General features: G+C 36.9%; 5 protein-coding genes, 1 non-coding gene and 1 pseudogene across 18 annotated transcripts; 4 read left to right on the forward strand and 3 right to left on the reverse strand.

Annotated features, from left to right (window-relative positions):
- Nucleotides 1-1,999: 1,999 nt before the first annotated feature.
- INTS13 (integrator complex subunit 13) lies at nt 2,000-33,122 on the reverse strand. Of its 7 annotated transcripts, XM_074325899.2 has the most exons (18): nt 32,557-32,696; nt 32,015-32,057; nt 31,373-31,608; nt 29,206-29,280; nt 23,504-23,706; nt 23,030-23,110; nt 21,499-21,589; nt 19,543-19,671; nt 17,931-18,015; nt 14,447-14,536; nt 14,155-14,262; nt 11,667-11,845; nt 10,398-10,568; nt 9,989-10,143; nt 9,419-9,649; nt 7,769-7,908; nt 3,142-3,277; nt 2,130-2,367 (listed from the first exon to the last, which is right to left on the reverse strand). In XM_074325899.2, the coding sequence occupies exons 3-18, from the start codon at nt 31,595-31,597 to the stop codon at nt 2,328-2,330; spliced, it is 2,139 nt and encodes a 712-aa protein (XP_074182000.1). In that variant the 5' UTR covers nt 31,598-31,608; nt 32,015-32,057; nt 32,557-32,696; the 3' UTR covers nt 2,130-2,327. The 7 variants fall into 7 exon arrangements, with proteins under 7 accessions (XP_074182002.1, XP_074182000.1, XP_074182004.1 ...); XM_074325901.2 differs by lacking the exon at nt 32,015-32,057 and having other exon boundaries at nt 2,000-2,367; nt 14,155-14,244; nt 32,557-33,122; XM_074325903.2 differs by lacking the exons at nt 32,015-32,057; nt 32,557-32,696 and adding an exon at nt 32,780-33,114 and having other exon boundaries at nt 14,155-14,244.
- Nucleotides 33,123-33,248: 126 nt separating this feature from the next.
- Nucleotides 33,249-58,549, forward strand: FGFR1OP2 (FGFR1 oncogene partner 2). 3 transcript variants are annotated; one of them, XM_088798534.1, is made up of 7 exons: nt 33,249-33,381; nt 47,404-47,552; nt 48,382-48,499; nt 49,758-49,900; nt 52,399-52,512; nt 55,018-55,131; nt 56,575-56,910. In XM_088798534.1, the coding sequence occupies exons 2-7, from the start codon at nt 47,418-47,420 to the stop codon at nt 56,710-56,712; spliced, it is 762 nt and encodes a 253-aa protein (XP_088654660.1). In that variant the 5' UTR covers nt 33,249-33,381; nt 47,404-47,417; the 3' UTR covers nt 56,713-56,910. The 3 variants fall into 3 exon arrangements, with proteins under 3 accessions (XP_088654660.1, XP_088654661.1, XP_088654659.1); XM_088798533.1 differs by having other exon boundaries at nt 33,282-33,516; nt 56,575-58,549; XM_088798535.1 differs by lacking the exon at nt 52,399-52,512 and having other exon boundaries at nt 33,249-33,516; nt 56,575-58,549.
- A 4,755-nt stretch (nt 58,550-63,304) lies between these two features.
- TM7SF3 (transmembrane 7 superfamily member 3) lies at nt 63,305-92,472 on the reverse strand. Its single transcript, XM_019737508.3, has 12 exons — nt 92,039-92,472; nt 85,194-85,348; nt 82,485-82,638; nt 79,403-79,523; nt 78,471-78,642; nt 74,437-74,614; nt 71,305-71,391; nt 69,885-69,965; nt 69,076-69,228; nt 65,905-66,002; nt 65,157-65,319; nt 63,305-63,919 (listed from the first exon to the last, which is right to left on the reverse strand). The coding sequence occupies exons 1-12, from the start codon at nt 92,190-92,192 to the stop codon at nt 63,657-63,659; spliced, it is 1,779 nt and encodes a 592-aa protein (XP_019593067.3). The 5' UTR covers nt 92,193-92,472; the 3' UTR covers nt 63,305-63,656.
- TRNAT-AGU (transfer RNA threonine (anticodon AGU)) lies at nt 75,459-75,532 on the reverse strand. Its single transcript has one exon. It is a non-coding gene; the product is annotated as a tRNA-Thr (tRNA).
- Nucleotides 92,473-97,330: 4,858 nt separating the features above from the next.
- Nucleotides 97,331-102,841, forward strand: MED21 (mediator complex subunit 21). 2 transcript variants are annotated; one of them, XM_019737497.3, is made up of 4 exons: nt 97,331-97,448; nt 100,613-100,727; nt 101,269-101,369; nt 101,912-102,841. In XM_019737497.3, exons 1-4 carry the CDS (start codon nt 97,407-97,409, stop codon nt 102,086-102,088), a joined length of 435 nt encoding a protein of 144 aa, XP_019593056.1. In that variant the 5' UTR covers nt 97,331-97,406; the 3' UTR covers nt 102,089-102,841. The 2 variants fall into 2 exon arrangements, with proteins under 2 accessions (XP_019593056.1, XP_019593059.3); XM_019737500.3 differs by lacking the exon at nt 97,331-97,448 and adding an exon at nt 97,866-97,915.
- Nucleotides 102,842-134,298: 31,457 nt separating this feature from the next.
- LOC109449652 (small nuclear ribonucleoprotein F pseudogene) lies at nt 134,299-134,569 on the forward strand (annotated as a pseudogene).
- A 43,441-nt stretch (nt 134,570-178,010) lies between these two features.
- STK38L (serine/threonine kinase 38 like) lies at nt 178,011-252,194 on the forward strand. 4 transcript variants are annotated; one of them, XM_019737475.3, is made up of 16 exons: nt 178,014-178,169; nt 183,920-183,995; nt 210,758-210,816; nt 227,005-227,149; nt 230,796-230,847; nt 233,934-234,056; nt 234,308-234,391; nt 239,657-239,780; nt 241,539-241,693; nt 242,027-242,129; nt 242,309-242,370; nt 244,250-244,367; nt 244,797-244,920; nt 245,981-246,076; nt 248,108-248,199; nt 248,303-252,194. In XM_019737475.3, the coding sequence occupies exons 4-16, from the start codon at nt 227,016-227,018 to the stop codon at nt 248,428-248,430; spliced, it is 1,395 nt and encodes a 464-aa protein (XP_019593034.1). In that variant the 5' UTR covers nt 178,014-178,169; nt 183,920-183,995; nt 210,758-210,816; nt 227,005-227,015; the 3' UTR covers nt 248,431-252,194. The 4 variants fall into 4 exon arrangements, with proteins under 4 accessions (XP_019593014.1, XP_019593034.1, XP_019593004.1 ...); XM_019737445.3 differs by lacking the exon at nt 210,758-210,816; XM_019737455.3 differs by lacking the exons at nt 183,920-183,995; nt 210,758-210,816 and having other exon boundaries at nt 178,011-178,169.
- The last annotated feature ends 437 nt before the right edge of the window (nt 252,195-252,631 follow it).

The following is a 252,631-nucleotide window of genomic DNA, read 5'->3' on the forward strand; positions in this document are numbered from 1 at the left end:
TAATATATTGAAAGTGTATGAAAGTCTTCTCTCTAGGGTAACTTTGATTCCCACAATCATTAAGTCTAGACTTAAGCTTAGACTCCAGTATTGGATGGGTGATAAGAGTTTTTTTTATTTTTGTCTACTTCTCTTGACTAGTAAATCCTCAATATGGATGTTTTAAAAGAACCAACAACTACAAGTCATTTCTCTATTTCTGTCCTAAAATGGTCACTTCCACCAAAAGGCTGGAATATATATTTCAAGATAAGACCAAGCATTGCCTGCCCCTCTGCGGGAGTGCTGGGGACTGGGTTAGAGCAGTGAAAGAAGGCTTAAAAGACATCTAGTTAAACCGCTACAATGAGTCAGCAGGATAATCTTGACAACAAACAACATGAAATAATATAGGAAGCTAGTGGCACAGTAATTAAAAATGCAGCCATAGAAATATTCTCCCAGGAGGTAGAGCATAGTAACACAGTTCATAAGTAGTACCTAAAATGGAGACTGAAATATAGATAAGACTGTGTCAACAAGCAGTATGGCCTTAGCACATTGGGGAAAGGGAGAAACATAAATTGAAAGTAAAAAATGATCCCCGTGTTTGAAGATGGGTTGTGAAAGAAAGATTTTTGGATACAGAAAAAAACAACGGGTGTGCCCTTCTACTTGCTAGATGGATACAGTCCAATTCATGAACCGTCTAATAAGGCAAATTGGATCTCAAATAAATAAATACATACATACATATATACATACATACATATATACATACATACATAAATATAAACAAGAGACTCCAACAGGACACAAGTTGAAAAATAAGAATCAAGAATAAGACACAAAAAAGGTGAAGGGATTAAGAAGTACAAATTGCCAGTTATAAAAACAGTCACTGGGATATAAAATACAGCATAGGGAATATAGTCAGTAATACTGTAATAACTATAGATGGTGGTACTAGACTTAGCGGGGTGATCACTTTGTAAGTTCTATAAATGTCTAATCACTATATTATGTACCTGAAACTAATATAATATTGTATGTCAAGTATAACTGAAAAATAAGGAAAAAAAGAATAGGACACAAAAGATCAGAACCAGAACAGAAGCAAATACGATGCAATATTCCAGTACTGGGTTACAACTCATTAAATGTTGCAAGTCTAAGATGCTAACTAGGACTAGTCATGCTGACATATGCTTCGTGTGGGTGTACACCTCCACAGTGGTATGGAATACAAATGATTCTAGCTGAGGGGAGGGGACAAATGCGAGGGCTGAGAATGAGACAGGAATTTATAAAAGAGAGCAATGTAGATTTCCCTGGATTGACAAGGGAACCTGCTGAACCCATTTAAACATCAGTTGTTTTTTGTGTGTTTTTTTAAGAGAAAATAATGAATCTTTATATTTAAACAAAGAGGTTTTTCCTTCCTCTACTAAACACTCAAGGAAAAATGACAAGCCTAGAATAGCGTTCAACATTTAAATAACATGTTTCTTGCAACATGTTACAAGCTTCCAGATGAAGAAGCACAAGAAGACTCACCAAACATGTACCATACAACCATGACATTTCTGAGAGATGAGGAGACCAAGATTCTATTCAAGGATAGAAATAACCTAGTGTTTTCCTTTCTTGTAATTCTTTACATAATCTCCTTTATGCTTCTCTTTCAATATGAAAAGTCAATGGATGCTAAATTTTTAGCAGAAAACAAAATTTAACATTATCCAATACGGGTTAATATAAATTTACACCAACTATCTGAAAACTCTGCTTTAAAATTGGCAACAAATAAACAAAAATACTTAAAATAAAACACAAAATAAACAAAAACATAATTTTTTAAAAAGTAGTGTATATGCTGCAGATTAACGGGCAAGACTTGAAATTAAATATTGCAAATCTCACCTAAATTCTGATACATTTTGTTTAATTTCTAAAAGTTGTCAGTCATTAAATGAATATACATTAAATGAATATATTTTCCTAAAGGAATACTCCAATATTTTGCATTTCAGATATTTTAAGAGTTTTATTTAGCAAAGAGAAGCCTAAGAATTTTTTAAAATACATTTCCAGAGGGAAAACCCTTTACCATAAAATAAATTTGTGTGAGTTGGGAGAACAAATCTCAATTTTCTTTTTTTTTTTTTTTTGACATATGTGCCAATTTTACAATTAATACAAAAAAGATACAGTTAGTTGAAATATTTTAAAAATGTAAAAACCAGTCCAGGCAACATAACTATACAATCTTGCTGTAAAAGTTCTTATATCAAATTCCGCCCAAAATATTTATACAATATAGTAAATTAAGTTCCTCAAGTCACCATTCATTGCCGGCTAGCTTTTCCATTTTCTGTTGTCTCCATTCTGAAAAATAGGAGGGAAAAAAATGAGCTGGAGAAATAAAATATGCATTAACTATCCATATCTTTCTCCTTACCTTTCACATGAAATTAAATTATAACATATTCATAGAGCAAAAGAAAAGTCAGCACTTTAGAAAAGAGCTAAGGTTCGAGTTTCTCTGGGAAACAGTCTAACTTCCTCATTTTGCAGATGAGTGAAAACTGAGGCCCAGAGAGATCAAGCGACTTTCCCAAGGTTTCCTTTCAAAGACCACTTTTCTCATAATACCAGTCCAAGCAAAACTAAGGGAAAAAACTTCTGCCATTTAATGAAGGAGTTACTTCCTTTTTCCACTAAAGATATTTCTTTAGCAATGCATTTTCAAGAGGTCTTCTAAAAAAAGAGTTCAAAATAATGAGACCCAAGATTTATTCAATGAAAATCAATATTCCTAACACTGTATTACTTAATAGTAAATATTTTCCCCCCAATACTTTATGCAGATTCAGTGTCGTATACTAAGTTTTCTCTATGATTTTTCCCTCTATGATGTTTACTGAGCAATGAAAAAAATGCTCTAAGGAGTACAAACTTTCAGGATTACAATCAATATAATCATGTCTTTTACAAGTACAAAGAATCGAAGGTAATTTTTTTCTTTCTAGAGGTAACTTGTATCAATTCATCACATTAGTAATAAAAGCTGAACGCAACAAACAAGCAGTGCTGATTATTTTTTAACTTATTATAATAAGGCAATTAACGAAACTAACTTTTACAATAAATAATACAAACCCATTTTCCTCTTTAAGATGTTGATATAACTCAGCTCTGTTATTAACAGAGTTCAAACGTCCAGCAAACTCCTGATGTTTTCTGGAATTGGCAGTATTGAGTCTATTACTCCATAAGGATAATAAGGACACTGGCCCTGGTGTCATATTTGAAAGAAGAGAAAAAGACAGAATAATTCATTACTTCAAAATTCACAAATTTTAAAAAATATACTTTTAATTCTATAGTTTTATACAATTAAAGCAGTATCATCTTTCCCTTATTCAAAACTGTATGTGTTTAGGGATTCCCCAAGACCACCTATTAGTTCAGTGATTTGCTGGAAGGACACAAATAACTAAACACAAAGTTACTGTCACAGCTAAGAATCATTATAACAACAGAGTAAGGATACATAGCCAGATCAGTTAAAGCAAAGACTAGAATAATCTATTTTCAGGCTTTCCATGCTCTCTCCCTCCAGTGAGGGTTCACAAAGAGTGCCTGCTCCCTCCAGCAGCAAAACTGAAGCCATGTGTGTACAACATTTCTGCCCTGAAAGCCCAGTTGAGACTCAAAGTCCAGGGTTTCTATTGTCAGCTGGTCACATAGGCATTTTTTGCCAAACTACAACTACCAAAATTCCAGATTCCCAAAAAGAAAGCACGTGATTCAGTTCAGACCTAAAGCAAAATAACTTCATTATTTAGGGAACGTTTTAAAAGTCAATAAAAGTTCCCAGATGGCAGCCAAGTGCCAAACGTGCAAGTAGGCGCTTCTCATGTTAATAGACTCGGGCTTAGTATGTTTAATAGACTCGGGCTTGGTATGTTAAATCAAAGGCTTCGTATGAAAAGTAAAAAGGACTAGAGTAGTCAAAACAAGTTTGAAAAGTAGAAAAAAGAAGACTCACTACCTGATTTTAAGACTCTACTTGTGACGATCATGATAATACTGTACAGGCAAAAGGATAGACACACAGACTAACGGAACATAAAAGAAAACTCAGAAATAGGTTCCCACATATAAAATCAATTCATTTCTGATAAAGGTACAAGGGTAATTCAATGAAGAGAGGACAGTCTTTTCAACAAATACTACTGGAACAATTAGGATATTTGTGCAAAAATATGAACACTGATCCATACCTTGAAAGTTATTAAAAAACAAACAAACTCATAATTGACCATGGCCTAAATGTAAAATCTAAAATTAAAGAACTAAAAGAATACATAAAAACAAGTATTTGTGACTTCGGGTAATGAAAGGATTTCTTACATATAACACCAAAAGCATAATCATAAAGAAAAAAAGGATACATGGGACTTCGTCAAAATTACAAACTTGTGCCTGCCAAAGTCACTAGTAGGAGGAAGACAAGCCACAGACTGGGAGAAAATATTTGCAAATCATATATCCAACAAAGGATTCATATCTAGAATAAATTAAAAATTCTCAAAACTCAACAATTAAAAACCAAACAGCCCAATTTAAAAATGATCAAAATATTTGAGTGAACCCTTCATCAAAGAAGATATACAGATGGTAAAGAAGCAAATGAAAAGAGGCTCTCATCATTATTCATGAAAAAAATATAAACTAAAACCACAATGAACACAATGAAATACTACTACATACTAGTAGAAGAGGGGAAAAAAAAATTCCTGACAATAGCAAGTGCTGTTGAGGATGCAAAACAACCAGAACTCGCATTAATTGCTGGTGGAAATGCACAATGGTACAGCCATTTTGGAAAAATAAATTGGCAATTTCTAATAAAATTAGTCATGTGCAACTGATAAACATACAAAACAGATGAATCTCAAATGCATTATGCTTTGTGAAATAAGCCAACCTCAAAGGTAGTATACTTTATGATTTCATTTATATGACATTCTGAAAAAAGCACAATTATAGGAGACAACACGTGAATGGTTCTTAGGGGAAGTGTCAGATGATTACAAAGGGGTATACAAGAGAACTTTTGGGGTGATGGAACAGTTCTATACCTTGGTTGTGTTGGTGGTTGTTACACAACTGTATGCACTGTTTAAACCCATAGGACTGTATACCAAAAAGAGTTCATATTACCGCACATAAATTTTTTCAAAAATAAATTTAAAAATAAATGTCTTCTTTTTCATACTCTAAAACTAATATATACTTACTACATAACATTTAGAAAACAACAAAACATAAAGGAGAAAATAAAATCATCCATAATACCACTGCTCTAACAAGTACAAATAACTGCCAATGCCAAGCTATATCAATAAAATTACATTTTGGTTTTTTCGTTATTGCATCATACTAAGAGTTACATACATTTTTTCCAAATCTAGACTTTAAGTTTGGAATAACCCAACCTTACATACAGAGTATATGGCAGGCACAATATTCACTTTGGAGAATCCTAGGAGGTCATTTTCCAAAGCAGATGAAATTGAGGTGTGATAAAAGGCCCACGTATATTGCTGATCAGAAGAGACATATGACTTAGGTTATAAAATAGAATACAAGAAAACACAAGTTTCAAGTACCAGCCTTGAATAGAAAATTACAGGACAGATAGTGATTTGCACTCAAGTTGCTGCTCATATGGGCCACTTCATATAGTGTTTCCAGGGTGAAAGCCATCAGAACTCTATTTAAGTGATAAACTAAAGTATAAAAACTTAAAAAAAAAAAAAAAAAAAAAAAAAAAAAACATACAGAATGGAGATCACGGTATATACGGTTTTACTTCCTGATTTAAAAAAAAGAAACTTCAGGGCCGGCCCAGTGGCTCAGGTGGTTAGAGCTCTATGCCTCTAACTACGAAAGCTGCCGGTTAGATTCCCACATGCGCCAGTGGGCTCTCAACCACACGGTTGCCAGTTGGATCCCTCGAGTCCCGCAAGGGATGGTGGGCAGCGCCCCCTGCAACTAAGATTGAACACAGCACCTTGAGCTGAGCTACCGCTGAGCTCCCAGATGGCTCAGTTGGTTGGAGCGCATCCTCTCAACCACAAGGTAGCCGGTTCGACTCCCGCAAGAGATGGTGGGCTGCGCCCCCCACAACTAGCAACGGCAACTGGACCTGGAGCTGAGCTGTGCCCTCCACAGCTAAGATAGAAAGGACAACAACTTGACTTGGGAAAAAAAAAAAAAGTCCTGGAAGTACACACTGTTCCCCAATAAAGTCCTGTTCCCCTCCCCCAATAAAAAAAATCTTAAAAAAAAGAAACCACATGCATTCACTTACTCATTCTTTCATTCAACAAATAATAACTGAACTTCTGTTATGGGCCAGGGACTGGATTGGGTGGTAGTGATATAGCAATACATTTTTAAAAGCCCCTGCCTTTAAATGTTTCAAACTAGGAGTCGAGAATTATCAATAAGCAAGGTCAATGCAGTCCTCTAAGTGCCCTCACAGCAGTAATCCTGGGATGCAAGGGAAGCACAAAGAAACACCTGACTTAACTGTGAAAGGAGATCAGATAAGCCCTTCCTGAAAAGGACTTGCTTAAGCTGAAGTTAGAATGATATACATTAGCAAGAGGGAAGACTAGGCATTTGTGGCAATAATTATTCCTGGGCTATATAAACTCCACCCTATGGACTCACCATCATTTAGTCATTTTTTACTAATATGTGTTTTGGTTACTTGCAACTTTTTGCCACTATAAGTAATTTTTAGAGTTCTATCTTCCAAGCAAAGTTGAAGCACTGTTTAGATTAAACCTAAATTTCTCATCCTAATCAGTGGCATATGAGAAGTAGAAAGCATGTGAGAAGTAGAATAATTCATCAACACATACATATTCATTTTTCAGGCACCCTGGCAAATGTCTGAGAGGCAAATAGGACAAGATCACCCTTATCTCTGATTTCAAAGAAATCAGTGAACAGGAGAATATTAACATGTATCAAAATATATACGAGTATACTATAGCAGAAGTGCGTAAAAACCAAACAAGCCTACCTTCTACCTACGATGAGCTGCCAATAATCACAATCCGGCCAGCCCTGAGGTTTTAATTTATCAATAAATGGGTGATACTACATCTTTCTGTAATTTCAATAAGAGGTTAGGGAAAAAGCGTCTTCAATAACCTAGCACTTAGTATAATGTCAGAAACGTACACAGATTCAAGTTTACATAATGAAACTTGCTTAAAACACAGGCTTTATAGTACAAGTGCTTATTTTCCAAAGGCTTCATTAGTGAAGGTATGACACTACTTTTTATTTAATGCTGACAAATATATTTACTGCCTGTATTTCCCAAGGCTGTAAACAAAGAATCTCCTAAACATCAACAGGAACAGTTACCGTGTTTCCCCGAAAATAAGATCATGCTGGACCATCAGCTCTAATGCGTATTTTGGAGCAAAAATTAAATAAGACCTGGTATTATATTATATTATATCGTATTATATAAGACCAGGTCTTATTTTAATATTAAAATTAAAATTTTAATATTAATGATTAAAATTTTTGCTCCAAAAGACGCATTAGAGCTGATGGTCCTGCTAGGTCTTATTTTCGGGGAAACACAGTAGCAGTTCTTCCTGATATACACAACAATATTAAATGACACTGCACAACACAGAACTCAACTGAAAAATTTTTTACAAGCATAGTTACCACAGTTCTGCTTTACCTTTTGATTTTTCTACTGGAGGAGTTTCATCCATCTCAACAAGGGGCTTTTTGTTTGGGGGTTCTGGGGAATCAGGCGAATCTTTTATAATCTCAGCTTCAGCCAACTCTTCTTTTCCACGCTCTAAGATTCCTTTTAATCTTTTAGAGGGACAAATAATAAAATTGAAAGTTCAAATTTTTAGAAATCTAAATAGTCCAATAATTAACCAAGATATTACATGAGAGCCTTAGTAAGATAGCTGCTCTCACAAAGTAAACCTAGAAAATAATCAGAAGCTAAATCTCAATCTAAAATCAGGTAAGAGAACTTAATGAATTAAACACAAGTTTCCCCTTTTCCTTCATCATAATAATGTAATAATTCAGTAATGTAGTTAGCTGTAAAATATGAAAAAAAAATGGAGGAAAATTTAAGAAGCTAGAATTAGAAGGGTCAGAAATGTGATCTTTGGAAGAAACTTCACAATTTTAATTTTTAAAGATATGACCAAATTCTATTTCAAATTACAGAAAAGATTAAGAAATCTATCATTTGGTCCCTGGTTTATGTACTGTGGAACTGTATTTACATTCCACAAAATAGCGCCAAGTTAATTTTGAGTTTCATCAGAGACTAGAAAACCTTTCAAAATATACAGAAATATACTTGAATATCAGTGGATTAAATGAGAATGCTTTTTTCTTCCTCTTCTTTGAGCCAATTCTGTTTCAGAAGCTAAGTGGCCCTAAGGAAAAGTGAACTTCTAAGGTCAAAGAAAATAAAAAAGGTTCTACATTCTAATTTTTACATGAAATGATGATTTCTAGAATTAGCTTCAAAATATTCCTATGGGGGAGGTGGATGGTGGTGGTGATGAGGGGAGTGGATGTGGACATATATATGAAGTGAGATCTGCCACGAATTGATAATTGTTGAAAGTAGATAAAGGGTAACTTATTCTACTGTTGTATGTTTGAAATTTTCCTTAATAAGTTCTGATTTGTTTTTAAAAGACTTACTACATTGCCATTATAATATTTACTTGGTTCTTTGCCTTATTTCTAACAAGGACGTAGACGACAAAGCCAGCTAATGTGTTATGATATTTTTATTTATAGGCCTTTATTACTTTCTTGTTTTTTAAAATTTAACCTTGGTCTCATTATGTAAATCACAAACTAAGGAAAAAGATGTACTGTTGAGGAAGGTTTTCAGAATTAGGACTATGATCTTATCTGTGCCTATTTCTATAACATCTTCCACACTTTGCTATAATCACTGACTTACTTGTCTATCTCTACCAGAACACTGTTCTTCCAGGGCAGAAATCTTATGCCAAATGCCAGTATAATGATATTTACAGAACAAAAAAAGAAAACTATGACTTTGATGTTCATAACAGATAAGGAGCTAGTGATACCAAACATCACAAATTATAATTTTCAGAAGGTAATTAGGAAAAATAATTAAACACTACCTGTGCCCTCTAATTGTAAAGAAATCATACCTCTTTAAGATGTTTTAGATTTTAAGAATGATAAAATCTCAGTTATAAATGAAATAAACAAACATTAAATGAACTTCTATTAAATAAGGTTTGACTGTTCTATATGTAGAATATGGTATGCCAAAAGGTACCACGGTGCTGTATTAATATCAACAAGCCACCTCTCTGAATCTTGCCAAGACTTCTCCTGTTCATAATCTTTCACTGCTTTCTCTGACTTGTCCTCTTTGTCCTCCCTCTTTCTTCCTCGTTTCTTTCGTTCTTCTTCTTCCGGGGGTTTGCTCCTACAGGCCATCAGACATTCCAAGACTCTTTGATGCTTCTCCGAGTTATTGATATGGGCTCTGACAAGGGTTTCTAATTCATTCCACATGATACGGTATTGTTCATCTCTGAAGTAAAGATTTAAAATAACAATCTTAGAAACATCCTTTAAATAATATTAAAGTATCACTTGCTGCTACTGGTAAAGTAAAAGAAAATAATTAACAATGGACTTCTCTTCTTTTCCTAGATAGTCAATGCTGCAATTCTAAGCTCTAATGTATCCAATTCTGCTATTCTATAATCTGTATCATTTCATCTCAATCATATATATACATACATACGTACACACACACACACACACACACACACACACACACACACATATAAATTATATCATGAATAAGTTAACTTAAAAAACAGTATGTGTCACGTAAATGTGATAGACAAAGTAAGAAAAAAACTACCTTTTAGGGCCTTTTCCTCTTGTACCAACTGTGGAAATAGGTAGAGGATCATTTTTTCTCTCCATATCAACTAAGTTGTATATTGTTTTTTGACAGTTTAACACATCTTCCTCTGTCAAAGATTCTTTCACAATAACACTGGCTAATGGAACTACCTGTTAGATTTTTTTAAAAAAGAAAAAAAATATCTGTCTTGAAAAACAAATATCAAAGCAACTAGGCAGAACTTCAATTGATTTTAAACATTACCATGGTGAGACAATCTATTAATATAACCTTCACTTCAATTTTCTATTACTAATTCTTTAACTGTAGCAAACTAGCATATTTCATTCTTTGCTTGAGAAATGGTATCTGTAAAGAATATATAACTAATCTAGAAGAAAAGTTGAAACTATTTAACACTTACCGCTTGCATGTTAAAAATAGTGGTTTGTGAAATAATCATAGGCCAGTATCGGGTGTGTTTTTCTAACTGATCTTTTGCTCGTTCCAAAGGGATCTCAAGACTTCCATCGATTTTATATCTGGGGTCTAGAAAAGGAGTTAATCTGTTTTCCCTCATAAATTCACCAAAATCCTAATGATAACCAAATAAGATAAAATTAGAAACTATTTCTAATGTGTCATTATGGATTACATGTAACAGTCTGTTTCCCTGATGTCTTCTGTCCTGTGATATGCAACAAAGCATTTCTCTCACAGCCCATCTCCCCCACTAATTTTTTTCCTTCTTTTTGAACACGAAACCTATCAGCCTTTATTACAATGGAGATGAAAAAAGCCTCAAACATAAATATTTTCCACTTTTTAAAAGCCAAGGAACCCTTATTTTTCCTTCTCTTCTATAACTTAAGTCTTTTATATCATACACAGATAGAAAAATTAGTTAATCACATTAGAATACCAATCTGCTTACTAAAAAACTACCTTGATAACATCAAAATTTTAATAGTGGTTATCTTTGAATGATGGAATTATACGTAATTTATATAGTCTGTTTTTTAAGATATCCATACTCTAAATTTTCCACAATGAACACTTGTTAGTTTTCTCTTTATTAAAAAAGATGTAAAAATAATAAAGAAAAGCCTCATCAAAAACAATTATTTACAATATATAACACCTTGGTTTACAAAGTACACTCCTATATATCAATCACATTTAATTTTCACAACCACCTCAAAAAGTAGACACCATGAAATACCGAATATAAATGAGAGGGGGAGTGAAAAATTAAAATCAGAAAAATAGAATTACTATGAAAATAGACACAATTTCCTTGTATGCACCTTTAAATAACACAAAAATTTAGTGTTATTTCAAAATAGCAGCAATCCAAATATTGAAATGTTTTTGTTTGCCATTTAAATTACTAAAAATAAAGTTCCACCTAAAATATTAGTTCAAATCAATTTTCACTCTTTCCTAAAATTCCAGTATGTCAATAATATTCAGAGACTTCTAAGCATACAATGAATATATAAAGATGACTATGTACTGATAAATAGTTCTTTTGAGCAAGTATCGAAGGAAACTCATCTAATTAAAATAACAATAATCAACTGCTCCAAACCCCTTTTTGTCACAGTTCTTAGCATAATAGGCACTCAATAATAGCTACGTGCTGAATGATGACATTCTCAAAACATAAAATTTATAGATATTAGAGTCTTACTGTGATCCGGTAGTCTGTAACTCTTCCTCCACATCCTTCACTAATTGAAGGTGGATCTTCCAGGATGGATCGAGAACTGCTAAGGACATGTAAAAAAATCTCTCCTCCATGGCTACTAAGCATGTGACTGATGACTTTGGAACCTGACTTTCGTGGTTGTTCCAATAAAACAGAACGACCTGCCGAAAGTAATGAAACAAATGAGCTCTTATTTTTTTCCCCTAAGATTTATGTCCACAGTTTTCCTTTTATTTATTAATCCTCATATTTTAGCCAACATTGTTAACTGAGTACATCTACATTTCAGGTCCAAAAAGTCTGAACCCTAGCTTTAGCTTTCTCTTGGTGACTCAAGCTTACAGTTATAGAGATGGTTTTCCAAAATAAATATAGTGATCTCTAGTATAATGTTTGGTTATATTCTTCATTCAATTACAATTTCACATGAAATTTTTCTCCTGGATATCAAGAAGAAAAGTGAGACAACTGTTGGATAAACCTCAAGTTATTAAAGCTATACAACATTTGGGGGAGAAAGCAGTCTCAATTCATTTCCATACTTCATTATCAGCACTGTTACCAAAACTACTTTCTATTTCACATGATCGAATGTTATTTAACCTGGACTATACATAATCTGATAATCAAATTGAGCTTAACATAACAATGAAATTAACCTTATAATAAAGGGGACAACTAACTCATCGCATCAGTGGTTCAAAAACCTAGTTATAAGAATCACCAAAGAAGCTATTAGAATTTAGACTTAGTAAATGAAATACAATAATTTGGCTTTTAAAAAATTTTTTCTCACAGAAGGAAACCACAGATTTAAGGCCATATGTATAAGAATCATACAAAATAACACTGAAAATATGTTTATTTATGATAAAGGTATAGTGTTTAAGAAGATGTAAGTCCATATATACTTTGTAATTTAAAATTCAATAGGCCAAGATAAATGGCCTGTATTACACTATCTTTCAAAAAAATCAATGTAGTTCAGATTGTCTAACCAGTTATATATGTGTGTATTTTAGTCAATATTGCTATGTATTCAAGGATAAAAAACGTACTAACGCCTGAAGTATATCAAAATTAGAGGTAGTAAAATAATCCCTTTATAAATGCCCTTGTTAGTTTTCAGGAAGGCCTGTCTTCTGGGAGTGTTTTTGTTAATCTGTCTCTTGGAGCTAGATGTAGTCCAGTACTTAGTCACTGAAATGGTGGAAGTGGGAGAAGAGGAAGGGTGAAGGCAGGGTTCTTGGCTAGTATCTCCACATCTAGAAGACAGTTTTAGATTATAACCATAGGCCTATTATGTGCATTTTTGTAAAGTACCTGTGTTTATTGTGGATAAGGTTCATTATTTTGCAACATCTGAGCTTTTTAGATGTTCTGAGTTGGCTATGATAAAAAGGAGAGCTACTGAATTAACCAATTTGTAAGTATCTTTCTGTTACAATTGATAGAAAACAGGCATCTTAGACATGCAATTATTAAACCATCTCTGAGAAATGGACGTCAGGACTTGTTCTTTAGGTTGGCGGCAGAGGGGCAGAAGGAAGGATAGAGGGAAGGAAGTGTGTGGATGTGTTTGTATGTACATTGTGACGATAACCTCTGATGTGTATGAATCTCTTCCAGCTGTACTATAGGAATATACTACTGAGTATTTCAGTGGAAACTTGCCTCCTTGCTACTATTTTAGAAGTATAGATCATAATGAATTCTCCTGAAGCATTATGCTTTGTGTACTCTGTTGCTTTAGGGCTCATTTTTAATTGAACATTAAGGGAATGTAGTATTTTAATTGTAAATCTGCCAATATCTTTATCTAGAGGCCTGTTGCCATTTTTGTACTTTATGAAATTTCCTTCACCAATAAAGGCAGGATTACATTATTTTTTCCTTTCAAATTGAGTTAATGTAGTGTATTTTTGATTATCAAAATACTCATATAGCTTTGGGACTCTGAAATGGTAAACATGATGTGTGAAAAAGCTTGATACATAACTGTACAATCTTAATTATATAAAAATGGAAATTTAATTGTGTAGATACACACAGGGGACCAAGAAGGACACATCAAATTATAAACTGCTTATGATGTTGTTCTTTGCGTCTTGTTTTTCAGTTTCCTAGTATATGTACATGTTACCTTTTAAAAAATAAATGTTATTTTAAAAACCTAAAAAGAAAAAAAAAATCAATGTAGACTCTAATGGTCAAATTTTTAAATTAAAAACACTAAAAAATACATTAAATAAAACTTAGATAAGTCTGAAAGACATAAAGTCCTCTTATTTTTAAACATTAGTAAAACTATTAAAGGGTATTTACGATTATATGACTTTAAAACAGTTCTGGGAAATAAAACGGTTAAACTGTATTGAAGAAAATGGCTTTCCAGAATTCACATTTTCATTTTCACTAATGATTTCACTTGTAATAATCTCAGTCAAAACAATTAAATCATGTAAGTTACCATTTAGAAGAAAATTAGTTAGGCAGGAAGAAGGTCTACTATTTACATCTACGGGTGAAATTCGGTAAGCGCCAGTGCAATAGTGTAATTCTGAAATAGAAGAAAACACTGATTTGAAAGAATATAAAGGAATATTTCCACAATTAAAAGAGAAATTAAAAACATTTTTTGAGCCCCTAAAACAAAAACAAAAAGTGAAAAAGCAGCATATTAATGAACCCTATATAACATACAATACTTTAAGTACCTTTAATTTAATTATTTTCTTTTTCAATTATTTTTAAATACCTACCAATGTTATTCGTCCTTGGTGTGCACCACTTTAATGTTATTGTTTCTTTAAATGAGCCTTCTCTACTGCTGCCACCTAAGTGGGTATCACCTTGAAAAATAAGTCAGAGAAACAGCAACATTACTAAATAGACTATAAACTTCAAACTGTTTACCCAAGACGTGAAGGAGTTCAAATTTTATAAAAGAAAATACCGCTGAGAGAATATCTTTTTTATGAACTAGAAAAACACCAAGTAGAGTCTGGATATTAGCTTTGATTAAAATAAATATTTAAGTTTCCTCCAAATTTCTCATCAATTAATTTAATCACCTCAGTCACTACATTAAAAGTCAACAGCACCAGAGGGTAAGGGGGTGGGGGGTGGGAGAAGAGGGTAAGGGGGATCAAATATATGGTGATGGAAGGAGAACTGACTCTGGTTGGTGAACACACAATGGGATTTATAGATGATATAATACAGAATTGTACACCTGAAATCTATGTAATTTTACTAACAATTGTCACCCCAATAAATTAAAAAAATAAATTAAAGAAAAAAAAGTCAATAGCAAAATTTGTTTTAAATTTCAATAATCTACAACTGCTCCCCTCTGACACCACTAAAAAATAAAATAACATGGTTAAGTAATTTTAAAAAATTACAGATTTCTAAAATGCACAACTAATTATACTGAATCCTAATGAATTTATAAGAAGAAACAACAAATAAGTGATTAGGTTGGTGCAAAAGTAATTGTGGTTTTTGAAATTATTTTTAACCTTTTAAACCGCAATTACTTTTGCACCAACCTAATAGAAAGTAAATATATAAGCTATAACAGTGAGCATTTTTTGCCTTAATGCAGTCTAGAGTAAGCAGACGTTAATAAAATAATAATGAATAAATAAAAAACTATCAAGTTGACAAAGCTTTGAAGGAGACGTATATAGTGCTATGAGCATCTATACAAAGAGATTTTACCTATGCTGAGACATCGGACAAGGCATCTTTGAGAAGTGAAAACTAGTTTGAATTCTAAAGTTTGTTAAGTCGAAAATGCATTTAATACACCTAATATCATAGCTTAGGCTAGCAGACCTTAAACATGCAAAGAAGATAATATCCAAAAAACACTGGCAACACAGTACACTGTAGAGAATTGGTTGTTTATCCTTGTAATCGTGTACCTGACTGGGAACAGCAACTTGCTGCCACTGCCCAACATCATAAGAGACTATCATACTGCATTTCCACCCCGGGAAAAAAATCAAAATTCAAAATTCAAAGTACGGTTTCTACTGAATGCATATCACTTTCACCCCATCATAAAGTTGAAAAATCGTTACCTCAAACCACTGTCAGTTGGGGATTCTCTGTAGAAATCTGGAGCTTAGAGAGGATATCTGGGCTAAAGTATAAGCCTACTCATCAAAACCCAGCTCTAATGTCACCTACTCTGTAAAGCCTGCCTAACTCAGAGAGGCATAATCACATGCAATCCCGTGTCTTCCTACAGCACTCTGTTCCTACTGCTACCATAACATTTTGCACACGGTGTCTATGCATAATACAAAGAACTGTAAGTCAATCAATAACTATTTTAGAAAAATATGTTGTGTTGCAAAGAATATTTTTACCATTTTTCTAAGTTTTAAAAATAGAAATTGGTATTACCTCACAGGTTCTTTGAAATTTCCACATACTGTATTTTGAAAAACAAGCTCTTTACATTCCTTCGTTAAACATTACTATAACCATTTACCTTAATAGCTTTTCTCCTGTTAGAAATTCAGGTTATGTTCACTGCCACATTGCTTATACATGTAACAAATGTTGACTGGTTCATGGTATTAACTCAAAAGATGTATATAACATAATCAAAGACAACATTTAATTCTCTGATGGCATCAATTTACATAGAAAACATGCTAAAAAATGTAACAAAATGTCAAATCTTAAAGGTAATTTCACTGAATTTTAGGAATGGATGAAATATTACAGTTCATCTAATCCAGCATCTTTAATTTGCAAGTATATAAACTGACTTCTAGAAACACGTGGGACTTTAGCTAAAACTTACTTCTTAACTCCAGTCTTCTCCCCTATATCATGATGATACAGTTACAGAAATCACAGCTTAGACAAGAGACCTACTAATTGAAATACTTTCTAGAGGAAAAAATAATACTAAACTTCTTTTTTTTTCCTGTTTTTGAATTACTACTCTTTTATGCTTCACCAGGGGTATAATGAATCCCAGTATGAAGCAAAAACAAGGAATTCAAGAGAATGCAAAAGTATATGATAGATTTGAATCTGTTGTAGAAAGCATGTGGTTAGAAGTATTTTGAAATAATTTAGCCACATTTGATCTGGCTATAGTTTCTATAAATCTTGAATTACTGAATTTTTAACCAGAGACCAAGTACAACAGAGAACTTTTAAAGAATTAATTATGGCTGAATGTTAAGTTTTCTGATCCATGAACATGGGATGTCTTCCCATTTATTTACGTCTTCCTTAATTTCAGCACTGCACTGTAGTTTTCAGAGTACTGAGTTTTATACTCCTTTTGTTAATTTTTTTTCCTAAATATTTTTAATGCTATTCTAGATTGAATTGTTTCCCTAATTAAATTTTTGGTGTGCTCATTATTACTGTATAGAAACATGATTGATTTTTTTTATTAGTTTCAGGTGTACAAAACAATAGTTAGACATTTACCATTTATGTCCCTCAAACAGTGATAACCCCCCCCATCTACTACCCCTCTGACATCGCATACAGCCATTACATTTCCACTGTCTCTATTCCTAATGCTGTACTCCACTTCTTATAAATATATATATATAAAATTATAGTTGACATTCATTATTGTTCAGCTTCAGCTTCAGGTGTACAGTTCAGTGATCAGGCATCTACATCATCCCTGAGGTGGTCTCCCTAATGAGACAAATGTCCATCAGATACCCTACAAAATCTTTACCACATTAATGATTACGTTCCCCAAGTTGACTTTCATATCCCCAGGGCAATCTTGTGGTTACCGATTGTGCTTTCTAATCCCCTCACCTCCCCCCTATCTCCACCTCCCCACCACCCATCTAGCAACCCTCAGTTTTTCCTCTGTCTCTGAGACTGTAATAACACTGAATTTCAAAACAACTGGTTTTTATCCAACCAAGCTGTAAGGTTATTACTCTTCAGGTCAGCTCCTGTTCTTTTTCCTTCTCAAGCTGGTCTGCCTACAAGATAGAAACTATGATATACCTCTAATGGCTCTCTTTCTCAATATTGTTCCATTAGCTTAGTCTTTCCCAAAGTAAATTCTACAAAAAGAACACTAGTTCCACGGCCATTAATAGGTGACACTGTCGGATAAGTTTGGAAAGGAATGAACTAAAGTCAATCAGGTTTGTTTACTGAAGAACTTCTCAAAGCTGTTAGTATTCTTTCATGTTAGATCTTACAAATTAAGACTTTCCAATGTCTCTTACTTACCACTTTTCAGGAAATCTACATGTGCGTCTTTGTGATGAAGTAGCTCCACATCATAATTGGCAGATGTGTTAGCATGTTGCTCTTCCTTAAAGCAAAATTTAAAATAACTTGGTTTTGTTTTCAAAATAATGAAGTTATTTATTAACTAGTAATTTTGCTTTTTGCTTAAAATGAGATCAAATACACCCAATAAAAATTAGCTATAATAATGGTATAGTTTGCTCAATAATTCATCTATTTAAAGATGCAATAGTTTTCCACTGCAATATGAACTCTATTAAAAAACTACTGGGTATATATAATACAGTACTTAATGATTTTTCTTACATTATGTCAGAATTAACATAGATGATTAATCCAGAAATTTAAAAAATTTTTTTACTCTGAATGCATTGTCTTGCACTAATATACACAAATATCTGTATATAAATATAATGTAATTGAAATAGTTTATATAAATTGAAAGTGAAAAAGTTGTTTAAAGGAGGAAATAGCATCTTTAAATACCTACAATAAATTAGCAAACACCAATTATATAAAACAGCAAATACAGACTAATGAACAAGTTTAGTAACTTGTTTTCACTAAATAGTAAATAGGAACTTCAATATTATCTACTAACAAGAAAAAGAGATTAAAGAAAGAGTCCCACCAGGAGCACACAAATACAATCAAATTCTAAGAGCAAGGTATCTGTCACCCTCAGAGTACTTTTCTTATAACTCATGAAATTATATATATTACTTTACTTGTTAATTGCTTATGTATCCAAACCATTCTATTGGGAGAAGCTACAATCTCTGTTAAGGAGCCAGCCAATCATATGAGGAGGAAATTAATAATGAAAAGGTACTTCTCATGTAATTTACTGTTCTTCATATGGTGGCAAAACAACGAAACTGGGATTTATAAGAAAGTCTATTTGCGTTTAAATATAGTGGTTACTTTATTTGTAAACGTAATCAATAAAATTAAAATCAACTCCACTTGGTAAAAATTCATTTAAAGCTTACTATGGGCCAGGCATTGTTTTAGTCCTAGACTTAATGATAATGTGATGAAATGGAACAGGTGGCAATAGATTCCTAAGAAAACCCATTAGTAAAATCCTAAGACTCACATCCTTGGTTTTTCAGTTAGGGTAATAAACTTTTTTAAAACTATGAGTTATTTACCCCTAGTCGGACATTTAGTTTCAAACACCTTTATACTGGGTAGGCAAAAACAAAAATACAGAAAACAAAAGATCCACCAGAATACACAATGTAAGTAAAATCTAGTAACACAGGTGTCAGAAAAAGAATCACAGAAAAAGTAATCATTTAAGATAGAGATTCTATTTTGATGAAAATAACGAGAACATAATTAAAATTAAAAAAAAACAATATAGAGTGTTATTAGAAAGAAAAATACAGCATTTTGTTCTGTGATCCTTTCTTGTTGCTTTTCAGTATTTACTAACCTGGTCAAAGACACTGAACGTGGGCTAGCAAAACAGAAAATATGATATGGGGAGAAAAAGTTAAGGTTCAATTAAAATAAATAACACGTCAAACAAATATCTAAAAAGCAAAACAGAGCTTTCAAAATAGCAGGAAAAAGAACTGCCTACCTTCATTGGAATATTCGTAATAGTCGTTGAAGCCAAGTCAAAATGTTGCTGTACTAAAATATTTAGTTTGGTAGCAAGATGCCGTCCTGCACGAACACTATGGACTTCACTGGTTAAAACAGGGGACAACTACAAAAAAGTATGAAAAAAAACCCCACAAAACATTAATACACTATAACCAAGTGCTAAATATTTTACTTCAACCCATAAAAATTAAGTAGTTTTACTTTCTAGAATTTGGAAAAATAAAAAGGTCCACAAATTAACAATGATCATTATTTTAGCAATAAATGTTCATACATTCATTCATTCAACAGATAGGCATTAAGCAGAACTCACTACATTATATGCCAGAAACTGTGTGAGTGATTGGAGAATACAGCAGTAAACAGGCAAAGTCCCTGTTCCCTTGAAACTTAAAGAGTAAAAGTCTTTGTTTTAAATATGCATTTTAATTTATAATTTTAACTTATTTATGTGCAAAACGGATTTAAAGTGGCCTGTAGAAAAACTGTAGAAAAAATAACTCATTTTGTGGAGATGACATACCCCTAAAGATAAAATGTGGAAATCACCACAAACACTCATATTTTATCACCAATAAATGTGATAAGGCAGCCAAAAGATACTTATAACAAGAAAACACAAAATTTTACTATTCCAGGGCCGGCCGGGTGGCTCAGGCGGTTAGAGCTCCATGCTCCTAACTCCGAAGGCTACCGGTTCGATTCCCACATGGGCCAGTGGGCTCTTAACCACAAGGTTGCCAGTTCAAGTCCTCGAGTCCCGCAAGGGATGGTGGGCAGCGCCCCCTGCAACTAAAATTGAACACGGCACCTTGAGCTGAGCTGCCGCTGAGCTCCCGAATGGCTCAGTTGGTTGGAGCGCGTCCTCTCAACCACAAGGTTGCCGGTTCGACTCTCTCAAGGGATGGTGGGCTGCGTCCCCTGCAACTAGCAACGGCAACTGGACCTGGAGCTGAGCTGCGCCCTCCACAACTAAGACTGAAAGGACAACAACTTGAAGCTGAATGGCACCTTCCACTACTAAGATTGAAAGGACAACAACTTGACTTGGGAGGGGGGGGAATCCTGGAAGTACACACTGTTCCCCAATAAAGTCCTGTTCCCCTTCCGAAAAAGAAAAAAAAAAAATCTTACTAATTCCAGGGTAACAATATTTATTGTAAATAAATTTTTCAGTTGTCACAAAACCAACCTACTGCTACATTATCAAAAGAGGCAAAGTTAAATAAAAAATGGGCTTACACTGAAAACCACCTAAAAACACAACAATAAAGCTAATGATCTAAAAATACCACTTAACTATAAAACATTCATAGACTAAGGTAAAACTTCACATTTACATTAAATAAGGCTAAATGCAAAACCTGAACATACTATAATTACATAAATACATATATCTGTATTTCCAAACACTAACAAGGAATATTATGTGATGCAAATCCTTTTAACAACCAACAGAGTCATCTTTCCTTTAAAATTGTTCAAATTTATTTAAAAAATAAAACCAAGGTTGGAAATTGGTTTTTTCCCCCTCTAAATGGGTGAAGTTAATTTCACAGTTATTGGAGTGTATTTTTGTTAAAGAGTGTATTTCTTTTCTAATGAGGAAAAAAAGATTTTTATAGACTAAAAAGTCATTAAAGCAACTGAAATCCATTACAGTAATTGAAATTTTAGGAAAAATATAAACTGTGTATGGTTTTGCAGCACATTTAAGTAAATGTCAACAGGCAAGCAAAATAGAAAACACTTTAAATTCTACAATTCTAACATATAGAACCAACCTAAGTATTTTGCTCTACAGGTTGTTTTGAAAACTCTAAATATTTCCTTGACAGAAAATGTTGGCAATATCATCATTATAATGCTAACTCTTTCCAGCATTTATTATTAAAATAATGATCTTTTCTTTCATTACTTCTGTACTTACCTCTTTTTTAGGACGATCAGAAACAAGGCTGTCTTCACCAACTGGGTAGGTATGGATCAAGACCAGCTCACACTTCTGAATCTGCATGAGACTTAAAGAAAAACTTTTTACTTAGAATATAGAATACATACTACATAAAGAATCTAGGCAGGTAAACCATTGAAAGTTTTATAAAATGAAACACTGTATTTCTATACTCAGATACTATTGTTAACACAAAAGTTAAATACTTCGGAAAAACTGTTTAACTGTTGTACTTTTATGAACATTTAATGAACATATTAATTAAATTCATGCAAAAATAATTTTCTGTGTGTTTGAAGGGTAAAATAAAGGGAAAATTCTTATAATCAGATACAATTTTTATAATAAGTAACTGCCACAGCATAAATGAATATACTGTGTATTAGTTTCCCTTTTACTAATGTTTTTTAAGGACAAAATCAGACAGTACTGTTACCAAAAATTGGTTATTTCCAAGAATACTGGAATTGTAATGCTAAAAAGCTTCCCCCAACTTTTTATTTTGAAGTTGCCAAACCTATAGAAAAGTTGAAAAAAAAAATACTATTCAATGAATGTCCATATACCGTGTCGTGTTTCCCCGAAAATAAGACCTCGCTGGACCATCAATTTAATGCATCTTTTGGAGCAAAAATTAATATAAGACCAGGTATTCTATTCTATTCTATTCTATTCTATTCTATTCTATTCTATTTCTACCCAGTCTTATATTAAAATAAAACCCAGTCTTATATTATGTTACATTATATTATATTACATTATATTATATAAGACCCGGTCTTGTATTAAAATAAGACCGGGTCTTATATTAATTTTTGCTCCAAAAGATGCAATTAGAGCTGACGGTCTGGCTAGGTCTCATTTTCAAGGAAACACGGTAACCTTAACCCAGATTCACTAAGTGTTAGCTATACTTGTGTTCTCTCTATTTATCTAAATAGATATATACTCTTTTTTAACTAAGCCACTTGAGAGTAAGTTGCAGAGGAAATGATACTTTATTCATAAATACCTCAGCATGCTTCCCCTAGTGAGAATAATCCTACTCATTTACAATACCAGTAGTCTGCTTAAGAAAATTAATATCTCCATCTCAGACTCCACATTGCAACTGTCCCAAACACATCTAATATTTTCTCTTTTCAAAAAATGCATATAATGCAATTAGTTGTTATGTTTTGATTTGGTACATAATGAATAATGCCACCAACAATTTGATCATTTTACAAATTTGAAATAGAGTATGAAAGGAAGCCATCAAGACAAGTATGCAGTAGAAATTTACATATTATGTTATTCTTCTGATCACCTTTCCTATGAAACAAAGTAAAATTTTAAAGTGAAAGGGACAATGGGAAAAAGTTTCTGCTCCAGCATACATTCGTTGACTAACTTGTAGAACCAGTAGAGAATTCTACCAACCACTATTAAAATTATTGGAATAGTTATAATGAAATACATATGACTATAAAATGGAATATTTATTTAATTTATGGATTATACTCACTGATCTGAATTTGCAGCAAGCTTGTTATGCTCATGAATCGTTTCCTGGACACAGTCCTCAAGCATTCGCACATGACTATCACTAATGGCATAAAAAAGTTACAACAAACTTAAAGGAATAATAGTAAGAGAAAAATTAAACACACTATTCAGCTGTGTTTTATCTTGTTCTAGGCTTAAAATTACTTAAAATTACTTCAATAAGGATTGTCTTTAACATGCTCATTCACAGTACCAAACAACCAGCTGAAAAACTAAAGAGAAAAAAGTCAAATTAACCTACATGATGACAATCTAAACAGTTTTCACTGAGCTGAGTCTTTGTTTTAGAGTTGGATAAATACAGCTTCAGTATTAGCAAGGCCACTCGTGACATGCATAAATGCTAACATGCTGTCCCTGCTACTTTCAACAAAAGCTGCAACCGGACATGAAAATGTCCTGTGTGCAAGCATTACTGTGATGAACATCTCACCTTTTTGCATTAGTAATGCAGATTATTCGTCCTCTATTTCCAACACGTTCTGCATTCTCCATTAGTAGAGTACGGGCCTCATGTTGGTATTCTGTAATTTTACAGAGGGTTTCCACTGCTGCAACAAGACCATGTAGAATACTGCAGCATTCTGGATCTGCCCGGGGATTAGGAGGCCCTACAGCAGCTAATGCTGCCATTAGCTAAGTAAAAAGGAAAACAATTCTGTTGATAAGAGTATGTACAAGTGAGACACAGACACCACCATAAAAGAACACTATAAACCAATATAACTTATAAACATGGACACAAATATCCTCAACAAAATACTAGCAAACTGAATCCAGCAAAATATAAAAAAAATTATAAACCATGACCAAATGGGACTTATTCTATGAATGCAAAGTTAACGTAAAATTCAATTATCATAAATATCACATCACTAGAAAAAATTTTTAAAAATCACATGATCATCTGCAAAAAAAAAAAAAAAGAAAAAGCATTTGACAAAATCCAAGACCTTTTCATGATAAAAACACTCAACAAAATAGAAATAGAAGGAAACTTCCTCAAGCAGATAAAATGCACCTACAAAAAACCTACAGATAACATCATGTTTAATGGTGAAGACTGGATGTGATCCGTCTAAGATCAGAAACAGAAGGGTGTCCACTCTCATGGGTTCTATTCAACACTGTGTGGGAGGTTCTACAGAGAGCAATTTGGAAAGAAAAATAAAAGGAATCCAGATTGGGAAGGAAAAAGTAAAACTATCTTATGTTGTAGGTACATGATCTTGTATGCAGAAAATGCTAAGGACTCTACTAAAAACTGTTAGAAATAATAAACAAGTTCAGCAAGGTTGCAGGATAGATCAATATGCAAAGACAAATTATACTATTATATACTTGCAACAAACTCAAAAATGAAATTGAGAAAACAATTCCATTTATAATAGCACCAAAAATAAAATACGTAGCAATAAACTTAACAAAAGAAATGTATTCCTATACTCGGAGAACTACAAAACATTATTGAAAGAATTAAAGATCTAAACGAATAAAAAACATCCCACGTTCATGAAGAGGAAAACTCAGTATTGTTCAAATGTCAGTATTATGTCAGTATGACATAAAAATGTCAGTATAAATTACAGATTAAACAAAACCCTTGTCATAATCCCAGCAGACTTCTTTGTAGAAATTGACCAGCTAATTCTAAAATTCATATGGAATTGCAAGGAACTCAGAATAGCTAAAAAAAAATCTTGGAAAAGAATAAAGTAGGAAGATTTTGTTTTGTATATGCATAAATATAATCTGAAAAGATCCATAAAAAACTAACAGTGATGGGGATAAACAGTGATGTACTGGTAAACAAGCTCTCCAAAGGGAAAAAAAAAAGCCCTAACTTGTAGTGTTCACCAATATCTATGGTTAAATATCCCACCGTAGCCGATATCAAGCTTCACTGAAGGAAAACTTGTCAAGGTTTACTTTTTACTTACACACTTACACACACACACACACACACGTATGTATATGTATATATATGCACACATGTATGTATATATGTAAATTTTATTTTAAAATGACATAGGTATTACCTATTCATAAAAAGTAATCAAAAGAGAAAGAAAGAAAATACTGTGTATAAATGACTATATAAAGCCCCTGGTATATAGGAGAAGCTTAATTAAAAGTAGCTTTTTAGGGAAGGGGCATTGTGGTTCTGGGGAAAGTAGCAGAAAGAAAGATTAACTTTTGAAGTCAGAGATGAATTAAAATTCTGGCTCTGCCTCTTAATTCTTTGTGAATCTGGTCAATCTCTCCTAGCCCTTTTCCTAATCTGAAAGTGAAAACAGTAGTAAAACTTATCCCACATAATGTGATGCTTTCAAATGTTATTTAATTTAGCCAACAAAAGCAAAACCAAAACTCCCGAAGTCTGACAAATTTTTTCTTAATAAACTTTAAGACGTATAGGATAGAGTAAGGTGATATAAAAGAAAGAGCCATGGATCCAGTTATGTAAGTCAAACAACCTCTGGCCCATCAGCCGCAGTTCCTTCACCTGCAGAGTGAAAGAGCTAAAGCAAAAGACCAACAATCCTTCCAGCCCAACATTCTTCAATCCATCTACTTCACTTGTTACTCATGATTATTCACAAAAACCAGGTAAGAGTGTGACACAGATAACCAAATCTAAACATTAAATGTGATACCATAGACAAGATTAAGGTCAATTACTTTATAGCATCTGAAAACACCAGCGATTTGCTATATGGTTGCCTTCACAACTGGAGTTTCCCCTTCTGTCCCTAACTTAAAAGCAATGGGTGTGGTATGTGCATTCACCTTCAGAAAGCAGAGGGAAGTAGCAATTCTCTCATCATCAGTATCTACCAGTATCAAATGCATACCTTTTACCACACTACAGAGATAAAGTAAGGAAAATCTATACAAATTTGTACTTATATTTGTTTCTACACAACTAGAGAGGCTTCAAGCTTTTCACAATAGCTCTTGAAAGAAAAAAAGCAGAATACATGCCATTTCAAAAAGACAATACAGCAGGAATAGATGGAATCCTTAATATTATTTTTTCAAGTAATGAAAGGATAAAGAATGTTCTGTAGTGAAATAAATGCAAAGCCAAGGCAATAAAAGTCTACTCCTTGAGTGAGTTAACTCAAAAGAATGAAAGGTTAGATATATTTACATAGTATAACACTAATCATAACATTTTAAGACCAAACACTGTGACAAACACATTTTCTTTGAAAGTGTTCCATTTAAAATACATTTCAATGGGATTATTTCCATTGAAGTGCATCCATCAATAGAAAAATTTTAATATGAAAATAATTCAAACAATGTATTCAAATATTTCACTACTGTCTCTCATGTTCATGTCTCTCATGTTCATATTCATCAGTGAAGAACCTAGTAGACTAAAGTCTTCTACCCAACTAAATACTAGCAAAGAACATAATCTACGACAAACTCAATATCCTTAGATAAATAATGTTTAAAAAGCATAAACTTGATGGATTGAGCATGGGTTTATTTCTGCTCCCTCCAAAATCTGCACTAGAACGGTACTAAAGGAATTTAATTTTAAAAAGCATAAACCAAAGGGAAGAAACAAGACATACACCCACAAAGATGAAAAGAATGGAGAAGACAACCGCAAACAAGAAATGTCAACAAGAATATCAGAATGGATAGAGGAATGGTAATGGACTTTATACAACTAAGTGGAAATCTACGTGCTTACAGGAGGAAAAAAAAGACAAGATGATACGTCCTTCAAATTCCAGAAGTTCAGGAACTGGAGGCATCAAGTACCACACAAAGCACGGGTAAGGCAAGATATTTAAAACAATGAATGGCTTAAAGTCAGCATAAACAGCAAATTGACTCCCAGATCTTACTCACAGCCTACCTATGTAAGTGACTACCTTTCCCCGATCCCCCCAGATACAGAATCACATTCCTTGGAAGAATTGAACCAGAAAGGTACCAAGCAGGAATACCACAAGACACAGGAGGGTAGAAAGGTAAGATACTGGACCAGTGCTGCCCAATAGAACTTTCTGTGGTGATGGAAATGTTCTGTATCTGTGAAGTACAATACAGTAGTCACCATCTACAGGTGGCCTCAATTGACCAGTTGAAACATGGCTAATGCTACAGAGAAATTGAATTTTTTATTGTATTTAATTCTAATTAATTTAAATAGTAGCTATTTAATAGCTAATAGTAGCTATATATATGGCTAGTAGCTCCTATGTTGGACAGCACAGTACTAGACCAAAAACAGAAAGGCTGAGTGAAAGTCTGCCTACTAGACAGTAGAATACACCCTTCTCCCTGGCTCCCAGAAGGCGGACAACTAAGTTTATAGCACACAAGTAAAACAGGGGAAGATCTTCTCTGGAGACTTTGAACAGTCCCGGAGAGATGATCTGTTGATTCTGACATTTGGAGGGTCCCCCAGTGAAAACAATTAAACCACAGTGAAGCCCGGTTAGTAATACCTACTGCACAACACGCAGATCTTCTAATCTGCTGTTTAGTGACTTGCCTTTAAATAAGATTGCACAGTTACTTATCAGCAGGCATTTAACAAAAGCCTCAACATGAAAAGAACTCTGAGAACTAGAGAGATCAAAAAGAAAACTTCAAATACATTATTATTAATACTTTCAGATTAAAAAAAATAATACCCATAAAACATGAAAAGATATGACAAAAATGGACACAATTAAAGCATAAATAAAAGTTCTCAGAAATTAAAAATAATATTAAGTAAAAAGTTCCATATAAGGGTTAAAAGGAAACAGGTAAAAGGCTCAGAAAGTAGAACAATAAGAGGACCAATGACCAAAAAAATAAGAAATTTAATCCAGGAGGTCCAACATCCCACTGATAGGGATTCCCGAAAAACACAGAACACAGAGACAAGAATATTATCAAAGTAACAAGATAGGGAAATTTTCCCGAAGAATATAAAGCCTAGCACATAAATGACAAAAGAGTAACACCAAAGCACATCACTGAGAAATTTCAGAACGTAAGGGGGAAAGAAAAGATTCTAAAAGGTTTCAGAAAGAAATTATGGAGAAAAATGATACTGGACTTCTCAACAACACTAGAAGCTATAAAACCGTGAAGTAATGCCTCAGAATTTTTAGGAAAAAGTCATTTCCAACCTAACATTTCTATACCCCAAGTATCAACAAAGTGTAATGTAAGTTACAGAAATTCTGGAAGTTGTACTCCACCAAAACGAGAGATTACAGAAAGAAAAAGAGGGGGGAAAAAAAATGGGATCTGAAAAATAGGGAGAGGAGGAGGAGGACAGCAGTGCACCCAGCCTGGAAAGAAACCAATCGAAGTGGAGCAGAAAACTGTGCTCCAAGAACTTTTCCAAAGAAAAAAAATATAAAGAATAAAACTGCTAAATTTCTAATACATTTATCATTAAAAAAACTGAGAAGTTTTGTAGAGATGTGAGGAAAAGCATCAACAGATACACAAAAAACTAAGCAAATTAAGAAGAAATGATAAATTCCAGAAACAAAAAGTTGTATATGAAAGAACATAATACGTAAGTCAAAATCATTATGCTATACACCTTAACTGATACAGTGCTATACATCATTATATATACTGTATGCCAACTACATCTCAATGAAATCTTTAAAAAAGGAAAGGAAATAATCACATATATTACTTGCCTGAGCAGTCAATAACACTTTATATAGACAATATAAAGGAAAAATGGAATTTTGCATTAACCAAAAATTCTGATATAACAATATTGAGAAAATGAGAGAAGAGAAGGGGGCAGGCATAGTAGCATGGGTGAGAGGGAATATAAAAGGTAAATCCTCATTGACAATGACATTAAATTAAATAAATAAAATTTAAACTGATAACTCTATAAATGGCAGCAAAAAATGTTATTTAGAAATATGGAAGTAAATACTAGATGAGCTAGACTTGAAAGTTTGCTACTAGGAAGTGGGGAAAGACTAGAATAGATAGCTGTTTCCCTTTTAGTATTAGTTAGTGTTTTAAAACTACGTGCAAATACTATATTGATAAAAAAAAGTTTTTAATCATTTTTTTAAATAAAGTATTCCTGCATTCACATAATTTTCAGAAAGGCCACAGCTCAAAATCTAACCATACCTCCTGCAAATTTTGGTCTTCTTGAGTCCAAGAATTTAAAACATGTGCTCCAGAGTCACTCACAATGAAATTCACCTAATAGATTTCAAAGAAATAGTTAGTATTCAAGTCCAATTCCACTCGATCACATCATATTTAAAATATAAAGTTTGCTGTTAGTTAATAGTAAAAAGAATTAAAAACAAAATAAAATAATAGTCTCTAGCTCTGATTTGTTGATTGAGTCATTCATTCATTTTTAGGTAAGGAATGCCTAGTGCATGACAGGTGCTATTCTCAGCACTGGTGATATGGGAATATAGTGATGAATAAAACAGTTCTGTCACTCACAATGTGGGGAAAACCAGGGGTTTGGGGGATTTGGTAAGCTAGAAAGCAGTACAGAAAGAATACAAACAAACAAATAAATGAACAAAATCACTTCAGAGAGTGATAAATGCAAAGAAAAAGAAGTTGATTAGCTAGTTTAGGTTGGTTGGACAGAGAAGGGCTCTCTATAGAAATGGCAATTGAAGGGAATCCAAAATGACCAAAAGAAACCAGCCATGGAAAGAGCTGGGGGTAGAGAATTTCAGATATAGCGAACAGCTAATGCAAAGGCCTCTAAGGGGGTATCCTCAAAAGGGCGAAGGTCAGAGCAGGCAGAAGGGCAGGAGATAAGCTCAGAAAAGTAGGCAGTACCCATATCACATACAGCACTGAAAGCTAAAATAATGGATTTGGACTTTCTTCTATATTTTAAAGTAAAATGCGAAAAAAAAAAAAAATACTATCAAGTAAAATGATAGTGACCATGAGGATATACGTGTATTAGAAAGTATATCAACAGTGTATCAATAAGTATATCAACAATTCCCTTTTGGGAAAAGGGTGAGATCATTTCTTTCCCTTTTGGATCATTAGCCTACATGATCTAATCCATGATCTTTTTTCCTAATATCCATGAAATACTAGTTTTGCTTTCCCGGTAAGTCTGATAAGCAGCCTTCTCACTGAAGGCTTAACTGACAGAGACATATTTTACCAGCCACTTTACTTACATTATCTCATTGAAATCCTACAACTGTAGAAAGTAGGTGTTACGCTTACAAGGGAGGAAACTGAGACTTGGACAGATTAAGCAATACGATCAAGGTCACACTGCTAGTAGCTAGTAATGCCAGGATTTGAGCCAAAGTCTGTGCCCTAAATCATGACATTATCCTTCCTCTTGTATTTTTTTTTACCCTATATAATGCACAATTTGCAGAGGGACTAAAACTTTTTCTTTAATTTGGAATATATCTGAATGTATAATATTAGACTCTACGTTCAGCCTTACTATAATTGCCCTACCTGTGCCAGTCTAAGAATTGGCTAGGTCCCAGCCTAGGCTGCTCCAAAATCAGACAGAAAGCAAATCGTCCATCCATGGCTAACCAAATGACTTTGCCAAAATAAAACAGTTGAGATCCTGAAACCTGAAGATAATTTTTATACTTGAGAATTCCTATCAATATACAATTTCACTTCTCATTGATAAAAACAATTTCCGCTTAGCATGCTTAAGAGCATTTCTTCCTAACCTGGCCAAATTCTGTAGCGGTTTAGCACACATTCACTAAAACTATGTATAAGCAGCTAGCCTGCTTAGGTTCAAATTCTGGTTCTGCCGCTAACTAGCTATGTAACTTAGCTCAAGTTTCTTCTCTTTACCTCAGTTTCTGCGTCTCCAACATGGCAGTTAATAAAAAAGGCTGATATTCAGATGGTACGTCAAAGCACAGTCTGACAAATTGCTTACAGCCAACATTCCCTTCTGCTCAGGCTGGCAAATATTAATGGTCAGTATCTGTGCCATTCTGGTTATTATACACTTTAAATATCATCCCAGTAGTTATAGTAACTACCTCATAGGATTGTTGTGAGAACTGGAGGAGTTTATACACATGAAGCACTCTGGAATACGCCTGGCACACGTTAAGTGCTCCACAATTGTTAGCTTTATTATTGGTCACAATTAAATACACATAACATTTAATCCCAAAGGGGAGTTCTACGTATCGCATTTTTCAAGTAGCAAACAAACAGTTCTAAGTCAAAGCTACAGCAAATTCATATATAAAAAAATGTACTAAGCAGTTAAGTACATCCCAAAAAATCATGATTTTGCTTATACTTCACTCACCAGCTTTTTGAAAGGAAATATATCATACATTATTCTACAATATTCCATGGAAGATTCTACTGAGCACGTCCACAATGATTTAGATATGGGGGCCAAAGGGATGATTCCTTGGGTCCTATTCTTCACCAGCATATCAAACTCGACATGTTGTCTGCATGATTCTGCCATGTAAGGGCAGTGATCCACAACAAATACTGTTTTATGAGATTCAGAAAAAATCTTCATTTTGTTTTAACCTGTAAGGGATAAGGTATATTAGTCAAATGTCTTATACATAACACTTAATAACCTTAAATCATCTCTAATTAATGTCTTTTCTTCAAGATTTGGTAGGGAACATGAATAATCATTATCCAAAGAAATGTATCCAATAAAGGGCAAGATTTAATGAGGTCATAACCAGAAAGTAACTACCAATTCAAGGGATGAGCTACACCATATTAAGCTGTCACTCTATGAATCACAGGAAAAATTACAGTCCATACATACTTTTTTGCTTTTTGAATGAACTTGAAATAGAAGAAAATGTTTACAAATTGTACCTGATTCCCTTTCTTACATAATAAACGACAAATACTCTTCAAATACACTTTAACGATCCTTGCTAATTGACATCAATCACATATAAACCCCCAAACTAACCCAAGTCAGGAGTTTTGAGCTTCCCCCTCCAGTCTCAAGGCTTCTGAAAAAAGCAGCGGGTGGGAAAGACAGGAAAGAAGAGTGACAGCAAAAGGAAAAACCAAAACATAATAGATATCTCTGAACACAACCGCATTTCAGGTCTTCCCATAAAGGTAAGGGCCCCATATTCACAATCTCCCCCTTAGCTTTCGAAACGCCACAGTAATTCATCACGTAGAAGAGAAACTTAGTTGCTACCATCACATTGGTGGGGAGGAGAAACTTTTAAAACTTTTTCTTACAAAAACTCCCTTGCTTCGCTAATAAAATCTTATACTGAACAAACCACATTCAAAAAGCACATGGTAAGCAGGAAAAAAGGTGTTCATCAAAACGAACTGACTTTTTTACAATCCAGCTATTTCCTTCTGCTTTCAAATGCATTTCCCCTTCATGCAAAACTCTTCTTTGAGAAATCTAGACACACTCTGCTGAAGGGTGCGGGGTGGAAAGTATAAGGTGAGTGGATAAGGAAGACCTCAGGATTGAGGTTAGCTTACTTTCGTGCCTGGTCCTGCAGAGAAAACGAACAGAAGCTATGGACTACAGCCTCTCTGGCAAAGGCTGCTGGCTGGGTGGGGAGGGTCAGCGCACAGTCAGGAGTATCTTGTACCAAAGACAGGGGACTATGCTTTCCCCGCTCATCTCCTAGCACACCGGTTCTTCCCAAGCTTCCTAAAGGCAAGCGCGCGCGCGCGCGTGCGCGCGAACACAAACACTCACACACTGGGACTCGCGCGTGCGCACAGCACTCTTCGACGGCCCCGCCAAGCTGCCCTTCCCCCTCGGTGGGCCAGACGCCCAGCCCAGGTCGCTGAACAGGAAGAGGGCGGAGCCAAGGGGAAAAAAAAATGCTTCCGACCCTCAAGATTTTCTACCCGCTAATTTTCCCAGTCACCCATTGGGAATTTTGTTCCGGGCGACCTGAGAGCTTCCCCAACAGCGAAGTACCAACCACAGCACCGGCTAAACCAGCCACGGCCCCTTAAGCGTCAAGCCCTCCCACCCGGTCTCCCCTTCTCGGTCTCTTCACCCAGGCCGGTTTCCCTGGCAAAACTCGCGAGACTTTGTGAGAGGCCAAGCAAAAACCTGAGTTGATTAATGAGGAGGGACTTGGAATGGACCCGCCCCCACCTCTCGCGCAAGTCAGCGAGACGCCGCAAATAAATTTCTGGGCTCTGCCCTCCACGGTGACGCCAGGAAGGAAGTCTCGCGAGGTTGAGCTGTGGGAACGTTGGTCCGAGGGAGTCGTCGGAGGTGTTTTACCCCGGCTAGTGATGGGGCTGAGCCTTCGTGATCCCCCAGCCTTCCCCCGACTGCCTCCGGCGGGTTCCGCGTCTGTTCGCTGAAGAAACCTAACGGGAGAGAGGAGTCTCTTCTTTGGGTGCATAGGTCCCCGTTGGCAGAGGCTTTGAGTCCTAATCGCCACAGCTGACGGCTGCCGAGGGATTGAGACCAGAGTAAGTGGAATAAGTCCAGGGACGAGAAGAAGGCGTAGGGAGCCGGAAGCTTCCTTCCCTTGGGCCACTCTGGTGCTTTGCACCCCCTGAAGTACCTGCTGCCCGGCCCTAGTCGTTTCCCCGCGCCGGTTATCCGAGCGATATTTCCCCTCCCCGGCCTCAGCTCTGAGCTCGTCTTTCCGGAACTGAGGTGGGGAACGTTTAATGAAAAGCCTTGGCCCTAACCCTGTGGACAAACCTTCCGTATCTGGTTTTTTCTTGCCTAACCCACCTGGGAGCTCACCATTGAGGGGAGGGAAGAGGGACTCTTCGGTTTTCAATTTACCTCTTGGCAGCCTCTGTCATGGATAACTACTCCCTCTTTTGTTGAAACTGCCCTCCAAGAAATACTCCTCTTTTCCTGGTTTTCGTCCTGCCTTTCTTCTGTATCCAGTTTTTGATAATGGACCAGTGTCCATCCTGCTGTCCAAACTAGAAACCTTCGTCCTTGTTTTTGCATTTCCACTTGCACTGCACTGTGTTGGTCCTTCTTTCACCAGAATCGCTGCAGTTGCCCTCTCCTGAGTTTCCCCACCATCATCCTTCCCATACAGTTATCATTCTGAAATTCAAATCTGTTTATATCACGTCTTTCCCTAATTTTTTTCGATAACCATATTGCTGACCGAATTATTTCCTAATGGTTAAGCATTATCATTCAGGACCTTTCACTATCTATCCCAGACCATTTTACCTTTTTATTCTCATCTTGCTTCTCCAGATACTTTACTGTCCAACCAACACGACCAGGCTGTTTCCCCAAACATATTATGCACTTTCACAGCTCTGTGCCCTTGCACGTGCTGTACCATCTGTCTAGAATGCTTACTCTCCTTTTTAAATCTTTTTTTTAACACCTATAACAACCCAGTCCTTAGATCATTGTCACCCTGACTCCCCCAAGATGACATTGATAAAAATCACTGGGCTAACAAAGCACTTGAAACAGTTCTGGCCATTTATTAGGTTGTATTATTTGTTCATGTATCTGTCTCTTGTGCCAGTTTGAACATGAGTCTGACTTATTCATATTTGTAATAAAAGGTAGTCCAATGTTTGGCACATAGCAGGCGTTATTTACATATACATATGTGTCAATATTTATAATGTAATAATAGTTCAAAAGATTCACCATAGGAGTCGTTAGTTCCCTCAAAATCATAGAATTTTTAGAGCCAGAAGGAACCATATATATTAGTTGAATGACCACTGACCTGTGTTAAATACTAATAACCCTGTACCCCTCACACACAAGTAATTGTACTTTCAGTATTTGTTTATTGAGATTATGCATGATGGCAAAAGAAACCTATGTTTTTAAATGATTTTTGTATTTTATTATACTAGTACGTGTCTATATTTGAAAAACAGTGGCATGTATGTGTGAGAGAAATATTTTAGACTACAGACCATGCTTGGTGTATGTACATCCATGCAACTCTTCCAATGACTCCTTGGCTTATAGATTAGAAATAACTGGTTTAGATTAGGTTAGTTCTTTCTTGAATTGTCTGTTTGAACATATGTGTCTATGCTACTTATATTTAGCTACAATTCAAAGGTAACATGTAATTTTAAAAAATTCTCCTGTGTCCTTACTTTCAAATTCTGTTCTTTCCACTTTTAAAAATTAATCATAAAGCTTCAAACGTGTTCATTCCATCATGTTCAAGAACTGGAAATATTCTGTGCTTTCAAATACAGTGATATGTCTGTATAAGGTGCTTATTTCATATGTAATTTACATGCATTCTTTCTTGATCTCTTTCGATTATATGTTTATAAGAAAGCCATACTATGCCTTTTTATTTTTCTGTTTCTGTACATGTCTCTGTTAATGTTATCTGCTAATTAACATTAGACATATCTACCTGAACAACCCAATAAAAAATTTTAACTAGATTAACATTTGAAGACACTTACGTGGTATATCATTAGTCACACTATTTCTATAAGTCAAGCTATAGGATAGTGGATTGGTGAATAAAAGAAAAAGAAGAGTAACTTAAGTTTCTTCAAAATTTCCTTAACCAAAATCTAAAACTAAACAGCTGTCAGTTGCCGTCATGAGTGGGCGGTGGTTTCTCTTTTAGCAGCAGTGTAATGTTCTGAACCCTCTGCCAGGATTCTGACTGAATGTCTTTGGGTGGTAAAGTGGGCGAGTATGTAGCTAATGCAGGGGGAAAAAACCTACTTTAGAAAAATTTCACCTGTAATTTGGGACTACTTATAGAAGATAATGTAAGTGCACTGTGACTAGTTAAGATAAGCACTATAAAAATAGGCAATAAATTGAGAATACTTTTTTTTTTTTACTGGAGTGTATTTTTTAAAATTTAAAACTTGCTAGAGAGTTTGGAGAACAGTCTTTCTCCCACTCCACTTACTGGCTGAAAAGGGGGAAAGCACAATATTTTTCAAAAGAGGTGGTAAAATATAAAATATTGTAAACTTTTCTGTGGTTTCACATACAGGAAATGAACATGCAGATTCTTAGAAACTGTGTCATTGTTTTTCTGAAGTGCCAATAAAATTATACTTTGAATTACCTGATGTTTATAATTCATTTCTCTGAATAGCTATTTTAAATATAGTTTATTTTGATGGTAGTATTTCATTATGAAATCTAGAGAATGTTTTTATAAAGTGGATATTGTAATTTCAAAAAGCCTATCAGTACACATTCATTGGTGTTATAATTAACTATAATGCCTAATTAAAATGGATACTAGACTTTTATTAGTTATAAGGAAATATATTTGAAATTTTGTTATTTTTTTCATCTTTTCTTCATTTACACTCCCATTTATTTTCTATTGCTAGCTTGAAATGCAGTTTTTATAATATCTTGGAAGTCCCATTGGTGAAGTACGGTCAGGGAATTTGCTGTTTTTCCAGCCAGGATGACCAAGGTGCTTTTTACTCCTATATAGGTAAAAGCAAACAGGGCCCTGGGGATTCACCTTTGCTTCTGAGTAGAATACTAGACTGGGGATCAGAAATTCTATTCGTGGTACCAGCTTGGTTCTTTCCTTGCTGTATGGTGCTGTCATTCAGCTCCTTTCTTTTGGAATCCCTGAGTCTCTATTTCCTCATTGATACAATGGGAATAACGCTTGTCCTTTTGACCAAAAGATAAAATAAGTTTATAGTCCTCAGGTTCAGAAAGCTAACAACAGTTTGAATTAATTAAAATGATTACCTAGCAGTTTGATTTTACTCTAGATTGCTCTAGAGGTATATTTGGATTGAATACAGCAATTTTAAAGAAGAAAAAGATGGCTTGCCATATCAGTAAGACTTTATTTCACAGCTGTAACAGTTGAGGCAACATGGTATTGATACAGAGATTGATAGATAAATAGACTCAGAGATAGAATAGAGAGCTCAGAAATGTACCCGTAACATTTATTGAAGAAAACATAACAGCTGTGGCATTAATATTTAGTGGGAGTGTTCTAACCACAAACAAGAAACGATAATTATATGACATGATAGAGGCACTAATTAGCACTACATTGGTAATAATATTACAGTATATAAATGTATCAGGTCATGTTGTACACCTTAAACTTACATAATGTTATATGTCAAATATATTTCAATTTAAAAAAATTCAGTGGGGGAAGAATGTACTATCCAATAAATGAAACTGGGGCCCCCATAAGAAAAATAAAATATAGGTAGATGCCTTCCTTGTACATACATGCAAATATATACCAGGTGAATTAAAGACAAAGGCAAACCTTGAGTGACAAGGAGTGATATTTTTTTCAGTTTTAAAAGTAACATATAAAACAGTAATTTTTTGAATTACAGTTCTACTTATTTTAACATATATACAGGGTTATGTAACCACCACAGGGGATCGGATGCAGAACTATCCATCATCCCAGAATACTCTGTAGTGCCACCCAACCCCCCCACCCCCACATCCAGCCACTGGTCTCATCCATCACAATAGTTTCGTCCTTTGGGCAGCCCAGGTAAATGGAAACAGTATGTAACCCTTTGAGACTATCTTCTTTCACTCAGCATAATGCTGTTCAGAGTCATCTAAGTTGTTGCCTGTATCAGTACTTTGTTCTATATTATTGCTGAGTAGTATTCCATCCTATGGATTATATGTACTACAGGTTGTTTATCCATTCATTTCTCTACAGTAAATACCCAGAAGTGGTTTTGCTGAGTTATATGGTAGCTGTGTTGAACTTTGTGAGAAATTGCCAAACCATTTTCTAAAACAGCTGTATCGTTTTGCATTCTCACTAGCATTGTATGAGAGTTCCAGTTGTTCCATGGCAGTATATTTTAGCCATTTTAATAGGGTTGTAGTGAATCGCATCATGATTTCGGTTACACTTCTTTAATAGCTAATGATGGTGAATATATTTTCATATGCTTATTTGCCATCCATATATCTTTTTGGTCAAATGTTAAAGTCTTGTGTGTGTTTGAAAAATTGGATCATTTTCTTATTGTTAATTCTGAGAATTTTATATGTATTCTAGATAAAAAGTCCTTTGTCAGATATGTAATTTGTAAATATCTTTCTCCCAGTCTGTATGTTTTATGGCTGTCTTAACAGTGTCTTTCCCAGAGCACAAGTTTCTAATTTTGATGAAGTCTGGTTTATTAAAATTGTCTTTTATGAGTCAAGCTTTTGGTATCATGTCTAAAAACTCTTTGCCTAACCTCAGTTCACAAAGATTTTTCTGCTTTTCATTTTACATTTAGAGCTGTGATCCATTTTGAGTTAATTTTTGTGTAAAGTATAAGAATTATGTCAGGGTTAATATTTTGGCATATAGATGTAAAGTCTTCCAACACCATTTGTTGAAGAGACTATCTCCCTTGACTTCCCTTTGCACCTTTTTCAAAAATCAATTGGCCATGTTTCTGTGAGCTTATTTCTGAACTCCATTTTGTTCTGACTACCTCTGCCAATACCGTGCTATCTTTTTTTTTTTTTTTAATTTATTGGGGTGAGACTGTGCTACCTTGATTGCTGTAACTTTATAATAAGTCTTAAAATTTGGTAGTGTGATTACTCCAACTTTGTATTCAAAATTCTTTTGGCTATTCTAGTTTCTTTGCATTTCCATAGAAATTTTAGAATTAGCTTGTCGATTTCTACAAAAAAATCCTAATGTGATTGTGACTGAAAGTTAAGTTAAATTTGTAGATCAGTTGTGAAACTGACATACCTACTATGTTGAGTCTTCCAATCAGTGAACACGGTATGTCTCTCCATTTTTTAGGCTCTCTTTGGTTTCTTTCATCAGCATTTCGTAGTTATCAGTGTACATACCCTGCATGTGTTTTATTAGATTTATGCCTCAAATTTTCATTTTTTTGAACTATTGTAAATACATTTTTTTTTTTTTTTTGGTTTCCAATTCATTGCTAATATGTAGAAAAACTATTGATTTTTTTGTGTACTGATCTTGTATCCTGCCTGTGATATTGCTAAAGCCACATATTAGTCACAGGAGTTCTTTTTTTGGATTTTCTACATAAACAGCACGTTGCTGTGAATAGGAGTAGTGATTGGGACCATTTATGTTCCTGATTTTTAGAGAAAACCTTGTCTTTCACCATTAACTATCGTGTTTGTTATAATTTTTTGGACATGTCCTTTCACAATTTGAGGAAATCCCCTTCTGTTTCTAGTTTGCAGAGGATTTTTGTTATGAGAAGACGTTGTGTTTTTTCAAATGCGTCAATTGGTAATGATCAAATGGGTTTTGTTTTTGTTTTTTTTTATGGTTACTTACATTGATTATTGAAACACCCTTGAATTCTGTGATAAACCCTACTTGGTCATGGTATATTATTCTTTTTATATGTTGCTGAATTTGAGTTGCTAATATTCCCTTGAGGATTTTTGCATTTATGTTCATGAGGGATGTTGGTCTGTGGTTTCTCTCTTTGGAGTGTGTCTGGTTTTGGTAGCAGAGTAATGCTGGAATCTTTTTATTTGGAAGTATTTTCTATTTTCTCAAAGAGGTTGTGTAACATTGTTATTATTTCTTTATATGTTTGATAAAAGTTGCCATTGAAACCAAATTGAGACTTTTTGCATATTTTTAACTACAAATTCAATTTCTTTAATAGTTATAGGACTATTATAGGATAGGACTTTAATAGTTACAACTATAACTATAGGACTATTAATCATTATCTATTTACTCTTGTGTGACTTCATGTAGTTTGTGGGTTTGATTTCATCTAAGTTACCCAATTCAAGTGTATGAAATTTGTTATTGTATTCACTTAACACTTTTAATGAATTAGGAGTCTGCAGAGATATCTCTTCTTTCATTCCTGATATTGGTAATTTGTATCTTTTTTTTTTTTTAATGGATCATGTTTGCTGGAGATTTATCTACTTTATTTGCTTTTTCAAAGAACTAGCTTTTAGTTTGATTGGCTTTTCTCTGTTGCTGTCCTGTTTTCAGTTCATTGATTTCTGCTCTTATTTCCTCCTTTCTATTTACTTTGTTTATTTTGCTCTACTTTTCCTGATTTCTTAAGGTTGAGGCTTAGATAATTGATTTGAGATCGTTCTAATTTTCTAATAAGTTAATGCTATAAACTTCTCTCAAAGTACTGCTTTACATGTATGCCAAAGTTTTGATATCTTGTGTTTTTGTGTTTCCTTAGATCAAAATATTCTCTAATTTTCAAAAATACTTCTTTTTTGATTTGTGGATTATTTATAAATAATGTTTGGAGATTTTCCTGTCTCTTTTTTTATTTTAGTTTAATTCCATAATGGTCAATTCCATTTAGTTTAATTCCATTATGATTGCAGTTCTTTTAAATTCGTTAAGGTTTATTTTGTGACTCAGGATATGATCTATCCTAATGAATGTCCCACATGCACATAAAAATAATGTGTATTCTGCTGTTATTGATTGTAGCATGTTATAAATATCAATTCAGTCCACTTAGTTGATGGTGTTTATTCATTTCTTCTGTATTCCTACTGATTTTATGTGTACAAGTTTTATTATTTACTGAGAAAGAAGTGTTGACGTTTTCAGAAGTAAGTGTTGATATGTCTGTTTATCCTTTCAGTTCTTTCTGTTTTTGTTCCATGTTTTTAGAAACTCTCTCTTTAGGTACATATACATTTAGGATTCTACTGTCTTCTTAGTGAATTGGCCTGTTTATCATTATATAATGCCTGTCCCTGGCGATTTTCTTTTCTTTAAAGTCTACTTCATCTAAATATTCACATAGCAACTCCAGCTCTTTTTGGTAAAATCATATAATATCTTTATTGAGATATAATTCATTTATCATACACCTTTATTGAGCTGTAATTCACACACCATTTAAATGGGTAAATACCCATTTAAAGCTTACAGTTTGATGGGTTTTGCATATTCACAGAGTTATACAACCCATCACCACAATCAATTTTAGAATATTTTCATCACTCCAGAAAGAAATCCTGTGCCCATGAAGTGTCAATCCCTATTCCCCCTGTTCCCCACCAATATCCCCCTTTTTCCCTATGCTAGACAACCACTAATCTACTTTCTGTCTCTATGGATTTGCCTCTTCTGGCCAGCATATAAGTGGGATCATAAAATGTGTGGGGTTGTTTTGTGACTGGCTTCTTTCACTTAGCATAATTTTTTCAATTTTCTTCCATGTTGTAGCATGTACCAGTACATTACTCCCTTTTTTTTTGCAAAACATTTTTTTGCAAAAAACTTATATATATATTTATGTATATATACATATATATGTATATATATATATGTATTACTTTTTGGACATAACACATTTTATTTATTCATCAGTTGACAGATATTTGGGTTAGTTCTACCTTTTGGCAGTTTTTAATATTGCTATGAACATTCATGTACAGTTTTTGGCATGGACAGACACGTTTACGTTTTTGGTGTATACCTAGGAGTAGAATTGCTGGATCAGATATTTAACCATTGAGGAACTTGCAGACTGTTTTCCAAAGTGATTGCACATAAACTTTCCATCTAGCAGTTTATGAAAGTTCTAAATTCTTTGTATCCTAGCCAACACTTATTATTTTTTTTATTATAGCCATCCTACTAGCTGTGGGGTATCTCATGGTTTTGATTTGCATTTCCCTGATAGCTAATCATGTTGAGCATCTTTTCCTGTGCTTATTTGATTGGTGTTTATATAGCATATAATATCTTTTCCTCCTTTTGCTTTTAACCTACCTGTATCATTTTTGAAGTGAGTTTCGTATAGACAACATATAGTTGGATCCTGTTTTTTAAATTAATCCTGGTAATCTATCTTTTAATTAGTGTGTAGAATATTTATATTTAGTGTGATTATTAATATGTTTGTATTTAGGTCCACCATCTTATCGTTTGTTTTCTGTTTATTCCTTCAATGTTTTGTTCCTTTGTTTCCCTTTTTGCCTTTTCTTGGGTTATTGAACATTTTTAATTCATTTTAATTCATCTAGTGTGGTTTTGACTATTGCCTCTGTACAGTTTCTTTAGGTGTTTTCTAGTAATTACTATATATATATATATATATTATATATATAATATGTATATAATATATATAACTATTTTACAGTCTACTTAGAATTTACATTTTATCATTTTCAAATGAAATGTTGAAATTCTATCACTATATAGGCCCATTTACCCTCCCATCTTTATGTTATACTTATATTACATATTACATCTACATAAACTGAAAATTCCATCAGACAAAAGTTACAGTTCTTGTTTTCAAACAGCAGACATTTTAAAGCAAAGAGAATAGTTTATTGTATTTGCATAGCTATTTACAATTTCTTTTACTCTTTATTTCAAATCATCTAATTTTCCTTCTGATATCATTTTGCTTCTTCTCTGAAGAATTTCTTCTAGAACAGATCTACTAGAAATGAATTTTTTTCATCATCTGAGAATGATTCTTATGTCACCTTCATATATGAAGGATGTTTTTGCTGGATATAGAATTCTAGCTGACAGTTTTGTTCTTTCAGCACTTTAAGTGTTCCATTATCTAGTCTCCTTTCAAGATTTTTTTCTTTGTCTTTAGTTTTCAAAAATTTGATTATGATGTGTCTGAGCTTGGACCTTCTTGGATTTATCCTTTTTGGGGATTTGCTGATGACTTGGAATGATGAAAACAGGAAGATTACTGAGAAAGAGGCAAAGTGTTGTATAATTTAAATTCATAACTGTTCCAGTTAAGTATGTTTCCGTATTACTTAATTGATAAGGTAGAATGTCCTTGGTAGGAGACACAAACTATAATAGTATTTTAACCATTATGAATATTATGGCTTTTTACCCAGGGACTTTTTCAATCTATCCATAATACAAATACACTAGTATATTTAGGAATGTTACATATTCCTAAACAATAGCGAGATGTAGCCCTATAAAATCCACTGGAAGATGTTCAGAAAATCTTTTAGGAATGATTTTAGTCCTTGCTTCATCTTTATAATTTTTCCAGATTAATTTATTTATAAATAAGGCATGCACTGGGACACATCCTTTGATATCCAAAAAATTTTCCCATCAGTGTTTAATATTGTGGCCAGTTTTTTTCCATACTATATGAGATGATTCTTGGAGTTTCTTCTGTCAATTAGAGGTTTTACCTGGTGCTATTGGGTAACCATTCTGATAGTGGCACCTCTTATCTCATGGATTTTACAACTTGATCATCCTGTGTTTCTTTTTGGAATTTGTCAGGCCAGATTTTGTGTATCTATAGATGGTGGAATCTTTGAACTTCTCCATGGATTTGTTATGACTTTATTGTTGTTTTATATGAGGCCCTGGCATAAGGACTTTTAATCAAAGCCAATTGTTTATAAAGTATTTTCAAATAGTTACATGGAATCTATAGTATAATATACTAGTACAAGCTTTGAAGATGCTTTGACTGTTTTAATTGAGGCCTGTGATTGCTCTGAGGCAAGGAGGCTAAGCCTTAGCTATTGAATTAAGACATGAGATTTAATAGGCAGTGGGTCTTTGGTGCCATGTTGTCGAATTAATATCCCCAGAACACAGCATAGCCTTTTTATATTTCAAAAGGAAAGATTTATGATTATCTAGGAAGATTCCATTTAGATTCAGGACTCTGCTCCAATTAATAATCTGTGCCAGTGGATTATTTTGCCCAGAGAATTCTGGGAGAGTAGCCTTTTTTTCTTTTTCTGGCAACTTACAGAATTTTTATTAATACACAGTACTGGTATTCTCATGGCTAGATCACCTATCATCTGATCATCTGTAGGAGCTTTAGTGCATTTGATTTGGAAACAGATCCTATTAAATTTGTATATTTATGTTACAGAGCATAAAGAAGTATTCTGATAGTGGGTCCAATATCATTTACAGATTGAGAGCTGGTATTAGAGATTCCTAGTTCTTAAATTGTTCTGTTAAACCAAGATAAACCGTATCTCTCTCAAGTCTTTTACAGTTTTCTCTAGAATTCCAATTTTTTTAGTTTGCTTTTACCATCTGTTATTTTTACTTTGAGACAAATGTTTTATGTTTTTAAGTGTGTGTTTTTTTAATTTATTACACGTCAATTCGTCCCCCCGCCTTTTTTTTTTTCTTTACAGACAACTTTAAAATTTAGCTCTGAAAGATCTTGTGTTCTCTAATAGTGGAATTAATTGTAGACATAGTGACATCCATATAAATAAGAAAGCTCAGCTGTTGCATATAACCAAGAATACTGTTTGAATGTTTTCTGAAGTCTATTTTTTCATCTATATTTAGTTTACAGTTTTGAATCTTTGTTAAATATAACCTTAAATGAAAGCCTACTGAAACTGCCTGATATGTTGTATTTTCTTTTTTTTTTTTTTTTTTTTTTACTTTACACACTTGGATTATTTAAATATTCTCTTTTCTGGTTTGCGGCATTTTTCTGTATCTGAGAAGCTAATAATTAATTGAACTGGTTGGTACAGAGCTGTAGTACAGTGCAGTAGTATCTAACAAAGTCCTGTTTTCTATAGCAAATTTCTGTTTTTCTAAAATTGATGAAAATCCTTAATTGTAGCCATTAACTTGGATCCATACCAGAGTTTTAATTTAACTTCTATAGACCTGGCTCCTGGCCTAGTAATTCTACAGTGTGGCTTTTTTTTAATTTTTTTTTTTTTTTTTTGAGAGAACTCTGAAGGAAAGATGACTCATATAGAAGGGAAAGTAAAACTTAGTAGAATGAAAAACATTCAAGGATGGTAAGTTTCAGAAGGTTAACGTTTTTGAGAGACATTATTTTAAAATTAAAATTTTGGTTTGAGATCTCAGCATACCAATTGAAGAACCTAACTTGATTGTTTTGTGTTCGTCTCCTAATTTTTTTAGCTCTTCTTAAACATTATTTATTGATTTTAGCACATCAAAAGTTTTTCATAGAACAACTAATCTTAAAATTTATGTGGAAACACAAACGACCCCAAATAGGCAAAGAAATCTTGAGAAAGAACAAAGTGGAAGGTATCATGCTTCTTGATATCAAACTATACTACAAAGCTACAATAATCAAAACAGGATGGTACTAGCATAAAAGCAAGTATACAGAACAATGGAATAAAATAGAAAGCCCAGAAATAAATCCTCACTTATATGGTTAGTTAATCTACAACAAAGGAGGCAAGGATATATAATGGAGTAATGATGGTCTTTTTGGTGTTGGGAAAGCTGGACCACTTTCTTACACCATATACAAAAATAAACTGAAAGTGGATGAAAGACTTAAATGTAAGATCTGAAATCATAAAACTCCTAAAAGAAAACATAGGTGGTAAACTCTTTGATATCGCTCTTAGCAATATCTTTTTGGATATATCTCTTTGGGTAAGGGCAACAAAAGAAAAAATAAACAAATGGGACTACATCAAACCAAAAAGTTTTTGCACAGTGAAGGATACCATCAATAAAACAAGAAGACAACTTGTTGAATGGGAGAAGATATTCGCAAATGATACATCTGATAAGGGGTTAATATTCAAAATATATAAGGAACTCATACAACTTAACCAAAAAACAAACAATCCAATTAAAAAAAGGGCAGAGGACCTGAATAGATATTTCTCCAAAGAAAACATACAGATGGCCAACAGACATGTGAAAAGATGCTCAACATCACTAATCATCAGGGAAATGCAAATTCAAACCACGAGATATCACTTCACATTTGTCAGAATGGCTATCATCAATAAATCAATAAGTGCTGGCGAGGATGTCGAGAAAAGGGAACACAACCCTTGTTGGGATTGTAAATTGGTGCAGCCATGAAGGAAAACATAAGGAGTTTCCTCAAAAATTAAAAATATAGTGTCCATATTATTCCAGCAGTTCCATTTCTGGGTATTTATCCAAAGAAAACAAAAACACTAATTCAAAAAAATTATGCACCCATATGTTCATTGCATAATTGTGTGTGTGTGTGTGTGTGTGTAAATACACACACATATACACACTGTGGAATATTCAGCAGTAAAAATGAATGAAATCTTGCCATTTGCAATAACATGGATTACACCAAGAGGGTACGCTAAGTAAAATAAGTCAGACAGAGAAAGACAAATACTGTATGATTTTGCTTACATATGAAATCTAAAAAAAGAACAAAACAAACACCCATAGATGTAGAGAACAAGCTGATGGTTGCCAAAGGGGAGGGGATGGGGCATGGGAATATTAAAAAAAAGTTTCCCGGGGCCGGCCCGGTGGCTCAGGTGGTTAGATCTCCATGCTCCTAACTTCAAAGTCTGCCAGTTCGATTCCCACATGGGCCAGTGGGCTCTCAACCACAAGGTTGCCAGTTCGATTCCTCGAGCCCTGCAAGGGATGGTGGGCAGCGTCCCCTGCAACTAAAATTGGACACGGCACCTTGAGCTGAGCTGCCACTGAGCTCCCGGATGGCGCCGTTGGTTGGAGTGCGTCCTCTCAACCACAAGGTTGCTGGTTTGACTCCCGCAAGGGGTGGTGACCTGTACCCCCTGCAACTAGCAAAGACAACTGGACCTGGAGCTGAGCTGCTCCCTCCACAACTAAGACTGAAAGGACAACAACTTGAAGCTGAATAATACCCTCCACAACTAAGATTGAAAGGACAACAAATGACTTGGAAAAAAGGCCTGGAAGTACACACTGTTCCCCAATAAAGTCCTGTTCCCCTTCCCCAATAAAATCTTTTTTAAAAAAAATGGTTTTCCACAATGGCCAGCATTCAAAGTCAAAACTTTTTATTTTTCTTTAACCATTTACTAAGAAAAGTGCAAGAGTTAGAATTATAATGCAACTTCATATAAGAAGCAGAAGTTCCTCCAGAAGAGGGTTGATAATTTGACATAGCATGACATAGAGGCCACCTCGGCTAGTCAATAGTGTGTGTTTGTGAACTTTGCTCAAGTCACCTGACCAAGCAGAGGCTAAAGATCTTATAGTCAGAGACTGACAATCATTGACTATAGAATACAGACTAATAAATGTAAAAATAACAGAGTACCCTCATGACTAGCACAATTTCTATACAATATGAAATGTATTCATTTGATGTGTACTTTTTTCGCACTATAAATTCAGAGTATGTTAAATACATTGTAATACATCTGCAAATTGTTTATATGTGTTCTAAGTTTTTCGAACACTGTAAATTCACTTTCAAGCTTGTGGCATTTTCACAGAAGCAAAACAGGTGTTCTTAGGTGTTTTTTTCTTCCCAATGAACAATCCTATAACAAATGTAGTTTCAGAAGCATATCTGTTAGCATGAAACTAAAATAAGATGATATGCTGGCTTTGTTTTGAGTCTTGATTTTAATTTTAATTGTAGGTCTTGCTGTAGAAATGAGTTGCACAATTGAGAAGGCACTCGCTGATGCTAAAGCTCTTGTTGAAAGACTGAGAGATCATGATGATGCAGCAGAATCTCTGATTGAGCAAACCACAGCTCTCAACAAGCGAGTAGAAGCCATGAAGCAGGTTTGATTTTTTTTCTTTCTTGTTGATTCCATTTTTTTAAAAGCAGTCATTGACATGTATGTATTGATGAATCATAAAATTCTGCTTGATTAGTAGTTAGTTATTATTTTAATGTTCTCTAAAACTGAAAAGTACCTAAGTTGTGTATTTCAGTTTTACTTTAGATTAGAATTTTGTCATGTTCAGGTGATATATATGTGTGTGACATATACATATAGGTATACACTGGGAGTGCCAAAAAAATGGCTACAAGTGGACACTTCGGTCAACGTTGCTCAAGCAGTAGTTCGCCATAATCAGAAGTGTCTGGATGTTGATGGTAACCACTTTGAGCACCTCTTGTAATTATAGAAGTCAAATGTGACTTGTATTCATCTTTTGTTATTGGTATATATTGAGTATTACAATTTTGTTATTGGTATATATTGAGTATTACAATTCCTTTCTTAAAATATGTGTACATTTTTCTGGCGCCCTGGGTATATATTGTGAGGTGATTACCACAGTATGGTTAGTGAACACCTCCCTCACCTCACGTAGTTATCTTTTGCATTCGTGTGGTTAGAACATTTAAGATCTACTCTCTTAGAACCTTGCTAGTATATAGTACACTATTGTGAACTGTAGTCACAGTGCTGTACATTAGATCCCCAGAACTTATTTATCTTATTGGCTCATTTTATAATTGGGTTATTTTTCTTATTAATTGAGTTATTTTGTGAGAGTTCTTTATATATTCTGAACACTAAACCCTTATCGGATAGATGCCTCAGATAGGTATTTTCAAATATTTTCTTCCCACATGTTCTTTTTTTAATATTTTCAATAGTATCAGGAAGAAATTCAAGAACTTAATGAAGTTGCAAGACATCGGCCACGGTCCACATTAGTTATGGGAATCCAGCAAGAAAACAGACAGATCAGAGAATTGCAACAAGAGAACAAAGGCAAGATATATTATCACTACGTAGAGAAAATCAAAAGAGAACTTGAATCTGCAATTGTACCACCAACTTGGGAGCAATTAATATTTTCAAAAATGAGAAAACTAAATTTACTTTTTGACATTAGCTTCATTCCTAGTCCATATGTCTAAATCATATTTATTGCTCTGTATTCTGTCCTACATTTGAATGTCTGCCTTGCTTGGAATCATCTTAGATTCTCATCGTAAATATCCAGTTTGTGCCACTGTTGTTACCTATGAAATAACTCATTTTCATTCTCTGCAATCCCACTGCTTTAGTCCCCAGCTTAGTGTTCATAGTGTCTTGCCTGAACTGTCCTAATTGGTCTCCCTGATTCCATTCTCTTTTCCCCTTTTAACATCGGCATTACATTGATTTTTCAAAAATATATCTGATCATATATTATTTTGCCTAAGAACATTCATAGTACAGCAGGTCCTCAAATAACGTCATTTTTTCAATGTTGTTTCATTATAATGTTGATGATATGCCATTGGAACTTAACTCTTGTTTATGTCAATTAGCCTATGGTAAAATTGATTTCGTTATAGGTCATTTTGCTTAAAGTTGCAGAACCTATCAGTAATGTTAAGTGAGGATTTACTGTACACTTACGTCTTTATCCAATGGCCTTTAAAGTCAATCCAATCCTTCTTTTCTGTCGTCTTTTTCCCATACCTCTCTTCCCATGAAAACTCTGCTCTTGCCATCCTGAACTAGTTCCTGAACACACCATCTACTTACATGCCTCCCTGCTTAGAATGCCCTTTCCTTTATTTTTCAACTCAAGGAATGCAAGTTCATCTCAATGTATACCCTGTGAAGTTTTCACCAATTTCTCCCCACAGACTTCTCATGTATGTCTGAGTAGAGATCCATTCTGCACTTACCACATTATATTATAATTATTTATGTATTTGTTTTCTCCACTAGACTCTGAGCTCTATGGCCTTTTGGTATTCCTCAGATATAATGTCATCTGATACATCTGAATTGTTGTTCAGTGAATGTTTTGTTGAAATGATTCTCAAATACTGCGTTTAAAGTGGTCATTTAAAAAAACTAATAAAGGACTCTATTTGATATCCTTTATTTCTATATGGCTAGATTTCTATCCATCATGTTTTCTTTTTAAAATACCCTCTTTATAAGTTCTTTTTTAATAAATGTAATCTAGAAGAGAATCTTTTGTACATCTTTAATTCAAGTTTGGATTATATACTCTTATTCTTGATAGAATTACGTACATCCCTGGAAGAACATCAGTCTGCCTTGGAACTTATAATGAGCAAGTATCGCGAGCAAATGTTTAGATTGCTAATGGCTAGCAAAAAAGATGATCCGGGAATAATAATGAAATTAAAAGAGCAGCACTCCAAGGTAATCCATTCTATAAATATAATTTGAAATGGAAAAGAAGGACAATTGGTTAACTTGTGTTCAGATTTTTTTTTAATCAAAGGTATCTAACATGATATTGAATACTTCATCTTCTTGACATTTTCTGCTTTCCTTATCTTTTTCATTTCTTATTTTGTTTGATTTCTTCTTCTAACTCCCATTGTTCCTAGCAGCTTTAATATACTGGGGGTGCCAAAAAAATGTATACACATGACTTGTAGTCATCTTTTGTTATCAGTATATATTGACTATTACAATTTTAATACAGTTTTTTCTTTTCTTAAAACGTGTATACATTTTTTTGGTACCCTCTGTATGTTAGAAAATAAACTCCATTTGAGAAATAAAGGTAAGTCTATTCAATTCAAAGTTATTTTTATAAGGTTATGTGATTTTTAAGAAATATTTCTTCTAACAGATTCATGTTTTGGCATTTGTTGCAAAAACAAAAATTGAAATGCTGAAAACTTTTTTAAAAATCTGAAAGCAGCTAAAGGTAGATTTGTGTTTCTTAAAACTATTTTCAAAATGAGGCTAATTCATCCAGATTATAAATAATCCTGATTATAATGGGAGAACCATGGGTTCAGGGAGAAAAAAAGAACCAATATATTAAAAATTTGGCTCCTCTCCCCTTAAATCACATATCAGAAGCATCATTTTTAGAGACAGAACTGAACTGGTTTAGAAATTAGTGTTTTCCCTTCTATTCCTCTTCCGTGTTGTCATCCCTGTATCTGTTCCCTTTGTGTGTGTCCCAGTGTTTGCTAATGACTGCTGTGAAGACAAGTAGAATAATCCTTTACCATTCATCTTTTGTTTTAAATTGAATTTTAACTGCTGGTGTGAGACAAAAATGTTAAAATAGATTGTGATTACTAGGTATTGATTACTAGATAGTGATCTATATTGGATAATAGTGAGCTAACTATTATTAGTTATAACTAATATTGCTTAAGAAATATTTATTGATTTTAAGACATATTTTCATCTTTCTCAATCATTGAAACACATTTTAGATTCTTTAAAATATTTCTTCCATGTTGGTTCTTGTAGGTATTTTTAAATTAATTATTAATTCTATTAAGATTAAATACCTAATAAATAGATCTTTATGTGACAACTTCATATATTACGGTAGTAAAAGATACCTCTTGTGTCAAATAGTAAAATAATAAATTAATAAATAAGAGTTTAATGTTAACTAATTATGCTATTCATCTCCTAACCAAAAGGAAAACCTTGGCTATTTAAGTGGCAATCTTTTTAATATAAAATGTATCTATTATTAAATGAGATTATTATAAAAACATTTAAATTTAAATGTATAACTTTTTTCTTAAGGTACAAAATGAATTGACTTAAAATTATTGGTAAAAATAAATGTAATCTTGAAAAATTCCAGAAGTCTTTATGTTTAATAACCTAAGAAACAAATTTAAGATCTAAAGAGAAGAATACTCTGACAAAAGTGCTTAGAATAAGATACTGCAGCTTGTTAGTCCCATCCGGTAGTAGCTATGACAGAAGCAAATGTTTTCTAAAATGCATTAGATTTTACCATTCACCAGAGCTGTTTTATTAATTAGCAAAGTTAAGCATTTCTTAAGATAGCTGTAAACCATCTTTATTCATTATGTAAATTGAATTCATCATCGTAAGTGCTGATCCTTGCCCTCCATAAAATGACTATTCAGTTATTTGTTATTAATTCTAACTAATATGTATTAATGTTTGTGATTTTTATTTTTCCCAAAAAGGAGAGACTTTGACTCAATTAAACATTTATTAACACTTGCACTGATTTAGTTATTATTAATAATAAGATAAATGAATGAATACATTAGTTTACAGTATAATGGGAGATAACAAATACAAACATAACTATGTAATATAAGGTAGGATATGATGAATCCTAAAATAGAGATATGAATTATTACTGGAATACTAGAGGAAGTAAGATTAGAGGATAAAGAGAATCTGGGAAGATGTCAAGGAAAGGAAGAAATCCATCTAAATCCAGCCTTGAATTAATTATCGGGAGGTGGTGTCAACAAGCAGAAGTGGGTGAGCAGAGAAAGTTGTATGATAAAGGTGCAGAAATACAGGATTCTAAAACATGTTTAAGCACTCTGATATGCCTAAACACAAAAATAATTTTATAACACATTTAGGGGTAACAAACAGTTATACATAACAGCATTTTGGAGTAAGAGACCTTTTTGAGAGTCCAGAAATAGAGAATTTTGCTCTTTCCTGAAAGTTTTTGGGCACACTTGTAAACATCAAAACATTTGAGACGTACTCATTTTCATCCAAATACTCAGTTTTACATTATTTTTGAACAGATGCCTTTTTGGAAATCTTAAAAAAGCAAACATTTCAAACAGTTGGCTAACACGCATGAACTAACACTCATTCAGTTTTTAAATTACGGATAATATCCGTATTAACATTATAATGACTCTATACTACAGATTGACATGGTACATCGTAACAACTCCGAAGGATTCTTCCTTGATGCATCTCGACACATCCTTGAAGCACCTCAACATGGACTGGAGAGAAGGCACTTGGAAGCAAATCAGAATGTACACTAAATCAAACAGTCAACTTTTGGGGTGTGGGTGGAAGGGGGTGTCCATTTAAAAAGTTATTTTACATTGAATTTTCCTGCCAGATTAAATCAGCAAATAAATGAAATTACTTTTTGAAATGCTGTGCTTTTGATAGCCATGCAAAAATATTTAGTGTAGAAACTGTAAATGTCATTAATTCTCTGTGTATTGTATCACACACATCCTGTTGGATAGTGGTAGGCTTTAAAGGTTGTTCAGGCCAGCTTTTCATTTTGGTGCTCTTATTATCTGTTGCTGCAAAATTTTAGTAAGCTTTAAACAGTTACTCTCTTTCTGGACATCAAAGATGTTTTCTTGGCAATAATTTTAATCTTATTTCATAAAAGTTTTGTTCAATCAAACTATTAAAAGAACTATTTTAATTCAGATTTTTGATAGTTTGTAGTCCTTTAGTTTGAGTTTATAATAAAATTAAAATGCCTTTGTCCAGGTGTTATGATCAAGTATATTAGGACACTCTACTTTGTGTCTTAAATGTCTTTCTTTTTAAACTTGGGGCAGGTCTTTCTTGAGCAAAGTTGAAATAAACCTAAACAAATGTTACAAATGAAAGGCATTTTATTATAGTATAGTTCAAGGATTATGTTGCTGACACTTCTTGCCTTTAAGACCATTTTGAAAGCACAGGTCTTGGCCTAGTGTACCCAGTAAAAGATCTGATACTTCCCCAAAGATTTTATTGTAAAAAGTGAACCACCCATGAACTGGACCTATAAAAATACTGTTACATTTGAATAATTTTTTTTCTCATGATGATTTTATTAGAATAGACTCTGTCCTAAAAAAAAAAAAAAAAAAAAAAAAAAAAAAAAAAAAAATTAGTAGTATCTTAGTTTCTTCCATTTCAAAGGCAAAGAATTATTTGCTTTCTGTGTAGTCTTTTCACCTGGGTCAGTGCCATAGGATGCCAAATCATAAACTGAGAAAACTGTTGGAATTCAAAATTTTACTCATTACCCTTATTCAATTTGCTGTTGCACTTAACTGTACTTAACTTCCTTTTAAACATTATGCTTCCCTGACATTAGGAGGCATTTTAATAATTTTTTTAACTATTGCAGAATATGACAGATGTTTGTCTTGATATCACTCTTGCTACCATAATGTAATCCAATAGAACTTTCTAAAATGATAGAAATGTTTTTTATCTGTGCTATTCAATATGGAAGCTACCAGCCACATGTAGCTATTGAGTACTTGGAAGTGCCTCTAGTGCAACTGAGGAACTGAATTGTTAATGTTTTTAAATGTAGTTGATTTTAAATAATTTACATTTAAATAGCATTATATTGGGCAGTGTCAATTAATCCTTCATTCTGCCTTCTTCCTGAATATTAGCATTGTATAGGTTTCCCCATTAAAATAATATAAGGACCTGCATCTTTGTTGGATAAGAAGATATTAAATATGTGTTTTCTAAAGATATTTCTATTTGCCCTCCATCTTATTTCTTGCATAGTTTACTAATTTTGTAGGTTTTTTGGGGTCCTGTTCAAGTCCTTTTTACAAATAGAGAATATACAGCTATCTAAGGGAGTTTGGGGAGTTATTAACTTTATTTGGGGAGTTATTGACTTTTATATTTAATGTTTTGTCCTTAATATAATAAAATAACCCTCCATTGTCTGTGAACAATGGTCTGTAGAAGTTATTCATTTAAAAAATATTCTCAAGTTTCTGTTGATTTTAAACCTTGTGTGTGTCTCTTTCACTTGACTGTAAGCTCCTTGAAATCAGGGCACATGTCGTAACAGGATTCATATTCATATTCCCTAACAGTGTCTGGCCATTGTAGGTGTGCAAAAAAGAAAGAATGAGATTGGAAGAAATTTGTTATTTGTGTGCAAAAAAAAAAAGTATTTTATACTGAAATTATATTTGAACAGTTTGTGCAAAGAAGACCATTTAATATTTTAATACTTAAAAGCAGAACTGTTTATTTTACTCAATATTTATTATCTATTATGTACTGAACACAAATGGGCAAATATAAACAAGATAGTTTCTCCTCTCACCAGGGATTATAATCTAGAACAGGTTTTAAGACATGGGTAATACAGAAAAGATTTATAAATTTCTGGGGGAAAGAGATTGAATGTGTCAACAATTTTTATCTTTCCCATTACTTTGATCAATAGTATATGTACGTGCAAAAAAAGAAAATCTTGATTATTTGTGGTAAGAGGAACGTGAAATATGAGTGCTCTTGCTAGTGGGTTTAGTTACATCGTGCTGCTTATCCTTAATTTTTGTTCTAACCGAAATCTGATATCATTCGTGGTCATTCATAGTCAGTCTTGTAAATACCTGTTTGGTATATTACAGTCATGTTAAATGCAACATAAGACTATTACATTCATATTAAGTGGCAATGCAAATTTTATAAAAAGGAGAGGATCCAAAAATGAAAATAATAAAGTATTTCACTCATTTGCAACTCCCGTCTCTTTTTTTTAGGAACTGCAAGCTCACGTTGACCAGATAACTGAAATGGCAGCAGTAATGAGGAAAGCCATTGAAATTGATGAGCAACAGGGTTGCAAGGAACAGGAAAGAATATTTCAACTTGAAGTAAGTTTTAATTTGCAAATGTAGGTGAAAATTGCCCACGTAAAGATTTATGCCAGAAAATATATCCCATTTTGAAATATGTGTATATATGCTTTTCTGGGAACCTGGTAATGATCTTAATCTGGATACTGGATACTGGTTATATGTGTATATAATGGAAGACCATTTATGTACTAATGCAAGAGTCTAGGATCGGTAGTAACTTATACCAGTATTTGAGAAAATTTGATCCTGTGTTGCTTCTGTCATTAGGCGAAATACTTCTTCAGTTTAGCAATGTTTAAAATGTCTTCATTCTATTAGAGATCACAGTGATGCAGGGAAATTTTTTTAAATCCACAAATAATATTTTTTTGGGGCACTTGTATTTTTGTGAGGAATATAAAGGCTTTTGTCTCCTTTGTCCTTTATTTTGTGGTAGTGATAACACAAGTCATTGTTGAATAATCCACATCAGTAGAATAGACCTTTATACTTTAAAAGCTTCATTTTGAAATTGTGGTGGAGAAATTGGTTCTAGAGGGCCAAAAATGATTTCTGTCTCTAAACATACAGTGTTCTCTCATTCTTTAAAACAGGGATAAGCAAACTTTTTCAGTAAAGGGCCCGGCAGTAAATCTTTTAGGCTTTGCAAACCAGTCTCTGTTGCAACTACTCAACCCTGCCATTGTAATACAAAAGCAGTGTAATACAAAAATATACACACACAAAAAGATTGTGCTTACTTATGTTCCAGTAAAACTTAATTTCCAATAATGAGTCTCAAGCCAGGCTGCCTGTAGTTTGCTGACCCCTAGTTTATACCACTGAAACTTAGAAAGTAAGACCAAAGACAAAGTGGTAGAGAATAAATTATAAACATTTTTATAAAACATCTGCAAATTTCTTACAGTAACTAATCTAGTAAAAAAATTAAAAAGGCAAAGTTGTCTATGCTAAATTTGGTCACTTACTTTCCTTCTTGAAAAATGTTGCCATCTACTCAGCCAGCCCCGCTGCTCTCCAATTCCAGTGAGGGAAGCAAACCAGATGGCTTGTCCCGCTTTCCATGCTATCGTGGAAAGTAATAAAAGTACTAAAAGTATGAGGTCCTAGTCCCAGAGTATTATTCACAAACTTTGTAAGTTTATATAGACATAAACCTAGATGTTCTTTTCTTCATCTATACTGTGATTGTAAAATAAGGCAATTTCTGAGGTTCTGTCTACAATTACAGCTGCGTAAATGAGAAGGCTTTGCAGTGCTGGAAGACACTGTGCACGATTCTGACCTCTTTAAAAAAGTGTTTTCTGGATTCAGGTTGTCAACTTCAACTGCACACATCGTTTAGCACATTTCCGTCCATTACAGAACTTGCTTATTTGTCATGTTGGCTTTTCTTATGGTCGTACTCTTGTTGTTACCTTGGTGACCGCATCTTTATTTTTGTTTGCCTTCTTATAGCAAGAAAACAAAGGCTTGAGAGAGATCCTTCAAATAACTCGAGAATCGTTTTTGAACCTTAGAAAAGACGATGTGTCGGAGAGTACGTCTTTGTCAGCATTCGTGACCAATAGTGACCTGAGTCTGAGGAAGAGCTGAGGAGCTTCTTTACAAGGCTCTAAACAATGGCTGGGACTGACCTACTCAAGTGAATGAATTCACAGAAAAATCAATCTCAAGCTCCCCTTTCTTTTCTCTATGTACAGTGCACTGGCAATGATATTTTTAAGAAATAGCAACAATGCGGTTCATGGTGATAGACTTTATTTCCAAATACAATTGCAAAGTAGAAACTAAGCCTTTGTTAGTTGGTGAACAAACTGAAGATTTTCAGTGACTGCTGAACATATCAAGATCTTTCAGAAGTGCTGTTGGCTTTCTGGATGATACTTCGTTAAATATAAATACTCCCAATAAATGTTTGGGAATGCACAAAATTATCCCAATTTTAAATATAAATTTTGCCACAACGTGGTGCATGTAAGATCATCATACTAAATGTAATCCTCCCTGTTTGGTGTCAGAGTTAACATATAGCTTATGTACCTACCGTTGAGACGTCAGCTTTAATGATTGCCTCTCTAACTTCCATTAATTTAAATTTTTGTCAAAATTCAGTTTGAAAGGCTGTAGAAATGTTTTATATGCACCATAGACAAAAGAATTTAATTTTAGCTAATTTACCATAATTAATACTCAGCTAACAATTGTCTATAACTTGCTAAGTATATGAAATATCGTTTCAGGAATGAAAGAGAAGGAATACTACTTTCTAAGAAAGAACTTATAAAAGACATATTTAGTAGGTTAAACTACTCCTTTGAAAAAATAAGTTTTGATTCTAAATCAGTAATGAAGGTGAGATTTTTCTCTTCTCTGGTTGATCTTTAAGGATATTATATATTTCATTTAGCTAACAGAGTTGAACTGTTTGGTTATTTTAAAGTAAATTGGGAACTTCTCTGCCTCATAAAACCCCCTTTTTTTTAAAGTAATTACTTTTAACAGATACAGAAAAAGTAAATTAAAATTTTCCTGGATCTACTCTTAAGCACCATCTATCTGGTCCTTATAGCCTCTAAGATTGTTCTGCTAACCTTTCAGTCAAAAGGGGTAAAAATGTCTATGGAGTTAGAAGTATTTGTTTTATTTTTTTTTTTAATATATATCCAATATATATTAAAGCCACCAGAAATAGAAATGTGCTTTAACATCAATTGAAACCTAAATTTTCTTTTGTGATGATTATAGAACAAAAGGATAAGATTATCAGATACGATTAAATATACTAATTTATATTAAATACATATTAAAATTAGCACAATAGAAAATTTACTTTTGAGTATATAATTGAATATTTACGTGGCAATTTTTATGTATAATTTCGTATATTGGTAAAAGTCAAGACTACTTTTCAGAATTTTTCTATCTTAATTTTGGGGTAAGTGGGGTTAATGGGGCTGATTGAATAGAAAAGGGCTATTGACCCAAACATGAATTTTCTTTTTTTTTCTCATTCAGAGGCCTTAATAGTTTATAAATAGATGGCAGTTTTTATTTTTTGACTTTTCTATTGCTTTTGGGGAAAGTATCTCTTAATTTGATGGCACATTCATTCACATAGTTTTTATCCCAAGTTAGAATTGAAGAAAATAAGCTACACTGTTGAGATTAAGTCTGAGGCAGTGAACTGAGGCAGCTCTATTATAAAACATTACTTGGTAAATAACTATTTTCGTAAACAAATAAGGTGAGTTAATTTATTCTTAGTCTTCTTACTTGGATATAATTTTAAGATCTTGGGTTTATAGACATTTACTCTATTATATAGCAACAAGTTTTTCCATCCCATACTTTTTTTTTAAGCAGAACCTTAAATTTATGTCTGAAGGTATGTAGGAGCCTATTTTATCAATAAAGATGAGTAATAAAAATTGGTATGCTCCCAAGTTAATTTTAAAACAATGCTCACCTAATTTATACTTAAATTTATTTTTAGGGCTTTTTATCTCCTTACCACAAAACTAATACTTAGCAACAACTTCTATCTGTATTTTTTAAGAATTGGCCAGCAATTTATTGCTGATCCTGCAAACCTTTTTATCATGTGTAAACCCCCAAAAGGTGTATCCAGGTCCTAACCTGCTTTAGCTCTAAATATGACCATATTTGCAAGTTAGTCTTGCGGATTTAAGGATCTCTAGATAAGATCATCCTGGATTTAGAATGGACCCTAAATCCAATGACTGCCCTTGTAAGAGAGAAGGAGATTTGAAACCCAGAAGGAGACAGAAGGAGAAAGCCATATGAAAAAAAATGTGGAGAGTTAGGCAAGTCAGTGAACCCTAAGGATTGTGAGGTGCCACCAGAAGAGAGGAGAGAGAAGCATGGAATTAATTCTCCCTCCGGGCCTCCAGAATGGACTGACGCTGACTGATTTCAGACTTCTGGCCTTCTTGATTTTCAGAACTGTGAGAGAATAAATTTGTTAAGCTATCCAGCCTGTGATCACTGACAGCACTCTAATTTATCATCTATCCACTATTTTTTATCTTATATAGGGAATGCAATTCTAAAAAACTAATTATGTACAACCTCACAGATAAAATGTTTTCTGCTCAAATTGATATTCTTTAATATCAAGGTAACCTATGAAATTTTTATTTCTAAATTGCCCCAATGATGAATGGAATATCATAAATCCAGAACTTAATTTTTGGTGGCCACCATCTGTTTTGACTGCCATAAAATTTCTAATTGAAATTTGGAGGCACATTTTCTTTTTACCTCTGAGCTCCCAGATACAGGCATCCATGTTCTCCCCGATGTGCCCACCATGAACTCAGACAGGCCAGAGCATATCCAAGTTAGCGTGGGCAGTACAGAACCCATTAGCAGGAGCCTTGAACCTCATGAGACAGAATAAGCCTTTTAGCCCTTAAGGATTATAGTCAACAGTACTGTGTTATAAACTTCAAAGTTGCCAAGAGACTAGATTTTCTCACCACAAAAACAAAATAATTATATGACAGATATGATAGGGACATTAGCTAATGCTATTGTTATTGTAATATATGAATATATTAAATCAACACATGTGCACCTTAAATGTACACAATTGACTTACACAGTGTCAATTATATCTCAAAAAAAAAGAAAGTCCTATCTGCATTAGCTACTCAAAATGCCGAAAGCTGAGAATGGAATAACTGACTCCACCGGGGCACCAAAATGAAGGGTTGTGATGACTGGCTGGGCATACAAGTGAGATTCCACTGGGAGCTCTCCCTTTGAGAAGGGGAAGCCAGGCTTGTTTTGGCCTTCCCTCCTTTCCATGGAATGCACTTAGCCTCCTTGTGGTGTGGCTACTCCTACTCCTTTTCTGCTTCAGTGTCACTTCAAGGACTTCCTCCCCTGACATTCCAGACTCTACCCCCCACTCCATTATACATTTTCATTATATATTGTACCTCTTTTGTGTAACCGTTTTAGTATCTAGCTCATCACATTCTAAGCCCTGAAGAGGGACCATGCCTGTATTGTTTGCCATCTTTTCCTAGTGCCCAAAGCAATGCCTGACACTTAGGAACTCAACAAATATCTATTGAATGAGTGAAGATGAAATCCAAGTCAAAGACTACTATCACTGTTATTATTTTTTAAATTTTTGCCTCTTGTGTTGATGTAGCTTGATCCAGACCTGCCAACCTCCCCTAACTAAATGACTCTATTTTAGTCCATGGGTAAGCCCATGTTTCCATTTACTTGAACGCCTCTCTACCTCAATTTCATAGAGTGGTCCTTGCAAACAGCAGTCAAACTGCCCAGAGATCTTTCAGTCAACGATCATGGTAAAAGGATTTGTCAAGTGTATTAGTTTGACAGGGCTGCCATAACAAAAATACCAGACTCCATGCACGGCTTAAACAATGGAAATTTATTTTCTCAGTTCTGGAGGCTGAAAAGTCCAAGATCAAGGTTGGTTTTTCTCTGAGGCCTCTCTCTGCTTGCCCATGGCCCCCTTCTCATTGTTCTTAACGTGGATTTTCCCCTGGAGTCTCTGTATATTCTAATCTCTTTTTATAAAGACACTAGTCAGATTAGTTAGGGCCCATCCTAATGCCCTCATTTTAACTTAATTACCTCTTTAAAGCCCTCTCTCCAACAGTCACATTCTGAGGTTCTGGGGGGGGGGGGAGGGAGTAGGGTTTCAACATACCAATTTGGAGGGGGACACAATTCAGTCCACAACAAAAAAGAAAACAATGGGAAAGCTCTGGCGGAGCCCCAGTTCTCGGAAAGTTAGAGCCAAGAATTCTGGGGTTTTAATGAAGGTTAACAAGCATCAAATACATCAAGGAGTGAAATTTATACCAAAAAGTTCCATATGAATGCTGCTATGGAGATAAGTATGTATGGATATTGAAAATTTTTGAGTACCATGTACTTTTTGAAATGATTAAGAAATGGCCCATGACCTCAAAGAATTAACTTGGAAAAACACATTTTCACTAATAAAATTAGTAACTCCACCAAAGAAGAGATCGTGGCAATATTAACATTAGGAGCTTCCTACCAATTCACCAGAAGAAAATTGAAAATAATCAATGATTTACATTTTCATTATGATAAGAGTATAAAGCACATTTGGATAGGGAGTCAGCTATCCCAAATTTTGGATTGGCAATACTTTATAACTGACTTCATATCATTGACTCCTTGGTCAAGAATTTCCTCAGGTATGAAACAAAGGGGTCAGGTAACATGATCTCTCAAGTCCATTCCTGGTCCAATATTCTAGCAATTTCTTTGATAGAATTAGTTTTCTATCCCATCTTCTATACAACTCAACTAGTCTACACCACTGATTAGCTGCAGTGGTTTGGCGACCTGTAGCTAACTTGTAACAGATTATTAGTGCCAAAACATTTAAAAAACAGTATAACTAATTACCCATATTAATACTACTACTTTTCTTCAATTTTGACACACTTGAAGTGCTAATGACATCAACACAAATTAATCCAGTAAAGACATCAGTTTGCCTCAGATTTCCTTCGTTTCCTATTATTTCATTTATGCTTAAACTGATTTTTAAAAATAATTGTTTGTCCTGATTAAATAATTTTATTTTTGTGGTTATGAAACTCTCCTCTCGTGTCTTGTTGCTATGGTACAAATATAGCTGGTAAAGAATTTTATAATAATGAGACTTTTAGCATTTTTTTCAAAATAGGTATTTATTTAAAAAATTATACAAACTGGCTTTTTATTACTCACAAATTATCATAAAAATATTTAAACAATTTGTATTCTCTAAAAAAGTGTTCTCTTTACATTCTTCATTGGCAGGACATTTTGATGGTATAGAAAATAACTCACAAACATTCCATATAACGTTGTTACAATGTATGTAGGGCAGAAGCCAGAATCCTGACAGTGAATTGTAAAAACTTTTTTTTCTTTAAGGGTTACAGCAGTTATATAAACAGTGAGGATTACAGAATAGTAAATGAACACCTGTGTATAATTTTTCAAAGCAAAATGATTAGTTTTATATTTTTCATTTTGTTTAAGCCTTTCCAAAACACTTTTAAAAGCAAAAGTTGAAAGTTTTCCAGTTACCTGAAATTCCAAAGATCTATTATACTTTGAAAAACTCAAAAGCAGCATCATTTCAGTAGTGGTTAAGTCACAAATGTGCACACAACACCTACCACCACCCTGTCACTCCGGCCTGTCAGAGTCACCAGCTTCAAGTCCAAGGCCAAGCTGGTGGCAGAGGCTCTGACAGTTAAGAGAAAAGGCCATGAGGCGTAGGATACAGCCCAGGGCATCCAGGTACTTTCTGGTGGTGGAAAAACGAGCAAAACTGAAGGGATTCTCTAGAGATTCCAAGGTCCTAATTTAAAAAGCAGATCCATTAACCACCTGAATAGTTTCTGGCTCCCTCACTTTAAAACACAGATGGTACAAGGCTTCATATAGAAGAAAAATCTTTTGAAAATGTACTTTACAGCTAATAACTAATGTAGCAGGCAGAAAGAACTACAAAATGCAAATTTTTAAAAGGTTACCTTATTAATGGGACTATAGATTAAGTAGGAGCCATTTGTATCCTAAAAAAACCATTTTCATGTGTCATCTAATGCAGTTTAAATTAGAGATTAGTCAAAACTAAAGGACCTTGAAAGAAAAAAACCAAGCCATTATTTAGAATATAAATAAATCATACATATAAAAGTCCTATTATCTATAAAAATTGACCTATTTTCAAGTAACTAAAGTAACTTAGCTATTTAAATTACCATTTTAAGCAATAAAAGGCAAAAACAAAGGGTATCTACTGAACTGTACAGTTAAAATGCTTAATACAGTAAATGTGTATTTTATCACAATTGAAAATAAGCGAAAGGGTGCCTTTTGATAATGTATACTAATGCAAACGATGCAACCAAGTCATCAGACTGCTTTTAGTAAGAATATCAGGTAGTTTTCCATCTTTCGTACTCTGAAGTGCAAAGGCCCAGTATGAAATCCCTAAACCTCCAAACAATGGCAAATATAGATTCAGTCTAACACTTCAACCACCCACTGTGCCCCCAACCCCCACCCCCCAGGTTTAGACAGACTGAGGTGAGAGAATTGTTTAAATAGTTATAAAAAGAAACACCAGAGCTTTGCAGGAGAATCAGGTTTGTTTGTTTTTTATTTTTATTTTTTTGTGTATCTATATAATGGAACAAGTTGACCATATAAACCAAAAGGTAATAGTTAAATATTTCAGAAACAGAAAATAACCTCCCACCACCAGCTTTTTGGTCATCTTTCTCACTATCACTTAGAATGATCACAACCTCCTTGGCATATCCTTACCCCATATCAATAAGGACACCACAATATCATACGAAGCTCAGATACCGAAGCCTGTTTTCTTATTAGACTTGCACTGGAGACTGGTGAAGCAGGCTGGACAGAAACACCAAAGCTGAGGCACTGCCCAACTTGTACTTCAAGATAACACTGACTGAGCCCTTTGGCATTTAGAGAAGCAGAGGTGTTCGCTCTCCAGCTGGCTGCTCCTTCTGGAAGAGCTCTCTAATCTGGGTTAATCGGCCGTAGAGCCTCTCTCGCAATGGAGGGATGTGGTAGCTAGGATCCAGAATGTTCGTGACTCTGCGCTCCCTCTCTCGTTTCCATAACTTGTATGGGTGGGGAGGAAAAGATGGTCGCCCTCGTTCACTCCGAATTTGTAACGTAATTCCACTGACAGCCAGCATCCCCCATACTGCCAGGATAATAAAGTCTAAAAAAATGGGGGAAAAGCAGTTTGAACTTTTGTATTTTAAAACCTAACACATATCTAACATGTAACCTTTCAGAGCCTAAATCTGTGTCATCCTTTCTTACTAATATTAGACTTTCTGGTGAGTTTGTCCAAACATATCATTTCTTCACTTGCAAACCAAGGAATGAATGAGGAAGCTACAGTCTTACTACATTTGAAAATAGGAACTGTCTATATTACTGGCATTTGAAAGGTTATACAGGAACCAGTGGTTTGGATTCTTGCCATTCCAGTACTTTATGACCAGTGCCCACAGGCAGGGTGGGGGACAGGGAGGAGGCAGCAATCTAATTACACCTCACAAAGGTACATCAAAGAACATTAGATGCCACCATGCTCTCTTCCCCATTCCCCGTCTTGCTCATAGAGAGTGGGTACAGAAATGAATGAAGAGATTCCACAAAATGTACTGAGCTTCTAGCAAAAGGTTTGGCAAAATACTGTCTTGTATGTAAAACTTCCAAGACACATGGATTTCAAGGTCTCTACCATTAACCTTTTATCCAATGAGGGCAGGCTCAGGAGAGTAAAGATTTACCCTTAAATATTCATAACGATCACGATTGCATTTATACATCTTCAATTCTAAGGCATGCTTTTCCATCCTCCTATTTTAATATTTCTGAAACCAACATATCTTACAATCTTTGTGAACATTTAATTTCGTAGTCTTTTTTCCTTCAAAAAGTTAATGGAAAATCTTTAATGGGTAGAAATGTTACAACTGAGGAAACAATACACTTAACTGACCGAAAGTCACTTTCACTTTCAATAAGCATATTACATGCTTCTTTAAATGACTTGAAAAACAAGATGTCATTCTCATCCCTCATCCCACCCCAATCCACAAGGTGACAAGCTTTATTCTTAGCATTTTTCTCACAACTGGGAATTGACCAGGTAAACCTAAGTAATCCTGGTTTAGAAATTTCTTAACAAAGTTCATTTAGTAGATTTTTAGAAGTATAAACTTCAACTACCTTACAAATTTCAATTCTTTCCATCTGGCATAAGTCATCATTAACAGAGGACTCTAATAACATTTGTATGGTCTAAGTTTCCTCCTTGTATGAGATTAACTTGTTTTCCAACCAGTGAACCTTCTTTCCATCTAGTTACCAAGAGCTCTTCTGAGCACAGGTGGTCTAATATTCCTAATTGACTATCACTCTTAATGTTGGATTTAGAATCTTACCATTGGTTTGAAAAGGCACATTTGTGAAAGCGCTGCGGAAATGAGTGTTGAGTGCTCTCTTGAGTACATTCAAAGTGATGTAAGAAAGGCTTGTGTACAAGTAACTGTCAATGGCCAAGACCACCGAATAGGAGCCAATGAATCCACAAGTAACTATGTTCAGCTGTGGAAAAGTGGGAAAGATTAGGCTTCACCTATGGCAGAACAAGAATAGTTTCTAACTCTCATCACTGGCTTCAATCACAGGGAGTCACTTCCATTCCCTCGAGGAACATGAAAAGGGACGAAGTATTAGAGCTGAATAAAGGTTACCTGAAAAGATAAACTGAAAATAATCTTCGACACCCAGTGAATTCTTAAAACACAGTTTACCTTATATAAAAAATATCTTCCCTGTGTTAAGAATTTCAACAGTATAAAGTTTAATTAGATGAACCATTTTTCTGGAGAGACAACTAATGATCCATCAGGTTGTTGCATTATAGTGAGCCGTACCTTCTCTGCTCCCACAGTTAAAAGCATATTAACAGTGATAACCTACTCCACTTGATTAAGGAAACACTGTAAGGTAATCATAATTACAACTTCTCTTGCTTTCATAGTAACATGGCAATTTAAAATCAACCATCATACAGGTTATCATAAAGCTCTCCCTAGTGAATAAAACATGCAAAACGATGCTGTAAGTGAACAAATGAAGGTCCAGGACAACATAATGAATAAATCTGCCTTTCGGTGAAACACTTACCATTCTTAGGCAGCCCATGAAAACTACTGGGATGAGAATCGCTATACAAGAGAAGGTCACCCAGAACACACCATCATTACGAAATACTGTTAGGTTTCCTGAAAAAGCAAACAGAAATCAAGAGTAAACAACAGGTTCAACAAGTTAAATTTCATTTTCTCAACATCTGAACATGGACATTCATCAAAGGTTTAACGTTAACACCCGGGAATATGGTGACAATTAGAAATGAAGTCTGATTGTATCCATTTAAGTGTCAATGAGGTCACCTTTGAAGGATGTGTCCTAGAAGGTCAAAGGGTGGGAGGAAAATCAGGAAGGTAAAGGCTCTGCATTTATTACCAGGATAATTTGGAAGAGGCTGGACTAGTCCAAGCTCTTCCATTCACTAGTTGTGACGCTGGGCCTCAGTTTCCTAACCCATAAAACGAGAAGATTGAACCACTTCATCTCCAAGCTCCAAATCATCCATTCTAGCTCTAATTTTTATGATTCCATGATTTTGTACTGCAAAGTAAAAAATACAAGTAAATGGCATTCAGAGTTAACCATATGAACTCCCACCCAATATAAGCAGCAACATCCATTCAACAGATTTTTGCCATCAATGCATTTCCTGCTCAGCCACTGCATACTGCAAGACTTGATTTCCTAATCTATCAGAAAGATAGGAGCTGACCGCTAATCGGCTCCTACAAAACTTTCTCCAAACTGCAGCACACCTTGGGTTAACCCAGGATGAATACATTAGAACTACCATTTATAAATTAAGTTGAAATGGCAAGAATTATAAGCCTGACAGTTATTTAATACTGACACTGGCACCATAATTCAGTCCAACTGGAGGTGGCCCTATATCTTGAGACCCACTCCTGGCAGAGTGGGAGTTCTGCAGTGAGAGGACCTGACCTTGGAACCCGTATTCTCAGAAAGTAAATTGTAACATGCTGCAATGAGGTGAATTTATGGATCATATTTTCTAATTTAATTATACTAACCTGCAAAAAATATATAAGGTGTGATCAAAACACATGGTGAAGGTTTTAAATTAACAAAAAATTTATTACAGTAAAAGACACATTGCCATTAACCCCCCTCAAAGTACTCCCCCCTCACTTCGAACACACTTATCACATCGTTCTTGCCACTTTCTGAAGCAGTTCTGGAAGTCCTCTTTCGTGAGTGTCTTTAGTTGTGCTGTCGTGGCTGCCTCGATGTCCTGAATCATTTTGACTTCGGGGAAGAGCCAGAAGTCACATGGTGGCAGATCCGGTGAATAAGGTGGATTAGGACACACCATAATGTTTTATTTGACAGAAAGTGACGTATACCAGAAGCAATGTGTGACCCAAAGCATTGTCATGATGGAGGATGATTTATAGCACACTTTAAAACACACCTTCTCTCAACTGTTGCTCACACCTGACTGACTGCACCACACACACTGTTTGTTATTAGGGTTCAATGTATGGTTTCCTGTATTGAAATGTAGTCCATGTCTTTCCATTGGATGGCATTCAGCAGCAGCATTCACCGTATTGCTTGATCACAACAGAAAGGCTCAGTGTCACACATCACTTCTGGTATACTGCAAATTTTTGTCAAATAAAAACATATGGTGTGTTCTCATCCACCTTATTCACCGGATCTCGCACTGTGTGACTTCTGGCTCTTCCTCAAAGTCAAAATGACCACGAAAGGAAAACGTTTTGAATCAATTCAGGACATCGAGGCAGCGGTGACAGTGCAACTAAAGACACTCACGAAAGAGGACTTCCAGAACTGCTTTAGAAAGTGGTAAGAACGATGGGATAAGTATGTTCGAAGTGAGGAGTATTCTGAGGGGGATTAGTGGCAATGTGTCTTTTACTGTAATAATTTTTTTTTTTTTTAATTTAAACATTCACCATAGTTTTTGATCATAGGTTTTATGTTTTCCTCCTGACTTCAAAATTTATGCTATTTCTACCCACCAACAGCATATTAACTACTAAGAATTCTAACCCATCATCCCTCTACGATCCAAGCATTAACAAAAGCGGGGGTGGGGGAAGGCATTTAGTATTTGATTTAGCACATTTAGAACCGGCCCTATACCTGCACTTTCAACAAACATCCCTGTAAATTTGTCATTTAGCCAAGTCTAAACAACACTACTTTGCAGGTAGATAAAAAGCTACCTGCAGGGGGTGCTGTGGGAATGAACTTGGCTATAGGTTTGCTAAAATCAGAACAATGGGTGTGAATGGTCAGAAAACACACAGGTTGTCAATTCTTTCTGGTCTTAAAAAAAAAATCTTTAGCAAGGCAACTGCACTCCGTTATACCCTGCGTTCTCAAGAGCTGATAGCCTCAAGATACAGGTATACTTACATTTAACATTCCCATCAACTTTAATCTGTAATATAAGAACCAAACATTATCACAAGAATAGCCTTAATAGAGTACTTCGGCTTCTTTTGAATTTTTGACAACAATTAGGAAACGTGAGTTATTGCACAACTGCAAAGAAAGTTAACTTAATAGTTAGCCAGGTTTTAAATATTGATAGAAATTGAATTACTTGAAGAAAAAGTCCCCAGAACCATCCCTGTGCTATAGCCCTAGGATGACTACAAGTAGGTACCTTGGGACACTCGAGGTGTGGCAAAGGGTGGGAGAGGAGCTTAGGGGTACAAGAAAAGACTGGGAACAAAGTACCAGGCCCCTCAACTCAGCTGCTATCAGAGCAGCACCAAATTTATCTGTGGGATAGTGGGTTTCTGCTTAAGATTCATTTGAAGAAAGAGTTCCAGGGTTTGAAAAAATGAAAGAACAAAAACCACTGTTTTGCCATATGTTAAGAATCCCCTTTACCTCCATTAATTCTAACAGAAACACACACACACACACACACACACACACACACACACCCCTCATCACAACAAATAGGTACAAAGTTACCTCTAAAGATATACTAGAGGTCCTCTAGTACAGGGTGCCTTTGAGGAAACAAGGATTCTTATTTGTGTTGGCCTTCCTAAAAGTGTCACATCATCAAATACAAATCTCCAGAACTCTACCCGAGAAGGCCCCAAATCCCTGATGAGGCAGTATTTGCACCTAGAGAGCCCAAATAAGATCTTTCAAACAATGAACTGAACACACAAACATCAGTTACACATTTCTTACCCAGTGGAGTGAAGAAAGTCACTGACGAGACGAGGAAGCCCAGCACTAGTCCAACGCACAGCATACAGAGCATGAGGATTCCAAATCGCCACCAAGCAGCTACCAGGAAAAGCCCACCGACGCTTCCAGCGATGGCTGTCAGAATCAGACGAACTGCACAAGGGAGACGAACTGTTTGGCCAGAGGCAGCTTTCCCGACTGCATGCTTTAAACACAGGACACCACTGCCAAAGCCATCCTTAGCCTGTCTGTTGGTCAAGCACCAACAGAAGGTTGGTGGACTCTTCAGTGGTGCCATGAAACCTGCACAGGCTGCCTCTAGGGAGGGGACAGTCTGACGCATGGAAACCAGCCAGAGAGCTAAACCTCCCAGTACAGTCACAGGCGTGGCTTGGCACAACCTATAAATTGGGGCTGAGGAAGAAGGCGGGTGGGTGACAAGCATTCTGTTAAACGTGACAAGGAAGGAGGAGCTGTGTTTTTTTACGATAAAGAAAATCTTAACGTTTTGATTGTTTTAAATCTCATATTTCAATATACCACATTGCTGGAACACAGGTTTATAATCAATATGGCCCTTCACTTCCGAGTACCAAGTCATTTTCAACGCAGATTAAAAACTTGGAAAAGAAAGGTCTGAATGAGTAGTTTAAAAAAGAAAAGATGTTTCGAGCATAAGTGGCCCATTATTTTACATACATAATAGGACATCACACACAATACTGGTCAAACTGTAGAAGAAAAGGTAGAGTAGAAACACAGCATATTCCTTTTTGAACACCCAATTAAACTATATTATTTTTACTTACCATCGTAGTTAATAAGTGTCAGTCTTGAAATCAATATGTAAAAGAAGAATCCCATGAAGATAAAGCCTATGAAGAATAATTCTAGTAGCAAACCACCAGGAGAGAAAAATAACAAGTTATGGTTAGGTATTAATTTTACAGTGCAATTTAAATATCTCATCTCAAAACATGCTTACACATTAGGGCATTCAGATAAGAAATAATTATCTAAAAGGCAGGAGAAACTTACAACTCATTGGAGTATATATAAATTTAGAAGAGTCACTGGGAGTAAATATTACTATTAAATGGGTACAATATTAAAGAATTATAGGATATATTTTCTTATATAAACAGGGTCAACTTCAATTGCTAAGTTGTTCATTGTTACTTTCATAGCTCATTTAAATATACTTATACTTCCTTCTTAAAACAACAGTAGTATTTTTGTCACTGTGTCTGATCTGAAATTATACACTAAATTTCAATTTGTTACATGAGCAAAAATAAAACTTGAAAGGTGAAAAAAGAAGAAAATATTCCAAAGCAAAATGTGACTTTTGTATCTTCTTCTAATTCATCCTTTCTTATTTAGGATGAACAATCAACCATTGTCATCATCCATTAAAATACCTAGTAATTTCTTTGGAACCTTGCATATAGCTTAGCAATTAAATTCTTTGTTACAGAATCACTCTACACTTTGAGGAATTAAATAGTCTTCACAATAGTCTCTTCTCAAAACAAGAAAAAAGTATAGTAATGGAGGGAAAGGAGTTGCTATTTCAAACAATAAAGCAAGTTTAAAGAGTTTTATGAAATCAGGATTCTGTTTACTCTCCCCCTGATGCTGTTACACTCACTCCTTGTGAATGAATTAAATAAGGATTTTTCCTTTTTTTTAGTAATTGTAAACGTCAGTTACTTAAAAAGCAACCCAAAGAATTCAAATCATTTTAGTGAGTATGATTTATATTCTACTCCCTGCACTGGTTTCACTGAGGACTGTGGGGTTCCGAGTGCTGTCTGAACCTGCCAGGACGGAACACGTACTTCAATCTCACTGTACACGGAGCCCTGCAACATGATTTATCCGAAACCATGATGATCATCACCACCAAAATCCATACATATTTTTACACTGACATCCTGATTTCTAACCTGTTATCTTTAGACAGCTAGCCAATCTAGCAATTGAAGCGGTTGCTGAACAATCAAATGTTATTCCCCTCTTAATAAGAGGGTGTACTCCATTAACAAGAAAAAAGTAAAAATGCAGAGCAACTCAGTACAATCTCTACTAAAAGAACCTAGCCACAAATCTATGAAGGTAGTGCAGATAAGCAGTTGTTTTCTCTCCTCACAGGTCATAAATTCCCCTGCAACATTTAAGAAAAAAGATCACAAGGCGTGTAAATACCAACTATATCAGACGTAATACCTGTTTTCCAGAATCTGTGTCCGAAGAAACAAATGAAGAGACCAAGTAGGGCAAAAAGAGTGAAAAACACTTTGGTAGATACTCTTCCTAAAAATAATAAAAATTGAGTGCATAATATATCCAATTTGATACTTCGTATTTAATTAATAAAGCTTCACTAAAAAAGCAAGTCAACTGATAGGTAATTTATTCCATACATGTATAATTTATTTTAAAAATATCCCTGCCACCCACAATTAACTTTTCTATGTTGGCATGGATGCTGGTATAACAAAAAGAGAAATCAAAAAATATATGATTCCTGATGGAGATATGTAACATATTCTTGGGGAAGAGGGTGGGGAGGAAGTGGGAAAGGCGGAATGAGAGAGTGCTTTCTGTTTCTTCACAAATAAACTGTAAGAAAAAAAGGAGGGGGGAAGAAGAAATGGATTAAAAGAGATTTAAAAGATACATCAACTAAATACAATATTCAGATCGCATCTTAAACCTGATTCAAACAAACAAATAAAACTGTGAAAAGCAACTGGGAAGACTGTAAACATTGCCTGTTAATTTGATGCCACTAAGGAATTATCTTCAGTATTTTAAACTGAAACTTGGGTTAATGATAATGTGGCTATATTTTTTAAAAAACAGCACTTATCTTTAAGATACAAATACTGAAATTTTGTGAGCAAAATGATGAGGCATTTGTTCTAAAAGAATTCAGTAATAAAGGACGGTGGGGGGCAGACACTGGTGGGTGTATAGCTAACACAAGATAATGTCCATGATATATGGAGGTTAACTGAAGTTTTCCATAACAAAAAACTTGTAACCAAACTCACATTAAAATAAAAGAACATGTGTTGCACTGTAAGCACACATGAACAAATTACTACCAATCTTATCAATTATACATATTACTTTCGGAAAAAATGTAGCGTTACAACAAACAATAAAGCACTGTACGCTTCATGAAACCAAAAAATCCAAATCTTATGATCTCAATAGGCACAAGCTTAAACACAAAACCATGATATGAAAGACAGGGCTACTGAAGAATAAAACATGCACACTAAATTCACCACCATCACGACTCCTTTGAGATAAACCCAAGAATGAAATCCCTACACTAAAACCAAAAACAAAATACCTATACAAACTCAAATGAAAAACATTGCAAACCCACCACCAATCAAAACAAAATACTTAAAAGTGCTCAGATGGAGATACCATGAAGACCTATATTTAAATAAGAAACACAGGATAGAAGACCAGAATTTTCAGGGAGTAATATATACCTACATATCAGCTTTTCTGAGAATGAAGAGACCAAAAGAAAGAGGAAATGAAAGACATGCCACATTCTGCTGCTTATTTCAGACAGTGGTTGAAAATTGATAAAGGGAAGGAATTTACCCTGCCTTTTTTTTTTTTTTTAAGATTTTATTGGGGAAGGGGAACAGGACTTTTATTGGGGAATAGTGTGTACTTCCAGGACTTTTTTCCAAGTCGTTTGTTGTCCTTTCAGTCTTAGTTGTGGAGGGCGCAGCTCAGCTCCAGGTCCAGTTGCCATTGCTAGTTGCAGGGGGCGCAGCCCACCATCCCTTGCGGGAGTCAAACTAGCAACCTTGTGGTTGAGAGGACGCGCTCCAACCAACTGAACCATCCAGGAGCTCAGCAGCAGCTCAGCTCAAGGTGCCGTGTTCAATCTTAGTTGCAGGTGGTGCTGCCCACCATCCCTTGAGGGACTCAAGGAATCAAACTGGCAACCTTGTGGTTGAGAGACCACTGGCCCATGTGGAAATCGAACCGGCAGCCTTCGGAGTTAGGAGCATGGAGCTCTAACCGCCTGGGCCACCAGGCCGGACCTACCCTGCCTTTTTTAAGAAGAAACTGTAATTCTTCCCCAGTTGATGAGAGAAGAGTCTTCTTTATAGAAGAATGTTACATATAGCTATGAAGAGAATAAAAAGCAAACAGCATAATACGTTGACTAGCATTTGAGGAATCTGGGTAAAGATTATGCAGGAATTCTGTGTACCAGTTTTACATATTTTCTGTGAAACTATTTCAAAGTAAAACACACACACACACACACACACACACACACACACACACACACACACACACACCTTGCCACACCTCTACTGCCACAATTCTATCTAAACTACCGTCATCTCTCACCTGGATTACAATGGCTTGCTAATCAATCTCTCTGTTTCTGCTCTTGCCCCTGACTTTTCTCAAAAAAGCAGCCAGAGTGATCCCATTAAAATATGAGTGCAGGGGCAGCCAGTTAGCTCAGCTGGTTAGAGCGGTGCTCTTAACAACAAGGTTGCAGGTTCAATCCCCACATGGGCCACTGTGAGCTGCACCCTCCACTACTAGATTGAAACAACTACTTGACTTGGAGCTGCTGGGTCCTGGAAAAACACACTTAAAATAAATAAAAGTTTTTAAAAACATGAGTGCAGTCATGGCACTATTTGCTCAAACCCTCCAATGCCTTTCCATTTCACTCCCGATCAAAGCTAAAGCCCATACTATGACCTACAAGGCCGTCCATGAGTTGCCTGCCCCTGCAACCTTTTGCCCCCTCAGTCTGTTCTAGACACTGTTCTCACTGCAATTCTTCAAACACACCAGTAAGCTCCCCAGCTGAGGGCCTCCACACTGGCTGTTCCCTCTGCCTAGCAGGTACCGCCAGACATAAGGCTCCCTGCCTCACCTTGCGTCTTTCCTAGCAAGGACTTCCCTGGTCATGCTATCTCAGATTCTTCTGACCACCACTTGTTATCTCCCTTTCCTACTTCATTTTTGCTCTGAGGGCTCATTACGTTCTCATGTATTACATGTTACAAATTTATCTTGTCTGTCTCGTCTCCCTCACTAAAATATAAGCTCTAAGAGGGCAGGCATTTTGTCTGTTTTGTTCACTGCTGTATTTCAGTGCTGAGAACAGAGAGCGAAATAATGTTGGGGCTTAAAAGGCACTTGTTGAATGGTAGAATGAATGAATGAATGAATGAATGAATGAATGAATGAAGACTTGACAAAATAATTTAATAGTTTTAAGTTCTGTGTTAGTTGGTATAGATCTGCAAAGCCAAAGAAAAATCTGCAAGTTTAAATCCACATACTCACCAAGTGAAGAACAATTACCCTCCATTGCCTCAAAGCTGCAAGCGTATGTGTGAACAGGAACATAAGCAGCAGATGTATTTAGAAATGGGTCCCAAACAATGACATTATAAATTACACCTTGTCCCCGGAGGGAGGAGAAGGAAACACTTGTCTTATCGTTAGCTGTTAGGGTAACCACCTAAAGCCAAAAATAATGCATGATTAGTGTTTAGACTTTTTTTTAAAAGGCTATTCTATTATAATGCCACCTATATGTGATATAAATTGTAATATTAAAATATAATTCTTGTTTAAAATATGCACCAAACTATTTAGCTTTGTCAAAAGATTGTCCTACACAGTTTGTATGTACTAATATAAGTAAGCTCTTACACAAAAGTCTTCTAAAGTTTTTATATAGTGTTAAATGTTAATTAAGTAAAATAAGACATAAATAACATGTAAAGGCTAATTAAGACAAAGCAAACAAAAAAATGTTGTTTCCATCTACTAGATTGTGAACTATGACTTAAGGGCAGGAACCATATTTATCTTGCTCTCTAATCTTTCCTCAGTACTTAGCACAACACCCAGCACATGGTAAGTGTTCAACGAATGTTAGTTATTGCTGCTAATTATGGAGCTGACATAGACAAAGTTTGTTAACACCTCATAGAAAGTGCCACTCATTTTTGTTTAACAGGCTCTGAAATAAAAACCATTACATGTAGCTGTGTTATACAGTAGTCCTTAATTCAAAACTTCCGTTTTAAAGGTTGTTTTTTAAATAGGTATTACAAATAACAGAAGAAACAAAAACCTTATATGATCATAATACATAGATTAGGGCTTCAGGAATAAATCATTATGGGCCTCTTAGAAGACTTCCACTATTAAAAAAATATTGCTTAGCCTTTATAAACATGTTTCCTGGGAAAAGAATTTGGTCAAGTTCAGCAAAATGCTAACAATATCTTCACTCTCCCAAGTTTTTATTTTAATAAGCTTTTTTTCTTTCTTTTTCAGGAGGGCACAGCTCACAGTGGCCCACGCGGGGATCGAACCGGCAACCTTGGTGTTACTAACACCACGCTCTAACCAACTGAGCTAACCAGCCACCCTCTCCCAAGTTTTTATTATGCAACAATCAACCTTCCAGCAATGTTGAAAGAATATAATGAATAATCTATATGCCACACCTAGATTCAACAACTGTTAATATTTTACCATATTTGCTTTTCTATTCCACCCTTCTTTCTCCCCCCTCTATTTTTTCCTGCTGAAACATTTTATAGTAAGTTACATATATCATGACGTTTCACCTCCAAAGACCTCAGCATGCACATCCAAAATCAGCGTTTCTCAAACCTAATGTGCCTATGAATCACTGGGAGAGCTTGTTACAGTTCACGTTCCGATTCTGTCAGAGGAGGCAGCTGAGATTCAGCTTTTCTAACACTTCTCCAGTGATGCCAATGCTATGTCTTCATTTGCCACACTTTGAGTAGCAAAGTACAAAAGTATAGGATATCTTAGCTCACCTAAAAAAATTCAGATTTTTCCAAATGTCTTTTATAGCTTGTCTCCCTTTTAAAAAGATCCAACCCAGTTGCATGCACGGTATTTATCTCCAGTCTCTGTAATCGAGAGCAGTCCTTCCCACCTCCCTACACCCACTCACCCAATGACTTTTCAAGAGATAAAGGGCAGTCACTTTGTAGAATATTCCACAATCTGGATTTTCCACATGGTGCTCAAGGTGTCCAACTTGTAGTTTTATCCCCTGTAGTTCCTGTAAACAGGAACTCCAAGGACTAGATTCAGGTTAAATAGGTTTTGCTAGAACATTCCATAGGTCATGGTGATAATGTCAGACTGCATTCACGAAAGCACATAATGTCGGTGGACCGGCCATCAGTGAAGCTAATATTCACTCTGAAAGTAGTTTTCCCTTTACAATTGGAATTCACCTGAGAGTGCTATTTAGGCATCCTGGGAGTACCCTGTCCCCCAATAACCTTTCACCTAATAATCTTTGCCTGAATTATTTCATTGAGGGACACAAAATGGTGATTTTCTAATTCTAATTATCCTTTCTACATTTATTAGCTGACATTGTTCTGTAAACAGTTTTCTCTCATCAATTGAGGAAGAATTACAGTGTCTCCTTTTAAAAAGGCAAGGGAAAGTCCTTCCCTTTATAAATGTTCAGAGTAATTTTTCTGGGAAGTAAGAAACTTCCCAGTTGCTACTATGGGGAGAGAGGTATAAAGCATCTCTCCCCATAGTAGCACCTGGGAAGTTTTCTTTTTCTTTATCTCCCGTTTTTTTTTTTAAGTGTCAGAATGGACTTGGTTTTATTTATTCAAGACTTATAATCCAGGTGAAAGGATTTAGAAGCACAAATTGGCAGTTACAAAATAGTCACGGGGATCTAAAGTACAGCATAGGGATTATAGTCAATAATATCGTAATAACTATGTATGGTACCAGGTGGGTACTAGACTTATAGGGGAGATCACTTCATAAGTTATATAAATGTCTAACTACTATGCTGTACATTTGAAACTAATAAAATATTAAATGTCAACTGTAATTGAAAAATAACTTTTTTTTATAAAGATATAATCAGTCATTTTCTTTTGGATGATTGAATTGTCCCAAAGTTGGCCAATGAGGGTTTTCTTGAATTCTGGCACACAATATATCTAATTCTTAATCTTAACTCAAAGTTAAAAAGTAACCTAAAACGGGCCTGGTTTCATAGTTCTTATATAAATTTTTTCCATGAAAAATGCCATTGGTAGTTTGATAGAGACTGCACTCAATCTATAGATAGCTTTGGCTAATATGGACATTGTAACGATGTTAATTCTTCCTATCCAGGAGCATGGTGTATGCTTCCATTTATTTGTAACTTCTTCAATGTCTTACAATTTTCGGAGTACAGGTCTTTTACCTCCTTTGTTAAATTTATGTCTAGGTATTTTATTTATTTGATCATTGTAAATGGCAGAGAGTTCTTATATTCTTCCCAATAATAAAACGGCCTTCAAAATTTCCTGTTTTAAAAAAAAATAAGCTAATAAGCTTTTCCAATAGTGTCTCCTAATCTGTGAATAAGCACAATGAGATTTCTTGTATAAGCCTCCCTCTTAGCAAGGGGCAATGACGTCCTAGGCCACACAGCAACAAAATGAGATCTTGCCCTACAAGAGATTGAGCCCCTAGGCTAATCACGTATGCCATTTCAATCATTTCTTTGCAAATAATCTGATAATCTATCAATCTTCTGGAAAGAATCAGAGCAGTCTAGAAAAACTCTACCCATTAACCATGAGACTGAAGAATGACCTTGTATGTTAGTTTATCAGGCACCTTTCATGACATAAAGATAACATCCTGTCATCCACAAAAATGAGCTATAGTGTGAGCCTCCCATTTTAATATGCACTCATAAAATTAAAATACAAATTTTATAAAATGCAAATTCTGACTGAGTAGGTCTGGGATGGAGCCTAAGAGGCTACAACTCTAGTAAATGCCCAGGTGATGATGCCAGTGCTACTGGCCTGTACCCCACAAAGGAGAAGCGAGAATTTACAGGGGTCCCAAAGCTCAGAGAAAAATTTTGTTCCAAGTTAGAGACTTTGAGTTTGGGTTTAAATATTAATGCCAATGTGTATATCCTTAAAGAGTTTCTCATTTTTTTTCTCAAAACACTCTAACTTTTATAATTGCTAAAGGGTATAACCTAACAGGTATGGGAGTACATAAAAAAATTAGCACCCACTTCCATCCGTGTCACAAAATAACCAGTTCATATCAGTGGCTGCAACTAAAACGTAATTTACATGCATCTTTTCAAAGGCTGGCATTACTTTGGAGTATCACCAGAAAAGACTCCCAAGATTATGAAATAAAAGAGAATCAAATGAGAATCCCAGAAAGACCAAGTGAACAGTAAAGAAATAAGTTCCTAGCAGCTTCTCCCCTACTCAGCTCTTGCAAAAGTGTCGCAATCTGGCCACACAAATCAGGAGAATCAGACTTACCTTGATAGCATTGGCTGTCACCTGAGGCACTTCCGCCATCCTCTGCAGGTGCTTCAGCAACCCCTCCTCAGTGAGGTCATCCTCAGGCAGAAAATACTGATAGACATCGTACTGCAGCCTCCACCTTGAGTCCTGCCCCGTCCTGATGTCACATGGCGGGGGATCTGTGCCTCTAAAGTCAACCAACAAAACTGAACATCAATCTCTTGTTGGGTAAGTCCCATCTACAAAAAGGAACCAAAAGCTCGAATTTCAAACTTCTGAAATGATTCCAATTTTGGCAGGATGAAGAAAAAGAACACACTGACAGACAGGATGGATAAATAACCAGATGTTAATGTCAGGCCTAGAGTCAAATGCCAGCTTTACCATTTGTTAGCTGTGTGTAAGTAGGCAAGTTACTTAATCTCAATAACCCTTAGGGAACCTCTCTGTAAAATAAGAACAACTGCCCCTTTTTAATAAAATTGTTAGAATTAAAAGACAGAACACAGATCACTCAGTACTGTGCATGATGCACAAAGAGCATTCAAATGTTCATCAAATGTTAGCTATTGTTAATTATTATTAAAGTAGACACTAAGACAGAGTTTTCATTAAAGTAATAAAATCTTTACCAAAAACTAAGGGTATTTCACAGCTACAGAATGCTTTCCATAATTAAGACGCTACAGAAACTAAGATGTACTTCTAAGCTCGTAATAAACTCAGCATTTGGCTCTTCATAAGAATGGAGGGGACAAGAGTAACTGTAAATGACCACTCAGTATTAGTTACAATGTATGAAATACTTTCATTCAAAAAAATTCAACAATTGAATTTTACTGAGAGAACGATGGGTTCTCTTTCCTGCAAAGGGCCAGAGAGTTCACTGAATCTACACCACAGGTAGGCATGCACGTTCTAAAAGTAATTACAAGAGACCGACATACCTTGCATAGCCCAGGTTTGCTGGGGCAAATTTGATAGTTGTTTCAAAGAAATCAAACTCCAGGTAAATGTTGGGATCAATATCTAAATCAAACTCCAAATTACAGCCTCCAGGAACAGGATCTGGAGGAAAAAAAACAAAGTTACTCAACAAAGAATTCTTACATATTCAAATTATACTCAGAAACCAGTACTCTACTCTTACAAGAACTTCCTATGTAGAAGTTAAATATAGAACTTCTAGTTTTATACTACCTCATGAACTGAGGTTAACAAAAGTCAAGTTAACTGAGGTTCAGGGCTCTGGAACAGGGGTCAGTAAATCTTTTCTGTCAAGGGCCAGAGAGTGATTTGACTATTTTAGGCTTTGTGGGCCTGATGGTCTCTGTGGCAACTACTCAGTCCTGCCTTCATGGCACGAGAGCGGCCATAGACAACACATACATGAATGGGCAGGGCTCGCTGCCTAGTCTAATGAGACTATGTACAAAACAGGCGAGCTGGATTTGGCTCATAGTCTGTAGTTTGCCAAACTCTGCTCTAGAGTCGAAAAGGTCAGAAGGGACAGATTCTTAAGCTGGATCCAAGAATGGGTTTCAGGGGCTCCATGAACACCCTGAAATTTCATGTTGAATGTGCGCACTTTCTAGGGAGAGAGGTTTTTATTAGATTTGGGGGGGGGGGTCTATGACCCCACAAAGGAGCATAAGAACCCAGGGATGGAAGGAAAAAAACACTGCCAAAGAAAAAAGGAATTCCAAGGGTAATAGAGGAAGGGGTCTCCACTTTTCACAAGCTTCTTTCAACAGGGAGAAGATGATGATGTCATCCTCAAATCTGGAAGAGTCCTTGTGTAGACCGGGGGTGCCAAAAAATGGCTACAAGTGGACACTTTGGTCAGCGTTGCTCAAGCAGTAGTTTGCTGTAATCAGAAGTATCTGGACACTGATGGTAACCACTTTGAGCACCTCTTGTAATTGCAGAAGTCAAACGTGACTTGTATTCATCTTTTGTCATTGGTGTATATTGAGTATTACAATTTTAATAGTTTTCCTTTCTTAAAATGTGTATACATTTTTTTGGTATAAAAATGTATACCTTCCGTATAAAAAAGTGAAAGATCTCAAAAGACCCCCAACACCATCTATCTGACTAGCATTTGAATGTTTCATGAAACACAAAGTAAATTTGGGGTATTTCATTTACATTAATAACATGGCTAAAACAGCTCTTCTTTTCTTATTAGAAATCCTACTCATGACTTCTAAGCATGACAAACTTAAATCAGTCACTTGGCATGAGCTCAACTCCATACAAAGAACTATATATGGTGGCCCCAGTGGAGAGGCTGAGATAAGACAGAAAAAGGTAAACCAATTTAAAGAGTTATAAGATCTCAACTTCCTAGGCACTCATCCAGTCATTCCCACAGGTAGGTCTTAGTTTCCTTAAACTAAGGCATTTTGATGGTTGACTTCCTCTGGCCAGGTTGGGGATGGAAATACTCAGTGTGCAAATATGTTACGAATATTTACCACATCCGAGAAAATCATATGTATTGTAATTGACGCTTATTGTTCATAATTTTTCTTTTCTTTGTACACTGTTCTTGATGGAAGCTGGAAGTCCAAGGTTTTTGATCAGGTAACTTACCCTTTTGTTACAGATAACAGTCTTTCTTTAAATCCACTCACCTTTTGGATTCTACTTCCTTTACCAACTACTATTCCTTCTCTTCCCATTACCACCAAACGCAGAGTATAGTCTAAATTTTCTCACTTCACCTTCATTCCTCACTCACTGTAATCTAGTTTTCATCCCCATAGAACCACTAAAATGACTCATTACAGGCCACTACTGACTCTTCACTGAGCAATCAATCATATGGATACTTACAGTCCCTTCTCTTGGCCGCTCCGCAGTGTACTACTACTTACCACGCCTTCCTTACTTCAGGCAGAACCTCCAGGTCCTTCTTCTTTCACCTCCCCGACTACTCTTCAGTCTTACGCTTACACCTCAGCAGTTAGCACGCCCCAGAAACAGTGCCTGGCATGTGGGTGGCACTATGAAAGTACCTGCTAGTATTTTTCCCCTAAGTCTCTACGTACATGCCTGGACATGCACTCATTGTCGTGGCTTTTACTAACGGTTATTCGTTAAATACATAACATCACTCCTCCACTTCAGGCATTAAAAAACTGCCTGTCATGAATGTAAACTGTAAAACTGCCTGTTATGAATTTCCATCCAGATGTCCTACAAGTGTCTCGGGTTCATTGTGTCCCAATCCACAGCCACTATCTACCCCACTCCAACCCCCTAAAATGTCTAGCACCACAACAACCTTATCTCTATGCTTATTTTGCATCCTTATATCCCAGCTGCTCAAACAGGAAGCCTACACTCCCACCTTTTACAACCCACAACCACTGGTCATTGTGTCTTATCAATTCTACATTCCAAATATCTCAAATCCAGCCCCTTTTCTCCATCTCCTATCTTGTGGCCTCTGTTCAGAGTCTCATTTCTCCTTCTGAGCCCTCCACGGTATGCTAAGCCCTGACTCTGTTACACCCTTTCCAACCCACTCCCCACTCGCCCTAGAGTTAACTTTCTAAGAGATGAAATGCATCACATCGCTCCTCTGCTTACAAACTCTCTCTGCTTCCTCCGAACCAATCTAAGAATAAAATGCAAACCCCAGATTGTATAATAGGCCCTCACACTTTGGCTCTGGCCTCACCCACTATTTGCCATTATCCAAATCCTCCATTCTTTTTCTGCACCTTCCTCTGCCTAGAACAACCAACTAAAGTGTTAGGGACTGTGTTTTGCCTTTTTGTTACTGCTTCTCTAAGAGCTCCTTAAATGTTTTTGAATGAATAAATGTATTCTCCTAGCCCCTACCTGGGCTTTCAATCATCATGCTAATTCTCCAGACCCCTTGCTGTTAAAACCTTTCTGATTAAATACATTGTACTTATAACAAACATTTTTAATAGGATTATAGTTTCCCCTAAATTTTCATGTACAAGTCCCACATTCTGGAAAGAAATAGGGAGTCAAAGACAAAAACATTACCTCTTTCTGAGTAGGAGAGTGGAATGGCCACATTTTGGACAGGCTCAGAGTCTAAAGTCTCTAAGTACCAAAAGCACATACTCTGCTCGGGTCGAAGAATAAAAACCAATCCTTTGTCAGTGCCTGTTCCCGAGGAATTGGGAAGAAGAGTTTGCTGTAAGGAAGAAGAGAGTCATCAGGAAGAGGGAGCTGAGCAAAATATTTTTATTCCAGAGTTGATCTAGTATGCATGTTCTATTCTACATCTTCTCAAAACAAAAAGGAATAAAAACAGGCCTTCCTTAAAAAATTCTTTTCACCTCTATGTGCATGTGCCCATACGTACTCATGGAAGAACTATTTGAAATATATGATGTTTGTGATCAGAAACAGCAGATGCACAGCAAAACTCCCAAGCTATTCAATACCCTAAATTAAGATTTACTATGTCAAGTACTAAGACCACTGTCAAATGACAAAGCTATAGCAATTTAGCAATGAGTTTGGTGTCCTCCCTTCAAGGGAAAACAATCCACAGGTTGGGGGAGGACAGTCCTTCACAAGCAGTGGAGAGCTCTTCCCAAAGGATTCAGGGCAAGAGTGAGTTTTATAAAGCATTAGAAGAAGCAATGCAGAAACAGAGCATGAGGGGCTAGGAGGTCAGGGAGTTCCTTATGAGACTCGCAGGACCTATCTTAAGGGGAAGGTAAGCTGGCTAAACTGAGTTGGAGGACTGTGATTGGCATATGTTAGGTTTCCTTGACAGGATTTTCCCGTAAGTGCCAGATGGGTTTCAATTTGACAAGCATAAGGGAGAATGACCTAAATACTACCTGATGAACCACAGGGTCGACAGTGACCAAGAACCAAATACCACAATGACCCAAAAACTCCAAAGTGCCACACTTCATCAGGAAAGGCAGAGGAAACAAACAATTCTCTTCACACAGACCACTCACTTGTAGAGCTACGTGCAGCTCTGGTTACCATCCATCTTTTCAGTAGTATAAATACAGTGAGAACTAAAGGCAGCACAAAAGAACAGTATGATAATTAAAGTTAACTAAGACTCTTTCTGCATGAAAAGTGAGGCCCAAGACACTATTCATTCAGGCCACTTTTGTCACATTAGTTGTATCGATGTCCCTTTATCCAAGCTGTTTCCTCAGAAGTAAAAACAGGCATTATAACTACTTTGCTGAGCTGTTGTGAGACTTAAACTAAGTATATGGAAAACCAGGCACAGGGGTTCCAAACTAGAAGCCCCAGAGGCCCAATGAGTTTCCAGAGATCCCCATGAAATTATACAAGTGTATTTATACATTTTGCCAGGTAGAGAGTCCCAATTTCAGTGGATTCAAAGTCTATGGCCCCTGAAGCAAAGAACCACCAGCCTAGCACACAGAGGCACGTGATATATATATATTTGATCTAGTATGTATGTTCTAGATTTCTTCCTTCAAATGTTGCCTATGCTGTGATGTCATTAAGGAGGAAATTATGTACGTGCCATTTTACTATGTCTCCTATGTACGGGAGTTTCCTTTTGAACCTAGTGCCAGAAAAAAAACTTGGCTTCTCCTGAATCATTGGCATGTTTCTTCTGTCTAAGAAAGTTATGAAATTCAACACGCTTTGATTTCTGCTCTGACTGCCAAGAACTAAAGCAAAATCAATGTATGGGTCATACACACTGTTATCTCTTACAATTAACAATTTATTCCTTCCTCTGTTCCTGGATCAAACTCTCCCATTTCTAGTCTATTAAACTACCACACACACACACACACACACACACACACAATTTCAAAGTCTTCATGGTAGGAGCAGTACGTCAGGAATAAAAAAATACAAAATACTTAGTTTGAAAGATAATATGAGCAATGTTTATAAAATATATATAACTTAGACTAAGAGAGCTTTATTTTGCAAATTCCAGAATAATGTAAGATAGGCTTAAGACAAACAAAACGAAGCAAAACATCGTATAGAGTGAAATTTGTTAGTCTCAGGGATCATATAGGCTAAATAGAGACAGATTTGTAAAGGTTAACATAAATGGCAGGTCCTAAATCGCTTAGGTTAATCCAGGGCATTTGAAAACTTCCCAAAGCTGAGGTTGAGGTGAAGGTTGAGCTGAGGTTGAGGTTGAGGTGAGCTGAGGTTGAGGGGTTTAGTGACGATTTCTTTGCCAGAGTCCTAAATGCTGCTGAAAGCCAACCAACCACTGGGCTGCATGAACTCAGTGTCAGGATTCTTTTGTTTCTGAGACTCCAAAGAATAGAGTTGATCCTATAAGGGTCTTATTAAACTTACAGGTCTTAGTAAACTTCAACACTAAATGACTGAACAAAAATGGAAACGCATTAAAATGTATTCCCAGTAAAAATCATGAAGGACCCCATAGAACAAGAGGGAAAAAAAGGTGGGAAATCATGAGGAAAGCTTTAACTACAGACAGGAAACATTTGGCACAGGCCGTCCTCTCCCAAATTCAGCACTTTATCACCCCTTCTTTAAGTCAGAGATTGGCACACTCAAGAAAGGCCTGAGATACTCATCTCTTAGCCAGTCTAAATCACTAATGTGACAGGACCCAATCTTGATTTCTTTTTTTTCAATTAAGACATAAAGTTAAATATAAAGAGTCATCACATTCTAATGCTTATACTAATTACAAGACCCCAAAATATGGAAACAGTTTTTATGGAAATAATTCTTTGTACTTACCTTAGAAAAAGAAATTGTTGTATTCTGATACTGTGAGTGTATTTGGAAAATAAGAAAAGTCACATTGCTGGAAATATTACGCAAAATAGCTTCCTCTGGAAAGGGCCTGTTGAGCTTGAAGTATCTAAATTTCCCCACAGAAAATTCAATAACACCTACAATGGGAGAAACGTTTCATTTACCATTTGCACCTCTAATATCAATTTGCACCTCTAATATCAATTTGCAGAAATCACATACATAAATATAGGTACTACTAATTTAATCCTCAGAAAGAAAACCCTGTTGAGATAAATATTACTATTACTGCCCCCATTTCACTCATGAGGACAATTAAGCTTACAGAGGTGAAGCAGTCCACCCAGGGTGACTGACTCAGCTAGTAGTAAGTGGTGGAAGTAAGAACTAAAATGGAAGAAAGCTATTTCTAAAGATGCGAACAACACTTAAAGGGCTGATGACGCTCAAGATGGCTGGCTCCCAGAGCCCAGAAAAATTCCCCATTTGGCAGTAACAATAACACTTATATTCAGAACAGAGTCTCTGGATTTAAGGATTAACAGCCCTGAGGACCTAGTAACAATTGTGAATGCACTGGTATTCAAGAACAGTACAATCTAGTGATTCTGAAGCCAGCCTGGAGATACAGGGGTGGCTTCAATTGTATCCCACCATTTACTAGCTGTATAATTTTAGGCAAGTTTCTTAATTCCCTTAAACCTTAATGTCTTCATCTGTCACATGGAAATGTACACCTAGCTTGCAAAGGAAGGTGCCATCAACACTGGCAAAATGTCTTTTGTGCGCCCAGGTCAGGTACTTCACAGATAGTCATTGAAACATAGGCATTTTGGAAAAAAAGAGCGTTTTGTTTAAAGATCAAGTTCAATCACATAAAAGATAGGTATGTCAGTAATTCTCCAACACCTCATCTTGGCCTTTCTCATCTGTCTACTTGCTTCCATCTCTGGTTACATTTCACTCACTCACTCACTCTGTCCACGTTTTTATGTTCAGTGTTTTAAAAGACAGTAAGGAAAAAAGGTAGGACAATAGAAATTAAAATATATTATTAAACTAGTAACTTAAAATAAGTAGGGATATTAAACATAGGTATCCCTGGGAATGTATTTTAAGTGACTTTTCTTTGCACATTTCATTGTTTATAAAATTTCTCCAGTGATAGTGAGGTGTTCTTATCAGAAAGAACATGAACAATTTGAAAAAACCTTCATGCTTGATGGCATGCAAAATACAGGTTCTACCTCAACTCTTAAACTGCGATTTACAAAATAGGGACAATCCTACCTCTACAAAATGATGACACTCTCTCAACACTCTAACACTTGTTTTGCTTTCCCTTTAAGATGACAGTATTTTCCTCAATAATATATAACGCTTATTTTAAAAAGATAAGAAATGTAGAGAAAGTTAATTCTTCCAGCAAGTATATTATGCAGAAATAATCACTATTAACAGTTTGGTATACATCTTTCAGGATTTAGGTAGATATCAGCATAAGTATTTTTCTGTAGATGGAAAAAATGATATAGATACATTTGGTATAGCCCATTTAGTACATTTCAGATATCTTTCCACGTCAACATAATTTTTGCTTTACCATTTTAAACGCTGTATTTCATTCTGTGTATGTAACTATAATTACTCAACCAATCCCCTACTGACGAACATACAGGCATCAATAATACTGATTCCAACATCAGTAAGAAATAAAATAGTTCTGTTTTTGTGAAAGTATATTCTAGGGGTGAAAAAAAACATACACACACACACACACACACACACACACACACACACACACACACACACATATGTCAGCCAGTAAACCTATTTCAGCCAGTAAACCTATTTGCTGATATATGTTTTGGCTGTTGATCACTACCTAGGAGTCTGGTTCTCATTAAGAAAATCAGCAATGGAAACAAACAGCCTATGTGAGAATATATATGATTAGGACCAAAACATTGAGTTGTACAGTCTCTGCTTCTGAGTTCTTCAAGAAGAATACCTGGCATTTCAGAAATAGTTACAACTTTCATCTATTATTTCCTGAATTTCCAAAAGCTACAGGAAGATCATGCCTCAATAATCCTCTTTCTCCAGTCAAATGATTGTAGCAAGAACCAGTCAGAAGCCAGATAATAAAGGAGAGAGACGCTGTATACATTATTTAAAAAACTGGTCCCTTGACAAAATAAGTAGGGATATTAAAAGCAGGTACCTCTGGGGGGTGTATTTTAAATAATTTTTTCTTTTCTTTACACATTTCCTTATTTTTTCAAATTTTCTACAGTGCTCATGAGGTATACTTATTAGGAAGAAATTCTAATACAGTGGTAATCTACTCTGGCTGTGCATTGCAATCATCTGGAGGTGGTTTTTAAAAAATTGTTGCCTGGGCCCCTCTGCAAACCAGTTCAATAAAAATCCCTGCGGTTGGTTAGGGTCCAAGCATCAATTTAAAAAAACAAATAATTATTAAAATAACATACATACAGAGAAGTACACAAAGATTACAAACAGCATTCTAGCATCTTAGAGGTCTAGAATGCCCCCTTCCAATTAGTACTTCTCCCCTCCTTCCCAGAGGTAACCAGGATACTAACTTCCAACACCACAGGTGGGCTTTACCTGTTTTTGAAATTTAATTAAATGGAATCACACAGCGTTAATTCTTTTCTGTCTAGCTTTCTAAAAATTATCATTATATTTGTCCAATTCATTTAAGCTACTATAGTAACTAAAATTCATTCATTTTCATTGTTGTATACTTCATGAAATAAATACACCACAATTTATCTATTTTACTATTAATAACATTTGGATTATTTCTAGTTTGGAGTTATTATGAATAACTCCATTCAGACATTTTTTGAGCATGTCTTTTGGCGCACATTTGTACACATTTCTTTTGAGTAAAACCTATGAATGGAATTATCAGGTAATAAAGTATACTTATGTTCATAGATACTGCCAGTTATCCAACGTGTTTTTGCCAATTTACACCCATATCAACTTGTGGGTATTCCAGTTGCCCAAGAGTCTCACCAACACTTGATATCATCAGTTTCTCTGCTGGGTACATAGTGGTATCTCACTGAGATTTTAATTTACATTTCTCTAATTATTAATGATACCATGTTTCTCCGAAAATAAGACCTAGCCAAACCATCAACTCTAATGCGTCTTTTAGAGCAAAAATTAATACAAGACCCGGTATTATATAATATTATTTTATACCTGGTCTTATATTAGAATAAGATCGGTATTATATTATATTACATATTATATTAGGCCCGGTCTTATATTAAAATAAGACCGGGTCTTATATTAATTTCTGCTCCAAAAGATGCATTCATTAGAGCTGATGGCTTGGCTAGGTCTTATTTTCGGGGAAACACGGTAAGTCAAGTGACCATATGTGAGGGTTTGTTTATGGACTCTTGTGTTCCATTGGTCTATTTGTCTATGCCAACACCAATATTGCACTGTTTTAATTTCTGTCCAAAATTTGTTCTTCCTCTTCAACACTGTCTTGACTATTTTGGGCCCTTTTTCACTTCCATATAAATTTTAGAAAGCAGACTGTCAATTTCCAGGAAAAAAGCCTGCTGGAGTTTTGACTGGGATAGCACTGAACATATTAGAGAGAAATGGTATCTTTATACAGAATTTTCTAATCCATAAAATTTGAGATATCCCTCTATTTACTATTTCCCAATTTATCTCAAGAATGTTGTATAGTTTTCTCTATACTGGTCTTTACATATTCCATTATAATTATCCCTAAATATTTAATGTTTCTCGATGCTATTGTAAATTTACTTTTTCTTTTAAATTTCAATTTCTAGTTCCCTCTTCAACAATATGTGTTTTTTTAAGTTCTCCAGGTCTTTCTAATGTCTAGTCAGGTTTGAGAACGCCTAACAAAATGTTTGATGAATTAGGAAAGGATAAGTATATTTTTCCCTATTCTTAGTTACCTTTAACCTAACTTCTGTGTGAAAAATCTTTTGGCACGGTTACCTCAACAGTCCAATACCCATTTCACAAGTTTTATAAAAGATTGCGTATTAACAAAACCAGTTACGGTTTGACTCCTGGCTATGCAGGGCTTTGTCATGTTTGACATTCTAAAGCCTAGTACAGTACAAGTCACCTAGTTGGCACACAGTAAATGTTTAGTGAATGACAGTTGAATTTTGTGACCTCAGGTGAGCAATTTATTTCCTCTAGGCCTCAGTTCCCTCATGGTAAAATAGAAGTACCGGTAATTGTGCTGCATAAATCATTTTGGCGGCTGAAAGTATCAAACAAATGGGGATTTTTTTTTTTGTAAACTGTCCAATACTGTAGAATAAAGTATCATTATTAACTTCCATTAGCTTTCCAGTGTTTCAGGGGCTCATCTTCCAAAAAAAAAAAGCCAGGCATTTAGTCTGGTCCTACAAATAAAACTAGTGGGAATAAGAGGACTAACAGGTATACATATCCAGCGCATTCATCATAAACATCAAGTGGAGAAGGAGACTTCCATTGAGTGACAAGGAAAAAATACTGAAAGTCAAGACAACTTTATCAGTACAGACTAGCAGAATCCCTATTTCATTTCTACTCATAAAAGTAGACATGGCAAATGAAGAGATGTATCCAAAATATATCCTGAAGAAGTGAACAGGAACTTAACTTCACCTCTAAGCCATCTGGAAAAGAATTCATCAGAAACAATTTATGAGGCATAATTAGATGATAGGACTTTAGGAGTGGGATGGAAACAGCACAGCAAATCATATTACAGAGCAAATGACTATTAACATGGAGACAGCACTTTTGCTGTATCTCTCCTCTGAAAAGCAGTGCCTCTGCTTTTTCTGCCAAAAATATTTTTGCCATCTGACCCAGGGCATGGGACTCTTTTCTCTTTTTCATACCCTTCCTCCACTCCTACCCAGAGTCACTTTTTCTTTCCAATAATTCCATTCTAAAAAGAGTTGCCCAATCCTAATCTTTTTCTTTTCTTTCCCATCAGATCCTAAACTGGCAACCTTAAAATTTCCAACTCTTCCTTTTTACTAATTTACTAAAATTTACCTCCATTGTTTATGCTTTGGCACAACAACCAAATTCTAGAACAGCTCTGAAAAGCTGTGTCTTCAGAATTCTCTTCACATGGAATAGTAAAAACAAAAACAGTTCATTCAGCTCCTTGAGCTGGTCAGCATTCAAATGCTCCTCCCAATTTCTCATTTACATCTTCTTATGAATTTTCATTAACCCTAAAAGCTGAAAGGAAACACAAAAATGTACATACTACCTTTCCCCTAGTTTTGAGAGGAAGAGGGCACTGGCAACTAACTACACAAATGGCCTTCTACCTTACGTATAGCACTATCAGTAGCACAAACAGAAGGCTCAAATGAATTTCCGCTCAACTCCAATTACTATGCAATTCCATGTGAGTTTCAGGATATGAAACGGAAACAATAATGAATGATATTAAAGAGAGCAGAGAAGTGGGACTTCAAGATAAGGGAAAACCGTTTAAATGTATGATGCACCTCCTGTGCCCTGCTGGTCACAAAAAACACCTTCCTCAGATATTCTATGACCTACATCTGCCACCTTCAAAGATTCATTTGGTTTTCAAGTCACTACTCAACGTGTGCGAGTTAGCTCCTACTAAAGATGGGTAAAGCCTCCTAAATTACAGCAGTTGCTCAATTTCTTCAGTTTGTATAATGATCAGACTCCTCAAATAGAAATTCAGCCATTTTTCAGGAGGATCATGCAAGTTTTTCTTAAAAACCATGAAATTTGTAGCGAGACACACTTGTGTTCAAATGCTGCCTGTGTCCCTATTAACTGTCCGCTTGTGTCGTGAGCATCATCCCGGGGCTCAGCTTCACCCTCTGCCAAGTGAGGATTGTAATTATTTCACAGGGTTATGAAGATTAAATAACAATTCCATGAAAAGCACCTGGCACATTCCGTACTCAGTGAACGTTATGTTAGTGCCCTATCATAAAAAAGGCTGTTTTTTCTGCAAAAATATAATTGCCTTTTTCAGTTTGGGCCCGAAGTCCTATGCAAACATTCTAGGATTCAGTTTGCACAGGTTTTCAGAGAGAAACATTTAGGAATATAATCATATTATTCAGAAAATATTATGTTTCAGAACTGCAACTAGTCTAATGCTCAAAATAAAACTAAGAAAGTGCTTAATCTCACGGAAAAAAGCACATGATTACCAGCCTGTCACAATTAGTGCTTTGTCAGTTTATACATTAACAAACCACGAACTACTGCAAAAACCCACTCATCAAGCACATGACCTATAATCTAAAGTCCCATTCTGAGTTCACTTTTCCTCTCCAACTCTGTCGAGTTCACCAACTCGAAAAGCATCTAGATTTTGCAGTGTAAAAACCGGCTGCTGCCTGAAGGGCCATCAATCGTAAAGCCCTCAGTTCTGTACCCAGCCTTATAGGCCAAAGGCTCAGATACGCCACTTGAGAGCAAAGAGGTGCTTTAGAGTGTTAAATTAAACCCACAAACATGGCTGCTCCCTGAAGGAAATAATAACATGTCTGAACAAGTGAGTTAAGTATTTCTTCGCACTTCACTAGCCTAAATTAGGAGGTTGACAGCAAGGCCTCTTTAGCAAAGGGAGTTTCCTTCTGCAGGAAAGGACCCTGATCCATTCCTGCTGGTCTGAACTCACCACCTGCCTCTCCCGCTAGGTGGACGGACCCCGGAGAGGATTTTGACCTTGGAATAAATTAAAAAGTAACTCGGTTGCAAAAGTGAGGCGCCCCCGACCTTACCCACGCTGGAGTTCCCGACGGTCTCGGCTCCACCAGCCACCCCTGGTTGCAACGCCAACATCGCCAGGGCCAGGAGCCGAATCAGTTCCATAGCTGCCTGGGCCTGGCGCAACAAACGCCCCGCTCGAAGAGGGGCGTGCGCAGGGCCACGCATCCTCCTCGCCCTCGCTACCCCGGGGCGCTCGCGCCGGGCACCATCGGCCGCCAGGTGCTCGCGCCGGGCACCATCCGCAGCCAGCCGCTCGCGCCCGGCGCCTTCGGCGGCCAGGTGCTCGTGCCCGGCGCCATCGGCCGCTAGCTGCTCGCGCTGCACACCTGCCAGGTCCGCCGTGCTGGCGAACTACCTCAGCCGCTCTCCCCAAGCCCAACAAGAAGTTCCCCTCCGGGTGATTACTCCCCGCCGCCCTCCACGGCGCCTCCGCCCCGCCCCTTTTACGACACCGCGGCGTAGCGTGTGCGGCGCGCGCCGCCTTCTGGTGCTCGGCCGGCTCCCGGCCGCCTGCAGTCCCGGGGCTCGTGCGCGGGGCTGAGGAGACCCCAGGAAGTTGTTATGGGGTAACCTGTACTTCTCTCTTTTGTGTCTTTCCCATTTACGAAAAACACCGTTAGAGTAAAAATAACTCTTTCTGTTGCGGCTTAACGTCTCCAGTCTTCTGCTCCCAAGTGTAACGGTCCTTTGCAAAAAAAAAAAATCTGGCATTCAAAACGCAGGAACCATTGTTTTCCCCGTAGCAATTACCTTAGTTTCGCAGGCGGATGTTAGTATGAAAGTGCGGGGGTAATGCTGTTTCTGTGGTGGTTACTACGCTGGTGAGGAGCACCACATTTAAAAATACCAGTGAAGTTTCGTTTTCTCTAAGCAAAATATCCTCGAAGACTCAAGACCTTAACCTGAACTCCTTTTAAATCTCATGCCTGAGTGCTGTTTAAAGGACAATAGTCCATGTGACAGGTGAAATGATAGAATTAGATTTATAGACTGAAAGTTATTTGCCCTGCTTTCCTTTTCCTGCTCTTTAAATTTTTCATTTGTATATTTTAATGAGCAACTATCTTGAAAATTACAGTATTCAATTAATCCCCTATTAAGCTGCAAGTCTGTAGCAAACTATGTTTAACAGTCACAACTCTTCCTGTTCTCCCTCTGCCTGATCCAAATTTTCACACCTTGGGTAGCACTGTCTATTCCTATGACGTTTATTCACTCTCCTACATGCCCTGTAACTCTCAGTAGATGAAATCCCAGGAAGAGGATAGGAGCGATTATAAGGGTAGCATTTGAATCAGTAATGGATTATCAATAAATTATGTTCTGATATTGAAGAGGGAAGATTAGAATTCTATCTCACAGTCAAAATGAAATCCCAAAGTAATAAATAAAACCATAACAGCTAGAAGAAATAATTTTTTTAAAAAAAAACTTATCTCTGAATGGTTCTTTTTCATGTTTTTAATTTTAAGAGTTTATTTGAGCAAAACTCAATTGGAATCTGGCAGTACCAAACGGGAAGTGGTTTGAAAGGTTCAGGGGAGGAACTTTCTAAATGGAATAAGCAAAGGCAGAAACCATAAAAAAATATTGGTAGGTATGGATACTTGAAAATTTAAATTTTATGAAAGACAAAAAACAAAACCTTAATATGAAAAGTCAAGCTGATGATAAAAAATGAAAATTAGCAAATGACATAAACAGGGAATTTGACACACATAAAAGGAAATATAAATGGATGAAAAAAAGTGTGGATAAAAAAGCTAAGAAGTAGACATTCTAAGATAGGACTACTGGGAGTGTAACTTGAAACTTCTATAGCATAATCTCCATCAAAAATCTTTAAAATATTCATAATTTTGGTATAATTCCACTTTTAGATATAAATATGTTAATATGTATAAAAATTAGTGTATAAAACTGTTCAAGGTGTTAATTACAATGGCAGAAAAAAGCTAAAACAACTTAAATGCCCAACAATAAGGAAATAGGAAATAATTAAATAACCTGTGACACATGCATATAATATTGTGTAGCCCTTCAAAAGTCATGTTTTAAAGGCAACTGATTGATTGTGAAGTGTTTATGAAAAGTGAAGTTACAAAGCAATAAATATAGTATGAGCTTTACATTGTTTTAAATTTGCATCCATGTTTATATTCATAGAAAAAAAGGTTAAAAAGTATACATATATATATCAAAATGTTTAAAATCAAGGGTGATTGGATTAAGAATGATTTTCTCTGCACATTTCTGCACTTTGTAAAAAATTTACTTTGAATGTGTATTGCTTTTGAATAAGAAAATATAATTTTTAAGAAGATATGTATAGTTTTAAAGGTTTTTTATAAAAGCATTCAGGATAACAGTTCATCTTCCTGAGTAGGACACATAAGGCTTTTCATGATATAGCTCCTGTCCACCTGTCCAGTTTCCTGCTGCAATTAAACCCAAACTCTCCTATGCTGGCCATGCTGAATTCATTTCAGTTCCCTGAACTAACCTCATTCTCTCCCCTCCATACCTTTGCATTGTAGTTCCTTGTGCCTGCTGAGGACAGCAGATGACAGAGGTGTCAGTAAAAGAAGGTCTCATTATCTTGGCTCTGAAATACTGTGACAGCTTGGGTTCCTTGCTCATGTAAGAGTTCCAGTAGAAACCTGAGAAGTAAATGGACTCAGCAGCTTTGCAGATGAGTTTGTTACTCCTTTGAATTGAAAGAAAACACAAAAACTGACAAGATTCCCCAATTCAGGATATAGATAACTAGAGCCATAAAGTCTACTTAAGGTTTAGAAAAGAAGGAAAGGAAGGAGGGAGGGAGGGAGGGAGGAAACCTATCCTACATATTTGATAAAACTCAAGACACTTTGGATGGAGATGAGAGCAGGGATTCAAGGGAAAGGCAGGAAAAGACCTCTCTCTGTTACACTTGCCCCTTTAGCTTATCCCATTCTAATGTTACCTTCACTCTATATTTTAACTCATGTTCTTTGTGTAGCAGCTTACATTACTTTGTGTTTATTAAAGACAATAGATGTTTATTTAGTAACTATTATATGGAAATCATTATGCTAAGAAATCATTCATTCAGTCCATAAATACGCATTCAGTGGCTTTTATGAGGCAGAATAACTGCTTGGTGCTAGGTATTGGAAATATGGAAACAAAAAAATACGTTTCCTGCTTCCAAATAGAGCATGGTGGTGAGTGAATTGGAGTAATGTATGAATAATTACACCTCAGTATGCTAAGTGCAATAAAAGAAGTATAAGGAACAATTGTAACGATTGGGGGCAATTAATTTGGGTTTCTGGAAGAGCTTTATAAAGCAAAAGATATTTAAAATAGAGTTTGAAAGCTGAGTGACCAACCAACAAAGGAACAAAATGGATGGAAATTAGGGCATTTCACATGAGTAAGAGAGAATTATATGTGTCTTATATGGTGTGCATAGAAATCTGAAACAGTAGAGCACATTTAGGTAATTACAAGGAGTCTAATAAATAAGCAAATACTTAGTTTTATTATTTCAGCCCAGACTATAGTGAACCTTGAACACCAGGCATAGATGGCTAGACATCAACCTGAGGTCTCTGTGGAGCCACTTAAAATCTGGAAGGAAGATAATGACAGGGCAAAAGGTATGTCATAACGTGAGTTGTCTTGAAGTGGCTTCTCTACCCCAGGCGCCCCAACACTCTTCAATCAGGTTACAAAACTTAGTATTCTCCTTAATCCCTCTGTATCCAACCAGTCATCGGTCTATGTTAATTTTTCCTTCAAAAATAGCCTTTCTTCTCTTATCAGGGTCAACACTCTAACATAAGCCAAACTCATCTCATTCTTGGATAACTGCAAGACCCTTCACCTAGTGAGTCCCTGGTTCATTCATCTCTGCAAACCTAGCACTCAACATACTTCCTGGCACATGGTAGGCATTCAATAAATAAGGTAAGTCTCAACTGGGAAGTGCAAGGAGGCCACAGATCACTCCAAATTACAGTTAAAACAAGTTGAAGTTATCTTTTATTAATCCCATTATGGGGGGGGGGGGTGCCTCACCTAGAGAGGTTTCAAATTAGGCACCAGCAGGTATTGTTTGGGAAGCAGGGAGGGGTTTTGAAGCAGAAGTGGAGCTTCCCAGCTAGGGTTGAGGTAAATCCAACAAGCCAGTTCCCCATGGATAGTTTCCCCCACCCTCCTCCAACCCTAGGAGGGTAGTCAGGGAATATCAGCCTGAGAAAGAACATATGTGAGTTCTTCCAAGTCCACAAACCAGTCATTTATTTTTCTTTCCAGACTGTCCCCAGGCTAACATTCCTTAATACCAAGTTTATACTATTACTCTTCACACTTAAACTCTAATAGGTCGTCCCAACTCTTAAATCTAAATTGCACAGCTTATCTTTCTAAAAAGTGAACCTGCCTTTCCTATCATCTGGCTGATTTTCCAGGAACCTCCTCTCTTATGACTACACCGTGTCCACCTCCATTGTCCTCTCCACTAACGCTCCTTTGTTCTTCACACTTTTCCTTCACTGTCACACAACCAAGAGGTTTATTAGTTGCCTAGGTTCACATCTTACCTTTTAACGCCAAATGCCCACCGAGACCCTCCTTCTCCGTACTCTACCGACAGTCAATACAGCTCAATTTAGTACTTATTTCGAACGCTTTACATCTCACATGTGTCAGCTTTCCCAGCACACCCACACTCAGAATTAAAGCAGGTAAGGCCCTCTGCACTCAAAGGCAACAGAGAAGGATCCTCACCCAGTCCTTCCTGATTGCCTGAATTTTAATTTGGATTTGTTTTAGATAAACAAAACGTAACTCTCAAGTACTTTTTTTAATTATTAGTTTCAGGTGTACAAAACAATGTACAAAACAATTACACTCCTCACAAAGTGATAACCCCCTCCCCCAACTTTCAGGTATTCTTGAGTTGCTTGCTGTGTATATGTTTTGTGGTCCAGCTGGAGCGCAAAAACAACGTAAAATAAGTTCTTCAAGGTGATATTTAAAATGAATACATACATGGGAGGGTAGGAGAAATTCACTTTTTAAAATCTCAGAATCCAACAACCTCCATAAAGTGTTTAACACCTAGAAACCTGGAGAACAGTATGTTAACCCCAAAAGCGAGTGTACACCCAGCAGCCCCCAAGTTACTCAAAACTGGCCCAAGTCAAGCTTTTCCCAGCGGGAACTAGTCTAAAATAAGCATCATGAAAGTTCCACACCCCCTCGCGGGGCGTGGAGTTCTGCTTGACTCTACCCCTTCCAAGAACGCAGCCCTGTGATTGGCCAGGAGGCGTCCTAGAGCTACCCAATCGCGTGCGAGAGCTGCTTTAGCGTCCCTTTGCTTGCAGGAACATGGCGGATCGGCTTACACAGCTGCAGGACGCGGTGAACTCGGTGAGCAATTTCCCTCGATAAGTCTGTCTTCTTCTTTCCTGAGGTAAATCTAGGGCGGAAAAGGGGCCCGAGGGACCAAACCCGGAAGCGGACAGAGACGGGGCGGTAGGTTTCAACAGAAAGCAATAGGGCGACGTGAGGTGTTACTGTGACCAGGGAGGGAGGTTTGAGGCCGGCTGCCCGGCGGTGCGGTAGCTGCGAGAGGGAATATCGCCTTTCGCCTGAGAAGGGGAGGCTCTCTACCAGGACTCTTAGGCTTCAAGGTCCTGTCAGGTTTTCTGGGAATAGTTTTGTTTTGTCAGTGGTGCTCATGCGATCTCTTCTCGCTTGGGAGGAGGGAAGAAGCCGAAGCTTTTTCCCACCCCTTGTCATTTTAACCCACCCGTGCTCTTGATTGTATCTTTATCTTTAGATGCTAGCCGAGAGCATTCCTTCGCCCAAACTTTCACGTTGGGATGGGAGTAATGGTGAGATGAGAAGTTTTGTTTCATCTTAGTTGGTTCCTACAGATCAAGGGCCTCGGTCCATCTCTTGGCCACTCCCCAGCATAAATCGGTTTGGGGAAAACTGACACCTTAATGATAGTAAATTTTCTACTCCTCGTATATTTCCGTTTATTTAGGTCTTCTTTAATGTTTCCCCAAAAGTCTACTTCCTGTTAAAAGTCATGTCTCGTAAGAAGGCCCCCCCTTACTTTAATCCTTCTTATTTTTCCTATTATGCCTAAGTGGAAAGCATATGCAAACTGTAGGATTCATGTACTTATTACCATTAAGAGTTAAGTAGTTTTCTATGGGTAGTTTATATTCGCATTGTTATTCTATTTAGAATTTGATGTCCCAGGTAAGACGCCTATAGAGAGAGAATGTGTTAACTGGAAAATCTAATTAACCGGATCTCTTGCCAGGTTTTTTCTCACTGGAAGCTAGTAAGTTGGCATTCTTGTTATTATATCAGTTTTTGCACTTGAAGAGTGTGAATCTCCTCTTGAGAAAATGATCTACTCTGTGTGTGTATAAAATAAGATCTTTTAAGGCTGAGGCCGCCAGCCCCTAAATGTTGATGAATTCAACAAGATAAATTCTACCTGTAGTGACTGGACTTGGCTGCCAGCCAGCCTCTCTCAGGGAGATACTCCTTTGAGGGTTTACAAAATCAAATTGTAATGATGCTGCTGGATAGAAATGTTATTTTAGGGGAAATGTTGCATATTCATACATGTCTGGTAGCCAAAAGGAGACCAAGGACAAAAATACAGCTTTAACTCCAGGCTAGGCATGCTGATAATTGGAATTTGGAGAGGTTAACTAGTATGAGTGCCTACTGTGTATATAAGCACTATTATGTTCATAGAGCGATACTCTTTAAGGAGTTTACAGTCTGATTAGAAAGATGTCTGATACTCAAGAGACATTTAAATAATGCAAAAGCAGTATGTGGTTAAGGAGTTGTAATGAATTGAGTGTTTTCAATTGTAAGTGCTGAAATAAATTGGAATATAGAGTGAAACGAACTAAATTAGAGGCAATCAGCATTTATCTGAATTGTAATTGTTTTTAAAGTTACTAAAATAACATTTGTTTTACCCTCTGAGAACTCTATAAAGGCAGAAATGATCTTGTTCCCGGTATCTCTGTAATGTTTGCAAATATACATTACTTGTCATAAAGTTGATTTTTGATAAATATTTGTTGAACAAATAGATCTTGAGAGCTTTTGAAGGACAGAGCAGAGAGCCTCTGTCTTGAATATTTTTTGTTTTCTCTATTCCTCATAACAGTGCAGTAATGTGAGAATGGTTCCAATTTAAAAATTAAAAATACAACAACTCAAGTTACTAGAACCAGAATTAGAATCCATATTTGTAGTTTGTGAGCACTTACTACTACTCCATTACATTTGCAAAATGTGACCAAAAGCACTGTAGTCTGGAATGAATTTATCACTAGTCAGGTATACTGGGAGTGCCAAAAAAATGTATACATGTGACTTGCAGTCATCTTTTGTTGTCAGTGTATATTGAGTACTACAATTTTAGTACAGTTTTTTCCTTTTTTAAAATGTGTATACATTTTTTGGCACGCTCTGTATGTGAAGGAGCAATAGAAAATGAATGAGTAGAGTTGACTTAGATTATTGAAAGCTTTGAAACAGCCTGAAGAATTGGAGATTTATCTTGAAGACTATGCTGGAGAGAGCTCAAATTTTTTTGAGCAGGGTGAAATAACAGTGAACTGGAAAACAATAAGGAGATTATTGTAACAATTCTCATGTGAAGTAATTGGTTGAACTAACACAGTATCAGTGAAGCTAGAACTAAAACGGAAAGATTTGTAGTACTATCAGGATTTGAAGATGAAAGGAAAGTATAACAAGTGTCTGAAGTTGGACTGATTGACTAGGAAAATCTCAATACAATTTAGATATTAAACAAAGAAATCAGTTGACTATGAGTTCTGTCGTTGAAATAATGGCAGAGAATTTTAGTGGAAATGCTTATTCACTGATTGGAAATAAGAAATTGAGATTTGAGAGGTCAGGACTATTGAGAGAAATTGCTGGAGAGGATAGAAGTCTTAAATTTGGAGATGGTAAGGAATTGGCATTCTCGATCTTCAAAACTGCTTAAGGAATACTTTGAGAGCATCAGGTGTTTACAACTCAAATCATGGAGAAAAACATTTCTGAATACTTATGGTGCTGTTTTTTCCCCACTATTTCTTTACACTTGTAACTATTCTAGTCTCAAAAAAGGGATCATATACTTTTTACATGAATCATACTTCTTTTTTATTTACTCTGGAGCTGTACTTTGATATTTGTAAGTCAAAATTGCTTTTTACCACGACTACCTCAAAAAAGTCTTTACTTGTGCTTGCAATAGGTATTGGCGTATATTTCTTTTACCTTGGAAGGAAAACAAAGATTATTTTGTGTTTCTTTTTAACTGTTTCAACTGGATTGATACCAAACCTAATTTCTTCGCATGATTAAGATATTTAATCACTGTTACTGGCTAATTTTATCCAAAATTACTTTTTTTCTGTTTTATTCCCTTGCTCAGAGATCATTTTTATAGAAACTTACTATTGTTGCCATTACCAATAAAAGTCTTAAATTTGATAAGTCCTTTCTAACTTTGACATGTTTTCTTTGGCCTCCAGCTTGCAGACCAGTTTTGTAATGCAATTGGAGTGTTGCAGCAGTGTGGTCCTCCTGCCTCTTTTAGTAATATTCAGACAACAATTAACAAAGATCAGCCAGCTAATCCCACAGAAGGTAAATGGATTTTTGGCTTTTCTTGGTTTGACACTCATATTACTTGTAATCTGTTAAAATTAGATTTATTGAGAAATTCAAGTTAATTATCGCGTTCTAAAAATGTTATTGTTTGAGAATATTACTGCAAGTCATAAAAGATATGAACTTGTTAAAGTCAATTTATATAGCATGCTATAATTCTGTTCATGTCCAATAACGGATTGTTATTCCTTTAGAGGAAAATGTGTATCAATTTAGCTATATTTTACTTGTGGGACCTTAATAAGGAAGACATCCCATTTATAAATTCCGTTATTCAACTAACCACCATATTGTCCTAATAAATGATATGTATTATAGTTAATTCCCAATTTGAGTTAATATTAAGGGTAATTCTCAAACATATAATAGAAATGGTGTGTTAAAATTACACTTTAATTGTTAGAAGCCTAGTATTAAAAAATTACATGGTTTTCTGGTTTAATTAGCTTGATGTTTAATTTCTATTTCTAAAAACTTGAGCTTCCCTAATACCCTAATTAATAATATTTTTCTCTAGAATATGCCCAGCTTTTTGCAGCACTGATTGCACGAACAGCAAAAGACATTGATGTTTTGATAGATTCCTTGCCCAGTGAAGAATCTACAGCTGCTTTACAGGTAAAATTATCTTTTGTTTTGAATACTTTGCTAATAGGGAATTTTGAATTAAAGGAGATAGATTTAATGCCTCTTGTTAAAATATTTAAAGCTTAAGATTATATTTTAAAATGGGAGTTTCATTCATTGTGAACTAGTGTAGTCTATTAAAGACTGTGCAGAATATATATAGCTGTCCAATTTTGAGTTATAAGGTAACTTCCTACTTTTCTCAGTTTGGCTCTTTTCCCAGCAAAGAATGAGAGGAGGGTGGCATTCTGGATGTGGAGTAGAATAGTAGTGTCCCAAAGTAGTATGGATGGGTGTCAAATATAGATATCCAGAGCTCTATTATTGAAAATTCATTCCTTTAAATAATTCATACAGTAAAAACTCTTATACTTCCCTGATTTTCGAATTTTTGCCATTGAAAAAGCTATCACAATGGCTGCATAGTCATCCAGATTTAAAAGTAACTACTTCTGCAGTTTCTTTCCTTATCAACTCATTAATCTCCGAGTTTTTCATTTCTCAAAAGATTTTTAAATTTGTGTCTTATAAAGGCTGCTAGCTTGTATAAGCTAGAAGAAGAAAACCACGAAGCGGCCACTTGTCTGGAGGATGTTGTTTATCGAGGGGACATGCTTCTGGAAAAGATACAAAGTGCACTTGCTGATATTGCGCAGTCACAGCTGAAGACAAGAAGCGGTACCCATAGCCAGTCTCTGCCAGACTCGTAGTACCAGCGTATACCACATGACTGAGAAAAGAACTATTTCAATGGCATTAAGAATTCTGCATCAGATTTAGATGTAAGCCTTACCAACAGTTACAGAAACATTAAGCACTATAACACGTTATCTTTCTAGCTATTTTTAATAGTCTTCTATTTTCACTCTTGATAAATAAGCTTGTAAGATTGTGATTGAACCAGCTTTAAACCATCATTATACTATCATTTTTTATTATCCAAATGAAATTATTGAGGCATCTCTTACATTAATGGTCATAATTAAACAAATGTACCATAAAATTCTATTGTGACATAGTTTCTATTTTTATTTTTGTCATATTTCTAGTCTTTTTACAAATCAAACATCCCTCGAGCCAGAGGAGAGGTGATAAGTGTAGAGATAGGAGACATTTCAGTTTAGGTTGGTATCCTTCTACCTCTTTTGAAGTGACAGTGTATAAATTTGGAGCTTGAGCAAGGAAAGTTTTCTGAAACTGTTTTGCTTTTAAGAAACAAAGAGAGTTAGTGTGGCTGGGTGAGAGATTAAGTCACTTTTATGGAAACTTTCCTCTTTTTCCAGAACTTCATACCCATTCTGTTTCCTTTCCATACTTGTTTCTACAAAGAAATGCTCTTCTCTGTCTGGAATATCCATGCTATTGTGAGAGAATTTTTCTTCATCCCAAACTATTTTTTTTCATAACTTTTCACCTTTTTTTTTTCCCCACCTGAAAATCCAACAGTAAAGTATGTTCCTTGAGTCATCGATTCCTTCCCATTTTTTACCCCCTTCTTCCACCTCCCTCCGCCGCAACACTCCGGTTCAGGCCGTTGTTTCTCAGTCTAGTTGTGTAGGACACAGCTCCCTGGCCCATGCTGATATTAGGAGCCTTGCGCTCCCCCCGGCTGAGACAGTCCGTTGCCAGTTACTGGTCGGCCGCTCACAGCAGCTCAGGGCAGCTCTTGCCCGCAGCACTCAGCAGCCTCCAGCAGCCCATGCCAACCTTTGGCTGCTCATGGCAGCCCAGCTCCAGGGAGAGCTGTTATTCACAATCTTAGCTGTAGAGAACGCAGCTCACTGGCCCATGTGGGAATCGAATCTGCGACCTCAGCGTTGGGATCCTAGCACTCCAACCACCTGAGCCACCGGTCCGGCCCATACTTATTTTTTTAATCTGAAGGTTCTGTCTTCTGATCTTGTTAACCTCTCAGCCTTTATTGCTGCATTGTGGTCTAACCAGAACAGATTTCCAGTACATCAGTTACTTTAGTTTGATTTTTTTCTATTGCACCTTAGTTTGTTATTGCTAACATTTGTGTCAGCATTAAATGTGGTTATGTATCCAGCTCTTGGATCTACTTGAATCCACTGATTATATCCATTAGAAATCTGGAGTTAAAATGTGTTCCACATTGTAACTGATTCTATCTTCCCTAGGCTACATTTTTCAGAATGTCCAGAACTACATTTCTTGCAATCTATTACTATCCAGCGTTTAAGAAAGAGGAAGAACAATAGAGATTCTGCATGTTATTCCCATCATAATCAAGCTCTTCCACAGTTCTTGAAAAGTACTGCTTAGAAGCACATTTTAACTCCAGTAATACAATTTATAGAATCATTAAGTTTTAAAGTAATATTAAATGTTATCCATACTCATAGATATTTAAAATGTTAGGCTTATTTTCTCTGACATCACTTAAAATGCAAACACTGGTATGACATAGAAGGTAACTAACCACAAAAGAAAATAATCTTCAAAATACTGAACCCTATTCAATATAATTAACTCCAAGAGAGAAGTAGGAAAACTTGCAGCCTTACGCTGGTAAACTGACTACTATTAAAATACTACCCTCACCCAAAAGAAATTTTTTATAGTTGAAATTGCCTGTTCTTCCAGTTTAAGGAATTGTAGAAAAAGGACAGTACCCATTCTGAAATACTCATAGATTGTATATAACAGCTTCTCCCAGCCATCATCTTGATGGACATGTCTATTGGATCAGGAGATCCTCAAAGTTGAAATAGGTGTATAGTCAATGATAACGTTGCTGTCTACTACACAGATTCTGGAGGACCCAAAACAGTAAGTGTTCTTGTCTTTCATCCCCTGATCCATCCCTTCCTTCCCTTGTCCCAGATCTAAATTGTTTTAAGAATTAATGAACACCTGGTCCTGTCCAAAACGTCCATGGAGACATTTGGTCCATGTCAAAAGGCCCTTAAATTTTGGTCCTATTTAAAACATCCATAAGCATATTTGGTCCATGCCAAATGGACCAAATAAATTTAACTTTATGGCTAGGGCCCTCGAGATCAACCTGATACACTGTGGTCATGGCTTCTACCATAAATAGAGGGTGCCAAAAAAATATATGCACATTTTAAGAAAGGGAAAAAACTGTATTAAAATTTTAATACAAAGAATGATGCTAGCATTCATTTGATTAATGCCATCTTTTGAGCAAACAACATACTACACATTGCTACCGTAATTCAACTTGTAATACATAGATAATGTCTTAAAATGTGTACATGTTTTTGGCACCCCCGGTATATTATTGGAATAAACATCTGTACACATAATTCTCCCTCGTACCAGTGCCAGAGAGGATACTCCCACTCAGGACATGCTAAATGTAGAGGAGTGTGACATGTAAAACAATTCCCAGCCCATATCCCTGTCCGTTGCCTGTGGAGTACCTGGCCACTGAATTTACTTGAACCCTGTGTTCCTGGAAAGCAGCAACAGTTAAACCCCTCCATCGTACTGTATTCCATAAAATGGCTTATGGCAAGGAACTACCTTTTCCTTTTCCCATATGACTAAGATAAGATCTGTGTATCACCCTTTTGCTTACAAATCCAGACCCAGACCCACCCTCCAACTTCCCACTCTGTTTCACAAGTAATTTAACTGGACAAAATGTCCTCTAACTTGGTCAAACTTTAGGCCTTTTCCCCACAAACCCTTGTACTATGATGTAGAATAGTTCTTCCTCAATGACACCTCCTAAAATTGACCACAAAGAAAGATATTCCTTGATCAGCTGTCCATTATGTCACCCGCCCATCTTCACACAGATTTTTCTAGCCTGGTTTACTTCCTATATGTAAAAAAATGTCCTTTTCCACCTCATCTTGAAGATGCAACTCTTATCAGAGCATTCTTCCTATAGCTGTAGTCTTCCTGCCCCAATTGCAGTAGTTCCTCTTTACCCATTGTAATACTTTTTCAAGTAGTCTCTTCTAACCTAAGTCTAGATTTGTTTTTATTTGACACCACTCACTTGTGTAGGAGAAAATCCCATGACGCACCACATAGCCCCAAGACTTAAGTCTAAGGCAAAGCTGGCAGAGGATTTCAAATAATAAGAAATCTATTCAGAACATCTTATGTGCACATTCAGGATAAAATTAATAAAGGTGAATATTAAAAACCCAACACCAACAACTCAGATAAAAGAGGAATTATGATGGAGATTAGGATATAATTCAGAACTTAATAAAAAACTATTTGTATGTAGAAACTTGTGGTATTCCCTTAAGGCATCTAAGAGAAAATACAAGTATAACTTAAATTAGAAAAAAAAGCTGAAAATTAATGAGCTAAGCTTTAAACTGAAAGAAAGAAGGAAGGAAATAAAGGTAACAGAAGAAATTAAGAAGAGAAACATACCATGAGAGAATTAGGAAAGACTGAAGTTGTGAATTCAAAAAGAGTAATTACGTTGATAACAGGCAAGTTTGATCAAGGAAGAAAGATGGCATAAATAATATGAAAAATTATAAAGTCATATGTACTGATTTTAAAATATTAAAGAGAAAATTTGAGTAGCTTCATACCGATATTTGAAAATTTTGATGAAAAGGATATATTCCTAAAAATAGCAAATAGGCTCAAGAAGATATATAAATCATAGTCCTTTAACCTTGAAAGAAATTTAATCAATAGCCAAAACTCTTGCCCACAAATAAAGTACCAAGCCTAGAGAGTTTTATTGTTTTATTAAACATTCAGAAAAGTTCCAATTTTACACAAATAGATAAAGCTTATTACCAAAATCTGACAGGGACAATACAAAAATTAAAATTACCAATCTCACTCATGAACATGCAAAAATACTAGAAAGTTAAAGCCAATGGATATTAAAAAGTGGACTACATCACCATAAATCTGTGTTTAGTCTCAAGAGTGCATGGCAATTTTAGCTTTATAAATTGCTGTATATTATCAATTATAAGATGTCCATTTTTTCCCTTAACCATGTCTTAAATTGTAATAGCCAATGGGCAGCTGTTTTTTTCTTTATTATTGGAGCATGAGATAATGGTATATTTTACAATTGTTGGACTCTTTGATTTGATTTTAAGAAGTAACATAATTCATCACATTTATAGATTAAAATCAGAATTATGGTCATCTAACTTGATTCAGGAAAGCATTTCATAAAATTCAACATCATTTATGAAAAAATTGTTGGCAAGGCAGAAACAAAATAATTTTTAAAATATGAAAGGTATCTTACAGATTATAGCAAACATCATATTTAATAGTCAAATGCATTCCATTTAAGTTTGGGAACAAGACAAGGATACCTATTATATCTACTCATTTTGTGCCAGTAGTCCTAACCAATACATTTAAGCCTGAAAAAGAAAAACTGTAAGGTAGAAAAAAAGGAAACAAAATTCCTACTGTTTAAAGATGAAATAATTACCTAGAGAGAAAATCAAGAAGACTCCATAGATAAATTTTAGAAGAGTCATTGGACATAAAAACAATTGCAACACAACACCAACAAATGGTAGGAAAAAAAATACTTTAAAAAAAGAACACCTTCAATAGCATTAAAAAATAAATGCAATAAAAATGTTAGACATTTAGGGAGAAATAGAACAAAAAATTAGGAAAAAATTATAGAGGTGGCCGGTTAGCTCAGTTGGTTAGAGCGTGGTGCTCTTAACAAGGTTGCTGGTTCGATCCCCACATGGGCCACTGTGAGCTGCACCCTCCACAACTAGATCAAAACAACTATTTGACTTGGAGCTGATGGGTCCTGGAAAAACACACTTAAAATTAAAAAAAGAAGATTGTAAACGTTTAAAACATGTTTTAAAACTTTAAATGGAGAGCAATACCATTCGTATGGAACAGAAGTCAGTATTTTAAATACGTCAATTTTCCTCAACAAGCATAGATTTAACACAATTTTAACTAATTTCCAACTGGGATTTCTGTGGAAATTGACAAGTTATTTTCTAAAATTTATATGGAAGTACAAAGTGGCAATAGAAATCAAGATACGCAGGAAAGATAACAGAATGATAGAGCTTGCTTTAATCGTATTATAATTATGACAGCACATATTTGTGGTGGTCGCACAGCAGCCTAACCATTTGTCCCTTCCTGCCTTTTCCTAAGAAAGGAAGGATTGTGGAACTGTCCCTCTTTGGGATTAGAGTTTTATGACTCGTGTCTCTCTGCCTGGTCTCCAGAAAGAAGGGTTCGCAGTCAAAAACGAGTAAGATTCCTTACGGAAGGAACAACTCAAGCCAGACGGACCCCGTTGGGACCCCTAATGAGCTGCTGTAAAATAAATGGAAAGGAGCCTTGTCTCCCTTCCCCTTTGCTTGAGAAAAGCAGCTGCTGACTCTTGCTGCTCCCTCTCACCTAATTGTGAGAGAGGTCCCTTAGAGCGGGAAAATCTCGCTCTTACTGCTCAGCTCATGGAATGGCTCATCACAAGAGACTTTCTCCCCTCCGGGAGGTGCATACCACACTTTAGATATTATCAGACTATATGCTTCGGTTGCTATGGGACCTACAATTGGGCTCAAAAAGTATTTTTTAAAATTTTGCAAGAGTTTCACAGGCCGTGCCTAAAGTCATGTGATTCCTTTGTTTGTAATCTATAAATACCCCAGTCGACCCTAATCGGTGCTCCAGTCTCTTGGGGCTGCGAGTCCCTTGGTCCTCTGTGATTTAACTGTATTTGAGTCTCTGTCTCTTTATTATAGTTTAACCCTCGCCGCCTCCCTCGTCTTCCCACGGCTTGTGTTGTGCAGGTCGCAACACATATTAGTGCAGGAATAGACAAACAGACCAATGGAAGAGAATATATCTAATAAATCTACATAGATAATGAAAACTTGATTTGTGATAGAGATGATGTTGCAAATCACTGATGAAAGAATAGAAATGGTGCTGGAACACTGGTATATGACGTATATTAAAGTCAATGCCTGTGGGATTTCTTTTGGTGGTGACGAAATGTTCTGGAATTAGTGGTGAACAACTGTAAATATACTGAAAACATTTGTGTACTTTTAAAAGGGTGAATTTTATGGTATGTGAATTGTATCTCAAAGCCAATATAATAAAAACCCACGCCACATGGATGAAAAACTTATATGTGAAGGGCATATATCTAAAATGTTTTAGAAGACATTATTAGGTAAAATATCTTTATGACTTCAGCATAGGAAAGGATTTTTAAAAATAGAAAAAATTCACGTCATTAAAGGAAAGTAATATAAAAGTTACAATAAACTGTGTTAGGCACGGTTTCAATATTAACTAATTTAGAAAAAGTGCAACTGCATTAAAATTTAGACCTTTTGTTCTTCAAAGTACTCCAAAGAGAGTGAAAATACAAGCTCAGCCTTGGAGCAGGTATTAGCCACACTTGTAGCTGGGCAAAAAGTGTTAGTATTTAGAATATGTAAAACACTCCTATGAATCAATAAGAGTCAATAAGAAAAAAGACAATCTGTTAGAAAAACTGCGAAATGCTTAAATCATTTCACAGTGGAGGAATGACCAATAAAGATACAAAAATGCTCAACCTCATTGGTAATCAGAGATATTTGAATCTGGCTTTCAAGATCTTTAGAAAGATTCTCTTTTCAAGACAAGAGGACAAAATATACATTTTTTTCCCATTTGTTTTTTACTAACACTTTGCTAGGTTAATTTATAAAATATTCATTTGGATATGTGGACCACGGGCTTCCATGCATGCTTGACCAGGGCAGATGTTCAGGACAGGCCTATAATGTATGTTATATAACTTTAAGAAAAGCAGCGAGATTCCAAAGATAAAATTCAGGCCAGCAGTTACCTCTGGTGGAGAGAAAGGGATGCTATTAGGGAGGAGCACAGTGGGCCTTTTCATGTAATGTAACAATATTCTTTTTCTTGAACTGAGAGGTATGCATTTAATAAAACAATATTTAATGCAAACTCTATTTGAAGGTATGTTGTCAATGATAAGGTATAAGACAGCCCATTTTTAAGCAGCATAATATATTGTTTCATTTGTGTTTGAATTCAGCAGAACTGGCTTGCAATTAGGTATTACAGGTATTGCTGGAAGAGGCCATTCAGTTGTCTCCACAGGACTGTCACTCTGTGTCCCCCATGCTTCTCAAAAATTCAACAGTAAGTAGAATTTAGAAAGATGAATTGCCCTGCTGCTGAGCTGTGTCCCAACTCTCATCCTTGCCCCAGCATATTTAGGGTTGTCATTTTTTTTTTCTTCTGGTTGCCTGAGGAAAGCCTCAGATCCTGGGAAAGCTCCATTAAGGCACTGGTGCTGAAGGTTGGAGCTTCTGAGACCACACAGATATCAATCTTTCACCAGGAGAGGGCAGTTTGATCCTGAACTTTGGTTCGGTTGAAGTGATTGGATAGGATATTTTTGTGATTTAGTAGCAGTAGCCACAAGTTAAGATTCCCTTGGAATCAACTCAAAGCTAGTATTAGGATTCTGGGGTATCAAAGAAGAATATCCACAATTATCTGCAAAGGCGATTAAAATACTCCCTGTTCAAACGGCATGTCTAGATTTTCTTCACATACTTCAACCAAAACAACATATCACATAGATTGCATGTAGAAGCAGATGTGACAATCAAACATTTGTAAAATCTTTCTGTTCTCACTGTTGTGTTTTTTTTGAAAAATATAGCTAATTCCCATAAAAAAAGCTATATTATTTATATTTACATATATGGCTGTATTATTTTTATTTTAAAATAAATACTTTAACAATTTCTTAGTTTTAATAGGTAATCCACATGACCAAAAGTTCTTTGTCATCCTTGATAATTTTAAAGAGTATGTGGAGTCTTGAGACCAAAATGTTTAATAACTGCTATCTCAAAGGAAAAAAAAGACAGCATGATACCTTTACTTGGCGAAGATTTCTTAAGGGTATAGGTAAGAGGAGAAGACGTTAGTGTCAAACAGTCATGGTACAGATAGAACAATTAGTGGTTCCATTTTTTCTTTTTACTCTTTCCTCTTGTGGCTAAGGTCTATTATAGCTTGGTGTTTTATCTTAACTGTTTTATTATAGCAAGAAGAATTCTGACAATATGGATGACCCTCAAAGTCCCATAACCCTGCTGAGAGTGAAAATGAAGCATTTCCTTGTCAGTTATCCAGACTGTGTTTACATTGATCATATTTATTTTTCAGACCCAGGATTGGCTAAAATTGGGAGATTTTTCTTAAATCATAAATTTTTACTGCGAGAGCTAAAAATTTAAGAAAATCCCTAGATATTATACCACTGTCATAGCTGTGATCTTGAAATTATTATCAACCCACAGTGAAGAAATAACATTGAAAAGAAGTATTTTCCAAAGGAAAATATCCAATAAGAGATTAAACATGTACTTTAATTTTAGAAGAGTTAAGTTCCATCCTGACATACCATGCCCTCTCAGAGAGTGGCTTATTCTAAATGCTTCAGCAAATAACACAAAACAGTACAGTAAATCCCTATTCTTCCTAAGAGTGGTGCTGGAAGAGATTTCTCTCTAACCTGGGCTGAGGCTGTCTTTATTTATTAGAGGGATTAAATTTAATTCCCTTGATTTGTACTTATTCTTTCTAACAATTTGTTGATACATGGACATTTAGAAAGGCTTTTTCAGATTTGAGATGAAACTTCAACATCAGTCTTTTTTTCAGTTTGGCTAAATGAAAACAATGGAACAGTTGCCAACTAAAGCACAATATGCAGAATCCAGTACTTATATGGTGACTCAGTGTTGAATTTTACTCCCATGATTTTGCTGGAAATTAGATGCAGCTACTGAGAATACCAGAAGCATTGGCTTTAGGTTCAGTAAGCATAAGTTGAGTTTAGTAAAGGTAGAATCTTAATATGCAGTTTCATGATTATTGTCATGGAACTATGCTGTCTCCTGAATATTGCTGTAAGAACTTCTTGGTTGAAAGATTACTGATGCATCACTTTTGAACAACTCTACCATTTGAAAGCCATGACCTAATGGTTTAGAGCATAGGCTCTAGGTTTGAACCCTAGCTATACCACTTCCAAGTGGTGTGACCGTGGTTAAGTTACATCACCATTCCATGTCTCAGATACTGTCTAGAATAAGAAGAATAATGACCTACCTCATAGGATTATGTGAGTGATAGGAATAATAAATGTAAAGTATTTAGTCTGATATGAAGTAACTAATAGATGTTATTTATAATTGGTTTTCTTTTATTTCTTGAGACTCACCACATCCCTGTGGTTATTGTGGGGTAGATATCACTGATGCTAAGATATTGTAGGGTAGATATCACTAACGCTAAGAATAAACTGAGGCTCAGAAGTTAGTTGTTCATCCACGTAAAGCCTGCTAGTGTCAGACCTTCTGATTCCAAATTCAGGGCATTTCCCAGTACTCCATCCAAAATCTATATATTTCATTCATTTCTTTTAAGTATAGGAATCACAATCAAAAACTTGATCTCTTACATAGTCTTAGCCCTCATTTAATAAATTCAGAGGATTTGTAGAATTCAGGTAAGCACATCTTATCTGAACTTTGAACCTTGTGAACAAAGCATACATTATTTAATTATTGGGTTTATTCAACTTTCTGTTGTTTTATTACCTTGACATGATATTAAAATCTATCTTTCTTCAGTAGATATTTATGTACCAACCTTTTTACACTTAGGAACATTGGCTCACACTTGACATGGTAATTTCCCAAAATTCTAGGGGGCAGAGACCAGCTTAACATTGTAGAGTCCAGCACAGTGGTGTGAACAACTGAGTGTACTACAAGAGTGCAGTTATTTATTCATCCAGCAAATATTTATTGAACTGTCCCTATAGCCAGTTACTGCCCTGGGATATAGCAATGAATAATCTAGACAACGTCTTTGCCCTTAGAGAGATTATATTATGGAGGAGGAGATGAACAATTGACAATTAAACGAAAACATTAAAAGTGTAATTCCAGATAGCATAAGTAGGAGCTAAGAAGACAATTAAACAGGGTGGTGGGATACAGACTGATGGGAAGAAACAGGAGAGGTGGGAAATCTTATAGTTGTCTGGGAAGACCTATTTGTGGGGGTGGCATTTGAGCTGAGACTTTGATCATTAGAGAGAACCAGCTGAGCAAAGAGCCAGGAAGGACTCAGGCAGTGGAAACAGCAAGTGCAAAACTACACACTTGGCACTTTACAGGAATAAAAAGAAGGACTCATTATGAATAATGATACTTAAAATTCTTATAAGGTCTTTTTTGTCCATTTAAGAAAAATACAAGCTTTGGATGACCATTTGCCTTAGTCACATTTATTTACATTCTAGAAATAAGGATAGGAGTGGCTGAGGTATACCTTTCCTTCGAAGCACTGTGAAGGGAAAAACTAGTTTCAGCTTGTTGACTCTTCTTATTGCAGTGCTAAAATATGTGTAATCTTTCTGCAGCAGGTGTTTCAGAACCAACACTTTTACACATAGGAGCATTAGTTCATCTGTGATATGTTAATTTCTCTTAATAAACTTCACCAAGGACATGGAATTCAGAATCCTTGTTAATAAATCTGATCTTTAAGCACACATGATTATCTACGCTCAAGAAAACAAAATCTTACTCTATCCTCACTTTGAATTTCTTCACATTTTTTTCTCACTCGTGTATTATTCACAACTTGCCCTTTTCCTTCTTTCTCTCTTATACACACACACTCAGATAATATAATACTCATACCCACTGAGTGCCTTTTTCCAAACATTTATCTGAAGTGTCCATAATAGGCAAATCTATAGAGACAAAAAGTAGATCCGTGGTTGCCTAGGGCTGGGGGTTATGAGGGATTGGATGGTGATGGGTAAGGGCGGGGGTTGGGGGCATGGATTTCTTTTTGAGAAATGAAATGTTGCAAAATTGATAGTGGTGATAGATGCACAGCTCTTTGAATATACTAACAACCTTTGAATTGTGTACTTTATATGGGTAAATTGCATAGTATGTGAATTATATCTCAGTGGCGCTGTTTAAAAAGCTAATAGAGGAGAAAAATGGAAGAATAATAGTGTGATACAAAGCAAGACAAGAAAGGAGAAATAAAGAAATAAAAATAGATAGACAAAAAACAAAGATGGTACACTTAAACCCAAGCATTTCAATAGTTACATTAAATTAGGCTGAAGACTCTTTTTGAAAAAATATATGGAAATGCAAAGGGCTAAGCATAAAGAAGGCAATCATGGATGGGAAAACTGGACTCTAATTTAAACTATCATATTAAGACTAACTTGAAACCTACAATAACTAAGACAGTGTAATGTCGGTGCAAGAATAGACAAATAGAATGCTGAGCTTCGAACAAATCTATGTATATATAGTCACATGATTTACACTTAAGGGAAACGATGGCTGTTTCAACAAATGGTATCAAGTCCATTGGATATCTATATGGAAAAAATTAACCCTCTTCCCTACCTAAAAATTAATCTGAGATGATCAAAGACCTGAACGTGTCTTTGATCAAATAAAGTTTCCCAAGAAAGTATAGAAAAATACTTTTTACCTTTAATGGAGTATTGACAGAGTGGCATGAGGAAACTTTCTAGGGGGCTGGAAATGTTGTATATCTTTAGTTGATCTTTATACAATGGGTACACACACACACACACACACACACATACACACACACAAGGTCTGACAATTCAGTTCACGAACTCATCCTAGAAAAAGTGCTACATACCTCATTGCTGAATATCACTATGGTCACCTTCAAAGTACTCCCCTTGGGAAGCTGTGCACCGATGCCAGCACGTAGTCCACCCTTCAAAGCAATTTTGGAACTCTTCTTCTGAAATGACCATCAGCTGTCATTTCTTGATGTCCTGAATGTCATAAAAATGTCTTCCTTTCAATATTTCCTTTATCTTCGGGTAAAGAAAGAATTCATTGGGGGCCAGATTAGGTGAGCAGGGAGGGTGTTCCAATACAGTTCTTTGTTGACTGGCTAACAACTACCTCACAGACAGTGCCGTGTGAGCTGGTGCATTGTTGTCATGCAAGAGACATGAATTGTTGGCAAAAAGTTCAGGTCATCTGACTTTTTCACGCAACCTTTTCAACACTTCCAAATAGTAAACTTGGTTACTGTTTGTCCAGTTGGTACAAATTCATAACGAATAATCCCTCTGATATCAAAAACAGGTCAGCAACATCGTTGCAACAAGTTCGCAAACTTAATTGTCAGACCTCATGTGTATGTGATATATGTTATATATTATATACAATATATAACAATATATATTATCTATTATAATAATAGTATATATAGTATACATATACAGAGCGTGCCAAAAAATGTATACACATTTTAAGACTATTAAAATTGTAATAATAAATACCGATAACAAAGATGAATACAAGTCACGTTTGACTTCTGCAATTACAAGATGTGCTCAAAGTAGTTACCATCAGCTTCCAGACACTTCTGATTATGGCAAACTACTTACTGCTTAAGCAACGTTGACCAAAGTGTCCACTTGTATACATTATTTTGGCACTCCTGGTATACACATCTATATTACATTACATGCATATGTAAAAATTCATTAAGCTGTACACTTAAGATTTGTTTGCTTTACTGCATATAAGATACCTCAAAAGTAAGCTGGTTGAGAATGATGATAAACAAAATAAATTTGATATGTGATCTTATAGGGACCAATAAGAAGTCGTAGGTGAATCATGTGAATGGAACATGGAATTTAACTAATACTTTGGTCAAAAATATATAATAAAATGTAAGGAATAGTCAAATTGTTTGCAAAAGTGTTAAAAGGGCTGAGGGGCAAAGAGGTGAAAAGATGCTACCCAGATATCAGTAATTATAGGAAGCTGCCAACCCCTAAGGCTGGAGGAGCAAAAAGAAAAAGGATGTTGCCAGATCCCATGAGTTCTGTGCTGCTGAGGCTTCTAGAACACCACTGTTGTCACTGCTGCTGTTGGATCCACTGCAGCTGCTACTTCACAGGAAGCTAGGAGTCCCAGTGATAGTTCAGGATTCTGGAAGCCACAGTCCAATTTTTGCTTATAGGCTTGCTGTTGTTATTGCTGCTAAAACTAATAATTGTTCCTCTGCTGCTGTTGCTACGACTGTGCCACTGTTACAGCAATGGCCTGCCACTGCTGCTGCCCAGGTCAGAGCTGAAGAAGGAAAATAAGGGCTCTTCTCCTGCTTTCTAACCTCTTGCCAGGGCCTCCTATACCAGAACCTAATCAGAAACCAGCTAATGAGAAAGTCTGGGAAATGTAGTTTTCAGGTTTCCAGTCCCTGAGCTATAGAAAACAGGATAGTATGGAGTTGGGGGCCAACAGTCAAATAACTAGAACAATACTCTGTTAAGAAAGGTCAAAGCTGAGTTAAAATGAAATCCATGTCTTTACTTCAAGATTTCCCAAAACCTGTAATATGCTATTGTGCTTTGAACATTTTTATAAAGGAGTTATACTTTGTAGTGCGTCTCAATTTTATATGACTAAAGACCTATTTCCCCCATTGAACACATTTTTAACATCTTATAGGAACTCAGACTAGGATAAAAACAGGGACAAACAAAATGCTATTGTTGTTAGAGTATAATAAGAATATAGGAGATATTATATAAAAGATGCTTTCCTAATATAAATTATAAAAACTACAGAGGGACAAGTTAGAGTAGTATTATAAGAATTCAAATATACCAACATTCTGAAAACTAATCATGCTAACAAATAACACTGATTAGTCTTTACATCACTTGGATATTTTTCTAATGGTCATGTATTGTTTTGGTAGGCCAGTACAAGAACATCTTCCTGTTTGGGGAGACATAAGGAATGAAGGGCTCTGATTCACAGCACAGAAGCGGAAAGGAAGTGATAGTCTTTCTGGCTAATTAATAGTTAATCGTGGTAACGTCTGTATAGTCACTGTATCTACACACACACCATAAGTTCAAAGGTATGAGAGTAAGTGTCCCCAGGGGGCAGATGCCTGCAGCACAGCTGTGACTTTCCAGCAGGGTCAGTGCCAGTAGAGCATCCTACGCAGATGGCTCTTTCGGCAGGAACTTGGCTATGCCTTGTCCATCTAGGGTCTTGCCCAAGTCTGTTTTTTCAGCCTTCTTGCCCGTTGTGAGATCTTTAACCCTTCAAAAAGTTGTGATCTCTTTAACTGAACTAGATTTATTTCCTTTGTTTGCAACCAAGGACTTTCACTGAAATATTTTTTGAAAGTAGATAAAGCCAAAGGGAGAACCAATTAACAGTCTGAATTTTTTCCCTAACCAATGAGAAAGAGAATATTCAGAGAAACACTGTATGTAATGGCGGGGAAGGAAAACTTTAAAATAATAGCTGACTGCATAAATGTAAATAATTCCAAAGAAAAAGTAGGAGAGACATATAAAGAGACATATATAGGGATGGCTGCAATAAGGTGCTCTCTGATTGGCCCTGATATAGAAGAATGAGTAGAAGAATAGAAAGAAGGGAATATGTCCCAATATAAAGGTATCTGTAAGAAAAATGTAGGTATTATGTTCTCCACCAGGATCCCATCTTCAGGGACAAGCTGCTGAGAATATTGACTACTGGTAACTCACAGGTTCATCACTCATTTGAAATTGCCCTTAGCTGCAGGGGACTGCTTGGTTCCAAAGGAATAGCCCTCCCAGATGTGGCTGATGCAGGAATAAAAAAAAGCCTTTGCCCTTGCCCCAATTTGGGATAACTCTGAAAAACTGCTCCAGCTCGAGAGCACCCTGTAGCGTCAGCTGAGGCCTCAAGTAGGACCCCTTCTCCCTCTCCCCAATCCTGTTTTCCTCACTTCTGTACAGGTGTACCTCCGAAGATCACTCTCCAACAACTTACAGTATGAAACTCCTCATCTCAGAGACTGTTTCCAGGGAATGTAATCTAACACAAAGATTAAAGTCCAGAATAGGTTTGTGAACATTCTTAATAAAATTGGAAAGACGTTTGAACCATGATCTGAGCAAGAATAAGAACAAGTGAAGGATAGGCCAGCATCCCGGGAAGGATAATGTAAGGTTAGAAGGTAGTACTCATCGGGTAAATGATCACCATGGTCCCTCCCATATGTAGAACTTTATTATTATTAGTTTACTCAATTTCTACTTTTTCCCCAGCTTCTCTAGCAAGAAAGATTGTCTGCAAACTGTAAATGCGGGAACAATCAACCTAAATAAGGCACTCGGTCCAATTAAGACAGGTAGATAATGACAGCACCCAGACCCAGACACATTTTTAAATGAAATCATTAATAATAAAAAAAGACATATTTGTTCATTGTAAGAATGTGAGCCAGAGCTGCCAGCAGCTGTCATGTGAAAAGAAAAGGACAGAACGAAACCAGGAAGCTGAAACAATTGGAGATAGGGACACAGAGAGAGTCCTGGAGACTCAGGTTTATTACATTATAGCTCTATCCCTGCCCTTTTTAATTACATGAGTAAGTAAGTCCTCTTTGTTTTTGCTTAATTAAGTTCCAGTTGTTGTTGTTTTTTTGTAAAAAGTTCTGAAAAATAATAAATCATAGAGGAGGATTCTGACGCTCATTCACCCGAGTTACACGCAATAAGCAATAGATCAGGTTTCTAACTGAAATCTCTCTGAGCCACAAAGATATTTCTCTTTTAAGTTTGCCTCTGTTGATCAGTAATTCTTGACCAGTCTGTTGTGTACTGAAAGGTACCAGGGGCCTGTAGGAGAATCCTCCTATGTAGATTTTATTGTTGCTCCTAATTATTTGCTCCTTCCTCTCCCAATAAGAAAAGCATACATCCTTGTAGTGCTTCCCTGTGGGAGAATATACATTTCTGCCTACAATGCCCACCACAGGGTATTCTTGGGTTCAACTCAGCCTTCAGAGGCAGTAAACTACCATCTGACCACTTTGGCCTCAGACTCACCCAGAAGAACATAGGACAGGAACCACAGTTTACGGGCAGGGCAGCATCAGGTGTCCGTCTTCTGTGGGATATCAAATCACATAGCTGCCCAGGGACAGCTCAAATGCAAAACGAGATCTACCTGGGGCAGGTGCAGAAACCAGTCTGACTTAGAGTCTTGTTCCCCACAGGAGCCAATATTTTTTGTAACAACTTCAGCGTCATAGCTTCTAGCATCCCCACACGGACATGCCCAGTTAAAACAGTCACCTCATTCAGGGAAGCTAAAAGCTGCACAACCTCCATTGAGAATCTATAGTGCATTTATAGTCCCTCCCATTCCAGACGCAATTTCCAATCAGAGATCGTTTTTATTGTAATCAATGTTGCTGAGGAATATTGTTAACATAGTACTTTAATCTGGTTCCAGGGGAGCAGAGTTAACTGAAGGTCAAATTCCTACGCAGCAGGGAAAAGATTTTAACTCTTTATCCAAACTCCCCCACTGATAGTGGGTTTGACCACATGACTTGCTTTGGCCAACAGAAGGCAAGTGGAGGTGATTTATGCCTCTTCCAAGCAGAAACCTTAGGAGCCATTGCACGGTTTCCTTCTTACTCTCTTCCCATGGCCAAGAGACAAGGCTAGGGGGCAACACCTCTGGCCTAGGTCCCCAACTGAAGAAGATGTTTAGAGCAGAGCCATGGAACAGAACTGCCGCAGATCCTGAGCTGCCAGAAAACCTCCAAGGTAGGTAAAGGTTGACTGTCATAAGCCATTGGTGATTGGAGGGTTATATGTTATTGCAGAATAACCCATTTCTGATTAGTACATCCCCTTTGGAAAGATGTAGGCTGAGTTTTATCACTCTCCAGCCAGGAGTCCCTAGGAGAGCCTACCAACTAAGTCAGTTAGTACTTTGATGTGTCATAGCTTTGACTCTGGCAATAACCGCCAACTCAGGAAGATGAGGGAAAGTGTTCCCCTATTTTTGAGCAGTTTTGCTGTTAGAGCAGTTCAAATAATGCCTGAAAAATACCATGTATGTAGGTTGTGATGCTTTGTTGATCTAATTCATTTTCCTCTTTGTACCAGTCAGGGTCCAGTCAAGAAACAGAAACTACACAAAGTTATTTGACAATGATAATATAAAAAACTGTCGATTAGGTATAGAACTGGCAACTTGGTAACCATATAGATAAAAAGAGAAATCTAACATATCACAGAAATAGCAACTGCAGGAAACTGTTAATTATCTCCAAGGTTGAGGGAACAAAGTCAAGAGGTTGGAATTATTAAAACGTAGAGACTTAGACGCGGTGCCCTGTGCAGCTGAGACTCCTGTTGGAGGAGGGGGTTGTAGCTCAATTGGCACTGGAGTTTGAAGGAGGTGCCTCATTGAGCTGGGGCCCATCCCTGAGGAAAAGTCTGGTGCCTGGTGTCTTTGAGGGGGCACAGTGCAACTAGTTCTGCAAGTGTTGGGAAAACTGTAAACTGGATCTGACGGCTGTTATGGCGAAGAAATGTTAATGGGGTGCCACAGGCAAGAACCACGTTGAACAGGAAGCTCACTAGAAGTAGGAAGCCCCTTCTTCTTCCTCCAGCCCTCCAGTCTCCTTCTAGCGCCCCCTATTGTTAGAGCTTAACAAGGAGTCGGCTGGCAGAGCTGAAATGTAGTCTGTAGAGTCCCGGCAAACCACACTTGATCAGTGTACAAGAACACCCAGTGAAGAGGGGGAGTGAGAGCTGACGTCCAATCTGTGCTGTGCTTGCCAAGCGCTAAGTCCTGTGGGGCTCTATCAGCCTGGGGAAGAGTCATCTTTTTCTATTATAATTTGCACACAGGTGCCGTGCACACCAGTACACACACTAATTCAAACATCCATCAAATCTTCCTTTGGTCTTATTGGTTGTGGAAAGCATGTATTTTTATTGTAATGTTCCAGGCAAGTTTACATGGCATCAGCATGCAACTTTTTGCAGTCAAATAGAGCCCTTCCTTGTATACCATCAAAGATTTGTGCAGACTTGTTTGAATTCAGTTCTCTACTCTTTCACCTTTTCTCACCATGGGTATTGCTTTTGATATATGGTGTAGGTTCAGTTCCCTCCTTTCGTTTATGCCAGACTTCCAGCTGTTCATCCAGAACAAGTCTTTATTGCATCCATTAAGTCTCTTTCTTATTTTTTCTCCCATTGTCTTTTCACTGAAGTTGTGGTAGTGAGCTATTTTGCTCTTGTCCTTTCTCTTTTAGGCAGGCTTACCATATTCTACAAATGGTTTGACATTTTTATTAAGGATTTAAATGAAGCCTTAGAAGCACTTATTTTCTAATAAGTTTCTAATAAGTTTAAAAATGTTCAAATTTGTTGATGACATAAAAATAAGGTTAACTAAAACGACAGATTATAAAATCTGCATTCCTAGTGATTTCTATAGGCTAAAATGCTGTGTTAATAACAAAAAGATGTAATTTATGAGATAAAGGGAAAACCTGGTCAAATTTAAAGTGGGTTTTCAAGTAGGATAAGAGAAAAATAGAGTAAAATAACTGAAATGAAGACAAACCTCTATTTTTAAAAATCTGGTGGCAATATTACTTATGTGGCAGTTTTAGAAAGAAATCATGCCATTTTTATAATAGGCACACAGTAGTGACTCAATAAATGTTTACATAATTTAATATTTGACAAAAATCATGGAAATGGATCACTAATTATAGTTGATGGGGAAAGTGCTGTCATATTGGCCTACTCAACCACCGAATGAAAATTCTGAGGACATATAATGAATTATATATAAATATATGTAGGTATACAACAAAATATTAATGGTGAATATCTCTGGCTCAGGAATGATAAATTTTCACTTTATTTTATTACTGAAAATCTTATTTTCTCTATTATACATGTATGTACTTTTTAATAAAAATAAACTTGAAAAATAAAAACAACAAATAAAAACAAATGAAAAGTGACCAAGTATATTTGGAGTTTTAGGAAAATTTTGATATAAGAAATGTCTTCTTTCTAATGATTCAAAATGAATAGTAAAGCAACAAATAGAAACAAAAATTATATAATTTTTGTCAACGAAACATAAGTGAGGAGTAATTTGAGCTACAGTCACAGATTGCCAAAGGGGGCAAAAAGAATAAATTATGAAAGTATAATAGCAATGTTTATGAAATAGGTTTGCAAATAAGAATCCATGAAACACCTTTTGTATATATAGAAAATATTTCAAAAGTGTAATTCATCTGACAGAGAAGCAAAATCGTGAAAACATTTTGGGATTTTTTTTTTTTCTCTCACTCTTTTTTCTCACTTAGATAATTTATGGAAAAGCCAGGGGAAAAACACACCTCTCAAATGAGCGATAATAAGTATTGCCTATGTGATGAAAAAGAACACTTTTGATGGGAAAAGGGTCAAGATGAATTTTGTCCTGTTCACCTTTGGATTTAGTAAATAGGCTGTTTATTTGGATTACCACAATGTTATTATGAAAAGAGATTAAATCTTGGGTATAGATCCAGCCAATTTTGGTCCTTAGTGTGTTTGTTTCCTCAGAGAAGCTCTACCTGTTCCTCTGGTCTAGGTGAGGTTCCTGTTTATACCCTCTAGGATAGTGGGCTTTTATCAGAACTTGAACCTCAGTTCATAATTATACCTCTATTAGGGTGATTATTTGGTTAATATCTGAATACTCCTTTGACAGTTAGCTCCATAAGAGCAGGGGCTGTGTCTGTCTGGTATCCCCAGTGCCTAACCCACTGCAGGAAGCATAGTAAGTACCCAATAGTACTTGTTGAATAAATAAATACGCGTACATGGGTGAATGAAAAATCTTAGATGCAAGTAATTAGAATGGATTCTTGGAAGTGGTGGAGAAGAAGAAGAGGCAGTAGAAAATTTGGAGTAAACTTTTTTAGGCACTATAAGAGAGTATCTTTAAAATCTTATAGATTTAGCAGCAGGAGATAAAAAGCTAAAAAATTTAAGGGAAACAGCATATCAGAAAGAATATGAAAAACCCTCAGCTTGCCAGAAAAATCTCACAAATTCTTTGTATAGATTAAAGAAGTTAGTACTTTCTATTTCTGGGCTCTATTTAAGTGTTATTCTAAAATATAATTGTCTTTTTATATGGCAGGAAAGGGCTATCTATTTTCTTGAGTAAAATATTTTCCTAACCTAGTATCACAGGTTAATAAACTGTCTTTGTAGTGTAAGATTTGGAACAGAAAGCCTCATTGAACCTTTCAGTAAATAGAGAAATCAGATTACAGAAAAAAGAAAAAGAGGCTTTGCCTTTATTATTTTTTTAAAAACTTTCTTGTAGTTTTCTGGGCTTTCTTTACTGATTCTTGGTTGATAGATTTTTTTTTAAGGAAGATTTTGACATCTTTATACCTTTTATTTAATACTTCTAAATGAGAAAAAAACACTTCTTTTCCTACCATCTTATAGCTTTGGGAAAAAATATTGTAATATTTCCATTGTGGGAGAAAAAATTTATTTTTCACATTGGAAAACTAGGTCATCTTCTTTAGAACTTTTTTCCCCCCTCTACATCAGATAATGTATTCAAGGGAAACAAGGTGGAAAGTTTTCAGCAATTCAGTGGGGAATTCCTCTGAGGGACAAAAGAAGTAAGATAGCTAGAGAGAATGATTGCAGTTAGCAAAGTTGAAATAAATATTTCTAGTGGTTAAAAAAAGTATGAATTAGTGTGTTAGCAGTTGATTCAATGAGAGACAGAAATTGGTTCCTCAGTTTTGTGGGAGAACAAAAATTAACTGACTTCCCTTAAATCTGACTTCCCTCAAATTGAAGCGTATTGATTTATCAGTTCCCCCATGTACTGATTCATTGTGGCTTTTAGGTTTATAGTTCTTAGTATGAGATAGAAAGATAATCCCTGTCTTGATTTTGAAAAAGGAGGAAAACAGTAGTCTTTTGCATTTTCACAAAGATTTTTACTTAAGAATCTGTTGAACACTTTAAAAAAAGATGGAAGGAAGAACCACAAGACTTACAGATGAGTTTGGGGAAAAGGCAACTGAGCTTGAGGAGAAATAAAGTCACACTTGAAAGAAGGCAAAAATCAAAAATGACGTAGTAAAATCTTCCTAATGATAGTAAATGGTAAGATGGTATTCTAAACTTTTCTTTTTTAGTTCCCCTTTAATTATAAGTAATTAATATTTTTGGATATAATTTAGAAGATCCAGATTTTGAAAAAGAAGAAAATAAAAATCATCCATGATTTCATCACCCAAAATAACCACTATGAACATTCTGGTATCTATCTGTTTACTTTTTTTTTTTTTTTTGCCTTATTATATAATACATACAGTTTCGATAGAAAATGGAACAATAAAACACATTATTTTTATGTAACCTGCTTTTGTTTTACTTAAACACATATTAAAAATAAATTTACATTTTATTTATAATTTAAATATCTTGATATTTTAGCAACTTTTTATTGTCGGACATCTAGTTTGTTTATAAGCTGTGATGAAGATAATTATTAGATATGTTGCCTATATAAAAGGCGTTAAAAATTACTAACAACTTCTACTGGATTTATGGGATAAAAATACTTCTGATTTGGAGAGAAAGTCAGGATTAGACTTTTTAGATAAAATTGTATTTGACAACACTCATATAGTACTTACTATCTACCACTCTTCTAAGCACTTTCTAAAGATGAACTCGTTTACTCCTCATAAATCTATGAGGTAGCTACTATTACTATCCCCATTTTACACATGGGAAAGTGAAGCACAGAGAGGTTAAGCAACTTGCTGAATGTCGCACAGGTAGTAAGTGGTAGATAGTCTGGCCTCAGTGTCCATGCTCTTGACCATTCCCTTACAAGGCCTCTCTCTCTTACTGTTTTCTGGCTCATCTGAGAAATATGATTTGAGGTGTTAATTGGGCAGCATGGGGGTATCCCAGAAAGAGGATTTGGTGGGTATGGGGAAGGATCTGGAAATGGGGTGAGTCTTACTCAATCTTTTTGAAATGAAAGGAACCTAGAAGTTCTTAGATCAGGAACAGAATGTCAGGCATCAGTTATTTTGTTAGGAACCAAGATGGAAAACCTTACCTGAAGAAATTACCATCGCTTTAAATCTTTTGTGACTTTATAATGCAGCTTTCCAAAACATAGCTATTATGCACAATGTAATTTTTTTCTCCTTCCTTTCACCAGTTTGCTATGAAGGAAATCCGGTTAATATAATTTGCTTCATGAGAAAGATTTTTTTAAATAACATTTACAGAGATGTACTCTCTTAAATGCCCAAAAAGTTTGCTATCTGGATTTTAACATAACTAATTCTAAGAAAATCCTGTTCTCATAGAGAAATGACAACATAGTACTGTTTGTTTTCCATCAAAGTTAGTGAATATAAAGATTAATTTAAAATCAGACTATCCTAAAAGCAACCTGTCAAAACAAACCAGCAAAAGGCCTGGCTGCCTGTGACAATGATATTAAAAGCAACTGAAAAAAGGCTCCAAGAACAGAACTCTTTAGAAGTCTCTGGGATTGCACGGATGGCAAAATTAGCAACAGAGATTAGTTATTCTGAGGAAGAACAAAGGCTCATTCTAATCCTCACTGAGGCTGCCCTCCTAGGGGGAAGTTTTTTGTTTGTTTGTTTTTGTTTTTGCTATTACCATTATAGGGCCTGGAGTTCTCAATTCTGTTTAAAACTATCAGCACAACGCATAAAACTTAATTATGACAAGTTAATAAGGCCAGTTCGAGGTGAACTAGGAGGAAGAGAGGAATTTAACCAGGACTTGGAACAGGGCAAGGAGCACAAGCAGAGTAAATGACCACCAGGAGTAAGGCATATTGTATTTTATCACATCATACATTTTAGCGTTAGTTCAGACCACTTATATTAAGTCAAATGCAACTACAGAACAATTAAATTTGCCAAACTGAAAACATTATTTTGTTAGATTTCATTGAAAGTTTTGTTTCAAGGAAGACTTGGTCTCCATAACACCTCATCGATTCCCCTTTTGTCACTCAAAAGGACTGTTCTGGGACTTCACTTTGCTGCTACTAGTGTCACAGTGAGATGTGATTCTCCACTGCTCTGTCGAGAAGGGGGAGAAGTCTGGTAGGATCAGGAAAGTGTTCTTCTGTATCACAGAAATTTATCTCTGCAGGCAATTTCTCTCTGTTCTAGTAGCTGCCCTCACAAACCATACAGTTCAGCAAACTTAATGAAAAGAGCCAGACTCACTCTGTATAGTCTAAAAGAAAGTAAAATGACAAGAGTCAATTGAAAACCTCTAAATAGTCAAACTTAAGCCTGATCAAGGAAACATAAATGGGTGGCTTAGTTTCACTTCCGCTGGGCCAAAAGACAATTTGATTACGTGGTAAACATGACAAAGATGAGCTTGGAGAACCTCTGGGGGTACCATTGCTTGGTTTCACTATCTGAGGAGTCTCTCTCTAAATTTAAAATTGTTGAAGTAACATATTCTGAGCATTGACCTATATTTATTCTGTAAATGGCCTCAAAACTGACAGAAAACTCAGTTTTCTGCTAGGCCCACCTAACTTTATAACTTGGGGATTTGAGAGCATCTAGCTCATGATGAGCAGTCCTGGCCACAGGGTCACTTGAAGTCCCATGGGGAGGTACTCAGACTCTATCAGGGTCTGCCAGGAGCTGCATTTTCAACAAATTGCAGTTCTCTGCAGCAGATGGCACAGCCTTGCTTTGAGAAATTCAGAAGTTGGCATTGCAATGTTCCCATTGGAACTTGCCAGAGAACTCACATGGCATCTTTTCTTGCACAGGTACCCCGCTACCGTGGGATCTACTGGGTTGTATGAACTAAGCAGCAAGGCTGCTTTTACTGAAAACCGGACCTGCTGCAGAGCCCTCTCTTGCTCTGGGCTCCACTCCAAAGCCAGCAACCTTCTAAATCACCTTATAAATGGACTGAAGCAACGTGCCTCAGTGTGGAATATTCTGCAAGCAAAATAGAGGCCTAGCAAGTGGTGTGCTTCTTGCTTACAGGTAGGAAGTGAAAGGTGCAGTAACCTGCACTTTCCTCTGGAGGCGATATGCCTGCACGTCCTGCACTAATCTGGCAGGCCTCTGGGTCTTCATAAAGGTAATTCTCACCATCTGCATTATATGTGTTTTATCAAGGCACCTAGAGTACATGACACATCTTGCTCATTAACACGTATCTACAAAATAGTGGGCCAATATAGTTTTGGTGAAATGTCCAGATAGAACAGTTCCCTATGACAGAAAATGGGAGAATTAACATAGTCCTGAGGCAATCCTGTGAATATATACTGTTGTCATTCCATGTGAATGAAAACTGCTTTTGATTTTTCCTTTTGATTGATAACGGAAACAAACATAGCCACATACATACTCGAGGCTGTGTTAATCTGCTCTAGTAAAACTATCACATCCAGCCCAGCAGCTACTCCCTTGTTAAATTCAAATAGGAAGTACACAGCCATTCACATTCTGGTCTTTGTAGACACCAGAATGAAAATTAAATGAGAACCACCACCCCTGCACCCTTTAAATCTTTGAGGGTGGCTCTGTTCTCTGTCATGCCCCTATGAGGTATGATGTGGTTTTTCATTTACTATCTTGGCTGGATGTGGTGGTGGGTAGTTTCAGGGGCTTCCATTTGACTTTTTCTATTACAACAGCTCTTACTCTAAAAGAAAAAGAAAGAAATGCTTGGGTCTCACCATGTTCTAATTATTACTAACAAGAAAGTCACGACTTGAAGAACAAGGTATTTCAATCTCTAAACTTTATACAAAGCTATATAAGGTACAGCTCTGGTGTCCCAATGCTCATCCTCTGAATTGGCCTTTTGTTTCTTCAGTTACATTCCAGCACTTCACTTCAGCTGCTCTGCATAGCTCTGGCTTTCTGCCCCCAGGCTTCTCTGTTGTAGCCAGTGGGATGCCTGCAGCAACCTTCTTAGCTCTTCTGACAAAAGTGCAAACCTGGAAACAGGAGGAACTTAACAACCTGGACCAATATGGAAGGGAGTCGTGATAGATCCTACTGTCTTCGGTTTCTCAGACAGACAGTTAGTTGTTAAGTTCATTCTACCAGGCTCTTTAGAGAGATTTCTAGAGAGAACACCTGAGTTTCCCACAGTGACGATCAGCTGTATAGCACACCCACTCCTTTGATTTGGTTTTCATTCCATCCCAGTTTCTCTGTTCCACATTCCCACTCCTATTCCCTGGGATTGCTTACGAAAATCAAGTAACTGCACAGAGCTCTTGTTTCAGGATCTACTACGTGAGCTTGGTGTGGCACTATTAAATATCGAATTTATACATGTTGTTATAGAAAATCAGAAAATACATGTAGGCTCTTAGAAGAAAACTCGTGCAAGACATAAGCTGTTCAGACTGTTGTCTATGCATATACTTTTTTTTTTTTTTAAGATTTTATTGGGCAAGGAGAACAGGACTTTATTGGGGAACAGTGTGTATTTCCAGGACTTTTTAAATTAGGAACAGTAGTTTGTTTTTCCCAGGACTCATCAGCTCCATCCAAGTCAAGTTGTTGTCCTTTCAATCTTAGTTGTGGAGGGTGCAACTCAGCTCCAGGTCCAGTCGCTGTTGTTAGTTGCAGGGGGCGCCAACTGAGCCATCCAGAGGCTCAGCGGCAGCTCAGCTCAAGATGCTGCGTTCAATCTTAGTTGCAGGGAGTGCAGCCCACCACCCCTTGCTGGAGTTGAACCAGCAACCTTGTGGTTGAGAGCCTGCGCTCCAACCAACTGAGCCATCTGCCCACGCGGGAGCTCAGCAGCTGCTCATTGACTTTAGTCTAGTTGTGGAGGGCGCATCTCACTGGCCTATGTGGGAATCGAACCGGCAGCCCTGTTGCCCAGAGCTTGCGCTCCAACCAACTGAGCCACCCGTCCACCTATGCATATACATTTTAAGAAATGGGACAAGACTTTCTTTTTTAACTTACTTATTCTCATTTTATATATTGCAAACATCTTTTCATGTGCCTCTGTGATTTATTTTTTTTTAAGTGACTGCACATGTGAGTACTGGCCATTCTCTACCCTCAGATCCATCATCTGCCCCTTAGGATCTGCTCTGTGCCCTAGGGAGTTGGCTCCTATGCAAGCACCACCCAGGTTCCCTTACCTTCTGATGGAGAGTTGAATTTGTCCAATGTTAGGCATCAATAGGCGACTGAAGGGCAGGCAAGGAGAAAGGCTGGGCTATTTCCTCCCCGTCTTCCATTACCTCTGTGTTAGAGCTACAATTAGGGGATTGACTGGGTCCCTCTGTAGCTACAACTCTTGTGGGATCTGCTCCTCTGGGGCTTTATTTCTCACAGGGCTCTGCTAACACTGTTCCTCCTATTGGCCCATAAGGTATAGGGATGGTAATGGCCTCCTGCCACCACTAGTCCCTGGGAGAGTCAGTGACTCCTCTGAAAAAATAAAATGTGAGATATAATTCACATAACCGACAATTCACCCACTTAAAGTGTACAATTCAACAATTTTAAGTATATTCACAGATTTGTCAGTATTTAGTATATTCACAGATTTCCACACCTTGCTCAGACCTTTGTAAATAGTCACTTCATTGAATTTTCTTCAGATTTTCATCTCAGTGTGTTTTGTGTTTCCTGGTGGGACACAGTTACCAGCTCATACAGACTCATGAGCGCCAATTGTTAAATTTTCAAGAACTTTCTGAGTTGGTTATTAAACACAGCCACAATTAAAAAGTAACTTCAATAAACTTACAATTAAATTATAAAAAGGTATAAAGGTAATAAATACTAAAAATGTATCCCTTCATAATTATTTCACAAAATTTGACTATTATCTGTGTGTCTTGAGATCATTTGCATCTACTGATCTGTATGGTGGAAACATTACATATCAATGTGCATAGAGGTTTGTGCCTCTCTTGCCAGCTCTGTATTCAGTGATATCACATTGGTGATTTGAAGTTGGCCATTGTGGGAGTATTTCCACCACAGAAACCAGCAAGTGGTACAAATCAGGACTTAGTTTTTTGTTTCATTGATTATTTAGACTTAAACTAATGGTAAAAATGTTACTAATACAAATTAAACCTAAAAGTTTGTTATTGTGAATATAACAAAAAATTGAGGAAATACTCTTCCAGTATTTGAAATTATTATCCAGCCCAGCAAAGAAGTCACGCACATCATTAATGAACCAGTGAAGCTCCAGAATACATCGTCAGTGTTTCATTTTCATCTTACTTGTCAGCCAACATTCATGGAACTACACTTGAGGAGCTGATGGTTGAATATTTACCAGCCCACCACAGTACACACACACACACACACACACACACACACACACACACACACACACGCAGAGTTTAGATGTCATTCAATATCATCAATAGAGCTTTCTCAACCTCTTTTTGGTTTGCATAGTATGTACCTTGTTAATTGATTCAATTTTTGCTGTTACAAAACAATGCTAAAATGAATCATCGGTAAATGTATTTGTAATTTCAATAGATATTGCCAAATTGCTGCCCATGAAAAGTTTCCTCAATTGATACTCCTCCCAGCAATACATGAGAACGTCTGTTTTCTCACACCCTCAGCAATATAGTGTTATCAAATGCTTTGTGTTTTGCCATACCATCATTGTGAATGATTGTTAATAATCCATCTAAGATTTTTCAAGAGCAATTTTAGCTAATAGAGTGTATTATTACATTTAATAATAATTGTGGTTCTATTCTAAATGATAGCCTCTAAGTGATTTTTTGAGAGACAGTTACGTTTATTCTTGGACATACAATGTAGGAAGCCACGTTTCTCAGATCATACCAGGAGCATAAGAACTGGCTGTTGAGAAAAAATATTCTCAGATAGCCTATCTTGGAAGTAGAAGGGCACAGCACTATTTTCAAGATTTCTGCTGAGAGTAGAGTAGGGTAGATGAGTAATTAATATTTTGACTCTTCCACTTCAAAAGCAATATGGGAGTATTTTTCCAGTAGACACTGGAAAAAGTGAAAGAGAGATGTCAGTTTACAAAGATATGTCCATATAAATGAAGTGATTATATGGCCGTGCTTGACAGCTGTGTACTAGAGTTCCCTGGGCTCCGTGCTATGGAGCTCCCCTGGGACCGTGGGGGAGAGACCCAGGCGAAGGCAGAATTGTTTCTGCTAAGTGCACTCAGACCCACTGTGAAGGACCTAAGGGATTTTGAGCACAGCCTCCGCTTAGTCCACACACGGTTATATGCTGGAGTTGGATCAGCAAATTGTGCATTCGTATAATTTAACTTCCTCGGCATCTCTCCCTTTCCCACTACCTTTTCCACTTCAAAAAGAAATGAAGTCTCTTGTACGCATCACTGATCCTCAGTCCTTAAGACTGGGCTGGAAGAAAGTGCATAAAGATTAAGACCGAACTGGTCACATTTCCTTATCTACATTGCTTGTGGGCTGTTGTCATGCCCTCCATAAACAGGTGCTGGTAACTGACATAAAAAAATATCCTCTATGCTCTAAATTCACGGGAGTCAGACTTAGTCTTTGACTCCTAGCTCACTGCTCAGTAGCCCTGTGACATTAGGAAGTGACTTGACCTTTTGACCTTCAGTTTCCTCATCTACAAAATGGAGATAATAACAGTTCCAATCTCATAGGGTGATTGTGAGGAAATCAGACAGTCCATATAAGGTGCAGAGCCAGTGCTGGACATGTACATGCTGTTACTCAAGATGGGTAGTCCATTATTTTTTACAGAAATATATATTGTAAGTTGTATGCATCTGCATTAAGCACTAGAAATTCAGACATTCACCGTAGATGTTTCTGTTACCTTTATGAAATCCTGAGCTAAAGAACTCCTTTAGATATTCCTATTCAGAGAGCAATGGTGAACTAGATCTTGACTGAATAGAGCAGGTGAAAGGAGAAAAACAGTGCTCTTCACAACCGCTGTAATGAGCTTTATTTCTGTCTGGGATGGCGACATGATACATTCAAGTTGATCCACACTTAGTTTTAAGTAACCATTTATTTTGCTTAACAAAATTAGAGCTCATGTGCATCTGTTATATATACAGGCCCTATTTAATCTCCTAGGAGAGAAATTTACTAAATGATAGCCTGGTATCCTAGAAGAGCTTATTCAACTTAATTCATTAGGCTCTTTATTTGCATAGAGTAGAATCAACATTCTGGTTCTTTCTGCTTCTGCAGTGGAATCTAGCTGACCTGGGAGCTGGCTGTGCATCAAATACTTGGAACACTTTTCTTTTGCCCACAGTTTAATTATGTATAGAAAGTGGAAAAGAGTTTTGCTACGAAAGCCTAATAAGTCTTAAAATATATTGAATTCACCTCAGAAATTCTCTCTCTCTCTCATATTTTAAGTAGCAAAGCAACTGAACCTGATTATAAGAGTGATCTGTGAAACATGGGCTCAGTTCAAACGCAGAACGATTTATTGAGAAGTGATTCCCTGCAAGGCACTGTGCTGGGGGTGGTGACTAATAAGACAAAGCAGGTAATGTCATTGTGCTCAGGAAGTCACTGTCTCAGGGAACAGACAAATAAGTGCAGTGCAGACTGTAATACATTGTGGTAAGTACTATACGTATGCCAAAAAATGTTGTAGAAACTCTGAGGAAGTGACTAATTGTATCAGTGTGGCGGGGAGGAAGAGGCTAAGGAAGACTTTGCAGAAGTGACATTTGAGTTGGATCTTAGAGGATCTCAGAGAATCTCCAGGATTTTTGGAGGCAGAGAGTGGAGAATTAAAGACACAGCATGAGCACAGGGAGAGAAGCTCATTGTTAGGAGATGAAGCACAAAAGATTTGCTAAGACCTGGTTGTGAAGGGTGTGGGCTTTATCCTGGAAGCGACAGTGAAAATGGAAGGTTCTCAGTTGCAAAGTGACCTGAACAGGTTTGGTTTTGAGAAGGTCATTGCAGAAGCAGTGATTGAAAGTGAGGAAGCTAGGAGATAAGCTTGCCAAGGGTGCTTGTGGTCAGAGAAATAGCTCTGGAGAATGTCTAAGGGTGAGCTGTGGAAGAGAAACAAGTGAAGGAGCCTGGTAAGAAGTGATCTTCAGAATTAAGAGTATCAAGAGACAAGTATAAGGAAGCAAAGAAAGAGTGGGGCAAGGAAGAGGACTTGATCAGCAGTGTCAACCACTATACATAGTTCTAGTGGGAAAGAAGCTAAAAAGAATCTATTGGATTGGGCAGCTGGACTATTTTGAGACCAGTTTCAACAAAATGAGCAGAGTGAAAGCCAGATACTGTGTCAGACATGGAAAAATATTTATAATGTACAGGAAATTTAAAGATAGGCAGGAGCTGATGTTATCTCACTCAAGAAGGGTAGCATTTAACAGCAACTGATAGAAACCGAAAAGGTCTAATGCCAAAAGCCAGACAGACGAGAAACATTTGCAGAATGATGTCATCCTGCCTTCTTGGATGATATCACTTTGTTCCTCAGATGTTTCACCCAGACTGCATGAGTCAACATCTATATTTGGGCATAAGGAGAACTACCTTTTGTGCTATAATGCCAGTTCAAAAGTCTGTCTGTGCTAGTCTGGTTTAGCGCTGCCAAATTATTTTGGGTTTATGACCTCACCAACAGTTCATGGTAATTAATCTGTTTAGTATCTCACAGTTTGAATTCCAGCATACTCACTTTAATGCAATGTAATCTTAATTGGGTTTTTCCCCCATTTGCATTTGGAATACACTAGGTTTATATTTACAAGCACATTCATAGCTGATATAAAACAGGCAAAAGTAGAAATGTCAGAAGCGACCATAAATAGGTCCAAGAGATTATGTGGATTACTAGGCGTGACTAGAATAATAGTAGTAGCGTCCATGATTTAAGTTCCTAGTGTCTGCCAATGTTCAAAGACTGTTCTCCCTATAGTCTAAAAACGTAGCTATGGTTTCCAGCTGAAAAAAAAAAAATTAAGTAACTTGCCTACGTTCACTCAAGCAGCAAATGGAAGAGTAGGGACTCAAAGCCAAACCTGATACCAAACCCCATAGTCTTTTACCACACTCTGCTCTCTTCTCCAAAATATTATGGTGTCCATAATTGCAAAAGAAAAGTGAGTCAAGTTATATCAGGTATGTTCACAAGCGATGGCCTAAACATTCATTCCAAAAGCTCTTATAAGATAGATGTAAATTACTCATCTGACTTTTATTTGGTAAACATAACAAATGATGTGTGGTTGACCAAACTTAATAGTAAGTGACTCTCTTTGATGAGAGATTAGAGGAAAAGGTGAGGAAGGAAAGAAGACAAGAACATTATACAATAGGAATTATGCCTGAAGGGAAACTCAAAATTAAAGAAGAGTTGGAGGTGAGTTCTTATAAGATCTTGAGATAGCGTGACTTTTCTGAAATTTTGAACTAAAGTGATTCTTTCTTTGGTGAAATTATAAGATCAGTCATCAGAATTTTATTTCTTTTATGCTAAATTCATTGCTATGACTAGCAAGCAAATATGCAATACTTATTTAGGAAAGAAAAGGAAACTGACATTTAGCCAGTGCCTAACCCAGTACCTGGTTCATAGTAATTGCTCAGTAAATGTGAGTGAATGAATGTTTACTTTGCCCCAGACAGTGTGTATTTGGGCCATGGTATAAGATTTAAATAGAAGTTAAGGAGAGGGACATTGAGTAATTGATTTGGGTTTTTATGCTGAGTTATCAAGTGTTTGATATATGATACTATTATGGGGTTATTTCCAAATGAAGCATACCAATCAAAAAAGTTATTTTGGGCTTTTTGGTGGCCATTTCTCTTGGAGCACAGCGATTCTGGCCCTGCTCTAGCTGCTCCAGTCACGAGGGACAGATGACAGCAGGGTTGGAGGCTTTTAACCTGCAGCATTTGCCCATAGTCATGATGAGTTTGCCCCTCAATCCCAAACCTTTCCTTAGTGGATTAACAGGAAAGCCAGTAATGATGAAACTTAAGTGGGGAATGGAGTACAAAGGCTACCTGCTATCTGTAGATAGCCATATGAACATGCAGCTTGCGAACACAGAAGAATACATAGATGGAGCATTGTCTGGACATCTGGATGAAGTTTTAATAAGGTGTAATAATGTCCTTTATATCAGGGGCATTGAACAAGAAGAAGAAAACAGGGAAATGAGAGAATAGCATCTTTTGTGGGGAATTTTTTATATATTTCTAAACAATAAAAATTTGTTTTCCAACTTAAAAAAAAAAGTTATTTTGGGGAAGTCATAGGAACATCAATGTCTTACAGATTTGTTGTGTCCCCCCAAAAAAATTTATGTCTACCCAGAACCTATGAATATGACATTATTTGGAATAGAGTTTTTGCAGATGTAATCAAGTTAAGATGAAGTCATATTGGATTAGGGTAGTTCCTAAATCCAATGATGGGTGTCTTTATAAATAGAAGGAAATTTGGACACAGAAGAACAGAAGAAATACAGGGAAGCAGGCCATGTGCAGACTGAGGCACAGATTGAAATTAGGCTCCACAAGTGAAGGAACACCAAGGACTGCTGGCAACCACCAGGAGCTATGAAGAGGCAAAGCAGGATCCTTCCCTAGCGCGGAGGGCCCATGGCCCTGCCAGCACCTTCACTGTGGACTTCTAGCCTCTAGAACTGTGAGAGAGTATCCCAGTTTGTGATCATTTGTTGTGGCAGCTGCCTGCTTCCTGAAATCCAGGGCTCTGATATCTCCTCTCCGGCTCCAACCAGAAGAAATGAGGAAAAAAAAAAAATCAGTTCACATCAAAAGAATCTTGCTGAGATTATTTCCCATCTCTACTGCCACTGAAGAAGACCTTTTAAGCAAATATTACGTAGGGATGGTCTACTTGTTTTCTCAATCCCTCCTTGACAGACCAGGAGAGGAGTAGCTTACCTTTATAGGCCCCCGCTCAGAGAGACTAACCTGGGCACCAAATCTACAGTAGCCCCCCAGACACTCTCTAGCACATTACTGGGTTATGTATTTTCATAGCAATACCTAAAATTACCTTGTTCACTCTTTTTTTATTGACTGAATTGCCTCCCCACCCGCCAAAATGTAAGGTCCATGAGAACAGGTCTTGTCTCTTCGGTTCATGACCAAATCTAAACATTCTCAGAACAATGCCTGAAACATAGCAAGTGACTGGCTGAATGAATAACATGGCCAAATACATAATAATGTCAATTTCCAACTTTGAGGGGAGATTCTCACTCAAAAGCGAAATTCTACGTCTCTCCTAGAAAGGGAAAACAATAATGGGGGTGGGGATATTTATATTAATAGGCTATAAAATGCAGACTCAGGAAGATGGCTTACTGCCAACATGTGAATAGAGCTGATTCGAAAGAATCTCCTTCCTCCTAAAAGTGAAGAGTAGACCTACAGACGTCCAACTGTACGTTGGGTTTAAGGCAAAAGATGAAAGGATGCTTAGTTTAAAGCTTATCGTTCTCTAAAATATCAAGCATGTGAAAGTTGTCAAATGATGTACTAAATATATTCAAATAATTACAATGAATTATTAGCATTCAGACCTGACCTGATGTTGAATTTAGTATTGCCTAGGATTTGTGTTTCTTTTTTTTTTACAGTCAGAAATTTAAAAGCAATTCTGATTAGAAGGAAGTTTTTATCCTAGTAGTGTCTTACAGCATGGAATATCTTATCAGCTCTTAGAGCTCTGTATGCTGAAGTGCTTCAAAAAGACAGAAATAAGATGGTTGGCAATCCTAGTTGTCATGGCTGGATGCATTAGGGAGATTACCTTTTATAAAGAAGTCCATTCACGGACTTAGAAAACACAGTCAATCTCCACCTGACATGAATAAGATATGTTCAGAGGCACATGAGCTTTCACATGCCTTTATATTTCTCTCTAATAAATTCCTTCTTATTGCACCAAAAGCAACCTGGTATATTTTTTTTTTGGACAAGTTTTATGAAAAATGTATTTTCCTGATGAAAAATGATTATTGAATTGCTGAAAACTAGGAATGCTACATACATCAAATATGTGTATTTTTCCACAGCATTTTTCAATGTCAAGAAATCATCCTAACTAATCACTAAGGTAAGCTATATATCAAAAATTCAACAAGGGAATATCCAAGTATAAAGAAATTAAGTGAAAGAAAGCAATGAAATTAACAAAGGAGGAAAAGTCACAAGGACTGACTTTAGTCAACACTGATTTTGTCTAATGGCACATTACAAACCATCCTAAAAATCTGGAGCTTAAAGCAATAACAGTTATTTATTTGCTTATGATTTCGCAATTTGGTCAGGACTTGGTAGGCATAGCTCATCTCTCTGTTCCATTTGGTGTCATCTGGGTGGCTCAACTGCTCCTGGAGGATGGAGGACCCACTTTCAAGATTGTTCATTCCCATGGCTGGCAAGTTGGTACTGAATGTTGGCTGCAGCTCGCTAAGGCTGTCAGCCAAGGGTGATGAGTATCTTCCACGTGGACTTCCCATGGCTGCTTGGTCCCAACATTGCACTAAGATTGTCATGGGAATTGAATCAAAGTTGAATAAGACATGGTTTTTACTTTCAAGTAGTTGACAACCTAGCAGATACATAAAACAAAACAAAACAAAACAACGTGCAATGATAGAGGAAAACTTGGAATTCAGAGGGAACACAGAAAAAGGAATGCTTCGCCTAATCTTGGCTGGGGAGGTGGGGGTCAGTAGAGCTTTCGTAGGGGATGTGCATTCTGAGTCTCAAATGATGAGATAGAGTTAGCCAGAAGAAGGGAGTACAGGAGGCAGATAAGGGCATTCCACATAGCGATGGCTTCTTAGCAAAAGCACTGATTCCAGAAACAGTACGATGAGGGAGGGACTTAAAGCTGTTCATTGTAAAGGGAGAGAAGAGAGTACTAGGAGATAAAGATGGAGTAGTTTGGTTTTTATTCTGTGGATAAGAAGATTCAAACACTCAGAAAAAGAACGGCCACTCTTTCTTTCTTTACCAACAACAGAGACATTAAGATTAATGATGTGGGCAATGGAAGACGAACTTCTAAAGGTGACCAAGAAGAAATGGTTAGAAAAGTTTAAGAGGCATCAGGAAAGTATGGTGTCACCAAAGCCAAAGGTTGAGAATTTCAGAAAGGAAGAATCAGTCTCCAGCATTACATTCAGCAAAAGGTCCACTAAAATAAGGACAATAAGGGACAGAAGGTCATTGATCACTCTTGCAAACCATATTTTAGTAGAGTGGTTGGGACAGAGCTGTGTTGCAACCATGAACTGAAGCAGAGGTTGAAGAAGCAAAGGCTTGCAGCAGGTGTAGACCACTCTCAAAAGTCTGGATGCATAGAGATAGGGGAGTGTGCAGGGTCAAAAGAAGGTTTTGGGTTTTTAACACATTTTTAGTAGAAAAAAATTGTTTTCTCCCCCATTTCAAGCAAAGGAAAACAAGCAGCACTATCTAAGTGCCTGATAATTATGCTGGTACATTGTTTTCTTTCTTTTAAAAAATCTTTTGGCAAACTAAACAAACAAAAAGCCATAAACACACAAAAGTTTTTCATTGGATCCCACTAGACACGTAGAAAAGCAAATATTCTTATTGTGTTCTATTATATTTTATTCTGAATGATGTGTGTAAATAGATATACTAATCCAGCAAGCCTTAATCTGTAGGACTATTGAGTTAAAGGCATATCCTCATGTTTATAACTGAGGATTTGTCTTCCTGATTATAAAAATTATAGATGCTGAGTGTACACACACACACACACACACACACACACACACACCCCAGAACAATGAAGCAGGAAGTACAACAATGCTTTTTATAAATCTGCCTGTGAATGTCAAACTCTACCAAAAATTCCATGGCCAAATTTTCAGTTGTCTATTCAAGAAAGGTGGGTCACCTATGGCTTTATATGTGCATGGTAATAACTATTGGAATCTTTTTGTTTGTTCTTGAGTCCTAGTTTTTAATTTAAACATGATAATACTCAGAACGGGTATAAGTTTTGTGGGATGTAAACTGTTATAAGCCTTCTGTAACGGAACCTTTAAAATTAACCTCTAACCTTGTAATTCTAAGAATTTAGCTAGTGAAATAATTACAAGTTTTCACAAGCATTTAAGTACAAGGCTGTATTGAATCTTGGAAAAACAATCTAAATATCCAATAATGTAGACTTGTTAATAAAGTATGGTAAATCTGTATGATGCAGCCAGTAAACTCAGATTTTTCAAGAATATTTAGTGACTCGTGAGAATGTTTGTGATGTAATAAAAATTCAGGTTGTATTTTTTCAGTGTGATCTGAATTTTGTGAAAAGAAAGCACATATACATTAGTATATACACTAGATATTTTTGGAAATAAAATACATTTTAAAATGCTATAAGATGCTAATAGTTCTATATCCAGGTGGCTCTATAATGAGTGATTTGTATTTTCTTGTTGTATACTTTTCTGCATTCCTAAATTTTCCTACAATGACATGCACTGTTTTTAATAATCAGGGAAAAAAGTTAATGAAAAATGACATTGTATCTGGTTTCTCATTTGTAAATTTCGATGACTATGGGCCAGAACCCATTCCGTTCTGACTCAGTGTCACTCAAACCAATAGTATTTGAAGCTCTCTGAATGCCCTTAGTGCTTGGAAATGCTATAATGTCGTTCTGTGAATAATTCTTTCCTTGGGACCAAATTAAGCAATACTCCAAATTTTTTGGAAGGCTGCCTTTACAGGGGCCAACTTTAGGAAATTTAGATTGTCCTGTTCAAAAATGGTAGGGCATTGGTATTTCAGTTAGTTACACAATGATTGATTAAAATTAAATTATTATAATATACATTTGCAGTTACCCCTGAGCCAGTGATAAATCAGGTCTGGTGATAACTTGTTTTTGGTAATGTTGACACTTTTTACTTCTGTGGGCAGAATGCTTATGAGTCTGGATAGCTGTGAAAAATGGTGTGAATTTCCTTAGAATCAGAGCCACTCGCCATGTCTAATTTCTTTAATCTTTTGAGTATAATTTTTTTTCCAGGACTTGATTTAGAAATCTAGAGTGAGGAAGCATTTGTCTCAGTTCTGAGATATGTATATATGTGGGTGGATAAGTATGTGTTTCTTGTTTCTGAGCCACACTATCCAGGAGATAATGAGGGACAAACTTTCCTGGAGGCTTGTTCTGTATAAGTCACTGTGCTAGGTGCTGAGCCAAGGTGCTATTCCTGGACCCCCAAAATCTGGGACCCAATCTCACCTGGTGGAAGTGTGTCGGTTCTCAACATGGAGGAAAGCCTGGTCAGAGTAGCAAAAGTCGCTTTGATTCAGCACACCTTTAAGTAGTGGAGAATCAGGTCCTGACCTACTAAATATAAGTTCAGCCTTCTATGAGCTGTGTTAGAAGTTACAGCCACCTCAGCTTGAGGCCACTTCTTAGCAATTTCTCACGGACTGTCCTACCCTTGAAGATGTCCAGGGACTTTCATCACCTCACCAACTCTAGAGCTCTCTCAGTCCTTATCCAGAAGCTTCCATGCCTGCCACACTACCCCATTTATGTTAGTTTCCTATTGCTGCTATAAAAAATTACCACACACTTTACAGTTCATAGGCAACACAGATTTATTCTCTTATAGTTCTGGAGGCCAGATATCCAAAACTGGTTTCACTGGGCTAAGTCAAGGTGCCAGCGGGCTGCTTTCTTCTGGAAGCTCTAGGGGAGAATCTGTTTCCTTGCCATTCCAGCTTCTAGAGCTATTTTTCTCACATTTCTTGGCTCGTGGACCTTTCTTCCATCTTCATACCTAAAGGCATAGCATCTTCAAATCTCAGTCTCTCTCTACTTCCATCTTCATATTACTCCCTCTCTTAGAAGAATCCTTGTGGGTACATCGGCCCCAGTTGGATAATCCAGGACAACTTTCCCATCTCAAGACCTCCAACTTAATCGCATCTGCACAATCTCTTTTGCACTCTAATGTAACAGTCACAGGTTCCAGAGATTAGGATATGGACACCCTAATTCCATGGGGGGAGGAAGAGGGGCACCATTTACCCACCCCCCATTTGAGGTTGGCCAGGTGCTACTGCCATAAGGCATCCTGAATTCAACATGCCACTGCTTCTCAAGAGTGCTCTGTAATGTAATACACATGTGAGGGGGCATTTTTATCCCACGGTGAGAGGGCCGGAAGCAGAACAATTTAGCAGGCTCTAGAGTCAGACTGTCTGGATTTCAATCCTGGTGTCTGTCCTTTAACCACTTGTGATCCGGGACAAGTTACTTGACCTCTCTAAATCTGTTCTATTTGTCAGTAAAATGACATCTGTTTCCCAGAGTTACTGTGAAGGTTAAATGAGATAATGCTTGTAAAGTATTGAGTACAGGGCGTGGCACACAGAAAAATATTCAGTAATTACTAGCTCTTATTTGTATTACTAGTCTACATGACTATACCGATAAAAACAAGACGCTTAGAAATATTAAGTGATTTACCTTTGCCTCACAACCTGAACCTCAGAATCTACAGATGGAAAAAAAACATGGGAGACACTGGAGCTACCTGCTCAAATTGTGCCACTGTCACTTGGATAATGCAGTCCTCCACACCAGTCCAGAAGGGCCTCGGAGCCTCTGTGTCACCATTTCTCCTTCAGTCCTCTTCTTGGGCAAAGTGGCTACTAATTTTCTATCCTGCTACACACCCTATATGGGCCCTCAACGGTGTCTCAGGAAATGCTTGCCACCGTCACTGTTTTATTAAATGTCCCACTACAAATTCTCATTGCTACTGCCTACTGGATTTGGATGTCACCTTTATATTTAAAAATTAACACATCCAAGACCAAACTTGGGAATACCCCTGTGGGGACAGAGCCCCAGAGAGCAGTTTCCAGGCTCTTGGCCTCATGTGGTGGGGGGTGCTGACTCGGGTAGTAAATGGCCAAGAGCTGTGGTTAGTTGGCCGTCAGCTGTAGCCAGTTAGCCATTGGCCACTAATATAATGGCCACGGCTGCGTTGGGGAGTGGAGTCAAAAGGAGAGTGGAGGTGAGTCGAGGAGAGTCAAGGAGAGTCAAGGAGAGTCAAGTCGGTCAGTTGGCAGCAAAGCGGATAGCAGGTCGCACGTTGTTTGAACCCAGCCGCCAGTGAGACTATAGTGGTATGACTCCCCTACCTATGGCTCCGTGGGTGTTCCTTTTTGGCCTCACCATATCCTGCATTCTTATGTGGGGAGCGGGAGCAGAGACCCCGCAGGCCGCCCCGCACGACAACCCCTCACTCCTGTGGCTCCTTCCTGAATGAATGGTGACACTATTCTCTCTCAAGTTGCTCAAACAAATATTTCAGTGATTTCTCTTTCTCTCACATCCTGTGTTCAACCTGACATCGAGACTTAGAACCTCCTCCTTCAAATCCCACACTACCTAGTCTGAGGCACCAGCATCTCACATCTAGAATGTTGCCTCCTAGCAACTCTTTCTGCTTTCTTTCTTACCCTCACAGCCCTTCCACAGACACGTCAGCCAATCTCACTTCACTATTCAATCCTCTCCAATGGCTTCCAGCTAATCTTAAACAAAATCCAAAGTCCTTATTGTGGCCTACAAGACTGTGTGAACTGGCCCCGTCTACTTCTCCGGTCTCATTTCCTACCATCTTCCCTTGCTCACATGTCCTGTGTCACACTGGTCTTCTTGCTCTCTCAGGAACATTCCAAGCATGATCCCGCCTCAGGACCTTTGTATATGCTGTTTGCTTTGCCTAGAATCCTCTCCCACTTGATAGCCTTATGATTTGTGTCCTCACTCCTTTCAGACCTTTGCAAGTATCATCTCCTCATAGAGGGCTTTCCTTACCAGCCGATGTAAAAAAGCATTCTCATCCCTATTTTCTTTGGAGTACTTATTATGACGTGCCATTGTATTATACACTGTGTTGTTTGTTGGTTTATGATCTTTCACTTACTAGACTAGATGTTCCATGTTCGCCATTGTATTTTCAGCACCTAAAACAGCATTTGGTTCACAGTGGGCATGTGATCCATGTTTTTAAATTTAAAAAAATATAAAGCTTCCTACGTGCTAGGTGTCCTACATATTTTATCAGTATTAATTATCTTAATTTTCCTATTAGTTTTATAAGATAGATACTATTATTATTTTTTTCTTAGAGATGAGGGACAGCTTCCCTTCCTAACAGCTTGATCTGGAGGTTTCCATCGTTACACATCGCCATTCTCTGAAAGTATGCAGATCGTTGTACAGCAGGCTCTTCGCATAGATCTGTGTAGTCTCAGCCTAAGCTTGCTTTCCTGGGGGAAGATACTTAGGGGATTGTGTGAGCTCTGCTGTTTCTGTGCTTGTAAGAGTCCCCCCAATAAACTGTATTTTGCATTTATACTGTGTAACCTTAAGGGGAGTGTGTTCATATCTCCTTTAAACAATAGTTAGAGATTTCTGTATTGGATTAGCTTTGTAATTCAAAAAGAAAGCATGACCCCAAACCAATAAAAAGTGTCATGAGGGTAATTGCTGTATTGATGAAGTTCTTAAAATGTATTTCAACCCACTGGTGCCTTGTCTGTCCTGCTGTATGCCTGAGCCTCTAACTAGCGTTCTACTTCCTAGAAAAGTAAACTGGTAACAGAGCCCAGGGCTTGACTCCAAGATGACCTGTCTCACTCCGTGGACCTTGCTGGAAGTTCTAACTGCTTTACTTCCCCTCTGGACCCCACTGAACACTAACTTTATCAGAAGAAGGTGTTAGGAGAAAAAGTAAAATCCCCTCCTTTCTAAGAGACTAATACGTCTGAATGGGATACTGACATTCTTTGCCCTTTCTGTATATACTAGAGCCTCTCTTTCTGGACATTTCTTCTGCTAATTCCAAGCCCTTCCTCCCCCCTCCCTCCCCCCAAATCCTTTTAGGATTTTGCTTGAAATCCTTTATTTTTATTTGATTTAAAAACATGGGGCAAAGAATCCCACATTCCGGATATGCTCTCATGATCTGTTTGCTTATTGGCCAGTGTGTGTGTGTGTTTCCAGATACCAAGTCTTTTTAGAGTCAATGATGTCATTCCTTGGTTTTTCTGTAGGCGGTTTACGTTCTTTGGTATTTCTTAGAACTGTTTTACAATTTCCTGTTGGATGGGATTTTGTCCTGTCAGGATTCTATTTATAATGTTTTTCCTATTAGTTTAAAAATACACACAGAGAGTCTTTCTTTCCTACCATCCACCCTTCTTTCAGTTGTGTATTAACTTTGGCTTCAGAGCTACTCTAGAGTGTAAGACCTTCCAGCTCGGACTCACTGATTCGGATGCTCAGACTACAAGGAAAAAAGCTGTAAAATGTTAGCAACCACAACAGAACTTTAATGTATGTGGTGTGGAAGCCAGGAGATCAGCTATTGTGCTGGCATGTGGTGGGCAGGACTCCCTGTCACTAGGATGGCTCTCCTGAGGTGGTGGTTCATCACAGCTGCAGCTGGTGGAGAGTGGAAGTCAGGAAAAGGCAGGATGGGGGCAGTAACTGAGAGGTGGGGCAATTAGCACCCAAATCCAGTCCTGGCACAAGTGGTAATCGGATGTTTCACTTTTCTTCTTTTCCTTTTTCTCTTTCTTGATTCTTCACTTTTCCTCTCCTTGGAACTCATACTGTTTTACTTGATTTCTTTAATATAGAAGACAATACACTATTCAAATAGACAAATGTATAATTGCAACAGAAAATCTGGTGCTGCTCATGAACAAAAGTGACAGCATGGCAGAGCTGCCATGTTGTGCTTTGCTCTTCAAGGTAGGTCATGACTCTGGTCTTCCTTCCATCTCCGCTATGCTGGTCCTGGCCATTTCAAGGAAATAAGAGGTAGTAAGAGTGAGAAATACGGTTGGAATATAAGTCTGGTCAGTTACAGAGTCTGCTTTCTCAAGCCTCTTCATAGGGAGGCCCTGGTTCGTTCTTTCTTCTTCATACTGTATGCCTACTATGTGCCAAGTATTGGTGTTGGGAATATAGTGGTAATCAATATAAAAATAGTCCCTTGCACCACCAAGGAACAAAAGTTGTTGAAATAATTGCAAGTGTGATGAGTGTTAACCCAAAGCATATTAAAGACACCATGGCAGCACACAATGAGGGAGCTGATCTGATTCCCTTTACCTGTAGGCTTAGCCCTGTCTATATGAACCCTTGCCCATCAGTTAATGAATCATTAGAAGGATGACCTAGAAAGCTGGGTGCCTGGAACATCCAGGTGGACCTACCAGGTTACAGCCTTCCCTAGTCATCTACTTTGTTAGCCCAGTAAGTGTGGGCTTTGATTCCATTGTTTGCACTCCAGTACTTTGCAGGTATTTGGACTCTTTCACCCTGTTTAATTCTTGCCAGGTCTCTCCCCTATAAGACCAGATCCTTTCTCTTGTATTTTTAGCCACTGAATGGGTTTTGCTAGGACTGGACTGCTCTCCATCCATCTGACTTTGATTCTATCCTGTCCCTGGGACTTCCACTGTGATGCCCCGTCTTCCAGATGAGACCAACCTGCCCAAACCCAATGCAAGCTGGTCCTGGACCATGTATAGTTTCCAGAGCTGGTTTGGTTGTCCCCTCTGTCCTTATTCTTCTGACTCTTGGTTTCTCCTTCCCCTCTATTACATTTTGCTGTGACCCAGTAGGCTTTGTGACTAAGTCTGAGTTGTGACGTTGTTACCCAGAGTGCCGTGGGGTTTCTTGACAATTGAATACATATTGATTTTTTTCTTTCTCCTTTGCACAGTGTCAGTATTAACAATTCACTCAACAAAAATTTTTCTGAGATCCTGCCATGCACCAGGCACTATTCTGAGCACTGAAGATCTACCAGTGAACAAAACAAGAGTCCTGTCCTAAACATGTCCATTCTGTGTGCTTTCTGCAAACATAGAGCTTTAAAATCAAACTCTGAGGTGAGACACACTGTACTTCCAAATGCCCAAATTTCCCCCAGATGAAGAGGCCCAGGTATTGCTTCAATTCCACACCTCTCACTTCTTCCATTGAAAATGAATCCCATATGGATCATTTCCAAACCACCCTGCTGGAAGCATGACATCAGCTCACAAACTGTGGCATCAAGTTTATAAACTACAATGGATAAATGAGCTTAAGGTTTGGAAATCAAATAATTGCTCTTTGAGACTTGCAGACTAGACAACACAAATTGCTCACTGCTGACACAAAGATTCCAAGCTAAGATTTCTCATTTCAGAGACTTTAACCATACTATTTAAGGCAACGGAAATTTGCTTGTGCTCTGATTAAAACCTATTATAATAATAATATGAATCACTGTTAGATAAATACGCCCTTAGTTCTCCTTCTAATAGGAATCGTAACTTGGTGGTAAACACACACACACACTCACACACACTCTAGCTGAGGTACATATAACCATGGATGTATGTATTAATATAACTATCTATAAACTTTCTTCAGCTATTTTCTTCTGTTTTCCCTTTCTTCCCAGTCTCAGAGTTTTCCTATTGCCTATAGTAATTAGGGAGCAAAGAGAACCATTACCTACCTATCAAGAACAATTACAATTAAGCAGAATTTTGAAATTATGCCCTAGGATTGACTGCTTTCCTTGAGCCTTGAGACAAATGTCGTCTTGCACTCTAGCTGAGGAGCAGACAAGCTGAGGTTGGGATGGTCTCCCTGGTTTTTCCAGCAAGCACAGGATGTGCCAGTGATAGGAGGCAGAGATGGGCAGGCATCAGATGGGTGGAGTGAGTAACTGGCCATGTGGTGTGATGTGAGAGATTCCCAAAAAAGGTACTGGATTGAGAAAGCCCTTCCTCTTTGCTATGGATAAGGGCTATGATTATTGGAATTACTGTGAGATAAGCCTCACCACTCTGCCTCTTCCTGTATCTGCCAACATCTCATCTTCTTCAACATAGCTTAAGGGAATTTTTTTTTTTCTTTTTCCCTTCTTCCGCCTCCCTCTTCCCCCACTCCGGTTCAAGCCGTTGTTTCTCAGTCTAGTTGTGTAGGACACAGCTCCCTGGCCCATGCTGGTGTTATGAGCTTTGCGCTCCCCCCACCTTGAGGCAGTCAGTCGCCAGTCATCAGCTGCTCACGGCAGCTCTCGCCACTCATGCAGCGCATGGCAGCGGGTGGCAGCTCATGCCGAGCTCCAGCTACTCATGGCAGCCCAACTCCAGGGAGAACCGTTGTTCACAACCTTAGCTATAGATGGCGCAGCTCACTGGCCCATGTGGGAATCAAACCAGTAACCTAGGCATTAGGAGCACAGCCATCCAACCACCTGAGCCACCGGTTAAGGGAAATTTAATGACTTGGCCAAACTGACAATATTGAGTATCTGTGCTAAGCAAATGCATATTGAGGTCTGGAGTTCAGCAGAGAAATCTGGGCTATTTCTGCAGGTCTAGGACTCATCCACCTTGGCATGGTAATTAGAAGTATGGAAGACCACTGGTGGAGAATGTTGGACAGCTGAGAACAGCATCATTTAAGAGGTAAATAAAGACACTGAGGGGATGTAACCAGAGAGAAAGGAAGAAAACTAAAAGAATTAGATATCTATGGAAGCCCAGGGAAGAAAATAATCTGCAGAGTTAAACATTGCTGAGAAGGCAAGATCCAATTGAATGGCTGGGCTGCAAAGAATCAATAATTGAAGCAATCTTTCTGTGTCAATATAGATTTACATACAGTGGTACCTCCGTTTTCAAACATAGTCTGTTCCAGAAGACCCTTCGAGTTCTGAAACATTCGAAAACCAAGGCCCGATCTCCCCATAGAAAGTAATGCAAAATAGATTACTCCATTGCAGACCTATAAAATCAACCCCTAAAACTGAAAAATTAGCATGAGTTTTATTATCTAATGATACCATAGATCCATAAAATTTATGGTGTTCTTAAACCGAAATGTTTGTCAACAGAGACATTCGAAAACCGAGGTACCACTGTATTCTTGTTAAGGGCTGAATAGTATTCCATGGATGCTGTAACACATTTACTTAAGCAGCCCCTACTGAGGGACATTGTTCCCTATTTTTCAAAATTATAAACAAAGTGTAAATACATATTTTCAAATCTGTGTATTATCTACTTGAAGTAAAGTCCTCCAGGTAGAATTGTTGCAACAAAGAGTATGTACTTCTTGTCAGATTATCCTCTGGAAAAGTCCTGTTTTACAGTGCTCCCAGAAAAAACACGAAACACATACTTCTCCCAACCTTGTCACTATTTGAATTTTTTTTACAATCTTTGCCAGTCTGACAGGTGAAAATCATCTCATTAGTTTAATTTGCCTCTTGCAATATTAGTGTAGTTAAATATTTTTTCATATATCTATTGACCATTTACATTTTAATTACCTGTTTGTCACTTTTGCCCATTTTTTTTTTTTGCTATTGGAGTTTTTATTTTTCTTGATTTATACAAGCTCTTTTAATATCATGGCTATTTACCCTTTGTCTTGCATTATTGTTAATATTTTCCTCAGTTTGTCATTTGTTTTTCAACCTTACATGTGATTTTTTTTGCCACACAGAACTTTTCAGTTGTTTGTACTCAACATTATTTGTTTGACATTTTTTCCCGTGGGTTTTTTTTTTTTTTTAATGTTTAAACATGTTTACATTAAATCTTTGGCCTGTCTGCAATTTATTTACATGCAATCAGGTAATTATCTAATATTTCCTCCCCTAATTACTAGTCAATTTTCACATTTTTGAATAATCCATTCTTTTCTTCAGTGACTTAAATGTCGCTTTTTGTCACATATTCACATAACTAGTACCCAGTTCTTTTCCACTTCCCTGCGGTCTGCAAACCTGGAGCTCAATTGTAGTGTCAGAGAAGGTGACCCAGCCCAGCCCCTAATTCATACACAGCCAGGGGAATGGGTGAGCCGTGTGTCAGACAGAGTGCAGGAAGAAGGGGGAGAGGGTGGGATGGATGCAGAGGGTGGAATGGATGCAGCGTTTCAACAGCTCTTGGGGAACAAGAGTGTGACTCACGGAGTGACTGGAACATTCATGGGTGGCTCCTTCGAAGCCCAAAAATAAACAGGGCTCTCACAGCACAGCGGCAGGCTGCCTGGGCATTTATTTCCTGGACTGCAGCACGGGGATGATGGCTCCTCTATCCTGGCCATTGCTGTTGGTGCTGGCACGAGGACCCCTGGCAGCAGAACTGTATCTAATCACCCAGGGCGATCAGGCCCTGCAGGGAGAATGCTGATCTTCAACTGGTGTTAGAAGGCACACCCAGATTCTGGTGCCCCAGACCCTGACCGCCATCATTTTCCCTCCCTCTATTCCTGCTTCAGGGTGCCATTACCTTTTTGGGGGGCACCCACCCCAAATGGACTGACTTCTCACTCTTTTGAGACAATGGGGGTATATCTTCACTTCTAAGAGCAGCTACCGTATGAGTTGGAATACAACCTTATAAAACTGGCATTCCGATAACTTCACATTACTTTTTTCTAAGGGTAGCTTCCTTCAATCCTGATACAACCATCCCCTTCAAACGGGACTTATTTTTACTGTTTCAAAGACAAAAAGAAAGGAGACAAGAAAGCTTCATCTCAAGGCGTTCTGCTTCACGCATTCCTGATTTGAAACGAAAAACAGCCCTGCTTTTAATTGAGAGAAACAAGCTTGGGCCCTTGCACTCTTGCTCCTTGAATCATTGCAGGAGCCTCGGAAGCTAGTGCTGCTTCTGCTGTTCTTCAGCGCCCAGAGTTTGCCATTGGTTGCTCCCCTCCCAGAGATATCCCTCTGGCTCCAATCCTGGAGGCGGGTTGTCTGTCCCTATATTCCTTTGAATGCAGCCATTGTTACCATCCCCACTATTGTCTCCTATCACCTAGCCAAAGCTATTACCTGAGTCTCACTTGTACGATGTTGGAAATCCTTGCTATTGGAGAAGGGATAGCCTGCCTACCCACAGATGCCTGTGCAGTTTGCACCCTGCACAAGGGTGCCTGGCTTAGGAGTCGGTGGAGGCTGGAATTCAATGCTCACCACCGGGAGTCCTGGCATGGAGCTAGGGAGCTGGGTGGGTGCTGGTCCACCTGGAGGAAGGCGTGCCTTTCTAATGTGCACGAAGGCACTGTATGTCTTAGCTGGGGCGGGACTTGGAGAAAACATAAGTTAGTACAGAACTTTAGGTTTTGCATTAGGAGAACAGACCAGACACCTCCCCCAACCCAACCCCACCCCACACAGTATTTACTGGAAGGGTCCATTTCAGGTGTTACACAGTTTAAGAGCTTCTTGTCTGTTTTTCTCAGTGATCTCCAATGGGAAGCCTATTGTCACTGACTGTATTTCAAATGCAGGTGAACATTTTACCTCTCCTTGCCTTTAGCTGAGGGGTACCTGAGCTACTTTGATGCAAGTCTGTTCTCTGAGGTGAAATATACTGCATAAGGCTCTTCACTAGCTCTTTTTTGTCTTTCCAGAAGTTTAGGAATTTGTTAGTAAATAGGACAACATCTATGGAACTGTTAACCCAATACCCTCCCTGCTCCTTTCCCCTAGGAACTGTCTCTACTCCATCCTCCATCCCCCTCTTTTATCCCCAAGTCTATGTCAGGAGTATCAGTTCCTTATAAGATTTATCTCTTCTTGGGTGTGATCCAACCTGGGCCCAAAGGTTATTCCTGGGATTTTTCTAGTTAAAAAAAGAGAGACTGTCTTTCTCTAGGAAAAAAGAAAAAAGTACGATTTAAAAAAAGAAAAAAGAAAAAAAAAGGAGTCGTGTATGGTTAGGTGTCCTCCTGGTAGAGAAGATTGATCCACACAGAACAAGGGTAGCCTGTTAGAGAAGCAGAGATTCCAAATGGAGAAAGAGCTCTGGCAGCTTTCCAATTCCTGCTTCCCATTATTTCAGAGGCTCAGCTGCATCCTAGTTTTCCCCATCATTTCCCCACCTCTTTCTTGGATTTTCTGAACCAGCAACCCCTGCCCCCTTTCCCTTCTCTTAGCCTTGAATTATCAAGCCATGTTTCTATCACCTTGCAAACAAGAGCTTTACTTACACAACGTCAAATTAAGTACCTTAGGAACGCTTTGTTTTTCTAGTTAGACTTCACTGGGCCTGGACTATGAATATTACTTCACATAGATGAAAACCAGAGGTCTATTGGATCATCTGTTTTTCGCTTGAATTGCTAAATAGGGTTCAGTTCCCGATAAAGTGTAACAGTGAAGTGAGTAGTTAAGGAAACAAAGTCTAGAAGGGCTTTCCGGTTCACAATAATGCTAATTTCCTGAGACAATTGCTTGACCCCAGACAAGGCATTTACTTTTTAAGAGAATTATTTTGTTTTAAACAATAGAGCGTTACTGTATAGTAGGCATTCTTGAGGTGACTTCCTTTCTATACACATGTATGAACAAATTAAACAGGGATATAAGCAGAATAAACAGGATAAAAAATATATGTGTGAAGCACACTATGGAGAATCTCTGCTATGGTTTCATAAGAGCAATGTTTTTGTAAAACCTATTTGTCACACTTGCATTAATGACATTTGTTCACTCACCATTTATGAACACCTACTTTGGGAAAACCCTATGGAGGCTACAGAGTTGGACAAAAGAGTTTCTTACCGCAGGATGTTCATAAACCTAGTCTGCAAGTTCACTTGTGAAAAGAAATGAACACTAGGTCAATTGAAATAAATGCTTTAATGGAGAGAGAGCATGAAGTACTCTAGAAGCACTGAGGGAAGAGAGACTCATTCCAGCTGGGGTGGAACACAAATGGTAGATTCATATTATCCAAGCTCAGAGAAAATTATGTACAAGTATAAAATGTGAGCTTATTATTTTTCAGTGGTAACTATTTATGACAAGGTTGTAGACACTTCTTTGGTTGTAGCTGAGCTTACTACAGGCCCCTTAACGATACCTGACACTTCCTGAACTGAGATTCTATTTTATGATGAATATTTCTCAAAATACTTCATAATTCCAATGCTTGCAAATTTTATAAGGTTAGAGGGAAGGCAGTGAGTGGTTTGATGGATTAAGTCCAAGGGGCGAATCGCTTTTCTTTCTAAAAATGAACAAGGGTTGGCAAGCCTTTTTTGTAAAGGGCCAGATAATAATTATTTCTGGCTTTACCGGCTGTAAGATCTCTCTTGTCACTACTCAACACTGCCATTTTAGAGTAAAAGCAGCTGCAGGCTTGATAAATGATGAACATAGATGTGTCCCAATAAAACTTTATTTACAAAAACAGGTAGATGGCTGGATTTAACTCACAGGCTATAATTTGCAGACACCTGAACTAAAAAAAAGGAGAAAGCTTATAACTAATAAAAAGAACCTACTAGCACTATGTTGTACATTGTGAAGAGATTATAAAAATACAAAACACATGGTCCAAAGTCCAGTACAGTCGAGGAAATCTGTAAGCAAATAACCAGAACATGACGTAAAATGGGTTGTAAATTAAGACCAAATATTTCTGGCTTAGAAAAGTCAGAAGGTATAGGATCTGCTCACCTCAGAAAGGAAAATGGATTGTAGGCAGGAGGAGCCATGTAAGAAAATGAACAGGGACAAGAGAGCAGTAGACGGAGACAAGGGACATTTAGAAGGAAAGTCTTATACATAGTTACATAGGAGTTGGCACCTTGTTTTCTGTCTTTGCCTTCCCCAGAGCCTGACAGCTGGGTGTCCCCTTTAGGATTAGTCTCACCCTCAAGACCTGTCTCTGCAGCTCTAGCCTCACCAGGTTGTTTGGAAAAACATCACATTCCTGACGCTGAGAACCTCGTGGCAGCAGCGTGGGTCTCCTGTAGCCGGGCCCCCGAGAGTCCTTCACTACAGACTCTTCCATGCCCGATGTTTGCTTTTTCTTTGCTAGACCTTCAGCTTTGTCTAGTTTCTCCTCCTAAGTTACCCTGATGAGTAGCCAAGTACCCCTTGAGAATAAGGGCTGTGGTACCCAGAGTAGTACCTCCTAGTCTTTCCTTCCTGGAGCTGGGTCCCAGTCCCAGAATCTCTGCGAGCAGGCGAAGCCAGCCGTATCAGGGGTAATACCTGTAATTGACCAGGGTCCCACCTGACTTCCAAGTTATACTGGCTCAGTCTCTGCTCATGAGGTCGTCATATCTGAGCTGGGTATGCCCTTTGGACATTGTACTTCAGACCACCCGACTACGCTTTTCTTTAGCCAAGGCTTTCCCTGGCCTCTGTCCAGACCGAGGAAGCGAGCCTCCATCTTTCCTGGCTTACTCTTTCTCTGCTGGCCCTCTGTTGCAGGAACGCCACATGCCCTGTGCCTGAGCCCACCTGAGTAGTACAGTATCACACGCCTCATGCTCACCAACCTGAAATGGGCCAGGCTGAGACAAGGACAATTTCTGAGCCATCCTTTGACTTCTTTGTTGCCAGGCCATGGTCAAGATTCCCACTGGTCAAGTTGAAAAAAGTAAAAAGCCTCCATTGCTTGAAGCCGAAAGCTCTTCAGTTTGGCCTCAAGACTCTCCATAATCTAATCTCTGCCCACTTCTCTGGCCTGAAAGCCCAACAGCTCTCTTTCACAGTCCAGAAAACCAAACACTGGATGCTGTGTTGTCTTCTACACCACAATCCCACCCCCTTGCTCTTTTTAATTTGCCTTCCTCTGGAAGACTCCATGGTAGTCCTTGATTTTACTGTTGCCATTTCACCTAAGCTACTCTCAATGTGGGGCTAGGCGACCAGCTACCCAGAGATGAATCGGTAAGTGGCACAAAACATACTCGAAAAACACTGGGAATTTGGTGCTAGTAAATCTCTTTTTAAATGTATCTCCTTATAAAAGCAGAGAAATTGAAATTAGTCCAACTCTTACTTTAGTGCATATAATAAATCCATTAGTTTGAATTTGAACATGTAAGAGGAAAATTTATTTATTATTAATACTCTTTCACTGACTTCTAAGGAAAATGGATCCCAATTAACTAGAGGATAAATCTAAGAGCCTTCAGCATAGTGGAGGCGAAGAAGAAGTAGTAACACATGGTTGTCGTACAAGTTTGGAACAGGAGGCTGGGGCAGAGCTAAAGTGTTTGGCATAAGAGGGAGTTTGGGAGGAAGGAGGGGAGACATCCAAGAAGGCAGGGATAGCGGTTAGGAAGGCTTAACGCTGGAGGGAGAAAGAGTGGTTATAAGGCCAAATATAGAGATTTGAAAAAGAGAAATAGTTAATGGACTCCCTTCCTTTCTTCTTTCCTTTGTTTGTTTTTGTGAAAAGCTGTGCACCATTCCCCAGTGGAATTTTCAGAAAAAAATCTGCTTGAATTGCTAACATTGTTAAATGGAGTTTTGTTTTAGGGCAACTTAAGAGAATGAGTATACGCCGGGCATAAGGGTTAGCGACATGAAGAAAAAAGCGTGCAATTTCAATTTGTAGAAAACCAGTTTATCCCTTCAATTTCAGGGGAGAAAAAAAGTACAGAAAATAGCTTTAAGATATTGGTTTGAAGCGGCACCAAATGAGTAGTTTCCCTGGAGCTCGCAGATACCTTAATACAACCTGCACAATACCTTTTAGACATTACTCTGTAACACTTTGCCTTTCGTACACTAAATATATCTGAGGAATGAAGGCTTTCCATGGTGGTGTTGCCTGCTGATTTAATGTCACGGTTATTTGTGTTACACAGTAGTTTAGGTAACTTTTAGAATATTTTATTTGCACCTTGTCCTTATTATTTGACAAAAGTGAGTAGAAAACAAAAAAATAAAAGTGCTGATACTTGTAAAAGGTGTAAAGCCATTAACTTAATACAATTGAGAAGTGAGATCTAGGAAATGGAGGATCCAACATACGAAAATGAGAAAATAAAGTTCCTGGGTGTCAGCCTGTGCCTAAAGACCAGTCAAGACTGGAGCAGGGGGATAGGTGACCAGAGTGGAGGACGCCAGGGAAAAATGGATTTGATCAAATGACTGATGTGTCTGGCATTTGGAAAATAACCATTGCTACGAGTACAGCAGATTGATAGAAAAAATTAAGGGTTTTGACCATTGGAAATTCAGCAAATGAAAACATGAAGCAGTGGTTAGCTTGAGGAAAAATAAAAAGTTGTAAAACCAAAAATTATAACAATAATACTTATCTCAATAGTAAACGATGATTACAGATATAATAATGCTATTGATTTACCCCCAGATTGTGACCTAACTATTGAGTGAATGAAAATAAGGAAAGTAGAGTTAGAGCTTTATCCTCCATAAAAAGAAATCAATAGATGTCTAAAATCAGTAAGTCAAGAAATAGCCATATTAGCATATTATTTAGAAATATGCCAAAAGAAATAGATTAAAAAAATGAAGAGTTACTTGTTATGAGATGTACTGGGGATTCGTAAATGATGAAGCAAGAACTACTGTTTTTCATTCGAGGCCTTTTTTCAGTATTTGATTGTTTTAAGTACACATGCACTATTTTGATGATGATTTACTTAATTTATTTTTCAGTATTTGATTGTTTTAACTGCACATGTGTTATTTAGATAAAGATTTAGTTAATTTGTTAAATGATAACATTTTTTTAAAGTAGGAGACTGCCCATATTATCTCTTTTACACCTTTCATCTGTTTTTAAGAAGTTTAAACTACATATGCTAGTTTGCCCCCCTTTGACATGCGGAATACATGGTACTGACAGATATCTTGATGACCTTCTGAAGATGTTTTCACCGCTGAGAGTCTGATAGTGGACGTTCCAAGACATATCTGTGGGGAGCTGATGACAGATGCATCTCATCCGTCGACAGCTCATTTTCATTTCTGCTCCTACCTGAGAACTTTTGCTCTTCTGTTCCAACTGCAGCCTTTCAGTGTGGATGCTTCTGTTAGCTCCCAAGTCCAGTATTTTTTTGAGTTCTAGGGGCCTTGGCTTGACTCTACGAAAGTCTATATCCTTCCTTGCTCAGTCTAAGCTAAGTTTCCCTTCTCATCTTTCTGGAAGCCTGTTCTCCTTTCCAAATTTTCCTTCAAACTGTACTTTTTTCTTTTCTTTTCTTTTTTAAAATGTGCTGTATTAATTCATCCAACAAGCAGTCTTTTAAGCCATGACTCTGGGTCAACTCCTATGCCACAACCTGCAGACACAGAAGAATGTATGGTTCCATCTAGCAGAGGAAATAAAATTTCTCAAGTTACAGTTTGGATTTCTTTTAGAGCCTTAGGGTGCCACCAACCCTCTTCTCTTCTAGGAACACATATGAAAAGATCACTAGGCAAATGAAAATGATACGTACCCTTCTCTTAATCCAGGCGATAGCCACGCATCCCCACAAATGCAAGGCTGTGATCATCTGCAGAGTTAGAGGCAGAAGTTTGAGTCTGGCTGTGCTGTAGTTTCCTCCTTTGCACACTGATTAGTAAATCTTGGTGTCTACATATTCAGGCATGCTGCTTTGAACACAGGCAGGACCTTCTGAACAGACCCTGAGTCTTCTTGCCCAAACAGCAGACAAAAGGCAAGGACTACAAGCCTCTTTTAAAAATATGGTCTCCAGGCCCTGCCCACATGTGCTTGTCACTCCGACGGGAAGTGATAGAGTCTTTTGGACCTGGTCTCAGAAGTGAACCACAGGACACAACAGTCATGAGCACGGACCTTTAGCCTTCAACACAGGTCTAGCCCACCAGTGAAACTGGTCCAATGAATGTCCCCAACTCTAACCAATCATCTCAGTCACCCTATGAGGAGGAACCAAGAAAGAGGTGAAGTGAGAGAGGACAGAAGTGTAGCAGAGTTTCCCTCTTTGTTCTACGAGAAAGATGAAAGACGTCCCCTCCCTCTTCAAAAGTGTTCCTTACTCATGTGTCTTCTTTTTTCTTTTCTTGAAAATAATTAGAAGCCCAAAGATATACAAGCAGCTCAGTGTTCAACTAGATCATAATTAAACACATTTCCTATTATTCATTAACATGAAAATACTATAGAAGCATATTTGTGGCATTTAAATATGACCACCTGTAAAACGCAAACATCAGGGAGAATTTCCCTCAGGAGATTTAGAGACTCAGTGTTCTGGGTCCTGTAATTACATCACATAAAATCATTGGGTTGTTGCAAAGATCAAATGAGTTAAAATGTACACATGTACGTGTATGTAGAACAGCACCTGGCAGGCAGAGAGCCTTGGTGGTGGTGGTTGTTATTACTATTATTCATATTTGTGTATCATATTAAAGTAATTGTCTCATTTGATTTTCATAACACCCTGTGAAGGAAGTAAGATGGACAAGTCATGTTGCCACCTTTGCAGATGGAGTTATTTAGTACGCTAAGTCTACAATTCATATTTTCTGATGTCTAGTTCAAAACCTGTGTCCCACGGTGGAAGGGTCTCAAGAAACAGAAATGTCATCTTCATTAGCGAGTACCTTGTAGTACATCTTCCCATGGCTTCAAGCTGCCTCTTGTGTTGGGTAATTCAGAAAGAAATGGGGTTAGCTTGCAAGTGCAACGATGGACATGGGTAATGGTAGAAATAAATAAAAATGACTATTGCTTTTTGTCCTCCTTTCTAATTTTGTGCTTTTCTAAAAGTCACTGGCATAATTTTGATTTTCCCTTTGGACTTATAAAGATTTGGCTTATTGATATTTTTGGTTGGTAGACTGGGGAGAGACCAATGATTCAATTCTCTCTCCTGAGGTTGGATTTTGCAGGGGCTCTTCAGGTGATCAAAGTCTCATTCAAAAAGAAAGTTCTCCAGGGAAAACTGAAACATGGAGTAAGTGATTTCAGAGCCATACGTTTGTTCATTTAGAATGTTTATTGCTCACTGTTTTTGCTGAAGTAGGTTCCTCTAATCTGAATATTTCTAATGTTATCAATAAAAATTCCCTGTCTCTAGTAGCAAGAAATACATTTCACTTTCTCCAGATACATTCGAGGGTAATTACGAAGTTTAGAAAAGATATCCTGAGTCTCTCCCTGGGCAGACGTATGGGCGAGTGCGTTGAGCATGGATCTGGCTGGTTGATTAATTCTGAAAGACTTAGTGGTGTGCATACAAATAAGGCCTCAAAATGTGGAAATGTGACATAATGGAGAATACATTTGAGTCTTAGCTAATCTTGGGAAACTGGTGAAAATTTATTCTCCTAATTAGTTTCCTTAAAGTCTAACCAAAGATTGCTGTTTAGCAGTAATTGGGATCTCCATTTGATTTCCTTCTTTCACAGAGAAAAATAGCATTATCAGTTTTAAATTAGTAGTGAAGAATTGAAAGTTTTTCAATAATGCTTTTAAATTTAGAAAATACGTATTTACTGTAGAAAATAGAGAAAAGTACCAGAATGATTAAAATTACTCCTAATTTTGCCAATTAGAAATAATCAACGTTATATATTCTTTCAATCTTTCATAACATTTACGCATTGTTTTATATAGATAAAATGTGTACATGTGAAAAAATGGGTATAAATTGGGGCAGTGCTCTGCACACTGTTGTTAAACTTAACAGCATACCGTGAACATTTTTTCATGTCATTAAGATTTCTTCTACAACATATTTTCAAAGCCTCCTTAGTCTTCCAGTGAATGCGTGGACCATAATTTATTCAACTAATCCTTATTCAACATTTCAATTCTTTCTGGTTTTGCATTATTCTAAACAATTCTGTGATGAATAACCTTGTAACTGTCTCACAACCTTGATTATTTCCTAAGGATAAATACATAGAACAGGACAAACATTGAATATAGCTATCCCTTGTCTCTGACTGCCCAGAATTCCTTTCCTTTTTCAGATGACAGAACTGACCTCCAATGCCTTATATGCATTTCCTTTAGGAGTTGCTTCCCTCCCCCCGCCCACTGGAATTTTTTTGTCACATGTCTGGGATTAATCAGGATTAACAGAGTGACTGGTCCAGGACTGGGAATGTGATTCAAGCAGGGCCAATAAGAGGGAATTTTTCTAAGTCTGATAATGATACTTGGAATAAAACATCGATTTTCTTCTGAAATTATGGGCACCAAGGACCATTTAGAATTGGAACTGACAGGGCCTTCTTTGACACAATGATGCCAACACAGAAGAAAGCAGAGAGGAGAGAGAGAGAGAGAGAGAGAGAGAGAGAGAGAGAGAGAGAGAGAGAGAGAGAGAGAGAGAAGGGGGATTCCTGATGACACCATTTGAGTTCCTGGTTTCAGCCATGCCAGAAGTAAGATGCTTCCCTAGACTTTTCCAGTTACTTGACCTAATAAATTCCCCCTTTGGCTTAAAATAATTTGAGCTGGCTTTCTATCTTTAGGCCACCAAGACTCTTGACTAATAGATATTCTTAAGGTTTTGATGCATATTTCCAAATTATCCCCAGAACAATATTGCCAAATATATTTGTGAAATATGGAATTTTAAATTGAATTATAGTTGATATTGCTGCAATTGGTCAGTGTAGAATTTCAGTATGAATCAGCCTTATCTCTTCTTTCCATGCCCCCATCCCCTCCTGACTAAAGGAGAGATCCCAGTCAAATCATCACACTCAAGTGTGAGTAAAGGCAGGGATTATGACGAATATAGATTAAGCTAGGGTTGTATTATGCCCATATGTCAGGGTGAGTAAAAGCTCTTGCTGTCAGGGAGGAGAAAAAAAGCTCAGTGTACTCCTTTGCCAATTACACCGTGTCCCTAACACTTTTACTTTCTTTCTACCCTCTGAAGTGAAAGTTAAGAGAAGTCTTAAGAGGAGGCAGTTCCAAGAAAGGGGTTAAATTATTCAGGAGTAAGTTGTCAACTTCAAGACAGTAAACCAAGGAGGAGTATTTTAGAAAGACACTATGTGATTGGACTAGGTGGAACCAAGGTTTTGGAGCCAGATGAAAGAGGTAGGCCAGTGGGAGGAGGCAGATGAGGAGGGGTGATTTTAAAAGGATGCTAAAATAACACTGGCAGAAATAAATCAACTTCAACATTTCACTGGAATGAATTAGAAACCAGTGCCCTTTTTACTCTGGTTTTTAAAATCAATTCCTTATGTAGCTACGGAACTAAAATTGGTTCCAGTCTTGCTGAGGTAGACCCTGCAATGCAAACAACTGTCCCTATTAGCAGCCCACCTAATTTGGATGTTTTTGAGGTGAACATGTGCACTAGAGGTCAGCTGAAACTCCTGAATCAATTAGCATGTGACCTTGTGCTGCTTCGTGAGAGCGAGTAGTTTGTTTTACTCACCCTTTCATATACCTCTCAAAATAATTTCTGGTTCATAAAATGACAGACAAAACTGAAGAGAAAAGACAGCTTCAGAAAAATGGGAACCAATTGTTAAATATTTTTAGAACATTTCCTGTTTTTCAGCTAGTGGGAATGAATTAGTAAGTAAATCTGTTTCTAAATACACATTTTATTGATTAAAAAAATAAGTTTACCCATATAACAGGGATGCCCACTCGTTGCTGGTGGGAATGCAAAATGGTACAGCCACTTTGGAAGATAGTTTGGCTGTTTCTTACAACACTAAACATATTCTTACCATGTGATCCAGCAATCACATTCCTTGGTATTTACCCAAAGGAGCTGAAAACTCATGTACTTCCACTCAATTATGCTGTGAACCTAACTCACACAAAAACCTGCACATGGTTGTTTATAGCAGCTTTATTCATAATTAACAAAATTTTGAGGATGGCCTTCAGTAGGTGAATGGATAAATAAACTGTGGTACATTCAGACAATGACATAGTTTTCATTGCTAAAAAGAAAGGATCTATGAAGCCAAAATGATATGGAGAAAACGTAAATGCACTATGCTATGTAAAAAAGCCAATCTGAGACGTATACGTATTGTATGATTCCTACCATATGACATGTTGGAAATGTAAAGAGATCAGGATTGCTAGGGGTTAGAGGGGGAGGGATAGATGACGAAGCAGAGCCTAGAGGATTTATAAGGCAGTGAGACTGTTTTGTATGATTGTGGGGACAGAACCAGGAGTGCAATTTCCAGGCTCTCGCCCTGACATGGAAAGGTGCTCCCTTGGGTAGTAAATGGCCATCAACTGTGATTGGATGGCCATCAGCTGTGGCTAGTTGGCCGTCAGTTGTAACCAGTGAACCATTGGCCACTAATATAACTGCTGTGGCTACGCTAGCAGCAAATGGGGACTAGCAAGAAGATGGTGGCTGAGCTATCAAGAGTGGATTGCAATTAGCACGGTGGATTGCAGCTAGCAAGTGAGGTTGGTTGGTTGGTTGGTTGGTTGGTTGGTTGGTTGGTTGGTTGGTTGGTTGGCAGAGAAGCGGATGGTGGATTGCGCATCGTGTGGATCCTGCTTTCTGTGTCTCCAACCCAGCCGCCAGCGAGAATATAGTGGTATGACTCCCCTATCTATGGCTCCTTTTGGCCTCACCATATCCTGCGTTCTTGTTCTCAGCAGGAGCTGAGACCCTGTATGACAATGATACTATAATTATGGATTATAATCATCATGCATTTTTCAAAACCCATAGAATGTACAACATCAAGAGTGATCCCTAGTGTAAATTATAGACATACATAGTGATATGGGCAATAACGATGTGTCAGTGTAAGTTCATCCATTGTAACAAATGTACCACGGGCATGTTAATGGGGAATGTATGAGACCTCTCTGTATTTCCACTCAACTTTGCTGTGAACCCAGCATTGCTCTGAAAAAATAAAGTTCATTAAAAAAAAAAAGTGTAAGTGATGAGTCAGTGAGAGAGGGATAAAAGTGTTGAGTAGCAGAGGCTAGTTTTCATCGATACTGCTCTAATAAGGAGAGTCTGCTTTCTTCCCTGACATCCTATCTTCCCCACTCCATCCCTACTTCCACACTTAAGCATTCAGTCACTTTGTTTTTTACAATGTGCTCATTTTATCAGTGTGATCTCATATTAGTATTTCTGTATTTCAGGGTGGATACACTTTACAGCCTAGGCCATGGATGAACCATGCTGAGATGGTTCCAGAGTGATGGAACCATCCAGAGTGATCCTTAGCTGAACACAGTCCTACCTGTCTGATTCCTACCTGTTTGATCCCAAACTTTCCTGTCCTCTCCCATACTCCCTTTCTGTCTCCAGCTCCTGTGTGCTCTGGATCCAGAACCCCTGGGCATATTGTACAGTGGATATGCTGGGCTAGACTGGACTAGCCGGGCCTGGCCAGTGCCAGCTCCAAGCTTCCGAATTTCTTTTGCCCTCACAAACACTCAGATTTCTAAGCTTGGGCATTTGGGTGGGAGTGGGACTGCAAGGGAGATATCTACTACTTTTTTTCCATTAATTACATTGCACTTCACAGAGTTTTACCAACTCTTAAGATGAGCTGATTTGTAGAATTTCTCAGTGGGCATGTCACAAATTACAGGTGTCTGTGTGATATAGATGGCTTTACGTTTTAAAAAAAACTCAAACCATTTAAGAACTATTAAAAATTTTACAACATTTGACATTATTTTTGTAGATAAATATATCATACAAAGAAAATACAGTGTTTTCACCAAGCCTCATAGAGTCTATCCCCAATCTTCTCCAGGTTACAAATGGTGTCTGATGAATTTAATTACTATCCTGGAAGTCAATACACTTGAGTTTAATCGCAGTGACTCTCAGTTACTTTTTCATATCTTAGCGTCCTCTTATCTAAGAAGAAAGGAGGGGGCCAAGCTAATAAGTAAAGTCTATTCCAGCCTTAACATTTTATGATTACTATACTTTAAATACAAATACAGATGGTGACTGTCTTAGCCAGCACAGTTTCCTTCTATATCATGTTTCTCTCAAAGTGAAACCTAAAAGCCTAAAAAAAAAGCTTACTCTAAATGGCCACATTTCAGATTTCATCAACTCCCAAAAAAGATTGTGTATGAATCAGAAATTCTCATCTTGAAAAGGGGCAAGTCCTTACTTGTACAGATGTTCTTTCCACTCAAATGCAGACACTTTTTGTGGAAACAGTAGAGGAGTTTAGCCAGCCAGAGGCCCCAGTCTGAGGGGACTGAAAGGTCTCCCAAGGCAACCACTCCCAAAGGCGGGTCAAGTTTCTGTGGGCTGTTTCCTGCTGAACAAACAGCCCCTCCCAAGCCCTTGAGGCTGAACTGGTTCAGGGGCTACCCTTTGGGATCAAGTCCTCTATAGCAGCCAGTGAGCCTTGGACAAAAGTAAAAAGGAGAAAGCGGTCCCTGGGATTTGACACTTGGACAGCCCCAGAAACAACGTGGGTTTTTAGTCTGGTAATAAATAACATGAGCCTGTGCCAAACTCATTCCCTAGTCTATCTTGGTTTATGGCAATGTGACACAGATAGGACTGGCCAGAGCGAAACAGGAGCCAAGACTCTATGGGTTCAAGTCTGGTTCTTGGCCAAATTGGGAGGCTGTTTGTCTTGGAGTTCTTTGAGTTAGTTCCATTTTGAACTATCCTGTACCTCCTTTTTCAAAGCCTTTTATTGTCCTAGCAAATTGGCCCCTCTCACCATCTCAACTCTCTACCATTATTCTTTGCACTCACACAAGAATCAAGCACTCTCTTTGGGCTTATGGATCTCTATTTCTATTTTACTGGAGACTATATTCGAGTAACTTCCTAAGAAAGGATGCATTGTGAGCAAAATTTCCAAATTCTTACATATCTGAAAATATCTGTATTCTGCCTTTGACCTAATCGATAGTTAGGCTGGACATGGAATTCTAGGTTGAAACTCATTTTCTCTCAGGATTCTGACAGCACCACTATTGATGAGGTCTGAGATATTCCTTTGATGATGACGTGTGTGTGTGTGTGTGTGTGTGTGTGTGTGTGTGTGTGATATGTAAACTTTCTTTTTAGAAGCTTTCAGGATTTTTTATCTTTATACATTCCCAGTGATGTATCTGGGTTTTTTCTTTATGTTTTCACCCACTCATCCTGTTCTGCCATCCTAGTCTGACTTCTGTGCTATGTAGATAGCATGTTTCTCCATTTAACTTTTCTACGATGGTGCTGTTCTTTCTTTCAGAAACGTTTTATAGCCAGTTTGGACTTTCTGGAATGATTCCTTATTTTTTAACTTTCTCTCTCTCTCTCTCTCTCTCTCTCTCTCTCTCTCTCTCTCTCTCTGTTTCTCTCCCCCTCTCTCTCTCTAATTTAATGTCTTTTTATTCTATATTTTGCCAAATTTCCTGGTTTTATCTTCCAAGATTTTAAATAGTTTTTTGGCAGTTGTATTTTCAAATTTCAAGAATGAGGTTTGTTCTTTGACTTTTCCATTTTCATGGCATCTCATTCATGTCTTAGAAATACAATAAGGTTGTTTTGCTTTTGTATCATTTGTGTTTTCACTGGAGTAGCACTTTCAATTTCCTCTAAGAACTTTTCCTTTTCATTCACAATTTGGCTGTTTGGGACAAGAAAGCCTAGCTTTCTCAGCTTGTGACATGCCTCCCTCACTAAGCTTAGTCATTTCTAGCTTTTGATTTAAAATGAGAGAAGTGACTCTTCCTTTCACTTTAACACTTAGAGGCCATTGTAGGCTTACTAATTGGCCTATTCCAATATTGTTTTCTCTCAGGCAATAGGGAGGCCTGAGGGGAGAGATAGAGATGGGAGAATGGCAGGTTCCAGGAGCAGTTAGAACACAAACAACATTTATCAATTAATTGCCCTCTGCTATGGTGTGGTTCATGGTACTCCAAAACAATTACAATAGTAACATCAAAGATCACTGATCACAGATCACCATAACAAATATAATAGTAATGAAAAATTTTGGACTATTGTGAGAATTACCAAAATGTGACAGACATGAAGTGAGCAAATGCTGTTGGAAAAATGGCATTGATAGACTTGCTTGGTGCAGGGCTGCCACAAACCTTCAATTTGTAAACAAACAAACAAACAACCCCCCCCACAGTATCTGTGAAGCACAATAAAGCAACTCATTTTGGCCAAAGCAATAAAATGAGTGTGCCTGTATACTGAAAAATGAATCACTGTATCTGAAATTCAAATTTAACTGGGCATCCTGTATTTTATCTGGCAACCCTACTTCAGGGACACTGTGGATGGGAGGTAAATGCCTGGATGCTTGACATTCTGCCTAATGGATGGAAGAGGAGAATAAGGACAGAGTAATGGTTCCACTTACAGAACTTCAAAAATAATCATGGTTTTTCCATCTTACTTACTAGTCCACGGCAAGAGTATAATGAAGAATTCCGACCAGCAGTCTATTCCCTCTTCGGCCACAGTCCTTTTTTGTGTTCCAGCCTACAACTTAGCTTTATTTTCTGCTACTGTACTTTTTCACTTGAATATACCATGATTACATCAGAAGCACTCATTTTAATCACCCACTGCTGCGTAACACACCATCCGAAACCTCAGTGGCTTAAAATGCCCTGTATATCTCATGATTTCATGGGTTGTCTTGGAAAGTTCTAAGCTGGGTAGTTTTATATGTCTCACTTGGGGTCTCTCTTGCAGTTGCAGTCCGATAGTGGCTAGGGCTGTAACTGTGGCTGGGTATTTGGCGCTTTGATGATTTGCCATGTGCCATTTTATCCCCATGGCCTATCTCTCTATAGCATGGTATCCTAGACTTCTTACCTGATGGAACAGAGCCTCAAAAAGAAAGATGTGGAAGGTGCCAAGACTTCCTAATTCCTGAGTTCAGAAGCCCAGAACATCACTTCCTGCTTTCTGTGGGTTAAAGCAGTCTAGGCCCAGCCAGATTTAAGGGGAGAGGTCACAGGCACTTCCTCTTGATGGGAGAGGCTTCTTGAGTGTATAGAGTAGTGGAATTGTTTGGAACCATCTTCAAGACTAGCTACCACAGCAGCATTCCAAAACCAAATTCATCCTCCTACTCTGGATTTTTAAAAAATATGTAGCCAAATCCATCATTCACTAATTTATGCAGGCTTAAGAATGTAATTCTTTACTTCTTTCCCTGCCCTTGCCTATAGCCAATCTACTATTAAGATCTATTAATCGTTTCTTCAAAATCTCTCCTGAATGTATTTATTCTATGATAGGATCACAAGCAAGCCAAGTATGTCTCTTGTCTTTGCTTTTACCTTTTCAAGGCCACCTCCACGTTTTTGTCTTTCTGACTTGGACCACTCACCTGGCCTTCTAACTGATCTATCTTCTCTTCCCTCATTCAATTAATCCATCCCATTCCCTGACGCTACACTAATCTCCTTAAGAATTTCTTTGATTTTGTCATCTCCCAATTCAAACCTTTATTGCCTTCCTTTTGCCTAGAACACCAAGTTAGAAATCCCTACTTCAGTGTTCAAACCCATTTTTAACTTTATATTCTAAATTCATCTTCCTGGAACTTCTGGTCTAATCACTATTCTATGAACATTGTTCCCGTTTCTGCATTTTTGCCCATATTGTTCCCCCTGTCCCTGAAGGTCACATCCTTTAATTTCTCCAAATCCTTTAAGATTTACCCAAAATGACTTTTTTATTCACTTGTTTACTCAGTCAGTCTTTCAAAAACCATTTTTTTTGGCCTTCTATTTGTCAGACATAATGGCAGCTATTGGAGATGTAGTAGTGAATGAAATAGAGTTCATACCTTCAAGATTTTTACCTAGTGGCAGAAACAGAGAATAAAATCGCCAGTTTCAATAGCTTCATACTCTGGGAGGGATGCCATAAGAGGAATATCTAACCCTATCTTAGGTCATCGGGGGAGGTTTCTGGAGAAGGTGAATCTAAGGCCTCACCTTTTGCACTCTGGGCCACCGTGATCTTGCAGTCCCTTCTGAGTTTACTGTCCTTATCATTCATTTGACCTTTATTTATGTGGAGCTTTAAACTATTGTATTAAACACAAAGCATTTTTAAACTTTTGATCATACCTCCCTAACATAATTTTAATCTGCTTAGTGGTTGAGGGCATAATATTATATTTATTTGCCCTCATAGCTCTGCCTTCAACTAGAACAAAGTCTTGCATATTTCTTAGTTAGTACTTGTGTGCCTAGAAGGGCTAATTTTCAGTAGACTATTTTATACTTGCCTGAATTTTTTTCTTTCTCCCGATTTGTCTTTAAAAAATTGAATGCTTACTACATATCGATAATCACTATATGTGCTTGGAATGTTGCAAATAGTACGATAAACTATGTACGGGATATAAAGAGTGTAAAGGAAGGAATGATGTCTTCTCAGTATGCTTCCTTTCTGTTCCATTTCATTTTTATTTTTAAGGAATAGTTATAAAAATTAAGTAAAGGTAACTTAATCATGGCCATTCATAATAAGTGGTTGTTTCATTCATTTTAGTCACCTTTGTCTTTCTTTATATATAAAATATGAATAATTTGAAAATCTATACAGTACTAATTTATAGAGGGATGACGATGGCGACGACAATGATGGTGGTGGTGATGCAAGGGTCAAAGATCTAATGTTACCCTGTGAAGCCATTCATTAACATGCTTCCTGTTTCTATTTTGCCAAAGTCTGTTTTTCCTTACAGCATCTCTGAGAGTTCTGTTGATATGTTTTTTGACATTTTACGTTTTTTCCTAGTGAAGCTTTTATTATGAAGCTTCATGCCCCTTAGAACTTTAATAACTTCTGTTTCTCAGTGTTATACGTTTTAAGATTGGTCTCATAAGAGGCAAGGAAAACCATGTAATTCTGCTTTTTACTACACTTTACATTTTCACTTCTTCAAAAACATCAAGTGAAAATATTTGGTAGAGAATGCAAAAGTCCATATTTGATCCAAGTTTCATTCTTATTGCAGAACAAAGTGAGAATTTAAGTGCACAGGTCCACAAGCTACTTTATAATTTATTTCTTAACCTGAGGGATCTCTGACTTTCATAGTGAATTTTTATTCATTTACCTTGAAAGAAAAGTAGAAGGTATATTTAGAGTGACCAAATGTTCTGGTTTGCCTAATATTGAGGCCGTTCTGAGGACACAGGATTTTTAGTGCTAACCAAGAAAGTTCCAGGCAAAATGGGATGAGTTGGTCACCCTACACACACACACACACACACACACACACACACACACACACACACACACACACACACACGGTATAACAATTAAGTTCGTGAACTTTGTTGCAACAATGTTGCTAACATTTTTTATGTCAGAGGGATTATTCATTATGAATTTGTGCCAACTGGACAGTTAACCAAGTTTAGTCTTTGGAAGTGCTGGAAAGGCTGCGTGAAAAAGTTAGACGACCTGAAATTTTAGCCAACAATTCATGGCTTTTGCATCATGACAATGCAGCAGCTCACACGGCACTGTCTGTGAGGGAGTTTTTAGCCAGGTAACAAATCACTGTATTAGAACACCCTCCCTACTCACCTGATCTGGCCTCCAATGACTTCTTTCTTTACCCTAAGATATAGGAAATATTCAAAGGAAGACATTTTGATGACATTCAGGACATGAAGGGTAATACGATGACAGCTCTGATGGCCATTCCAGAAAAAGAGTTCCAAAATTGCTTTGAAGGTGGACTAGGCACTGGTGTCGGTACATAGCTTCCCAAGGGGAGTACTTCAAAGGTAACGGTAGTGATATTCAGCAATGAGGTATGTAGCACTTTTTCTAGGATGAGGTCCCAAACTTCATTGTTAGACCATGTATACAGAGGGTGCCAAAAAAAGTACATATATTTTAAGAAAGGAAAAAAGCTGTATTAATTGTAATACTCAGTATATACCAATATCAAAAGATGAACACAAGTCACGTTTGACTTCTGCAATTACAAGAAGTGCTCAAAGTGGTTACCGTCAGCGTCCAGACACTTCTGATTACGGCGAATTGCTGCTTGAGCAACGTTGACCAAAGTGTCCACTTGCGTACATTTTTTGTCACCCCTGGTATATACAGAGGGTGCCAAAAAATGTATACATATTTTGAGAAAGGAAAACACTGTATTAAAATTATAATACAATGAATGATACTAGTATTCATTTGATTAACGCCATCTTTTGAGCAAACATCATACTACACTTTGCTGCCGTTAATTCAATTCAACTTCAAAAAGTAATACATAGGTAACATGTCTTAAAATATGTACTTTTTTTGGCACCTCCAGTATATACTAGAGGCATAAAAATAAGTAAATATAGGGGTTCAGTCTATGTGGTAGACATTGTTAGTTCTATTAATGTTATATCCCATACAATAACTTAAATCTATGCATTATGTGTGAATATATATATGTATATATGCACATATCTGTCTATATCCGTTTATTTATCTATTTCCTTTTAATTGCTTTTTGGTTGAGTTATCTTTAAAATGAGAATAACATGCAGTGTGCTCATAGGACTTTTCATTTGCTTAATTAATGCCTATAAATTGCTTTGGGATCCTTTGATGAAAGCAATAAGTAACTGTAAAAGTTTATAACAATATTATTCTTATTTTATTCTGAGAAACTCAGCAGGATTCAAATACTGACTGAACACAGAGGGATTGCTTTACCATTATTTAGATACTATAATTCCCATGCAGGTTCACTAACAATATTTATATAATATGGAAATAGTTCACAACAAATTATTCTTTAAAAACAATATCAAAGGGAAGGTAAATAAAATAGGGCCTTTGGACCTAAAGAACAAAATACATAGAAAGGAGTCTGAAATAAATGAAGCCATTTTGTAATGGCTTTTGTAAAAAGCTATAAGAAGGGGCTCCTGTAAAAAAAATAGGCTCTATTCTCCTTGAATGCATTCTATGTAAACGTATTTCTGTGAGATGTAATTAGTCATGTTCTGAAAATGTTACTGAAAATGTCGTCTTCTTCATTGACAGATACTGTAGTTTTTCCTGTGGCAAAATTGGGAATTTTTGATAAAAATGAATGGTACCACTCCAATGAAACATTTTATCCTCTGATGCTTACATATTCCTGTGTGTATTTTTTAGGAACAAGTATATCCTCTTACATACCTACAGAACAATTACCAAAATCAGAGAATTTACATTGTATTATCTGATTTACAGATCTTAATCACATTCTTGCCAATTGTCCTAATAATGTCTTTTATGGAAAATTATAATTAAAAAGTTCTGGTCAAAGTTCTAATTGGGGATTAAATGTTACCTTTAGCTGTCTTATCTCTTCAGTCTTGTAATATTAGTTGCTCAGTCTGGTTTTCATGATGTTTACATTTTAAAGAGTATAGGCCAGTTATTTTTGTATAATATCCCTCACTTTTTCTTTGTCTGATGTTTCTTCATGATTAGATTGGGGGTCAGTAGGGTAATACAGAAGTGATGTAACCTGAGCACATCGTATCAGGAGGCAAAATGGAACATTTTTAAACAGCAGTGTTTTATGGGTACATGCAGTATAACACACCTAGGCTGAGGACAAAGCCTTCAGTGGGCAGGTAATGGATGCTGTGAGGCACAATCCAAGTCCACAGCTGCTGGGAGCATTAGCTTATGACAACACACAGCTGAGTCCCTCTCCTGTTATTCCCTCAGCCAGTGAGCTGTCTCTGCCACATTCAACAGCTGGTTGAGGTTGGGGTGCAAAGGCCTGAACTCTTGTGTCAGTTGGGACCACTGTAAAGGGCCATCCCAATGCCAGAGCTCACCTGATAGATAGACTGAGGTGTCTGTTGCACCTGCATCTGAGTTCAGCTTCTCCCTCTGTCTAATCCTGCCACCTCCTCTCTCACCTGAGTTGTTTCAGAGATCACTCCCCAGTTAGTCTGAGAGCTTCAAGGTCTGTTTCCCAAGCAATTTGACCTACAACTGGGCCATTTTACATATGTGAGTGAGTCTTTTAAGAAGCATTTCAAGCACTGAAATAGGTCAGTTTTAAACATATTAATATTATTAAAGTAGTATGCATATTAATCCTCTTATACAAATGTCACTCCAGCATGATTCTACCATAGGAACTGTGTAGTCAGAGAACAACAATGCTAGTAAGAAACTTTGTCTAGATTGCTTAGGATAGTCAGAGCTTGATTCTTAGCTTTGCATGTCCAGAAGTTTAACTTTGTCAGAGATGATCAAACTCAGAAAAAATAATACAGAGTGAGGGTAATCTGACTCAGAAAAGGACACAAAGCAATTTATAATGAGAAATGTGATTGTCAAGCAAACCAAAAATTGTTATTGGCTAATTGGCATACTCTTATGCCATAAGAAAATCTACATGGGAAGCCAAATCAGAAATTTACTTGATGGTGTAAGATATTTTATACAATTTTCATTTGTCTGATTTATAATAATCTGATAATCTTTACATCATTCAGCCCTGGTGAGACATACCTACAAGTAGATCAGATATTCATTTCTGCTTACCAAGGTACTCTTGCTCCAGACAGTTTACAATATACAGCTTAATACTTACAGATATAAAACAGCCTCCTAATTGTCTACTAATATCCACTCTGGTTCCCCACAGAGTAGTTCTCCACATTAAAGGCAGAGTATTTTTTTAATGCAAATTTGATATCACCCCTCTGCCTAAAACCCTTCAATAGCTTCTTATTGCTATTAGGTGAAGATAAATCTCCTTATCCTTGTCCACAAGGCCCTGTACGGCTTAATCAGAAAAAAAAAAAAAAAATCAATTCTTTGAAAGTACTGTTTGGGTTACTTCCTCCAGGAAACCAAGTCAGCATAAAATACATGAAGCCAACCCTCTGTAAATAACAACCTGACTCCCAGGGAGGTTGGAGAGTGTAGCAGAATGAGAGGCAGAGCCAATAACTTCTCCTCCACAATCCCTATCTCTAGATTTATAAAACCATCCAGCAAAGAGAAAAGTGTCAATGTAACAACAAACAACACTAGTAATATGTTGCCTGCCTCAGACCCTACTTGAATTCTCTATGTTCAAAGGAGCCACAGGTTTGCCCTCAACTTCCCTACACTGTCTTGTCCTCAACCTTTGCCCCAAAGCTGAAAGAAAGAAGAGGAACTTAGATTGTGTAACTATGAAGTAGCTGTCATTTTACATACTTATCTAATTTAGTTTTTACAACTCTATCAGATGGAGGGAAAGTGTCCTTCTCACCCAGGTATTCATTCCTTGAATCTCCATTGTTATAAGATTGTTCAAAGAAGCAAAAGTCATCAAAATATGAAAATAATTATTAACCAATTGATATATTACAAAATGAGTCACTACACAAACTTCCCTTCTGCTTAACATTAAGGTTTATCTTTACTATCATGCCAAGGCCTTATTCTTTCTTTCTTTGGCAAGATTAAAAACACAGACATAGTGTGAACAAGTGTGTGGGGAAATGGGAATTTTCTTGTACTTCTTGTTGGTAACAGTGGAAATTAGTGCAGCTTCCGAGGGTATAATAGTTTGACATTAGATTTGGAAATGTGAAATGTGCATTCCCTTTGATCCACTTCTAGGAATTTGCCCTAAAGTTGACATTCTCTAGTGGGAAGAATTAATTGAGAAGGAAGTTCAATTGTTTTAACTTTTTTAATGTCGCGGAAGCTGTTATAAACAATAGTTTAAAATAGAAAACTATGAATATCAAAAGATCTCTGAAAACATTTTTTTTCAAGAGCAACTCTATATGATTGTGATGTAATGTCAAGTGTAAATTGAACGATATCGATCAATAATATCATACAATGGTGTTAGAAATATTATGTTAAAAAATCTCTAATGTGGGGCCGGCCCGGTGGCTCAGGCGGTTAGAGCTCCATGCTCCTAACTCTGAAGGCTGCTGGTTCAATTCCCACATGGGCCAGTGGGCTCTCAACCACAAGGTTGCTGTTTCAACTCCTCGAGTCCCACAAGGGATGGTGGGCTCCGCCCCCTGCAACTAAGATTGAACACGGCACCTTGATCTGAGCTGCCTCCCGGATGGCTCAGTTGGTTGGAGCGCATCCTCTCAACCACAAGGTTGTGATTTGACTCCCGCAAGGGATGGTGGGCAGTGCCCCCTGCAACTATGATTGAACATGGCACCTTGAGCTGAGCTGCCACTGAGCTCTGGTATGGCTTAGTTGGTTGGAATGCGTCCTCTCAACCACAAGGTTGTGGTTTGACTCCCGCAAGAGATGATGGGCTGTGCCCCCTGCAACTAGAAAACGGCAACTGGACCTGGAGCTGAGCTGCGCCCTCCACAACTAAGACTGAAAGGACAACAACTTGACTTGGAAAAAAGTCCTGGAAGTACACCCTGTTCCCCAATAAAGTCCTGTTCCCCTTCCCCAATTAAAAAAAAAAAAATCTCTAATGTGATTCAGACTTTGCTGAGTCTAACTTATTACATGGCTGCAATTGTAACCTAAATTTTTCTCAGTTATTTAAATTATGGTAAAATACTTATAATTTTTTTCTACCTTTACTATAAAATACTGGTCCTTCTTCAGATGTTTAATATTTTTATTCTGGTAACAATTACCCTCTATAACAAGGACTTCCTAAACATTCCCTATTATGGATGTGTAAATTGAGGTTTAGAGTTTAAGAAATGTTCCCAAGGCCACAGACTAAGGATTAGGCCTTATCCAAATGTAGACTCCAAATGTGTTCCTCCTTCCATTAAACAATATGACACAGTAGGGACCCTCTGCCCTGATTACCCACTTGGTCTGTCCTGCTCTCCACCTCAGAGTGTGGGCAATTTATATCAAACCATGAAAAGTAGATCTGCTACACCTGAATTTCACTGTAGGCTCAGACCACAGCAGAGCCGCTACTAGCACTTGGGGCCACCACTGGGGTATGATTTAGAAATAGTCTCCCTCTGGCCTGTTCCTCCAGTCCCAGGACTTTGAGCACTGAAAAATAAAAAGTAGAAAAGAGAAAGAAAGAAAGAAAGAAAGAAAGAAAGAAAGAAAGAAAGAAAGAAAGAAAGAAAGAAAGGAAGGAAGGAAGGAAGGAAGGAAGGAAGGAAGGAAGGAAGGAAGAAAGGAAAGAAAAAACGAGAAGGTAATTGAAGGAGTAGGACCTGCACTTAGAGTCACTGAATAGGGTGGCTATAAGAAAAGGAAAATAATTCCCACCCTCAAAGATGGGAAGTGTTAAAATAAAATCTTATCTAAACCTTCTTAGTGTATAGATTTTCTGAGACCTGGCACCATCTCTGAATAGCTAATATTAACAATTCAAATAAACTTTGAAGTAGAGTCATCACTTATAAAGAAATCAAGTTTTTAATACGTATTCTATATTAAATGGGCTAATAAATTACAGAGGAAAAACCAAATGCAGGAACTCTAGTTCAGATCCAAAACCAAAAACTATACATACATATGACTTATACTTAAAAATAGGGATGGTATCATTAAAATTCCTTTTAAAATTGGAAAGTAATTGCTTTTTAAAGGTATAATAATTTTAAGTGCCACTGTCACAGGATATGAATAGATGCTTTACAACAAAGTGACTGTAATAATTTCTTAGACTGTATCCAAATTATTTTAGCTTTCATTGGGCTACCTACATTAAATATCATTTTTTTTTTCTTTTGTAATTTGAATTCCACTGTTTTAATGAACAGTCTTTTGGTGTGTGGGTATTCTTTCTCTTACTTAAGAAAATGAAATTTTTGGACTCAACCCTAAAATTAGGAATGAGAAAGGCAGTGTGATTTAAGGAAAAAATACTTTTAGTTTTAAAAAGGAAAAATCTTTTTAAAATTTAATTATAATGTCTATGAATTTCTAACGTCAAGAAACATTATTTTTAGGAGACTGACGACATCAAACAGAAATTTATTGATTTATTTAAATTTGACATTTAAATATTCTAAACCATATCAAATATAACATATTATCACAAAATATTAGTTGTCTTATAGTTTAGTTTTGTGAAGAGTTTAACCATCAGTTTTTCTTTAAAAGGTAGAGAAAGGGAACCGTGAAATATCTAGCATTTGAACAGTGTTTTTCACATATACAATATGTGGTAATCATCAGTGTTATTGCCAAATAGTTCAGGTTTTCTCTCCTTCCCAAAATGGCTCCCTTTTATTTGTATGGGGCCATGCAACTGCTTCTGGCCAGTGGGTTGTAAGCAAAAGTTTCTACTTGAGACCCTGCACCCCTGTCTTTTCATTTTGGCATGAAGATTAGCTATGTTCAAGATGTCGGCCTCTCCACTGGCCTGGAACCCTGACTGATTCTGATGAACCAAGCCATATTGCTGATCTGCAAAGGACATAAACTATTAACAGTAAATAAATCCTCAACATTTTAAGCCACTAATAGTCTGTGATTGTCTGTTACTGCAGCATCACTTAGCTTCCCCTGACTTATGCACTATGCAATGTATTCTATGTTAGTATCAGGAATTTGTAAAATTCTTTGACAGGAATCAAAGCAGTAAAGGTCTGACAGGGCCCTTTTCTCTCTTCATGGATGTAAATTTCACCAAAAATGTTCCTTAAATGCAGAGAATCCACTTGATTTGTAGTTGACAAAAGAAAAAGTGTTTCATTCTGAAATCTTTTCATTAATAGTTTCTTTCTATTATCATGAATGACTGTCATTTGGCATTGACATTGTTTTTGGTTATTTACTATGTGGTAGGCCTAGGAGAGTGAAACGAATACTAAAAATCCCTATCAAGGAGCTTACACTTTCACTGAAAACAAAAATCAGATGAATTCTGAGTGCTGAAAAAGTTTTCATCATGATTTCTATCACTGTCTCTGATCTACACTTTTAGCTTGCCAGCCTACATTCAGCATAGATATGAAGAAGAGGGTATAAGTGAATGATAGGGGATAAAAATTCATATTCAATTATAGGTTAATAAAGTTAGCATTGTCCCGAGCTTATTACCTGAACTTTAATTCTAATGTCTGAAAGAATTGATAATAAGAGTTTTGGAAGGGCCTCCAACTAATCTCTTATTAAGGGCAATGATTCTTAATCTGATCTGTGAACTTTGATGAAAAAAATATATATATATACACACATATATACATGTATGTATATATGTATATATATATATTACATATTATTTCACCAAACCCTAATAGAAAATGACCATTTTCTATTAGTTTTTTCATTAAACCCGAATAGAAAATGATCATTTCTTCCATTATGAAAGCAGTCAGCAAATTACAGTATTATTAACAACCTGTGTCTTTGCCCCCCATAGAAATCACACATACTTTCTACCACACAAAAATTGTTGCAGATATCTCAAAACACTGTTTATGTGCATCACTACTGAAAATTTTCTGTAGGTCTTCATCTTGTTATATAATGCATTAATAAGGAATCAAATATATAGGGCGGCTGGTTGACTCAGTTGGTTAGAGTGCAGTGCTTATAACACCAAGGCTGCTGATTCAATTCCCATATGGGCCAGTGAGCTGCGCCCTCCACAACTAGATTGAAAAGAACGACTTGACTTGGAGCTGACAGGTCCTGGAAAAATGCACTGTTCCCCAATATTCCCCAATAAAAAACAAAATAAAAAAACCCTCATTAACTGCTCAAAAATATCAAATATATAACTTCTGGTTATCTATAGCTATGTAAAAAATTACCTTCAAACTTAGTGGCTTCAAACAACAAATATTTATTATTTCACAGTCTCTGTGGGCAGGGATCTGGCATGGCTTGGCTGGGTCTATTGTTTCAGAGTCTTTTATCACGCTGCAATCAAGGTATCAACTTGGACTACAGTCATTTCAAGGCTCAATTGGGAGAAAATCTGCTTCTAAATGCACTTATGTGGTTGTTGGCAGGATTCAGTTCCTCACGGGTTATTGGCCTTAATTCCTTGGTAGTTGTTGACTGGAGACCTCAGCTCTCTGCCACATAAACCTCGCCATAAGACAGGTCACAACATGGCAACTGGCTTCTGTCAGAGTAAGTGAGAGAGCAAGAAAGGATGAGCAAGATGGAAGTCAGTCTTTTGTAACTTAATCATGGAAGTGACATCCTGTCACTTTTGCTGTATTCTCTTTTTCAGAACCAAGTCACTAGGTCCAGCGCACACTCAGGTGGAGGGGATTGCATAAGACAGGAATACCTGAAGGTGAGGATTATTGGGAGTCATCTTAGAAGCTGCTTACTACATAACTATATCACACATTTACTTTTTAGTATTTTGGGAACTGTATATTAATATAATCAATTTCCTTTGAAACCCTAGGTAGTTTATTTTACGCATTTAAGAAGACTCTTCTGAAAAAGGGTCCATAGATTTCACCAAATTTCCAAAAGAGCACATGGCTCTAAATTTATTTTAGTTCAGGCACCTTTAACAGCCTTCTGGGGGAAATTATTTAGAATGGCCTCAGTTTAGAAACTGGATGTCAAAGCTTTAGCCTACCCCATGTTATCCTAATCTGATACCCTCGCCTAGTCCATATTACTCTAGTGCTATGAAAAAAGCGTGACACATTTGAAGACATCAATCTGCTACAGAACACTCCATAAACTGTTCTCAATACTACCCACTTGAATTATTTTATATATATGGGAAAGAAGTATATAGGACTCTGCCAAGCATGTTTGATCACAATTAAACCTCCTTATGCTTGTATATGGCAATTGGCATTTGAGCCTCCAAATGACATGATATAGGTAGAACTGATTTCCCCAAGAATATACTAATTACCAGACTAGTGTTTTTTCCTCTACCAAGTTATGTATGAGAAAGCAGAGTGTAGAAGAGAGAGAGACGTGATGTCATGATTCTTCTCTAAGTCTTTTGCATGTATCATCTGCTTTTGATGAAACTAGTGGCTGGCATCTCTGAATTATATTTTCTGCAAGCACTGTACCAGCTGCGAATATTGCCTCAGTAGTGTAAAAGCTAAGTAGTGTAAAAGCTATTTTATAAAACCTCCAGTGTTTAGATAAATTTGTCAACAATGAGGAACGATTCTATTATTTGGCTCGCCTAACGAGTTTTCTCCTGAAACTCAAAATGCATCGTCTTCCCAAAGTCACCACTTCTGACGCATACTGCAGAGGGGTGATTTTCCTCATAGCTCTCTGATCCTAATGAAAAAGCAGCTCAATAGTGGCAGTTATTTTAGACTTTCCAAGATAACGCGAGCACAACTTTCATGTTTGCCGCTAAGTTTTCTTGTGGCTTTTCCAAATCTGAGTCCCTCTCAAGTCTCTAGAGTTGAGCCATGGTGAATGAAAATGGAAAAGGGTCAAGGAACCTAGGTGGGTTCCAGATCTCATAGCTACTGACGCAGCAACTTAGCCAAACCTTCTTCGTTGACTTCATTTTCCTCATCTGCAAAATGTGTGGGTTCGTGGAGATTTATCTCTCAGCCCCTATGTCGAACACTCTTTGCATTGCATTGTGAAGTATTGAAAAATACTCTGACCACATTCACGACATGTGACTAATGTAACAACACAATGGGCCACTCTCAAACAAGAGAGGCCTGAACCAGCTATGAGTAGAAAAGAAGTGAGGTGAGGCCGGTGACGGAGGCAAGTGATGACTCTCCAGTCAACTCCTCCAAGGCCACTCAAAAATTCACCAGGAAGAGATGGGTGGGGCAGGAGGCCGTCGTTGACGACAGAAGGCTACTTCCGGCTGTGGTGCGTATGACGTCAGGACCGAGTCGAACCGGCCCAGCCACCAAGAAGCTTTGGAGGGAGGGATCGCGAGAGTTGAGTGAGGCCGCTCCGAGATTCCGGCGCAGCCGCGGGTCCCACCTCCCGGGGGCGGGGTGAGGGCGGAGCGGGCAGAAGGGAGCGGACGGGCGCCGGGCCGGTTGCGGTCCGTGCGGAGGCTGAGCCGGCCGCGGGCGCGACTGGAGGCAGGTGAGTGCGTGGATGCGGCGCTCGGCGGCCGCGGCTGGGAGTGGGGGCCGGGCTCGCCGCACCTGCCCTAACTCTGCGAGCAGAAGGAGGAGAGCTTGTGTGGCTTTGGGTGTCCAGAGAAAGCCGGGCTAATTTCGGGGCTGGAAATGTCTCTTGTGAAGCTCCGGCGACGGCCTTGGCCCTCTTGTTCCCCGGGGTGATACTGGCCCCTTGTCGGAAGAGGTAGCTTCGAGCCTGGGGCGGAATCTTTGTCCTTCCTTGCTCCTTTCCCCTTCCACTCCTCGGCCCTTCAGCACTCGCTCCCGGTCCCTGCTGGGCTTGGTAAACAATAACAAATGTCGCGGATCCTCTCCTGGTATCCCCTGCTCTCCCGTCCCGTGCCCTCCAGCCGATGTCACCAAGAGGAAGGATTCTAGGCATGGCTCTTAAATTGTGGGGGCTGTTTGTGTACCATGCCTAAAAACTGGTGCGTCAGATTGCTAAACATTTCTCAGACCCAGCAAAGCCTCCCAGCAGCTCCCAGAAGCCACGGAGTCTTCAAAGCCGGTCTCAAAATCTGTCCTTAGCACTGGAACCGTAGACCCTTCGTTTCGACATCATTTTCTCCTCCTCTTTTTTCACCTTTACTATCGCGGACAAACGAGTGGTCGTTGGATACAGGAATAAGAAAGGTAACCCGATTGAGTAGGGTACCTTTAGAAAGTTGCCAGGTTGACAGGAGAAGAACAAACTTTATTTTCAAAACCAGTGGCCTCCCGTTTACTGATGCTACTTTTGTTTTGTGGATCGCTTTTCGGGATGTAAGTTTGGAGGAAAGATATATAAAGAAATTGCTGGGGGGTGGGGGTGGGGGTGGGCGGCGGGGAGCTGGTGGTACTGGAAGTAGTAGTGGCTTGTCCAAAAGTGTGATTCTGTTCTTCACTTGATAAAACGCAGAACCAATGCTCTTGTCGGTTTCACGTAACCTGTGATAAGTTTTGATAGAAGCCAGTTGCTCGGAAAAGGCCTGAATATTAGCTCTTACTGCTAAAATACGAGGAAACAACTTTAAGTGTTTTATTTTATGCCTGCTGGTTGTAAGATGGGGATTGACCAGTGTGACCTTATCTTTTGGGGGTGGAGTGAGGGCTTAAACTTGTCAGGTCTCCCTATTTTTAAGGCTGGGTCTAAACCCATTTTGCTTACCCAGTAAAGGTTTTTTAAAAAGTTCATTTTCTCAATCATATATGTGTACATAAGGTACTGGAAACCTTTTTGTGTTTGAGTGGCCTTTTTTCTATACCTCAGGATATGTAAAACAATTAAGTTTATTATACGCTCTACCCAGTAGCTGAGAGGTATTGTTTGTGAATTAGCCGTTCTTGTGATTCTTTGAGGGGAGAGAAATTAAGTCTAAAATATGAAGTTAAATTATGGTGATGTTTATTCATTGCATAGGTTCATCAAAGTACTTTTATGTGAAAAATCCTAATCTCCAAAGAAGTACAATGTATAAAAAAATTTTTGGTTTCATTTGGCTTAGTTTTCTGTTCTTGTTAAGATGGCTGATGTTTACCAATTGATTGGGATGCATTTAGAAATGAGAAACAAATTGGGTGTAGTTTTTGTACTCCTTTGAGAAGCCCTACCACTGAGGAATGAAAAAATTAGAAAACCATATTAAACGGGTGCAGTTCTTCTTTGGGCTTTTGTTGTTGAGTTTGTTTTAAAATTGAGAATTAAATTCAAAGAATCCTAGTCAAAGAATCGAGACTAAGAATATTTGTGCAAGGAAACAGGTGTTCTCAGCGGTTTTTATGTTGCAAAATTAATTTCAAAAGGTAAGATATATAAAAACAAAGGAAAATTGTGCTTTGTAGAAAATGGTAAAGCAGTGGACTTGGTTCTGCTGTTTGTTTTCAGAAAAGTTCTGTTCTCAAAGTAAGAGCAATATCATTGTGTTAGCGAAATTGGATAACACTTTAGAAAGTGCTTTCTCAGTGATCTGGGATAAGTTGGAAGCGTGAGACAGAAACAGAGACAGAGACAGAAAGAGAGAGAGACTTTTTTAAGAGGGAAAAGAGGGCACAAATCAAAGCCAGAAAGGTTCACATCTTGATGTAATGTTAAAATGATTTTATTTTACATAAATAGTGTAGGGTGAATCAAGCAAGCATATTGTCATCCAGCATCCCTAGGATTACATTAAAATCAGCAGATGAGCATGTTATGATTAGGTTAGACTTGACATATGCAGAAATTATGCTACTGTATTTTTATATTAGAAGCACCATGCGTTGTTGTTTTTTTTTAATGAGATAATGAAAATATGCTTTTAAAGCATAAGAAATTTAAAAAAATTAATTTTAAGAGATATTCTTGGTCAGTAGTTAAAAAATATTAATGGAATCCTTCTTTCCTCTTTCCCTCCCCTCAAAAATTTTTTGTTTAAACCTAAAAAGAATATTTAACAAGGTATGACCAATACTTCAGTGCACTGATTACATAAATTTCCTGTTCCAGGTATAAGTTTGCTAATTAACAAGGTATTGTTCAGAATCTTGAGGGAGAGAGAAAGGCAATAATGAACAGTATTTGCTGCCCAATACACTCGGGTGGCCTGTGGTCTCTATCTTAAAGGAGATATAATCTAATGGGTGGGAATTGTACCCAAATAACTTATACCCAGTAATAGACAATGCATTTTGTGGAGAAGCCAGGGAGGGAGGGATTAAATTCTACTATACCAATTAAGGAAGGCTTTGAGTAGGGAAAGGCATTTGTCTAGATGGTTTGGATGATTTAGTCATATGATGATCATAATGAGCAAACTGCTAAATCCTTACATGTACTAATTTACCTGGGTTTAAGCCTTACAACAGCCATATGGAGTAGATACTTTTGTTATTCCTATTTTGCAAATGGGGTAACTGAGGTACCAAGGTCAGATAACTAGAAAGTGATAGAACAAGGATTGCAACGCAGGCATTCTGGCTTATATTTGTATCCCTGCGCTTACTCATTATCCTTCTTTTCTCTCCCATTCTTGATAGTCTTTCTCAGGTCTGTAGTTTCTAAGAATTGGTTTGGGAAAATACATTTTTCTGGCACCTAAATTTAGGGGTCAGAAAGCTCTTTTCTAGAAAGAGCTCCAAAATTATGAAAACACAGGTAAATAAATTGTTTTTAGCATGTTAAATATTTAACTCACTTTTGGAAGTTGTTCTTTGTGCAAATTAAATGTAACCATTAAGTGGAACTTTTGATAAATTTGACTTACTATCTAGTAGCATACCCATAAGGATTTAGAAGTAAGAAGTTACAGCTCTATTAACTCCTTCGCCTAATGGAATGTTCGAATTGTTGTATATTTTGGCTTGTTATTTCAAAAATTACTTGGCACTGGGTAGTTTTTGGATTGAAATGGAAGTTGGAATTTATTTAATCATTGAATGCCAGTTTCAGCCCTTTTAGTTTTATTTATACATTTTTAATGTCTGAATCAGGGTTTTGAACAGTGTTGTACATATATAAAATCAGAGAAATTCAGTCACTGATACTTTATGTTAGGGCAACTTTGAAAGCTTTTTGGGATTGTGAAATAAAAGGTACTATAGAAATGTGCTGTGCCTAGCATAGGCCTACTCAATAAATGCTTCTTTGTTGAATGAATGGTCCAATTGATTTTATTTATGAAGTTTCAGGAATAGTTCACGTGTTATTGGTTATCTAAGTATTGGGGTCACAATAAACTCAACTGGATTTAAAGATTAGGAAAAAAGCATATCTAGGCAGTGGTAGGAATAGTGCCTGTTCTTACCCTTCATGCGAGATGCAGACCCTTCAGCGCCTTTGTCAGTGCCCTGATTGACGGTATTAAGTTTTAAAATAGAGTTCCAGAGGCAGTCTCTGTGAGTGAATATAATAAGTGTTCTCTCCTTGTCTGAGTGAAGTGGGTTCCAGACAACCCCCACAGTGGTATAATTTATGGTTGATGAGTTTAAAACCTAATGGAAAAAGTAGCAGAGCTAAAGCCAGAATTTAAAGTCCATATATTTATATTATTATAAGATAGAAGGGCAAGACACATTTTTAAAAAAGACTTTTTATACATAGCTTAAATTAATAGTGATGGTATATTATTTGTCTCTACCAACCCTCCCCACCCGCCATTGACAAAAGTTTCTGGATCTTAAGCCCCGTAATTTCAAGGAGATGCTTATGAGTATGTCAGCTATGGTTTGTTATGAAAAAATTACAAGGCAAGTTCACAAAATATAGTGAATGTTTAAGTTTAAAAAATTATTACAGTAAAAGACACATTGCCATTAATCCCCCTCAAAATACTCCCCCTCACTTCAAACACACTTATCCCATCATTCTTGCCACTTTCTGAAGCAGTTCTGGAAGTCCTCTTTCTTCGTGAGTGTCATTAGTTGCACTGTCATGGCTGCCTCGATGTCCTGAATTGATTCAAAATGTTTACCTTTCATGGTCATTTTGACTTTGGGGAAGAGCCAGAAGTCACATGGTGCAAGTTCCGGTGAATAAGGTGGATGAGGACACACCATATGTTTTTATTTGACAGAAATCGCCATACCAGAAGTGACGTGTGTCATGGAGCGTTGTCATGATGGAGGATGAAGTAAAGACACTCACGAAAGAGGACTTCCAGAACTGCTTCAGAAAGTGGCAAGAACAATGGGATAAGGGTGTTCGAAGCAAGAGGGAGTATTTTGAGGGAGATTAATGGCTATATGTCTTTTACTGTAATAAATGTATTTAATTTAAACGTTCACTGTGTTTTTTGATCATACCTCGACATGTTCCTCTAAGCTCAGATTTGGTTTTAAAAGGTTATTCTTAGTAAAAAAGAGTGTTGGTTGGTCCAGCAAAGGAAAACCAGATATACACTCACCTCCTTGCTAATAGAAATGTTTTGAGCATCTTTTCCCATAGTAGACTCGTTTCATTATCTACACTGGAAATCCACTGAGATAGGTAGGCTCCCTCTTAGATGATCTCTGCACAGGTCTTGGGGAAGACCTTAGCGGTTACAGGTCATATGGTGAGCTGACCATTCACATTGGTGTTGTGTAAATTCAAAAAGGCCTCAAACTTTGGCAATTTGTCTGTGGCTTCTGATAGTAGCACTTGTACTATGCTCAGCTTTGAAATTCTTCAATAAACTCCTGGCCTTCCCCTGAATTAACACTAGACCAGTTGACGACCCAAACTGATGTTGGTTCTCTGGCCACACATGCAGAAGGTTTCCTGTTTTCCTTGTCTGTTGCTGATTCTTATTGATTGAATGGGTATGGATTTTTCACATTACAGTATATCAGTGTCTGATGCCATATGCACAGGCAGCATCCATTGTTTTCTTACCTTTTACAGGTTTTGCTATCTCTACATCTGATTCAGAGGAGGATTCTATTCCTCTTCTTTCTAATTTTGGAACACTTTTCCTGCTTTTGCAATTCCTGAATATGATGGAGTCACTAATGGTTAACACCTCAGAATCAACCATAAATTGCAACAGCTTCTCCCAGAATAAAAACAAGATGGCAGAAACTTAAATGACTGTGCATGATTGCTAATACCATCTATTTTTGACAAGCAGAGTTGCTGCACCTTTGCTATGGGGCCTAGCTTTCATCCTGTGTATAAAATTTAGAAAATTGAAAATTTAGAAACAGAAGCTTCTGTACACATTAATAAGCATATATTTTTTTTTTTTTATTTTTTGATCCTGTTCTCCATCCATATAGTCATTGCTATTCTGCTTTTATGACTTGGAGATTTTGGCAACGGTTCTGTAGATTCTTCAGCAGTCCTGGAGACACAGTAAGTAATTCAGACATTTAACATGAAAATGCTTTGTGTGATCTACATGTCTCAGATTTTGTCTCCCAATAGTAATATGTAAACTTAGCTCTTTGTATATCATCTTCCCCTCTGACATGTTCTTGGCTTCTTTTTCTTCCTGAGTGTCACTAATCAAGGTGTAGGTCTAATAATTTTATCAGCAACAGTAACCATTTACTTATCACTTACTATGTACAAGACATAGTGCTGAGTACTTTGTATAAATATTATCTAATTTAATCCCAACAGTGACCCTCTGCATTATCATCTGCTTACAAATGAGGAAACTGGAGCCTAGTGAGGGGAAGTGACCAGGGTCACACAGGTAGATAGTAAGTGAAAGAGTTAGAAATTGATCCCTAAGACCCAGGTTGCTTTCTCTTGTATTGCTTTATTTTATTACAAAACCGTCTCCTTTGTTCTTTAATTTGCCTCCTAATTTCCCCTGAGTTTTCCGTCTTTGCTCTTCTCCCTCCGTTTTTTTAGGAGTTATTTACAGTTTTGCATATCAAACATAAAACTTCTCTTGGGAAAGTGTACAGAAATAATTCAGCCCTATTCAGATTTCCTATAGAAAGGACTTGCTCTTGGAGAGAGCTATCGTAAGAATGATAGCAGTAACATCTTATATCTGTATTGTGTTTTAGAGTTTTATAAAGCATTTTTATACATTTTCTTACTTAATCCTAATAGCAAACTTAAATTTGGATCTTTAGATTAAAAGCTGCTACCAGCAGTTTGCTAAGGACTCCACAGAATTAGTTGATGAGACAGTTTTTGCCCTTAGCAATTTTAATGCTGAAATAAATGACATTATCAGATGTTCTGACTTCATTCAAGCCAATTAGGAGCAGATAAATATCATTATAGCACATTGTTTTCTTAAAAGGTTTCATAGTATTGAGCTGTGAGCTTTTTTTTGGCCAAAATTGAGAAGTTGGAATTTTAGTGCTGCATTTTAAATGATGAAATGGTAGAAGTCTTCAGTTCTTGTGATTCAGTGAGTGATAGTTAAGTTGCTGTCTCCCTCATTCTGCACACAACTGTTGCATTTAAATAAAATAATTATGATGAAGGAATGGAGTGGAGGGAGGAAAAGAGGACAGACAACATTTCAAAAGTGAAATTAAAGAATTGGGGATCCTAGGAAAGATTTAATGAGGTATCTTATAGTAACACTGTTGCAGGAAATTGGATGTAAACTGTAAAAAAATTGATAAGCTGCAAGTATTCACCTCTGGAAAGTTGTATTATTTGAGAGATCAGAGAGCTTATGATCCATTTTGAAATATTTTCTTGTGCCAGTATCTTGTTTTATTGAATTTAATTTTTACGAAGCTGTGGATATTTTCACTTAGGTAAGCATTTGCTCATTTACTTGCCCCCATTATGGAAATACCACACCATGTTAGTCCTTCATAATTTTTCTGCATTCATCAGCAGGGGCTGGTTGTCTGGTTTATAGTACTAGGGAGCTGCCTTTTGTTGTGTTTTTACAATAGAGATCCATTTCATTTGGACACAACTTTCAAATCTGAGGACAGTCTCCATCTGTCTACTGTTATCTAGTCAAACAAAATAGACCTTTTCTATTTTTGTGGCAAGAGTGGAAGAATTTCAGTCCTGAATTGAATGTATTGGACCCATTGATATTCTTTTTTTGATCCATTGATAGTCTTAATACTAGCAAATCCTCAAGGAATCACATACTTATAATGTTTTAGGAGGTTAATCATCATAATTCAACATTTATCAACTATTTGCAGGGCACTGTATTAGGTACCATTGAAAACAGAGGTGAGTAAGATTTATTGCCCTTCCATTTAGAAAGACTTAATCCAGTGAGATACATAATGTATTGGGTACAAATTCAAGCAGAAAGTGTTAAGTGAGTAACGGCACTGTGGGAGCAGAGGAAGGAGAGATTGCTTCTGGTTAGAGATTAGGAAAGCTTCCTATATAAAGTCACCAGTGAATTGACCAATTAGAGTGAAAGACATGCCAAGCAGAGGGATTAGCATGATTTGGATATATCTCTATAACACCTAATAAATTGTATGTTAAGTATTTACTTCTCACTCTCTGCCCTATTGGATTTGAGCCCATTGAGCTTAGGGAACAGGTGTTTTTCAGCTTTTCATTCTCTGCATCATCAACTGCTCAACCTGGTACATTTAATTAAAGCTGTACTTTAGTAACATTACAGTGGCAGTGGTGTATATCAGATGGATTCAAAGGAAGAGGGCCCAGAAATAGGAAGCCCAGTTGTCATGCAGGGTGGCATATGGGGTCTCTGCTCCCTCTCCCCACATAAGAACACAGGACATGGTGAGGCCAAAAAGGAACACTCACGGAACCATCGATAGGGGAGTTATAGCACTATACTCTTGCTGGCGGCTGGTTGGAGACACAGGAAGCAGGAGCTGCACTATCCGCAACCTGCCGTCCGCTTCTCTGCCAACCAACCTTACGTGCTAACTTCAATCCGTTCTTGCTAGCTCAGCCACCATCTTCTTGGCAGCCCCCATTTGTTGCTAGCATAGTCATGACAGTTATATTAGTGGCCAATGGCTCACTGGTTACAGCTGATGGCCAACTAGCCACAGCCGATGGCCACCCAATCACAGTTGATGGCCATTTATTACCTGAGCCAGCACCTTTCCACATGAGGCCGAGAGCCTGGAAACTGCACTCCTGGCTCTGTCCTCACACCAATGAAGAGACTATTTAAAATAATCTAGGAGATACATAGTGAAGTTCTAAACTAGGTGGGATTGGAAAGGAGAGACTTGGATGAATGAGTGTTGAAACCTTGGGAGATCTTTTCTTCTGTGGATTCCTATGAGGTATGTGTCATGTACCCAGAGATTCAGTGATGGAAAGACACGGTGCTTCCTCAGAAAGCAGGCAGGTGACCACAGAGCTCCACTCACAGGTATAGAAATAATAGCACACAGCAGCACATAGCTGCTGTAATGAAGGAGCAGTGAGAGGAGCGCGTAAGGGAAAGGAGCACTGGTTTGGGAGGATCAAAGAAGCCTTCCTAGGAGGTGGTAGTGTTTGAGCTCAGACTTGAAGGGTGAGCAGGAGTTTTTCAGGCCAACAAGCAGCAGGAGGACGTTATAGCATACAGATGTAAGAGACTGTTTAGGCAGCCGCGAGAATCTGGATTATTTTAGTGTTGGGAAGTGAGGCTGGATAGGATAAACATCTTTATAAAATAACTTTTTTTTATTTGCTATTTTAAAAATATTTATTGTATCCAGCTTTAGCATTCCGAGCTTTTGTGTTTCTGTGCCTCTTACAGCCAACTGGAAGCTCCTGTACTGTGTTTCCCACTCCCTGCAAGTACACTACTGACGTCAAGTACAAATTGTCTCTTGCTTCCTTTTGGTGCAATTAAACAGAGGAGGTAACGCTAACAGTAGCCAGAGAGACAGAGAGAAAAAAAATCCACTGAAAAGCTTTTCTTTGATGAATGTGTAGAGCAACTAGCATTATTGTATAAAGAGAATGCAGTACCAAAGCATCGCTTTCAGAGCACTTGACTTGAGGGAGGGGATCGTGGTAGGAACAAAATTATTTATCTTTCTCCTAAAGTTTTATGGCGCCCTTAAAATTTTCCCAGGACTATAATATCTAGCGCTGAAGTTCTTTAATTCTGATTCTAGTCTTGATTTTTTTTTATTTTCTCTACTTACTCCTTATTATGTTTTAATAACTTAGCATGTCTAAACTTCCAATGATGTCAAACATTGTCTCTAGTTTGCTCCCCTCCCACCTTTTCTTCTGGTCAGTCAGGAACCTGTACCTGCAAATCACGATTCTGAACTTTGTATGTTCTCTAGGGTCTTTCTTCACATAGGTTTATTTTCAACAGACATTTATGTTTTCTATCCTGTGAATTGGAACACTGAAATAGAATATAGTTAAGTTGTTTTCTAAGGACAACCAAAAAGTTAGTTGTAGTCTCCAATTAGGACTATATCCATTGTATTTCTAGACCAGGGTTTGGCAGCTGTGTTAGCTTTAGTGCCATTAGTGGCAATAAAAGTTTATGGTTACTACCAGGGGAAGTGAAAGGCTGGAACAGGAAAAGAAAAAGAAGGCTTACAGAGTTGCTGGAGAGGCATAGGGTGGGGACAGGAGAAAAGGTGCATATGGTTAAAAGAAGTCAAGTTCCTCTAACACTTGTTCCAGGTTCCCCTTGGTGGGACCAGTGCCATATTTTATGATTAGGTTGAACTGCCAGTAATCCTATCTAGAAATACACTGGCTGTATTGTTACACCAAAAATGACCGTTTGTTTTAATACAATACTTCTGGATTTAATAAAAAAATTGTATAGTACCTGTGTTTCTCGTTTTTAGAATTGAGCAGAGTGGGAAACAGAAACACACTTTAAATATTAGTGAAAATTATGGGTACATTTCTGAAATGTAGTAAAACATTTAAGACTTACACCCATAAATGATGTATGGCCCCAGTCAGGCAGAAGGTGGCAGAAAGGGAAGAATAAGTAGGAACACGTGTGTGGGTAAAACTGCTTTCTTATACCAACCATATAACTGGACTCCCAGAGGGAAAAATAGGGTAAGAAATTAGATCTAGAGCCTGAGCTCTCCTGTCCAGGTAAACCAGGTACACTTTCCTTTGTCAGGAAACAGCATTATCAAACTACAAGAAACTTTCATTCTTCAAATTGTTTTTTCATTGTTGGACTAACAATGCCAAAGAATAAAAATAGGTATGATTTTAGTTTTTCTGTAATGATGATAAAGTTATTTCTGAAATTGTAAGAAGTACTGCATTGAATGAAAGTCTTTGACTCATTGTCAGAGTTGAAACCTGCTTACATGTCATCTAGTTGAATTCTCTACTGTGAATTCCCTCGAATTCCCGACAAATGGGTGTTTACTATTTGCCTAAAGATTATAGTTCCTTGACAAGGAACTTAACAGATCACAAGGTAGCTAACTTTCATTCCCTTGAATGGTTGGTGTTCTCCAGCTTTCTGTTCCCAGTCCTCTTTTCTTTGCACTCAGTGCTACGCTCAGAGGTCTGGATGATCCCACATGCTGTGATTATCTTCAGTGACCTCTCGGTCAGGATCACTTCCAAATCTCTCTATCTTGCTTAGACCTCCCTTCTGAGCTTGAGACTTCATTGTCCATCTCTTCCCTAGATATCACCGGCTTGGTGTCATCCACAGGTAACTAGGATTCAGCTTGCTCACAGCTGACTTTATCGTTTCCCTTCTCAGAATCTTTCTCTTGTAACTTACCTCTCAATGCATGATGTTCTCTATTTCATAGCCTAAGCATAAACCTGGCACTCATCTTTGACTCTTCTTTCTTGTTTATCACTCACATCCAGTCATTCTTAAGTCCTCCTCACAACCTCTTGAATTCTGTCTTTGGTCTTGCTCCAGTGTCAGTATTTTCACTGATGCTCCAAGTTACTGAAATAACCGTCTCCCTGCTACCAGTCTTGCCCTCTTCCAGGCCACCTTCCATGTGACTGCCAAAAGGGCTCTGCTAAAGCATAAATCTGATTATGTAATTCCCACACTTAAAATTTCCGCTGATTGCCTTTAACCTCCTCCAGATTCCTTAGCTAGGCATCCAAGTCTGAGTCCTTTAAGAAGGGGTGCCTTTTTGGTTTTCTAGTCTTATTTTTCATTGCCCACTCTGCTCACTGAACTAGCTCTCTCTGATGTTGGGTCTCACATACTACTTTCTGTAATGTGTTTTCCCACATTATTTTGGGTAGTTCCTGTGCTTTCTTGAGTACTCTGCTTAGGCATCTCCACTTGGAGGGATGCCTTCCTTGACGTCTCACCTCTCGTCAGGGTTAGTACCCCTTCTTTGTTTTCCCATAGCATCTTGTGCATATCTCTCATACATCTTTATATTCTAAAATACAATCATAGCTAACATTGTATTTACCGTGTGCCAACTTATTGAGCATTTACTATGTGCCAGGCATGGAACAATATTAGTTAGAAAGTTCTTCCTTATGCAGCTTTCAACTGGTTCTCATCACAGAATTGGAGATAATTCTTATCACTGCAAGAGTGGTATTTGAAGACGGTTATCTTAATGTCTTTTGTTTCAGGACATTTAATTTGTTCAAATATCAAGGGATTCCAGGCCTTTTACCTTCCTGAACACTTTCCTCTATATGTGTTACATTTTGTTAGTTTTCTCTCTTAAAATGTGTGGTTCAGTTTTAGATAAAATGCAGTTGTCATAAAGAGAGGCAGGACTTCACAGGCATGTAGCATGTGGATATGGATGGTCATTTTTGAGGTACAGGCCCCCCTTTTCCAGGTCCATAAGTGTGTGTGTGTGTGTGTGTGTGTGTGTGTGTCCAAAAGTAAATCAAGGTTGTGGGAATTTGCTTGCATTTAGCAAGTGACCAAGAGACTCACCTAAAAACAAGAATGCCAGTTAATGAATTTATTAATATGAGTAGAATGGAAACTTGTATATTTGGCCAGCACATTCTCACCCCAATAGGACAACCTACATGGGAAGCCAGTTGTTCTAATCAGAATGGTAATGTCACTGAGGAGTGTCACTAAGCCATCATAGCCCTATGGAGCCTCCTTTTTCATAAGGATGCACCTGTCCACCGCTGCTCTCGATGTGGTCAGCCCATTTTCACCTTGGACAGTGTTGGAGGAGCGCAGTCTTGCTTGTTAAACTTTGTTTTTCTCCCTGTGGTGAATGTAACACTATTGTTAACACAGTCTTTAGCCAGAAGAAAACACAGTTGATGAGGTTTCAGCTTTTTAAATTCACGTTTTAATCCTGCCTCCCAGAAATTACACCCTGCTCACTTTTGATTGGACTTGGGTGCTCCCAAATATCTTTGGTCACACATTTTCATGGAATGACTTATGTTGATAGCTAATTTCTACCACTCTGTTTGACTTATGCTGTTACTTCCAGATGGGTTGACTTAATTTTCAAATTATGAGAGCATTTTACTTTTTCCTTTTGTACTGACTATAGGGCATTGCCAAGTATTGAAAAGTTCTCTGAGTTGGAGCCGACTAGTACAGTGTAGAGTATGGCCTTCACTTCCTTGTTCCTGACCTTACATGTCTCTTAACTTAGCCTACGATTAAGATGGCATAAAGTTTTGGGGCAGCCATTTCACACTTTTAATTTGTGTAGCTTTATTCAACAAAAATATTTATGCATATAACAGTTTATCACAGTTTATACTTAGCATTTGATTTTTTTGAATCAAAATATAATTCTTTACCTTCTCTCTATTAAATTTTATTTGTTAGAGTTAGTATTCTGTTAAAATTGTTGTGAATCCGGGCTCTGCGTTCCCACTTTTGATTATTCCCTCCAGGTCCTGGTCGTCTTCACATTCTGATGAGGATGCTGTCAAAAGCCTTATTCAGTTCATTGGTAATATAATTGCCTGAGTCCAGTGAGTCTTGCAGAGTTTATGAGCATTCTGAGTTTTGTTGCTTAATCAGGTATAAACACATGTATTAGCCCATTTTTCTTCATGTTTCTCCCTCCCGTTCCCCCTCCATACTGGTTTCCATAGTGGCTGCAGCAATCTGCAACCCCACCAACACTGCACCATGGTTCCCTTTTCTCCGCATCCTCACCAGCACTTGTCTGTTGATTTATTGATGATAGCCATTCTGACCAGGGTGAGGTGGTATTTCATTGTGGTTTTTATTTGCAGAGTGGAGCTTATGAAATACCTTTCGAAGAGTCACATAGATTATTTGTCCTATAGATCTGCCAAAGAAAGAAAGTTACTTGACAAGACTTGTTCTTCCTGAATCCATACAGATTTTTAATGGTCACGCATCTTTGTCTATTCAAAAACCGTCTGCTTTATTATCTGTTCTAGAACTTTCCTCAGGCTGAATAGTAAGCACAGCAGTTAATATTTTGTAATGTCCATGCTTTTGTAATGTTCATGTTCTTTCCTCATTTTGAAAGATTGGGTAGTTTGTCTCCTGTCTTTCAGCAAAGCTGTCTTGTCTTCATAATTCATTAGAATACTTCTAGCATTCCGCAAAATTTGTGTGCAGGTTCAAGATATGTGAACTGGTCAACTGGCCACGTCGAAGACTTGCAGTGCATTGAGGGCAGCTCTACGGCCTCCGGTACCTAGGCTTCAGTTCTCAAGTCCCAGCACTCACTCTGGCCTTCATCCTCCTGGGCTGAGAAGAGAGGAAGGGCTGCAGTGATGGGATGCACACTGGACTGAGAGTTCTCCTCTATAATAAAGGGGTGGTACCTACCTCTCAAGGGTGTTGTAAAATAGAAATTTGTGAACTGTAAGGTGGTATTCAAGTGTAAGATTTTTGAAAAGCAAAATAGAAGTAGAGGCTTTTCTTTCTCCCCTGTCATGTATTAAACACCATTTACCTTAACCAACTTGCCCAGACCTTCTGTAAGTTTTCTCTTCCAGACGTGAATTCAAAAGTCCCTTTTGTAGCCCTTAATGGTTTTCTTAAGTTCAGCTCATTGTGGGCACTTTACTTCCCAATATCATCCTGTGTTTCTTTTATAGGCATCCATGCTATCTGTGCCTTCTGTATTTTATATGTGTCTTTTAAAATCTGGGTTCATTGGAAAGCTCTTTGTGCTGCCAGTCTTTTCAGAATCTCCTTTTCTCTGTTGTTAATACTCCTTTGCAGTTTATAACCAGAATTCCATTTTTTATTCCAAATTATTTCAACTTTTACTCTTTTCTATATGACTAGAATGAATAGGGACAGTACTGTTTGGTTATACCTTTTCTTCCCCCCATGTTTTTCTGACTCATTTTCTTTAATTCCGATTCATATTCTCCCTCTCTCCCTCTCTTTCTCTCTGTCTCTCTCTCTCATCCTTCTTTCCTGGATACTTCCAGTAATGTAGCTTTAGGGGATTATTTACTCTGAAATCCAGAAGTTTAAACCTGGTATTTTATCAAGTCCAGTATAGAATAGGACTTTTCCCTTGTTATTCTTTTAAATTCATTTTCAGTTTATAGTTTACTTTCAACAGAGTTTAAAATGGACATTGTCTCTAGGGCAGTAATCATGTTTTCTACTTCCTTTAGCATCTAGTAAAATAAAAGTATTTCACGCAGATATTTACTATAACAGTCCTGAATAAGTAGGAATTCTTATGGGTAAAATTCAGGAGTAATCCAAGTGTTACAGGCATTGGGGTTCTTGGATCCCCCAAGATAGAAATCGAGAGGAAACCACAGAAAGATTTCCAGACAAATTTTATCAAGCTTATGCTCAAGCACAAGGGAGGCAGCAGAGAGGAAAGGAAGGAGCTGACGGGGGCCGGCTCTGCTGAGCTGCTTTTATAAGCTGGGGACGAAGCGGGCTTGCGGGAAAAGGCGGGCTTTTTGAAAGTGGCGGCTTCCTTTACCGCTGCGGAGCCTGGTAACTGCGTTCGCACCTGCGCTACCGCTCATTATCGCCACCCCAGGTGTATAGCTGTCGCGCCTTGATCAACTGCGCATGCAGAGCAGTGGTTTTGATATCTACAAGGGAGTAGGTGGTTAGATGGAGATATAATAATCAGCGACTTCTGCACTTTTGTGTAGGGAGTGATGGCGTGGAGGCATTCTTATCAACTTATGTGACATTCCTTCAGACCCGGGCCCACGTCCCTGTGCTGTCTCACAAGGTCCTTGTAGTCTCTACAAATCCTATCCATTCTGGCACTTCGCGTTCGCAGTAGCAGAAGCAGCAGCAGCGGCTCTGTGTAAACATGCTCATGTCTTAGTTTTTGCCGCGCACACTTGCTCATCAGCCAAGAGTCTGTTACTGATACCTATATGCTAAGGTATGAACCAGACTTCCCTGCACCATTTATTCCATTTAACACTCCAGTTTCTAGACGAAACCACATGAAGCTTCAAAAAACTTGTATTTTGGGGTTAGCACCCAGACAATAATAATGCCTTTATTTAGAACCCAGCCTACATTGAAATTACGCATTGAAATTGAATGTAAATTGTCCTTAAATTTAAAGTAAAGAAATGTCGTTGAAAACTAGTTTTTTACAATTTATATTTGGTGAATTTCGTATACATTTTAATTGATTCAATACAAAATAAGTAAATTAAAATACCTCTTTAAGAGGTAAAAAGCATTGGGTGGCTGGTTGGCTCAGTTGGTTAGAGTGCAGTGCTCATAACACCAAGGTCGCTGGTTCAATTCCCACATGGGCCAGTTAGCTGCGCCCTTCACAACTAGATTGAAAACAACGACTTGACATGGAGCTGATGGGTCCTGGAAAGACACACTGTTCCCCAATAAAAATTTAAAAAATAAAAACAATAAAAAGAAATAAAAGGTAGAAAGCATTATAGAAATTTTGCTAGGTATTGATAAGTTAAGCATTCTAAAACATTACACTTTCCTCGGAGGAAAGCTCATAAAATTATTTAGTCAGTTTCTGAAGCAGCTGTTAATTTTAGAACGATATGGGTAGTATATTGAAAAAAGATTCAGAATAAGCAAAATATTTGTTATATATGAACTCTGTTTTAAATGACACTTTGTGTCCATTTCCCCCCTGTATTTAGGAAAGATCAGACATTGTAAGATAATATGTATAGAGAAAGCCCTTTGAAAACTCTAAAGAACTTCATAAATACGGCTCTACTATTATGCATATGAAAATATTTCTTATCCATTGGCATGTACCATCTCTTAACCAATAGCAGCATGGCACCTATTGTGTTAAACTGAGGCTCAGTGAGATTTGGTGATTTATGCAATAACATCTTATAAATAAACAGGACTCTTTCCAGATTTTTTGTTTTATTATCTATTTCTCTTTGACATTCATTCCAGTCTGAGCACTCTTTCAAAAGACCTAGTGCCTGTTCGCATGGAGGTTAGAAGGTGTTTGAGATTCCCCATTATTACCCCATTGGAAGATACTTAGAGAACCCCAATTATCATTCCCTAGAACTTGGTTGTCCCTAGTATGGGGCATGGAGATGCCCTGTCATCACTATAGCATTATGCCTGAAGGGACTCCATAAGACTGTGCTTAAAGAGTCACCTGTTATATCCCGTAGGGTCGTGCTTGGTCTGCCCAGATCACTACATACATGTTAAAGAGAGGCTGGGGCTGCAATTGATCATTTCTTGTTGGATCAGTCAACAGATATTGAGCAATGTCTATGTGCTCTGCATCATGCTAAATACTGTAGGGGACAGAATAAGGTGTGGCTCTTGTCCTCAAGGAGTATGAAATTGAATAGATGACTAATACATACTCATATAACAGTAAATCTACCTACATGAGAGTGTGGACTCAAATACCTAATTGTGCATTCATAGTAAGTGCTAGACAAATTCTGAAAAGTGAAACATAAATGAGGTTGGGGAAATTAAGAAAAGCTTTGTAGAAGATGAAAATTCATCAGGTTCTTTAAATACAGGTATTGAAATACAAGTATTTTAAATACAATTTTAGAATACCAAAGTCTGTTGATTGATGAGGAAGGAGACTGTCAAATAACGGGAAATAACGTTAAGAAGATAGGGTGGAGCCAAATTGTGGGATTTAATAAAAGCCAGCCATAGAAGTTTAGATTGAAATGGTAGAAAGGAGAAGGCCTTAAAAGTTTTAAGTCACAGAATGACATCATCCAAGTTCTATAAAAGGAGCAATGGTGCAGAGATGGGAGAGAATGGCACCACTTGGATGCAAGTACAGTCATGTTACTGACAATGCAATCAGGGCCTGGATTGATAAGGCGATGAAGTGAGAAAAAAGAGTAAGGTGGAATGGGAGAGAGATTTTGACAGTGTTATTAATGAACTTGAAATGGGAAGAGGAGGGATGAATTAAACCTGCTTTCCAAGCTTTCTGATTGGGAGAAAGATTATTGCCATGGGCAGTAATGGAGTTACTAGAAGATTGGCTGTGGGGTAAAAGTTCTCCATTTATTTTTGGACATAATTAAATATGAGTTATCTGTAAGGTGTTTAAGTTGAAATGTTCAGCAGACAGCTAGAAATACGAGACTGCAGGTTGGATGAAAACATAGGGCGTGTTATACAGGTGTGTTACTCATCCTTGTAACCTATCATTTAAAGGCCTGGGGAAGCATTGCTCTCTGAGATTTCGAAGACAGAGTTTCAACCACTGGCATTGATGGATAGATACCTTCTAATACAGAAATCTGAAGAGTTCCTAGTATTTACGTTGATTGAAATTACTTTAAAAGTTTCTTTTTTCCCCTTGGTGATAAACAGCATGTAATGCTGAAGATTCAAAAATATATAAAGGAAAAAAAGATAATTAACAGTACTTTGGTGACTTAACCTTCCGGTCTTTTTCATAAGCATATAAATACACGCATATACAAGTATATATACACCACATACACATTTATAGCTTGCTTTCATCATTTAACATTGTATCATAGTAATTTTCCCATCGTGAACTACTGCTTTAAAATACTATTTTTAAAGAGCTATATTTTTTTCCATTATTTGGATTTATCATTATTTAATCACCAATGTATTACTGAACATTTAGATTGCTTCCAAAAATTTTGCTCTTATTAATAATATTACAGTAAACTTCTATGAAATACTGTTCAGCTGTTACTTAGATATGAGCTCTCTGAAAGCAGAGACCTTTATATTGAACCTAGAAGAGTGTCTAGACATACTGGTTGCTTAATTAAAAAACCAATTATTGACAGAATGAAATAAGACCATTAAATATTCAATTCCTCTTACTTCCTTAATTCTGATTCCATGTGTTCCCAGGAACCTTCTGATTGTGATTCGGCTGTCCTGATAAATCTGGCTGTAATGAAAGTATTGGCCATGTATGGCCATAGAGAGGCATTCTTGCTTCTGTCACAGTTACAGTTGTCATTCTTTATTAGTAAGTTTGTATCCTGATTTCCGTCGAAGCTTAATTAGTTTTTGTTTTCTTTTAAAAGATGCCTAAGCTACCTTATTGGTGCTGATGAAAGCAAATTTCTGAACCTGTAAGGCTGTGGGTTGAGCCTGGGTTCTGGTTAATTGCCAAGGTAATGAATGCCACTCTGTCAAGAGCCCTGTGAAGCAGTCTGCTGGCCTTCACCTGGTAGAAACCCGTGGCTGTATATCATTTTCCAATTTGAATTCCTGTGGTACCCTGAAAAGACAGGTGTTTGACTCTTTTCAGATAATATTGTAAGATATTTGAGATACAAGCACATTGTATCTGACAATTTTTTCCTTAAAAATGTATTTTATTGCCACCCAGAGGTTAGTTTCCAAGAGGAATGAAAATGTATGTGCAAAAGTTTATGTTCGTCATCCAATCATGAAGTTTTAAAAATAAATGTGTGGTGTTTATATTTTCTTTCATTAAAAATAAATAAAATAAAATAATATTTCAAAGAGCATTTTCATCTCATTTCCTATGGTAATGAAAGCACATTATGAAAAAATTTTAGATCCAGTTCCCAGATTCATTGTACCTAGGGAAAACTTCAGTAGAAAATTAGAATATTTCTAATTTTATTAGGGAAAGACTAATGGAAAAACCTTTTAACTGAGAGATCTGGTTTGAAACATAGATTTTTGTGCTGGAGGCTTCTATTGCTGTGCCTAAATCAAATAAGACTCTGTCAATTAGTCTACCATGAGCCTAAAAGCTGTAGAAATACTTGTTTATAGTCTCTGTAGATATTTTCTGTTGCGCTTTGTGCCTCCATCATGTTTTGCTTACAATAAAGCTGTGTCTGTGTTCATACAACACATAGAATGATTGTTCACTTAGTTCCTAAAGGGTTCTTTTTGGTTATTGGTCTTGATCCTAATTTTCCAGAGTTGCTTTGGACAAGTCAGCTACTGAAGATGTAGATATCTGCGTACCTTTTATTGGAGTATCTCTCCTGCTTTCACCTCAGTCCTGGTGGGACAATATCGTACCTATTATGGCCTCTGTGTTATAAAATGTTTCCCGATTTGTGTTATGTGAAATACAAGTCCTAAAAGAATCACTGTGTAATTCACCATGCTCAAAGATTCCAGAGTCAAAGAGTTTGGGAAATTCTGTTCCTTCTTTAGATTTACTTGTTTAACCCATTATTTCCCAAGTTTATTTTACTCAGAACAGGTTTTCCTTCAGACATCTTAAAAAAATGTAGAACACATTAGAATAAATAATGCTTTGTATCATTATTTTGTTTTCCTGCTTTTGAATTGGTTTGGCTTAATTTTAAAGTTTCAGGATTTTGTTTCTGTTGCAGGTTTTAAGTTTTTCTTATATTTTTTATTCTAAAAGTTACTTTTTTACTCTGAAATGTCTACATTGTTTCAATGATGAGTTCATTATAAAGACGCTCACAACTCATCTAAAAGGAAAATGTTAAATTGTTTCTTTAAGTTTTGAAGTTTGTCACACATTGAGAATATAAAATGTATTTTAAAAAATGTATCTGTACAGTGTAAAGAAAAATAATGAAAGAGCCACCAGCGTATTGTCCGTGGTGGTTAAGAAATTGAGCTTTACCAGTACCCCAGAAGCTCCCTATATGCCCTTCCTCCTCCCAGGGTAACACTTTAATTTTATAGTAAGCATTCCCTTGCTTTACTTACACTAGTTTCATCGCCTACGAATATATCCCATTGAGTCAATATTACTTTTTTAGGTTTGCTTGCCATGAATTTTATATAAATGGAAACATACAGTGTGTATTCTTCTATCATTGCTTCTTTTTTTTCAACTTTATATTTCTGAGATTCATCCATGTAGTGGTACTTTGTTCTTTTTCACTGCTGTGTAGTTTTCAGTTATAAGAATATTCTACAATATTTTTCTTACTCCACCTCTGTTACAGTCATTTGTTTTGTTTCTTTTCTCTTCTTTTTTTTTTTTTTTTTGTCTGTAGGAACAGTACTTTAACAGTGATCTTGTTAAAGTACTGCCCACTGTTCTTCATGTGCAGGAGTATCTTTATGGTATATGCCTGTGAGTGGAATTGCTTGGTCACTGGGGATGTGTATGTTCAGCTTTACTGAGTAGTATCAGTTTGTTCTCCAAAGCAGTTGTACCACTTCATACCTTCACCAGCAGTGGATAAGACTTCCCATTGTTCCTTAACAGAACTGGATATTGACAGCTTTTTAAGTTTTTGCCAATCTGGGGATGTGAAATGATATCTCAGGGTTTTAATTTTCATTTTGGTGATTAGAATTACAGTTGAGCATCTTTAATTTTGTTTATGGACCATATGTGTTTTCTGTGAAATTCCTAGTTGGGATTTTTGCTCATTTTAAATTTTTTTTTTTGGTATGATTCATAAGAATTCTCCATCTAGTTAAGACACTTATATGTTGTTTAGAACAGTGCCTGATACATAGCAAGAATTAAATAAGAATAGCTGTTAATACTATATCACTGTTGTTATAGTTAATTCTTTGTTTTTAGGTTTTGCAAATATGCTATTTTGCGGCTTATTTTTCATTCTGTGATGCTGTGTTTTTTTCCTACCATAGCATTTTAATACATAGAAGTTAAGTTTTATACAAAATCTTGAATACGTAGTCATAACCATAGTGTATTCATGTCATATATGTTATATTTCATAACCTTTAACTTTTTAATCTTCAGTACCATTTTTTTGTTGTTGCTATTGATGTTTCTTTTTTTAACCCCAGGAATAATTAACCCATTTATTCTCCTGTGCAAATTGCTGTACATTTATTTTCTATGTTGTAGCCTCGTTATAGATGTATCCATCTCTCCAAATGTATTGTGGTTATTTTGAAGACAAAACATTTTTAGCTTCATGATTTCAAGTTTAATATTCATACCTTAGGGACTGCCTAAAAACATTACCAGTTGCCCAGAAGAGATCCAAATGAATCCTAAACTATTATATACTTGAATCCTTATGATGTTAAACTACAGGCTTAAGTTCTTTGGAATATGTAACTTGCTGACCCAGCTGTCAGTGTATTGTTTCTTTAGCTTAGCAGTAGTTCAGAGATCTAATTATCTTTTGATTGATTTTTTTCCTGGAGGGATGGCAAAAGGGCCATGTTAGCAGTACAATTCTCAAGTCAACAGCCATGATGAGCAATGAGAATGATAATGTTAGTTTCTTCAGATTGGCTACTTATCATGTGTCAAGTACTGTTATAAATGTATTACATATATTAACTCAAAAGAATCCTTTTGATTGATGAGAAAACCAAGGCTCACACAGATTAATTAACTTCTCTAAGATCACACAGCTAGCAAGAGTGAAATCAAGAATTCAAACTCAGGTGGTCCAGTTGCAGAGTCTTAGAAGTAGATTTGTAAGGTATTGATCAACTTGGTATCTGAAGAAGTATTAATTCAGTTTTAGTTTCAAGAGAAGGATTCACCTAAAACTGGCTTTTTGTTTGTTTGTTTAATGTGATGGGGAAAGAATGGGAAATACATTTTCAGTGTGGTAGATGGGATCAAGCACTTTTAGGTAGCAGCAGAGCTTGGAGTTGGAGTTGCCTGATGTGTCAGGCTTCCATTATAAAGAGCTTTGGATTTTTGTGAGTGAATCATGGCCTCTGAAAGATTTCAGGAAATGAATAGCCTTTAATTCAGTCCCCCATAGGCCATATTCAGATATTGGGAGAGTAGTCAGTGGAGAATGGTTTTTAAAATATTAATATCACGGAAGGTTCCAACTGGTTTTCAAGCTTGGATAGTTACTATACAGTTGAGATAGAGGCTTCCTAAAAGACTGCAGTAGAGGAACTCTTATACAACTATTTGGTAAATAGCTAAACATATTTGAAAAGTGTCCACTCATTAACTTAAGGTTAAGAGATTTTTTCTCATAATCTTTATTTTGGATTTAAAACATTGTAATTGGTTCATGAAGCAGTTTTCTTTAGGTTGCTATTACTGCTTTGGCTATTGGCTATTTTCAGATGTAATTTTCACTCAGCTGTGGTTTCTTTATTCATTTTTATTCATAGATTCATCTTTATTCATAGATTAAGTGCTTAAGTGAATTAAGGTCAGTGCATTTACTCCAAAAATTATAGGGTTAAATGACTAAACCAAAAGAATGAAACAAGTTGAGTAGTAGTAGCACAGAGTTGGAACAACCATGTATAGGAAAGGTAGGTCGTACTGAGATGATACACTTATAGGGTATTATGCGGATGACTCAACTAGGGTGTGTGTTTTAATGGAAAAGTTTTAAAACTTTGCTATGGGATTTAAGTATTATGCTTTTTCCTCTATTGCTTCCCCCTCAAGGAAGGACTAACAAGGTAGCTCTTCCCCTCCCTTGTATGGTCATAATAAAGGATTGCAAATTAATTCACTGCTTTCAAGGCATCAAACAGATTGAATACCATATTTGTCTTGGAGGGAAGTCCCAACTTCTGTTGGGGTGATTGAATCTGCTTTGTGAGACTGGGTGCAACTTCCTTGTATTCAAGGGCAGGATCATCTTGTCAACAGCCAAATATCTTCTAAGATGTACGTCACTTAGAAGAAATGAGCCCCGAAATGTGGTTTGTTTTTAATGTTTCTCTCAACACTCTTTCACTCCTCACCCCTGCCCTGCCACACACACACACACACACACACACACACACACACACACTATGCATCCAAGAAATACTGCACCTGATTGCTATTTGGCAATAGAGTCTGTGAGGACTAATTGTAGACATTGTTTTCTTTGTGGGTTGGGGACAAAACATTGCTCTTTTAACCTTTTCCCAACTCTTAGATAAGTACTGAAAACTTTGACAGTTGAATGTGGACTGTGAAAGAAACACATAAATAAATATTGGGAAAACAAATGCACATATCAGAAATCTGAAAAGCATTTTCAGATTAAATTAGCTCCTTTTATGATTTGAATTAAAGGTGGCCTTGATGTGTCAAAAAGAAACATTACTGGCTTTTTTTGTTTTGTTTTAGAACCTCATGACCTTTATGCTATACTGACAAAGCCATTCTGTGTTTGATTTTTTTTTTTTTTAAACAAGGGTGGGGATTTTACACTTTGCAAATTCCCATGGAGTGATTATAATTTGTTTCATGGAACAGGTCTAGTGGTCAAGTGGTAGAGGTAATATTAGGCTCCTGAACTAGGAGCCTAATACTGGCTCCATTTTTAAGCGTGTGATCTTAGGCAAGTCTTGTCAACTTTCTGAGCCTGAGATTTTAAAAATAAGGATAAGAATACCTTCCCTCACATGGTTTGGGAGAGGCAGTACTACATCGTTCTGAAGAATCCTGGGCTGCTGAGTCTGACAGCCTCGTTTTGGTTGTATGTCATTGGATAAGGTACCCACCTTCTATGAGCCCCATTTTTTTCCTATTGCAAAATGGCCGTAACTTTATGTATCACTTCTCAGGGTTAATGCGAGGACCAAAGTGAAATGAGGTAATTAATATATATAAAATGATAAGCATGTTACCTGGCACACGACTAATGTTCAGTTAATTGTTATGAATTATATATTATTGTTATTGTCAATAACATTTGGGGTGGTTTTAACATTTTATAACATTATGGGTTATGGAATCGAATGATCAGATTTCAAGGTTTTGATGTTTAGTACCACAGGTTTGCTGCTGAGAAAATCTGAAAGTATAAGGAGGTATTAATTAAAAGATAGGCAGAGTTTTCTAATTTCATTCTAATAGTCATTAACAATAGGACATTGTCTAGATGATCTAACTTTCTGTGCTTTACTTTTCATCTTTATTCAAGTAAAGAGAATGGTTTTTGAGGGAAAAAATATTGGTGTTGTTTTATAAAAATTGAAACAAAAGTCCATATGGTTTGTGACACCTAGGATGACTAATTGAGCACTTCAGATATTTCTCTTAGAATTACCCATTTGGGGGCTCAGAAAAAAGGCACTATGTAATTTATAAGGAAAAAAAATACCTTCTAGTATAGTCTGCACGTATGGAGTTGTCTAACTCTTAAATAACAAGATATTAACTCTCCATTGTTTTAAGAAATAACAGTGAGGATTATTGCTGATACAGTTTAAAAATCTGGGGGTGGGGAGAGGACTTACAGAGGGGCATAAAATCACCTGGTAAACAATTTTCATCTTACGTGTGTTTTTTTATCAAGTCATTGCTTATCTGACCAACAAGGAGGGGATTAGCCACCTGCATCTGTGGCACTGTTTCAATTATTAACTCACCACATCCAACACATAAGCTATATGTATTAAGCTCTTGCTAAGTGCTACAGACTATGCTTGAAGCTGGTAACCCACCGATGGTGAATAGATAGCAATCCTTTAGTATGACCATACTGGAGTTTCATACTATAGTTTCTACATTATCTTGAAGGATGGGTTGAGAAATATTGCAGAGCGCCTAAAATCTGCATTTCTAAAATTTTGGCTTCATTTGTACTCTGGAGAAGGAACCAGTTACCTTTATTGTAAGTTAACAACTATATACTCATGTAACTCAGTACTTCCCCCCCCACACACACATCAAAACCCAAGATGCTGCTGTAACAGTATCTAAGGAATCTCTACTGATGCTGCCTTGATTCAAGCCCTCATCATATCCTGCTGGACCATTTCAGTTGTCTCCTAACTGCTAGGTGAACCTCCCTTACCTTTTAGGTTTCCCTCCTCTGTCCTCCAGACACCACCAACCACCCACAAATCTATATTCTTGCTTCAGCAATTCATCTAAAATGTAAATTGGATAACATTGTTTCCAGGCTTAGAATCTTTAAAATGTCTTCCTTATCACTTTTCAAGATACCATCTAAATTCCTTGGCATCAAATTTGTGGTCCTTCTTGATCTGGTCCCTACTTTCCTATGAATCTCATCTCCTGACACTTTCTTTCACCACCTGCATAGGAATTGTTTACAGTTCCCTGCTCTCTCACACTATGAAGACCTCTGGTATCTTCAGCTCTATCATCACTATCATATTTACATTGTGTTGTCATTTATTTATTTGTCTCCCATGATTAGGAAGGATATTGAAGACAGAATTCTGTGTCATTTAACTTTGTATTCCACCCCCATGTAACACTGCCTGGCATATAGTACACATTCCCTAAATGTTTGTCAAATGAATGAATGAATGAATGATTGGTTGATTGAAGGTACTCCCATGTTGCCATAGTGTCTCATTAGTAACATTTGCAGTTCTTAACTGTATTATACAATAACTAAGTCAGTTTTATAAATCTAACAATCATAGCTAAAAGGGAGCTTAGATATCATCTCATCCAACCCTTTCATTTTTTTCAGAATGGATAAAGTCAAAACCAAAGAGAATGAGTAACTAAGACTGGGGCACACAGCTGATTAGTGCTAGCCTGGGGGCCCACCCTGGCCTGGCTGCCCCATCCACTTGCTGGGAATAGGCCTAACAGATTGAAATGGTGCAAGACTTTAAAAGAGATCATAGTTAAATCATTTATTTTAGTTTTGGATTTAAAAATAAATTATTGTAGAAAAATATAAATATGCATAGAAGTAAATAGTAGAGTATCCCCACGTATCATCAGCAGCTTAAACAGTTATCAAACCATGACCGGTCTTGTCTCATCTGCAGTATTTTGCAGCACATCTTTGATGTCATATTATTTCATCCAGAAATATTTTAGTATGTATGGGATATGTGAAAATAAAGGTCTCTGGTATTCTGGGAAGTCAGGTACTTCAAACAAAATAATGAAGGCTGATTGAAGACCTGGCTCCAGAAATCTGGCTGCCTCTCCCACTGGGCGGTGGTCTTCTGTCCAGCACTCTCTCCTCTCTCTACCCAGCTGTTCCCAGGACTGTCACTTCCACGGAGCCCATCTCTCACTGAGCTTCCTTTGTCCACGTGCTCTGGAGAGAACTGTGCTTTTTTATTTAAACTCTTAGATGGAGGTGTAAGAAAGGAAAGAGATGGTGACCATACTAATAAGGAAAATAGATTGTTGTTAGTAGAAAGCAAGATATTCTATGTGTAAAGTTAAGTAGCTTTAAAAAAATTTATCCACAAGAAACCTTTAAAATTCCTTGGAATCTGTCATTTTTATTTTCTCAAGATTATATTATAAAACTTAAAGTTGCAGTTTTTATTATGAATTGTTATAAATATACACAGAGAAAAGTAAAGTGTCTGCTGCACAAATCTTAATATTTTGCCATATTTACCTTGGATTTGATTTAACAACACATTACAGTTTGAGATGCTTTTGTAGCCCTTCCCATTCCTCCCTCTCCAGAAATAACCATTATCCTGGATTTAGATTTTTATTGTTCCAGTGCATGTTTTATTGTTCCAGTTATGTTGAGCAGTATCTTGCCTTTTGCAAAGCAATTTTACCTTTTCCATTTGATCTTCATAATTCTTCAAGTATGTAGGGAACTATATGGAGTTTTTATTTCAATTCTAAAAATGTACATCCCACCAAATTATCCCAATTTCACTTAAAAGCTATAGGGTGTGAAGTACTGTTTTATGATTTACAGGGTATCTCATTACAAATATAGTTCTGAGGCATGTGTGTGAAAACTGTTCATGCTGTGCTGTGTTTTCTGCTTGAAATACTAATAACTACCTTTAAAAATACAAACAGCATAATAGGACTGGAAGGAACCTCAGAGGGTTAAATAGTCTTAACTTCCTGATTTTAGTGAAACCACCTTAAAACCAACTCACAGGTAAGTTTTCTCATTTTCAAGGAATATACCCTCCCCGAGTAATGCTTACTGGCATGACAGACTGGTAAAAAATTCACTGAAATGTCTTGCTTTGCATTATCTAATAATGCTTTTTAAAATTAAATAACTATAGAGTTTGCATATGATTTAAATTTTAAAAAAATTTTTTACCCCAATCCTCCCAACCAATATTCCTAGCTATGCTTAGCATTATTTTTTGCTCCTTGGAAGGAGGTACAGAGCTCATCCTGTTTATTCAACAATAATAAAATTATTTCTCCCTTTTTTTTAAAGAAAACGAATCTAGTGCTGTTAAAAATTTCTGACTCACTTATTTTGGAGAGAAGTATCTCTTTCCACAAATAGATGAACTTACATACTAGGTCTTCTGAGTGAACTGATAAATTTCCGTGATGTCAAGAAATGGAGTGGAGTTTTTATAGATGCCAGTCATGTAGATAGGAATTTTTCAGGCCAAATATAGGGAGAGTAGGATTAGGTTGACTGGCCCCTTGAGCCACATAGCACTTAGGGATTTCTCACTGGGGTGATGTAGTGCTGGAGATACGTTTAATCTTTTAAATAAAGGACTCTGGTATTCTGGGCAGTCATGGTACTTCATAGAAAATAATGAAGCTTGATTGAAGACATGGTTCCAGAAATCTGGTGGCCTCTGCCATGTCATCTGGAGTAGCTGCTGCAAGAACAACAAGAGATGCTTGCTTATAGGGTCTCTGACCATTTATTAGGGTGCTGTAAGTGTGGCTCAGTCTTGATTTTTAAACCAAGTTGAGATCATCACTGTTTTTCTTCACATGGGCTTCTAAATAGCTGTCATTAAGTTTGGATTACTGCCAGACATTCATTTAGTGCCGCTAGAGCTATGCTACCCAATTTATTAGTTTTCACTGGGCACTGCAGCCCACACTCATCTTTCCCTGTTCTGAAGCCCTGCTTGTATCGGAAAGGCCCACCCAGGCTTGTTTGTCGCATGTACTAATTGTTTTTGTGGGTTAGTCTTGCTTTTTTCAACAATAGTATCGGCTCTCAGAGTGCTCCTATCATCCTTTGCTATTTGGGTCTCTTCCTACTAGCGCACTGTCTGCTGTATAACAGGTGCTAATGGTGCCAATTCTTTGATCGTTTACAACCAGTGCAACTATTAGTTGGTGTTTTCTATTTTTATATCTCTGGTCATACTGAAGCCCTAACTATCCAATAGACTTATTAAATATCTTATTTTGTTTCCTGTAATCAGTAACAGACACTATAAATTTGGATGCAGCTTTTTAAAAGGGACTTTAAAAAACCTGAGCCTTGAATTTGGGTACTTACTTGTTCCCCAGGTGGCAGAAATACCTCGGCAAAGGAACTGAAATCCAAATGGTAATTTTTCAGTCCAAAGCTGAGGCTGGGTTAGTTTAAATCATGTTTTTTCCTCTTTTCCAAAAGATGATACCCAATCAAAATCCCAACAATAATCTTAATTGATCTTTACAAGCAGATTCTAAAATTCATATAAAATAATGTGTAAGAATCTGGGAGAGAAAAAAAGGAAAGGGGAGAAGCTTGCCCAACAAGATGTCAAAATATATTTTACAGCTCTGAAAATAAAATAGTTTGATTTATGTGTGAGGAAGGAAGAGAGGGAGGGAGGGAGAGAGGGAGGGAGGGAGGGAGGGAAGAGAAAGGAAGGAAGGAAGGAAAGAAAGAAAGGAAGGAGCAAAGGAAGGAGGAAAGGGAGGAAGGAAAGAAGGAAGGTAGGAAGGAAGGAAAGAAGGGAGGGAGGGAGGGAGGGAGGGAGGGAGGGAGGGAGGGAGGGAGGGAGGGAAGGATTAGCGTCTCAGAATGGATGGTTACCAGAAGGTTCTCTAGTGCATATAGTTGCTCATACTCATGCTCCTAAGTCTTAATGCACAGGTTTTCTTTCTCAGTTTTTAAAAATGTTTGCTACACTCGTAAGTGTGACTCTGTTTAGTTTTGTGAACCCTTGGGGTTGTTATATTTCCACACATTTTACAATAGAAAGAAATGAGGAAAATAAAATTTATTATAAAGAATGAGGTGCCTAGAGGAGCAAAGTACTCTATAAGGGGAGGCTTACCCACTTGAAACTAAAGGTCAGAAGAGAGACAGCGTAGCTGAATGAGTCTGAGCTTAGGCTCTGGTATGAAGCCAGCTCGGTTCCATTTGCTAGTTGTGTGCCTTTGGAATGGCAGCTAAGCCTCAGTTTCCTCATTTGTTAATGTGGGAAACCCATACTTTATAGAACCGTTGTGAAGGTCAAAGAACGTCATGCGTGTTAAATGTTTAGCACTGTACCTGACACAGAAGTGTTTGATAAAAGTTACCTATGGTATTATTTTTATTAATAAAGACCTTTAAAAACACTCTGAAGGGTTTTTGTTTTTTAAATTCTCAGTTAGCTGCTAGTCATGAAGATTTCAGAAAGGCAACTTTATTTTCAAATCAGTTTCACAGTTTTTTGAGGGAGACAAGCAATTCTTCCCTTAGCAAAATGGACTGAAATTTAAGAACTTTTGATCTTGCAATGAAGAAAGTCGAAGACAATCAATAGATTCCCTCTACCTTTTTCTTATGTTCTGTGAGCATTTGAGCAAGTTGTGACAGTGGAGTTCTTCATTTTTATGGAGACTATGGGTGAAAGGGGTGAGTTTGAATTTCAGTGGGAGAGTTTAGGTTAGATGTTAAGAAGAACTTTCCAGTTGTAAGGCTGCCAAGTAGATAAGAGGGACTCCTAGTCACCACTCAGAGACCTTTCTGACCTGAGGTGGTTTCAGTGCTCCTGGGAACCCATCTAGATGAAGGTTAAACCTGCACTTCAACCCTCATGAAGGTGTGTTTGCCTGGATTCTGGCTGCCGCGCAGTGTTGGTTAATCCTCTGGCACATACAGTGCAGTGTTCTGGTATTTCCCCCCCTATTTAGACAAGTAACTGAGGACAGACAACATAGGATAGACAATATGTATTTTAAATAATCTATGAAATAATTGCAAAGTTTCCAACAAAGATTGTAAAACTCTTTCAACAGTTTATAGAGCTGTTTGGGCAAGAGGGCAGGTTAAGTGGGAGGAAAACTGACATAGTCTTGTCTCTGGTAGAAGGACGGTGAGTTGATCTTTTAAGTTTCATTAAAATCAGGAATTATACAGCGATTTAAGATTTATCAAGAATAAGTAAGGTGAGCATGTTAAGAACAGTAATTCTCTTGACTTGCCTTTAGGAAGTTACAGATTTATTTTTAGCTTTTGCTTTGTTTAATTGAGTCTGGTCCATAAAGGGTAGGGATGATGTCAGAACAATAGAACAATAGCCCTGGCGGACAGGGATCAAATCCCAGCTCTGCCACTTTCTAGTTGAGAGGCCTCTGACAAGTAACCTCTCTGAGCTTTGGTTTCTCATTTGTAAAATGGGGAAATAGTACCTAGCTCATATGATTGTTAGGATGGTTATGGGACATAATGCACATATAGTACTGTCTGACACAGAGAAGGTACGGAATAAATGGTAGCCATGGTGATGACAGTGACGGTCATGGCAACGACAAGGACATTGATTGGTTGCCTTAAAAAAGTAAATTGTATATGCTAGTCCAAATAAATAGGGTCCAAACAGTAGGGGCTTAATGTCATATCTGAGTAACAGAAAATCTTAGTTTGGAAAACTATGTTTTTACCTACATTCTTAACCTTTGAGTTGTGTGATTGCGTGATAACCGTTTTGATTTGATCCTACTGGTTTATGAGAAAGTGTGCCCTCCTTCTAATGTAATAACTGTATGTAGTTCTCGCATGAAATAAAGCACCTTCGTAGATGTATCAGATCAATGATTGCACACTCTTTCCTTTATATCCTAATTGCATACTTCGGGATGTGCAATTGAATATTCATGTTTAAAATTTATGAATTTTATATTTAAAGAAAATTTTATATTTATATTCAAAGAATATTCATATTTAAAATTTTGATACACACTGCCAGATTGCTTTCCAGGGAGATAGGACCAGCTAACCATCCAAGTATACGACAGAGCCAATAATGGGCACTGTCCATCTTTTTCATCTTTGCCAGCCTGATTGGTTAAAAAGGACCTATGACATCTTAGTTTTGCTTATGCACTTCTTTGACTAAAATGAGTTAGCATATTTTCAGATACTTTAAATAATTATTTCTTTTATAAGCTGCCTGATTTCAGTCTTTTGCCAATTTTTATATGGAAAAAATTCATTCTTTGAGAGATTCAGTCTATATTTGAATAATATAATTATCACAGCTCATTTTTAGGTAGTTTAAATAGCTGAAATCATACCACAATGCGAATGTTTAAATCATTTCAATTTATACAACTTAAGAAAAAAAAATCAGAGTACGAGTAAATCTACATCACTTAATGTGACTAGCTTCTGTAATCAAAATCCTAATAGCGTTCGAGAAGCCTTTTTTTGTAATATTTTGGTTTCCAGAAAGTTTGAAGTAAAATGTCCTCAGTCATCTGAAAAGAGCAGACAGAGACCAGTTATTTGATCCACAGATTCCTTATCACAAGGTAGGAAGCAGTGCTTTAGTGTCAGACGTGGACGCCAGTGTTAGAACTACTAGATACCACCCAGTCCAGCGCTCAGCCCTGGCTCCCCCTGTCCTAATAGCCCTTTTTTTTTTTTTGCGGGAGCAGCAGTACAGTGTCCTAGAGCTGCCACTGCACTGTGGACTCTCCAGCTAGATTGGAAGCTCCACCTGAAGGTTGAGTGACCTGTTCTAGTCTAAGCTTTTCACTGGATCCAAATGACTGTGGGCAGCACTTCTGTAAAATGAGGGAGATGGTCTAGATAATATAGCTGCTATGTTCAAGTTTTGAGATTGTAATACCTGTTTGTGAAGTAAATGTGCAATCTTAGACCTTAAGTAGATTCTAGTAAAGTGCTGAACAGAATCGAACTCATGAGCTGATTTATGGGAGGGTTTTCCAGTATACTTATTTGAATTACAGGATATCCTTGGTAACAACAAACCATACAATTTACTTTTCATTCCATTTTAGGTATTTTGTTTTCCAAATAAACCAGAATTGTGTTCTAGAGATCAGAAGTCAATAAAATGGTATGTCCCTGTTTAATGCTTAGACAATAAGCTGTTCAGGTGTTAATTGCAAAGGTCATTAACACAACATAATTTGTCCTGCTTGAAGATTTTTTATACTCTGGCATCCTAATAAGGTGGATACCTCCTGGATTTTCTCACGGTTGCAGAAGTCATGTAGTCTGTGTTTAACACAATATCTGAGTCTGATGAGTCACGTGGTATGTCTGCTTTTAGCTTGAAAAAGATTTCGTTGGTCACTTGTGATGGCCAAAAAGTCTCTTGGGAGAGTTAACTCAAAATAACTAAAAGTAACTCATAACTACTTACATCTTGGAATTGTGAGCTTGAGGATATCGTGTTTTAATTTTAGTCTAATCTGGTTTTTGCCCTCAAAAAGAACTGCTGCGTCTGGCTCTTTAGTTGTTAAATTAGTCTGGTCTCTTTCAGTGAGTGGTTTTCATTTGACAAGGAACTGTAAACAAAATAACATGGTAACTTTCAAATTAAAATTAAGAAATATAGAAGAAATTGGTACAAAGGAGGAATCCGCATAAGTCTTTCCTGAAGTTATTCAGTGATAAAGCTTTTAATTTTTTGACTGAATGGGAAAATTAAAATATGAGTTTAGAGTTTCAATTAAAGTCATGTTTGAGCAATTTATATTTTTACAGCCTCACTTAAAGTGAAGTCTATTTTCAAGTTTCACTTTTGTGTGTGATTATTGGTCTCTTTCTCTCGCTCTCTCTTTCTCTTCTATTAAAAGCTTACTTTTAAGAAAGTGAACGACAAAAGTTGACCACAAAAGTGACCAATTTTTTAGAGTTGGGCCCCCGAGTGATTTATGTGTTTGGGCTGCTTCCCAAAGCTGCTCCTCCCCTTTCCTTTATAGTGTGTCACACCACCTCTCACCACTCATCGTTTCCCTGCCTTGTCCACTCATTGGTTGTTCTCTGGTCACACCATACCTTCCCCTTTTAGCACAAAATAGACATTTTTGATTGTACTGGTATTTTCAGTCAGGCATTATCTTCTTTTAAACAGGCAAAGTAGGAATAAAGGAAAGTAAGGATCATCTTTAAAGCAAGAGCATTTATTTTGTCTCTTGTGATTTTGGAGTAGTTTCCTTACTTATAACAAGGGAAATTAGCTTAGCTAAATTTGTGCTGCCCTGCTTTTTGATTTTGATAAGGGCCTTTTGAGTCACCAGTAGAAAAGCTATTTGAGAAGAAGGTGACTGTTTGAGTCCTTGTAAATATGCACAGGCATAAGCCACCAAAAAAACTCTTTCCCTAAAAAGAAGTGTCACAGGTGGCTGAAAATTTTCTCAGAATTCCCATTATTCTTATGGTTTGTCTGTAGTTTTATTCCATGACTTCAAACTCTCTTTGTTGTTTTTCACAATCCTCCTCTAAACCAGAAGTAAAATTTGTTTCGTAGGGGAAAAAATCCAAGTGCAGTGGTACCTAGAAAACCAGCTCTGTGGGCTGAAACGTGCAAGTTGATTCCCTTTTACTGCTCCCATGTCTACTCATACACAATTACTCTTAAATAGTTTATTTCTTATTATAAAAATGATTGTTTCTCATTATTGGAAAAATTGGAAAATTCAAAAAATGATAAAGGATAAAATTTAAATCATCCATAATTTCACACCATAATTTACCTGTTTTTCCATAATTGAGTTCATATTTTACATGAAGATAGAACTTTGTATCCTGTTTACTTAACATTATTTGTCATGCCGTTAATGTTTTTGGGGAAAATTTTCTTCATTGTTATTTTATGGTGTTTCATGTTATCATTCCACCAATCATTTTACCTAATTTTAAACATTTGTTTTGTTTGCTATTTTAAATAATGCTTTTATTAAAAAACAAAACAACTCTATAAATCTTTGCTGTAATTTTGATTATTTTCTTAGGATAGATTCCTAAAGGTGGAATTATTATGTCAAAAGACAAAAAATCTTTAAGGTTCTTGATACAAATTGCCATAGTCCCTCTTAGAAAGGATTACATTCCTACCTGTTGCATCCCACGTGAGGAGAGTTGTGGGGAGCGAGGAGGGCAGCGCAGGATTAAGAAAAGACGGTAGCCAATAATAGATTATAGCCAATAATAGATTATAAGCAGCGCCAAGGGACCCTCAGTCTCAAGGACTGGATGCCTGGAATCGGACCTATGCATTAGCTTTTATTAGTTAGGTGGGAAAATAAAGGAGATAAAGCTTGTCAATCTCAAGATCTGTGAATCCCACACATCATAATAGGAAACTGATTCAAGCCAATCACCCTTGCCTGCAGGCAGCAGAACCATAAGTCTCAGGATGCGTGTACTGCCCCAAGGGACAAAACCTTCATGCATATGAATAGATGGAGAGCACATCATTGAATCACTTCCCTTGCAGGTTTTGGGAAGGAATGCAGCCACAGAGGCAGAGGCTTTCCTTAGCCTGGGGAATGTCAGGGGCTGTGCCCACCTCTATGAACCCCGTGGGTTCTCCTGTTGGTCCCCACTTTACTGTGCCTGGCTTGACTTGTCCCCCATGGGGAATCTTACTCGTCATTAGCTGACCAGCCATCTTTTGGGGACCAAACAGGAAGACATGAGGTGCAAACGTAAAGATGAAGCAAAGTCCCTGAAAGGATCTGTCTCACAGACTCTCCTTTCTTTGGGGGCAGGTACGAGGAGACAGACGGGTAGGCTGCTGCGTGGCAACACCTACCAGTTAACATACACAGTCGTCAAGATGGTGACATAGGTCATTCCCAGCTTTAGTCTCTCTCATGAGAAGACCAATTCGCAACTATATATAGACAAGACACCATTGTGAGAATCCCAGAACCCAGGGGTGAGGCTGAATCACCCCCTGTGGGCTGCCTACAGCCCTGCTTGGATACTGTTAAGCAGCCCTGTTAAGTATACTCTTAAGCATAGCCTGACCCCGCATCACCAGGAAGCCTGAATAGTGACCCTAGGCAGACTTCTTATATGGTACTGCCCAGCTGTGGAGCCCACCCTGTAGCCCTGCTATGCAGCAGAGCACAGCCTGTGGCCTCTCCCAGGCAGGAGATAGCCAGTGACCCCACCCATTTGCAGAGCACAGCCTGCAGCTCCACCTGATGTGGGAGCCTGGACAGCAAACCTGCCCATCTGCAGAGCATAGTCTCTAGCCCATTCACTTGCAGAACACAGCTGGAGACTCCTCCCAACCAGAGAACCCAACCAGCGACCTTGTCTAATAGTGGAGCCCCGCCAGTAGCCTACCTGATTGTGAAGCCCAGTCTGACTCCCTGCCTAACTTCACGGCACACCCTATAGCCCTGTCTGATCGCAGAACATACCTAGAGGCTATGTTCTGTCTGACCATAGCCTGCGACCCTGCCTCAGCATGGAATCCAGTGAGAAGCACCAGCTGATCAGAAAGCACAGCCTGGGATCCTGCCCAACCAGTAGTGATTACAAAGCCCAGGCTGTGGCCTTGCCCAATTATGGAATCCATCTAGTGGTACCACCCTGCCAGGGAACACAGCCAGCAGGCTTATGCAACCACTCAGCCCAGTCAGAAGCACCCCCTCCTCACTTTAGAGCATGGCAGTGGCCTCAGCCAACTAGAGATCCTGATAAGAAGCCCCGCCTGCCCACAAACACTACCAGTATCCCAAGCTGAGCTGACTGGTGAAGGTCTTTCCCCGCTAAAGCGAACCTAAAAGGTCTGGAGGAGAACACTTACCTAATTGTGGAGATACCCACACAAGGGATCAAAGTACATGAAGAATCAGGTAAACATGACACCATCAAAGGAAACTAATAAAACTCCAGTAATTGACCCTAAAGAAATGGAGATCTCTGAACTGTCTGATAAAGAATTCAGAATAATCCTCAAAGTTCAGTGAATTCAAGAACACACAGACAACTAAATGAAATTAGGAAAACAATGCATGAACAAAATGAAAAGTTCAACAAAGAAATAGAAACTATATAAAAAAAATCAAACAGAAATCTTAGACCTGTAGAATACTGTGACTGAATTGAAGAATTCAATAAAGAGCTTCAATAACACACTTGACCAAGCAGGGGCGGGGGAAAGTCAGTGAACTAGAAGATAGGTCATTTGAAATTATTCAGTCAGAGGAGCAAAAAGAAAAAAAGAATTAAAAGTGAAGAAAGCCTGTGGACTTATAGGACATGATCAAGAGATACAAATATTATGGGAACCCCAGAAGAAGAGAAATGTAACGGGAGAGAAAGTTTATTTAGAGCAACAATGGCTGAAAACTCCCCAAACTTAGGGAGAGAAATGGACATCTAGATTTAAAAGGCCCAATGGACCCCCAAATAGATTGAACCTAAAAGGCTATGCTAGGGTGGACGGGTGGTTCAGTTGGTTAGAGCACAAGCTCTAGGCAACAGGGCTGCCGCTTCGATTCCCACATGGGCAAGCGAGCTATACCCTTTGCAACTAGAATGAAGTCAGTGAGCTGCCACTCAGCTCCTGGGTGGCCAGATGGCTCAGTTGGTTGGAGCACATGCTCTCAATCACAAGGTTGCCAGTTTGACTCCCGCAAGGGATGGTGGGCTGTGCCCCCTGTAACTAACATTGAACACGGCACCTTGAGCTGAGCTGCCGCTGAGCTCCCAGATGACTCAGTTGGTTGGAGTGCAGGCTTTCAACCACAAGGTTGCTGGTTCGACTCCTACAAGGGATGATGGGCTACGCCCCCTGCAACGGCAACTGGACCTGGAGCTGAGCTGCGCCCTCCACAGATTGAAAGGACAACAACTTGACTTGGATGGAGCTGATGAGTCCTGGGAAAAACACACTACTACTGTTCCCCAATAAAAAAGTCCTGGAAATATACACTGTTCCCCAATAAAGTCCTGTTCCCCTTCCCCAGTAAAATCTTCATAAAGGAGAAAAAGAAAGGCTGTGCTGAGACATGTTATAATTAAGTGCATTGTCAAAAGTCAAAGAAAAAGAATTTTGAAAGCAGCAAGAGAAAAGCAATTTGTCACATACAAGGGAACCATCGTAGACTATAAGCAGATTTCTCAGAAATTGCTATTCAGGAGAAAAAGTGGGGTGATATATTCAAAATATTGAAAAAAAAGAACTGTCAACCAAGAATACTAGACCCGGTAAAACTGTCCTTCACAAATGAAAAGATAAAGATTTCTCCAAACAATCAAAAGCTGAGGGAGTTTGTCACCCCTAGACATGACTTATAAGAAATATTAAAGGGTGTTCTTCAAGTCTAAATAAAAGTATGCTAATTAGCATCGTAAAAACATATGAATGTGCAGAACTCACTGGTAATAGTAAATATATAATTTAATCATATTCTTTAATATTGTAATAGTAGTACATAATTAATGACTCTAGTTTAAAAGTTGTGAAAAGCATATTAAAATAATCATAATTGCAATAATGTTATTGGATACAAACTATAAGAAAGTTGTAAATTATAATATCAATAACCTGAAATGTGAGGGGAGAGTAAAAGTATGAAGTTTCTGTGTGCTATCGAAGTTATCAGCTTAAAATAGGATATTGTAAAATATTTTATATAAGCCTTATGGTAACCACAAAGGAAAAACCTATTAGTGGATACCCAAAAGATTATGATAAAGGAGTCAAAGCATACTGCCACCAAAAAAGTCATCATTTACAGAACAAGACAGCAAGAGAGGAAACAAGGAACAAAGGGTCTACGAAAGTCAGGAAACAATGGCAATAGTAAGCCTTACCTATCAATAATAATCTTAAATGTAAATAGATTAAAGTCTCCAATCAAAAGACATGAAATGGCTGAATGGATTTAAAAAAAAACACAGAAGAAACTCACTTTAGCTTTAAGGACACAAATATACTGAGAGTGAAGGGATGGAGAATGCTATTTCAAGCAACTGGTAACCAGAGGAAATCAGGGGTAACTGTTCTTATATCAGACAAAATAGAATTTAAGCTAAAAATTGTCAAAAGAGACAAAGAGGGTTATAATGATAAAGAGATCAATCCATTAAGAAGATATAACAATCATAAGTAATTATGTGCCCAATATCAGAGCACTTAATAAGTAAAGCAAGTATTGACAGAACTAAAAGAGGAAATAACAGTTGGGGACTTTAATACACCCTCTCAGTAATGGATAGATCATCCAGAGAATCAATAAGGAAACTGCCGATTTGAATAACACTGTAGACCAAATGAGCCAAAGAGACAAAAAAGGATCATTTCATTCAACAGCAGCAGAATAAATTCTCAAGTGCACAGGACAGATCACATATGTAAGGCTACATGATAAGTCTCAACAAATTAAAAAAGATAGGAATTATGTCAGTTATTTTTTCTGACCACCATGGTATGAAACTAGAAATCCATAACAGGAGGAAAGCTAGAAAATTCAAAAATACATGAAAATTAAACAAAACACTCCTGAACAACCAATATGTCAAAGAAGAAGTCAAAAGAGAAATTAAAAATACGAAACAAATGAAAATGGAAATCCAACATACCAAAATTTATGGTATACCCCAAAAGCAGTTCTAAGAAGGAAGTTTATAGCAATAAATACGTACATTAAGAAAAAAGTAAGATCTCCAACTTTACTCCTAAAGGAACTAGAAAAAGAAGACTAAAAGCCTAAAGTTAGCAGAGGAAGGAAATAATAAAGATTAGATCAGAAATACTCATAAGTACAAAATAAGAAAATAATAGTAAGATTAACAAAACTGGGTTCATTCTTTGAAAGGATAAAATTGAGAAACCTTTAACTAGACTAACCAAGAAAAAGAGAGAGGACCCAAATAAATAAAACAATAAATGGAAGAGGAAAGACTGATTATAACTGATACCATAGAAATACAAAGGATAATGAGAAACAACTATGAACAATTATATACCAACAAATTGGACAACCTAGAAGAAATGGATAAATTCCTATAAACTTACAACCTCCCCAGACTGAATCCTGAAAAAGTAGGAAATCTCAATGGACCAATAACAGGAAAGGAGATTGAATTAGTAATCAAAAATCTGCCAACAAAGAAAAGCCCAGAACCAGGGCTTAATATCCAAAACATACAAGAAACAAGGAACTCATACAACTCAATAGCAGTTTTCCCCAAGATTACTGTCTTTTACTGTCTTTTATCTTGTTTGATACACAATATGTATATTCCAAGTGTTTGTATAATTGATACCTAGCACTATTTTCATTGTGATGATTTCCTTTTAAGACAGTCCTTTCCCTTTCAAAGATCAGATACTTGTTTTTTTGTAATTTTTCTGAAGTTTAATTTTTCTTTTTATTTCCTTCCTCCTTTCCTTTCTTTTCCCTCCCCTCCTTTCCTTTCCTTTTTGTTCTTTAATTTTTATGTTCACCGTTTTAAAGCATTTGAAATTTATTTTGCCCTTTGGAGTGAAATGGATATCTGACTTGCGTTTTTTCCAAATAAATAACCAGTTGTTCCACCACCATTAATTAAATAATTCGTCTCTTCTTTCCATAATCTATGATTAGATTTCCTCATAAAAAGGCCAACTTTTTTTGTTGTTTGTTTTGAGTCACGGTTATTAAGAATTTAATGAATGTTGTTCTCCAGCTCCTCCTCTTTGCTAGTTTTGTGAACAGGATTATTTTCCCATTTCTAAATTATGTGTTTAAAATTACATTTTAAAGGTATTTTAAAAACTTTAAGTGGAACTCTTTATTTAAAAAATATTTTTGTTTTGTTCACTGACTCATATTCTTTATAACAGAAGTAAAAAGTACAGAAGAAAACTCAATGATGTTTGGCTATGGGAAGTAGATGGAAGCATGGCTCAGCTGACAAGACAAAGGGAAGGATAATTCCTTTTGGGTGCATTAGATATCTAATTTTATTCATTTCATTCCTCCAGATCTCCAGTTCAGAACCATAGGTTTAATCTGGTACCCCAGAATTCTCTAGACCATTGTTAGTTATCTCCCCTATCCCCTGCCCCCATGCTCTGTTCTCTACAAGAATTACCTAGGCTACTAAATTTATGTCTATACACTATAAATTTCTAGATACATGAATTCTCTATATAAACATGAATGAAATAAAGATATACCAACTTTTATGTGTATTTATAGTCTTAATTCTTGTTTTCCATGTTCTTTTTGTTGTTTTGTTTCACCTCTGAGTAGTTTCTCCTTTACAAATAGCTTTGAAATCCTCCCCCATTCTCCCCTTTCTGTATCCTCCACTTTTTGCCTTGCAGACTGATTTTTTTCTTTCTCTCTGTTCTTGTGTGTGCTTGTGTGTGCACCAATTAATAGAAATTGATTTAAAGTTCTTTTAGGGATACCTGTACTATCTAACTGTTGGTATTGTTTTCCTGTTGTGTTGCTAAATTTTAAGTATCTGCAGTTGTTTGGCATTTCAGCTAAGGTAATTTTTTCTTGGTTTTTTTTTTTTTTTTAAGTTAACTATAACTTGGTAAAACATCTTTCAGTTAAACATCTTTTGCAGAGAAATTCTAATGCATTACTAAATAGGGATATAGCAATAAATTCAATCACATAAATATTATAAGAACAAATGTCTCCTTTCTGAATATTTTTGAGAAAAATAGGATGTTACCTTACCTGAACATTAAGATCGAATAAACTGTCCAGTTTTTAGATAAAGTTTTTGTTTGGCAAGTTTATCTCCTAGTTTAATTGTTTATATTTGGTTTATAAACATTTCTCCTTCCCTTTGCAAGTTAGAAAACCAAAAAACTGAAGTTCAGAGGGATATTTAGTAATTACTTGGATCCACATACTCAAGTAGGCTGCCATTAACAGCATTACTATAGCCAAAAAAACTTTTGGAAACTCAACCATTGAAATATATTTTTGTCAGCTTGGAAAAAAAGTCTCTTTCTAAAACAATACTGAAAATAACAATGATGATACTAACTTCAGCATCACTGTGCCATCACCACCAGGGTTATGATTCACTAAAAAAAGAAAAAGTATCTATGAATTCGCTTCTTTGGACTAGTGCACAGGGCACACAGCAAATGTAGAGAGTCACATTAATTAAAAACAAAACAAAAGCTCTTGACACTAAATGCAGTAAATAGATTATAAATAAATTGGATGTCTGTTGCCTTACAGGAATTACGGCATCTTGTGAGAGAAGTGATTGGTTCCTCCCTGGAACGTTTCCGTCTACTCTGCTATACCTGCCAGTCACTGCTAACTTCCAGGATGACATTTACAAAGAGTTCTGTTTTTATTTCAAGTTTTTCTGTTTGAGAAACTAATATGTACTTTTTAATACATTTCTCTCCTCTCTCTGTGCAAAGCAATCTAGTTTGTCAAATCAACTAGGCTTTAAGATGAGGAGAGATAGGGAACATGCCCTGGAGACCAAATTCACAAGCTAATTTAGGATAGCCGCCCAAAACGCAGGAGTGAGCAGGAAGATTGGACTGGGAAGGGAAGAAAGTAATCAGTTTTGCACATTTAATAAGAGTTAAGAGATGTTTTAAAATAGTCTCTCACTTAAGTTATTGATTTACCAAACATTTCCATGACATTTCTCTGTGCCAGGCACTGTTCTAAGTCCTTTACAAATATCAACTTTCCTAATTCTTATAAGTCTTATATTAACATAATCAACATGTGCACAAGTTGGCCATTGTTATCTTTATTTTAGTCAACGGGAAATTGAAGCACAGAACATTTAAGTAATTTGCTTGAAGTCACACAACTATTGAGTGTCTGGGCCAAAATTCAGATCCAAGCAATCTGGCCCTTCACCACTGTGCTCTGCCACCATTTGAAGCATCATGCCAACCCTGTAAGGTTGGCATGTATTCTCTCCATTTTAGAGACATGGATCCTGAGTCTGGTTAAAGAACTCAGACAGGATCAGCCTTGAACTTATTTTATTTCCCCACTAAGGTAGCTCTTCCTGTACTGCTTATCGTTACTAATGGATGATAGCACCGTTCCTCCAGTCATCCAAAGCTGATACCCAGAGATAATTATAGATTTCAATCTTCCCAGCTGAATAGCTGAACCCTTCTTTTAGTCTCTTCTGCTGGTCTCTTAAATTAGGGCCTCATTCTTCTATTCTAAGCCAAGGGTTGTAATCTCATGCTCCCAGGAAGCAGGCAGGTAATAAAATGAGTGAAGGTAGGCTGGGCCTGAGGGAGGAGAGTTGGTGGCCTCGGCAGGATGCTAGGAGGCTGCTGCTCTGTTCCAGCGATCTATTTCCAGGCAGGTATGTGGGCTCAGATTTGACATCCAATTTTTAAAGAGGAACCAGAATCTGGACTTTTATGTGAAATCTTCCAATTTCTAAATCACAGAGGAAGCCAAACAAAATATGGCTGCAGGCCACCAGCATGTAATGTCGATTTATTATAGTCCCCCTAACCTGATTTACAGTCCTCAAACCTGCCCCCAGCCTTTTTGCCATCCTCCCTATACTAGTATAATCTATCCAAAATGCCAATCAAATAGGATTTTAGGGGTGGTTAGGAGGATTAAATGCATTGCAGCATGTAACATTCTTAGAACAGGTCTTGGTACTCGGGTGAGCACTGGATAAAAGTTCTTTATTGGATGTTAGTTCTTCACTTAATTAAAAGACTTAACTCACTCCCACTTACGCTCAGGATAATGTTTTAACATGACACTAAAAGTATTTTATCATGACTCCTGTCTTTTCATCTTCCCTTCTGCTACTTCACCAAATGTACTCAAGCCATTCTGTGTACTCAAGTATGTCAACCTGCTACATGCTCTTACACCTCTTCCTCCTCCGCTCTGTCCGTCTGACTTGTGAACTCTCGTCTCCCCTACCCCACTTAAGATTCAGTTCAAGCATTGCCTCCTCTATTAAATCTTTGAGAGTACACTTCCCCTTGGAGAGCTGATCTCTCCCTTCCTTCTGTCCCGTAAAACTGTGAACCTCCCCAAGGTCAGGGACTCTATCAGTTTTCATATTCGCAGTACTTTGTGCAGTGCTGGCACGCAGCGTATATCTGCACTAAATGTTGGTTGGAAATAACACAACTAGTAAAAGTTAGTGCTGGGACTTGAACTCTTAACTTGCCTGTGAATTTCTTACTCTTTGGATTGTAGCTCAGAGAGAAAAGAAGTTGTGACTATTCTGTCATCAGGGACCAGTATCTAACATGAGGACCTGTTACATCATAATGGTTGCAACTAATGATGAACTTAGGAATTTTTTTTAATACTCCAAGGCAATACTCTTTCCTCTATACTACAGTATGTGAGAACTAAGGTCAAACCACCAGTTTAAATAGTGTGTTTTACCTCAGGTAAGGCAGTTGTTTTCCTACTTTAGAAATTTGATGGTAAATGGTTGGAGACACCACATCTATTTATAGATGGCCTGAGTGCCAAATTTGTTATCGCCTTTCCCCAGGCTTGATAAACGAAAGAATGTTGGACTTAACTATTGGTAGTGTCTCCATTAATGAATTAGGGAAGTCTGGAGAAAACACGTGAACAGGAAATTCAAGGGCACCTAGTGTTGTTTTTATCAGTCCAGGAATTCTAGACTTGCAAATTATATCCTGTTCTTTTTCTGGCTAAAGAAAGGCTTCAGTAAAAGACAAAGAACAGTGTTAAATCCATTAGAGGAATAAATTTGCAGTATAATAAGTGCCAGTCATCCATATCTTTCTTTGCAATAATTTGGTCACGTCTGTTCTTAGTTTTGTTTAATTTGAATTTTTTAAAACCTATTTGATTGTGGTTAGAAGGAAATATTTTTTTCTTGTTTTTAAAGCTGATCTCTAAAAGATACTATTTAATCAAGACTAAGGGTAGAATTTATGGCTTTTTCTGCAATTGTATCTCTCCAGAAGGATTTGTTTCTGAAGGTTAACGTAACACTAAGTGATTCTGTAGTTTACAATCCAAAGGAAGTTATTTTATATGAAATATATAATTTAAAATCCATTAAATTTAAGTTTAGTTATTTGCCATCATTTATTTACAGAATGCCTACTGTGTGCTCAGCACTTTGCCAGGTGCTGTAGTACTTTCATTACAAGGATGAAGAGACATAGGTTTTGCTGTGATTTCGTTTTTAAACACGGCATACATAATTGCATGTATATATAACCAGAATGGAAGAACACAGTAATCATGATTCAATTACATAATGTCTGGAAATTGTTTTTCATTACCTGATACCCACTTCTGGATTTTGGAGTTTAACTCATTACTCTTTTTTTGATGGGAGAAACCTGATCTTCTGTGTACCCCTCTTTTTATAAAGGCCCCAGGTTCATAAATTTTTATCTAAAACAACCTTATATTTATTTTTGTATTGGTAACGCAAACAATTCCTAGTTGTTTGGAATTGTTTTGAATTCCCTAACATTTTTTTACGTTTTATAAAAATATCCCCAAAAGTTTTGCTCAGTAATATTTCTGCCCACCTCTAGCCCCCTGGCCCTCGCCCCCATGCCGCCCCCCCCCCCCCATTTTGTTTCATTCTGGGAAAGCCCAATCAGCAGCACAGCTTAATATTGGCCATCTCCAGCCACTTTAAATTGGACAGAAGTGCCCTGGGCAAGATAGTCATTAGTCTTTTATTTATTTATTATTTTAAAGATTCCACCTTATCCTGATGCCATTAAACATTTAAATTGAACAACAGTTTCCTTTCTTCTGATGCCATGCTCACGAAGCAATCTTCTGATCCTTATTATGGCTTTACATCTAGCTCGCCTGCAAGGATGGAATGCTTTTGCCAGAAGCTGCAAAGATCTCTTCCTTGTTACTCAATTTCTTACTGTGTGAATCAGTAAATTGCCATTGTGTCTTGTATATCAGTCTCTTGTGAACTCTCTTAAGATAAAGTAGCTTCCAGAATTTGATTGCCCTAGGACATTGGCAGCTGAAGGCCAGATTTTGCCCTTTGGCAGACTGAGCAGATCAGCCTGTTCTAAGAGGCCCATTGGCAGCCAGTCAGCTGCCTTCCAAGGCCACAACCTGAGTGCATCATACATCTTCCTTTTTGACTTCTAAAGTATTTACTAATGTGTTATTTCTTTGTGTGGTTTCTTCCAAGAGGCATTATAAAATGTTTTCATAACATTTTATAAACTTTTTGAAAGGAAAATACAGACTTTGGACAACTAGAGTTGGGTCTTGATTTTTTTTCCTGCTAGAAACTGTTAAACCAATTTGAAGATGCTTTATCAGCTATAGAACTTCTGGGCCTACAGAAAGCACTCTAAAATCCCTAGTGCAGCTCTTTGTTGGAGCTTCTAAGTCCCCTCCAACCCTAAATGTTTGTTGAAAAACAGTAATAGGCACATTTTTACTGGTGTTTGGAGACAATTACCTATGAGCTCAAATTTTATATACCTAACGGAGGCTCCCTAGACTACTACTGCAACTTGTGTACATTATCGCCTTTTCGAGGGCTTAGGGACCATATTAACTACTAAAGACGCTGGAAAGTCTTGGAATAAGAAAGTTGCTTAATTTTATATAGTCTAGATTGCCTCAAATTATTTGAATTCCTCAACTTCCAGTCCATCCTCCCCAGCTTCCTTCCTCACTCCCCCAAACCCCAAATTCCACTTACCAAACATGATTTGGGATGTCTGCTATATACCATGTGTGTTCCATTTTTCCTTTGACTTTTCTGCAGTTGATCCTGAAACTGAGAACATGAACGCAGTGATTCTGATATTTCCAAAAATGGTTTGATAGCATTGCCCATTGCGTTAGATAGCATTCTGAGAACAGCTTAGTGCTTCAAAATCATTTGGCCATGATAATTCTTGAGTGTCATTGATTTTTATTATTTATTGTGTTTAAAAATAATATTATTATTAAAGCATTTTGCACATTTAAGACATTAAACTAAGTGCCTAAAATAATGTCTTACAATTGTATAAGCCATTGTGGCTTTGCTGTGTATTATCTCAGATGGCCATAGCCTGTGCCTGTGAACTAGGCAGAGCAAATATTACAATGCCTGTCTGGGGAAAAGTGACTTCAGTTCAGTGTTCTGGTGATTTGAATAAGACCATATGCTCAGTTAGCAGCAGGGCCTAGATTAGATCTGTAAATTTCTGACTTTTTCCCCAGTTGTTTCTTAGCCAGCCTGCATAGAGTACTTTACTTTTAGCCAATTCTTTCAACGCTTCCCCCACCTCCCATGTGATAGGTGGACTCATTCATTTATGAATATACCTGAGATATATTGGTACAAATGCTAGAGAACACACATGAAAGAATGGCAAATATTGTGTCTCTGCTGGGAGGGTATGTTAGAGAAGTATCCATGGTAAGACTGTGCCATAAAGAATCAGCAGGTTTCCTGCAAAGCGTTCGGGACGTAACTGGTTTGGGGATAGGTCATGTGAGGGCTTGGAGACGTGAAAGACCAAGTATGTTGGGAGAAGAGTGAGCTGTGAGGAAGGGCAGCAGATGAGGCTGGAACGGCAAGCTGGAGACAGTACTGGGGGTCATAGTCCTGACGCCACAGCTCGCTAGCTACGTGCATGTGGCTTTTCTAAGCTTCAGTTCCTTACCTTACAGGGCTGTTGTGAGGATGAAATGCAGTCATGCATAGGAAGTGCCACGATCTTAAATCCTCAGGAGAAAAGAGGGAGATTCAATGAATAAAATATAAAATTCCTGATAGGTACCAGCGTTCAATGAATATGAGTTGTCTTTGTTTATCTTGCTAAGCTAATTTGATTTGCTGTAGGCAGTGAGGTGATGTGAACGATTTTAAACAAATAATGTGATCAGCTTCTTGTTATAAAAAGATTTAGAGTACTCAGTAGAGGAGCAAGTTTATGATGCTAAAATAATAGATTCAGTTTTAGACATAAACCCAATAAGATGACAGTGGGACTGAAAATTTGCCATAGTTAACTGTGTACTTTCAGTCTATACTTGACTTGCTTGACATTGAAATGCAAGAAAGGTCTTTTGGTTCATTCCATTATGCCTGGGTTCTAGTCCAGCTCAGGTCCACATGCAGGGGTCTGTATCTTTGTGTAATTAAGGAGAGGTGGGTGTTGAGGAGTAGGTGGCAGGTCTGGGGGAATATTTCAGCCAAGGATGCAACATTGGACGCTCACTTTCAGCAATCTGGATCTTCTCTAGGGTGGTCTGTTATGATCCCCATCTAGATAAGCAAAAATCTCTGTAATGTATGGAACCATTCCAGTTTTGGTTTTGGTCCAGGTGTAGACTATGGTAGGCGAATCCCTTAGGGTCAGTGCCCATCAAAGCAACCACCAGAATTCAATCTGTTCCTTTATGAAGGAGTCATTTTGCTACATTCCTTGTCTTGTCTAATTGTCCAGATTATTTTCTTCAAATCAATACTTTGTTTAGCTGGGCCTCTGATTTTTAAAAGTTGGTACTTGAATGACTTTAAAGTAGAAACACACTGTCTAGTCCACAAAACTTTCCTGTTGTCACCTGGTTTGACTCATATATTTGTTTCCTGCCTCGTTCCTATAGGCATTTGAGTATCATTTGAAAATGAAATGGACCTCATAGTCTGGAGAAGCATACCAGACCTTGCAATAGCACTACCTGAAATGACATAGAATTCAGAATGAAATAGGACAGACATAGACTCCGTCTAAAGGGGCTTCCTTCTAAAAGTAGTTTTCCCCTAACACATGCTCATATACCCATAAGAAAGACTTATATTTATGTGCTTATTTGATGCAACACTTTGTTTCATAAAATTTATATGGCAGAAGCTATTTCTTACTATTTAACTAAACAACATTAACTCTTAGGAGATTTACATTTATTGAGGACGTAAGAATTAGCAAAATCTTGTGGACTTTATTTAGTAATCAATAAAAAATATATAATAAATTGAAACTTTCTTGTTTTGAATGCTTTTTGAATACAACCTTTTGTGTATAAATGTATTTATATTGTGTGTGGACTGTCGCTAGTGCTTATTTACTGTTATTCACCCCTGATTTTGCCAGCACAAAATTAATTTCTATTGTTTTGGGAATAGTGCAGCTTTCTCTTTAATTACTAGCATTGTATTATTTATACTGTGAAATATTTGGATGTCTCAACTGTTAGGGTAGACTTTTGTTTAGTAGAAATCAAACCATTTCTAGAGTTTGTTATAAAGGGTAGAAAGTCGTGTTGTTGTTTTTTTTCATTACTGAATGATTTGTGTTTATATGTTATTTCAGTTTCCATTACTATGGCAATGACGGCAGGGACTACACCCACCTTTCCTATGAGCAATCATACCCGGGAAAGAGTGACTGTGGCCAAGCTCACACTGGAGAATTTTTACAGCAACCTAATTTTACAGCATGAAGAGAGAGAAACCAGGTATAGTAAAGGCTAGTCAGAGTTTTCTGTTTGGTTAAATAAGCTGTCGTGCTATAGGTGGACTGTCAACATGTCCGTTAAGAGTAGAAATATTATAGATTCCTGTGTGTTGTTTTTAAGTTTCCTATACTGACAGGACCTCGTTACTTTTTTTATTTTTGCAGAATAGTTTCTTGTCCTGTGTGCCCAAATGTCATTTGATGTTTTAAACAAAATGTCTTCAACCTTGAAATTATGATGTATCTTTATACTTTCTTTTAGAGGGATGCAGTATGAATAACTGACTTTAATCCAAATACCTTTATAGTATTGTATGTATATAAATGGGAATGGAAGAATGAAAAATGAAAGACATTGTTTTGCCTTTAGAAAACTTATTGTAAGGGAGATAATGCACATAAATATTACATGAAAGAGTGAAAAGTATCACTAAGAGAAAGGTGAAGAAGAGAGAGATTGCTTTTGCCTAAGGCTACTGGGAGGGCTTCACAAATGGTGTTGGCCTTTAAACAGGGCTCTACAGGAAGAGTCCTATTTATACATAGGACATAAAAGGGAGAAGAAAGGTAGCAGAGCAGGAGGAAGAATATTAGTGATAGAAGTCACTGTCAGTGCTAGGTCAGGCAACGTTCAATTTAGCTCAAGTTGGATTTCCACATTTCCTGGGAGCCTTGGATGCTTTAACAGTAACAATTCTCATGGTAATAGAGAACCTCCATGAGTTTTGAACACAAGATCAAGTGATCGCAGGTGTTTCTCTAGAAGAGTGTTGTAATGTAGAGAATGGACTGTGGGAGGAGGGATTAGAAACGGGAAAGGCTAGTGAGGTCGTCCAAGCAAATAGAAAGGAGGCTTGAATTTAGATTGTGACAGTAACAACAGAGAAAAAGTGATGGGTGAGAAAGATTGGAAAAACATGGAAAGTAACCAAATAAGAAATGTAAGAGAAACAAGTCAATACTGGCTCTGAAATGTCATGCCTGGGCAAACAGAGAGAGGTATAACTTTAGAGAAAATAGGACTTGAGAAAAAGACTCAAGTTTTGAACTTAATTTTGTACAGGTCTAACTATAGATTAGACACAGCTGAGGAGAGAATTAGAACTAGAAAATAATTATTCAAAAGTCCACCTAGAGAGACAGATTAAGAAAATATGAAAGCGAGTTAAGAAACAGAGCAAAGCTATCATATCTTTAATAAGAGTTCCTAAAAGGGAGGAAAGAGAATGGAGCAGAGACAAGTTAAACTAAGAGTTAGTCATCAGTAGAAATTCCAAAAGATTCAATTTAGGCAGAAGGAAAGTGATCACAAACAGAAGATCTAAATGTAAATACATGGATAAATCTCAACAAAAATCTACTGTATAAAAACAACAATAATAATGATAATGCCGTCAGCATATAAAAAAAATAGAATTAAAATATTTTCTAATACTAGACTATCAGTCAGGAGGGAAGTAAGTGGAATTAAAGTGTTCTTAGATATCTTTGTATCTCTAAGGATAGAGATATAACAGAGATTGATTAATTTCAGACTTTGACAAATTAAGTGTACATATTATAATTTCTAAGGTAGCTACTAAAAGAACAAAAGTAAAGTTTGTAACTTCCAAACTAGTAAAAAAAAAAAAAAATGAAATAAGGGGGTAAAAAATCAGTTCAAAAGAAGGCAAGAGAAAAAGAAAAACTGAAGTACCAAATTACCAATAGACACAAATAGAAAACACAAAATAAGTTAGAAATAAATACAAATATGTAAGGAGTTACACTAATTGTAAACGTAATGAACGTCTCTGGAAGTGATCAAATCATCAAGGAGAGTGAACAAAGTAGAAGAGAACCAAGGAAAGAAAGACCTGTATTCAGGAGGCAGGAATTTAAATTATTAATCCGAATTTTAAAGGTTCATTGCCTTTTCTTGCTGAAACCTGAAAGTAATTCAGTTTTGTCCTCCAAACAAAGGAAAGGAAGAGTAGAAGTATCTGCTGTTATTTAAAAAAACAGTCTCAACTTGGTGGTGCCATTGGAGTCATATCAGATAGCTCCTGCTTTCTAAAAGTTTATACTTTAAGGAAACATGATGAATTCTTAAGGCTTAACTAATTGGATAAATACATAAGGCAAATAAACTACTAATGAGAACAAAATTTCAGAGCATTTTAGGAAGAAAACTATTTTTTTAAAAGGCACAAGAGTAGTCAGAGTTGTTCCCATCAAGTTATGGTGGAAACAGATGAAAGTTACTGCCTCTTTCCCCAGAATGAGGGAATGTTAGTCTTGGCCAGGAAAGGAAAGGGGGCAATAGAGATTTGACAGAAGAATAGAGTCGCTTGTATGTTGATAGCCCTCCTAGATTCATGGTCCTCTTACTCATTGGATTCTTTCTGCAGAGGCGAAAATTGAGAATCATTTAACAGACAGCTCTGCAGTGAGTGGTGCATGATGGCAGGCACAGAATCCGATGTTAGGCGCTCATTCCATTCTAAGGTTGGGCTTAGGGGAATAATATGTAAACGAAAGATAAAAATCAGTGTGTAAGCACCAAAGTACCTATTATAAATGCTGAGGAAGTGGGTGAAGAATGCGTTATTAGTCTCATCTCCATTGGGGTGCTGATGTATGAGCATGCTTTAGATATTTTTGTTGGGAAGTTTCCTTGAGAAAGAAAAAGAAGTGGTCTTAATAATGGGTTAGTACAGAGCTGACCTTTAGATATATTGTCATAAATAACAAATACCAAACAATGTGTATTATGGTTTCAATCCCCAACCCTTATACTCATGTGGATAAATCCTGGAAAGTTAGTCTAACATACTCCAACCCTAATTCAGAAGAGCTCTCTCAGGTTTATCTGTAGGAAAAACCAGTACAACAGAAGTAAAATACTTTATACTCACTTGGAAATGAGTTGCAAAATTCGTACCACAAGCATTTCTCTAGTTACTTCATGCATCCTGTCGTTCCTTCATCCTCCCTGCTCCCACAATGCTTGGCTTAACTGACTATAAGGGTACCATTTAAAAATAATGAACAACTGAACTTGGCTATACCTAGAAAAGCAAATGTTCTGGTTATTAATTAGTTACTTTTTATATACACATACGACTTTCCAATTTACAAAGACTTGTAATAGAATAAAATACACTCAACTGCATTGAATATCTTTCCTTGATTGATTAGGAAATCAAGCTTAGATTTTAAGTGAAGGATTTAGACAAGCTCATTTAGCTAATTGTTAGAATGAGTATTCAAATGGGTATCCACCTTAAAAATTTATACTTTTAGTCATTACAGTTACCTTTATATACTTCTAATCTAAACATTGATAAATGTTAATGACTTTGGTGGTTTGAATGTTAGATAACAGAATTTTCCTTAATAAAACATCAGTTACCTTTGCTAATAATTCCTTTAGGCAGCTTTAGAAGTAAATTTTTCCTTTGGCTAATACGAGAAAGTTAAATCTGAATTGAGTTTATATTTTAGAAAGAAAAGTATTTTTAGTGATTATTTTGATTCAATTTGAAATATTTTATTTTAAACATAGCAAATTGAAGTGATAAACTTGAGTAAATAAATGTACATTTCTTAAATGGGAATAGTTAGGAATGTATTTAAAATTTAAATTATTTTTTTGTTTTGTTAAGGCAGAAGAAATTAGAAGTCGCCATGGAAGAAGAAGGATTAGCAGATGAAGAGGTAATGTTAGCTGTAATTACTGTGACTATAGTTAACAGTGTTGTACTTGAAAGTTGATCTTAAATGGAAAGTGGATCTTCAATGTTCTCACTACAAAAAAAATAGTAGTTATATGAGCTGATAAATATATTAATGAATCTTATTATGGTAATCACTTCACAATATATATGTGTATCAAATCATCACATTGTATACCTTAAACTTATACAATGTCATATGTCAATTATATCTGAAGAAAGCCAGGGGAAAAAACAGTAATAACCGTACAAAAGTAACCCAAGTGACTTTTGCATTGCTTGATGTCAAATGATTTTAAAACTTCTTAGATAATGTAGATTTCATCACTTGGATATGAGCTTCTTACTTTGTTGCTATGATGGATATTTTTAAAAGGAGGCAGCTTTATAATTCCAAGAACAAAGATTTAATGAACAATATCTACAGTACTCTAGGTTTGTGGAACAAGCACAGGCCTCCAAGAAGAATCGATCAGTTGTCAAATCCTCTCAAAATTTTTCCTAAATAATTTTCTTAAAACCATCCAGTTCTCTAGTCCAGTGCTATTACCCTATTTTTAAACTACCACATATTTCAACCCTAAGAATAACTGCCCCCAACTGGTCTTTCTTCCGCTAATCTTGGGCCCACTCCCACCTACAAGGTTTTTCTGCAACCAGAGTTGTCTCTCTAAAACCAGATTGGATCACATCACTCTTTGCTTAATGTCCTTCATTGGCTCCTGAGGACTCTCAGGATAAGGGCAGACTCTTTAACTGGTGTACAAGACAGTGATATTTGGCCTCTGCTTATCCCTCTCTAGCATTATCTTTTGCCACCCAACCCCCATGCTGGCCAATGGTATTGAATTACTTTAATTTCTACGTTCTTGCTTATGGACCTTTTCACATGCTATTTCTGCTGCTTGGAACTTCCTTACTCCTGCTAACTCCCATTATTTTTCAAGAAACTTTAGGTCTCACTTTATGCATCACTTCCGCTGGGAAATCTTCCCTGACCTCTTGAGGTACTCCTTCATTTCTACCATAACACTGTTCCTGTCCGTTGAGGTAGCCTTAAAATACCCTCTTTCCAGAGCAGACACTCCATAATGTCTTATGTAGCATTACATCTCCAAAGCTGGCAGAAGGCTAGAATAAGTACTTGGGGAATAAATAAACAATGCAGTTTCCAGATTAGGAGGAGAGATTACATATGAGTGTGTGTAAAAATATGTTTACATATAGAATGTGGGAAACTTTAAAAATAGAGATTCCCACCCCACCCCCAATTCAGGGGGGAAAAAGCCTAATCCAGAAAAGGTTTCATGGAAGAGGTAACAATTGATTTGAATCTTTAAAAACTAGGTAGAATTTACGTTAGAGTTAAGAAGTGTATACAAAATGACGAATATCATGGAATAGATTTTTTTTTTAAAGTAATGTTACAATGTTATAGGTGATATCCCAATTTTTGTAGGATTATATATCCCGTACAGTTACGGGATATATAATAGCTGTCCCTAACTACGTAAGCATTGTTTACTTGCTGTATTACACAACCTATCAGATATTAATGAACATTATTTTCTCTAGCTGCCTCTCTCTTATCTGTCAATTGTGAACGTAATTTACACAACTGTATAAAAATAAGGTCAGCTTTTCCGTTCAGGCTAGACAAATTACTGAAACTACATCCAACTATACTCTGTTTTATAATCCATTAAGTCAGAAATCCAGAATGTCTTTCAAAATGTTTGTATTTATTCATTTACGTAATTTTAAAAAGGCCTTTACTGCTTTGAAAGACAGTGCTGTAGTGCCACCATGTGGCTTTTTTAATTATAGTCTTAAAATTGAAAACTACTTTTTAAATATTTTTGTTTTACTAGTAATTCAGTTTTTTAAAGTATTATTCAAAAGACATTTTTGAACACAAATATAGTCTTCACTGTTGGTCCATCGTTGATGTGCCTGAGTGTGTAACCTCATTTAGCTGTTTAAATTGGAGACATAATTCCTCAATATCGTCCTTTAGATTAATTTTGTTAGAAGTAAAAGAATTCATTGCATTGATGATACATATTTCTAATTAATAGTTCAACTTACCCTTTTGAAAACAAATACACACGGGTAGAAAGGGACTATTCGGTAGTTATATCTGGAGCTGCACTTAGGAACAAGTCTTCTGAGCTGCTACGGTCATTTTGACTTGTTTCCTTCTCAGACCTGAACCACTGAAAGCTTGTTAGAGTTCAGCTGAAGATGAATAGGGGGTTCATTTTCCCCTGATTTTGTTTATTTCCCATTCTATGTTACCTCTACTAGGAACTATGTCAAAAAACAGAATTTTGTTTGGTGAGGGAAAAAAACAGAATATAGAACAATGAAATAAATGCCCTTTCTAAGTGTACCTTCAGGTATTTCATAACATTTCTTATGAATGCTCATTATTTTTTGTGATTATTAGAGAACGAATTATGAAATTTATGACATGAATATTTTAATGACTTATTCATGTAATTATTTTTTGATGCAAGTTCATATTTTCAGGAAGTTGTATGCCAAGTCTCAAGCAGTTTATTAAAATTTGCCCAAGAATAAATTCTACCATAAGTAAATCTCTATGAAAATACTGCCATTGTGTTATTTTAGTGTCATAAGTCTCATAAGAAATTGTGACAGAGAAACCTTTGAATTTAGGGAATTGAAGCAAAGTATATTTCTTGAAGGTAAAAATCAATATCAGAATACTGTTAGCATTTCTTAAAGTTTAATTTTTATTTTTCAATTAAGTTAGCATATAGATGAAAGAATATTATGAACTAGTTAAGATGAAATATTTAATGGAGTGCACTTGAAGAATAAAGTTTTATCAGTTGTTAAAAAGTTTTACAGTTTTCTTTAGATTATTTTATTCTTTCCGTAGTTAATAAATACTTGACTTTGGTAAATAAGTTGTAGCACTAGTATATAATATTTAAGATACTTCACCCCCATTTTTGTTGTCTCATCTTTTAATACTGTAGATTTCCTTTGAAACAATCTGATTTTAAAGTCATCTTTTTAAACTATCTTTTCTTTTAATAGAAAAAGTTACGCCGATCACAACATGCTCGTAAGGAAACCGAGTTCTTACGGCTCAAGAGGACCAGACTTGGCTTGGATGACTTTGAGTCTCTGAAAGTTATTGGAAGAGGAGCGTTTGGAGAGGTGTGGTTTTTTTTAAAAGTCACTGCTATTGAAAATATGTATCTTAAGATAGTTTAACCTATGTATTAAAATAGCTTAATATGTATTAAACTAGTTTAATGGATTAAACTAGTTTAAGTTTAATAGAATTCCTAAAATACCATCAGTTGCAAGTTGCAACACTGCTTTCTTTAAAGGAACCTACCTCTGGCTCCTAAATAAATAGTAATGACTATTTAACATTTATAATGTCATCAATTTTTACATTTTAGGTTCGACTGGTCCAGAAGAAAGATACAGGCCATATCTATGCAATGAAGATACTGAGAAAAGCTGATATGCTTGAAAAAGAACAGGTATGTTCTTTAACACATGTAACCGAAGGAACATCTGCTGACTAGGTGTTAGAGTAAGTGTTGATATTGGAATTTTTAAAAAGAAATCTCTGACTCTGGGTGGTGAACACACAGTTATAGATAATGTATTATAGAATTGTATACTTGAAACCTATGTAATTTTACTAACCATTGTCACCCCAATAAATTTTAATTCAAAAAAAAAAAAGAAATCTATACATCTCACTATATAATCTATTAATCTTTTGATGGCCTGTTTCATTGTTTCTCAATTCTTATAGTTAAAATTTCTTCTAAATTTATAATCTAAATATGTATTAGTCTGTTCAGGCTGCCATAAGAAAATACCACAGGCTGGGTGTCTTAAACAACAGAATTTCTCACAGTTCTGGAGAGTGGAAGTCTAAAATCAAGGTTCTGTCAGGGTTTGGTTTCTGGCAGGGTTTAATTTCTTGTGAGGGCTCTTCCTGGCTTGCAGGTAACTGCTGTCTCATTAAGTCCCCGCATAGCCATTCCTTGGTGTGTGTGTGTGTGTGTGTGTGGAGAGAGAGAGAGAGAGAGAGAGAGAGAGAGAGAGAGAGAGAGAGAGAGAGAGAGAGAGAGAGAGATATCTCTGGTGTCTCTCCTTGTAAGGATACTAATCCCCCACCCCCATGACCTCACTTAAATCTTAATTACCTCCTTAGAGGCCCCATCTCCAAATCTAGTCATACTGGAGGTTAGGGTATCTCCACACAAACATTCAGTCCATAACAAAATGCCTTCAGTGAAAATAAAGGACAGTTCTCAGTACCCTCAATCCCTATTACATATCAAATTCTCAGGAGGATTTGCTTATTTAACCTATTTCTAAAATCTGTAATCTTTCTAGTTTCATAGTTCTGGGCTCTCTCCACATTTCCAGTGACTTATGACATTTATGGGAAGGCCATAAATCTGAAAACATCAGTAGTATTATTTTATGTATTTACCTGTGTTTGCAGTTTGGATAGACACTCCGTAGAAATCTAAATTGAATACATATTCATTTTAGTGAAAGACTCAACAGTCTTTATAAACAGGGTTTATAGAGGGAGATGGGATCTCTCTGAACCTAATGCTTTATTTCAGTCTTTTAGTCCCCACCTGTAGCTTACTTTGTTATTACAGTACCATAACATAAGTTTACTTAGATATGGCCAACCTGAATTTTCACTGCTTTTTCACTTTATTTCTATTTCATTCATTCAACAAACATTTACAAGTTCTAGGTTCTGGGAATACAGTGATTAACAGAACAAACCTGACCCTTGTTGTTTTATAATAGTGGGGAAAATGGGCAGACAGCTATTTCAAATAGTCATGATTGATAAGTTCTATGCAGAAAATTTCTACTGAAGGAGAAAGCCATACAGATGCTGTTGGTTTAGGAGGGAGAATTAGATCAGGGAAGGTTTCTCTCAGGAGGGAAAATTTGATGAGAGGCTGAATAATGAGAAAGAATGACATAAAGAGATCTGGCAGAACAAATATCCTGGTAACAAATGTAGAGGCCCTTAGGCAAGAATAATCTTGGCCTGCTCAAAGAAGAGAAAGAAGCCATTGTAACTGGAAATAAGTGGGGAAGAGTGGTTAGAGATGAAGTGGGAAAGGTATGCAGGGACCAGATCTTGTAGGGCTGTCAAGGCCAAGATGCAGAGTTCGGATTTTATTCTAAATGCAGTAGGAAGACACTGTTTTGTGTAACTAGGGGGTGGCATGTCTCATTGATGTTCTACAAAGATGAAGCAATCCCTTTGCTTATTTACAGGAAAAACAAGAGTTGACGCAGGGAGACCTATGTAGCAATTCCAGCCAGTTTGTGATTGTGGCTTATGCTAGGGTTACAAGAGTAAAGTGGAAAAAGTCAGACAGATTAGTTATGTTTCAGTGGAAGAGACAGCAGGATTTTCTGTGATATACTCTGTTGCAGGGTGAGAGGAAGGGCGAGGGTAGTGAGGGGAAAAAAGGGAAGAATCAAGAATAATACCTAGAGTTTTGCTTAGGAATGAGGTGCGTTACGGTGTCCTTTTCTGATTTAGAAAAAACTGAGGAAGGAAGAGGTTTGGAGACAGTGGGAATCAAAAGTTCTTTTTGTGACATGTTAACTTTGAGCTGCCTATTACATATCCAGGTAGAGATATTAAGTTGACAGTTGGCTGGAAGCTTGGGAGAAGTTTGACTAGAAATATAATTTGGAATTCATCAATATATTGATAATATTTAAAGTAATAGGACAAGATAAAATTGACTAGGGAACAAATATAGACTGAGAAGAAAAGGGGGCCTGGATCCAAACTCTAGGGAACAGTAGGCAGAGGAGAATACAGCCGAGGAGACCAAGAGATTGGGGGAACCTTGGAGAATGTGGTGCCAGGGAAGCCAAGAGGACAAAAAGTGTTTAAAGGAGGAGGTGGGTGGGCAACTACGTTTCCTGCTGCTAAGAGAGAGAGCAGGAGGAAGCGAGGCCGCTCGATGTCACAGTGTGGAGATTTTGAATAACTTAGCAAGGACAGTTCCCATGTACTGGCAGGCAGAAGCCTAACTGGATTGCTGGAAAAGAAAACGGGAAGGGAGTATAGATAAATCTTTCATGTGAGGCAGAACCAAGACTAGATTGGTAAAGTGAGATTTAGGGTCAAAAGGAGGTTTGGGTTTTGTTTGTTTGTTTTGGCAGGAAGTGTTTCAGTGATGATTGGAAGAACTCATTAGGAAGAGAAAAAGCGACGGTGCAGGAGAAAGAGGGCAGATAATGACAGGAGTGCACTGGAAGACAGGAGCTGATGTTTGATAGGACTAGGGGCCTACTCATTCACACAGGAAGGAAAAGCAGACAAAATTGGAACAAATGCTGTATGGTTGATCTGACAGTGTGAAGTGCTGAGTTCCTGCTAGAGTGCAAATAATTGAGGTCATCAAGTCAGAGTAAAGGGGGTAGATAGCTTATTGGAGGTATAAGTAGAAGTTGTGAAATAGTTACGACTGACTTGATGAGTGGGGAAGCGGACTTGTTAGGGAAATACAGTGAATGCCCACTGAGATTTGCAATCATGAATGTAAAGTGAAACAAGTTGGTATAATTAGGTGATTTTTTCTCTAGTAATACTTACTTGCTCTGGGGCAGAACAGACATACTAGACAGAAATTTGGGCTTAACTAGGGTTGGTGTTTTGCCAGGCAAATACAGTGGAGGCAGAGAAGGACCGGGAGTTCAAGGTGTTTGCAGAAGAGGGATCATAGTGATGAAATCTAGGCTGGGCAGAGAAAGAAATGAGGTTATGAGGAGAGTGGTAGTGTGCATGGAATGCAGAGTGAAGTGTAAAGAATAAGAGACCTGAAACTCAGAAACAGAGTTCCTTAAAGTTGAGATCGTAGAGGGGCTGCCGTCGCTGATGAGAAGGACAAGAAGGCGATGTGGTGTAGTGGAGGGAAAGGTCAGTGGAGGTGAGGACGGAGTCAAGGAACTGTGTAGATAGGGAACTTGATGGCTCATCCTTGTGGGTGTTGAAATCCATCCACTGAGTGGAAAGGATGGAAAGCAGTTGGTAAGCCGTGAGCTAAAGTCAGGAGGAAGTGAGGGGGCCGCCCAGGAGTTTTATAAAGGATAGCTGCGAGAAGGATGGGCGCTGCTGAAGGCTCACAGCTCGTACTTCAGAGGAGCTGGAGAGAAGGAAAGTATCACAAGCAACAGGAGGAGAATGAGCAGGAAACCTACCCCCGCCCCCCGCCCCCCAGCTACATGTGAGAGAAGAACAGGCCATCCTTGAAAACTCACTCTGCAGGAAGACAGAACTCTTAGCAGACAGCCTAGTTTCAGTTAGGATAAAAGGTGATAGAGGATTTTGTTGAAGAGACTGACTGCAGAGGGAGGAGGTTTGGAAGACTAGGAGGGCTGAGATACTGAGTTTTATTAGGGAATTGTGACGGGCCAGCCGCCACGAGTCGATGGGTTCCCGAATGGGGGAGTGGGAATGAATAAAAGACACTCTCACATATGATGATGGCGATCGCGGACTTCAGTGATCCTGAAGACACTAAGTTTATTTTACTGCACCCATATAAGCAGTTTGAGCACCTGCAAGTATGTATTAACATAACAAATGTAAATTCTTTAACTTTCACATAGAGGATACAACATTCACCGAAACTCTCACAAGTAATTATCTTATCAATTGCCCTGATAGGCATCAGCCTTCTGTGTCCGGGAACTGGCCGCTCCCACCAAATTCCTCAGCAGATTACAAGCTCAAGCTCCCCTCAGGTGCAGGCAGAGACAATTGCCTCAGGGGGAGGAAACAGGTAGCATAAACCGAGCCATTCTGTAAAGCTCAGAGTTTCCTGTAACCATGGCTCCCCACAGGGAATTATAGATAATGATGGGAAAAAGTTTTGGGGATCAAGATGCAGAGCTTTAGAGACAAGAAGATATAACTAGGAATCTAACGACATCATAATAGAATTGGTACTGGTTAGGGTTTTAGAGGAAGGACGAAAGGCAGCAGTTAGTTCCAGATAGAGACGATAGTTACTAGCCACATGTGGCTACTGGGTATTTAAATGTAGCTAGTCTGAATTGAGATATGCTGTAAATGCAGAGTACACACCAGCTTTTGAAGACTTGGTACCAAAAAAACAAAAGAGTGTACAATATCTCAATAACATATTAATTACATTACTGAAATGATAACATTTTAGATATATGGGGCTACATAAATTATAATTATTAAAAATAATTTCACCTGTTTCCTTTTACTTTTTATGTGGCTACTAGAAAATTTAAAATTACATATGTGGTTGGCACTGTATTTTTATTGGATGGCCCTGGTTTAGAATATTTTGCCAGAAGTTGAAGAGCTAAGGACCTGACTTCTATAGGGCACTGCTTACTACTTTTAATTTTTAAAAGTCTGACTAGGGCCCTAAATTTATTGGACAAAACCAGGATCCGTGGCTAGGTTGAGAATCAGGTTAGAAAATGTTTACACTAGTCATTTTTCTACCTCAAAGGCCTTGGCTTCCCCTAGAATACCTCTGGAGCCCACCTTTTCAGGCTTAAAGATATAAGCTGAAATGAACTGTTTCTAGAGCTTCTCCATATTTAATGAGAATATGAACATGTGTATATGTTTCAAATCTTTCCTAAAACTCCAGCTCTCCTTTGTGATTTTTAAGGAGCTGGATTTTAAGAGGTAAGCCTGAAAAATGCGTAATGTGTTACAATTATTTTTTCAAAATATATTCATCTAGGTGGCTCATATCCGAGCAGAAAGAGATATTTTGGTAGAAGCAGATGGTGCCTGGGTGGTGAAGATGTTTTACAGTTTTCAAGATAAGAGGAATCTTTATCTAATCATGGAATTTCTCCCTGGAGGTAAAAACAAACATACAAGCAATGACAGACTGACACAGGCAAATTGTTATATATAATTAAAGTTTTATTGACTGGGTTTACTTTCTATCCCTAGTTTTGAGATTTTTCATCGTCAGTCATGGTTTTCCAATAGCTCCTCCCATAGTAATGTTAATTTTGACCACAAATCAAATTTTGAAGGAATGACAAAGTTGGCACATTTTAAATACTACCATTCTGCGTTTACTGTATTTAAGTCTAGTGTTAAGAACAATAAGTCACTCAAGAAAAAGACAACCCAATGGGAAATGATAAACAATGTACTGAAGAGAAACTCTGGCTAGTCTATAAATATATAGGAAAATGTTCAACCTCACCCATATTCAGGGAAATGCAAATTAAAACAAGAATGAGATACCATTTCACACACATCTGATTAGTAAAAACATTAAAAGTCTGATGAGGCTGTGTGGGAAACTGGCCTCTCATGTATGTAAATTAATATCTAACTCTTATGGACAGCAATTCAGATGCCACAAAAGTGGAAGACGTATGTACCCTACAATCTGGCAGTTCCATAGCCTGCTGTATTCCCTAGAGAGTCTCCCCTACATGCGCACAAGAGACCTACAAAAGGATACTCATTGAGCATAGTCAGAATTGTGAAAAACTGGATGTAAGATAAATTTCCACCAGTAGAAGAATGGCTAAATAAAATGTGGCATAATTATGTGATGAAATATTTTACAGAAGTTAAAAGTCAGGAGCTATATCTGTTTCAACAATAAGATCTCAGAAACAGTGGAGTAATAGAGCAAGCTGTGAGATAATGTGTACAGTTGATATCATTTATAAATTTTTTTAAGAACCTATAGAAGACTATAAAGTCATAGACTAATATATAAATATATGAAAATATTTTTAAAATAAGCTGGAAGGATACACATCAAACCAAACCCCTGATGATGGTTACTTAGCAAAAAGGGAAGAGAATAGAATGGGAACAGAGGACACAGAATACTTCTACATGTTACTTTTTTAAAAAGACTTGAATCATCATGAAAAAATATTAACACTGGTCAATTCTGAGTTGTAAGTTCACTGGTGTTTGTTCTTTGCCTCCTTTCAAAGAAAAAAATTCCTTGAAAATAAAAGGATGTCTAGAGGTGAGTCTGTCAGTGGTATGATGTCTCATTTTTGCTGGCCCAAGGAGCTCTGAGTGCTTTTGAAACTTGAATTTGAAAGAATATATCTCATTTCTAGGTGTGCTTACTGATTCATTTATCAGTTTAGCGTGTTTTCCTCAGCAACTTATTCTGGATATTGAGTGGTAGATATTGCTTCCTTGTCATCTTTGCTTTGATTTGATTTCACATACTTTCGCCCTTAATCCCATTAAATGTCATGCAACTTTTGCTAATGTAATGACACTTTTTTCATTTGGCCCTAGAGATGGTTAGAGGTATACTGGGTGGATCATAAAATGCAAAAGTCAGGCACACATTGTACAAATACAAAGACAGCTTTTACAAGGTATTCCTGTTTTGAGGCAATACATACTTACTTTCCTGGTCATAATTGTGAAAAACTGGATGCAAGATAAACGTCCACGAGTAAAAGAATGGATAAATAAAATGTGGTATAATTATGTGACGAAATATTTTACAGTAGTTGAAAGTCAGGAGCTATGTCTGTTTCAACAATAAGATCTCAGAAACAGTGGAGTAATAGAGCAAGCTGTGAGATAATGTGTACTTTTCTTTATTTTTCCTTTTATAGGTGACATGATGACATTGCTAATGAAGAAAGATACCTTGACAGAAGAGGAAACACAGTTTTACATTTCAGAGACTGTTCTAGCAATAGATGCGATCCACCAGTTGGGTTTCATCCATAGGGATATTAAACCAGACAACCTTTTATTGGATGCCAAGGCATGTGACTAAACTGGTGAATTATTAGGTTGATGATTATTTTATGGAGTAATAGAGCTGATTTTGTTATTGGAAATAGACAATGGCAATGTTTATTATTGCTAAACTACTCTGGAGTAAAATGACATCAAGGGAATATGGCTGGCTGGCTGTCTTCTTCCATTTTCTACTTTTTAAATCATCATCATATAGTTATAATTGTACATTTCACTTGTATGAATTCTAAGCTAAGAATTTTTATAATAATTGCATTTAGAAGAAGAGTTTATAATAAAGATTTTGTTTCAAAGTTAACAAAAAGTATTGATTTTACCTTTTTTTAAAAAAATTTAGGGTCATGTGAAATTATCTGACTTTGGTTTATGCACGGGATTAAAGAAAGCTCACAGGACTGAATTCTACAGAAACCTTACACACAATCCACCAAGTGACTTCTGTAAGTTTGATTTTTTTTCAGGTTAAAGTAGTATAGTTGGATTAATTCAGTACTGTTGAGAACTGAAGATTCTCTCCTCCTCATTCCTTAAACCAGTGTATTTTAAATATATATGTGTGAATTTGTTTTGGGGCGAAAGTTTTTCTCTCACGATTACAATTCTGTCTTGTTGAAATTAGCGTTTCAGAACATGAACTCAAAGAGGAAAGCAGAAACATGGAAGAAGAACAGGAGACAACTGGTGAGTTCGCCATGTTTTTAAGAAAGAATTTGGTGCCCTAGTCTTAAAAGCTCTGGTTTTTGCTTAAATATTTTGTGTCTTTCATAATAATTAGTCCTTACTTTGTAGCAATGGTAGAGCTTGTTCTGGGATCACAAGTTTTTTTAGTTTCTCTGTAATGTTTCCTTGCCTATAAAGTGAAATGCTGATTTTTACTTGATAATTTAACTTTAGAGTATTTTACCAAGCATATCTATACTTAAGTGATCTGTCTGTTTATTAGTAATTAGCGCTTTGTATAAAATTCACTGAGATGAGTGTGAACGTAGTGAATGCCTTGTGATTTCCATTTTCTATACCTGTCTTGATAAAACAAATATCAGTCAGCACACCTGAGGTAGTTGTCTGTTTCTAAGAACTTCTTTATAGGCAAAGGTGTGTTATAACATTCTTACAATAAATCAATAAAATTAGAAAGCTGACTTTATCACAAATAAACTTAAATTACTCCTTTAATGTGGACTAACTCTGTCTATTTTAACCTCACAATATTTCTCCTCTATTAGCAAACATAAGAATTGCTTGCGCCTTTTCCTCTTTTCCTTTATCCTGTTAACTAGGTCTTGGAACATTCCCAAGGTCAGGAATGTGCCATTGCCTTGTTTTCCTAATTTCTTGTACAATGCCTGGCACATACAGACACTCTATATTTGTTAAATTCAGCCAAGTGATGTAAATGAAATTACGGCTAATTCAGTATTCCCTCAGGAATGTAAATAGGCTGAAAATAGTCTGAGATCCTCTCAAACCAAATAAAATGACCTTTGCATTATTGAGCTCATCGTCTCATTAGCCCAAGTAATTGCAAGCTTCCTGTGCTTATAAAACACTTCACTGTTATTAAAGGTTTGAAAAATGTTTTTAAAATGTATTGAGCTCTGCATAAACAACAACAAAATTCCTTCTACTTTTAAATGTGTCACTTCTAGATCAGATTTTACAATTGAGAAACGAATTGCAGTATTTCGTACTTTTAAGGGAAAAATGAATGCTGCTTAAATATAGTGGGAATTCTGTACCCCCCTTCCCGTTACAGAATAGTTACAGATGATTTCACATGTACATGTTTTACTATTCTCATGGCCATCATCATGATTTATATAGTATTTCTTAAGGGAGAAGCAGAGGGGACTCTCTTGGTATATTGGGTAGGAAATTCCTTTAGAAGCTGTATCCTGTGCCCACTAAATGCCACTCATGTCCTCCCCCAGGTCATTAAAATGACAATCTACAGTCACACATTTTCAAACAGCCCCTAGAGCACTTTCTTTAGCTGAGAATTATGTCCTTAAAGAAATAGTATTTATCATATTTTATATGAATTAAGAATGAAAAACTATTGTTTCCTAATGGATGAGCAGTGGCCTAGAATTAGGTTCATATGAAAATACCTGATGTTTATATAATAAGTTGTAGTAGTTTGCAAAGCACATTACTTTTCTTGTTTCATCCTCGTATCAGCTGTTCAGGCAGGTATTGTTACTCCAATTTTATGCTTGCAGAAGCTGAGGCTCAGGGGGGTTGAATAACCTTCCTAAGAACACATTAGTAGTGAGTGCAGGAGCCAGGCCTACTGGACTCAACCTTTTTATTCTTTTGAAATGAATTTAGAGCTAAATTTGTAAGTCACTTAGTTGAACTTCTTGGAGAGCAAAAATCATGTCTTAATATATTATCTGACTCAGTACCTATCACTTAAGTCTTATACATGATAAACATACAAAATAAGTATTCGGTGAAAAATTAACTTCTGTATATATTGCCTTTTACAGTAGTGAGCCATACTCAGGTCTTTCATAAAACTATATTAATGTAGGTTGGACAAACTGTTCCTTTGCAGGCGTATTCCACAGTTGGGACGCCAGATTACATTGCACCGGAAGTATTCATGCAGACTGGATACAATAAATTGTGTGACTGGTGGTCTTTGGGAGTGATTATGTATGAAATGCTAATAGGTATGTTTTATCCATTTATGTACACATTACATAAGTTACCTTGAATGTCACTGATTGAACATATTGCAGAGACCATGGGCTAAGATATCAGAACTCTTTTAAAACTGATTTCTGACATCCCAGTATGTTAAATACACAATGAATACCAATGAACTCCCTGGGAATTTTGTTTCAGGAAGCGGGTATTAAAGCCAAACTCCCATATATCAAAATTGTATTTGCATGGTCTTTCAGGTAAAGGAGGGGCATTGCTTTAAATCCTTTATTTTATTGGTTTCATTAGCAATTTTATAAATTGATGACGGGTGGCGTTTTTAATTGTGAAATAGAGCACTCAGGGCTACGTTGGTTCTTTTGACACATATATAGCAGGTATAGCATACTTGATCATTAAACCTGATAAAACATTTGTTTTTCTCTGATACGTAGGATATCCACCTTTCTGCTCTGAAACACCTCAAGAAACATATAGAAAAGTGATGAACTGGAAAGAAACTCTGGTATTTCCTCCGGAGGTGCCTATATCTGAGAAAGCCAAGGATTTAATTCTTAGGTTAGTGGTTAAACCCCTAGAGGAGTTTGTGGTATCTTAAAACTATAAACTATATTAATGTAGAACTTTACATTAGGTGCCTGAAAGACTGAATAGCCCATTTCACTTTTGTGGGAGAAAAGGGACTACCACTGATATATACAATCAGAGAGATCAATAAAGAAGAGGTGTTTTAATAAAATGAAAACTCTTAAAAGGAAGTATGCAGGAAAAAAATAAGAGTTAAGAAGAGGGAAGAGGTCTTGTATTATTTCAGAGGTCACTCCTATTAGAATGCATGACCCTATTCCATGAAAGAGAAAAGAGAAAATAAATTGTTAGTAGCAGTTCACATCACAAAAATATTTATATGAAATCTGATCTAAGCAAAAGATCCTATTCTGTTTCTCAGTTAAGATGAAGTGTTTTGGTACTGATTATGAATGGCTGGAAGGAATATAAATCGGGACAACCTATGGGAAGAGCCCTTGACAGCATATTATCAAAAATCCTTAAGCTGTGTGTGTGTGTGTGTGTGTGTGTATATATATATATATATATATATATATATATCCTTTGACCCAGCAATTTTACTTCTAGGACTTTTGCTTATGCAGATAATCAGATGTGTGTACATATTTAGGTACAATATGTTTATTGTGATACTGTTTTTAATAATGAAAAATTGAACACCATCTAAATGTTCAACAGTAGTGGACTGGCTAAATAAATTGTTAATATTTCCATATGCAGATTTTAGAAAATGAAGTTAGAAAAAATTTTAATGACTTTGGGAAATTTTCTTTATGTGAATTTTCTTCACTCAGTGAATAAAAAAGTCCTAATATAGTAACTACTGTATCAACACAATATTTTGAAAATTATAATAAAAGACTGGAAGAAAATGACTTCAAACTGTGTATAGTAGTTAACTCTGATGACAGGTGATTTATATTTTCTCCCACATTTTCCACAGTAAACAGTTAACTTCAGTAAACAAACAAAAAAAGAAATGTTTGAAATAATGCAAATAGAGTACTTTAAGTGTGATTTGCATATGATTTCTGTGTCCATTTTCTAGATTTTGTATTGATTCTGAAAATAGAATTGGAAATAGTGGAGTAGAAGAAATAAAAGGTCATCCCTTTTTTGAAGGTGTAGACTGGGGGCACATCAGGTATGTTAATGGGCTTTGAATGGGAGAGGTCTGAGTAAAATAAAATGTAAACGAGATTTAGCGATTAACTTTTCTCTGATTCCTCTAGATTAAATACAAGAAGTAACACTGTTATAGTGCTATTAAATCAGTGCTTTCTGGGTTACACAAATGCATGAGACTCCAGTGGCTATAGCTAAATGACTTGTTTTAGCTAATGTACACTTTAAGGGAAAAAAATCACATATTCTGCACCTGTTTAGATTTTTATATCCAGAGTTACATGATGAAGGCTGTTAGCACAACCAAGATGTATTTACATTTTACATTATAACCTTTCATTTTTGTCCTCCTTTTAATATACCATATTGTGTCTTCTTTATTAATTTATAAGAAGATACAGTCCCTTTTTTAAACATTGTGGGAATAGTTAAATAATGCAAGTATCTTATAAGAATTTACTTACAGTTGTTCATTGTGAGCCTTTGTCTTTGTTCAGTTTATGGCCAAACTACCTTCAATAGTTCTGGCCTGTTCTACGCATAGCAAGTTCAGAAACAAATCTTACCATGCTATTGTCTTCCTTTCCTTTGCACTTAAAATAAAATTAAGGATCCTTAACTGTGTTTCAGGACTGTGGGGTATGGCTCTTACCTCACAGTACAAGTTGCTTCTTATATGATCTTTCCCCACTCTTCCCACCTCACAGAAATGCTCTTTTCCTCTCCCTGCCCTCTCCTGGCCCTACCCCTGCCCTGCCAAACCAGCTCCTTTTCATCTAAGACACTTATGTGTCACTTCCTCCATGTAGATCCTCACTGGAGCTTCTACTAAGAGTTAGGCACTCTACGTATTTTACTTTAATAATAGCTAATTTTTTGATGATTTATTGTATGTCCAGCATTGTTCTAAGTACTTTACATAAATTTCTTATCTTCATAATAAACCTTATAAAATAGGTACTATTATTTTCCCTATTTTGCAAATGAGGAGACTAAGGCATAGAAAAGTGATTTGCTTACAGTGCTACTGCTAGGAAATGATCTAGCTAGAATTACTAACGAGAATTGGACCTAGGCAGTTTGCTTCTGGAGTTCTGACTCTTAACTGCTATGTTGTATTATACTGTCTGCTTCTATACATCATCTGATTGAACAGAGCTTCATAGTTATAAGGATGCTTAGAGACTACCGGTCCAATCCCTTAGTTTTATAATGAGGAACAGTCACAGAGCAGAGACTTGCCTGCCTAAGGTCATACTGCTAGTTAGTGAAGAGATTAGATCTGAGGGCACCAAGGCCTATGGTTCTTTCCACTAAACTAATATAAATTTAGTAAGTATAAGTAAGTTGGAACAATTGTGGGAAAAATGTATGTATGCTTTTACATGATTTTGTAAACTTATCACCTAATAGATCCAATAAATATTTGTTGATACTATAGAAGCAATAAAAAAATGATAGCTTCTTTTAACTATTTCTGTACATAAACATTTTTGACATGGTAAGTAGGCATTTTCATGATTGATATTTTGTGTCCCTGATTCCCTTAAAATTTATATGACGGAAGTTTTTAGATTCAGATTTCATCACAAATGTGTAGTCCCTTCACCCTTTGAGCCCCTTATTTTCTTAAATGACTTTTGATTTATGGACCCTTTCCTAGAAGAAATTTATTCCTAAATTAATTAGGGAGGATCCAGACCCCACAGTATCAAGCATACTTTATATAATTATGAAATCTTTTAAATAAAATCTCTTATGTTCTACTTTCTGTTTCATTAGCTCTAGTTTTTCCATTAAAAAAAAAAAGACACAACAGCATGAGAAAGTCTTGGTATAAAGAAATAAAAATTCTAAATAAATGATAATGTTTTAATAAAAAAATTATACTCGACTATGAAGTCCACTTAACTATTTTCAAATCCAGAGTAACTTTCCTTAGCTCTTCTGATATCTATAGAACAGCATGAAGAATTTTCAAGTAGAATTGTTTTTCGGAAAATTAAGAGTTGAAGAAAATTGACCATGGTTACTCAATACCTTTTCATAGGGAAAGGCCAGCAGCAATCCCTATAGAAATCAAGAGCATTGATGATACTTCAAATTTTGATGACTTTCCTGAATCTGATATTTTACAACCAGGTAAGACAATTTAAAACACAATATTATTAAAAGTCTATGAAGATGATGACATTTTTCACTAATGAAATTCCTTTGCTCTTGCTTAATTTTTCTATCTTTCTAGTGCCAAACACCACAGAACCAGACTACAAATCCAAAGACTGGGTTTTTCTCAATTACACCTATAAAAGGTTTGAAGGGTTGACTCAGCGTGGCTCTATTCCCACATACATGAAAGCTGGGAAATTATGAGTGAAGATCACATTCGCCCACAACCAAGAGAACTCAGGTAGCTGCATCACCAGGCTTGCTTGGCGTAGGTAATAATACACTGAAATACTCCCGAGACGGTGGTGCTTATGACTACAAGAGGAAATTCTACAGGACTAGGATTTCTAAGACTACTATAGGAATTGGTTGGCAGTGCCAGCTGGCTTTTTTTTTTTTTAATATTTTATTATTTTTGTTAACTTTATTATACGAAGGTACTGGAATAAAAGAAACGTACATCCCTTTCTAACTGCACTGCCTACATGCGTATTAAGGTCCATTCTGCCTGTGTGTGCTGTGGCTTTGTACTGTAACACCTCTAATCAATTCAGGAGAAACACATATCATTTAAAGCAACATAGGCTAACCTGTAGGTAATACTGCAGTATTGCTGTTTTACTGCAAATCTTCTGGGTCTAGATAATCAATAAAAGCCATCTTCCATAGTTGGTGTTAAGAAGACTTGCCCTATTGGTTTGGACATCTATAAAATATATATGAAGACAATTTCTATCATGGTTTTAAGAAATTTAAAAAAGAAAATACACTGGTTATTTAAAAAATAGAATTGATCATCATGTTACAACATAAACTCCACAGTAGGGAGTGACATGTTTATAAGAAGGAGGAAGTTTAACACCTTCACTCAAGCACTCCACTAATATATTTACTTTGCATTCAGAAATACTGGTGACCTTTATAAACGTAGTCTGTATACTCATAGGGGAGGTGTACTGTATTATATAAAATGTAAAGTTGCTTTTCTTGTGACAACAGGACTTCTTTTTTAACAAGAGGACATGACATTATTTTAATTTGTTTATGGTGAGTTGAATATAAGAAATGACCACGAAGGCTGCTTGTAGAACTAGTGTATTTTTATTAAACTATTTTTTTAAATGTCAGACTTCTGATTGTGTAAATGGACTTGTAGAGTACAAAGAGCTATTTACTTTGGTTTTTTAGAAAGTTGTTACATATCATGGCTGGTTAACTTTTATTTTTTTTTATGAAAATTTTTCCTTTGATAGTACTTGTATTATTGTGCCATTACTTTCTTATACTCCAAATGTACCAAAGATCCTGAACAGAGTGGTGTTCACAAGTGAGTAGAATTTTACTTTCCTGTGGGAATGCTGTACTCAGACATGACAGATCTTTGATAGAGGTCAGCTTGTTGAAGGACGATATTGTTCATGTTTAGCTACATCACTGTGGTCACTATAAATGGAATTAAGGAGGTAAATGCAGGCCAGAGGGGTTGTGATTAGAGGACAGGGGAGATGGTGTCGGCATCAAATTCTTTGGGTATTTGCCTAAGAATTAAATAATCCTTTCTAGCTCAACATTTTAATTCTAAAATGAATCTTTGTGGTTTGGGTTTCCTAAGTACTAGCTGAGGAATAATACTTGATCAAAGAATGGCCTAATGTTTGTCTTATCTGGTGATAGAATTTTTTAAAGATACAACAGTTATAACCATTACAAATGATCTATGATCAAAATCTAAAATGATTTATTTCTAGAAATATTCCTCTTAATGGGGAATAATCGCATAGGATCATTATGCAAATCTACAAAAGCTTTTATAAATGTTGCTGCCAGGTTCCACAGGCTGCCACAGTTCCACAGTATGTTTCAATAAGGCCATCCTGGGTTCTCCTCCCTGCCACCCTTTCCTTCCTTCCTCCCTCCCTCTCTTCCTCCTTCCCTTTCATTCTTTTTTTTCTAGTATTTGGTGTTCATTCAATAGTTGCCTCCATTTTTCGTGTTTGGATCATGTGGCTGAGTATCTAGGAGAGAGAACTATTAAAATTCTGGGGTTATCTCAATTATACTAACTCTGGATTTTCCAATTATAGCTGCCTCTAATATTAAAAAATCTTTTAACTTCTGCTCAGTTTTATAAGATTTTTCTCACCCCACCTTATCACCTCCCCTTTTCTTAAAGGACTGCTTTGCTAGTGTGGTAGTGAATGGAGAAGATATGAGGAAATTGCAACATTTTCTAGTTCTAATATTCTCGTACGGAAAAATATCATTAAGTTGACACAGAGAGAGAGCTAGAGATAGATCAATGAACTGAATTATCTAAGTTGACTTCTTAATTGAATAAGAATAGAGTACTTTACTTTCCTTCTCCCTCATTGTTGTTAACAGGAAGGACTTGGAAATAGTTATGATTTCTTGGCAGTGAAAAGGCAGTTCTAAAAGTTTACTTTGTTCAGAGTCTCATTTTTCCCTGGAGTTAAAAGAGTGATTCACAATCTTTGGGGTTTCCTCCTCATCAAAAGCATTTCTTAAGTGCCTATCTAAAAGCAATTAAAGACTGTGTCTGCCCTTTGGAAGCTAAGAATTTGATTCATGATGCAAGTTAGCTAGATAATTTGTGAAGTACCTTTGAGATTGAATTTTCTCTATTGTACATTTCCCATATTTCAGGTGAACCTGAAATTTAATTTAAGTGACAAAACCTTATCTAATCACTGGGCATAATGACATTTTCTTTAAATTAGGCTCTATTTTGAATTAAAGAGTTTTATTATAAAGTGTGTGTTTTTGGTTTTTCTAAGCATATAGAAACCTTGTATAATTCAGATTTATTGATTTCCTGATTTAATGTAGACTTTGACTTTTTTATTAAAAAACCTTTGTATTAAAGCAAGTTATGTTATTTTTCTTTTATGCTTTTCTTATTAACGTAGCTTTAAATCTTTAAATTTATTGAAGCACAGTGCTATCTGAATACAAGAAATTTGTTATAAATCAACCTTTTCTGAATGGAATCTGTACCTGATTTAATAAGCTGTCAGTTGAATGGGGAATATTCAAATGTGGAATATTCCAAACTTTGGTTGTTGAGGCTAAAGATAGGGTTTCATTTATTTCTATGAAAGTATACTTTTTCTGTTTTCTAAACACCTGTATATCTGTGGAAATCTGTAAAATTTAAAATAGTTTTAAGAACATTTATTTTTGGCGTTTTATTGTGGAAAACCTTTAGACCAGGGGTGTCCAAACATTTTTCAACGTTTTTTACCAAGGGCCATATACGGTAAAATACACAAACAGCCGGGCCACTCATTCGAGGTGAAGTATGTATTGCCTCACCTGGTTTATTTAAGTAAACTAAATATATTTTTGGAATTTGCTGCGGGCCAATTAACAATGGATTGCGGGCCACAGTTTGGACACCCCTGCTCAGACAATCAACCAACCAATCAATTAGTATATACTGGTAAGAGAAACAGCTGTCCCTCTTTTAACGATCTACAAATGAAAGAATTGAAATTTTAATCAATAGAGAGGTCCCTGGCTACTAAACACATTCTCTCTTTGAATTGTTAAGATTCAGAATATTCAAAATAACTATTTTGCTACAACCGTGATTATTTTCTCTTGTCTTTAAATTTTATTTTCTCTTTAGAAGTGCACTTATTTCTGAAAAATTTTAATGAAACAAACAGAACAAATGTAAATATAACACACTTGGGACTATTAGAGATATTTTAGATTTTTATGAAAAAATATGAGGGGATATTGCTACATTAAAAGGAAAGAAGTGAAAAAATAGATCTAAGTTATTTTTTAAAAAGCAATATAAATTATTCAGCAGTTGTCTAGAAAAATCATCATCAGGCTCTTGAGTTCTGTGTTCAGTTACTGAGTTTTAAAAAAAATGTTTTGGTGGCATGAGGCCTTTTTCATTGAAGGTAAGAAAAAAATAAAAACTATGTTTATAATAATTTCTGTTGGTGAGGTTTTTTGGTTTTATTTTTGAGTTTTGAGATAGGTGTTACATAAAACTCAACAAAGATTATTTTGTAAATGTATTCAACTTTTACACTTAATGATCACATCAAGAATAAAGTAAATATTTGAAGTTTCAATTGTGTTACATTTGAACAATAAAGGTAGTTATACAGGTTTATATACAACTACCACACTAGGCCAAAACCAATTAGCAAGCAGAATTGAAATTGAAAATGCCTCAAAATAGCATGGAAACCAGTAATATAATAGGCCCAGGTATCCAGGTACCAGTACACCCTGTCTCGTGAAAGACACCATAATCATTTGGGATGCTCTTTCTGCCGAGTTCAGGAGTCAATCAGAATCCTGCTCACCCTACCTCTGCTCCCAACTGTTTTCTGACTTACATCAATTCAGTAATGCGATAGTG

The sequence above is a fragment of the Rhinolophus sinicus genome, chromosome 1 (assembly GCF_057876585.1).
Source record: "Rhinolophus sinicus isolate RSI-liver-muscle chromosome 1, RSI-T2T, whole genome shotgun sequence".
In the NCBI taxonomy this organism is placed as follows: Eukaryota; Metazoa; Chordata; class Mammalia; order Chiroptera; family Rhinolophidae; genus Rhinolophus; species Rhinolophus sinicus.

Bases quoted from the DNA above. Each gene is read 5' to 3' on its own strand.
- INTS13 (XM_074325900.2), bottom strand. From the start codon at position 31,597: ATGAAGATTTTTTCTGAATCTCATAAAACAGTATTTGTTGTGGATCAC. The intron at 21,590-23,029 runs GTGAGTATAATC...TTTTTCTTTAAG, and splicing joins CTTGCTGCAAATTCAGATCA to TCTCATGCAGATTCAGAAGT. The intron at 11,846-14,154 runs GTAACTTACATG...TACTTTCGGCAG, and splicing joins AACTAATTTTCTTCTAAATG to GTCGTTCTGTTTTATTGGAA.
- FGFR1OP2 (XM_088798534.1), top strand. From the start codon at position 47,418: ATGAGTTGCACAATTGAGAAGGCACTCGCTGATGCTAAAGCTCTTGTT. The intron at 49,901-52,398 runs GTAATCCATTCT...TCTATACTACAG, and splicing joins TAAAAGAGCAGCACTCCAAG to ATTGACATGGTACATCGTAA. The intron at 52,513-55,017 runs GTACACTAAATC...TCTTTTTTTTAG, and splicing joins ACTTGGAAGCAAATCAGAAT to GAACTGCAAGCTCACGTTGA.
- TM7SF3 (XM_019737508.3), bottom strand. From the start codon at position 92,192: ATGCGTGGCCCTGCGCACGCCCCTCTTCGAGCGGGGCGTTTGTTGCGC. The intron at 71,392-74,436 runs GTGAGTATGTGG...TATTATTTTTAG, and splicing joins GGGTAATTGTTCTTCACTTG to GAAGAGTATCTACCAAAGTG. The intron at 65,320-65,904 runs GTAAGTGTTTCA...ACTTTTCCACAG, and splicing joins TCATGGGCTGCCTAAGAATG to CTGAACATAGTTACTTGTGG.
- MED21 (XM_019737497.3), top strand. From the start codon at position 97,407: ATGGCGGATCGGCTTACACAGCTGCAGGACGCGGTGAACTCG. The intron at 97,449-100,612 runs GTGAGCAATTTC...TTTGGCCTCCAG, and splicing joins TGCAGGACGCGGTGAACTCG to CTTGCAGACCAGTTTTGTAA. The intron at 100,728-101,268 runs GTAAATGGATTT...ATTTTTCTCTAG, and splicing joins GCCAGCTAATCCCACAGAAG to AATATGCCCAGCTTTTTGCA.
- STK38L (XM_019737455.3), top strand. From the start codon at position 227,016: ATGGCAATGACGGCAGGGACTACACCCACCTTTCCTATGAGCAATCAT. The intron at 244,921-245,980 runs GTTAGTGGTTAA...TCCATTTTCTAG, and splicing joins GCCAAGGATTTAATTCTTAG to ATTTTGTATTGATTCTGAAA. The intron at 248,200-248,302 runs GTAAGACAATTT...CTATCTTTCTAG, and splicing joins ATCTGATATTTTACAACCAG to TGCCAAACACCACAGAACCA.